At 48.5% G+C, this 278,862-nt stretch overlaps 2 protein-coding genes across 4 annotated transcripts; one reads left to right on the forward strand and one right to left on the reverse strand.

Annotated features, from left to right (window-relative positions):
* Positions 1-3,706: 3,706 nt before the first annotated feature.
* On the forward strand, positions 3,707-63,674 carry Jph2 (junctophilin 2). The gene is made up of 6 exons (XM_038331742.1): positions 3,707-4,085; positions 25,072-25,843; positions 59,076-59,194; positions 61,292-62,013; positions 62,750-62,844; positions 63,585-63,674. The coding sequence occupies exons 1-5, from the start codon at positions 3,707-3,709 to the stop codon at positions 62,828-62,830; spliced, it is 2,073 nt and encodes a 690-aa protein (XP_038187670.1). The 3' UTR covers positions 62,831-62,844; positions 63,585-63,674.
* Positions 63,675-81,097: 17,423 nt separating this feature from the next.
* On the reverse strand, positions 81,098-198,168 carry Tox2 (TOX high mobility group box family member 2). Of its 3 annotated transcripts, XM_038330877.1 has the most exons (9): positions 198,105-198,168; positions 154,816-154,881; positions 125,774-126,019; positions 90,575-90,814; positions 87,315-87,542; positions 85,089-85,169; positions 83,928-84,320; positions 83,114-83,241; positions 81,098-81,659 (listed from the first exon to the last, which is right to left on the reverse strand). In XM_038330877.1, the coding sequence occupies exons 2-9, from the start codon at positions 154,852-154,854 to the stop codon at positions 81,593-81,595; spliced, it is 1,422 nt and encodes a 473-aa protein (XP_038186805.1). In that variant the 5' UTR covers positions 154,855-154,881; positions 198,105-198,168; the 3' UTR covers positions 81,098-81,592. The 3 variants fall into 3 exon arrangements, with proteins under 3 accessions (XP_038186805.1, XP_038186807.1, XP_038186806.1); XM_038330879.1 differs by lacking the exons at positions 154,816-154,881; positions 198,105-198,168 and adding an exon at positions 137,308-137,354; XM_038330878.1 differs by lacking the exons at positions 154,816-154,881; positions 198,105-198,168 and adding an exon at positions 136,749-136,887.
* Positions 198,169-278,862: the final 80,694 nt, after the last annotated feature.

Consider the following 278,862-nt stretch of genomic DNA (forward strand, 5'->3'; position numbering starts at 1 on the left):
AGCACACGTGTGAGTGTACACACATACAGTCAAGTAAGGGCAAGACACAGTACTAGACAACTGTAGTCTGTGACTTAGGAGGCTAAGGCAGGAGGATAGTTTGAGCCCAGGATTTCGAGGGCCAGCCTGGGCAACATTGTGAAACCTTGTCTCAAAAAAGAAAAGTTCCAGGGCTTCCAAGGAACAATGGTCAGGAACTGGCCTGAGCTGGTTGAGGCAGTGGGCTAACCAAAGAGAGGAGTGAGTACAGGCCAACCGAGAAAGCAGTTGTGACAAGTGAGGTCTCAGCTGCACACATGGAAAGAGACAGGAGCACCTCTACAGTCATGGGCGGGCCAGTGTGGGACACAAACATAGCAAGTATTTAAATAGTAAAACAAAGATAAGCCTTGCTTTGCACAGGGGTCTGGGAGGAGCCAGACTGTGGGGTGCTGATCCAGCCACTAAGCAAAAAGGCTCCAGGGAAGAAGGTGGGCCTTCCCAGGCTTTCCGAAGTTCAGAGGTCCCGCCTCTTCTCAGGTTCCCTTGCCAGAGGCTCCCTTGGAGGCAGCCCAATGCAGAGAAGAAGAGGAAGGGTGTGACTGACTTCCTCTGACAACACAGAGCCAGGCAGTGGTGAAAATCTTGGGAAGACAGATTCCCCCCCAAAAAGATGTATTTTATGTGTGAATATTTTGCCTACATGTATGTCTATATACTACATACATGCAGTGCCTAAAAGGTCAGATCCTCTGGAACTGGAGTTATAGGGATGGTTGTGAGCTAGGTGGGGGCTAGGACTTGAAACCATGTCCTTTGTAAGAACAGTGATTGCTTTGAACTTCTGAGCCATCTCTCCAACCCCATACTGCTTTAAAACCAGTTGGGTTTAAAGAACTTTGTTTACCTAAGGAAAGTCTAATATAATACTATAATACACACATAGCCACAAGAGGGCATGATTTTCTCAAAATTCACAGGATAATAATGAAAAAGTGTTTTATTATTATTTTATTTATTGTTGCTGTTGTTGGGGGGGGGGGGCACAGCTTGCCTGAAAGCTCAACCATGGCTGAGTGCCAAATAAGGCCACTGCCAAATTCTGCAATCTGAATTTTGTTTTTACAAAAAGTGTTCCTTTACTAGTGATATGGCCTATCAGTAGCAAAGCCATAGGGTGATACTGAAGGAATGGAGAGAGTGCTTCAAAGTCAAGATATTTAATATTTAGGTGGTAGGTGATTCTTCTGGAAGGGATCCATCACAGGGAGCTACCGGGATGAGCGGGGCTAAATGTATATGGATGGGACCCCTCCTGGGATACACCTAACCTTAGATCATCATTACAGTGATGGATGGACACTTAGAGGCACCCACACTTCTTTCCGTTTGAATGCTCATTCCTCTTTCAGTGACTGCCAAGCTTGAAAGAATTTGGGAAAGAAATTGGAAAAGTGTTCTGAGTGGGGAATTGCCTGGGCAGGCTGAAGGACCACCTGGACAGGGTGCCAGGCTGGGATGACAGTTTGTGGGGACACTAAAGGGACTCTGTGAGGTCAGTTGCCATGCACATAATCATGAGAACCAGCAGTTAGCAGGAACCGAGTCATAAGAGCTGGTTATCAGTGGAGAGGGAGGCAGAGAACATGGTCTGCCCAGAGAACACTGCAGGGAATGTCTGCAGTGACATTCAGTGGCCAAAACCATCATGGGACTTGGAAATACGTCAGATAGACGTGGTTGAAGTCAGGCAACAGTCTGATGCTCTCTTGGGCCTCAGGTGTTTTTTATTTCTAACCTTCCTTCATTCTAGCCATACAACACACACACACACACACACACACACACACGCTCGTGCGTGCGCACACACATACCCAACTTCAGATTCTTTCTTGGTGGTGTTTACCCTTCCCAGACTCATTTCCTGCTCACCTGAACCCAGTCAGGGCTTGCCGTGTCTTTCTTGTCTTGTACATTTACTTCTTACCGGTGGTTGGTGGGAACCTGGGTGATGGAAACCCATCCAAGCCCTTTGCTCCTGCCTCAAAAGCCGTATGAAGCCTAGCCCTTTAGGACGTTGGAGTAAAAGCAAATTTGGGAAGGGGGATATTGCAAAAATAATGATCTCGGGTATTTCTAAGTGAATCTCATTCCACCACAGCCCACATCCTGTGTCAAGCCATCAGAGGGGAGGGCGGTTTCCTCCCTGCTCATGGAAGTGTGTGTGTGTTTTTCAGAGAGATGGAAAAGGGCTGGACTGATACACACACCCCCTCCCGTGTGAGTGTGTGTGTGTGTGTGTGTGTGTGTGTGTGTGTGTGTTAGAGGCTAAAGGTCAATTTTGGGTCTTATTCCTTAGGGTCACCCCCAATTTTTTAAAAGTTTCTCTCATTAGCCTGGAGCTAACCAGTTAAGCTATATTGTCCAGCTAGTGAGCCCCAGGGACCTGCCAGTCTCCACCTCCTCAGTTCTGGGATTACAAGGTTGTGTCTCCTCTCTTCCCCTCTCCTCCCCTTTCCTTCCCTACCCTTCCCTCCCCTCCCCTCCCTTCCCCTTTTTTTCTCTTTTTAAAAAATGGGTTCTGGGTATCTGACTCAGGGCCTCATGCTTGCACGCGGGCACTTTACCAACTGAGCCATCTCCCCAGCCCCCTTCTACCAGGGTTTCTCCCCAGGTACCTGGGCTGGGTGTGGGGTTGGGTGGAGGGTTTCAGACTGTGGCCAGACCCTCTCCTCTCTGAGTTCTATTCTGCCTTAAAAGGCATATGTGCAACCGTTCCCCCATTCCTTTCTCTTTAGGTCACCAGATTCTTTAATGGGGTTGGCAGTGGCCATGAAGCCCCAGGTCCTGTCACGGCATGCTAAAAGTTGTAGGGCCCCATGTCTGTCACCCCTGCTATCTGGCGAACATGAAGTGGTTCAGGATAGGATAGTCTGCTGGTCTCACGCTCTTCTTCCTGCCTGCGAATCCTGGGAACTCCCAGATGGGAGGCAGCTCAGACCCACAAGAAGGCAAGCCACCAAGTGGCGCGGCTGTCCCTTAGTTCTCAGATTTCCTGCTCAGCCCTCGGGCCACTGCCTGGGTCTACAGGCCCAGCGGATTGGAAGCCCCCCTCCCTCCGGCTCTGAAGGAGGCTGGGCCAGCCAGGGGGTTATTTTGGGAGCAGCTTCTGAGATCCAATGGCCTTGTTAGGGCAACACTGACCTTTCTATCCTGGGAAGAAGGCAGGGCTGGAGAAGGGGCGGGGCAGCCGGGAGATCTGAGCCGCACGCCCACTCGGGTGGATGAGAAGGGGGCCAGCGGCTGCTTCAGGGTGGGCAGCGGGAATTCAGCCTTGGCTAGGCTGCTAACGCGGGAATTGTCCCGCGTTGAAAAGACAGGACCCAGTTACTCCTTTCTCTGCTCTTCTTAAGGAGGGCACACCGGATTCCATGGAAGCTGGACCTGGGACGCTTTGTGGGAATTTGAAGTCTCTTCTGTCCACTTCCTTTGCGAGTTACAACCTTGCTGGGATGACTGAGGGGGCCTCCCAACCATGGCACTGACCAGCGCCCCCACTGCTGACTTGGCCTTTGGTCTCTTTCAGCCTCTGTGGGCATCTTGCTTTTTCCCCCCTCCTGGAGCCCGGTGGTGAGTCTCGGGGCTCAGCCTGAGGGTGCCTGGAGAACATCAGGTACCCCAACGGCCCAAGCTGGAGGACCGGGCCGGTGTCAGGAGTGAGGATGAGATGAGCGGGGGCCGCTTTGACTTTGACGATGGTGGAGCGTACTGTGGGGGCTGGGAGGGGGGAAAGGCACATGGGCACGGACTGTGCACTGGCCCCAAGGGCCAGGGTGAATACTCGGGTTCCTGGAATTTTGGCTTTGAAGTGGCAGGTGTCTACACCTGGCCCAGTGGGAATACCTTTGAGGGATACTGGAGCCAGGGCAAACGACATGGGCTTGGCATAGAGACCAAGGGGCGCTGGCTCTACAAGGGGGAGTGGACGCATGGCTTCAAGGGGCGCTATGGAATCCGGCAGAGCTCAAGCAGCGGTGCCAAGTACGAGGGCACTTGGAACAATGGCCTACAGGACGGCTATGGCACCGAGACCTACGCAGATGGAGGTGAGCCCAGTTGAGCCGCTAAAGCTTGAGGGGGTTCCAGAAGGGATGATGGGAGAGGATGGGGTAGTTGGCAAAGAAATAGATGGTCTAGGTGATATTTGCTGTGTGGCTTTGGGTAAGCTACTCTGCCTCTCTGTATTTTTGTTATTGCTTTTGTTTTTTCGAGACAGGGTTTTGCTACATAGCTCTGGCTGCCCCGGAACTCACTTTGTAGATCAGGTTGACCTCGAAGTCACAGAGATCTGCCTGCCTCTGCCTCCTGAGTGCTGGGATTAAAGCCCTGTCCACTACAATTGGCTGTATCTATATTCTTATCAGTGAAGATGGGACAATTAAAGGGGTTATTGAGAAGACTGGCAGAAATGATTAGTCCAAGGCTGTCAAATAAATATACACTCATCAGACACTTGACACTTTCTAGGTATGTAAACGGTTAGATTTTAGCTTGTGTTTTAGTGGATCTGGGGACTGGCCTCAACTTTGCTATGAAAATTATCTTCACAGGGTATGTCATAAGAGTGTATATTCATTCATTTCTCTGTCAACCCATCCATCCATCCATCCATCCATAATTCCATCCATCCATCATTCCATCCACCAACCCACATATCCAACCACCCACCATTAATTCACCCATCCATCCACCCAACTATCTGCCAACTCATCTACCCACCCATCCACTCATCCATCCACCAATGCACACATCTAACCATCTACCATCCATCCACCCATCTATTCATCCACACATCTAACCACCCCCACTATCCATTCACCCATTCATCCATCAGTTCAACCAGCAGCTACTCATCTGTCCATCTACCCACCCATCCATCTGTCCATCCCACTCACCAATTTACCCATCCATCCATCCATCCACCCACCCATCTACCCACCTACCATCCACCCACCCATCCACCCATCCATCCATCCATCCACCCACCCATCTACCCACCCACCATCCACCCACCCACCATCCACCCATCCATCCATCCATCCATCCATCCATCCACTCACTATATTCTTTCATCTAACACATACTTCTAGACGAATGCTCTACATCCCCAGCCTTATTCAATGCATGTTTCAGTGGTACTTCCTTCAGTTGTTACATAGGTGATTAGGTACAAAGAGGACCAGGACACGGGCTCTTCCTTCAAAGATAGGCAGGCAGACAGGCAAGCATTACACACAGACATGTCAAAGAGTGGTGGTAGAAAATAGTGGCGAGGGGAAGGGTTTTCAGGACGCCATTCCTGAGCTAGATTTTGGTGGCAGATCTGTGATCTTGAGAGTAGAAGTTGGGGATTGTGCCAGCAGGGGAGGGGACTTAAAGAGGCTCAGGGGGCATAATGGTTAAAGAAAATACAGAGGAGTTTTCCGAGGCAAAAGAGCACTGGGAAATGGCAGTGCAGATACTTTACTTCACCTGCAGGGTGTGACTTGGACATGTCTCTCACCTGAGCCTTAGTTACGATCGAGCACTCACGACATTGGTATTCAGAATGTGGGCAGTGAACAGACAGCACCAGCTTCTACCCTCAGGCAAAGATGCAAGTTCAGGGCTCGCCAGACCCTCTGTAAGCAACAGAGGCTGTTTTAACACACTCCCCAGGAAAATCTGAAGCATGTTAGGGGTTTCTGTGTTTTACTGGTACCATGTTGTAGTCTGGCTACTTGGAAGACTGAGGCAGGAGGTCATTGTGTAACAGCCTGGCAACATAGTGAGACCCTGACAAGAAAGGAAGGGAGGGAGAGAGAGGGAGAAAGGGGAAAAGCAAGGAAGAGAAGGAATCAGGGATGAGCAAATTATGGAGATCACTCGGCCTGTTCTGTATATATCGTGAAATGAGACTATTTTACATCAATAATCATGTGAAGAATATTTAAAGAAAAGCATTTCATAACACACGAATAGTAGATGAAAGTCTCCATAAGGCACCTTCATCTTTGCCTATTATTGGCTCATAAAACAGTTACCTGTTAACTCTCAGAAAACAATTATTGACTCCTGAAATCTTTTTTGTTGAGACAGAATTTTGCTTTGTAGCTCAGTCTGCCTTTGAACTTGTAATCCTCCTGCCTTAGCCCCCAGAGTGCTGGGATTATCGATATGCATCCCCATGCCCTGTGGCTCCTCTGGTTGGGATACTTCCATGACACTTTCCTGCTGGGTGGTATGACTCAAAGCTGTGGCTCTTTAGAAAACAATTACACTTGGCATGAGAAACCACTTGAGAGTATTGTAGTTACAATTTATTCCTCTTCTTCAAGACAGATATGGGAAAAGGGCCTTCTGAGTATGGAGCAAGGAAGGAGGGCCGAGCAATAGCGGAGCCCTGGGTGAGTTTGCGCAGGCTGAGACACGTTGAGAACACCTTGAGGGGCTGGATAGGTCCATGCCTGGGTGAGGAGCGGCCTTCAACTCTGTCCCTCCAGCTTCATAGAATAGTTCTGTAGAACTGGATAGAACTGGATTAAACTGAGGACAAATTCTGGTGACTTTGAGTCATTCACCAAGCTTCCAACTCAGTGCAGTTCAACTCAGCAGACATTTCTGTTGGGCATGGTACTAGGCATCCGGTGAATGGCAGAGAGCAAGTGTCAGTTTTCCCAGCCATGAAATGGACACAGTCCTTGCGTGCGTGTATCTAGAGTGTCTGTCACCTGTGCACAAAGGTGCACAGCAGGTATGTGCCCAAATATCCCTTCCTATGGCTCTTCTCTCTTTCCAGCGGCTTGGAGATCTGGATGTGGTTCGTAGGGACACATATTGCTGGGGTGAGGTGAGCATAGGATATGTTGGGCTGACCTGCCAACATGTCTAAAAGGAGGAAGCCTATTCATCCCTGCAGTCAACGGCACCAGCCACCTGCCATGTGTCACACCTAGTGCTAGGGACTGGGACAGGGAGCACACAAGATCCTCCAGAAGGCCCTGCTTAGTGGAGACGGGAGCAAACCAGGAAAACACCCCCCCGCACACACACACACACACACACACACACACACACACACACACACACACACACACACACACTTTCTCAAGTTTACCAGTAGAGAAGGAAGAGGGCGGTTACATTAAGTTGCCTCAGCTGCTGGAGGTGGGGGAGGACTAGCGAGGAGAGCTTTTCTTTTCTTTTTTTTTTTTTTTTTGGTTTTTCGATACAGGGTTTCTCTGTAGCTTTTTTAGAGTCTGTCCCGGAACTAGCTCTTGTAGACCAGGCTGGCCTTGAACTCAGAGATCCGCCTGCCTCTGCACGTGCCTCCCGAGTGCTGGGATTAAAGGCGTGCGCCACCACCGCCCGGCTCGAGGAGAGATTTTCAAGCAGAGAGTGGTGATACCAAGGCTGAGGTGGGACCAGACTCAGCATGGCTGAAGAATAGGGAGCCTGAGGCAGGCGTGCAAGTTGGAATTACGGACATAGGCTAGGTGACCCGGGTTTGTGGGTCCTCGGTTTGAACCAAGGTGTGTCCTGGAGTTCTTGAGGCCAGACAGTCCGAAGGCCAGCCGCTCTGCTTTGTCCAGGCTTCTTCTTCCCAGGGAGATGGCCCCACATCCAGGAACCCGGGAAACCTTTTGGGTTCTCTCTCCCAAGCCACACGCAAGGCGTAACCCTCCAAATTTAGATGTGGCTGCTGCTTCGGAAAATGTCTTTAATCAACCTGTCATCAGTCCCCTGAGGGTTTGCTAAGGACTTGCCCCTTGCCCTCTCTTGGGTGGCACCAAGAGGAATGTGGACAAATAAGATCAGGAGCAGGTGGGGGCAAGACAAATGCCAGGTGTGACCCTGCCCCAGTGGATTATTTCTGGGCCTCAGTTTTCTCATCTACGAATGAGCCACTCCTAATCTCTCATATGATTTAAAAATATTATCATTACATTTACTTGGGGGGGGGGGGGAGTTAGGCATATGTGACCACCACAGCATGGGTGGAGGTCAGAGGACAACTTGTGTGAGTTGGTTTTCTCTCTCCGTGGTGAAGGACCTGGAGACTGAATTCACATTGTCCGGTTCAGAGGCCTTTACCCGCTGAGCCAGCGAGGCTGCCCCCTCCTCTGTGTCCCATGGGAAAAATGACAGAATCCGGTACATGTTAGCTGCTGTCATTACTACTAAGATTGTCAATTCATCCAATAAGCATATATTGTATTTTGCAAAGCAAGCACTACACATGACTGGGAAGTGTAGAAAGGACAGAGTGATCGAGCCAGGAATGTGACAGGAGCCGCTTGTCACAGGAGTCAGTGCTAGGCAGGGCCAGGAGAGGGACTAGAGCCGGAGGCTGAGACTTGAGCATTCAGGAGGACTTTCCGAAGTGGTGAGCTAAGCCCTGTCACAGGTTCCTGAGCGAGCTGGACCACTCTTGGTTGAAAGGACAGAGGCCACAAATGCAGGAGGCCCGAAGTCGCCCTCCAGTCTCCACAGAGAGTTGAAGCTTGCATCTTGTCTGGGATATTGAGAAGCTGCCTTGCTGTGCAGTTAGCAGTGACTAAACCAATACAGACATGAGCTCTCCAGACTGGGGGTGGCGGTCTGTTGGTTTGTTGGTAGACAGATTAATTTAGTGGGTCAGGACCTCCACTTTTCGGGTTGAAAGAATGATAGGTATAGAACAGAAATGATTGGAGTCTTTCCCGGAGAATAAGAAGAAGCATCATTTCCTGGAAAAAAGTTTAGTTAAGGCTATATATGTATACATGCATGTGCATAAGTATAATGTACATACACATATATGTATCCCCGCGTGCCTTTAAAACATCAGTGTTTGTTTATGTCGTGTGGTAAGAGTGTTACTGAGGGCCATGGTCACGGTTCTAAAGCAAGTTGCCCAGCACCTTCTTTGAAGGCCCTGCCATTCCCACCTCCACCCAGCCGCCCTCTCTCCCCAGCCTTGCTTTGATGGAAGGTTAAGTTCTTCAGCTCTGGCATGGGAAGGGCTGGGGGTGGGGAGGGCCCCTGGACTGGAGCCTCGTGGTGCCCTCCCCCTGTTATAGCCCTCATTCCTTCCCTGGCCATATAAAGCAAAGCTAAAAATAGCTGCTGATTTAAAGCCCATGCACATACCCCAGTCCTGAAGAAGTAACTCACTGCCTGACTGCCAGGCTGCTCCCACCAGGAGACCCACAGACTCTATGAAGGACCCTTTGGGACCCTGGCTTCTCCCTTTTCTTTTTCCTCCTCTTCCTCCTCCTCCTCCTCCTCCTCCTCTTCCTCCTCTTCCTCCTCCTCTTCTTCTTTCTTCTCGTCCTCCTCCTCCTCCTCCTCCTTCTTCTTCTCCTCCTCCTCCTCTTCCTCCTCTTCCTTCTCTTCCTCCTCCTCCTCCCCCTTCTCTTTCTCCTCCTTCTCCTCCTCTTCCTCCTCCTCTTCTTCTTTCTTCTCATCCTCCTCTTTCTCCTCCTCCTCCTCTTCCTCCTCCTCCTCCCTCTTCTCTTTCTCTTCCCTCTCCTCCTCTTCTTCCTCCTCTTTCTCCTTCTCTCCTTTCTCCATCCCTTCCCTGTCTCTGCTTTGGAGACAGAGTCTCACTCTGAAGTCCTCCTCCTCCCAAGTGCTGATTGCAGATGAAAGCCACCCATTGGGCTGTGAGCCTTGCTTTCTGAAACTCTTGACCCCCCCCCCCCCACCAGGGCCACTGCGTGGCCTCAGAGGTCCATCAACACCTTGCACAGGGAGGGTGTATGCACAGTTAAGTGGACAGCCTGTACTTTCCCTTGGAGAGGTTTTCTCAGATAATCATCAGATTCGGAAAGTAATCTCATGTACAAATAAACTCAGGGATCAAAGTGTGTAGCAGAGCCAGGAACATGTCTGTAATACCAGACTCAGGAGGAAGAGGCAGGAGGATCAGGATTTCAAGGTTATCCTTGGCTATATAGCTAGTTAGAGGCCAGCCTGGGCTACATGAGGCCTTATCTCAAACAAGCAAACAAAGTATACAGTGAAAAGATGTGGCCCAAGGTTCATTGTTTCCTATAAAACCGACAGTAATAATAGTAAGCAATTTTTCAGTGCTTGCCATGTGCCAGATTCTGTCCTGGGCACTAGACATGGCCACGTTACTTTATGGGAAGTATTGTTATTAACTGCATTTTGCAGATGAGAAAACTAGATAGGTCCAAGACCTCTGGTTAATGATAAGTAGAGATGGGGCTTGATCATAGCAAGTAAGAACAAGACATTCTGGCCAGTGATGAAGTGGGTAAAGGTGCTTTCTTCCAGGTCCACTGGCCTGGCTTTGATCCTCTGAACTTACATGGTGGGAGGAGAGAACCGACTCCTGCAAGCTGTCCTCTGTCCTCCGTGTGCGTGCTGTGGTGTGCACATAAAATAAATAAATAAAACACAATTTATTTCAAAGAATGAAGTGTCACTAAAAAGCATTTTTGTTTGTTGTTTGTTTGTTTGTTTGTTTTTTGAGTCAGGGCTTCTCTGTGTAGCTTTGGCTGTCCTGGAACTTGTTCCGTAGACCAGGCTGGCCTCAAACTCACAGAGATCCTCCTGACTCTGCCTTCCAAGTGCTGGGATTAAAGGTGTGCGCTGCCACTGCTTGACATTAAAAAGCATTTTAATAGATGATAGACAACGACACAGAAATAGACAGGACCAGTGACACTGACTCATGGGCCTCAGCAAACTCCGTGTTACCTTCTTTTGTGTTTGGTGACCGCAGTAGCCAATAGAAGCAGCTTAAGGGAGAAGCGCTCTACTCTGGTACACGGTTTCAGAGGGGTTCAGTCCATCATGGCAGGGGAGGTGTGACCGAGTTCACACTGGTGGGAACATGTGGCTGAAAGCCTGCTCGCCACACCACAGACCAGGAAGCAGAGGGGAAGAGCTTCAGCACCCTCTGGCTTTCTCGTTTCTTCTTTTATCCCTAAAGCTCCCAGCCTACGGGAAGGTGCCATCTACATTCAGGGTGGACATCCCCCATTCAGTTAACTCTCTGGAAATGCTCTGAGTGACACATACCCAGAGATGAGCCTCACTCTCGTGGGGGATTCTAAACCTAGTCAAAACATCAGTGAGGCTTAACCATCCTCAGCTCCTTCAACATCTTTTGTCTATTCATGTGTGTACGTGGACAGTGTGTGTGTGTACGTGTTTGTGTGTGCACATGTATGTGCACTTATGGAGGCCATAGATGATGGGGAGTATCTTCCTCTGTCACTGTCAATCTTGCTTTTTTGAGACAGTCTGTATCTGAACTCAGAGCTCCCGCTTCGGCAAGACCAGCTAGGGTTGCAGGCGTGTGCCTCCACGCCTGGCTTTTTGGGGCTGGAGATCCCCATTCAGTATCTTAGCAATTTAAGCACCTTCCTATCCTCTTCAGAATCACCTACAGGTTTCCAAATGCCTGCAGCAGAACTTTGTTAGGTTCCTCATGCCTCTGCAAGGTCAAAATGCTTGTGACGTTCACCGTGACCGTAGGAATGACTGCAGGTTCCCCATGTCACTGTGTACCAAGCTCTATGCTAAGGGCCTCATGTGCATCAGTTAGGGATTTAGGCATCTTGTTAGCCTGTGCCTTTGGAATTGCTGGGATTACAGCGCCACAGTCAGATTCGTGTTTGCACTGCAGTTCTCTACCTGTGCACATCGACAAAAATGGAGAAGGGAAACCCACACTCTATATCATTCCGCTTTCTCTGCGGCATGTTTCTTATTTTACCTTGTTGGGGCATTTGGCGATGCTCTGGCTTATGTAAAGCTCTCAGATGGTTTGTCATGTGCTCTTATTGTTATTATTATTACCACACTCTGAAAAGATAAGGCTGCCACATATATTTGTGACAACTGAATCCTGAGCCCAAGCTGCAGCACTCAGGACCCAGTTTGCTTTTGTTTATTTAACTTCGTTTCTTGCTCGGAGTTAGTGACTTAAACTCATTTAGTCCAATGGATTCTGAACATGCAGGCTCAATGGGTCTGCTGGAGAAGAGGACTGAGCAGGACGTGATGCCACACTTTCTGAGCCCGAAGCACGCGCTCCCACAAGTTAAGCTTCCTTGTTTATCCATTTCTGCCCCAAAAGAATATTTCTTCCATGTTATTTGTCTATATTCCTGACAATGCTAACCTGGTTTTGCTATGGTAGCTTTATAACAAGACTTTTTAAAAACTCTTTCTTTTAGCCGGGCGGTGGTGGCACACGCCTTTAATCCCAGCACTCGGGAGGCAGAGGCAGGCGGATCTCTGAGTTCAAGGCCAGCCTGGTCTACAAGAGCTAGTTCCTGGACAGGCTCTAGAAACTACAAGGAAACCCTGTCTCGAAAAACAAACAAACAAAACAAACAAACAAACAAACAAACAAAAAAACCCTCTCACCATGTAGCCCCAGCAGTCTGGGAAGTCAACATGTAGCCAGAGCTATTAGTGTCCCAAAGGCTGGGGTCACAGGTGTGTGCTGCTGTACATAGCCAATGGCAAGCCTCCAAATTACAGGAAATCTTCCAAGCTTCCTAGCCAATATCCTGCTGTTGCAGGTCATTCATTCATTCATTACAAAATCAGCCTTTGCTTCTTAAAACAAAAGGCAGCTGGGTTTCGATTGGCAATGTGTTAGATTTACCAGTCAGCTGAATCAACAGACATTCTGGTAACATTAAGTTTTCTCATCCATGGATATGGTATATATCCCCATTTTTCATTTTCACCCAGCAGTGCTTTGAACCCTTCAGTGCCCACAGTTTTGGAAAATGTTATGCCTATACATTCATCTTATAAAGGCATCATTGAGTTTTTTTTTTTAATTTACTGAGGTGAGGGACACACACACATGCCACCATGTATGTGTGAGGTACAACTCAGAGTCAGTTCCTTCCTCCACCATGTGGGTCTCAAGGATTGAACGTAGACTGTCAGACTTTATGGAAGTTCCCAAAGCTGCTGAGCTCTCTTGCTGGCCCTGTATTTCTTCTCTTTTTTTTTTTTTTTTGGTGGGGGGGCACTGTAAATGGCACCTTAAATTTTAGTTTTTCCAACCATTCGATGCTAGTTTATGGAAAGATAATTATTTTCTTTTAAAAAATATTTTATTTTGGGCCGGGCGGTGGTGGCGCACGCCTTTAATCCCAGCACTCGGGAGGCAGAGGCAGGCGGATCTCTGTGAGTTCGAGACCAGCCTGGTCTACAAGAGCTAGTTCCAGGATAGGCTCTAAAGCTGCAGAGAAACCCTGTCTCGAAAAACAAACAAACAAAAAAAATATTTTATTTTGTTAATTATGTATAGGTACACACCTATATCACAATGTCATTATGTGGGCATGGGCAAGAGCACAGGTTCCTGAAGACGCCAGAGGCATTGGATCCTTTAAAACTGGAGTTACAGACGGTTGTGAGCTGCCAGACGTGGGTGTTGGTGACTGAACTCTGGTCCTTTGGGAGAACAACCAGTGTTCTTACCTGCTGAGCTAGTTCTCCAGCCCCGAGGTAATTACGTCATGTTGACCTTGAATCCTCTTACCTCGTTCAACAAATCTCTCTTTTTGCTTTTCAGATTTACAAGCAGGGCCTTTAATTTGAAAATCTCTTGATTGCTACTGAAAACAAAGAGCAGCGGCTCTAAGAGACTCTGGTGGAGACTCACAGTACTTAGGCTCTGGGGGTGGGGGCGGGGGTGGGGGTGGGGGCGGGGGTGGGGGCGGGGGTGGGGTTTAGTGAATCTAGATGGCTGTTTGGACTCCAGCTAGTCCACTTGCTAACAGTGTGGAAATCAAGCAACCTCTCTGAGCTCCCGTTTCTCTTTTCCCACCACGAGTGTTAGCATTTCTCTGAACATACGGCTGAGCCAGATGAGATGATAAATGTCGGACCCTTAGTGTAACGCCCGGCTCACAGGAAAATGCTGGAACATAGCCTCTCCTTCTTGTGGTTCCCTCCATATCCCCCAGAATGAATTAATCCGCTTAGCTTCAAACATAGCTCTTCTTGCCTTTGGGACAATGTTTTTGAACACAAGAACCAGCCTTTGCCTTTGGAAGACTTAATAAGCTACGATGGTGACTGGCTCAGGGTGACTGCCCTGTGACCTGCCAGTGTAGACGGGGCCCTAACCAGGTGTGACTCCATTTCAAATGTAGAATCAGCATAATTTAACCTCGTCTCAAGAGTCTCATGTCACAGTTCACAGCCAGGGATCAGTGTGACAGTGGGCTAAGTTGCTGTCTGAGCAGCTTAGTATGAACGGGGTATGATTTGGGTCCTCCGGGCAGGGAAAGCCCCCTCAAAGAGACGAGAAAGCGGACGCAATCTTTCCTCTCGGTGCCTTGCTTCCGTGACTCATGTATCCGACTGGCCCAGCCTCAGCAGATGTGCCCTGTCCAAGGCAGGCCTTGGGGATTCGCTCGGCTTGCTGACTTCCAGGGGTTGCTAATTCTGTGCCCCCAGCAGCTGTTCCTCAGACCAGCTCCGCTCTGCCGCACCCTTGTAAGGAATGTCCAGTCTCATTTTCTGAGGACTCCTGCTGAGTGTGGGGTGAGGGGTCAGGGTGCTTTCTACCATAAGCCAGAGGGCTGTGTTTGTTCCTTCCTACCCCTCCTCTAGCCAGGGTTACAGTGTAGGAAGGCAGTGAGGTCTATCCTCCCTCCTGTCTGTGTAACTTCTACATAAGGGACATTTGCTGAGGGCTGAGAGCCCTTAGCACCTCCTAGGCTCTCCCAGTCAGCAGTGATGAGCGTCTATGGCCTGAGGGAGCCTGAGCCCATGCTAACTGACCACTGCGGGAGATACATGAGTGGAACGAGGGACAGGTCTGAGGTGCATGCAGCCACAGGACGCGCTGTTTGGAAGGTGCTGCGTTCCCTGCTGTTGGTTTTCAGTTAAGGTGGAATCCTTCCCGACCCTTCTCCTTCTTCACCTACCAGCGACGTGTAGCTTCCCCCAGCGGCAGGGCAGATGAACAGTGCAGCCCCTTGATGGGACATTTATATAGAAGGACATGGTGTCCCCGTAATGTTCCTGTCAGGAAAGCAATGACGAGGGGGCATTTTGTGCAGGGTCATGTAGGCCATTGAAAGAATTCGGCTTTTGCCCTTAGAAAAATGCAGACAATGAAAGTGATGGGCTGGTGAGTTCACTGGCTGGGGTTCCACTGTCAGCATCATAAGAATAAGAAAACAGATGCTTATTCCTTATTCTGTTTTCCATATTTATTTTGTGGGTGTGCATGCACCGCGGTGCAGGTGTGGAGGTCAGAGGACAGATAGTTGGGGTCACTTCTCTCCTGCCGTGACAGGAAGCAGCTTCCCCGCCCCCGCCCCCCCCCCCCCAGCTGTCTTGCGGCCTTCCAAAGCTGAAGAGTGACAGGATTTGATTTGGTTTCGTGGGATGTCTTTAGGAGAAGGCCACCTGGGGTCAGGACAGTGTCGGGCCCATTAGTGTGTTTAATGCGGTCGGAATGTAATGGTACAGGTGAACAGGATAGAGGCTTGGATGACAATCGCCGAGGTGGTGAGATATGGCACTGGGGGGGGGGGGGCAGGCAGGGTTTTTGAGGATACAGCGTTTAGGAGGAACGAGGGAGGGAGTGATGATGTTCCAGGGTTTGTGTGAACCACGGAGAAACAGCCATGAGTGGGGTGAGGGTCAGGGGCCGAGGGTCTGGCACATGGGCGAGAGATGCCTGTCGGACATTCTCAGAGGTTGTCTCTGAACCCAGAGCCTCTCCCGTGGGCTCCCTCCCGCCCTGCACACCCAACCTTCTCTAGTCTACAGTCCTCAATGTTGCTGGCAACCCTCACTGTGTCGAGCTGACCAGGCCTGGCCCAGGGGCTTTCACCCAGACCACAGGCCCTGTGCTGTCAGCACCCAGCCGGTGTTGCCCGGTTAATCCTCGGCTTCTTGTGCGAGCTGTGGGGCGTCATCCGGGGCAGCAGTGCTGCTTGTGGGGGTGGCAGAGCTCTGAAGGCTAAGGAGACTTGGCACCTGTGACTGCAACCTGACCCTGCTGCTGGGAGCTGTCACAAAAGCTGCCAGCTCTTCTACTCCGGGCCGTCTGTTGGTGATCCCAGGAAACCAGAGACTTTGGGGCTTTGATGGATGGTGGCGTTTGGAAGCCAAGGAAGGGACTGTGGTGCCGGCCTTGCAGGTGAGGCAGAGAGCAAGGCCTCAGGACTGTTATGGGGGAAAGACCCACACCAACCAGATGCTCAGCTCAGCAAGGGACTATTGAATGAAATGCACGAGCCGTGGACACAATATACAGAGGTCAACATCCACCAAGTACACTCACACGGGAAGGAAACAAAGGTGTGACGCTAAGTGTGCCAAAGCCATCGGCAAGCATTCATTGCGTACCTACCCTGCTCTGTCCGTTCTTAGGGACACGAGCTGTGGCTGAGTGGTGAACTGTGAACCCTTTGCTCCACCTCTCATGGGAAAGCAAATGGCCAGGAAAGACCTGTGTTGCTAACAGCCATCTCTCTTGGGGAGCAGCAGATTCTGTCCATAGTGCTCATTTGTTTGGGTATTTTGCAATGAGTGTATGGGCTCCCTCTGTAACACACAGAAGGTGTGTCTGTGTAGACATGGTAAGATATAGGAGAGAGGCCGCTTGTTGGTTCCCAGGCACCTGGCTAGCTTAGACCCAGAATAGTCACACAGAAACTGTATTAATTAAATCACTGCTTGGCCCATTAGCTCTAGCTTCTTATTGGCTAACTTTTATATTAATTTAACCAATATCTATTAATCTGTATATCGCTACGTGGCTGCGGCTTACCCCGTAAAGTTCCCAATATCTATCTTCAGCAGCTCCATGGCTTCTCCCCGACTCTGCCCTCCTTTCTCCCAGCATTCCATCCAGTTTTCCCCTCCTAGCTCTGTTCCCCTACAACTCTGCTATAGGCCCAAAGCAGTTCCTTTATTTGTTAATGGTAATCACAGCATACAGAGGAAAATCCCACATTAGTAAGCTATCTCCAAGGTGCAAAATTAGTTACTTTTCTCTCACTGTGGCAAAACACCTGATAGAAGCAACTTAAGGGAGGGTTATTTTAGGGGGGGGGGACCCTCACAGTTTGAGAGGGAATAATCCATTATGGTGGAAATGGCATGGCAGCTGGAGTGGCTTGGCTGGTGGCAGTGGGAGTTTGCCAGGTGCAGGTGGCTTGTTCACATCTTGGCAAATCAAGTAGTAGGGGATAGGAAGGAAGCAGGGGTTGCAGAAGCAATGCCTATCTCAAGCAACCGACATCCACTGGCTGAGTCCCCAAACCTAAGACAGCATTGCCAGCTGGGGGCTGGAAGGCTTGGGATAGGGGCATGTGGTCAAGAGGGACACTGAGATAAATTGATAAAGGGAAAGAAAGGAGCTTGTTAGAAAAGGTATTAATGCTACGGTCAGACAGACAGCAACCTGGCAGGGACCTCTGAGCATCAGAGACAGAGAGCTCGGAAGGGAGGAAGTCCAGGCACACACAGTAGAAATGGGAGTCTCTCATCCCTTTGTGAGGATGGGGGAGGTTTCACAACAAGCCTAACACCCAGATTCTCTGATTCCCAGGCAGGAGGCAGGGAAGGGGATGAGGAACGGCTTGTGTGGCCACCAACACCCTCTTTGATGTGAGTCGCTCACTTCTCTGGTGAGAGCCACTGATGTCAGGAAGTCTGCTCCCTAGGTACCAACAGACACTGTCTCAGCAAGGTGCACGTCTGTATCCTCAAGAGGCGAGGGAAGGGTTGCTTCAGGTGCTGTGGCTGAACCACACCTGGATTCTAACACTGAATTGTTACAGGGACCAGGTGTTCAAACCTGTGGATCTGTAGGGCAGGGGCATCTGAGACTTAAACCTCACACATTTCCCAGAATCTAGACTCAGGGTCCCAAACGTCCCCTCCTTGTTTCCTTCTGTTCTGTGTCACCCAGCTTTCCAAAGCCAACAGGACAGAAGAGAGCTAAGCTCGAAATCTGTTTTTCTAGTCTCAGCTGAGCTACTGCCTCACTGTGTGGCTTTGGGCACGTTGCTCATTGTTAGACCCTTTTTGAGATTACCCCTCTGCAAGGAGAACATGACCATACTTACCCTTTTGTTCTGTTTCTCTGTGTAGCCCTGGCTGTCCTGGTACTCATTCTGTAGACCACACCGGCCTTGAACGTGGAGATCTCCTGCCTCTGCCTCCCGAGTGCTGGGATTAAAGGTATGCACCACCATGCCCAGTGCCACACCTATCCTTGAAGGCAGATTGATTCCATACAACGCTAACTTACCAGTGACATACAGATGTGGCAAGGGACACAGTGAGGCCCTGTTAGTATCAGCATCATGGCTGCTGAACAGTGCCAGCAGTGGACATGGGATGGGACAGAGGTGGCCAGGTAGATTGCGTCCTTAGTCAAGATGACAAGCTCTCCAAGTTTTGCTCCAGTCAGGACTTTCAGAGATGTCCACCAGATTGTCTGTAGCTATGCGGGTGGCAATGTTTGTAGAAACCATGCACCCAAGATCGCATAGTAAATATGGGCACTGAGCCAGCTTTTACTGGCTTGGGAGAGCCCCTGGGCATGGTTTTAGGAAATTTTCAAAGTAACTGTTCAACCCTGGGTAGCTTGACCAGCCACGGAGGGAGTATTTACACCTTAGCAACTGACAAATGGCACAAATCAAAGTGTGTTTGCTTTTCCTAAAGAGTTGGCTCACAAGCATATCAAAGTCAGCGCCCTTGTCACTCAGAGTTAGGGTCACCAACCCTCTTGGCTTGCTTGGAACTGTCGTGGTGTTAGCAGGACGTGTCACCTCTGAGGGATCCTTCTGTCTCAGTCATTTTCTCTCTCAGTTACTGTCCTTGTGGCTATGAGAAAAACCTAAGGATGGAAGGTTTGCTTTGGCTCATGGTCTCAGAGGGTTCACCATCATTGTGGACAAGGCACGGTGGAATTCAGAGTGGCAGAGACTCCTAACTTCTCAGTGGGTCATGAAGCAGAGAGTAGGAACTAGGGAGCCGGAGATAAGCCCCAAGCCCTGAACCTAGTGTCATACTTCTGCCAGCTGGGCTTTACCCATATCCTAATGACTCCCCGCTCCCCAACAGCACCACATTGGGGACCAAATGCCCCAAACACAAACCTTCAGGGGGACACTATAGATTCAAATTGTGTATTTTCTGTGGAGTAAGGGCAGTCCATATTTGTTGAGAGGTGGAATCTCTACAGTGACCATTATAAGACTCTCAGGAGCCCTGAGAAGGTCTAACACCATCTTGATAAAAGACTCAGAATTTCGTCTAAGGCCACTTGCCCTTCAATCTGCTTGGCAGTGTCTGCTGTGTGTTTTCTATATGTAGTCATTGTGCTGTGTGCTGGGCATGTATGTGGACATGCAGATGTGGCCTTGCCTGTAAGAACATGGGTTCTAAGTAGATCTGAGTTCAACAGTGGCTGTGTTCAAGACTGAAAAGCAACCTAAAGGGAAAGTAGAAGGACATGGGGGTCTAGTGACTGGAGAAAGGTCCCCAGAAAATGTAGCGTGTGCGGACATCAGAAGGAAGAAGAGGAGCTAACCAGACAAGGGACCCATGCTGTGTCTGGCAGAGGAGACAGCAAGAGCAGAGACCCAGTGGTGAGAGTGGAACACAAGCTTTCCTATGTGAAACCACGGGGAGGTAGAAAACCCGAGCTGGCCTCCATCTCTTCCTGGGTTCTCTCTGTCCTTCCTGGCTCTGGCTCATCTTTACAGTTAATCCTTTCTGGGCCAGCATTTCTGAGCAAAGACTCTGGCCTGCCAAAAAGCTGGCCTTTGCAGGGTAGGGGTAGCTCAGTGCTGGAGCACGTGACTAGCAACACACGACGTGGGTTTCATCCCGGCACAGGGGGCAAAAAGAGCTAGCATTCAAGGGACACTTCCTGCCCACCAGCCCCTACAGGGTACTCCCTGGGTGCCATCTCTGCCAGGGGCCTCCTACATTCCTCCTCTAGCCTTCAGTTAACTGCCTTCCCCACTCTACAGCTAGAGTTCGAGTCTCACCTCTCCCTTGGACCACTGCTGTGTCTGCCATATAGTGTGTGTATGTGTGTGTGTGTGTGTGTGTGTATGTGTGTGTGTGTGTGTGTGTGTATGTGTGTGTGTGTGACCAGTTGAATCCCAGGCCAGAAGGCTGTGGTCCATCCCTGATACTAGAGTCCACACTCTCATGGACAGAGACAATGTCTATTTTGGTCACTGCTGGATCTCTGGCACCTGGAATAATGAGTACACGGCCCTGTACTCAGGTTCAGTCAGTGAAGCAAGTCTCACTGCTTCTACTTCCCAGAGGGACAGAAACGGGCTCTGCAGACTTAAGTAACTACTGTGGGTTTCAGAACCACTCAAGGTCAGGGCTAAGGCTGGAATCCATACTATTCCAAACTAAGTGAGAAGAGCAACTACAGGAGAGGGTGATGAGCGGGCTCGGTCTGCCTGGGAGATATGCACCACAGTTATGGCTGTCACCATATTCCCCAGGTCACCCATCATCCCAGGATTCATACTGCTGAATCTAGAGCTAACACAGAGCTGCTTACAGTGCCTCTTTCTTCCTGCTTTGAGAAAAAAGGCGGTGTGGGTCCTGTTCCTAGGCCAACCTAACAGCGTGGTCAGGAAAACAGTTGTATATCAGCTACTTGCCAATGGCCTCTTTGGACCTGGGAACTATGCAGGGTGCTGGGTCCGTAGTGGGAACGAGCTCGACGCTGCTCCTTTCTGCCTAGAAGCTGGAGCCCTACAGGGAGGAAAGGCTTACAGGGAACCAACCACCACGTTTATTTCCCAGCACTCGGGGAGAGCTTTAAGAAGGTGATGAGGGTGTCTTGGGTGACATTTGAGGAAGGGGGTCCCAGAACTCTCCCTGGATGATTTCACATGTAAGCTCAAGTTTGAAATGTCAAAGATGGATATGGGAGAGGGAGGAGAAGAGCAGGCCAAGAAAGAACAAATGGCTGTAACCTCAGCAATTTGGAGGCTGAGGCAGGAGAATTGCCAGGAGTTTGAAGCTAGTCTGGGTTGTATAGTGAGCTCCAAGACAGCTTAGGCAATAGTGCAAGAGCCTGACTCAAAACACAGAAGAAAGCTGGAGAGTTGGCAGTTAAGTCTACTGGTTGCTTTTCCAGAGGACCAGTGTTTGATTCTTAGTCCCCATGCGGTGGCTCACAGTTCTCTGTAACTCCAGCCCCGGGTGGGGGGGTGGTTGATGCCCTCTTCTGCCCTCTGTGGGCACAGCATGCACATGGCGCACAGCATACATGTAGGCAATAAAACTCGTATGCACAAAATATAAATACCCACCCCCAACATTGCTGGGCATGGTGGCACATGCCTTTAACCTCAGCATTTGGGAGGTGGATCTCTGAGAGTTCAAAGCCGACCTGGTCTGTATAGTAAGACCTTATAGCAAACACTGACAGCAGCAACAAAACCAAAAGGAAAATAAAAAGAAGTACATGCAAGGGTGTGAGGTAGGGAGAAAAGTGGCTAGAGAACAAGAACTGAGGTGGCTGTGCTGGGCTGTGTGGCTCTGGGGACCTCGGTGGGCCCGCTAGAACAATGGGATGCCTGGCAAGGATTGGCCAGGCAGCCCAGGAAACACTCTGGCCCAGGGCACTGCCAGCCACAGAGCTGTTGGGAAGCTTCTGTCTGCAGGTGTGGGCCTCCCGTCCCCAGGGAGGACCGCCCTGTCTTAGATACACAGGGAGATGGCCCTTGTATAGCGTTATCCTCCGTCCCAGGGCCCTGTCACTATCAATCTCCCCTGGGTGTTGGTGGCTCTTACTACATGTCTGTAAGTTTCCTAATATAGCCATACTGTTTCATTCCCAGCTGATGGCCAGGAGTGGCTCTCTGCCGCAGTCTCAGGTTTTCTTGGGCTTAAAGGGACCCTGTCAGCCCGTCTCAGGCCAAATTTTAGTTGCAGGTAGGTTGCCGGATTCAATTTCACAAACCTCTCCAACCTGGAGATTAGCTAGCCTCTCTGCCCCCATTTCCCAGCGTCTCTGCCCGGTTCACACCCATTTCTCTGCTGCCCACTGAGCCCCCTCCTCTTTGGAGAAGCAGAAGGAATGTAGCTAGGTATGGAGCTTCGACTCCTGTGACATAGGAGCTACGTCATCTTCTGTGTCTTTCATCCTTGCCGAGCCTTAGCTTTGCTCCAGGCTATTTTCACAGTTAAAGTGAAAAGAGGATAAAAGTTGTAGAAGAGACACCTTCCATCCAGTTGTGCAAAAATATTTGTATTAAGTGTCTGGTTCTAGTCCTCATTCTTCCAGGCACTGAGGACTCTGCAATAAACAAAATAGATGGGACTCCTTGCCCTTATGGAGCTTCCTGCCAGCAAGGGCAACACACCAAAGAGAAAGAAGCTGGTCTGTTGTCTATATATGTTACGAGGAAGACGGAAGCAAACATGGGGATTGAAACCTCCTGTGGGAAGGCAGGACATCAGTCCGTCACTCCATCAGGCAGGAGTGAGGGCTTGTAGACAGGAGTGAACCATGTGGGTACCCGAGGGAAGAATGCTCTGGTCAGAGGGCAGGGCACACAGAGTCGGTTCTGAGGAGGGACCACTGCTGATATGGACGAGGGACGCCCAAGAAGCCCCTAAGCCTAGAGTGGAGGTGGCGGTGAGAACTGAGACGTGGAGGGGATGAACTTAGGGAGGGTTGAGTGGGTCCCTGGAGTGAGAAGGGCCAGAATGGGGCGCTCTGTTCGCATGTTTGGACAGAACCCCTCTGATGTGCTTGCCAGTTGCTGGCAGAGAATGGTGAACAGTGGCTCTAAGTGCCACCCAGTCCAAGTGAGGACGCCGAGAGGGGCTGGACTCTAGATCCACTCGCAATTTTCTTGGTGGGGTTTTTCCAAAACACTCCTGGGTGTTGTTCTTTGTTTGTCTTCTGAATTTTCCTTGTCTTATTTATTTATTTAAATGAAAGCCATCAACGTTGGGCATGGAGCCTTTAGGAGGAGGGGCGTAGCAGGAGGTTTTTAGGTCCCAGGGGCGTGTCCTGCCTTTCTTTCACATCTTGAAGGTTGCAGCAGGTTTGAAAGGTTCTGGATGGGGGATGTTCTTGTCCCCAGTCTGGTGACCCTTTTGCTTTTAGGTCTTTATTGTGATGTGCTCCTCATGGTGGGAGAGGAAGGAGGAAGGACACAACCCCATGACCTCTGACTAGGCCCCACTCCTTAAAGGCTCCTCCTCTGAATACAGCCATGCTGGAGACCAAACCTTCACCACACAGATATGTGAGGGACTCTTAAGATGCAGCAAAGGCTCTGACTCGCCACTTCAGGGTGGTGACATTGATGTCACAGTATTGCTGTGCGTGGCAGCTCAAGAGGTAGAGGCAGAGGACTGGCTTTCAGTGCTACCGTGGGAAAAACTAAGAAGGTGGTGTGTGTGTGTGTGTGTGTGTGGTGTGTGATGTGTGTGCGTGTGACATCTAGCAGACATCTGTCTCCAGGCTGACATCGGGAACCGGGGCCAGGGATATTATTGGAGGTCACACACAAGGGTGATAAAGCATTAGGTGATGTCATCAGTGTGGAACCAGTATGGTGTGGAGCCATGGAACTCTTACCTCTATGAAATCTTCAGACTGAAAGAGAGTGAGTTCCTGTCTCATCCCGTTTTATATTCCTCTCTAGTGCTGGGATTAAAGGCGTGCATCACCACTGCCCGGCATCTATGGCTAACTGGTGTGGCAGCTGGGATTAAATGTGTGTGCACCACTGTCTGGCCTCTATGGCTGATTAATGTGGCTGTTTTACTCTTTGATCTTCAGGCAAGCTTTATTTATTAAAATACTACACTCAGGTGGCCCTGAACACTCAGAACTCCATGTATAATCATAATGTCACTTCCATGGGACTATTGGCCCTTGGCTTCCTGTCTGCACACTGTCACACCTGTGATCTCATGTAGTCAAAAGACACATGCCTACACACACACACACACACACACACACACACACACACACACTTCTCAACGTTCACTCTGCTCTGTAAACTTGCTGTCTTACCTCTTCATGGCCCTCACTAGTCACACCACCTTGGACAGAAGGACAGCTGTGCATTCTTTTTCTGTATGCCAGTGGGGTCTTGCCTCTTCACACCCCTTCCCCTCTTCCACCCCCGATTACCTGATCCCACTTTACCTTGCAGTTCCAACCCAGGACGGCACCCACAGACTTAAGTTATCTCCACTGTGCTTTTCCCACAAGCCCTCAGACAGGCTGTGTGCACACTGCCTTGCATCAACCCTCCACATCAACCGCAGTGCTACACAGAGCTACCATCCGTCCGTGTAATCCAAAATCTGGGCACGCATCCAAGTAGAATTCCCAGCCTGACCTGCTCGGATAACTGCACTGGAACACACTGATTCACACACCTCCCGCTCGGTTGCATACCTGTGACCTTAGCATGTTCCCACAGGGGGAGTGTTCTTACCATTCTACAAATTCCTTCTGGCAGGTTCGCTCCTGGACTGTCATCCTCCTTTTACGTCATCCAGTACTGTGACCTCAACTAATCAATCACACAGCCTCACATTTTATTCTCTGACTTGCATCACCCAGCAGTGTTGGTGGTCACACTTCCTTCTCTGGCTTCCCACTGGAACGTGCTCTGACATACCTGTATTCTCAGGTACACATGGGAGCAAGCACTCTGTCCCTCTGATGGCTCAGCCTTGTCATGGTGCCCTCCTGCCTTGCCCACATCTGACCCTGCCTGTAGCCTCCTGAGGCAACTTTTCAGGCACATACAGCAACGTGCTTATCCCTCCTATAGCCAAACTGGCCTCTGGATCCCACCCTGCTTTGACCAGGACCCAGGTCACATGCTAGGGTTCCTACCTGTATCTTACTGAGGCCACCTTCCAGGTCGGCACAGCAGTGTGCATTCCTTGTTCCTTCAATGGTTTCTTATCTCTCTGGACCCCGCTCTGTCTTGTCTTTGGGGTCCATGGGGGAGGGGGGTCACCGAGCCTCTTCCACCCACTGACATGGCTCTCTTCTCCCCGCAGGGACCTACCAAGGTCAGTTCACCAACGGCATGCGGCATGGCTACGGCGTGCGCCAAAGTGTGCCCTATGGTATGGCGGTGGTGGTGCGCTCTCCGCTGCGCACATCGCTGTCTTCGTTGCGCAGCGAGCACAGCAATGGCACGGTGGCTCCGGACTCGCCCGCCGCGGACGGGCCAGTGCTGCCCTCGCCCCCGGTACCGCGCGGTGGCTTTGCGCTCAGCCTGCTAGCCACCGCCGAGGGTGCGCGTCCCCCGGGGCTGTTCACACGTGGAGCGCTACTGGGTCGGCTGCGACGCTCAGAGTCGCGCACATCCCTGGGCAGCCAGCGCAGTCGCTTGAGCTTCCTTAAGAGCGAGCTGAGCTCAGGCGCCAGCGACGCCGCGTCCACCGGCAGCCTGGCCGAGGGCGCCGAGGGTCCCGACGATGCGGCCGCGCCCTTTGATGCCGACATCGACGCCACCACCACCGAGACCTACATGGGCGAGTGGAAGAACGACAAGCGCTCAGGCTTTGGCGTGAGCGAGCGCTCCAGTGGCTTGCGCTACGAGGGCGAGTGGCTGGACAACCTGCGCCACGGCTATGGCCGCACCACGCTGCCCGATGGCCACCGCGAGGAGGGCAAGTACCGCCACAACGTGCTGGTCAAGGGCACCAAGCGCCGCGTGCTGCAGCTCAAGAGCAACAAGGTACGCCAGAAGGTGGAGCATGGCGTTGAGGGCGCACAGCGTGCAGCTGCCATCGCTCGCCAGAAGGCTGAGATCGCGGCTTCTAGGTAAGAACCGGGTGGGATCCGCAGCCTAGGGGGCCTGAGCCAAGTCTAGTCCTAAATTTCTCTACTGTGCGAGTCACCCATGCATCTAGCTATCTACAGATCGTGCGGCTGCCACCCACCAATCCCAGCCCTTGGCGTAACTTATTCTCACACAACCCATCTAATAGCATGTCTCTCTGGTCATCCATTCACCCATGCCACATGCAATCACCCACCTACGGCACCATACACCCATCCATCCATCCATCCATCCATCCATCCATCCATCCATCCATTCATCTTCACCAAACCAAGCAATCACCCACCCAGACATCCCTCCAATCCCTTCACAGCCCCTCTAACACTGAGAGCCTCCATCCATCCAACCACTTCCGGTCATGCAATCTTTTTAATATCTACCTGAGCACGCATCCATCTATCTACACAACCACACAGTGATTTCTCCACTCCTTTTCACTCCTCTGGCTGCCTAATCATCTACACAACCACTGATCCAACTACTCACACGTCTGTTTGACCGCTTATCCCCCCCCCCCCCCCATCCACCAATGCATTCTCCTCGCCTCTTAGAACAGGATTTCCCACTAGGCGCCAGAGCTTGCTGGCTGCCCAGAGAGTTCCAGGGATCCTCCTGATGTCATCTCCCCAGTGCTTGGATCATAAACATGAACCATCATGCCTGACTTTTTACATGGGTGCTGAAGCTCAAACTTAGACCCACATGTTTATGTGACAGTCACTTTCTGACTGAGTTCTCCACCTCTCGTTTGCCTCTAACATCACATGATCCAGCCTGTATCTCCTTCAAAGGCTAGAGTGTACAAGCTGCCATTATAAAAGAGAATGGCCTTATCTATTGCTGGACTTGTTTCAACTTGTCCATCTTCAGAATGGTGAGCAATAACTTCTTGTGGCTATAAACTGTGCAGTCTGAGGTATTATGTTATAGCCTCACAGACAGACTGAGGCAGATCAGCCCTATGAGCAGCTGACCATACAATTTTTTGTCCAACCACGAACACTGTTATGAAGTAAAGGGAGACCTTGCGGAAAAAACAAACTTTCATGTTGGGATAATTTTAAGTTTATAGAAAAGTTGTGATGAGGGGGTTGAAGAGGTGGCTCAGTGGCTCAGTTCTTGCTGAGGACCAGAGTTCAGTTCCCAGCACCCATGTCTGGTTCCCAGCACTCAGATCAGGCAGGAACATAACCTCCTGTAATTCCAGCCCCAGGGAATCTCATGTCCTCTCCTCAAGTCAGCAAACATACACACACCCCTCCCACATATAATTACAAATCTTAATAAAATGAAATTGTGAGGTGCAACAAGCTCCCATATCCTACCAACTGATCTCCAGAGCTGGCTTCTCAGAGTATTACAGTGCATTTATCAGACCAGAGGTATAGGGTTAGCTCAGTGAGTGAAGTGCTTGACTGGGCATAAGAATGGGAGTTTCATCTCCAGAACCCACAATAAAACAAAACAAACAAACAAACAAAAACCCCAAACGAACAAGCTAGATATGATGATGTCCTTGTACTCTCACTGTTGGGGAGGTGGAGACAGGTGCACTCATGGGGCTTACTGGTCAGCCAAGCAGTTGATGGCTGAAAAGCAACATCTGATAGCTGCTGACTTCTGCACACGTGCACACATGGGTGTATGCATCTGCATGCATGTGTGTATATCTGCATGAACACAGACATGCACCAGCACATTATCATCCACTAAAACTGTAGAAGTCATTTGAATTTTGCTAGTTTTCCTACAAATGCCCATATTCATTCATTCTTCCTTCCTCCCTTCCCTCTCCCTCCCTTCCTCTTTTTCCTTCCTTCCTTCTTTCCTTTCTTCCCTTCTTTTTTCTTCCTTTCTCCATTCATTCGTTTGTTCCTTCCTTCCTTTTTTTTTTTTTTTAAAAAAAAATATTTTTAACATAGTTTCTTTATTGCTTCTTTGGGAATTTCCCACCATGCACCCCAATCCCAATCATTTCTCAGTCCCTCTAATGATTGTGCCAGGTGGGAGCCAGGGCTATTCAGATCATCTGTGGGCAGAATACAAACAGGTTCAGAAGACCTTGAGATGATGCCCTGCCCCTTGTACCAGCTGTGTGACCTTCCCCACTCTGTGGGATCTTCATGCCTCATAGGGCAGAGAGGAGTTAGGAGGAGAGGACCTACTGATTGGTACGGAGCTGTAAGCAGTGGAAGGCATTACCAGTTTTAAAGACAAAGCAGAGGATGCTGGGTAATGAGCACTTTCCCTAAACTCTCCCTGTGGAGCAGAGATACTCCTGTCTGCTTTCTTACTTCCCCTGCCCTTGTCCTTGCAAGCACCCTTGCATCTGAATGCGTGGCACTGTCACCGAGGAGGTCCCCAGGCCCTGCAGCTAGCCTGTGCTTCTGGGATGAGAAACTGGTACCTAGCCTCTCCTATTTACAGCTATGCTGGCTGTGTACAGGAAGCTCTGGAGAGAGCTGGACGCAGTAGAGAATAGGCAGCTGAGACCCTGAATGGGAGCGGCTCGGGCTCCAATTCAAGCCCAGCAGAATTTCCAATTAAGGGAGTCTTTGGGTTAGGAGCAAACACAGGATTGCAGCATCTTCCTTGAAGGCTTCCCACTCCCTGGGGCTTTGGTGATGCAGAGAGACAGGAAGCAGCCCCAGCAACCAACAGCCTCCTGGGGCTCAGGAGGGCTGGGCTTTTGTCCTCTGTAGCATCTAGTTCTGGACTCTGGACTTGTATATACCCATCAGCTCAGCATCCCTAACCAGGACATCTCTCCCAGGCAAAGGAAGGAAACCCACACATCTCACCCCTTTAGGATGGGCAATGAACAGAAAAAGATTCTAGCCCCTCCTTGCTCAGTGTGCTATACTCTTGTCATGGGCTGTGGGGCCCATGAGATGCATTTAGTCTCAACTGACAAGTGGAAAATCTACACCAGATTTTAGAGACTTAATGCAGAAAGAAGGCAAAGTAAGTTGTTAAAATTTTAAAAAATATAAATTATTAAAGACTAGGAATATGGTTCAGTTGATAAAGTACTTGCTGCGCAAACACGAAGAGCTGAGTTTGATCTCCAGCACACACATATGCACGCGCGCACACACACACACAGACATACATATACACACAGACACATGCACACACAAACACACACATACATATACATATACAGACACACATACATATACATACACATATACACACAGACACACAGATACACAAACACACACACAGACATACACCTACAGACACACACATACAGAAACACATAGACACACAATATACCACCCCCACAGATATACATAAAGCACACACACACACACACACTAACACATATATATATAGACACACATGCACACATAAAACACAGACAGACAGACACATACACATACACATACTTCATATTTACATGAATTTATAATCCCAGCACTGGGGAGGTGGAGAAAGTCTAATCTCTGGGGCTCTTTGGCCAGCCACCCAGCTAATCAGTGAGCCCAAGGTCCCAGTAACAGATCCTGTCTCAAAAGACATGGTGGGCAGCTCCTGAGGGACTAACCTGAGATTGATTCCTGGCATCCACATGCATGTGCACATGTGTAGATGGTGCACACACTTGTGCATACGTAATACTGATTACATGTTGAAATGGTTGTATTTTAGATATCTTGTGTTAAGGGGAAATAGACTTTTGATATGAATTTTACCTGTTTCCTTTTACTTTTTAAAAAGTGGTTCCTAGAAGAAAACGTAATTATGTATGTATGTATGTATATATGTATGTATGTATGTGGCTTCTTTACATCATGTTTTTTGTTTTTTTTAATTTATCATTTTAAATTTTACATACCAACCATAGTTTTACCCTTCCTCCTCTCCTCCCATCCCCCCACCTCCTACTGCCCCCCCCATCCACTCCTCCTCCATCTCCATTCAGATGGGGTAAGGCCGCCCACGGGAATCAACAAAGCATGATATATCAAGTTGAGGCAGGACCAAGCTCCTCTGCCCTGCATCAAGGCTGAGCAAGGCATCCCACCATAGGGAGTGGGCTCCAAAGAGCCAGCTCATGTATTAGGGACAGGTCCTGGTCCCACTGCTAGGGGCCCAACAAAAGAGTCTTAGAACCCTTCTGCCCCTTAGAGGTAATCTAGCCAGTTCTTTGACCACCTGGGGAAACTGAGGCACAGAAAGTATGACATCATGCCCACAACCACCAAGGTATCTAGGCCTTTTGCATTTTGTGGCCAAGAGCTCTTTCTGTACCTCCTTTTAAGGTCATGGATCTGGGCGGTGGAGGGAGGTTAGGAGGTGTCTTAGCTTCTCTGGTTGATACACCCTCCCACATCCCAATTCATGGCTCTCTCTGGGGGGAGCACAGGCAGTGGCTGAGGGAGGACTCTGGCTGCCTGCTGCTGGTTTCTTTCCAGCACCCATTCCCTCCTTTCTCACAAAAGGCTGATCTCTCTCCACCACATAGCTTTTACAAGGGTTACAGTGGAGTCTGTAGTGATATTTAATTTCTAATTTAATAAATAAAGCTTGCCTGAAGATAGACAAAACAGCCACACTAGTCAGCCATACAGGCCAGGCAGTGGTGGCACACACCTTTAATCCCAGCACCAGAGAGGAATATAAGGCAGATGAGACAGGAACTCGCTCTCTTTCAGTCTGAAGATTTCATAGATGTAAGAGCTCTCTAGTGGCTTGGCTGCTTTGCTTTTCTGATCTTCAGGTTGAACCCCAATATTGGTCTCTGGGTTTTTATTAATCATGCTACAGGAGTCTTTTGTTGAGCACTGCCCAGGGATCCATGCACGCCCCTGCACGATGAACTTCCCAACAGCTCAGAATTTTTACCAGAGTGATATTCATCCCTGAACTGGTTCTGTCCCTTGTCCCACTCCCTGCCTCCATCACCTCCTCAAATGGCCCTTTGGGATATCCTATGGGTGCTGGCTTCGAGGGTCGTTAGAGACTGAGTTACTGTGTGCAGTGGTTAGGCGTTTGGGCTGTGGCATCAGTTGGCCCACTTTTGAATCTGGGTTTAGCACAAGTAGACTACCGCACCTGAGTCTCACAGTGGGAGTGGAAGCTTACAGGACCTGGAGTGCTCCTCTTTATTTTCCGCCATGGCATTTGGTTTGTCTCTGTTCTGAGCACGGCTTGTGCTGCCTCAACGGGGATACAGGGATGCAGTGAGCGGCCAAGGTCATCATCCTCTAGGGAGTCACAGTGCACAGGTGAAGTCTGGGATTGGACTTGGGTGGTGCTGGGCCAAAGGAGGGAAGGAGCTGACTCGGGGCAGGATGGGAGTTGGGTAGCGAAGACAAGAGCAGCTGCCAGCAGGGGCGGGGGGGGGGGGGGGGGGGCGTGGGTGATGAGGGAGAGCACCCAGCAGGTGGCTCTGCAGGTGGCCACCTCTGCCTGGGAGTTCTCAGGTGGAAAGACAAATGTCATCCTAGGTAGAGGACATAGAGGTGTACCCCAAGGAATGAGAATGCAGGAAGGGGTGAGTCCTGAGGGGGCTAGAGATCGAAGCCTGCCAGGCAGCTGGATCAGGCCAGGTTAGGATGGGTGCTGAATGCCAGGAAGAGGGAGAGACAGTAGACGCCTGGTGCTGTGTGTGCAGATATCATGGAGGTGATACGTTTTGACTGGCTAGGAATAGGAACCTTGCCTCTTAAAGTCCCCTTACGAGGCCTGACTTCGCCTAGCTCAGTCTGTAGGCTTACTGACAATAATAGCACAGTTCTTAATTTTTATTTATTTATTTTTTTCTGAGACAAGGTCTCGTGGAGCCCAGGCTGGCCTCAAACTTTATGTAGCTGAGGAGGATCTTGAAGTGTTGATCCTCCTGTCTCCTTCTGGAGCTACAGTGTCTGCTACCATACCCAGTTTATTTAGTACATGGCTTTGTGCTTGCTAGGTGAGCATTCCGCCAGTTGAGCTACACCCCAGCTCAGCTCTTGATTTTTTTTTCCTCCAGAAAAACTGGACAATTGTATTTTGACATAAAAATTTTCCTCTTTAGATTTTTTGTTATGAAAAAAACTATATAAAATAATCTAATGTAGTAAATTTCTACAGTCTAGTGTAGAACCATTTTTTAATTAGACTTGCCAGTCATTACCCACATTACCATGCTGCTTCATCTTTTATACATGTATTTTCTTGTTTGTTTTTCTGAAATTGTCTACACTCTAGATATCACAAGATAATTCATCTCGAAGCATTTCAAATGCACTTCTAAAAAGCAGTGGCATTTGGGCTGATGAGTGGCTCAGCAGGTACCTTAATTAGGGTTTCTGTTGCTGTGAAAGACTCCATGACCACAGCAACTCTTACATAGGAAAATATTTCATAGGGGTGGCTCAGTTCAGAGATTCAGTCCGTTGTCATCATGGCAGGCAGGCAGGCATAGTGCTGGAGAAGGAGCTGAGAGTTCTACATCTTGATCTGAAGGCAACAGGAAGAGAACTGATTCAACCCTGAGTGTAGCTTGACTGCATAGGAAACCCCAAAGAACACCCCCACAGTGACACACTTCCTGCAACAAGGCCACACCTCCTAAAAGGTCCATTCCCCTTGGGAGCCACTTTCTCTCAAACTACCAACCACACTAGGCAAGAATTCCACCAACTGAGCTACACTCCAGTCTAGTTCTTGTTTTCCAAGAAAAACTGGAAGTATGTATTTTCCCATAAGATTTTTCCTCTTTAGATTTTTTTATTATGAAAAAAAAATATAAAATAGTCTAGTGTATTGAGCAATCATTTCTTCTTTAACCAAATTTGCCAATCATTAGTGGTGTTGCCATGTTACCTCCTCTTTTATACCTGTCGTTTTGTGTTTTCCTGAAATTGTCTACACTCTGCATGCCATGAGATAATTCACCTCCAAGTACTCGAAAATGCTCCTCTAAAAAGCCATGGCATTTGGGCTGCCGAGATGGCTCACCAGGCCCGACGACCTGAGTTGGATCCCTGAGACCCACGTGGTGGGAGGAGAAGCCCGACTCCTTCGAGCTGTCCACTGAGCTCCACACATGCGCTGTAGCAACATGCCCCCACCCTGCACACATGCCTGGAAAACAAATAAAGAAACATGACGAAAAGTAAATGCAAGAGCATTGCCTGCATAGCTCCAATGCTGTTGGTAGGCTTATGATCAGTCCTGATTCTGTGTGGGTGATTTTTTTTTCCCCAGTTTTAGCCAGCGCGCTTCATATCTGGTTTGCACAGATGAGATGGGTCAGCATGGTTTTGATTAGCATCCCTGGGATGACTGAGGAGGCTGGTCAACTTTCTGGAGCTCCTTCGCTCTTTGTATATTTTCTTTGAAGAGATATCTATTTCTCCATTTTTAGATGAGTTCTCTCCCCACCCCCAACCCTGACTTTTTGAGACCGGATCTTGCTCTACAGCTCTGGGGTTGGCCTTGAACTTTAAACTTCCCACTTCAGCCTTCAGGGTGCGGCCATCACAGACTGTGTCAGCACATCTGTCTGTGCCTTTTCTTTTTAATTAAGCTGTAAAGGTTTTTATAGAGTCTGAACATAAGCCCTCATCAGACACAATTTCATGATTTTCAAATATTTCTCCCATTCTGTGGATTGTTCCCTGCCCCTACCCTGGAACCCCGGGCTTGGCCCCTGCTAGGCCAGTGTTCTGCTGATGTGGGAGAGTCTTCTGTTTGTGTTGATTTCATTGGTTAATAAAGAAACTGCCTTGGTCCATTTGATAGGCCAGCCCTTAGGGGGGGTGGAATAGACAGAACAGAATGCTGGGAAGAAGGGAAATTAGGCTGATGCAATGAAGCTCCGACCCAAGATGGACGTAGGCTAGAATCTTCCCAATAAGCCACCCCTCGTGGTGCAGGGTTAATCAAAATGTGAGAGTTAGCCAGTAAGAGGCTGAAGCTAATGGGCCAAGCAATGTTTAAATGAATACAGTTTGTGTGTTGTTATTTCCGGGGCTAAGCTAGCTATGCGGGAGCCGGGAGGGATGAAAAGCAGGCCTGCCTACAGCCTCGTCACTACATTCCGCCACTGAGCTAGCTACACTCCCAGCCTTTTCTTTATTTGATTTTGTACCGAGACCTCACTAAGTCGCCCAGGGTGGTCTTGAATTTGTGACCTTGCTTATAAAGTCACCGGGTGTCACCAGTGTGTGCCACAAGCTCGACTCTTTCCATTTTGTCTTTATTTTTCTCTAATTTTTAAAATTAGTGTACAGAGTTCTTACTTTAGTGATAGTGCCCTTTGAAGCACTCAAGTTTTTAACTTTTATGATGTCAGCTTTTTTTTTTTCTTTTGCTACCTGAGAAAACATTGTCTAATCAAAAACTCTGTTTTTTTGTCTTTTGTTTTTTTTGAGACAGGGTCTCACTATGTAGCTTTAGCTGTCTTGGAACTCACCATGTAGACCAAACTCACAGGGATCCGCCTGCCTCTGCCTCCTGAGTGCTGGGATTAAAGGCGTGCGCCACCACCGCCGGGCTCAGCTGGATTTCTTATGCTGCTGTTTAACTTGTATGTTAACTGTATGTTCTTTCTCCTGATTTCTACCTTTCTGGTAACTTTTATCTAAAATAGATTCAGGAGCAACTTCTCTGGCATGAACTCTTACTAAGAGGGTCTATACACTTCATATTGTTTCCCATGAAGCCACATAATGAAATCTTAAGTTCTTTGCATGATGGATCAGAGAACTTAGTCCCAAAACTAAGAGGGGGGAGGAATCATCCTGAAGGATGTGGTAAGAGAAGAGAAACTGAAGCAGAAGGGAGAAACAAAACACATCTTCAACCAAACGCCACGCTGCTCACAGCCACGGTGCTCACAGCCACGCTGCTCACAGCCACGGTGCTCACAGCCACGGTGCTCACATCCTCAGTGTTCACACCCACAGTGCTCACATTCACGTGGGAGGAGTCCTCACTTACGCAGGTGCTGGGTACCACGCCTGGCTTACATGCAGGTGCCGTAAATGTCCCTCGGGTTCTTGTATATACATGGCAGGCCCTTTACTGATGAGGCTGCTTTTCCACCCCTCTTTTCCCATCTTAAACATCGTTCTACAGCACACTCAATAACATTTAAGGAAGGGCAGAATAAAAAAAAAAATTAAAAATCCCTCCTACCCTAGCTGCCTCCAAAGGGACCATTGTCAAGAGTTCACTGGGAAAATTTTTCCATTTATCTCTCTGCTCTTGTTTTGTTCTGTTTTTCATAACTGCAGTTGCCTTCATAATGTTCTGAGAGTTTTCCAGGACCTATATGACATCCACCCTCAGTAATTTGCTGGTACCATGATTTATTTCTTCACAGTGCCTGAAAACATTTAATGTCTGCATGGCCACAAACGAGGCTGTGGTGAGCACTGCAAGACCCATCTCCTTGCTCACAGCAGCTGGTTAAGGGAATGGTCCAGCCAGGAAACTTCCCAGAGATGGTCAAACATCCTTAGGGCTCATCGTAACTGTGTATGTCCCACTTACCCATGGGAGATGCTCTAAGGTGTAGCAACAAACATTCACAGTACTGGACCCTTATACACTAACACTTTCCCTATGTAAGAACCTACAATAAAGGTTAATTTCTAAGTTAGGTGCAGCAGGAGATTTTTCAGCAACTCTCAGAGGTGCAACAGAGCAGTTATAATTCGAAACTATAACGGGAGTTAGGTAAAACGTGTGCTCATGAATCTCTCATCTCAGGAATATCCATTTAGTTAGCATCTTTGGACCCGAGCTACTGTGTTGGTATAGGGCTTGTCTGGCATGCATGAAGGCCCTGATTCAGTTCCCAGCACAACGTGGCACAGGCCTGCAATTGCAGCACTTGGGAGGTCTGAGCAGAAAGTTCAAGGTCATCCTCAGCTGCAGAGTGTGTTGGAGGCCAGCCTTGGCTGCAGAAGACTCTGTCTTCAACAACAACACAAAATCCATGGTGGACCCTGGGTATAGTGCTGCCTCACCCAAGTCTCCACAAGGGGTTACCTTCTGATAGCCCCCTCAGTGGGCTCTCCTGGTGCGGTCCATGGCACCATGGAGTAGGTGTCACACGCAGACACACTCCTGGACCATCCCTCTCCAGTGGCCATCACTCCTGTACATCTCACAAGTACTTGTTTTCTTTTTAAAATTGGTTTTATCGAGTTATACATTTTTGTCTGCTCCCCTCCCTTCCTCCTTTCTTCCCCTCTACCTTCCCCCCATGACCCTCACACTCCTAATTGACTCAGGAGATATTGCCTTAGGGTCCTCTTTGTTGTCTAGGTTCTCTGGGGTTGTGAACTGTAGGTTGGCTATTCTTTGCTTTATGTCTAAAAGCCACTTATGAGTGAGTACATATTACATTTGTCTTTCTGGGTCTGGGTTATCTCACGCAATATGTTTTTTCCTAGATCCATCCATTTGCCTGCAAATTTCAAAATGTCATTTTTTTTTATCACTGTGTAGTATTCCATTGTGTAAATGTACCACATTTTCTTTTTACATTCTTCAGTTGAGGGGTATCTAGGTTGTTTCAAGGTTCTGGCTATTACGAATAATGCTGCTATGAACATAGTTGGACACATGTCCTTGTGGAATGATTGAGTATCTTTTGGATATATACCCAAAAGTAGTATTGCTGGGTCTTGAGGAAGGTTGTTTTCTAATTTTCTGAGAAATCTCTATACTGACATCTAAAGGGGCTGTACCAGTTTTCACTCCCACCAGCAATGGAGGAGTGTTCCCTTTACCCCACACTCTCTCCAGTATAAGCTATCATCGGTGTTTTTGATCTTGGCCATTCTGACAGGTGTAAGATAGAATCTCAGAGTTGTTTTGATTTGCATTTCTCTGAGGCCTGAGGATGTTGAGCATTTCGTGTCTTTCAGTCATTTGACATCTCACAGATAGTTTTAGAACAATTGTTGCAGGGGTGGGTTATGTGCCAAAGGAAGACTTTCTGGGGCCAAGCACTGTGTGTTTGCCCTCAGAATCCCCCGCCCCCCTGGCCCGAATCTCCAAGGAGCTCTCACCAGATGGACCCCTCCCCCTGTCCTCAGTGCCAACACCATGCATTTCTCCTTTAGCTTCTTTGTCAGTTATTTGAGGACATGACCGCGTGTCATGCTCTCAGGACCACTTCCAACACCCCCACAGACAGCTGCGTGGCGTCTTCCCTGTGGCTTGTCTCTGACATTCCTGGTACTTCGAAGGTTCCATCAGTCAAGTGTCAGCTGCCCCAGAAATGGGCTGGAATGGCGGATAGGTTCCAGCTCAGAGCCCTTCCATTCCCTGAGTCCTTCCGTTGTGACTCACCAGATGGACAAACTCCCTCTGCCGCCCAGAGAGACTGAAGATGATGGTGGGTGGAATGTCCTGAGTTGTCAGGGTGGGACTCCTGTGGGATACATGAGGCAGCTGTGGCTTTGAGGCTAAGAGAATTAGGAGACCTTCCAAGTTTGGTGAGCAGAGAACCCAGGCAAACATCCAGTTTGAATCTGTCCTCAAAGAAATGAAGCCCAGGGTTCTGGGTTCACAATGGGGAAGCTGAGACCTGGGAAGGGTTAGGGGCCTGAGCAGGGTGTGTGGTGTGCTAGGCTGGGGAGGAGTAAGGGCCTGGGCAGGGTGTGTGGCATGCTAGGTCTAAGCGGATAGGGCCGAGGTGGCGAGCAGAAGGGGGGTGCCTTCGTGAAGCTTCAGTTGGTTCTGGGCACATAAATGGTTCTAACAGACCAAGGACTGGGGGCCTGTGTAGTGGAAAGAGAGACTTTGCCTCCCTACCCCCGGCCCGATGAACTGGGCTTCTAGACAGCCAAAGGGCCTTTCTACCTTATTTTTTAGCCTGATAGAAATGTCAGAGAATGGACAGGCAGGCAGTCTGTACCTTCAGGAGAAAAGGGCCCTTCCCTATTTCCAGGGGAGGCCATGTTTGGCCTGACTCTGGCACCTCAGCTGAGCTCCAGGGACTTAGGGGTCAGCACTGGAAGGAGCCAGATGCCAGAACGCTGGAATTAGGAGTGTAGATGAAGGCGCTGTGGCTGTCACAAGAGGAAAACCCAAGAACTCAAGGTCACGGTCAGGGTCTGGAGGCTTGGCCTGCAGTCCTACGTACTGATTGTAGGGCCCCTCTGTAACCTTCCTTCCCTATGTGTCCCCTATAAGCTGGAGGGCAGGAGAGAAAAGGACCTGGAAGGTGTCCAGTCACGTGACAAATCCAGGATACTACCTATCTCTTTATAAAGTGGGGGAGCCCACAGTCAGGCTCCATGCTGAGAGCCCTCATCTACACCATTTTCACGGAGAGATCTTAGCCACACACCTCTCACAGCTGATGAAAGCAGTGGACACCCACCAGACAGCAGCCCCATCAAGGCCTCGAGTCCACTCACCCTGCAGAGGAGACAGCCTCTCAGCTTTTAGGCATCAGGGTTGCCCTGTGGTTGTGGGCCAGTGTTGACTGCCTGGCCATGCTCAGTCTGGCGGAACTGGTGGCAGCATAAGCTAGGAATACTGAGGAACTAGGTTCCTATCCTGCCCCTCACCTCACCCACGTTGTCTGTAAAATGGGGCAACCCCAGTCCTGCCTCATGGGGTGATAGCAGGATGACAAGAGGTAGGGGTGCTGTGGGAGTCTCTGCGTGGCCATGGAGTCCTTTGGGTGCTCAGGGAGTAGAGGCCAAGGCAGTTTTCATCACCCTCCTGCCTCCCTGACACCCAGGTGGTGGAGTTGATGAAACCAGCTGGCTCCGACTTCAGGCTTCCTTTTGCTCCACGTGTCGTTTTGTCTTTTGCCATGCTGGGTTTCCAAAGCTGGGCTTCCACTTCCCTTCCTTAGTTCAGAGAAGTCATGCCCTGCCATAGGAATTAAGTTAAAAATAAAGCCGGGCCTCAAATCCTCCGAGCAAACACCCAGCTCTCTAAAAATAGCCTCTGCAGCAGGTCTCCGGGGCCAGGCTGGGATGGAGGCTGGCATGGGACAAGACTGGCTCTCCCAGCCAGGTCTCAGCAGCACCGTGGCCTGCCCAGCCCACTCTAGTCCATTCTTTCTGTTACTGCCACTGCCAGCCCCCTCTCCCTGTCCCCTTAAAGGTCCCTCTTGGCTCTTTGCTCCTCTTGCTGTTAGGTGCAGCCAGAGTGAGTCCCTACAAATACCAGCCTGTCCACTCTGGTGAGCCCGACATTTGTGGGGCCCTTAACCTGTATACTATAGAAGGCAGGGCCTGAGACAAGGGTTTGGTTCATGCAGTTTATCTGGGAGATAATTTGAGGAAGGGGACGAGAGGGAGTGGGAGGAGTGAGACAGGGAAGTGGGACCAGCCAGTGCAAGCTCATGTGGCTGAGTTACTGCTGCAGATTGAAGGTGCTAGACGTGGTTGAAACATGGGGACCACCAGGATCTCTTTCCTGACAGGTGGACCCGGACCTCCCATCTCTCATTTACTAAGTCTTCAATGGATTGGAAATTACCTCACTGGCCATTGGTGGTGGCGCACGCCTTTAATCCCAGCATTTGGGAGGCAGAGGTAGGCGGATCTCTGTGAGTTGGAGGCCAACTTGGTCTACAGAGCAAGTTCCAGGACAGGTTCCAAGGCTGTACAGAGAAACCCTGTCTCAACAAACCAAGAGAAGAAGAAGAGGAAGAGGAAGGGAAGGGAAGGGAAGGGAAGGAAGGAAGGAAGGAAGGAAGGAAGGAAGGAAGGAAGGAAGGAAGAAGGAAAGAGAAAAAAGAAAGAAATCTCTCACTTCTGGTTTGGATTTGGACTTGGGTAGGAGGAGGGGACAGGACCACCTACAGCATCTACCACATTCAAGCAAGCTCTGGGTGGACAGTGGACAGCTGAGCTCTGAGGACTGTGACCTCCTTTGGACCTGTCCTCCACTGCTATGGGTCTAACTGGGACTAGGTAGAGGAGACACTGTATAGAGACCAGAGATGTCACTGTAGGAGAAAGCACAGACTCCTAGAATCTCCACAGCCTTCCTTTGTGGCTCCAGGTCACCCCAACAGTGCCATCTCACATTGAATTTCCATCACTTGTGTTCAACCATGGTCCCTCCAAGGGTGACTTCCTCTCCCGAGTTCCTCTCCGGTCTGAACTTGCCGCGTTATGCTCATCAGCACCTGGCTTAGTACCCGACGCATGCACAAGCCTCAGAGAGCAGGCTGTGGATGCAGTTCTCAAGCATCGTGGGTTGGAAAAGTCCCCCAGGGCAGAGACACTCCCTGTGCACCCTCTTAAGGCTTCAAACACATTCAGTGCATGTTTATGGAGAACCCACTGTGTGCCAGGCTTGAGGAAGAAAGCCTGAAGATCCAAGATTCCTTCTTTGTTAGAGAAGTGTAGTGACCAGGGAGGCCCTCGCTGAGAAAGCAGGTAAGCGGAAACATCTGACTGAGTGAATCAGTCAGCGGACAGTCTAGAAAGAGCAGGCTGCATGAAGAGAGAGGGTAGGGCAAGGTGATGTCATAGACGTGCGACCACATGTGTGCCTGGAACTGAGTGGGCTCTTGGAAATGAGGCCGGCAGGGAGACCTGTGTGGCTGGAGGGAAAGGGAAGGAAGAGTAGAAGCTGAGGCCAGAGAGAGTGGGGGTGGGGTGGAAAGAGATGACGGTTTTGTCAGCTGACCACATGTAGTGTGTGTGTGTGTGTGTGTGTGTGTGTGTGTGTGTGTGTGTGTAAGTATGTATGTATAAGCAGATGCATGTTCGTGTGGCTGCACACATGTGTAGGTGTACAGGCATTTATGTGCAGGCAGAAGCCAGTGGTCAGCCCTGGGTACAGCTCCTCAGGTGCCATCCACTTTTCTGGGGCAGGGTCATGCATTGGTCTGAAGCTTCCTGCGTAGGCTAGGCTGGCAGACCCATGAGCCCCAGGACCCACCTGGCTCTGCTTGCCCATTGCTGAAATCACGGGCTTTTGCCACCACACCTGGCTTGTTAACGTAGCTTGTTGAGGGTTGAAGTCAGGGCCTCGTGCTTGCCGGGCAAGCGCTTTACCAATTAAGCCATCTCCTTCGTCCTCACAAGTAGCTATTTTAATTAAATCGATTAAAAGCTCCACTCCCTAGCTGTAGTAGCCACATTTCAAGGGCTTGCTAGCTGCCGCTTTGGACAGCACAGATATTAAACATTCTAACTGCTCCCAATTTTGTTGGGCAGTGCTTTTCTGTGGCCGTGCAGGTCACTGCAGGCCGTCACCGTATGCTGTACAGAACTGGGCACACACTGCAGGGCCCTTTCCTCACCTCCAAAGGTGTGTGTGACTGAAGCGTGCAAGGCCATTAAGTGCAGCCCCAGCCAAAACCAGAATGCCTTTCCCACCACCCTTGCCAAGTGGCCATCCGCTCATAGCCTCTGCCTCGGCAGGCACGGAAGCTCAGCACTTTCGGAGATGGCTGAGACCATCTTTGGGCCCCTTAGTCCTGGGATCCTCTAGGCTAGCCTTTCTGCACTCCGTGAATTCTTCCTACAGATCCTGGTTCTGCTCCCTGAGACTTGGGTCAGCCAGGTGGGTTGTCAAGGCTGCTGCTGGTGCCTTCCCTGGGGCTTGTGGCCACTCTAGTACATCCTCCGTGACCCATTTCATTGTCTTGCCCTCCCGCTGCCTTTAGAGAGTAGCTTTCAGCTTCACTCTTAAAACTGAGACAAGTACCCTTGTCATTGAGAAGAGAAGGAAGAGAAGGAAGAGAAGGACACAGCTTCTGTTCTTGGGAAAAGACAGCACCACCACCCTTGGGATTGCCCCATCCCAAGGGTCTTTTTTTTTATTTTTTTAAGCTGGATGCAAAGACATTTTTAGGCAGATGGAACACTTCTGAGTATGACAGACTTTTGCTGGTAGGGAAGAAAGGGAGCATGGGTGAGCCACTATCCCGACACCCCTGCAGAGACCGAGATGTGCGGCGAACCCCCCTGGCCAGCAGGGAAGAACGACCACCGAGTCGAGGATCCTTCTCAAATCACGCTTTATTGGAGCCTCTTGGTTGTAGGGAGAGCAGAAAGCGAAGGGCCCGGAGCACTAAACGGCAGCTGCTTATATAGGGAGAGCGGACACGGGTTGTGCCTGGATTGGCTACTCGCTCATCTTTCGATGCCCCCGGCCACGGGATTGGCCAAGATTACTGCGCACTACTGCGCATGCGAGAGGTTCTGTCTACAGCCTTGCCATATATGGAGTTGTTTACTCGGTGGTGCAGGGGCTCAGCGCCATCTTGTAATGGAGGCCAGCAAATCGGCTCCCTGCAGAGATGTAACCTGGGGTCTTCTGCCTCCAGCCTCTGCACTCATATGTCTTCTGTGCCTTCACAATGTCCCTGGTTTCAAGTTCCCATCCATTCCCCGCCTTCCTGAGTAGAGACACAGCATTTACGCTCAGGGGTGCAGGCTTTGGGGCTGGCTAACACTCGCTCCCTATGCAAGTTCTTTCCCTAAGCCTTGGTTTCCCCAGCTGTGGAAGGCAGGAGAGATTGACCTGGTGCCTAGAGCCTAGGGTATTGTAAGGGCACACCGAAATAGCTCTGTGAGTGCTTATGAAGTGCTAGCTGCCATGCTTGGCACAGAACAATGGCCATTTTTATTATTACAACCCTTATCTTCCTCCTGCTGGTACTGGCTGCAGAGCCAGAGTCCAGAACAGGGCGAGCTCTTAGTGACCCCAGTAGAACCTGTCTCTGGCTACCTTGAGGGGGGGTGTAGTGGGAGACCACAGATAGGAGGGGCTGCATGGGGCCCTATCTCCAAAGCCACCCACGGGCAAACCACACCCCTCACACTGCTGAAGCTCCCTCCCCATCAGCCCAGGCTTCCTGCACACCTGTCTAGGAAGGGGAATTAGCACAAGGTCATGGCAGCCAGGCATCTAAGCTACGACTTACAACCTCAAGGGGCTTGCTGTGGCCCAACTTGAGTCTGGTTAGGGCTGAGTGGGGGGTACAGGACTCTGATCCCCAGGGTGAGGATGTTGCCATGAAAAAGAATTTCTCAGAGGCTCATTTGGTGCCCTCCACCCTAGCTGAGTTCTCTTTTGAAGAGCTAGCTGGAGCAGGTAGAGGTATGTATCTTATAGAAAGACACACTGAGTGGCCCTCAGGATCTCCCCCTTAAAAAAACCAGAAACAAAAACCATAGAGCCAGGTGGTGGTGGCATATGCGTTTAATCCCAGTACTTGGGAGGCAGAGGCAGGTGGACTTCTGTGAGTTTGAGGTCAGTTTGAAAAGTGAGTTCCAGGACAGTTGGGGCTACAAAAAGAAACCCTGTCTCCAAAAGCCAAAGCCAAGACAAGAACAAAAGACAAAAAACCAAACAAACAAAAAACAAACAAACCAAAAACCAAAACAAAGCAAAAAACAAAACCAAAAAACACCCAGCCCCCCCCCCCCCCCCAAAAAAAATCCCAATAGAACTGTAGTTCAATGGTAGAGCACTTCCCTAGTACGCATGAGGCTGTGCGTGTGTGTGACATTCATTTGGTTCTAAACTTAGTCCTACCTCTTCTGGTCCTCACTGCTTCTTGTCACTGGCCGCTGTTGTTTGTGGATTCCTTTCTGCAAAGATTGAAGGTGGAGTGCAGAGGCAGGTCATGCTCGCCAGCCAGCTCTAAGAAAGTGTGTATTTACAGACCTCCTTTCTTCTTCGTTGTTTTTTATTATGTGTGTGTGTGTGTGTGTGTGTGTGTGTGTGTGTGGTGTGTGTGTGTCCCACATGTATGTAGGTGGCCAGAAGAGGAACTCAAGTCCGTAGATGGCTCCTGAGCCCCTGGGTAGAGTTGCAGACAGATGTTTATAGGTAGTTGTGAGCCTCCTGAGGTGGGGGTTGGGAACCAATTCCCGTCCTCTGGAAGATCTGAGCCGTGTCTTCAGCCCCATAACTCCTTTATCATACAAACGTTGCCCATTATATGTACTGTTTTCAGCGTTTTCTTCTTTGCTCCGCACATATTAGGGACATTTCTGTGTGTGTTGTTTTTTTTTTTTTTTTTTTTTTTTTCTTGTGATAAAGGCTCCCAGGTTATTTCAAACTCCCATGTAATTCATCACTTCTTATTAAATGTGTTGAGTGTAGTTTGCTGAGTCAGGTCATGCGGTGCACACATCACTTCTCCTACGGACCAGCAAACTTCTAGAACTCTCCTCTAAGCACAGGTTCTCTGTAGGGGTGGTCCCAGTTTGTCATTCTGAGTCACATTCGGGAGGGAGGCTTCTGCCATGGGTTGCCAATAGACCGGGCAACTTTGTGACTCTCAGTGGGATTATTTTTCTCGGCGTCTTTGTTTTGCTTGTCACATCCGTGGGGAAGAAACGACAACAAAACCTGTTCTTCCGTTCCCGATTCACTTCCTCGCTTGGCTTTTGCCACATCCCAGCCTTGCACAGCCACTGCTTACCCTGGCTTCCCTGGAACACGACTTCAGCCGAGACAGAATCGAGGGACTGTACCTGTGACTAGACGCGAAGCTAACACAAGGTTCCCAGAGGCTGGCTACCTAGGTACCGTCCCAAAGAATGTCGTATCCCCCTACTATCTGGGTGGGCCATCCCTTACTATCTAGATGTATTTTGAATTTCTTAAATCTAGACTAATTGTGATAAAAAGAACTTTATAGAACTGTAAGTAAAAACTGTAAGTAAAAATCCAGTAGCCAAAAAGAAAAAATAATAATACAGCAAGGTACGATTGCCACAAAGCCATCCTTCGCTGATTTACTCAAAGCTCTGGCTTCAGGGGGTTGGCTGGCACATTTCCCATTCTTTTGAAGTTAGGGGTGTAGCTCAGAGATACAGTGTGGACTCTGGGGGCTTTGGGGAAGAAAACCTGCTGGGGAGCACCCCAGAGTTAATGGGAAGGCTGTATCTCCAATAACAAAACAAAACAGACAGATATGGGTGGAGAGAGAGAGAGAGAGAGAGAGAGAGAGAGAGAGAGAGAGAGAGAGAGAGAGAGAGAGAGGGAGAAAAAGAAGAAGAAGAAGAAGAAGAAGAAGAAGAAGAAGAAGAAGAAGAAGAAGAAGAAGAAGAAGAACAAAATGAGACTTCTTACTGATATGATCAAGATATTTGAAATTGATTTTTTTTCCTTTTGGCTTTTGAGACACAATCTCACTTTGTAGACCAAACTGGCTTGGGACTCAATATATAGTCCAGACTGGCCTTGAATTTGTAATCATCTTGTCTGGCACCTGCAGTGTTGGGATTAGTGAGTTGCCGTGACGGGCTCCACTGACTTCTAAGACAAGCCTGATGGCAGATGCTATAATCCTGGCACCTGAAAGGTGGAAGCCAGAGAACCAGGAGTTCGAGGCCACTTTCCGGTACACAGCGAATTGAAGACCAGCCTGGGCTACACAGAACTCTCTTTTAAAAAATAAGTGATCAGAAAGAAAGAAATGGAGTTTTAACAATTCTACTTAATGAATGACCTTGAACTATTTATTGATCATTCTTGGCTCCACCAGGACTGTCCTGGGGGGCTTGGGAAATGCTCAGTGGGTAAATGTTCTTGCTCCACAAGCAGGAGGGCCTGGTTGAAACCCCCAGCCCTGCACTTGGCTGCATGAGCAACTGTAACCCAACACTGTAAGGAGAAGAGGAAACCATAGGCCCACTGGGGCTCCAAGATTGGCAGCCTAGCTCCAGCCTCAGTGGGGGACTCTATTTAATGGAAATAAGACGGAGAATGACAGAGGAGGACACCGATGTCCTCCCCTGAATTACCCATGCATGAAGTCATGCACTGACTTGGACATGTACAAATACCCTACCACACACACACACACACACACACACACACACACACACACACACACACACACACGAAGAAACACTGGCCAGAAAGATTTCTCCTGCCCCTCTTTCTCTCTAGGGACTAGAGTGAGGAGTGCAGTAGGTATCAGTTTTTGTAAGGGACACGTCCTATAAGAGCTAGATTTATAAGGGCCTGTCCTCAGGGAACTAGACTTTTGGAGGCTTTGGGCAAGAGGAGCTCCAGCACAAGCAGGCACTCACAGTGACTCTGCATTCTTATGGAAGGACAGATATTCAGACACACGGTGTCCACCAGAATCTCATCTGAAGACAGCAGCTGTGCTCTCGTTCTGTTCCTGTGCAGTTCCCCTCATAGCCAAAGCCTGCTTGGAGCACCGGAACAAGAGTCTCTAGAGTGGATGGGAAAGATGCAGGGCCATTCTAGCCTCATTTTTTTTTATCCCCTTGCTTGTGCTCGATAAGGAACAAGCCCAAATGCCAAGCGGATCATCACGAGCTTACTTCTTGCTCATGTGAAGCCCTTCTTCCATTTGACTGTTCAGGGACCAGGATCCATCTACCTTGTATTTCTGCTACCTTCAGCATGTGGCTTCTTAGGTCTCATTCTCTGTTGCTGGTAAAAAGAGAAAACACACTCCAGGATACCCATGGAAGGATTTTATTGGCTAGGCTGGGAAGTGGCTAGATTATATTCTCTCGCATTCTATTGGCCAGAGACAGTCACGTAGCCTGTAAGGGATGCTCGGAGAATGTCTAGATGCATGCCCAGGAAGAAGTGGAAATGTGTTGGTGAACTGCTCACCTTCCTTAGCCATTTGATAAATGTGATGAGCTGCCACGCTTGGCATTTTTATGTGGGTGCTGGGGGCATGTAACTCGGGTCTTTGTACCTCTGAGGCAAGTCATTTACTGAGTGAGCAGAATCTGGTAGATTTCGCCTCACTGGGTTTGGGGCGATCCAGCTTCCTGTTGTGGGGAGCAGAACCACAAATCCAGCCAAATTCGGCGATTGGGTGGAGTAGATTGGCACCTGGCCCCGGACCTATGTCCTTAGCCATTATTCTCCATGGGCCTAGCATGTCCCCTTCCAGCCCAACTCTCCACTCTTGTCCTATTTGTTCCCCTTCTTCCCATGAGTGCTCACTCCCTTCTGACTTGTTCCTATGAATATATCGCTAGCCTTACCCAAGGCCCCACCGCTTGCCCATAGCATCTCAGGCCCTCCACATCCTTCCTCATTATTTAACTAGCCATGTTTGGTCACCAGGCATCGAAGCTGTTGCTTCTTTGTCTTTTCCGATTAGGACACCTCTTGTTCCTTCTTACTACCACTCCAGGCTCAGGCTCATAACCTCTTGAAGGGCTCAGTAAATATTTCTAAATTACTGTCTCAAACTTTGTAATGTTATTGGTTTTAAATGACTTCACTGTACGGGTTATTCTTTCCTGGAAATTTGAGAGTCAAATCTGTTACAACAAGCAAAACCTCAACCTGTGCACAACTATTATGCATTGGGTGTAATGTACACAAATGCAGTTGTAGACCTACTGTGTGCTGGGCACAGCGTCAGGGATGCAGGGGTTACAGCTGTGAGAGAGACAGGGTAATATCTGGCCTTAGTGGGCTTCCTGGTGTGGTATAGTCCCTAGGCCTGGGGCGGTCCTGGCTGGCTCCAGGTGTACACGCTCATAGCTGCTTAGCATTAAAGTCTCTGGACCCCCAGATTACCAAGACTTTGGGATTTCCCCCATTTCACAATGGGGAAACCAAGACACAGACAGTAAGGCAAGTCATTCAGAGTCATAGACTAGGAAAAAGTAGGGGTGTGGGCTGGGGAGATGGTTCTGTCACTATAGCCATGGGCTGGGGAGATGGCTCCGTCACTATAGCCGTGGGCTGGGGAGGTGGCTCCGTCACTATAGCCGTGGGCTGGGGAGGTGGCTCCGTCACTATAGCCGTGGGCTGGGGAGGTGGCTCCGTCACTATAGCCATGGGCTGGGGAGATGGTTCTGTCACTATAGCCGTGGGGCTGGGGAGATGGTTCATTTGGTAGAGTGCTTGTCACTCATGAATGAGAACCTGAGTTCAACCCTTGGAACCCATACTAAAAAAGCAAAACAAGGGGCTGGAAAGGTGGCTCAGGGGTTAAGAGCACTCACTGCTCTTCCAGAGGATCTGAGTTCAACTATCAGAAAACACACTTTTTTACATAACTATCCGTAACTCCAGTACCGGGGAATTGGGTGCCCATTTCTGACTCTGTGAGCACCAGGCACACCAGTGGTGCAGGTGCATATGCATGCAGGTAACACGTGTATAAAAACAGAATAAATCTAACAAAAGCAGACCAACAACACAAGGGTGTGGCAGTTTGGGAAAAGAGGTGACAGGCAGCCCTCCCTCCAAGGGTGGGGGGCTCACTGACTAACCAGCCTAGCATACTCTGGGGAGTTCCAGGACAATGAGAGAGCCTACCTCAAAAAAAGTAGATGGCAACCGAGGAATGACACATAGGATTGTCCTCTAGCCTCTATGAGCACACACAAGGATTCACGTGAATGCTTGTACTCGTAACACGTGCGCGCGCGCGCATGCGCGCGCGCGCACACACACACACACACACACACACACACACACACACACACACACACACACACACGCAAAAGAAAAAGAAAAGTAGTAAAAGATTCAATTAAAAGAAAAGAAGAAAGAGTTAAAAAAAAAAAAAGGCAGGGAGGGGCTTTAACCCAGGCCAGGTGTCACCAGGGTTTTCCTGTTCAGACCCTCCCTCAGCAGAAACCTCTGGGATGGGTCCCCTGATCCCCCGACACTGTACCCATAGTGGCTGTAGGCTTTACCACATCCCAGTGACATTATAGCTGTTGAGCGGTTCTGTGGCTGAGGGGTAGTGATGGTGGGTGTCTCTTCTGGAGCCTGGTGCCTGGCACGGCATGCTCTGGTAGTCACTGGAACAGCCTTTGGGACCAGGAACCTGATTTCTGATTAGGGGTGGGAGGGACCCCTCAGGACGCTTCTTCCTGCAGGGTCTCAGTGGAGGTGCTGGGGATATGGGCTGCCAGGCCCCAGGAGGAAATGGGAGCTGCTTGGAATTCCTCCCAGGGTCCTTATCAGTTTCCATTCGCTCTGGGAAGGGGCTGAGGGGTGTTCTGGTGCCATTGGGGGCTGCGCTGGAGAAAGCTGGAATGTCACAGCTGAGCTCCACCTGGGGAGGGGCCGGAGCCGGAGGCGGGGAGGGGGCGGTGCAGACTGGGGAGGGCTCAGCTGTCACATTCCTCAGGGAGAAAGCTCCTGGGCGCCTTGTCCTTATTTAGGCAGATGTCTGCTGACTTGGGTCTGAGGGATGCCATGGCAGGACGGACACCTCACCCTCACCAGGTGGGTGGGGCAGGCTGAGCACAATCGGAGCTAAGTCAGCAAGCTCTGGGGTAGAGGATCCCAGCAGACCCAGACACCTCGGGGTGTGACAAGTTCAACCCTTGAGGAGGCAAAGCGTCTTGTCAGCAAACAACAGCGGCCACCATTTGTGGGAGGCCTTCTGAGGCAGCCCACAAGCCCCAGGGGGCGCTCATACTCACTGCTGGATGGCTTGCTATGCTGCTGGATGGCTTGCCTGCTGTGCATGCTAAGTAAGCACCCCGAACCCTCCCATCTTATTTTGGTGAGAGCCACATGGAATTCCGGCCCCTTTCCTGCTGGAATGTGTGGGCTGGCTACCCAGCCTACCCACCTGGTAGGGAGCATTGCAAGCCAGAGAGGAGGGATAGTCTTCTATAAATGTATACAAATGATGCCCCTTGGACATCATCACTTTGGGCAGATCTTGTTTGTTAGCATAACCACTAGATCTAGCATACACTCAAAGGGAGGAAATTACACAAGGGTGTGACTTTCACGAGAAATCTGCCAGGTACCCTCAGTTTTCAGAAGAGGAATGCGGAGAGATTAAATGACTTGTACAGGTCACACAACTAGGAAGGGTGGGAGTCAGGGATTCAGATCCTGATCACATGGTCATAAACTCCGTGGTCTTAACCTCGATGGCTCAGTTAAGTCTTTGTGTTCACAGCCCCGTTTGCAAACCAGTGCCAGTATGAACACGCTAGGAGGGCAGATTCCAAAACAAATACATCTATTGGTTCGTGCATGGTGGCTTTTGAACACTGCTGCTTTGAGGGTTTCTCTTCCGGTCATTTATAAAATGTCATGTAAAAATTGGAAGTCTGGGCCAGGCGTGGTGACTCACTCGAGAGACAGGAGGATCTCTGTGTGTTCAAGGTCAGCCCAGTCTACAGAACCAGGGCAACGTAGAGAGACCCTGCCTCAAAAAACAAAACAAAATGAGTGCACTGGTTTTTTGGTTTTTTCATTTGGTGCTTGTGCTGGAAACTGAGGCTTAGCACTTGCTCAGCAAACGTCCTGCTGCTGAACTTTGGCTCATGAGTGAATTGTTTTGGAAGGGAAGTGTAGCATGGTTAATAAAAACCCAGGGACAGGGGGCTGGAGAGATGGCTCAGTGGTTAAGAGCACTGGTTGCTCTTCCAGAGGTCCTGAGTTCAATTCCCAGCAACCACATGGTGGCTCACAACCATCTGTAATGAGACCTGGCACCCCCTTTGGCATGCGGGCACACATGGAAGGAATGCTGTACACATAATAAATAAATAAATCTTAAAAAAAAAAAAACCCAGGGACAGAAATTGGGGTTCAACCCAAAGGTCAGAAAAGCAAAATTGGGGTTCAACCCAAAGGTCAGAAAAGCAAAACAGTCAGCCACTGGCTCTTAATATCTACCTCAGTCCGAAATGGCAATCCTGCCTCTGGGAATCTCAGAATGAGACTGTGTCTGAGAGCTGTCTCCTCCAGTCTTATCTTCCTCTCTAGTGCTGGGATTAAAGGTATGCACCACTACCGCCCCATTTCTATGGCAAACTAGGTGGGCCTACTGAGGTTAAAGGTGTGTGACATCACTGCCTGGTCTGTAAGGCTGACCAGGGTGGCTGTTTTGCTCTCTGAACTTCAGGCAAAAAAAAAAAAAAAAAAAAAAAAAAAAAAAAAAAAAAAAAAAAAAAAAAAAAAAGTGACCCCAAAGACCTCTGTCCTTTGCACAGCAAGCTCTGGTGGGCTTGCAGGCCCACGATCCCCTGCTGTGGCTTCTCTAGTTGCCAAAGTGTGGCCCACAGTCTACCAGGAACTACTAGCCCCACAGAGAGATGAGGGACCCTGCTGGTGACCACCCGTTCTGGGGCCCTTCAGACCAGCTGCAGGGATATGTAGGGCCCACACAAAGCTCCCGAAGGGAGAGGTTGGCTTAAGGCCATTTTCAATTTTTGGCTGTTCTGGATTGTGACTGGAGGTGAACTACTGGAAACCAAACAGCACACGTAAGGACTTGGGGGCTGGGGATCTGGGCTCAGTTCTGGTCAGCCCTGGCTCTCTCAAGCTGCGAGCTTTAGGGGAATGATCTTCTGTGCCAGCACTTCTGCAGTGAACTGGGGTGTCTCAAAGATGCCTGTGACCATAGGAGTCATAGCTTCCTATTGATGCTACAATCAATGACAGCCAACTTGAGACTGAAGATTCTTCCCTTCAGTTCTGGAGCTGGGCTAAAGCCGAGTGTTAGCAGAGCTGGCTACTACTGTGTGCTCAGTAGTAGGAGAGCCCAGTTGTTGCATTCCAGCTTCAAATGGTCATCACCGTGACCATGGCTCATGGCCCTTCCTGCATCCTTAGGACACTTCTCTGGTCCCCACACATCAGTTCCTCCTCCATTGTCAGTTCTTCCTAGTGTGGTTTATTGTACCTGGGATTACATGTAGGACCTACCCAACCTAACACAGTCTCCGTCTCACATCTGCCAGGCCTGTTTGCCAGGTAAGGGGACGCTCACATGTGTCTGTGATTAGGACGTGGATCTTTGGGACTACTTTTTCAGTCCCCCGAGTAAGACAAGTGGCTGGAATACAGTTAATCTCCCAGCAAACCAACTCTTAGTCTAAGGCTGGAAGGATGGCCTCTCTGTCCCCCTCCCATGCGCTGGAGCAGGCTCTGTACAGGAGGTTCCTCTTGTAAGGAGACATCGAACATGATCTGGAGGCATCCTTCGCTCCATCCTGGGGGATCCAGGATGAGTTTCACAGTGGGGAGGTTCCGCCTAGCGCCTGGGAGGGCAGGTATCGCATAAACTTGGAGCCCACACCCCTAATGTCACCTCTGATGCCCACTTTAAATATCCACATTCGAATGTTGCAAACACTTATATGAGATCTGCTCTGTGCTGGTGTCTTAGTTACTCTTCCAGGCACTATGATAAAATATCCCGACCAATGCAACTCGAAGGAGAAGGGGTTTATTTTGGCTCTCAGTTTGAGGGTACGGTCCATCATGGAGAGGGGGAGCGGGGAGTCAAGGAAGCAGGAGTCTGAAGTGGCTAGCCATATTACATCCATAGTCAGGAAACAGAATATGAATGCTCAGCTCGGGTCCTTTTTGTGTGTGTGTGTGTGTGGGCTGGAAGCCAAGCCCAGGGAATGGTGCCACCTCTAGTGAGCAGGTTTTCCTGCCTCCATTAACCTGATCAAGATCATCAACCCGACAGGTGTGCTCAGAGATTTGTCTCCCACGCGGCTCTATATCTCATCAAGTTGATAACTGAAATAATCATAACAGGGCCTGCCCCATTCCAGCTGGTTTCTGTATATTGCTGCACAACTCAGCAACTCCATACTATGACTCTAGGCTGTTTATATCACCATTTACAGCTGGAAAAAAAAAATCAGGGCACAGGAACTTTAAGCCACTCAGTCTTAACACCTTTGCTCTTAATACCTCCAAACACTAAAATACAAGTGGCAATTTTTTCCTTATAAAAACTACTTGCTTCCCAATTTTCTTCTACAGGGAATTAGTGCTAGCCTATGATGTATAGTATTTGTAAAATATATCTTTAAAATATGGAATATAGAACTAAGAAAATAAGCTTATATATGGGTTTACATATTATAAAATAGAAATAATGAATTGCCAGCTATGGCCGCGTAACCGGCCCAGGGGGCTTTCTCCTCCCAGCAGCCCTCCCCCTCATTCCACTCTAAAGACTTTTCACCTTGTCTTATCTCTCCCCCCAGACTCTTCATCTTCCCAGAGCAGGGGCCATGTATGGCTCAGCTTTCACTTTAATAACCAATGGGTAAGTGACTGTCCTCTCTCTTCCTCAGTGGCAGGATCTAGCTTAGAAGCGGTGTAAACCCTTAATCTCTTTGTCATTTTTTTTTTATTAGAAACAATTCTCACATCCCTAACTAGGAAAACGAAAACTGTAAAATACGTAGAAGAAAATACAGGGGGAACTCTTCGTGACCTTGGGTTAGGTAAAAACCTTAGATATGACACCAGAAGTCCAAATAACAAGAGAAAAAGGTAATGGACCTCATTACAATGAGGCTTTTGTGCTTCAAAGAGTCCCGTTAAGAAAGTGAAAAGTTGGCTAGGTGGCTCAGCAAGTAACAGTGCTTTGGGTGCAAGCCCAGGGACCTGGATTCACCCCTTGGGACCTGTGTAAATGTAGAAGCGGAATACCCATTTTAGTTTATTTATTTTTTATTTTTTGAGACAGGGTCTCTCCTGGAAGCTGGAACTCACCAATTTGACCTATCTGTCTCTGCCTTTCCGGTGCTGGGGATCCAAACGCAGGTCCTCAGGCTCACACAGCAGGTGCTCTACCAAGCGAGCCCTCTTGGCAGCCACTTAGCCAACTACCTTAAGGACTTGCTTCCTGCTGTAGTGTTTCGGATGTGTGCCAGGGTCACCTGGTGGGTGGGATGGTTGAGCCCCTAGAACATGACTGCACTCCGTCCCGTGAAGCTCGTGCCTGTCCAGTAGTCCACGGCACAAACCGGGTGCAAAGTGCTCCTCAGATAGCCAAGTGAACGTTGGTGATCTCAGGAGAAGAAACGTTTACTTTGTCATTAGAACAGAGGGCTGCAGACTTTTCTGTAACAGACCAGAAGGGAAATTCTTCAGGCTCTGCTCATCGTACCGTCTCTATGGCAACCACCTAACCCCAGACAGTACACAAACGGGTGAGTGTGGCTGCACTCCACTGAAACTTTATACAGACACAGACATTTGGATCCCGGGCCACTTTCCCGCGTTAGAAAATATTACCCCTTCATTATTTTTTTTCCAACCACTTAATAAAATAACCATTTTTAGCCAGAGTGATACAAAAAACAGGCAGAGGCTATATTTAACCAGAGGCTGAATTTGACCGAGCTCTGCACTAACTTTAAGAGGGGTTCAAGGCTTTCTATTAGCAGTTGTGTTTGAGGGGGCCCAGAATAGTGCCTGGCTCATGACAGACACTCCATAAAGTTGTAGTAAGTGAACGAACCAATGCACAGACGGGAGTCTTGAGCATGGGGGGAGGGGAAGGGCCTTCCAGGCTGGGGAGCAGACCAACCTAAGTCCTGGAGTCAGAGCACATTCATCCTCCTTTGGCTCCAAGAAGCCACTCATATGTGCTGTGGGCAACAGGGAAAAATACTGTCTCTGATCAAGCAGCCTGGAGCCTAGGGAAAAAGAGGTGGTGTCTGGTGTGTGGGGGTAAGTGCTCCCCAAAGTGGCCGTGCTGAGTGATGTCCCTGCACCATTCCAGAACTACCAGCCTTATTTTTAACCCGGCTGCTGAAAGATAATCCAAAAGCTACCAAGAAGAGCTCGCCTCCCTGCCCCTCCCCTTGCCCCAGTTACTGCTCCCCTCCCTCCCCCCAGCAGGCACAGTACCACCACCCTAGGAGACCCTCACTCAGGCCACATCTGGATGTAGGAGGTGGCCGGAGGGAAGGAAGTACGTACCCCTGTGTTTCCTATTACAGCCTGGGCTGGGGAGGGCCACTGGTGCTTAAAGATAGTCATCCAAGGCTCCTACCCCACCCCCACCAGCAGGCTGGGGACAGTTAGGATGGAGCTGGCTTCAGCACTGTGGACGCTTGCTTCTCGACCTGAAGTCAGCAGAAGAGGGACTGGACAGCTTGCAGGGCGTAGGTCACTTCCATTCTGAATCAGTAGGTTTCCAGTGTAGTTTGAGAATTGGCATTCTGACGAACCCCAGGTGGTGATGATGCTGGGGACTGTTCAGTGGCCACGTGACACTGACAAAAAGCTGTGGCCTCTGGGTGACAGCAGTGCTCCAGTCCTTCACTCTAGGGTTGCCTGATGCACCGAGGGAACGCTACCTTGAGCTGGGTGTGGTAATTCCCACTCCAAAAGGTCACCTCTAGAGGAGAGTTCGGAAAGCAGGCTGTGTAGCAGAGCTGGGCCACATTTAGAGCATGGAGGGAAGCTCATGCAAGGCGAGGCCCTCAGATATAGGGATGGACGAATTCTCTGGACACGCGTGCAGGGCAAATATGGAGAAGGCAGATAGATGCAGGCAGGGTGGAGACGTAAGAACAGGGAATGAGGGGGTGGCTGGCTCGGGGACCCAGAGAGTCGGGACCAGTGGGTGCAGGGAGACTGATAAGGGATCAGCCAGCCAGGCTATGGGGTGGACAAAACATTTCTTTCCTGCCATCCAGCAGCCCTCATGCCTGGAACAGCGTGGCCATCCCCACGCCTGTGCTGGCAGCCAGCTCCCCAAGTCGGCAGGAAAGAGGAGTCCTTCAGTTCACATGACCAAAAAAGGGCATCTTCTCAGCAGGAAGGTCAGCCTACTATTTCTCTTCCCCCCACCTGAAGTTTCAGGTTCCCAGGGAAGTGGCTTTTTCTCACACATGGCCACACAAAGGTCAGATTGAGCAGGGGGCTTACCTACCACGCTGCTCTGATGTCAAAATGTCTTCTGGCCCTAACCACCACCAACATCACCTGTCTCAACTGTCATCATGATGTAGGGAACATGTCCCACCTGCTGCTCATTTCAGTTCTCAGAAATTCTACAAGGGGAGGATTATCATCTCCACCCTTCGTTGGTACAAAGAGAAAGCCACATGGCGGAGGCTCTGGAGTCCTACTGGAGTTGAACTGGGGTAAGGTGAGGTGCAGACACCAATTCTGTCTTTATTTAAAATACTCTTTCTAGGTTGTTCATCTGGCATTTTATGTTTGTACTAATTTTACTGTAAAATATTGTATTAAAATATGATTTAGGGAGGCTGGGTGTTTAATCAGTTAAAACGCTTGCTGCAGAATCATGAGACCCGGAGGTCCAGCCTCCAGAATCCACACGAATGCCAAGTGGGAGGGGCGGCACTCCTCTGGTTCCTTAGTCAGAATATGAAGGCAGGACCCAGAACAAACTGCTTAGCAAGACCCCGGGTTTGGTTGGGAGACCCCGTCTCAGTGAGTAAGATGAAGAGTGATTAGGATGATTACCTATATGGACCTCAGGATTCCATATGCATGACACACATGTGAATTCACACACGTGCCTACACACATGCAAAGCATATATACACATGTGCTCAGGGCACACATGCAAATAAGCAAAAAAATAAGATAAAATATGATTTCTATTGTTTACTGAGGTTTTTGGTCATCTGAGTGTCTCACATCACCTGAACCCACAGAGCCAAAGCTGGGGGGCAAAGCTTCTGATCCCCCAAAGTCTTGCCCTTCACCATGAAGCTCCTGGAGCATGTGTGCACACAGGTGCCTGTGTGTATGCACCGTGACCTGGGAAGCTTCTGATCGTGTGTGCACATGGGTACCTGTGTGTATTCACAGTGACTGAGTCTTTCCTGAAGCAAAGAGGGAGACAGTATGGCCTGGTGGAGAAGGCGGGGTCTGGGAATCTGAGCTGTGTGATTGGAGATCTAACATGTGGAAGGCGAGCCTGTGGGTAGAGCTCTAGTTCCGCAGTGCCGTCACTTCCTCCCCGAGTTCCTTGGTAGGTTTCCTCTGTTTCGTCAAGTCTCCAGCCCCATACCCGACTGAATTCCTGCTGCCCCGTGCCCCAGCAGCCAACCCCCACTGACACTCTATAAGTTTTCTTGTACTGTATTCTCGGGTTCTATAAGCCCCCTCTGGGCACACCTCACAGCTGTGACCCGAAACTCCTGCTGTCGTGCGACAGAGCTGAGCTGCCTTACCCAGTCAGGGTGGTCAGCTTTGGCCACAGCCAACACTCCAAAGCTGTCATCAGATGCACAGAATTCGGGGTCAGGGTCAAAAGTGCCAACTTCCACATTCCTTGGCAGCATGCTAATTAACCTGTCTGTGCCTCAGTTCCCTCCTATGTAAAATGAGGAGAGTGGGAGCACTAGCTTCCTAAGGCATTCTCATGACAAGTGAGCTGTGCTTTGCAACTCCTTCGGATAGCGCCCGGCCTGTTTGTGTACAGGGGCTGTTACTGAGGTGGGCATTGTTCTCCAGTTAGTCATGGCAGACCGTGCCAACAGCTGATACAAATGTCTCTCCAATGCCAAGCATACGGCAGGACAAATGTCTAGCCTTTGTTCCTGTGGCATTCCAGTGTGGGACTTCAGGAAGAGTCTTCTTTCTACGTTCTGACAGACAGGCTCAGGTCCTCGGCTCTGTTTCTTCTAGTAAAATAATTTTATTAGTTAAAAAAAAAGTCTCTATGTGTATGGGTGTTTGGCCTGAATGTATGTGCACCACGTGTGTACATGACCTACAGAGGCCAGAAGAGGGCATCAGATCCCCCCGGGACTGAATTTATAGACGGTTGTGAGCTGCCATGAGGGTGTGGGAATTGACCCTGGATCAGTTCCCAGCACCAGTGCTCTTGACTATCTCTCCAGTTCCTCTACTGCATTTCTTGCAGCTCACCAGAGGTTCTGTGGATGGAATTCAGGGGTCCATATCCCAGGAAACACAGCCTGAGGTGGCGATTCCCAAGCTAGTTATGCCGAGAAGATGCTCTCAGGAGAGGGGGCAGTGAAAAGCAGATAGACAGGAAAGGAAGGGGATGCGCAAGGACTGATCTCAGTTTCAGACGTGTTTGAGCTTAGCACAGGGGCCTGGGTGGGGGGGGGACTTGGTGGCCGCAGAGGGAGCGGGCTGGTGTCATCCAGTCTGCAGGAGACTCTCTGGCGTTGGGGAAGTGGCACTTTCACTTTGAGCACAGTAGCGTTGCTGGTTGCAGTTCCCTGGGGTGGCAGGGAGTCATGGGCAGTTGGCAGTCACAGCAGCTAAGGCAGGTACATTTGCTCCACGAAGGGGCTGGGTCGGGTACCCAAAGTGCCCGTGCACATCTAAACTGAAGGTTGGCATTTCCTTCAATTCTGGGAGTAGGCGGCAGGCCATAGGAATGCTAGCTGTACCTATGACTTTGTCTCTAATAGAAATCATCTAGCTCTGCTCATTTATACTTTTAAATTGTGGCGGTTAGTAGACCTGGTATGTACTTTTATTGTCAGTGTCATATGATGAATTTCTTCTTTATCATGCATCTGTATATGGATGTATATGCTCAGTAGTCCAAAGAGGCTGTTGCGTCCCCTGAAGTCAGAGTTACAAGCAGCTGTGAGCCACCTGATGTAGGTTCTAGGAACCATACTTGGGTTGTCAGGATAGATAGACTTTTAGCTACCGAGCCATCACTCTAGCCCCGCAGATTTGTTTTTTTTTTTTAAATATTTTATTAAGTGTATCAATCCAGCTGCAGCTCTTCACAACCGCATATACTTCGCACATTCTAAAACCTCGTTGCTATCATTATTATTATCATATGTTTATGGTGTGTGTATGTTTGCTTGGAGGTCACAGGACAATTCTGTGGTTTCTTCTCTTCCACCTTCCCATGGGTTCACAAGATTGAACTCTAGTCCGGGCTTGCTTGGCAAGCACCTTTACCTACTGAGCTATCTCGCCTGTCTCTCTTTTTTTTTTTTTTCTTTAATTTAAACATGGTTCTGGGCAGATGAGATGGTGCATGGTTTTAATTCCAACACTTGAGAGGCAGAGGCAGGCAAATCTCTGGGAGTTCAAGACCCACCTGGTTTACACAGTGAGTTCGAGGCCACCCAGGGCTACACGGTGAGAGACCCTGTCTCAAAACAAAACATTGTCTGGAGGAGGAGTCTACAGGCTCCATCAGCTGGCCAAAGCTGTGGGGGGCGGGAATCGGGGACATGAAAGAGGTTAAACACCCTGTTCTGGGGGTGATAGCCTCTTCTGTATTCAACCAGTCACAGGGAAAAGGGCTTTATTAATCAGACCTGGAAATAACATACGACAGGTCTTCCCAGAATGCATTGGGAGGGTGCAGTCATCTAACCGTACCTAAGTGTAAGGGAGGCTGGGGGAATACAGTCTGTGTATACCTAGAGACTAGAGGACTGGTCTAGGGAAAGGCTAGTAGTCTGGGCCAGGGGACTGTAATACTCATATCCCAAGTGAGAACCTCTGTCCAGGGCGACTCACTGTCTTAGGATGGGCAGAGAGCGAGATTCTAAATCTCCCACCATATTGTCTCCTTAGGACAAGCCACGCCAAAGCCAAGGCTGAGGCCTCAGAACAGGCTGCCCTGGCTGCCAACCAGGAATCCAACATTGCCCGCACATTGGCCAAGGAGCTGGCCCCAGACTTCTACCAGCCAGGTAGGGCCAGCCAAGGATGGAGTGGGCAGGGGAGTCCTTGGGTGGGCTCCTTTCCTCACTTGCTACATGGTGGAGATGCCTACGCGGAGCTCTGAATGCTTAAGAGTTTGGAACCTGTGGGTGTGGTACAAACAAGAGATGAGAGGATACAGGGGTCAATGGGTGACACGCATCTCTGCCTCTGTGCAAGACTGGGATGGGATAGATGAGGCTCCTGGCTGTGGATGGGACCCACCCCAGCTGTCTCTTGTCCCTTCTCTTGGCAAGAGAGATGGCGGGAGCTGGTGATGCTGAGATGGCCAGGTCTCTGGTGCATGGGGGGAGGGGTCAAAGGGCTCTCTGTACCTTTCAAAAGTTTGTGGGATGTGGTTAGAATTTTCTTTGGGCCACCAACCAGCTCCCAAATAAAGTTTCAGAGATTTATTATTAACTATGAATGCTCAGCCTCAGCTTAGGTTTGACACCCTAACTCTTAACTTAATTTAACCTGTTTCTATTTATCTACGTCTTGGCTCTGGGCTTTTTACCTTTCTTTCATTCTGCATTTCCTACTTTTCTGCTTTCTGCATGTCTTGCTGGTTGACCCCTGGAGCCTTCCTGTCGTCTCCTTTCTTTCTTCTTTCTTCGAGCCTAAATTCATCCTCTCATTTACTCTCCATGCTCAGAAGTCCCTGCCTATACTTCTTCCCTTGCTATTGGCCATTCAGCTTTTTATTAGACCAATAAGGTGCCTTAGGCAGGCAGGTAAACACATCTTTACATAATTAAACAAATGCAACAACCTTTACATCGTTAAACAAATGCTCTCCAACATAAAGAAATGCAACACACCTTTACATAGTTAACCAAATGCAACGCATCTTTACATAGCTAAACAAATATTCTGCAACAGTGGGGCATTGATCAGGCGCTGCTTGTGTGTCAGATAACATGCTGGACTCTGGGGACATGCAGCTAGGACCCAGAATCAGAAAGAGTCACACAGGCAGCTTTGCCTTGGTTAACACAGATTCTTATATTTAAATCCTTGCCTGCTACTCACCAGCTTTGAGACGTTGTGCAAGGCAAATGGTAACCCTCAACCCCTCAGCTGTGACATGGTTACAAGAATAGTGCCCACTTTCTGGGCATGAACTAAGTGCATGTAAAGATTGCAGTGAGCTTGCAGTGGCTGCAGCTCCTGTCTCCTGCATCTCACATGGAGAATGAGTTCTAACCAAGTGGTCAGAGCAGGACTCTGGGCCCTGGCCAGGTCTGTGGGTCCGACTTGACACTGACTGGGCTCATTCTTGAGTTCCTGATTCAGTGGGTCTGGGTGGAGCTCATGAGCGACACACCTGATGAGATCCAGAGCAGGCGATGGAGCATCTGAAATCACCTTTGAGAGCCACTGCACAGGTAGACCTACTGGATGCTCCGGCAGATGGAGCTAGAAGAAAGGGTTGCTGGTTCAAAATACGGAAATGGGATAGAGTGTCATTCAGGAAGCAAGAGGGTGCAACAGGCGGTGGGGGTGAGGCTGAGGGAAGAATCGGGGAGGGGACACAGTCTGCGCTTGGCAGAGCTGCGCTGGCTGCTGAGTGCGGAGATGGGAGGCTTAGTGCATTGGAAACACCATGCTGGCTGCAGCTCGCCATCCAAAGGTCTGTCGGTGATTGCAGGGGGTGCGTCTTCTTTCTAGTCACAGTGTTCCCCCTGCTGGTCATAAGAAGCACTGCAGTAACCTGCGTTGGGTGACCACTGTTCAGCGGCTTTTGCAAAGTAAACTTTTAAAAGAATAGGAAAAGGGGTGATGAGGCCCATTTTTCAAACAAATGGATGGAAAGAGACCAGATAAACGCATCATCTGGACCCTTTGCTGTGTGATGCTGGGCAAATGACTTAACGTCTCTGGGTGTCCTTTTCCTCTGTGCAACAACAGAATTCACAATCTCACCTACCTCACAGGGTTACTAAAATTGACTACAGCCACCAGAGCCTGACCCTCAGTGCAATGAATGGCGGCCTAGTAAATGAATGCGGCTCACAGACGTCTGGTCCAGGACTGCTCAGCAGGCCTTGGGTTCGAAGTCTACCTCTTTCTGTTGTCCCTGGCAGGTCCAGAGTATCAGAAGCGTCGGTTGCTCCAGGAGATCCTGGAGAACTCGCAGAGCCTGCTGGAGCCCCCAGAGCGGGGTGCGGGCGCCGGCCTCCCGGAGCGGCCCCGGGAGAGCCCGCAGCTGCACGAACGCGAGACCCCGCAGCCCCAGGGCGGACCTCCGTCTCCGGCCGGGACGCCCCCACAACCCAAGAGGCCCCGACCCGGGGCGTCCAAGGACGGCCTGCTGAGTCCGGGCGCCTGGAACGGCGAGCCCGGTGGAGAGGGCAGCCGGCCCGTAACGCCATCCGATGGCGCCGGCCGTCGCAGCCCTGCACGTCCAGCCTCGGAGCACATGGCCATTGAGGCGCTGCAGCCGCCGCCCGCGCCGTCGCGGGAACCGGAGGTGGCGATGTACCGCGGCTACCACAGCTATGCCGTGCGCACCGGGCCTCCCGAGCCCCCGCCCTTGGAGGACGAGCCAGAGCCAGAGCCCGAGGTCTCCAGATCCAACTCAGCGCCCCCGTCCCCTGCCTCCGCCACCGCCCCGGAGGAGCAGCCCCCTGCACCGCGAAGTCCGGTGCCCGCCACAACCGCCACTCTGGAGCCCAAGCCCATTGTCCCTAAAGCCGAGCCCAGGGCCAAGGCGCGCAAGACAGAGGCCAGAGGACTGAGCAAGGTCAAGAAGAAGGGTCGTAAAGAGGTGGCGCTGGCGGCAGAGGCCGAGGTGGAGGTAGAGGAGGTGAGGATACTGTGTACAGAGGCCAGCCTCTGAGATCCCTGGGGCTGCCCCCCCCCTCTCTGTCTGTCTCTCTGTCTCTGTCTCTGTCTCTGCCTCTGTCTCTCTCTCTCTCTCTCTCTCTCTCTCTCTCTCTCTCTCTCTCTCTCTCTCTCTCTCTCTCTCTCTCTGTGTGTGTGTGTGTGTGTGTGTGTGTGTGTTTGTGTGCGCGCGGGGAGAGGAATGACTTGGGGGAACTGAAGGCAGGACAGGACAAGAGCCAACTCCAGAGGTAGTGGGACACTAGGCAGAGGAGCAGCAGCCCGTGGGAGACTGAGCAATAGAGGGCATCTGCCGAGTCTATGGCATTCCGCCAGGGTACCAGTCACCTCTCCATTCAGGATGCAGCAGGGAGGGCTTCCTGGGGGTGGAGGAGGATCCCCACAGGGCTTGAGTTCTGGGCCTCTGTTGGAGTCCAGGAACCCAGCACAGCAGCAAAGCCAACCGTTGGGAAGGCGAGTGGAAGGGGTTCCAGACCGCCCTCCATGTGACTTGCCATATGTTCTTTTGAGGGTTAATTAGTTCCAAGAATTCTCCCAGTTGGAGCAGGGTGCAGGGTCCAACTGAGGACAAACCAGGATGTTTTTAGGAAGTACCTTCCAGAAGTCCTGACTTCTCGGCCCAGCCTTGTGACCTGGTTGGGGATGTGGGGGCGTCTAGAGGTCCTGGGGACTCAGACAGCCTTCCTTCATGCCTTCAGGTACCCAACACTGTCCTCATCTGTATGGTGATCCTGCTGAATATTGGCCTGGCTATCCTGTTTGTTCACCTCCTGACTTGACTCTCATCTACCAGGTATGGCCGGAGGGTGGAGCCTGGAATTCAGGGTCGTGGGGCTTGGTACGTGGTACTGGGCATGAGCTTGTGGTTAGGTAACGCCCATCCCTTAGTGTACAGGTGTGATAGGCCTTGCACCCCCCCACACACACACTCAGCTCTACCCCCACCCCTCACTCTCTCTCCACTTTGCCCCATGGCTGCCTTTCGTTTTCTGCCCCTCCACATACCCCTTAGTTGGTTCTGTTTTCTCCTCAGGGTGGAGTTTGGCTTAGGCTAAAGGACAGAAGCCCTCACAGGTGTGAGAACCTTTCTCCTGCTGGGAAAAACCTTACAGCTCAGGTCTGGAGCTTGGCCACACTGCATCTTGCCCTGCTTTAATCCTGTCTTAGTGTGGACTGGAAGTTTCCAGGCAGCCCCAGGAGAGAGGAAGTTCTTGTTTTTGTCACCCTGTAATAGCCAGGGGCAGTGTTAGCCTTGTGGCCATAGCTTTGGGGTCTAATGCTGAGCTCTGGAAATTCTTTGTGTCATTGGACACCTGGGAGCCCTTTCTTCGGGCACTGATGACTTTGGGATCTAAAGAACAGGAGAAGTGACCCTGAAGATAGCAGGGAGGGATAGGCTCAGTGGGCCAGCAGGGAACAGGGATGGGGGCATGTCTCTGATTCCTTTGCAAGGCAGAAGCCTGGTCCCTGCCCAGCTTTTAGCTCAGCCTTGGGAGCCATTTCCCTCTGCTGACTGGTGTTGTCTCCCTTCAGAGCCAGGAGTTCCACTGAGGATGCCCGGATCTGTCTTTCTGCAGTGCCATGCAGGTGTCCCAGGAGTTCTGGACTGTGGACCTGAAGCCTTGCTCCGCCCACTCCATGGATGGCTAAAGAGGGCCACCGTGAGCCCATCCTGGGTGCTGGGATGCCCGAGGAAGAGAATGTCTAGGTACCCTCCAGGGCAAAGGATGCCCTGAGAGAAGAGTCCGGGTGGTCCCTAGCCCCTTGTCCTGCTCCCACATCTATCCTCTGCCCTGCCTTGCCTTGCCCTGCCACCCTTCCCTGGGCTTTTGTGTGCTTTGAGAGATGTCACCTAAGCAAGATATTAATACAAATCTCTTCCTCCTACGCCACCACCAACCTAGTCCTCTGGTTGATGACTTGAGGCCACCCAGGAAGATGACGGTGCAGAAGTCGCTTGGGTAGTGAAGGTGTGAAGGGCCTGTGGTAGAGCAGCCCTCCCCAGTCCATGCTGCTCCAGGGCTTACAGAGTTCTGGAGGGCAGTGTAGGAAATGGAGAAGCCCTGCTGGATATACCAGCATGCATCGTCCCATCAGTCCAGTTGGCATCCCCTAGGGCCAGTAGCAGGGGACACCTGAGCATCTGAGCCTTTGGCTGGGAGTCACCAAAGGGGTCTGCGGGTGGGGTGGGAAGAGGGCAAGGTATGTTGGTGATGGCCCCTGATGTTGAGTGTGAGTCTGAGTCTGGAGTTCATTTGGGGGTCACTGATGGGCCCCGGGTCATTGTGTAGGAGTCGTAGGCCTGAGAGCTACAGCTACCGTGATGTACTGTGAATCGGCTTATCCGCTGTGGGATCAGGGGAGCATGGTGTGGAAGTCTGTGGAAGTGCAGGGCTACATCCCCGGTGCTTATTCTCTGGCAGAGAGAAGCTGGAGACAGGCATTATCCAGGAAGACAGGAGTCAGTCTGGACTCCAGCTGGGGGCAGCCTGTGTGATACGAATTGTGCTTGGCAGGTTTTCTTGCATGCACCTCACTTAAAGACGTTTGCACCACACTGTGTGTTTGGGCCCTTGTACTGACTGGGTGCAGCCTGGCAGCTCAGGACCTGTGGTTCCCTATTTCCAAAAGGATGAGGGGGAAAATAGTTTCCAGGTCCCTCATGTTTAGGGAAGAGGAGGCAGTGGCATCCAAGCTGAGTTGGAGGAAGCTGCTGATACTCTCTGACTTCATTTCTTCTAACTCCTCGGACTTGGGCACGGAAAACAGGCCTCCTCCTAGAGCAGCCTCAAATATGGATATTGGGGTTCAGCTTCCCTTTCTTCTCAGTCCCTGGGCATCTTCTCCTTGAGTGTCATGCTGGCTATTCCCAGCACTGCTGGGCTTGGTGACTTGGTTGGAATTGCTTTTCTACAGAGAGGATCCTGCAACTGTTTCTGTACCAGCCAGTGTGGGCAGGACTTTGCCTCTGGTTGGGTTTTCCTGGACGCTAGGGAATGGGGGTAGGTGGGTGGAGGTTGCTCAGGCGGTGACAGGCCCCAGGCCTTGACTCTGAGGTCATTGCTCTACTCTAGGTCCGGTTCAGCCCTGGGACAAGCTTGTGACTGTCGGAGCCACCAGGGTTGTTTTAGGAGGTATGGGATAAGGGGTTAGGGTTCAGGATGCCAAGTCTGTTCCCAAAATAAATCTGCATCTTCTCACAGATCCAGCTGTGGTGTGGTGTCTGCTTGTGGGTCCAGGATGAGGGGTGGAGGCTGCTGGGTGAAGGACGCAGGGAGAGGTTGGGAGATGTCAGGTCCTACTGCATCACATGCTCTTTCTAAAGATGCTTCCATAAAGCACTGAAGGGTAGCCGAGGGGCCTCCAGTCTGGAGAAGAGGCCCATGACCATGCATCTCTCATAGTCTTTTTTCCAAAAGCTGCTCTGGTTAGCTTCTGGCCGCAGCAAGAGCCTGCCCTTGGAGATGGAGGCTTTCTGGCCTGCAGTCCCGGCTTGGACACTTTATTTCTGGAGCCTCCATTTATAGTGTTCCATCTACAAAGTGGGGATAACCCTGTCTACCTCCTGGGGTTACCATGAGCATCACATTAAGGACTGATAGGGTCCAGAGGGTTCACTCAGTGGGTAAAGTGCTGTGCAGGCCTGAGCACCTGAGTTTGGATCAACAGAATCTGCACAGAAGTGGAAGGCAGCGATGCATGCCTGTAACTCCATCTCCTGGGCTTGCTGTGCAGCCAGCTTAGCTGAAATGGCACACTCCAGGTTGAATGAGAGACTCTGTCTCAAAAAATGTGGTGGAGCGGCAATTGAGGTAGACATCCTGATGCCAACCCCAGGCATCCATGTATACCCACAAGGCAAGTGCACCACATATTCTCTCTCTCTCTCTCTCTCTCTCTCTCTCTCTCTCTCTCTCTCTCTCTCTCTCTCCCCTCTCCCCTCTCCCCTCTCCTCTCCCTCTTTCCCTCTCTCCCTCTCTCCCTTCTTCTCTCCCTCCCTCCCTCTCTCCCTCTCTCTCTCCCTCTCTCTCTCTCTCTCTCTCTCTCTCTCTCTCTCTCTCTCTCTCTCTCTCTCTCTCTCTCTCTCTCTCTCTGTCTCCTGATGGGGAAGCTCTGTTAATCAATCACACCTTGTTAAGGCGTGGCTACCTGGAGCCCAGGGGAAAAAAAAACGAACAGGGACCAGGTGTGCGCTCTCGCTGGGTGATCTCTGCTGGACAGAGGAAGTCGGCTTCCCATTCTTGTGGTGTGAGTTTTCCATTATAACAATTAAAAATATAATAGTTATCCTTATGCTGTCCTGGTTATTTCCCATATGGAGCTAATTTGCAACTCTCTCTCTCTCTCTCTCTCTCTCTCTCTCTCTCTCTCTCACACACACACACACACACACACACACACACCAAAGTTTCTGCACAGTCCAGCTACGGAAAGCACCTGAGAAACAGTTATCTGATTGCTCTCACAGTGTTACATGTGTTAACACCCTCTTGCATTTTGGTGTAGGGACCCCAGGAGCCCCAAAGTGGGAGAGATGACTTGAATATCAGCTAAGCCTTCACAGACTGCCTCACTGGGAGGATCCAGGGCCCTCTCACCCTCCACAGAAGCTGGGGGAAGAGGCTTGCCCGTAGCAGGTTCCTGGAGGGTCAAGGTTCTCTGGCTTGGTTGGGAACAAGCAATGTCACAGCTAGTGGCCAGGGAGACCTCAAGAGGACAGCCTGTCGCCACCCAAGCTGTGCCATATGTCATCAGGAGTTCTGATTGTGTAGCATTGCTGCCAACTGGCAATGTATCCCCGAGACTGCCTTCATTCCTGTCTTTGTTCCGTTTCACTGCTGAGAGTAGCTCCTGCCCTAGGACTTCCTCTCTGGTGAGCTGCGTTGAACCACACCGGTAGATTCTGGAGGTGAAAAGGATGTGAGAACTCTATGCCCCCATGGTTTTCAGGAAGAAGGGTTGCTGTGGGGAACCCCAGGAGGGTCACTGCAAGTGGGAACAGGGACAAAACTTGCTTAACCTGCAAAGGCTTTGATGAAATTCACAGAGGGGAAGGGAATGGGTACTAGGTCAGTGGCCACTAGGTCTGCAGGTGGGCGGGGTTTCTGGGATGCTGGAAGGCTACTGGAATCTTGGAAACTGAGTCAGGAGGTATGGCCAGAAGGGCACTCCCTGGTGACTTGGGTGCAGAACACAGCCTGGCATCTTTTCAGTCTTGGGCTATTCCCTGACATGTGGCCCTGGAGTCATTGAAGGTATTTTATAAAGTGGAGACTAATGGACATTAATAATTGACCATGACTTTGGGGCAGAGGAGGGAGGGACTTGGAGCTATGCAAGCTGCCTTCGGGATCTGTAGCAAGCAATTTCATCACCCCTGAGGGACTGACAGAGAACCTGGCTGCGTTGAGAGACACCAGCCCAATGATGATCTTTGGAGGCGATTACAAGAGCGAGACCAGCTTGGTATGGCTGTCTGGGCTTCCACTGTGACGAGCTCATTCCTTTGTCTGCCTTCACCGTGATGCCATCCACTGCCAGGTCCTCACCAGAGGCTAGCTCAGCAGGGCCCTCCTATCTTGGGACTAAGGACCTCAAATTTTTTTTTTCTGTTTTTGGTTTCTCGAGACAGAGTTTTTCTGTGGCTTTGGAGCCTGTCCTGGAACTTGCTCTTGTAGACCAGGCTGACCTCAAACTCACAGAGATCCGCCTGTCTCTGCCCCCCTCGTGCTGGGATTAAAGGTGTGAGCCACCACTGCCCGGCAGGACATCAAAAATTTTTAAGTTAAACAAAATACTCTTCTTTAAAAAGTTAATCTGCTTCAAGAATTTCATTACAGAAACTACAAGAAACTGGACTAGCTTGAGGCGACTCAAGAAGCTTGAAGAAGCCAGGCATGGCTGCACGCGACTGCAACCCTAGCGTTCGGAAGGCAGACAGGAGGGTCCCAAGTTCCAGGCTAGCCTGGGGTTTGTAAAGAGGTCTGTCTCAAAAACAGGCAAACAAAAAGCAGAACAAAAACCAAACAAAATCCCTGGGGAAAAAATAAGGAAAGAAGGGAAAAGGACAGAAAAGAAGCAAGCTCTTTGCATCTTGAGGCTTGAGTAAAGACGGAGGGGCCAAATCCCCAGGTTGCCTTCAAATCAGACGCAGGTCACAAGTTTGGAGGTTGGTCTGGCTCAGGTGAGGGAATTGGAGAACAGCAGGGGGCACCCAGGTTGCAGAGATGTTCTCCAGCCTGTCAGAGGTGGATGAGAGGGTCCACGGCAGCCGCCCTGGCTGGCACCAGTTACCTATGGTTGGATAATCTGAAGACGTGGTTTAGATGTGGCAACACCATTGCCACATAGTCAGCCCCCGGGGGCTGAATCTAGGGACTTGAGAGGCTTGAGAGAGATTCAAAATGGGGTTAGAAATTTAGTTTCTCTCTCTCTCTCTCTCTCTCTCTCTCTCTCTCTCTCTCTCTCTCTCTCTCTCTCTCTCTCTCTCTCTCTGTACTTGGCATGAATGCCAAAGTGTGCACCCTGAGGCCAGAACACAAACTCTGGGACTCCACTTATTTTTTCTCTCTCTCTACCATATGGAGCCTGGGAACTCAATTAAGCACATCAGGCATTGGGTCAAGCACCCTCACCTATGAATTCATCTCCTTGCTTTTTTTTTTTTGTTTGTTTTTTTGAGACAAGGTTTCAAGGTCTCTCTCTCTCTCTCTCTCTCTCTTTCTCTCTCTCTCTCTATCAAAGCTGGAATCTCAGGTATCTTAGGAGGGTTTTGTAGCCAACAATGACGTGAAGCTTCTGATCCTTTAGCTTCTGCTTCCTCTGTGCGGTGATTACAGGTGTGATCACCACACTCAGTTTTCGCAGTGCTGGGATTGGTCCAGGTTTTTTTTTTTTTTTTTTAATTTTATTTTTTGTGCATGTTAGGCAAGCATTCCACGAATTGAATGACATCCCCCATGTGAGAGGCCAGGTTTTCATGGCTTCTCTTGTGGCCCATTGAATGCTTGCAGGCCCAAGGGAAGAGTCAGTGCTTTGACTGATTCGGTCGCTACATCCTTTTTCATTAAAGACAGTTTTCTATAACTTTGGGAAACTGTAGCAGTCGACACCCAACCTGTACTGGCTGTAGATGAAGGGTAGGAAATTCAGACATGGGAGCCTCGGGATTAGAGGGCTAACCATAATAAACCTCTCACTGCTGGCTCCGGGGTGTTAGCCATCGGAAATGTCGTATGAAGTCAGTGGTGTACCACTGATCCACCTCCAGGCATTAGTGTTCAGGACTGGGAATGGGTCTTTCAGTTGCCTTCCTCAGCAGTTACTAATGACCTTCCCTTCTGTCCCACTCTGCAGTCTGGCTTTCATAAGGACATTTGGGGCATCTCAGAATTTCTCTGCATACAGGCGCTGGGAGGTCTGCAGTGGAGCTGGGAAGATGTTGGGCATCAAACCATGTGGGCATCTTTCCACATCTCTCATCTGCCTCTGGCCAGCACCGACATGGCTCCTGAAGTCACTGCAGCCTCCAGAAACCCACAGACTAGTTGTGTAGTCTCTGGAAAGGAGGGCAGTTGGTGGCTCATTCTGGCTGGTGAGACGGGTTGTTGAAATCAGTTGGCCAGATTGTCTGTCTGCCCGGGAAGACAGTCTGGCAGCTTCTGCTGAAGTTAAACATGCACCTACCCTATGATCCAGGATTCTCACTCCCCCGTATTTACCCAAAATAAATGGAAACATATGTACAAGAAGACGTGAACAAGAATGTTCACAGTGGGTATCACTGCCAAAAGCTAGAAACTCATGTGACTGTCAACAGGCAAAGCAGAAAACAAATGGCTCTGCCCGTCACTAAGGGATCCGCTACAAAACAGTGAGGAGCAATGACAGACGACAGGATCCCACTCCAAAACGACTGTGTTTGGTGAGAGAAGCAGACATGTAAACAGCATGGATGGTGATATGGAATTCTCCAAAAGGCAAAGCCAGGCTGGAGTGACAGAGTTAGCATAGCGGGTGCCTGGAAGGGGTGGTGGTGGTGATAGAGCAGGCGGGGGTTGGCTAGCAAGAGGTGTGAGTGAGTTTCTGGGGGGATGGGAAGGTATGCATCCGGTATGGAGTGGTGATTACACATGCATTGGCCCAAACCTACCGGTTTGTATCCCTAAAATCTAAACATGTTAGAATACATAATTTAGACCTTTTTTTTTTTTTTAAAAATTCTTGAACAAGTTTGAAATGGAAATTAAGAATCTTCAAATTTTTTTGTTCCTATTTCTCTCTCTCTCTCTCTCTCTCTCTCTCTCTCTCTCTCTCTCTCTCTCTGTGTGTGTGTGTGTGTGTGTGTGTGTGTGTGAATGCTCATGTAGAATCTACATTGCAGACCAACGCTAGCATATGTGTGCCTTGTGCTACGCACATGGGTGGAGGTCAGAAGACCACCTAGGACGATGGTCCTTAGCTTCTACTTCATTGAAGTCAGGGCTTGTTAGCTGCTGCAGAGCCAGGCTAGCCCGCTCACAGGCTGCTCAGGTTCTGTTTCTACTGCCTAGCTTGTCATAGAGCGCTGGGATTGCAGATGGTCCTACTGTGTCCATAGAGTGCTGGGGTAGCAGACGGTCCTACTGTGTCCATAGAGTTCTGGGATTATAGACGGTCCTACTGTGTCCATAGAGCGCTGGGGTAGCAGACAGTCCTATTATGTCCACAGTGTGCTGGAATTGCAGATGGCCTACTGTGTCCATACAGTGCTGGGATTGCAGACGGTCCTACCATGTCTAGCCTTTCATGGGTTCTGGGGATCTCAATACAGGTCTGCACATTTGCATGAAAGCACTTTGGGAGCTATATTTAGCTCAGAAAATGCAGACGTTAATAACAAAGGTAAACTGGTCCAGCGCGAGCCGGTTAAGGTCAGTCCCACATCTGCTAGGTCCCTTCATCAGGACTGGGTAGAGTGTCAGCTTGATGGCTCCACTTTGCTCAGTCACGATCAGCCTAGGAATGGGCCCATGGGCTCGCTGTCAGTTTATACGAGAAACGGAAAGATAGCTGCGGGTCCCTGACTTTGAGTGGCCTCTTTGGAGCAGACGTCGAACAGGTGCCACACTGGATGATGCTCACATAGGCGCCACTGCCTTAGCCTAGTTCTGTGACCCTGGGCCGGTCACTGACACCTCTGGGCACCAGTCCTTTCGTCTGTGAAGTTCAGGCAATCCACAAGTGCACAGATTAAAGGGAAGACAATGAGGTGGTTGGTATTCGTGGTGAGCCCGGGCTACCGGGCTCTGTCAGTGCAGGCCTGATAAGTCACACTCTTCTTTCCATATGGCAGCAGGAAAGAAGGGTCTGCTCTAGGAACAAGCAGAGGCCTCCTCCTCAGCCTTTCACACAGATTGAAAGCCTGGCTGCAAAAAAAAGCTGCAAAAAAAAAAAAAAAAAAAAAAAAGCCTGGAGAAAGTTGGGCATGGGAGTACACACTCATGATTTCCTGAGAGGCTGAAGCAGGGAGACTACAAGTCCAAGGCCAGCCTAGGTTACACGAGAAGACCTGTTTAAAAAAACCAGGCTCTTACGGTTCCATTATTCCATGCTGAGCTATTGGCTACTTGTGGATCCTGGGAGGGAAGAAATCCTGTCTTCAAATGTGTCCACACTGGTGAGACACACACACCAGGCTCCATTGAATGGTTCTGAACCTGTAGTCATACAGACAGCTCTGGTGAAACTCAGTGGGCCGTAAAACAAAACAAAAAGGTGTGTATGAGAAAGAGATTCGTGGGGAGGGAGAAGCACTGACAGAGGTGGGAAGGGGGTAATTGAGAGCAGGGGTAAGAGATGCAGAATGCCACACACACACACACACACACACACACGCACTCACACACACATGTGCACATCTACACAGGCACACACGCACGAACTGTCAAAGAAAATATTCAGCTTAAAAAAATCTAGGACCCACAAATGAGAGAAAATGTGATCTTTGTCTTTCTGAAATCGGATTCATTCACTTAGCGTTGTTTCCAGCTGCCTCCATTTTTCCAGCCCATACCATGACTCCACAGGTTGTTTCCGTAAGGTAGCGATTGTGACTCCACAGGTTGTTTCTGTAAGGTAGCGATTGTGACTCCACAGGTTGTTTCTGTAAGGTAGCAATGGTGACCAGTGCTACAGAGGATGTCAATGTGCAAGTGAAAACAGCAGCCTAGATCTTCTGAGGAGAGTGGGAGGAGGGCAGGGCTGGGTCTCTTCTCCAGGGTCCCTGCAGTCTGCAGTCAGGCCTGGCTTCCAGCACTTCATCTCCCAGGAAGGACTGCCAGCTCCCGGCAGGCTTTCTATGTGGGCTCCTCCTCAGTCCCTTGAGAAATGGCTGTCCAGGGAGTCACCACAGGAACAGGGACACAGACATTTGCCAGAAGCAAATGGAGGTAACGGAGATCACCACCTTCCATCCCCAGTGACCCCAAACTCCTCCTTTCTGGGAGGAAAATCTATGGTAAGTTCAGTCTTTCTTGGTCTGACTTCTGGGATGATGTTTTAAAACCTGACCACAGGGGAATGCGGCCACCCCACAGTTATACTCTCGGTGTGTGTGTGGGTACACTTTGCTTAAGAGAGGAATCTGGGTGGCACTTCATACAACCCAAAGGTACATTTTACTCCTGTGAAATCTCTGGAGTCTGCGACGATCTACTTTTTTGTTTGTTTGTTTGTTTGTTTTTTGGTTAGGAACTCCAGGCCAGGGTCACCCTTCCCTACTGCCACCCAGAAAACAAAACAAAACAAAACAAAACATAAACAAGAAAACAAATCCCCAAACCAAAGACTCCCCAAACCAAACCAATCCACCATCCAACCAAACAATACCAGCTGGGTACCCTTCTGTCTCACCTGCTCACCAGATGGAAGGGTATCGGTGTGGGCCAGAGCCTGGGTAGATTTGTCTTGGCAGACTGTCTCATAAGGGTTACTGCGCGCCAAATGGTATTATAATGTTGTCATGGCCACTTCAAGGTGGCTGTAACTGTTGGGAGAGGACTGGGATATGGAGGCTTAGCATGAAGAGCAATCACCTATGTAACTTTGCTTAGGTCAGAACTGGATTCCAATACATTGTTTCACACAAATGTGCAATTTAGCGTCAGGGTTATTTATTTGAGGTGCGGTTCTTAACTTTACCACCAGGAGGCGCAACTGCTTCACACAGGAGCACAGACTCGCTTTGAAAGGCATTAATTTAAAAATAAAACCTGTCATAGTTATTATTTGCTTTATTCTATATGTCCCTCACATCAGTTCTGAGATTTTTAAGCCAGTACTGTGTTGTTCAGATAAGAATCCAATATTTGCTCTTCCAGAGGACACAGGTTCAATCCCCTTCACCTACACGGCAACTCACAACCTTCTGTAACCCCAGTTCCACACCCTCTCCCTAGCCTCCAAGGTCACCATGCACACACATGGTGTCCAGATACATAACAGGCAATATACCCAAACACACACAATAAACTAAGAATTAAAAAGGGGCTAGAGAGCTGGCTCAGAGGTTAAGAGCACTGCTCTCCCAGAAGACCCAGCTTCAATTCCCAGCACCCACAGCTGTCTGTAACTCCAGTTCCAGGGGATCTGACACCCTCGCACAGACATACATGCAGAAAAAAGTCAATGCACATAAAATTAACTAAAAATGTTTTTAAAAATCCAGGATTCAAAATCAGGTCTGTGTATCTGCCTTCAAACCCACCTGTAGCCACATCCTAGGGGATGGTCAGGTAGAAGGGGTGCTTACGGCTGCATGGGGGTGAAAAGCTTGGGAGTTGTCTTTTTGTGAGGGGCTAGCAGATGTTTTGAAGCACACTGGACGTACACACTTTCTTTGGCAGAGCAGTGCCTCTGCTTAGCCACAACTCTTCTCTAAGCTCTCTTACACGCCACCCTGCTTTCCTCTGTTGCCTGCCCAGTCCAGAGGCACCGAGTTTATAATTCCACTTGTGCTCTCATATTTTATTGGTGCAGTGATATCGACATTTTGTGGGCCAGCATCATAATGTGAGGGTGGAGTTTGGAGGCAAGAAGGAAAGCTAACTGTGGCTAATTGTCGTGCTGGAGAGTGGGGAGGTGGCTTTGTGCAGTGTTCACACTGCTATGGAAGAGATCGAGTGTCCCCATATCCACACGCTGGTGCCCAAAGCCTCAGAACGCGGAGCCTTAGAGAGGAGCTTTAAAGAGCGGCTAACTTACACGAGGCTGTTAGTGTGGGCCTGGACTCAGTCCGTCTGAGACTTGGACGCATACAGGAACTCCAGGGATGAAGTGCGAGAACAGAGATGCAGAGGGCCGGAAGGGTGGAGGTGCAGGGGGCCGGGAAGATGGAGGTGCAGGGGGCCGGGAAGATGGAGGTGCAGGAGGCCTGGAGGATAGCAGTGCCCGGGCTGGCTGTGTGACCACACCGTGAGAATGAACGGTACAGAAAGGCAGGGACGACGAAGGAGATGAGGGAAGGGAAGGCATCTCATGCTGGTGAAGGTACTTGGATTCTTCTGTGTAGGGACAGTCTTTAGAACGCTACTGGGAGATGCGCCCCACCACAACAGAGATGCAAAAATAAAGAGGGGTCATAGATGAAGCCAGAAAAGGGGACCCGCCAGTGGAGAAAGCACAGGACTTTGCTAATAACAAAGGGAGCTTTGGCAATACCTGTGACCCACACAAATGGAGACAGCCGTGTTAAGGGAAGGGAGCCGATCTCAGGATGACGAATAGCAGGTGTTTTCTCTCATCTGCGGTTCCTGTGTTTCATACAGCCACATAAAATCATGAATGGTACATGACGAGAAAGCAGAAGTGAAACTCTCTGGGGAGAAGGGAGAGGGGACTATGGGAAGGAGAGGAGAGGGAAGGGAGGGGATGAGGATTTTGCAGACAAAACTTTCATACACACAAAAAATTTCAAAACATCTAAAAAAAAGTAAAACAAAACCAATAAAGTTCTCTGTTTTATGTTATTCAAATACACACACACACACTATAACAAGTCAAAAATTGTGGGCAAGGCAAAGAAAACCAAAAAGAGAAAAGGGTCAGGGTGGAGGGCATAGTGATCTTACAGTTCTTGCCGTGCGTGCATTAGAACTATGATTCCTATACCCAGGCTGCTATGTTCACAAATCTGTGCTCATACAACGAATACATAATTTTAAAAAGGTTTGGCTAGGCTGGAACTTGCTGTGTAGACCAAACTGGCCTCGAACTCACAGAGCTCCTCCTGCCTCTGCCTCCGGAGTGCTGGGACTAAAGGTGTGCACCACCACACCTGGCCTCTGTTTACTTTTTCAAGGGTTCTTTGCTCATCCCCAGATCAACAGAAGGGCTGCTAGCCAGTCCTGTGTGTTTGGTGATTGTCTTTGGCTCTTCTGCCTATCATCACAACTCAACGCCTCAGTGTGTCTCTGGGAATCCTATTTTAATGTGTATTTCTCTGCATTCCTTCCCTGAAGTCACTGGAATCCCACCAATACCAATGTCCACGGAACCAAAGTGAATGTGTGGAAGCCTGTGTGGGTGCGTGTCCCACCGTGTGTAGGATATGCTGGCAGTGCACGAGGTGTCCCTAGGCCACCATCTTTCCCCCATCACCTTCTCACCCTCTTCCTGGTTCCCCCACTGCCTATCACCTCTCTTCATGCTTTTCTTGGAACCATCTCAAATTGCCCCCCCCCCCCGGTAGGCCACATCCACAGCCCTCACTCATGGTAGGCACACCCACTGCCTCCTATTCTGAATGGCTGACCCCAGCACCTAGTGAACTTCAGCTAATTAATTCTGGACATACTGAGAAGCCGAAGTGATGTGGGGCTGGAGAGATGGCCAAGCAGTTCAGAGCACTATCTGGTCTTGCATGTAAGTTCTCTCCAGCATCCAAGAACAGATCATTTATATGCTAGTTAATGAATGAATTAACATGTTACCCAGAATGCATGGCTGTGTGGTGTGTATTGTATGAATGTGATGGACAAAAGTGTGCAAGATGCACTTCTGTGTCTGATGCATTTGTGTACATAGGAGCTGTTTGTGGGTGGTATGTTTATGTATGCAGTGTGTGTGTATATACATGTTTAGGAGTATTTGTTTTGTCTGTGCATGTGGAAAACATGTAGTATGCCATGTGTGCATTTGGTGTGTGTTCTACATCCATGAATTCTGTGTAGTTTGTCCTATGCATCCATGTGTGGGTTTAGTATGCATGTGGGTGTATGTGCTTATGTTGTATCTGAACCATCACACATGAACATCAGCCATACATATGCACTATTATGAATACCATATGCACATATGTCCTGCACTCACCACATTGCCATGGGCTATTTGTACACTGTGAAGATGTGTTGCTGTGATTGGTGTAATAAAAAGCTGAATGGCCAATAGCTCAGCAGGGAGGTATAAGTGGGACTTCCGGGCAGAGAGAGAACTCTGGGAAGAAAAGAGGCTGAGTTGCCAGCCAGATACAGAGGCCGCGGGATGAGCAGTATGGAGAAAGGCAGCAGCACGTGGCAGAACACAGATTAATATAAATGGGTTAATTTAAGTTATAGGAACTAGTTGAGAACAAGCCTAAATTAAGGCCCAGCTTTCATAATTAGTAAGAAGTCTCTGTGTTGTTATTCGTGAGCTTGTGGCCCAAAGGCAACCTGACTGTGCTGCATACAAACATGCTCAGCATGCATACACTAATGTGCGGCACCAATGCATATGGGCACCACACATACGGTGCGCCACACAAATGTACACACGCCAGCCGGGCACATCTCACCTCACGTGGGAAGTACACAGGCGCTCTACCCACCTCCTGCCTTCTCTGCCCGGGCACCACACACAGGCTCCACATCCCACCATCAGCACTGTGCAGCTAGAGCAGGCCCGGGCCCCAGGAGAGAGGTGCAGAGGTGCAGGATGGAAGGCAAGTATCATATCTCCACAGGGGGCACCTGACCTGCTCCAGATGAGAGAGCCTCCTACACCAGTGTGGGCTCTACAATCCTTGATGAGAACCTTTGTCATGGAGAAAGGCAGGCTGGGGATCTGGGAAGGGGAGCCCAGCAGGCTGGAGCCAAGTGTCAATCCTGATGGTACCTTAGATGGAACCTTAACCCTAGCCCCAATGACAGTCCTAAACTAATTAACCCCAGCACTAACTCTGACACCAACCTACAACCCCATTTCTTGCCCAACCCCGACCCCAATGCATCCCACTTCCAACCCTAATCCAACCAAAATCCCAGCTATAACTCCAACCTCAACCTCAACTTGTAGTCTTAGTTCAGTCCCAAATCCTACCCCAGCTCCAATTCTAATCCCAGTCCAAACCCAAACCTAACCAAATCCCATTGCCATGCAAACCCTAATCTCTGGTTCAGGCACACTGCAGATGCCACCTCCCCAAGGAAATCACCAAGATCTCAGATGGACTGAACATCTCTGCCCTTCCCTCATTCTCCTCTTGCCCCCCCCCAGGTATATGGTTGGTATTTTTAATTATCTGCATATGTGACTTAGTATATAAGGTTACAACTTTATAATTAGCTAATATTAATGTTTCTGAAGCCACTAAAGGCAAAAATCTGTGCCCCTCCCTGATTGGTGTCCCTGGGGCCCAGTGGGGGAGAGACAAGGTGGTTCTCTGTTTCATTCTTGATGCACAAGCAGATTGAGTTCGAGCGTTGAGGATGTTGGATTCTTCTGCGTGTTGCCCACACTCTAACATGGATAACCTTCCAGGTCTCTTCCAAAGGAAGAGGTCCCTGGACCATCTCAGGGTCAGCCATGCCTTCCTCTAGGAAAGGACAGCAGGAATAACTGTCTTCTGTTGGGGTCTCCTCCTAGATGTGGGAAAGGGTGGACAGCGGGACTCAGGCAGGAGTCTGACTTTAGGAGAGAAGGGGAGGAGGCCCTGAGTAGCGGAGACAGGCTGCTGCAGCAGTTCAAGGTTTTCTCAATGACAAGCTATGGCCCTTAGGTCCAGACCACAGACTGACCCTGGCCATGGCGGGCACTGCAGCTGTGGGAGTCCCTGGCCCATGCCACAGCTATGAGATGCAGAGCCCAGGGACAGCCCACAATGCTGGACTGGGTGCTCTGTGGGGTGTGGCTGTGGTTACTGTAGAATGAAGGGGACTCCACTTCCCAAGGCTGGGACTTGTGGGTACAGAAACAACTATTTATGAGTATCATGGATGTGGCCCGACTGTGGCCATGGACTCAGCTGGCATCTGGAGTCTGCTTCTGTAGGAACACACAGGACCGCAGACGTAGATTCCGGTTGAGCCAGGCTCTCAGAGCAGAGGGAGGCATTGGCTCCAAGTGGCTCTTGCGACCCTGCTCAAGCTGCCTCCACAGTGAGGCTTCTCCATTGCCGAGGCATTAGCTGTGGGCAGCTCTGTCCCCTTCCCCCTCTTCTGGGACAAGGGTGTCACTATGAGTGGGAATAGTTGACAGTAAAGGAGATCTGGAGGATGTCAACAACACCCACTGTACTTGGTGCTACAAGCTGCATGTCTTTCCCTCACCTCTCTGTCTCCCAGAGTCATTGGAACCTTAGCCCTCAATGTCATAGAATATGGAGGTTGTGGAATACCATTAAGACAAGAGATGAAGCCCTCATTATAGGGATTTGTGCCCTAATAGACCCAAAACAGTTTCCTAGACCTCTGCCGTGTGAGGGCACAAGGCACGTTTCTATGATTGGGAATTTGCCCCTCAGCAGCATCTCAGCCGTACCAGTCTCGAGAGCTGTGAGTAAAGATATCTTTGGTGATGAGCCCACCTGTGTACCCCATTATGGCGGCTCAAATGGAAGAAGACAGTTGGCATCCACTTCAGCACCCGAAAGGCCAGCCCAGCCATGCAAACTATTTGCAAATGTCCCCACCCGCCTGGCACAAGAATGAAATGCGGGCACAGCTTGCTGGATTCCCATAGCCTCAGGCTCTGCTGATTTGGGGCTGTCCTTGTTGGTCTAGTGGTGTCTTATAAAAGCAAGAGATGGATATTCAGCTGTGGAAGCCATTGCTATGGCTCCAGCGAGTTCCACATGTTCAGAAAGGACAGCGCAGCTCCACTGGAGGTTTGTGTTCCGCGTTGCCAGGCTGCGCCAATGCAACTGCGCGGTGATTGACTTTGCTCGGTGTTTTCTTCTGTTTCTCTCCCAGGAGAATTACAATACGCCCTTGAAAGGAAACTGCTCTCGCAAGCCTACACCTACATCTAAGCCTCCTCTGGATGAAGGGTGTGGCTCGCTGGGAGGAAGGGAGGTTCTGAGATGATGTAAATGCGGGACCCCTCTGTGGAGAGCAGGACAGCTGCCCCTGCCTCAAAGAGTTGGGTCAAACACTGGAAAACCAAGCCGAGAGCTGTGTCACAGGGTGTGACAGCAGGCTCCCAACCCCTCCCTGCCAGGCCACTGCCATTCTTCCCCACAGAGTTCAACTTGTGACAATTATTACCTTGAAGTGTTACCACTAACAGCTGCTGAGAGCCTGGGTGAAGGAGTCTCTGGTCTAGGATGCTTCCTGAAGGAAGGTTTGAAGAAAACCCTCCCATCCCTTGGCCTCACACTGTCTCTAGCTGGTGTGTGTTTCTGAGGGGTGACACTGTGCCTAGAACCCCACTCCTTGCCACCAGGAGCCCATGGCTCTGTCCCATTGCTATCTTCCCCTCAGACATGTTCACATCTACAATGCATAGTCAGATCTATTTCACACCGACATCTTTTTAGAAGATGATTTCTCTTTATGTAGTTCTGAGAATAGAAACTAGAATGTCTGGTCTGCTAAGCAAACACACAGACACATCCCAGCCCCGCAGTGAAATCGTATAAAATCCGACTGTGCATATGAAAACACCAGTGTTCTCCAGGATATGCTGACATTTGGGGACACACTTTAGCCACTGGGATTTTAGCAATGCTTTTCAGTGGCCGGAGAGCTAAGTCTCACCTGGAGAGTCTAAGGCTGACCCTCTCTTGTATCTTCACACTGTTGGGTATGATTGCCTTCACCCCAACAACACAGGTCTCCTGAGCATTTACTCTGAGCCACAAAACAGAGAGTTTTGTATCTCCTTCTGCCCATACCACAGCTGAGGTCAGGGGTGGATTTTGCCTGGACACAGGCACTCAAGCTGCTTGCGGAGTGGCAGGCAGGACTCTGCTCTTAGTTTTCCCTCAGAAGAAACTCTGACCTAGTGAAGCCACTACCACGTGCCACTTCAGGAGTCCAGGCCTGGCTCAGATGCAGGACCAATCTTGCAGCCATTGAATGAAAAGAACTCGGTCATGATGTATGATCTTCTTAATGTGTTCTTAACGTCTTCTTAAAAAGTTATCAGTACATTATTTATGTGTAGAGGTCAGAGGACAACTTCCAGGGATCAGTTCCTCCTGTCTACCACGTGGGTCCCGGGGCTCAAACTCAATTGTCACATTGGCAGCAGGTGCCTCTACCAGCTGAGGCATCTTGCCAGTCCTCAATGTGTGCTTGAATTCTATTTGTAAAATTTATTGCAAGTTTTTGTACCTATGTCATCAGGGACATTGGTGTAACATTCCTGTATCTGTTGTTTATTCATCTGGTTTTGGGCATAGGGTGAAAAAGTGCTGGAAGACACAGGGTTGCTTGCCACTTTTCAGGAGTTTTATTACAAAGAGTTCTGAGCAAAGCACGGGGGGCACTAGGACAGACATTGCAAGGGCCGGGAGACAGCTGCGAACAACACGAACCAAAGCCTAAACCAAACCCAAACCCCAAACCACACACACGTTAGGAGAAACCACAACGTTATTCTCAACTTTTCTTCATAAATAGATGGCCCAAATTGTTACTGGCAATTTTAAATAGGTGGATATATGATCAAAAAAAAGAGGAGGAGGAAGAGGAGGAAAAAGAACATGAAAAGGAGGAAGAAGAGGAAGAGAACGAAGAAGAGGAGGAGGAGGAGGAGAAGAGGAAGAGGAGGAAGAAGAAGAAGAAGAAGAAGAAGAAGAAGAAGAAGAAGAAGAAGAAGAAGAAGAAGAAGAAGAAGAAGAAGAAGAAGAAGAAGAAGAAGGCGGCGGCCCTGGATGTGGCTTAAAAGCTCCCATTCTCTCTGAGTGCAGATAAGAATCAGTTTGACAGCTGTTTGTGCACATGTCTCCCTTAAGATAAAACTTAAAAAAAAAAACTGTGCTAAAGGTCTTATAAAATTTTTTTTTTTTTACTTTAAAGGAAACTTTCTTTTTCCCCACAAAATAATCTTACAGATGTCTTCAGCACGGTTCTAAAACAGTGAACTACTTACACGGAACCCACAGCGCGTGGGTTTCAGCATCTTTTGTGTACACTGAGAGCACACCTGTGGCTGGCCCAGCATCTGGGGTGGGTGTCTGTTGCTAAGCAACCTTGAGGGGGGGGCAGCCCGGTGAGCTTGGGCTGGGGCCAGAAGTCCGGACGCAGGGGACTGTGTGCAGGCCAAGGAGTGGGGTCCACAGCTACCCTGGAGCAAGCAGGTCAGCGGGCAGAAGGTTCCTGCAGGTTCTTTGGGCTGGTGGTGGGCGGTGGGCTGCCTCTGCAGAGTCTGGTGGGAGGTCGAGGGAGAGACTCAGCCCTGGGGCATAGGTGTATCACTGCTGGCCGGTCACCCTGCCTGCTGCCATGGCCTCTCTCCTGTGGTCAGCCCTTCCGGCTCGGAGCAGTGCCCTCCGGAGAGCCTCAGGGAGGGAGGGGAGGCGGGATTAGGTGAGGTAGAGCGATTTATCTGTGGGGAGCAGGCTGCAGGAGAGAGTAGGGGCCGTCAGCTCCTGGAGCCCACCCTGGTGCCCCGGTCCTGTGTCCCTCATTCTCATCAGCTGTCCCTAAGGTTGAAGGAGAGGCTGCCCATCAAGCAGAACCAAGCACCCTTCCTGGCATCCTACCAGGGACCATCTAATTATTTTTTTATCATTTGCTCCATGTCCATGTGTGTGTTTGTGTTTTAAGACAGGAACTTATATATCCCAGGCTGGCCTTGAACTTGAGAGGTAGCTGAGAATGATCTAGAACTTTTGATTCTCATGCTTCCATCCCAACCTCCACCCTGAGTTCTGGAGTCCTAGGTATACATCACCACACCAGGTTTAGGAGGTGCTAGGACCAAACCCAGGGCTTTCTGCATTCTAGGCAAACGTTCTACCAACTGAGATATGCCTCAGCACACCCACCATGTCTACATTTAATCATAACATCATCAACTGTGCACTTCAAACAGAATTACAGGAAAGTAGACACCTTCCTCTCCATAGAATACCACACAGGGCAAGTCAGATATGTTGACCCGTGCCTGTGGGAGGATGAGACAGGAGACTCACGAGTTCAAAACTAGCCTGGGCTACATAGAAAGACTTCACATTTAACAAGCAATTCTAGAACAGGCTGTTGAGGATCAAACATTCTCACCCAGGGGAGAAGGGACAGCCTTGGGAAGTTCAGATACAACGTACTTACTCCTCCTTGGCCCTGAATTTTGGGAAAGGAAACTGGGTGAAAGGGAAGGGCTGAGGGAGAGTCTGTGCCTGCGTGGGCTACGAAGGGAACCCTGTCTACTGGAGTCTGCACACCTTCAAGGGCTCTCCCTAGAAGGTCAGAAGTGGAGGCAAGGGCAGGGTTGATAAAGGGCCAGGAGCACTAGCAAAGCGAGAAGCCCATGCTGGAAGGCTGGCGGCCAGGAATGGGGGACACACTGCCCGGTGGTGGAGCTGGTCACTGTCCACTAAATACTCAGACCTCACTCTCCATTTGTGAAAACATGGGACAAAAGAAGAAAAGGCATGAATCAAGGCCAGCCTCAGTTTCCCTGTTGGCCTGGGCATCCAATCAGCTGTCTACCCCCACCCCCCCGAGCTTTACTCTGATCTGTGTTGTTCCCTGTACTCTAAACATCCACCACGTGGGCTGAGGGTGCCTACTTCACATTCCCTCAGTGTCCCCCTGCCCTCCTGCCACCCCTGCCCCCTATCAGGAATGGACAGTAAAGGGGATCTGAGGAGGACTGACCTGCAGGTGCCGAGGCCACGCTCCCCGCTGGGGTAACTCCCATCCCAGTCCGCGCTGCTGGAAGGGTTGGATGGGCCAGGTGAGCGGGAGCCAGAGCCACTGGGGAACTCAGAGATGTGTGGGAAGTCCTACAGGGGAAGGAGGGATGGGCAGTGAGCAGAGGAGAGACCAAGGGGAGCCTCTCCGGCAGTTGGCGTCTGTCATCTTTACGCCTCAGAGACACATCCTGGGTCCACACAGAATGGCCACTCTGCCTGTTTCTCTTTCTCCCTAGTAGAAGATCTTTGGGAAAATTCAGTGCGAGCTGACCGTGTGGCTCAGCGATGGAGTACCTGCCTGGGGTGTGTGGGACTCTGGCTTCCACCCCCAGCATGACAGAGAAGAAAAGGAAAGAAAGTGAAAACAAACATCCAAACCCTGTCTCAGCTGAGTTTTGGGGGGCGGGCGTGGCTTTGCTTTTGTTTTTTTCTAGAACCACTTGTGGAACCATCACTGGAAGCTAGGGCTTTGGAGATCGCAAACAAGCTGGGACAATCTGGCAGAGGTCACAGTGTTCTAAGAAAAGGTTCTGGAGCAAAGCTTAGCTGGCAACTAGTCAACTGCCTGGAGTAGCCAGTATCTCTCTGGGCAAGTAGGTGTTCTAGACCCATTTAAGAGAACGGGAAACTGAGGCTCAGAGAGGTACGAGGTTATGGCTGATGTTGCACAGCTGGTGAGTGGCCCAGCCAGTATGTGAACCCCCACCTCCCAACCCCAGCTGCCTTCCTTCCCTCTTGGTGAGAATCACAGGCGGCTGCTGCTTGGCCCTGCTTACCTGTGGCCCTGGAGGGGAGGGGCTCATCGCCAGCTGCACCTGGAGTGCCATGGAGGCAGGCAGGACAGGAGGCTGAGGGGCGGGGGACATGCTGAGAGGTGGGCTGAGGAGGGCGCCCTGCGCGTGGGGGGGCAGTGGCAGCTGCTGGTGCAATGAGGGGCTGAGAGGAAAGGAGGGTGGTGGTGGGGATGTGCTGAGGCCTGGCAGCAGGGCCTTGGAGCCCAGCGTCCTGGCCAGGCTGGCGGGAGAGGCTCCAGTGCGGAAGGCCTGCAGGTCCGAGGGCGTCAGGAAGGAAGCCAGGCCGGGCATGGCATACATGGGCTGCTTGGGTGGGAGCATTTTGGCTGGTGGATTTGCCTGAGCAGTCTTGGCCTCACCTTGGTCCGGAGGGCTCTAGAGGAAGATAGAAGCCAGGGATAAATCAGAGACAGGGCAGAACCTGGACTGTGGACTAGGTAGGCCTGCAGCCTGCAAGACCTCTGGACGGCTCTGTGTTGTGCTACGGGGCCGGCTGTGAACTAATAAACCATAACTATGCAGGCACCTGCGGGTATGCGGTTTTGGTCAGCCAGTCAGCCCCACCTTTACCCTCATGTGGGCTCCCCGTTAAGTATGGTCCCTCTATCCTCACCCTGGCAGCAAGATCAATGCCAGCAATGCACTATGCTCTGCTTATGCTACTCCCAGCCTCCCACCTTTGCCCATGAAATTCTCTCAACTCTGCAAGCACCCTTTGCTTGGCCCTTTCGAGCCTGACCTAGGTGTCATTTTCTTTGTGACAGCCTCCAGGACAATGCTCTGCCTCCTTTGGGGCCTCAGACCCACTCCTTGCCCCTGTGCTTCTGGTGTGGACAGAGAGGTAGAGAGCCTGGTCAGGAGTTAGAACAGCAAAGCTGGGTTGGAATCTACAACAGTCACTTAAATGGCCAATCCCAGGCTCATTGTGGAGCCCTCTGAGTGCTAGCCCCTCCTGCTGAAGGAAGTCAATGAAATGAGCCTCACATGAAGCCTGCCACACTGGAGGTGATCCCAAGGTGTGACGCACAAGGTCACTCATCCTCTCTGAGGTCTGTGGTACCTGCTGCTCCCGCGAGTCCCAGCCTTTGCTCTATCACTCCAGTGGTACACGCTCATCAGGACCTTGCCTAGGGATTTAGTTACCTTGGAGACGAGGCTAGCTCTGTAGGCTGCCAAGGCTTTCAGGTACTCCTTCTTGGCAGCTTCGGTCTTCCTCTTATATGCCTGAAAGATCCAAGACATTGGGCAACTCTGGAGAAAACGTCACAGAGGAGCCACAGTGCAGAGGCTGGGATGATAAGAGGGGCTTCCAGGGCTAGGCATGAATGAAGGTTGTGGGGTCAGAGGCCAGGCTACCCTCCAGTTCCTCAGCCGTGATATTGGCACAAGTGACGATAGAAAGACAGGTCACCCAGAAGCCTCTCTTTGGCCCAGAACACCACCAACGTCTTAATGCCACACTATCTTTCTATTCTGACGTGAACCAGGCTCTTACTCCTACGGCTGCCACTGCTCCTCTTCGTTAGACCTAGGTTTCCACGTTCTGGTAGGAATGGCCCATGTGTCTCACATTCCCTCTGCCCGTGCCTTGTAAGTAGAACGCTTCCACCATGACTTGGGGCTCAGCCTTGAGACTATTTGGCTAGTGGCATAAGAATAAGCGAATGCAGGAGATTTGGAAAGTGCTGAGACTCTGGAATGGCTCTTGGTTGCTCCGGGAATTAGCCTGGTGTGATGGCTTGAAAAAAAAATGGGCCCCCACAGGCTCATATACTTGAATGTATGGTCACCAGGGAGTGGCCTTGTTGGAGGAAGTATGTCACTAGGGGTGAGCTTTGAAGTTTCAAGAGCCCATGCCAGGCCTAGGATATATCTCTCTGTCTCTGTCTATCTATCTGTCTCTCTCTACTTCTGTCTGTCTGTCTGTCTGTCTGTCTGTCTGTCTGTCTGTCTGTATCTGTCTCTCTCCCTGCTTGCAGATCAAGATGTCACACTCAGTTGCTTTTCCAGCACCATGTCAGCCTGCCACCATGCTCTCTACCGTGATGCTAGTGGACTAGGTCTCTGAAACTGCAAGCAAGCCCCCAACTCAGCCCTTGGTCATGGTGTTTCTTCACAGCAATCAACCAGTGATGAAGACACCTGTCTAGCCTGTGGGACCACGAGACACGCAAGACCCAGCTATCTACCTTCTTGAAGAAGAGTTGCCTCATGTATTGCAGCCGACTGCAGAAGCATAGACACTTCTCACCAGGGGCAGCTGATGAACCACCCTGCTGAGCCCAGCACAACTCACAACATGAGGAAAGGACAAAGGTCTTAGAGTGGAAGCTGCAGCCTCCCTGGGTTTTCCCGCTGCAGTAGCAGCAGACACAGCATCCAAGGCCAACAGCAAAGTCCCCTTCAGAGACCTCTTCCTAGGAGCAAGACCCTGGCCTGCTACATGAGTGAGGCCAGAAATGTGGGAGGATTGGTCTCTCCTAGAGCAGCTCTCAGCCAATGACTAGCAAAGCCAGGGTTCACCCGGCACCTTTGCAGCTCAGGTGGGTTAACAAAGACAAAGGGTTAGCTCCAGAGCTCCTCTTGCCCACGGTAAAAATTCTCTGACAATGTCCTCTGCCTTCCCTGGCTTCTTGTCTCCACTTTTTTCCAGCAGGTTTTAGACCATCTTTTAAACTACCGGCCCTCAACTAGTCTGCAGAATCTCTACATTGACAAATAGGACCACAACTCACATCTGTGGTCCAGCTTGCTACTGCTCTGGGCTTCCCACATGCCCCATGTGCAACATCTTTATTCCCCCGCCGCTGTGCAAGACAGAATCCTATGGAGTCCCCACCACACCCTCTACTTTCAAAAGAGCCAATGGATAGTGACTCCCTGGGGTGCTGAAAAGATGTGATGTGGTGATGGAGGGGGGATCCCCATGGCGCTTAGCCTAGGCATGCTCCAAGCATGGTAGTCAGTAGGTAGGGAAGCCAGGATCAAAGAGGCTAGGCAGTCAATCTGAAGTGAGTAGCTGGTAACGCATTTCCAATGGCAGGAGCCAGTTCAGCTTCCTTCTGCCTGGAGGCCTTCAGAGAGCCCACATGGCCAGTGGAGCACAAAGGACCGAGTTAAGGGGACTGCTGGATGGAGGTGTTCCCTGGTTTATGGATGGGGGAGCAGGGGCCCAGCAGAGGTAGTAGAACACAGCACTGGAGGTCAGCAGGGATGGAAGGAACCCAGCTTCCCAGCTTATAGATGAGCAAACAAAGCAGCAAAGCCCCTTGCAGGAGCCTCTAGCCCCAGAGGCCAAGCCTAGTATCACACTCTTGGTTCCAGGGCCCCAAATCTCAGGGACAGGTTTAGAAGGGGACCAAGGCTCACCTGTTTCTGCTCTTCTCCCAGGCTGTCCCACATGGAGGCCACTATTTTGGACACATCCCCAAAGGTGGCACTGGGATTCTGCCCCTTGATGGCGGCCTGAGTGTCTCTGAAGAAGAGAGCGTAGGCTGACACTGGCTTCTGTGGCTCGTTGGGGTCCTTCTTCTTCTTCTTCTTTGGGTTCTTGGCCTTTTTGCCTGGGTCTGCTGAGGGTCTCTTCTCTCCCGAGATCTGCCAGGTGGGAGCAGTTGGTAAACTGAAGAGATCAAGGGGTTCCTAGCCAAAGTGACTTCAGCTAACCTTGAACTGAGCTAGGCTTTCTCGGCAGCTTACCTCAGACCTATCTAGTTCTGTTCTCTCCCAAGCAGAGAAAGGGCTGCCCAGCCAGGGGCTCATACCCAGGCAGCTTTGGCCTACACTGTCACGCATTGGAGGAGGGTGGCAACAGACACATACACATAGATAAACATACATGAACACATGAACCAGACAACAGATAGACAGTATACATTCATACATACATACATACATACATATATGTAGATGGAAATAGACACACACACATAGATGTAGAAATACAGGGAGTCAGGGCAGACAAACAGAATGACACACAACTATACATAGAGAGACAACTCCCAGGGACAAAGGGACCCAGAGGCATACAGAGACAGAAAGACAGACAGATGCTCATGCACCCTGGGTTGGAGCCTGAGGTGTAGGTTTCTGTTTAGAAGGAACCAGCATGTGTCCATACAGAGGACCTAGAAACTCCCTGGAGTCTGTCAAGCCAAGAATACTGACTTGCTGGTGAGGCTGGGCAGTGCCCTGGGCAGCACTCTGGGTCTTTCTACCCCTCCCTATGGACAGGAGCCATGTGTGTTTCTAACCCTTCAAAAATGTAAACAAAACCCGCTCTGTTTTCATAGCACTTCACCCCCACCACATTAACATCTGTCTTTGTAGACTTCCAAAGTCTCCCAACCAACACTGACCAGGGACAGAGGCCCAAAGCCAGGCATGGCAGTACATGCCTGTAATCCTTGTACTCAGGAGGCTGAGGCAGGAGGATTGAGAGTAAGACCAGTATGGGCAGCATAAAGAGACCCTGCCTCCCAAAATGAGAATAAACCAAGGGTCCACGCTCCTAGACAATGCAGTAGTTGATGTGCACCTGCTAGACCCTTCGCCCCTCCCTGTCATGGCCATAAATAATGTCCAACTAATGCCTCTGATTCTAAAGTGTAGGTCACTTTCCCTGCACTTCAGCTGTGACTCCAGACAATGGTTTTCCCCCTGGGACTCTCTGGTGTCAGGAAGGGGGCGAGGGTAACATGGCTGCCACCCAGTCAGAGGACTCACCTGAACAGGCTCTAGGGTGTGGTCTCAAACACATTTGACTTAGGGGTTCCAGGATGAGAAGGTGTTGGGATGTTTTTCACAGACCCTAGTTGTTCTCTTTGGGGACACTGAGGCTAACCAGGTACGGGGGCCTTTGAACCAAGACCTGGATCCTACAGGGAGGGTTGTGCTTCTTCTGCACGTCAACAAGGTGAAGGCAGCACCATGATCAACGATGGTTAAGTGCTGGGCTGGAGGATAGACTCAGACCTCACGTCTGAGAGGCAGGGGATTTGGCAGGGCCTGTGGCAAAGCTGGCTCTGTTTCAAGAGTCCCTGGGGCTTCATCCATGAGTCTCCAGGCTTCATCCATTAGCCCTTGGTGAGACCTCGGTAAGGTGAGGACTGAAAACAGGTCTGTGTGTGTGTGTGTGTGTGTGTGTGCATGCTTATGTGTGTGAGTGTGTTGTGAGAGTGTATGTGTGTGTGCGTGCATGCACATGCATGTGCAAGAGTGAATGTGTGTGAATGTGTGAGTTTGTGTGCGTGTGTGCATGAGTATGTGTATGAGTGTGTGTGTGTTTATACGCATGTGTGAGTGCATGGGTGTGGAAGATAGCAGTCTATCTCAAGTGTGGTCACTAAGGTATTGTCCATCTTTTTTTTTTTTTTTTGAGACAAGGTCTCTCAGTCTGAAGTGTCCCTTTCAGCTAGGCTGGCTGAGCAGCAAACCCCAGGGATCCTGCTGTCTCTACCTCCCCAGTGCTAGGGCTCAGGTCCTCATCCTCACACAGCGAGCACTTTCCTGTCGCCTGGTTCTGAAGGCAGACAGCTCGAGTGATGGAGGCTGTCGGATATGCCACGGCAGTGGTTAGGGGGCACATTCCAGCCTGTGCTGCAGTCACCTGGGTATGGATTCTGGCTCTACAGCACTGATACGTTAATTAACTACTCTATGCCTCAGTTTCCCCATCTGCCAAATGGAGATAGCAAATATTACCTGCCATCCAGGACTGTAAGGAGGACTAGAGAATTGAGTGTTTACTGTGTGTTTATAAAAGTGTCTGTTCTGTGGGAGTTTTGGGTTTTTGTTTTTGTTTGTTTTTGTGAGACAGGATCTAACATGGCCCAAGCTAGCTTTGCTGTGTGGTTAAGGATAACATTGGACTTAAAGATGATCTTGAATGTCTGATCTCTCGTCTCTACTTCCTGAGTGCTTAGATTGCAGGCATGCATTTCCACATCTAGTTTATGTGGTGTGGGACTGAATCCAGAGCTTGTTTGGTGCATGCTAGGAAAACACTCTGCCAATTGAACTGTAGCTCCAGATCCTAGAAATGTTTGTTAACAAAACACAACGCAACGAAACAACACAAAACAAAAACCATCCCTGAGGCTGGAGTATAGCTTGGCAACAGAGAACTTGCCTAGCTCAGGCAAGGATCTAGGGTAACTCCCCAGGAATGTGTAGAAATAAAGGAAGGCAAAACAGGGGGGAGGAAAAGATGGAGGGAGAAAAGAAGAGGTGAGGGAGAGGGGTGAGGAAGGCAAAAGTCATCCCCACTTGGCCTCTGTTGTAGGCCAGGGTACCCTCAGAATGATGCCGGACCAAATTGAGAAGAACACAGACCCCTGGTCAGTTCAGGGCCTCCTGTCATGGACACTGTGGCTGGACCCTGGGCCTCTTCAGGGCCAGCACTGCCTGGAGGAGAGGATCTCTAGTAGATTCAGCAGTCACAGCCTGATGTCCCAAGGGCTCAGGTGCCAGCCCTCTGACCAGAGGTCCACACGCTGACTCTTGGTTTCCAACTAAGACCTAAACCTCCTTTCTAGTCTTTTCCAGAGGATCATGGTAGAATGACCTGGCAGAGCCCCTTCTCCACTTGGGGAGATAACCTGGTAGCTACACCTTTCCATTTCACGCACCTTGAAATGGGCATCTGACTCCTCCTCCTGTGTGGAACTGGATGGAGAGGGGGTCGCTGACTTGCTCCCTGGAGGTGATGGGGAGCTGTGGGCAATGCCGCTCCGGATGCCCATCTGGGAGATGAGCTGGGACTGGCTCAGGGCACTCATGTGGCTGGCCAGCATTGCTGGGCGACCCAGAAGAGGCCCTGGCCGACCGGAGTCATAGGCAGCTACCTCCGAGTGGACCATCTCCTGGATCTGGGAGAAGACAGGATGATGCGTTAGAAGGCTCCGCCTTGCCAAACGTTGTACTTGCCTCTCAGGCTCAGAGGAGGAACTTGTGGTTGAGAGGAGGCAGTGGCCATTTCCGTACTGGCCTAGGCTTCCCACAGGGATCCCCTTAGGAGGATCTCAAGGCGGAACGCCATTCTCCCCCGACCTCCGCATAGTGCAGAGCATCTGTGAAGCCCCGAGGGTCCCTTGGCACTTTGCCACTCTGTTGGCATCTGCCCTGGGCAGATGGTCAGCATGCCGCCCACACAGGAGCTCAGTCCAGCTGTAAGCGGATCATCTCATGATACACACTCCATCCTGAACACGGCTCTGCCTTGTCTCCTGTGTGACAATGAGCACCAGCAAGCGCAGATGCTGGAAGCCCACTTCTGAATCCCGGCCCAGTCCCTGGCCAAGGGACACTGGCTACGATTGACCTCACTGGGCCTCAGCTTCTTCATATGTAAGATGTATAATCGGACTGCTTCCCAGGATTTAGAATACTGCGTACTCTTGACCCAAATAGACACAATGTAGACGCATGAGTCATTGAGGCTTACGTGAACATTCTTAGAATTATTTTTTATTTCCTCTGCATTTATTATTTATTCTGTCTGATTTCTAACGTTAAGCACCCCCTTATTCTCAGCTTTTCCTTCATTAAGCAAGCAAGTGGCTTTCTATTTTATGTGGGGTTTACAACTTCTCTTTAAAAGCGTGAGATCTTGCTGGGCAGTGGTGGCACAGGCCTTTAATCCCCACACGGTAGGATCAATCCAACTGTCTCCATTTCATCCCTCCCCATAAACGTTCCTCCACAGCTGGCTAGCAAGATTAGCCATGTCTCTGGTGTCACTGAGCTGTGTGTGACAGAGAAGAGACAATGGGGGATAATTCCTGCCATCAAATTCGGATGATTGTGACCACTTGAACATGCACACACACACACACACACACACACACGAAAATGAAGAAAGACAAAACCCGAGAGGAGTGGAGGAGTACAATGGTTGCCTCTGGCTTCCACACACCCACTATGCATGGGCGCCTTCACGCCCACTCTCCCTACAACTCAACTCTTATTTTAATGCTAAAAATGTCCTCGAGTGTTTCTCATAGACGTTACTGTGAACATTTTTAAATGTTTTCATCATTTTATGTGCATGGCTATTTTGCCTGCAACCATGCATGTGCACTACTTGTGTGCCTGGTTCCCTCAGAGGCCAAAAGAAGGTGTCAGATTCCCTGGGACTGGAGAATCCAGTGGAGAGTTGTGAGCTGCCACGTGTGTACTGGGAACTGAACTCGGGTCCTCTGGCCCCAAAGAATACTGTGTAAGACTTTTGTTATTGATCTCTTATATATATGTATTTCATTCTTCAATTTTTTTCTTTGATCCTAGAGTTTGGAAGCAGAATCCAGAGACTTCCAAGTGGATAATTTTGCTTCTTGCTGCTTTGTCTTGAATTTCTAGTCACAGAACAGGTGAATGTTTTCACAGTGTGCCATTTGTACTTCTGAGAATTTGTTAAGGTTTCCTTTGGAAAAACATATATAATTAAGACATTATCTGTTCCAAAGTACTTCCAGGGAAATGGAGGGCTGTGGCCATGATGCAGTAAGGTACCATCTACTGAGGTGGGCTGTGGCCATGATGCAGTAGGGTACCATCTACTGAGGTGGGCTGTGGCCATGATGCAATAGGGTAGCATCAATTGTACTGTTTAGATTCTATTCTTAGATTTGGGTCTCTAATCTTACATTAACTTGTCTAGGTCAGGGATTTTTAAACTTTTTCTACATGTGACCCCTTTATCATCCAAGAAACTTTTATATGACCCTGCAAAAATAAAATAGGCATATAAATCAAACACTTAAATGCTGAGAGATTGTGAAGGGATTTATTTAAACACCAGTATTTAACACATTAAAGATGGAGGCAAATCTACATATTAGTGAGATTAATGTGTTTATTTATTACTTTTATATGAAGAATTAGATCTTGGCTGAACTCTGGAACTGCAAGATGGAGAACACAGTCAACTTTTCAGAATTGATCAATATTTTGATTTTTATAATCACTGAGGCTGAAACTGCTTTGCACAAATACATAGCACAGAATGGCAAAAGTATATTTAGTACCATTTCAGACACAGTTGGCAATTCTGCTCTAACCCTAAGACAAAATCCACCAGACAACTTCTTATGAAACACGTCAGTAACTTGAATAGCAATTAAGAAAAAGAACATTCCATAAAAGTAGAATCCAAAGATGTAATAATTTAATGCTTAAATGCTGAGGAAGCTGATGTGAAAATATTAAATTTTTGTTTTCCACAACAAAACCATGATTAAATTTTTTTAAAAAATTAATACACATATATACACACATACATACATACATACACACACACGTATGCACACATATGTCCACAGAGGTCAGAGGACAACTCCAGTCCTTGGTTTTCAGGCTTGAAGGGAAGGGTCTTTTATCTATTGTTGTCATTTTGAGATTTTATATTTTTGTGTACAGGTGTACTGCCTTCATGCATGTCTGTGAACCATGCGTGTTCAGTGCCTGTGGAGGCCCAGAAGGGCATCAGAAAAAGCAGTTCTTCCATTAAAAATTTAATTCATCAGCTTCCCTGGTCCTTATTGAACCCTAACCACATGTGTCACAGGCTATTTTTGATACAGACGTTTCAAATTAAGCAATCTATGATATGCTTTCTTTATTTGGTCTAGAACGGTCAAGACCTAGATGAAGGGTTCAGACAGGAGCAACTTCACGAGGAGGAAACTTCAGAAGGTGTCTAAAGACATTTTTCATTCTCACAACCGGGGGTCTGCTCCTGACACCTGGTGGGTGGGGAAAAGGACGCTATTAAACTCTCTACAGAATGTAGGATGGCTGCCTTCCACCCTTGCCCCCAAACAAAGACTCTGTGTCCCCAAATGCGTGTATGCTGGGATTGAGCAGCTCTGCCTCCGCTCCCCTCCCCACCCCCAAGGAAAATCTCTGCTGTGCTCTGTTCATTTCTCTCAAGACTGAAGATTTTACTTTCTTCTCTCAGGTTGTTTGGAAGAGCGCGTTAATATCCTTTGCTATCATTGTGGTCAGGGGACTTGAATCCTAGAATTTTGTGTTTTGAATATGCCAAGGCTTCCATTATGCCTTAGGGCAGGACCACGTCTTGCAAAATTTTCATGCGGAACTAAAACAACGTGGGTCTGGGGGTCGAGTGCTTGCCCTGCTTGTGTGAGGCCCCAGGTTCAATTCCTAGCACTGGGGGGAAAGTAATTGATGTTCATTCTGTCACATAAAAAAAAAATTTCTCAATGTCTATTGAAGGACTGTTTTGACATCGGCTGTGAAACTAAGGAGACCGAGCTAGAGCCTAGCGTCCCTCCTGTGTCCCCACCAGTTCTCCAGAGCATTTGGAGTGGAGGGGTTTTCTTCAGGTGTGCTGATGGGAAGCCATCCAGATGCCCCAGAATGCTCTGTCTTCATGAAGGCGGCTCTGATGAAAACGAATGCTTCTGCCTTCCATCCTACTCTGTCAGCTGTTGTCATGGTTTCCTTCCTGTTTTCTTCTCATCCTGCACCATTTCAGATGTGCATCATGAAAACAGCATATGGGTGAGTGCTGGTCTGCAACCCAGTTCGCAATACACTGTGATCCGTATTAGTACGTTAATCACAGAAACCTGAAAAATAGGCTTAGCAAGCGAACTTCTTTAATGTGTAGGTTTTATGATTGAGCCTCTAAACATCCCCCCTCCCTTTCTACCACCAATACGTACACGCCCTTTCTTCTTGGTGTGTGTGTGTATCTGTGTGTTTCTTTTTTATAAAACATTTTTTATATTTATTTATTTATTATGTATACAATATTCTGTCTGTGTGTATGCCTGCAGGCCAGAAGAGGGCACCAGATCCCCATCATAGATGGTTGTGAGCCACCATGTGGTTGCTGGGAAATGAACTCAGGACCTTTGGAAGAGCAGGCAATGCTCTTAACCTCTGAGCCATCTCTCCAGCCCTCTGTGTGTTTCTTTTAGGCATGGTCTTACTATACAGTCCAAGAGATTTTAAATTCTCTATCCTCACTTCTGGAGATATCACAATCCCTGACTTCAAATTCTACTACAGAGCCACAGTACTGAAGACAGTCTGGTATTAGCATAAAAACAGATAGGAGGAGCAATGGAATCAAATCAAAGATCCGGATATCAATCCACACACCTACGAACACCTGATTTTTGACAAAGAAACAAAAAACATAAAATGGAAAAAAGAAAGCATATTCAACAAATGGTGCTGGCATAATTGGATATCAACATGTAGAAGAATGAAAATAGATCTATATCAAGTGCCATGCTAAAACTCAAGTCCAAATGTATCAAAGACCTCAACATAAAACCAAGCACACTAAATCTCATAGAAGAGAAAGTGGGAAATACAGTTGAATGCATTGCATAGGAGACCACTTCCTAAATATAATCTCAGTAGCACAGACACTGAGAGAAACAATAAATGGGACCTCCTGAAACTGAAAAGCTTCTGTAAAGCAAAGGACATGGTCAACAAGACAAAACAGCAGCCTACAGAATGGGAAAAGATCTTCACCAACCCCATATTGGACAGAGGACTGATCTCCAAAATATACAAAGAACTCAAAAATTAGTCATCAAAAGAACAAATAATCCAAAAAATATGGTACAGACCTAAACAGAGAACTCTCAACAAAGGAATCTAAAATGGTGGAAAGACACATAAGGAAATGTTCAACATCCTTAGTCATCAGAGAAATGCAAATAAAAACAATTCTGAGACTCCATCTTACACCTGTAAGAATGGCCGAGATCAAAACCTCTGATGACAACTTATGCTGGAGAGAATTTGGGGTAAAGGGAACACTCCTGCATTGCTGGTGGGAGTGAAAACTGGTACAGCTGCTTTGGATATCAGTATTTCTCAAGAATCAAGACCCAGCAATACCACTTTTGGGTATATATCCAAAGGATGCTCAATCGTACCACAATGACATGTGCTCAACTATCTTCACAGCAGCATTGTTTGTCATAGCCAGAACCTGGAAACAATCTAAATGCCCCTTGACCAAAGAATGGATAAGAAAAATGTGGTACATTTACACAATGGAGTACTACACAGCAGAAAAAAAATGACATTTTTTTTTGCAGGCAAATGGATGGATCTAGAAAACATAATATTGAGTGAGGTAACCCAAACACAGAAAGATAAATATCATATGTACTCACTCATAAGTGGCTTTTAGATATAAAGCAAAGAAAAGCCAGCCTACAATTCACAATCCCAGAGAAACTAGACAACAAAGAGGACCCTAAGAGAGATATACATGGTTCTAATCGACATGGGAAGTAGAAAAAGACAAGATCTCCTGAGTAAATTTGGAGCATGAGGACCATGGGGGAGGGTAGAAGGGGAGGAGAGAGAAAGGGTGGGGAGTGGAGAAAAATATATAACTCAATAAAAATAATTAAAAAAATTTTCTATCCTCCTTCCTCAGCCTCTCATGTGCTGGAATTGTAGGTGTGCAACACTGTGCCTAGATTTTAAGTTTCAAACAAGAAACTGACATGATTTTCTCCAGGGAAAACTGGCTATAGCTTGTTAGGGCATGTTGTATTCTTCCCAGCTACCTGCAACAGAATTCTTCAGCCCCATATTCCTGACTTTGTGATTTAATATCTTGATATATTTGATAAATTTAAAGGCATTTAAATTGTTATTATTATGTTTTGCAAATACCCAAAGTGGGAATCATTCCAAGTCTGATCACTGGTGAGACAGAATGCCATTCATAATCGGTTAGGTCACTTAGGTTTGAACTAGAGGGTGTGGACAGTGGCAGAGCTCAGCTCTTAGGAAGGCTGGGATGTGGCACAACGTCCTGGGATTGACCCCAGTACCTAAAAAACTGGATTTGGAGGTGCTTGTCTACAACCCCAGCCCTTGGGAGGTGGTGGCAGGAGGATCAGAAGTTCAAGGTCACCCTCCACTGTATATGGAGTTGAAGGCCAGCCTGGGCTAGGAACTCTCTCAGAAACAAACCCAACAAAGCTCAATCCTTACCAAAAGAGTTCACGATACTCAGCATAACACAGTGGCATACATCGTGCAACCTGGTGATTCTCTCCCACACACATGAAACATACATGCTGTAGGAAAAATTGTGAGACTTTGCCATGGACAAATGAATGTCCTTTTGATGTTCTGCTGGGCATGGTCCCCTGGACCTATGGGGTTATCTGCTTCAATCTGAAGGTCATCCCTGAATTCGACTAGGCTGTTCTAATTCTACATCTTTGTAAATTGTGGGGGAAAAGCATTATTACAACTGGTTCTCTTTTAAATCATTAAAGGTTGTGGTAAAATAAAAATTTTCTTGTAACAATTTTATTATTGTGTTGACATAGGCTATGTATAGATTCATACATCATAGTGTGCATATGTCAGTCAAAGGACAACAGTGTGAAATCGGTTCTCTCCTTCAACCTTTGTGTGGGTCCTGGATGTCAAACTCAGGTTGCTAGCTTTCTCTGTAGGTACCTAGCATCTGAGTCAACACCCCAGCACCAATGTAAGCATTTTTAGACGTAAATCTGTTGTTACATCAGCATGACACTATTCCTACTATACATCTACAGAATTATCTTGACCTCAACACCTGTTAAATAATAACTTCCCATTCCTGTCTTACCCAAGTCCCTGGAAAACACAAATCTACTTCCTTTGTATGTGGTATGTGGTATGTGTGTAGGGTGTATGTACACATATGTATGGGGAGGCTCGTGCCTCAAGGCTACAGGAGGGTGTTGGGCATCCTGGTCTATTGCTCTCCACACAGTGCCCTGAGATGGCATTTCTTACTGAACTGGAACTAGGCTGATGGACAGCAAGACTCAGCAACTGGCCGGCTCTGCTATTCACAGCTCTAAAGTCACAAGGACGCACCCTGGTCATGGCTAAGGACATGAACGTATGTACTGTGTTTGTGCAGCAAGAACTCTTACCCACTGAATCATTTCCCCAGCTACTATTATTTTACTTTCTTTTTCTAGGTACCTCATATCAGTGGAATCACACCATATAAACCTTCTTTTGTGACTGGCTTATTTCCCCTAGCATAATGACCTCAAGATTTATACACTCGTAGCATGAGTCGGAATTTCTTTGTCTTTTAAAGGTTGGATAATATTCTGTTTTATGAACATCCACATTTTGCTATCTATTTATCTGTTAATGGGCCTTTGAAAAGATTTTTTTTTTAAGATCCAAACTTTAATATCAACACTGAATAAGCGTCAGGGAGATGGCAACTAATTTGTGTCCATAAAAGCATAAATTTATTTTTTTCTGGTAGAGATATTGATCCTGCACTATAGAAAAGACGATTCTAATCATCATATCCAATTGCTCTATCACACCAATCAGTTTTCTAGTTCTTAGTACATTTATTCCAGCATCCCTGATTGCTTAAGTGTTTATCTGTTTTTCGGGTTCCTCTATGAACTGAGTGTTACTATCTTACCGGCTTCATCAGCCACACTTAAACACAGTTTTGATATGTTCACATGTTTGGTTTGTATGAAAGTCATGGTTTTACCCTTAGAAATTTATACAATAAAGATAATACAGAATTTCAAATTCTAGAGAAAGCTGGAACTATCGTGGAGGCTCGCCATCTGAGGAAAGTGACCAGGGCTTATCCACATAATAGAGTTCTTCTCCAAGCCTGCATGAATGGCTAGAGCCACACTCACCAGTGTGGGTGAAAGAAAAAGAGAAGCAAGGAGCAGCTGAACGATTAGGAGCGAGAGAGGGCTCGGAGGACACAGGCCGCCCCATGTCTCTAACTCCTTATGTAAAATGTGCCGCATGGCAATGCTGTGTTCAGAGTAGAGGCGATGAGGGGGAGCTGAACTGGCTCCTCCAGCATCCTTTATTCTGTCAAAAGCAGAGCTGGTGCAGAAGGGTGATCACAGAGGCTTGTCAAAGCAGAATCTCCAACTCAAGGGTGAAGGGCTCTCAGAAGTCTGGGATGCAGAAGTGGCTGGCATCCCCGTGGCTTAATTGGCCATATTACACATCATGAAACATTTCACATAAGATGATGTCAAAGACTGGGCCCCTCGTCTTCAGGCTAGCTCCAGGCTCTACATTCCCCTTGATTGGCACCCCTTTTCCAGAAACACATCAGGCGGAGTACGGAGAGAAGCCTTATTTCTCCCTAGCTCTACCAAAACAGCACATAGCACCTTCATTTCTGCAGCTACTGAACCACAAACATGGGAATTAGCTTCCACCTCCCCCTTCCCAAACACCCCTGGCCTAGCCCTGGACACATGAAGCACTGTTGGCCCTTCTTCACGGTGAGTCCTAAACCTCACACACTTCTCCTTCCGAGAACTGTCACCCTTTTAAGACATGAAAGCCAGGTCCGTCTACCCTTTACTCTCAATTTAAAATGCTCATTGCACCAGGCACAGTGGCTCACACCTCTAGTCTTTGTGCTTGGGAAGCAGAAGCAGGCTGATCTCCGAGTTTAAGCCAGTCTGGTTGTCTAGGCCAGCCAGGGCTTCATAGCGAGACTTTGCCTCAAAACAAAGACGTCAACAAGTTTCCACTGGTTTCCTGAGGTGGATCTAAATTGTCTAATAATCTGATAGTAAATGATGGCTTAGTGTATATACATGTGTATGGGTATACATATCTGTGCATGTGCACGTATGTGCTTCTTGGGGGGTAGGAATAGAGACTAGAGGAAAACTTTAGGGGTCATTGCTCAGATGCTGTCCAAGGCTCTCTCACTGGCTAATGAGGCTAGGGTGGCCAACCCCACCCGTCTTCATCTCCCCAGTGCTGGGAACTCTAAGCATGAGTCCCACATCCAAACTTCTTCTCCTTCTTCTCCTTCTTCGTCTTCTCCTTCCTTCCTTCCTCTTCTTCTTCTTCTTCTTCTTCTTCTTCTTCTTCTTCTTCTTCTTCTTCTTCTTCTTCTTCTTCTTCTTCTTCTTCTCCTTCTCCTTCTCCTTCTCCTTCTCCTCCTCCTCCTCCTCCTTCTCCTCCTCCTTCTTCTTCTAATATGGATCTTGGGGATGGAACCCAGGTCCTCATGCTTGCAAGATGTACCAACTAAACCATTGCCCCAGCCCCAATAACAACTTTTTAAACTTTAAAGGTTCTTTGAGATTAAAAAAAAATCCCCATGACCCATATTTATGGAAGCAATATTCCTAATTTTACTGGTACTCCATTGATCCCTTTGAGCAGAGCATTTTCTGCTTCATCAGATGAGTGACGTCTTCTACTGTTATTGATCCGATGGCTGCTTTCATCTTTCTCTGATCCTTCTGCTCCATACACACTGAATTGTTAGGCTCTTTCATCCTTGGCTGTATGTTGAGCATGGAGTTGGGAAGAAAACCCTGAGCTGCTGGCTTTTATGTCAGTGGTCATTGCTGTGTTGGGGAGTGACGCCACAAGATTTTAAAATCCGAGCATCCCTCTGTTGGTCAGAACACATTCTCTCCTGATTCTGAATTTTCTATCACTAGAAGAATCCCCTGACTCCCATTTCCCAGATCATGGGCCTCAGAAGGCATCCTCTTTAGATCTAGAGATTTCTACAGTCGTTCAGGGGATTCCCTCCTAATTCCTGCAGTAAAGGCTCTGTGGAGCACTTAGAAAAAAAAAAGCCAAACAGCACATCTGGATGCTTTCTGGGGAGATTTCCAGCTCACTATCGAGTTTGCTCTTGCCGAGCTCACAGACGCACGCTCTACAGATGTGCTCCACAAAAGCTGGTCGGCCTTTCAGGGACTTCTGTGTTGATATGGACCCGGTGCTAAACTCCAGGGATGAGAGCCCTGAAGGCTTCACAGCCAGTTGGGGGCACAAGCCTTTACATCCGGACAATATGCAGTTACAAACTAATAAGAAGTGAGTGTGGCCACCATGCATCCCCAACTTTCTAAGGTACTTCATGAACTCTGTCCTAACTCCCCAAAGTAAAAACGATGCCCCCAATTAAAGGCCTGTCACTTGAGGCTGTCTGATGCCAAGGGATATGTAGTGGTCAGACCTGAGCCCTGTCTCATGCTGATGTTGTCAGCTCTCAGGTGCTGGGAACACTGGCACCTGTCTCCTTACCTAGAGAAGTGTTGGCTAACCGGGAACTGCCTACCAACCCCCATGCCTGCCCAGCAGCAGACTCCCTGGGGTCCTGAGGGCTTCTCTCCAGACAGGAACTTTTTTATGTCACCAACCTCTCAGAGCTGGCATTCCTCCCCCAAAGCAGTTCCCACCCCTCCTCTGCTGCCAACTCTCCAAGATCCTGCCCTGGGTCCTTGGTGGCTCTATGTGCAGAGACCTTTATCAGGGTGAGGGCCTGGCTGGCACAGCCTTGCTCAGGAGATGCCTAAGGAACGGTATGAAGTGTTCTGCTCCCACATGCAAACACATGGCCCTCACATGTACCCTCTCCTGCAGACCCAGGCAGAGGAGCAGGAGGGAGGTGGCAGCCTTGCAAACATAATTAGACTTAATAGATTCTCAGGGTTGTAGAATGCCAGGAGCTTTTCACACATGGCCAGCTGCAGTCTCCGTGGAGCGTGCTAGATGCCAAGAGCAGTCCCATTAGGGACAGTGAGAAATTGCACCTCCCCTCAGCGTCTGCCAGTCCTCAGAACTGAATCCCGTCCTCCTCCTCAGAGGAGATCAAGGCACTGAGTTATCCTTAACAGACTGGGGAATTGGAATATTTTTGTTTTTTCCATGTAAGCTACAGACGTTCCCTTTCTGTTATATTCTGTCATGCAACGCACCAAGTCCAATCTCATCAGAGACCAAAATGGGGCTAGAGGCCACTGGCCAGCATTTTATTTTGTAATCTTTTGACAGTCTCAGGGAGCCTGTAGCAACAGATGTTAGCACCTTTGTCTATGGAGCGCAGTAATAGGTACTTTGCTGTGTTTGCTGTCACATTAGTGAGCGTGCACTATGTGTGTGGCCCCGTTGTGCATGTGTGAGCATATGTGCACCATCTATGTGCAGGAACTGTGCCCAGAGCGCTGTGTAGGGAACTTGTGAGTAACTCTTGGGTGCAAACACATTCCTGACTTTCCATGAAGCTACTGAAACTCGGGATGGAGTACTGTAATCTTGTGACTGCCTCAGAATCCCGCATCTAGGAAACGGGGAATTCAGAATTCCACCCAGCTGTGGCCTGGGGTCCTCTGTGCCCACAGAAACCCAAGCAGTTCTGACAGGAGAACAGGGTGACCGTGAGCCTGTCCTTCGGGGACCAAAGAGAGGTAGTATTCTACAGAGCAAATCATACGAGTATCCAACCTAGAATTTTCCCTCTTCCTCTCCCATGAACCTGCTCATAGTGTGAGTTTGAACAGGATACGACCTGAACTAAGATGGGTTTCTGGAAACAGGGGCAAATAGCTAGGAGGGAGACATCCTTGATGATATACACAACAGGATGAAGCCTGGCCCAGGGTTGGCACTTCACAAACAAGACATCATGGTGCTTATTAGCAGGAGCTGGCGAGCTTCTGTGAATGGCCAGATATTAAATATTTTAGGCTTCAGATGGGGTCTGTTGTAACTGTCTAACTCAGCTGCCATAGCAGAAAGGCAGCTACAGGCAACAGGCTAATGAATGGCTGGGGCTATGTGCCAATAAAACTTTATTCACAAGAAGACTCTCGGCCTTTAACCCCTGGCTATATACTGTCAACTTCCTTATTAATGGAATGCCATTTATAAAAATAACAGTGGAACCTCTGCCCACCCTTCACTGGCAGTCCCCATTTTCACCATACTGAATTCTCACTTGGTCTTGGAAGGAGAGTTCGTCTTATCTTAGATTTTACAGATGTGGCCGTCACAGAACGGAAGGACATTGTTCAATGTCACTTAGTGCTGAGGTTCACGTCTCGGTCTGGGGGACCCCCAGGCCTGTGTCTTCAGCTGTAACCAGCAGTCCATCCTCCTGCCCTCGCAGCAGAACAAATACCTGCTGTGTAGTCTTCCTGTGCCAGACCTTGTCTTGGTCACCGCTGGGGTCTGGTTATGACCTCAAGCTGCAATCTCTCTCTCTGACATGACCACTGTGGCTCCTGTATGGAATGCTCTGGCATATGGCCAAAGCTACTTCAGGACCTCGAGACTCTGCTGCTGGGCATGCCGACTTCTCTAGGAACTGCCCCACCCCCTGGCTACATCCTTTCCCAAGGGGTTCAAAGCCAAGTGGGGTTCGAAGGTCCTGTCTCCTCGATGAGTTCATTTCCAGGAGGGCCTTACTGCCCAACAGTCCCTGATAGCCAAGAACTTCTCAGCTTAACCGAATCTATGAGGACCCTTGAGCTGTGTAAAGGGACAGACCCATGGGTAACTAGCATTCTTAGATGTCGCTATAAAGTGGCAGGGAAGCCTTTTAGTCCACCATCCCTCGGAGCCAGTGCTATAGGATGTCACAACTAAACTCACAAGCTGCCTTTCCCATGTGCATTCCACTCTGAAATATCTGTGGGCTTGGAGAGACAAATGTTTGAAAATCACCCCCTTTAAAATGTCCAGGTGCACACGTGCACACACACACACCCTTAGCAGCAGAGGAAAAGAAAGCCAATAGCAAACTTTTCCCAGTGCCTGTCCCTCGCCCGCAAGCTCCGTTGGCAAGTATTTCTAATAAACTTTCATGCTTGGCGGGAGATCCTTTGCAGGCTGACAAATTCCTCCTGAAATGTAGACGTCTTGTTCAGAGTTATTACCCCCGTGCACAGGTGCCCAGCTGCTATTGCAAAACCAGCAAGCATTTAATTGAAACAAACGACTATAATAATAGTACATTATCCCCGCAGGCCAAGCGCCACCATAGTTTTAATTATTGAGTTAAGAGTCTCACTAATTTATCCTTTAAAGCAACAGCCCACGCCCGGTTAGACTGATCATCTTGTTATGAATATGAAGGCCCAGCAGGGAGGATGTGAATCGAAAGCCATTTGTCCCCTTCGGGGCTGTTTTTGTCTTTGAAGAAAGGTTTGCAAACAGGCAGCTGAGCCGCTTGGCAGGCTCCACCAGGATGGGAGGTTTCTGTTGCGGTTGGAATGGGGGCCCGCCAGGTCCTTGAGTTCCTTCCTCTGGGAGGCAGGCTCTCCTTACAGAGTCAGCGCTAGCTCTCTACTTTATCACAACCAAGAGTGCGGTCCTTCCTAAGCCACAGTCCCCCAACCACAGCCTTAAATCCCAGTATCTGATACCTCTCTGGTCTCGTCCCTCGCTACTGTTCCTTGAACACGCAAGTGGGCTCTTGCTTCTGGACCGGTTTAGAATTGGTGTATTTTTGCCCCCTGGGGACATTGGTTGACATTTCTGGTTGTTGTAACTGGAAGACAGAGCTAAAATAACAGGAAGACTTAGAATTCAGAACAGCTCACCCTCCACCACTCCATGTGGGCTGCCCTGTTCATGAACTGATCTTCCCCATGGAGGGCAGTGTTCACCCTGCAAACTCCTTCACTCCTGGGAGACGTGGTTCAAGCCTTACCTTCCCCAGGAGCCCTTTTCCTGATCAAGCAACATAGTGCTGCAACCCGTCCCCAACACACACTGGGGGGCAGGCAGAAAGTCCTAGTCCCTTGGGCTGCTGTTGTCTTTTCTCCAAAGCACCTGCTAACAGTGCGTGGCATGTTTATCAGTTTGTTGTTGCTCCTCCCCTCATATAACCTGCCCAGGGCAGAGACCTTTGCTTTGTTCCCTGACTACTGGCCAGCACCTAGGAGGGTGTGAGAGCCAGTGAGGACCAAGCATGTTTTCTAGAGTTACGTGCCTGAGGACGGGTCCTGGTTTTCCCTGTCTGCTCACGCTTGTCATACCTGGAGTGCTTGTCCCAGCCCTATTGAGGCTGTAAATAGTTATTTTTAGCATTTGGCAGCTCTTTGGCAATGAGCTGTTGGATACATGACAGTCGTCATGTCTGTATATATCATTTTCTCTGTACCAGGCACTGTGTGGGGCCATCAGGGAGTTGCGGTGACAAGTACAGGTGACTCCTGCCTCATGGCGTTAACGCTACACCCCGCTGGGTCTACACCAAGAAGTAGTGGTGAAGTCGAACATCAAAGCCAGGCTAGGGCATCAGCAGGGTCCTGCACGGAGTGGTGGACAGTGGGAGGGAGGAGCAGGGATGGGGAAGGACGAGCTAGAGGGCTAGGCAGGACAGGCCTGGGGGATCTGAACACCACACCTGAGTCCTGAGACCAGCATGGCCGCTGAGAGCCTAGTACGACAACAGTGAAGGTCAGCTGATTCTTCTAGACTCAGCTAGAAGGGGTGGGTCTGAGAGCCAGCAGGGGGAGAAGCAGGGTGGAGACACACAAAGGGTCCGTGAGTGGTGTCACGAAAGACACCAAAAGTGTGTCACATGGAAGGGCAGAAGGGAGAGCTTCTGGAAGAAGGGAGAGGTCAGTCTGTCTGTCAGGCACGTATCAGTGGATTTGACAAATCAGAGGCCACCAGGGTCCCTAATCAGGGCAGCTTTACAGCCATGGGGAAACAGAAGCCAAAGCGACTGGGAGTGAGGGTGTGACCAGAACCAGCATGGTCCATGAGGCTGGCCTGGGGCTTCTGGAAGTTGTCAGGGGCTGCCTGGCTTTCCATTGAGGTGCCAAAGGGAACTGGGGAGGTGGCACTGTGACCTTGACTCTCTGGGTCGTGTTTTCTTCTGCATCCTCAGGCAGCCCTTTTAATGCCTCCAGGCCCAATGCTCCTGTGGCTTAGGCACGGCAGATGGCACAAGGACACTTCACTCAGGCCTATGAAGTCTACTACTCCCTGTAGGTAGCCTGTGTGCGGCAGGACCTGCCTCTGAACCTGGGTGATGCTAAGCCTTATATCAGCTCCTCACTACTGAGAGCAGAGACACTGCCATGGGTTAGCTGGCTTGACCGTGTCTCCTCACCTGTGGTGACAGCGTTGTCCCCAAGGGTCTGGGTCTTCTCATCACACTACAGGGAGCCAGCACAGTTACCTGTCTTGCTTTGATGAATCTCTGTGACTTATCTTTCTGTGTCTTTGAAGAAATGGGAGGGACCTGTTGAAGAGTCGGTGACTAACCACCTCAGAACTTCTGTGATCACAGAAGACGTGTGTGTGTGTGTGTGTGTGTGTGTGTGTGTGTGTGTGTGTGTGTGTGTGTGTGTGTGTGTGTGTGATGTTCAGAAGCATTTCAAGAGGCACAGGAGCTGTGAGAACTGTTGCTCTCTGGGCTTGCAGCAGGAATAAAGCTGGAGGAGTTGAAGGGGCAGATCACTAAGGAACTGAGCTCCGTCTGTGAGCAAAGGGAACCCTGGGAGGTATGTGAGCCAAGAATGGCCCAGGGACCTCCTGGCTCAGCTTCATAAGTGAGAGGTGGCTCTAGGGCCAGCCTTGATGGACAGGGATGAGCTGAGGAAGTGGAACCAGCTGGCCTTGGCCACGAGTGGTGGTAGTAAGGGTTGGCAATCAAAACCAGCCTGTTTATGCTATGACTCTTACGTGTTTCTACACCTGAGAGCTTTCACCTCTGCCTTCAGCCTGGGGCTGGACTTCTGGAAGGGTGCACCTGTGTACATGGCAGGGACCTTTGTTTTCCCATCTGGGCAATGGGCACCTCTTACTCCTTTATCTTGTCTGTCAGTCTATCCCACTAGAACGTGAGTTCCACAGGTCAGGGAGGGTTGCTTGCTGTGTTCACTGCCTGGGGTTTGAGAGTGACTGGGACAGAGCAGGGACTCAGTACAGGTCTGTAGAACGGGAGAATAAATGCCAGAGTACATCCTAATAAAACAGGGCGGAGGAACGCCACAGGTCTTGCTCAGGGTTGTGCTGCGGCAAGCGCTGCACCCAGGATTTGGCACCAGGAAGCAGAGGACGACTCCTCCACTTAGAGCTAAGCTCCCCCTTTCCCATACCCAGGTAAGTTTCTCCTGGAGGCTCCTCCAGCCCCATCCCATCTCATCCCATCTCCAGCTCCTCCCTATGGAGTGGGCAGTGCCAGTGCAGGCCAGCCCCTCCCCCACAGACTCAGTTCACCTTTCTAACCAATACTCAGGTTAAAAAATTTTTTTCAAAATACCAGGCATGGTGTTGCACATCTTTAATCTCAGCACGTGTGAGGCAGAGGCAGGAGGATTCCTGAGTTCGAGGTCAGTCTGGTTTAGAGTAACAGGACAGCTAAGGCTACACAGAGAAACCCCAGCTCAAAAAAAAAAAAAAAACAAAAAACAAAAAACAAAAAACCACAAATCTTTTAAAGTGATTTTTACTAGTTTGTACATGTGGGATTTTTGTCTGTCTGTATGCATGTCATGTATGCCTGTGTGCTGTATGCATCGAGTGCCAGCAGAGGCCAGGTGAGGGTTCAGAATAGGGCATTGAATCTCCAGAGACTGGGATTACAGATGGCTGTGAACCACCGTGTGGGTGCTGGAATCTGAACTCAAGTCCTCTGGAAGAGCAGCCAGTGCTCTTAACAGCTGAGCCAGCCTTCCAGCTTCCTCCTTAATTTTCAAGGCTCTGCTCAGATGCTCTGTTTCCAGGAAGTCTCAACTTTATCGCCTCACCCGGGCTCCATGAGCTCTCTCGTGTACACCGTCATGCTTTGTGGGCAGGTGTCACTGCTGTCACCAAACCTCTATTTGAGTGGTCGCACGCATGCCCGGCTGTGGATGGGGAGCGGTGGCTGCTTTACTTTGGGCTTAGCCTGGCAGACAACAGACACTCGGTAAAGGTGACAGGGTGAGCCTGGAGGCTGGGAGCTGGGAGCTCAGGGGGAGCTTCCCCCAACTCCTAAGCGAGACTGTCTTGAAGGGACAGGGACATCACAGCTGGATTCTGTCCTTGACTTGCTTCTCCTGGCAGTCCCTCGGTGAGCACGTGAGCACATGTGCCTCCTCACCCTTGGCCGTGTGGTTCCCTCTGCAAGAGATGCCCCCATTCTCCTGCACGTACCTAGCCATTAACCCACATCAGCTGGCAGTGTGCTCCGACCTCACATCCCTCAATTAAGGGCAGATGGGACCAGATCTGTCCTTAGGAAGGCTCCACTGGCTACCCCAAGGACATGAATGGGAGCAAAAGATACTGGGCCAGAAACCCAGTTTAAAGACTGGTCCCTGACCGAGATGTCTGAGCTGGAATGGCAGATACCGGAGCAGGGCAGGAATCAAGGAACGGGTTTGTCAGAGCTTGGTGGGTTCAGGTGGGCTCTGCCCTACTTGGTGCTCCCTGGCAGAGGTGAGAGGCTTGTGTGAGAGGGAAGACGAAGGAAGAGCCAGAGCGATCCATCCCTCCTACCTTCACACGGAACAGTTGACATTCTAAATTAGCACATGCACTAATTAAAACCGTCTTTCCAAAGAATTTATTACCGGGTGTCCTGAGCTAATTATAGATTCTCTGTGGCTGATCCCGAGCCGTCTGCTAATGCAGTGTTGAAATCTCTTCGGCCACCCTTGTTTAAATTATTCACCAGCCCCGGCAACAGTTGTGAACTGTAATTTAAACAGTCAGCTCATGAATATTCAATCAACACAACAAACACCGCCGTGTTTTACTGCCTTGCCGCTCAATATTTTGTATCCTCGCCTGTGTTTACGTGTTTTTATGAACTCTCGAGGAAGGAGGAGTGTGCACTGCCTGCTTAAGCTGTGCCTGGAGCGCCGGGTGGGGGAAGCAGGAGGGACAGGAGTACCCGGGAGTACCGAAAGCTACTCTCAGAAGATGGGGCTCGGTGGCGTCACCCCCAAAGGGGCTGGAGGGAGGCGTAGGTTCACAGAGGTTAAGTCTGTCCTGAAGGCACATAGTGGGTCCTTGGTACAGGCAGGACTCCGTGTTCTGGGGGTCATTCCTGATGCCTAGTTGACCACAAATTAATCAGCAAAGAGATATGGGGAGACCTGGCCCTTGGGACAATGCCCAGAAGGCAGATGAAGGCCATTATTGGCTCCAGACTCCATGGTCAGTGGTTATATATTGCTGAGTCATGTGATGCCACTCAAGGCCAAAGGTTCCCCTCGGTACTTCAAAATCTGAGGTCCCACTCGTCCATTACCACATCCCTTCTCCCATCACACACTTCAGGGCCTCCAAAGCCACGAACACCTGGGATGGATGCTTCCCCAAGTGGCTCCTCATTTATCCTCATGGATTTCCCAGGGGTGGGTGAAGGTTCAGATGGTTCTGAAGTTGTCTCTGATACACTGGCCTGGGTTGGAGCCTGCTAGCCCTACAGTTCCTCCTCTTTCCCCTGCTTTTATTCGCTCTGCCACTGAGGGTAGAGGTCATGCCTTGGGGTCCAGGGAGGGCCCCTCATTCTTCTCTTTTTTTTTTTTTTTTGTTTTTTCGAGACAGGGTTTCTCTGTAGCTTTGAAGCCTATCCTGGAGCTAGCTCTTGTAGACCAGGCTGGTCTCGAACTCACAGAGATCCGCCTGCCTCTGCCTCCCGAGTGCTGGGATTAAAGGCGTGCGCCACCACCGCCCGGCTCTCATTCTTCTTAAGACTCAGAAATGGGACAAAACAAAAACATTTCAGTCATCATGTTAATTAAAAGGAATATTAATCCACAAAATCCTGGTGACAGAGTAGGGAACCGTGGCATCCTGGCACCATTGGTAGAGGAATGGCTGTTACACCCTGTTCTTGGGAAATCGGGGTAGTAGAGCAGGCCTGGTGGGGGCACTTCCTCAAGGGTCCCCAAACCCTCAGCTGCCTTTCCTGTAAAACAGGAGACTCTCTGCTGGTTGTGTAAGCTTGAGACAGCGCAGATGACACAGCATGAGGCAGACAGTGTGTGAAGAAATCCCTAGATACTCGGCTTCCCTGCTCGTCCCACTGGCTCCCCTAACTAGTTACTTGGCAATGGTTACAATAGCTACCTTCTAGGCTGTTACCCATTCAGGTTTGTTACAGCTATGGCGTGCCTCCCCTGTACTGGGCACCTTGGCAATGAACAAGAGAGACCTGCTTCTTGCTCTGGGGAACCTGCATTCCCATGAAGAAGACCAAAGTCACAGAAGACCCGCCTATAAGTATATTTTATTTTCGATAGTGCTAAATGCCATGGAAGAAAATAAGGCAGGAAAGATGAATGGATGGGGAGTAACAGATGGGGATGGGAGGCAATTTTAGAAATAGATGGCCAGACAAGGCCTTGTGTAGAAAGGGACATTTGGGATCCCTCTAAGATGTGTGGGAACAACAGGCATGCAGGCAGCGAAGGAGAGAACTGCAGGCTAAGGGAACAGGTGGGCCAAGAGCCTGCAGTCAGTGCATGCGTAGGAAGGAGGCCTTGGGGAAGATGGGAGTGGGCAGGGGAAGTGGAAGAGCAGGGCAGGGCAACTGTCAGGCCTTTGGCCATGGAGATTTTAGACCCTCGGAGAAATATTCAGCAATTAAAAACAAGTTATTGACACATACAGGACATTCGGAACCACAGACCCAGAGGAGAGGATGACGTGCCCAAGGGTAGACAAGAGGAGAGGAGTCTGAGGTCTCAGCCTGGAGACCTCCTGTCCCTAGAACGTACCCCATGACAGGAGAAGCAGACCGGACAGAAGAGTTTGTCCTGGGAGCTAATGAACTGAGTGTTTGAGCAAGGATGAGAAAGTAATTAATTGTGTCAAAGGTTGATGGCACAGGTGGGATGCAGAGCTTAGTAACGTGGAAGCCATTAAAAGCCAGAATAAGGGCAGTTTTAGGAGGAACTTGAATGAAAACCAAAGGAGGTGTGACAGAATTTGAGAAAAACCAAGACAGCTATTGAAAGGAGCCACTGAAGTTCCAAGCCTCACATCCCTTTACACACACACACACACACACACACACACACACACACACAGAGAGAGAGAGAGAGAGAGAGAGAGAGAGAGAGAGAGAGAGAGAGAGAGAGAGAGAGAGAGAGAGAGAGAGAGAAAGAGAGAGAGAGAGAGAGAATGCTGAATTGGTAAGTTGAGCTGGCCACATAGTTCAAAGGTAGAGTACTTGCTTAGTGTGGGTAATACATAAGATAGTTAACATCGCCTATGGCCTCTACCAACTCCAGTTACGACAATCAAAAAAATATCAAACATCTCCAAGTTGGGTCTAGAATTCCAGCTACTCAGGAAGATGAGGCAGGAATTTTGCAAGTTCAAGGCCAGTGTGGGAAACTTGACCAGATCCTGTCTCAGAATAAAAAGTAGCAAGTGGAGTGGAGCGGTGGAGCCACTGCTTAGCTAGGATGAGGCTCTGCATGGGTTGAACTGTCTGCAGGGTCAGGGAGATGGCTCAGTGGGCAAAGGCATTCACCACCAAGCTTGACAGTCCGAGTTCAACGCACAGGTCCCACATGGCGGAAGGAGCACTGACTGCTGCAAGCTGCCCTCTGACCTCCACATACGTGCTATGGAGTGCGCGCACACACACATCTTGAGCTTATACGGAGAAGAGTTAGAAATAGATCAAAGTGCCAAGTTCACAGGCTGGGCACACAGCTCAGTGAGCAAAGTACCTGGTGTGCAAGCATGAAGACCTGAGTTTGAACCCCCAGAACCTATGTAAATAACCTCAGTGCTCCTATGGCGAGATAGGAGGCAGAGAAGGGCTAATTCCCAACAGCCTGAAGGTCAGCTAGCCTGGGGTCTGCAGGGGCAAACAAGAAGGTAAAAGGAAAGAAGGACACCTAAGGTTGTTCTCTGACCTCTGTATGCATATTATGGCACACACATGCTTACACACACACACACACACACACACACACACACACCATACCTACGAAGATTTAAGTCAAGTTCTTGAGGGAACTTCAAACCATGCAATGCTATGATCCTACCATAAGAGGGCACTGTGGTGGTTTGAATCAGAATGGCCCCTATTTGCTCATCTATTTGAATGCTCGGTCATCAGGGAGTGGAGCTGTTTGAGAAGGATTAGGAGGTGTGGCCTTGCTGGAGGAGGAGGTCTGTCACTAGAAGTGAGTTTTGAGATTTCAAAAGCCCACACAAGGCCCAGTTTCTCTCTCTCTCTCTCTCTCTCTCTCTCTCTCTCTCTCTCTCTCTCTCTCTCTCTCTCTCTATCCCCCTTCCCCCTCTTCCTCTTCCTCTTCCTCTCCCTCCCCCTCTGCCTTCCCCCCTCTCCTCTGGGTCTACTACCTATGGAACAGGAGGTAAAGCTCTCAGCTATTTCTCCAGGGCCATGCCCGTCTGCTTCCCACTATGGTGATCATGGACAAACCCTCTGAAACTGTGAGCCCCAGTTAAATGGTTTTTTTTTTTAAAGTAAGAGTTGACATCATCACTGTGTCTCTTCACAGCCACAGAACAGAGACTAACACAGGCACCACCCATAATCCCACACATGGAGGCATGACCATTACGAAGGCTGCAGAAAACTGGTGGCTCACAGAACGGCTCTGACAGAACAGTCTAGAAATTACAGCAAAAGATGCCATTTCTGGGGTTCTCTAGGAGTCTAAAATGTGAAAATGACTGAAAAGATACTTAGCAAATGGCAAGACTGAAAAAGTACTTGTGGGTAGTAGGGTGGTTTTAATAGATTTCCTTTCTTCTTTAATATTTAAAACAATGGAAACATGGCATTTTAATAAAATCCACAAAGCTCTGTCTGGGGAAGAAAGGAGAAAAAGATGTAAGAACACTTCATTGCGCAATTTATAGGGCACAGCCAATGCCATACTTGGAAAAAATATGTACCGCCATAACCTTTATTATTAAACAATAAACAATAAAAGTAAATGAACAAAGGGACATTAGGTTCAAAAATGAAAAATTGAAGATGCTACAAAGGAAGGTAAGATTAATAAACATAAAGACAGAAATGAATAAATTAAGAGGAAGAAAAATAATAGAATTCAAGCATAACTCTGATGGGCAACTCCAATAAACAACTAAATAAATAAAACAAAGAAAAACTAGCAATGGGGAGATCTCTGGTAGAAAAGAAGTTGGAAAACAGCATTTTAGGAATGTGCCTGGGGCCTAACAGTCATGAGACCCGCAAACACCTTCAATCAGTGCTGACAGCTGAGGAGCCCAGCGTCAGACGTATCTGTTTCCTGAAGCTGGTCTAACCCTGCCACCGAAGTACGAGGAGGTCTGTGGAGATGGCTAGTTGGTTAGGGACTTGCAAGCCTGAGGTGCTGCGTTCATTCCCCAGCATTCACAGGAAAAGCCAGGCATGCCTTAATCCCAATGCCGGGGAGGCAGAGACGGGACAATCTAGCTGAGCCAGTAAGATCTGGACTCAGTGAGAGACCCCTACGGTAGAGGGCCAGGGAGATGGCTCAGCAGGTAAGGGCACTTCCCACTAAGAGTGATGACCTAGGTTCCATCCTCAAGACCTACGAGGTAGAAGAGAACAAATTCCTCCAAGCTGTCCTCAGACAAGGATTGCAAAGCTCTGGGCTTCCAGTGAAGGGCTTGGCACTGGCTGCCAACACCACAGGTGGGCCGCAGCACCTCTGCTGGTTAGCCCCACTCTCCGACAAGAAGATTTTCCTGGAAACACGTGTATCGAAGTCTCCCAGGGAGCACATGCGCCCTCCTGGGGCTTTTCTCCTTAGATGAGCTGTGCCTGTCTAGCTGGCTTTTGTAAAGATTCCTCCAGTTCTACATGGCCAAAACCACATCTGAGAGAAAGAACGGACTTTTTATTATCCAGCCGGAGCAGGGGGGAAAATGACTCCCATAAATCTCAAGTTTTATGTGCTCCTGACTTTCTGCGGAACCATCGATGGCTTCTCAGCTATGCCGATGGTACATTAAAACCTCATTTTCCCAAACATGGTACTGAATATGCACTCGGAGGAGAGGGCCATTATACACAGCAATATCGGTGCTGCAGCTGACGAATGTCGCTGCGATTTCCCCAGAATTCTCTCAGTTCACACTCTGCTGCTGAGCTTGGCATCTTGCCTGGGAGACTGTTAAACACCTGGCCCCTGCGCGCTCCAAGGCCAGGGGGTCACGGCTCCGATTAGCAGCTTGGCAGGGGGTGGAGGGGTGGGTTCCAGAGGGCAGCTAAGCGACCATAAAACATCTCAAACTGTTTCCGAGTCATAGCAGGAGGATGGCGCCTGGGACTGACAGGGAGATCGCTACAGGGTCAAGATTTTTCTCTGACTTTTGCAGCTGTCTTCTTGTCTGTCCCCAAGGCTCAGTCCTAAAGTCACCACATCCAGAAAGCCCTCCCTGACACTGTGGCAGAAGAGGGTGGGGAGAAAGGCATGGAGATTCACAAGGATAGCACTGGGTAAAATATCTAGAAATCTCCCCATCAGGGCTATACATAAGGGACAGAGCATGCCCAAGAAAAGAAGGAGGCATACCACTGCAGAAGAAGGTGGGGCTGGGGAGCCGGCTGTGGACAAGACCCATAAAAGGTTGAGAACCTCACAGCTCAATGCCATTCAAGCTCCTAACCTTTCCTAGCTTCTGGCCCTCTCCCACAATCTGTTTCTGTTTTCTGCCACATTCTTTGTGTCCTCGGTCCAAACCTTCTTGTTTATTTTGTTTGTTTTTGAGACAGGGTCTCATTGTATAGCTCTGGCAGTCCTGGAACTTGCTAAGCAGACCAGGCTAGCCTTGAATTCACAGAGAACCATATGCCTCTACCTCCCTAGTGCAAGGGTTAAAGATGTGGGTCACCACACTTGGTTATATGTTATTTTATTATGTATGTATTATGTATGTATGTGTCATGTGTGCGTGGGGTGATGGTTGAGGCAAGAAGAGGAAGTTGGGTGCCCCTCTCCCCCAGATGGAATTACATGCAGTTGTTGAGTCACCTGATGTGGGTGCTGGGAACCAAACTTGGAATATTTGGGAGAGAAGCAGGTATTCTTAACAATGGAGCCATCTCTCCAGTCCAACACCCTGCCCAACTCTTCTTTATTGCAGAAATCAGACCCCCCCCCCCCCCAGAGATCTCAGCGTGTGTCCTCTAAACTCCCATCCATGCCTACAATAATAGACGCTGCTTGTCTCGGAGCACAGGGAACTTCTAGCTTGGAGTACCCCACACGTCATGTGATTTTCAAGAGCCCGAAAGCCTCCTATCAGAGCGAAACCCACAAAGCAGGTCTCACTCAGTCTTGACTCGCTCACTCTCCATCCGCTCACAGAGAGGTTGCATGGAACCGAGGCCAGGGAGTCAATCTACTTACATTCAGACCTTGACGTCGCATCTTGATAGCTGAGTAGCTAAGTCATTTCTCTCTATGCTTTGCCATCTCAACAACACAACACAAAACAAAAACAAACTCCCAAACATCAAAACAAAAATCCCAGCACTTCCTCCCCAGAGTGGAAGCGTAAAGGAAATAAGAAGTACGAAAGGAGAAGGGCGCCGGGCTCTTAGTCAGTGGTAACGAAGTTAGCAGACCATAGAGAAAAAATGGACTCATTCACTTGGGGGAAGTTCACAAGAAGACTCATAGCCAAACAAAGTGTGCTCTGAGTGCCCCAAATGCCAGGATACACAAGACCACATGTTCATGGGCAGTACCCAAGGCCAGCTACGGAGCTTCTGTTCCTGAGGATAGTTGGGTGGCTGGTCCTTGCTAGTTCTTGCCTGGCATGGAGTTTGTGGGACTGAAATGAGGCAGTCACAGGGAGGGCCACGTGGATGCTAGCCAAAGTCAGGGATTGCCGTTCGAGTACCACCCCCATACCGGGAGCACCCAGGCTATTTTCGCACCTTTCATAGCTTGAGTATCACTCTGGCAATGGCGAACCAGCCCATCCAGTTTAAAGGGTGCCAAGAGCAAAGGCTTGGAGTCCCAAGCGTGGCCTCAGGTTCTGGCTCTGTGATTTTCTAGATAAGTGACTTTGGGCAATTAATTCTCCTTTCCCATTTTGCCCAGTGCTAACCAGACATCCAGATGCCTGTGTTGGAGAAGGTAAACACAGGCTTGGCTCAGATTGTCCCTTGTAGCCTAGAAACGGATAGTGGATCCTTCCATGAGGTCAGCCTGCTCCCACCTGTATGAGGGTGCCCGATACATTCACAGTCTGTGCTGTCGTGTGGGCTCTGGTATGTAAAATTACTGGAGTGGAGAAATGATGTTCACACCCGTGTTTGACCACCTAAGTATGATATCTGGGATCCACATGGTAGGTGGTGAGAACCAGCTCCTGTGAATCATGCTCTGACAGCCACCTGCAGGCCATGGCCTGTGTGCATGATCCCCCCTCCAAACACACTAAATAAATCGAATACAAATCTTACAAAAGACTGATCAAAATATTATTTGTCCTGACTTCAGAGCTTTGTGGCACTCCCTTGTACTGTATGATTGATACCTTTGCCTTTCTCAATCACAGAGCCTAGAGAAGCCTTCTGAGCAGAGGGAACTGTGCCTAATGGCTCCCCCAAGGGACATTTGATAATGTGTAGAAACAGAGTGAGTGCATGTGTGTGTGTGGGGGGGGGGTGTGTGCATGTGCATCTGTCTATCTGTCTGTGGGTGTGTGCATGTCTAAACAGATATACACATACTGATATACATACATGCATGAATGCAGATTGGAGGAGACTCTCCCAAGTCGTTCTTCAGATGCCACCCACCTCTGATTTTTGCTACAGGGTCCCCCCAAACTTGAAGCTCAGTAGGCAGACTAGTCTGCCTGGCCAGCGAACCCCAGGAATCTGCCTGTCTCTGTTGCCCCAGCACTGGGATTACACATGCATAGCACCACACCTGACTTTTTAAACTAGGGGTTCATGGGATCACACTCACGTTCTCACACTTGCAAGACAAGTGCTCTATGGTTTGACTGAGCTACCTCCGTGGTTCTGGAGAGATCGCCTGCTTTTGCCTTTGAGGAGGAGGGAGGGGCTGGACCCTGGGCATAGGGAGTGGCAGCCAGGGCAGCTGACAGTCATCATGCTGCACACAACATGTCCAACATGTCAGTGGGCTGGAGGTTGAGAAATCCTACACTTAAGACACGTATGAGGGCCTCATGGCACACACTGCTACCCTCCCCCTTCCTAAGCCTCCCTTTCTACATTGGACAGATGTTGGGGGAGCAATGGACCCAAACTTTACGCAGAAGGTGCTCAGTAAATGACTGTGCCCCAACCTTGTCCCCATTTAGCACATCCCCAGACTTCAGAGCAAACGGTTCCTAGAAGAGACAGCGTCCCTGGATTCCAAAGAAAACTTCGACACCGCAAAGAACACGCTTTATTCTGCTCTGACCTTCCTTCTCAGAAAAAAACTCCATGAATCTTATCTCTCAACAAATGTGATCCATTCGTGGAGAACCCGGCTGCGTGCTGGCTTATCGCTGCCCTGAGCCCTAACGGGGAGTGAATTTTTATGACCGAGTTGTAAACCTTCGCGGAAACCATTTTTAAAGTAAAAAAAGAAATGCTGACAGCTTCTTAACTACTCTAGTTGCTAAATTAAGCATGAGGGATGGGATGGCGGAGGGCGCAAAAGAAAACAAAAGTACTCAGAAAGAGTTAGTGGAGGTAAAGCGATGTTCATTAAAAATAGAAACACACACTCACACACACTCACACACACACACTCACACACCAATCTTTTGTGTTCAACTTCACACTCGTACATCATAATGTGCCAGTAAAAGGGCATTTCCCCTGAGATAATAAAAGAATTGAATTTTTCCTTATCGGTCATCTATTTTTCTAGCCCAAGCTATTACTCCCGCTCTAGGGTTGCTAGGCAACAAGAAATATTAATAGCAGCTTTTATTAGCTTAGCTTTTGCAGCGGAGAACCAGAATGAGAAAATGGGAGACATAAATGTGTTACATAAATCTTTCAACCTCTCAGAGCTGGTGTTAGTCTCTGTTTTCATAATGATTTATTGAAGTGATGGTTCATTTATGAGCAAAAGGAGTCCGGGATAAGAAGACGGAGCAGTCCCCTGCAGGAGTGTTTGAAAATAAATAATTATAGCAGGGGAGTAAAAGCTGTTTAAAGCCATTTTTCCCTGAGTTTTATAAAATATAAAAAGACACATTTCTTTGGCTTACGGCTTCTGAAAAATAGGGGAAAGAGTTGCACTCGGACTCCAGTGCATACCAAGAATATTTGGGGCCCCTGAGTGTCCCCATTTCTGTCCTTCCAGAGTCCATTTTGGAAATTTGTCTTTCTCCCACTCCTGAGACAAAAACATGGCTCCCTCTGTTTTTCTTGTGATGGGTGCCCCCCACCCCGGCCTGGTCATGGAGCTAAGATGAATTGTTTCTTGGGCCCTCGTTCTTTTAACTAGAGGTGGGGCTGTCACTGGTGTTGGTTTTAAATGCCAAGGCTTGAATGACATCATGCCATCCTACCATAATAGATATGCTCCCTCCCACAACCCCTGACTCCTCCCGCCTCATCTCCAGCCATCAGAGCATCCCTCTTGGTTTTTCAACTGCCCATCTTGTTGATTTGCATTGGCGAACAGACTGGAAACTTGCCACGACAAAGCTTATACCCAGCAGGTCAGGCTGACGGAACTTAGAGAAGACAGAGTCTAGTCACACCTTGTCAATGAGCAGAATGCTTTACTAACTATAGTAAGTTACTGAGGTTGGACCTATTGTGTGCCACTTAGATTCCTCCAATCACAGACTTTCTTCCTACAGGGCAAGCACCTGACCTCCATGGTACAGATGAAGAAATTGGGGCACAGGACGATGAACACCTTGCTCTTGGTTCTTAACTGTGGTCAACCTGAGCACAGGGCCTATAACTGTGACTTTTGGAAGGTGCTAAAAATCAAGAAAGCAAAGCAAAACAAACAAACAAAAAACACCCAGGGAAGCAAAACAGTAAGTGTCCTACTTTTATTTCTATTGCTGTGTGATAAAAATATCCCAACAAAAGCGACTTTTGGGGGTGGCACCAGTAAAATGGCTCAGTGGCTATAGGAGCTGGCTGCCAAGCTTTATGACCTGAATTTGATCCCCAGTTCCACATGGTGGAAGGAGAGGGATTTGGTTCCCTCAGGTTGTCCTCTGAAGGACAGACAGACAGACAGACAGACACACACACACACACACACACACCAAACAAGATAGATGGATGATAGATAGATAGATAGATAGATAGATAGATAGATAGACAGACAGACAGACATGTGATAGATAATTTGTCTTAGGTAAGGTTTATTCTACTGTGATAAACACCATAATCAAAGTAACTTGGTGGAGAAAGGGTTTGTCTTGTCCTCCAGCTTATCGTCCCTCATCCAGTAAAGTCGGGGGCAGGGACTCAAGGAAGGAACCTGGAGGCAGGAACTGAAGCAGAGGCCATGAAGGGGAGCTGCTTACTGGCTTGCTCCTTATGGCTCACTAGCCTGCTTTCTTATAATGTCCAAGACAACCTGCTGAGGGATGGCACCACCACAGTGGGCTGGGCCTTCCCATATCAATCACCAAGAAAATGCCCCACTGGCTTCCCCATAGGCCAATCTGGGGTGCCTTTTTCTCAGTTGAGATTCCCTTTTCCTAAATGACCCAATCGTATGCTAAGGTGGCAAAAAAAAAAAACCCCAAAACCAAAACAAAACAAAAAACAAACAAACAAACAAACAAAAAAAAACTCACCAGGGAAATGCTTTAAAAAATGTTTTAGGGAAAAGGGGGTTTATGTGGTTATTCTGGACCACGGAATATCATTTGGGGGAAGGCAAAGCAGGCAGACACTCAAGCAACTCCTCCCACCATGGCCACAGCTAAACCAGGAAGAAGTGAGCTCCCTGCCTGCTAGCACAACAGGGGATGGTGCCGCCCACAGTGGGTTGGGTCTTCTTACATCAATTAACAATCAATACGATCCCCTGTAGCCATGCACAATCCAACCTGATCTAGACATTTTTCCAGTCGAGACTCTCTTCCAGGTTGGGTAAAGTTGACAGTGAAAGCCACAGGTTACAGAAATGGCCAGCATCCTGTCCCTTTCCTTCTGCAGGGCTCTGCCATTTTTCCCTCGGTGAGGTGGGTTTAGCACTCTATTGCTTGGCTCTCTGGGCTAGTCATGTGACTGACTGGCTTTGGCTTAAAACTGATAAGAAGTTTGAAAGTTTGCACCCTAGGGCTCACCCTTTCTCCAGGCTTCTGGTGATGAGAGACTCATAGCTAAGATACCTCAACTGGTTCCAGAGGACACAAGCCAGGGGCTGAAGTAAGACTATCCTAGACACTGGGCTCAGGAAAATGGTTACCTGACCCCAGAAACCACAAGAGGCAGTTCAACTGACTCAGGAATCATGGGAGATAATTAAAATGAATTGGTTTATGCTGTTAAGGATTGTAGCAATTTGCTACAGGACAGAGCTAACTATACAAGCACAAAACAAAAAACATTCACACATTAAGAATGATAAAAACAGTGGGTTGGCCTTATGTGGGGGAGTTGCCACTCCCACATCACTAAGAAGTTTGGTGGACAGTGGCTTGAGTTGGAGGTCTGTTAAAGACCTACAGAGGTAACACACAGGCTGGGCCCACCACTCCCAGGCTCTAGGCCCAACCCAAGGCTGTGTAGATTCTCTCATGGAAACCATCTCTAAGGCAAGCTGGCCAAGGGCACATAGACTGTGGGTCTGCCTCTAACAACCCCGAGCTACTTCACCTGGGTTGGGAGCCCCCAGGTCCGGCCCAGCTCTAGTGTGCTGGGAGAATAACCCTGATCTGTGAGCACTTCAGAACAGGAGCTAAGGCACAAAGGGACTAAAACTGAGCAGTGGGGACTTTGATCTTAGTTTTTGTAGGTTCCCAACTAGTTGTCACAAGCAGTGGTGGCCCCGGGGAGTCTCCCCACCCCAACCATTTGCTTGCTTAGGTTAGTGGAGCTGGCAAAGCAGCTATGCCACTTTTTCAAAGCTGGGATCCTAAACACAGTTCACTGGTAGGAAAACTGAGGTTGAGGGAGGAGTGGCTTGCCTAAAGTCCCAAGAAATCCAACAAGACACAAAGTGGGGGCTGGGAAGAAGTGTTTGCTGCACAAGAATGGAGATCTGAATTTGGATCCACAATACCTATATAAAAAAGCAGGGGATCTCTGTGCCTGTAATCCAGTGCTAGAAGGCAGAGACTGGAGGATCCTGCGTGCTCTGACCAGACCATTAGCCAATCGTTGAGCTCCAGGGGCAGTGAAAGACCTTGTCTCAACATACAAGGTGGAGAAGGGGCTGGAGAGATGGCTCAGCAGTTAAGAGCACTGGCCGCTCTTGCTGAGGACCTGGGATTGATCCTCAGCACCTACAGGGTGACTCACAGCCATCTCCAACTCTAGTTCCAGGGGATCTAACATCCTCTTCTGGTCTCTAAGAGCAATGTGCATGAGGGGTATGCAGACATACATGCAAACGAACATTCATACACACGTAAACAAATAATTTAAATATAAGGTAGAGAGTGATTAAGAAAGACACTAAGCATCCACTTTCAGCCTTCACACAACTAAGCACACAATCAGAGTCCTCAAAGATGGGAGGAGAATGTTTGCGTGACCTCTGTCCTGCTCCTGCGCTGAGGGGTGGGATGAGACAACAGCGCTCCCGTGGACCAAAGGGCTCAGGATCCCATATGCCTGACCACCATTGTGGCCATGGTGAGTCTGCTTCCACCTGCCCAAGTCTTTCCCTCACCCTTGGGGTATCTCTGGTTCCCCAAAGGCAGGGTTTTCCTTTGTGGTAGAGATGAAGCCCCACCCCTTCCTGGCTTTTACCCCTTTCCCTCAGGACTCAGAGACCCTGAACTGTTTCCCAGAGGATTCCAGAAGTGATCTCAGACTCCACGAACAGCTCTATAAATTCCACTCTCCGAGTTTCTGCGAGCATTTTAGAGGCTGATTTATAAATACAATATCTCTCTCAAAATGAAACAATCAACAAAGGATAAAATTATCGAGTTATGAAGATAGAGGTCAGACGGAGGTACAGCACTTTAAATTAAACTGGCAAAATATATCTTTCATACTAAATTGACTCTTTTTGTCTTGGAAATGAATGTTTAATCAGTTAAGACATGGAAGTTGAGGGGGGAAAGCCGTGAGCATATTTAATTTTGTAAACGGGTCTGGTTCCAGTGTCGTTCGTAATCCCCACTGGTGGCATCAGGAGAGGAGCCGCCTCCACATGCCCGTGAGACTTAATACTCAAGCAGGGGACCAGAAGGCATTGGTGGCCTCTGGAGTCAGCACTACAGGGGCCTCGGCATCGATGAAAAATGACTTCTAAAGAGCCAAGTCTCACCTACTCATGTCGAGATGGCATCTCTGGGAACAACACCTGACATCCAGGCATCCTCTGCACTCCCCGAGCCTGGCTGTGCAATCCTTCACCCTCTGGTCGAAGCGGGAGGTGGTTGGAAGGACTTGGTAGGTGTGACTTCCGGATGTTCGGCTTGAGAGTTGGTGGCGTTTTCACTCGCAAAGACAGCATACAGGCCTGCCTCCTGCCCAACTGTCACTTCGCATGTGAGGGACAGGGTAGTTTACAAGAACCATCTGCTATCCTGTGTTGTGCTGCGACTCCGTCTCTGGCCAAGCCATAGTCAGTATTGCTAACGATGGCCTCGGGCAGACAGGGCCGCTGAGGTACTGGGGTCTTGGTACTCTGCAGAAATTGTGTTTTATCATATTCCCACCCCATGAAGGCCAGCGCTCCCAGATACAAAGTTATTGCTTCCCCCGTCCAAGTCAGATGTCTATTCTAGGCACACGGACCCCACCCACCAGCTGAACATCTACAACATTGTCTGAGAAGCAGACTGCATCTGTTGGCTTTCCAGCATTGAAACAACATCCCTGGGTCAGCTCACAGGGTTAACCAAGGATTGTTTTGACCCGGTGGAGGGAACGCATGGTTTTGGGCCTGTTGAGGGTAGCACAGCATGATGGGAACATATAAGTGAAGGGCCGCATCTGGAGCCAGAGAGAAAAGAGACCAGAATACCACAATTCCTTTGTCCCTAAGGGCTTTCCACTAGGTTCCCCTCTTAAAGGCCCACAGCACCCCATAACACCATCATCCCGGGGTCTGAGTTTTTCATATCGGCTTTGGGGGACAAAACCACATCTGAAACTTCATCACAGACTCTTGATCCTCTCTCTGCTTGCATCTGGTGTATGAACAGGAGTCCCAGAGATCACAAAGCCTGAAGCCACGCCTGGCACTCAGAAGGTGTTCAAGAAGATCTGTTGGCAGGGCAGGTGGGAAAATGCCACAACCTACTAAACATATTAAATCACGGCCAAGTGAGAGGGCTCAGAGAATAAAGGCGCTTGCTGCTAAGTCTGACAGCTGGAGTTTGATCCCTGGAACCCACATGGAGGAATCCTCCAACCTTCACAGGCATGCTGTGGCACATGCATGCACACACATGCCACACACTTAGAAAGAAAAGGTACTAAGTCGTAGTCCTTGGAGCCTGCAAATGTCACAAGAGCAAGTGGGCTTTACAGACAAGTTCAAGCTCAGGACCACAGCATTGACCTAATTCTAGATTAGACCTACAGTCCATCATAAGTGTCCATATGAGAAGGGCAGGGAACTATCATTAATAAAAGAGAAGCCAGAGACCAGGGAGAGATAGAACCACAAGCCAGGGAAGCCTCTAGAACAATGATACTCAACCTGTGAGTCATGTCCCCGGTATCATATCATATATTTAAATTATAATTCATAACAGTAGCAAAATTACAGTTACGAAGTAGTAGTGAAGTAATTTTATGGCTGGGGTCCCCACGCCATGAGGAGCTAGCTGTATCCAAGGGCCGCAGCATTGGGAACATTGAGAACCATTGCTCTGGAAGCTAGAAGAGGTAAAGACGGACACCCTGGAATCTCCTGTGCAAGCACAGATTTCCCAGAACCTTGATTTTGACTTGAGGTACTGGTTTTGGACCTTTGGGGGCTGTGAGTAGTTGGATCTCTGGTGTGTTTGAGCCACCGGTTTGTGGGAATTTGCTAGAGCAGCCATGGAAAGCAGAAGCCTCCAGCCCTCTGAGTCACTCAGTGGAGTGGCCCTCCCTGCTTCTCTCAGTGGAGAGGAGCTCGGTGTGAGAAAGCATTTACAAATCCCTCTGCATTCTGCTTGACACCCAGCAGGTGCTACCATAATCCCTCCTTCACCCACAGAGCTGGCGTGGCACACCCACCCACCCATGCAGCCGCATTGCACACCCACACACACTTCTTGCTCACAGTTCTCCCGAATTCAGAAGTCCTGTTTGTTGTCAAGGCTGCTTGCCTTTTTACCATACCACCCCAGCACACCGTTCTTATCCGGCTTTCCCCTTTGGTGGGGGCCTCTGCCCTGGATAACAAGGTCAGGCTTAGCTCTCATTAAGTAAGGAGGGGATATAAAATTGAACGAACCCCCGCAGTTCTAGACTAATGGAGAGCTGAGACCGTGCATTTGAGACGCATACTAAACGTGCTAGTTGTAAGGAAAGCTGCAAAGGACTGGTTCGCACGGTGTTCGTGTAAGCAATCATTTACTTCCAAGGGAGTCAGGGGTGGTCTGTGATCGACTGACAGCAGGCCTTGTAAGGATCGGAGCTGTTGTGGTCAGGAAGCTTGGGAAGGCCGCTGCGAGACTGGTCACAGTATGGTATGCGTGAAGGCCAGGAGGCAACTACAGGTACTGCCTGCCCACTTGGGTTTTTGGACAGGGTCTCCCATGAGCCTGAAACTTTCCTCGTAGACCTGGTTGTCAGCCTGATATAAGCAGAGGCAAGAAGGTCGTGAGAGTTCAAGGCCAGAGTAAACTGCATAGTGAGACCTTGTCAATAATTAATTAATAACTCAATGACAATGTGTGTTCTGCTCTCCAGGGATCCTGATCTTCTGTCTGTCTCAACAAAGCAGTAGCCCAGTTTCCTCTTCCAAGTGGGTGACTGGTTCAGACTCCGCAGTCATGTGGCTTCCATCTGCTCTGCCCCTGCCATTTTCTCAGCTCATTTTCTAACACATCCTCACTACTCTGGGTGCCTTTGCTGGGGATTTCCTACAACACGAGGCAGGGCAGAGCCGGGCCACATGCTATGAGAGCCATGGTACAGGGATGAGGAGCATCATGGTCCCCACAGGTCCCTGCCCTGGGCTGCCACACTTAGTAAAGACTGGGAGCGGGGAGTAGCTGCTGGACTTTGGAGCCCTGGGATTCACATCAGGGACTCTTTCCTTGTCTCTGAATCATAGCATCGGCCATCAGGATCTTGTCACCGTGTTTGAGATGATGTCGGTAGAGCCCCAGCCATTATTTGGCAAAGTAGACAATCAGGAATGGTTGCTCTTGCTCTTAGTCAACAGGTTGAACTGGGCTGGAAAGGTAGCACGGTTAGTAAAGTGCTTGCCTTGTAAACATGAGGACCTAAGCGTGGTGGCATGCGCTTGTGTTGCATGCGCTTGTGTTGCATGCGCTTGTGTTGCATGCGCTTGTGTTGCATGCGCTTGTGTTGCATGCGCTTGTGTTTCCTGCGCTGGGATTACAATAAGCACTACTTGCAAAACTGAAGCCTCTTCCAGTGTGTGTGTGGGGTGCGGGGAGAGGAAAACATTTTCACAAGGATTGTACAGTTACCCACTCTATGTTTGGGAATTGATGGCATGCATATATCTCAACAAATCTGCTAGAAATAAAATTAAGGTTATACTATCAACAACCAATAAAATCAGTCCCAAGTTGCCACAAACAAAGCTGTAGAAGAAACAGTTTCCTTCCACGCCACTCCCACACTCTGCAGATTCTCTGAAATTAGCCAGGAAAACGCAATCCAGGCACAGGATCGGGGCTCCTCAGCTCAGCCCTGCCACTTGCTCCCCTCAAGCCCACCCTTGCTGGAGCCGTGGGGCCTGTGTGGAAGATGGACTCACCGTGGGCAGCTGTCCAGACAGCAGGTGGCTATCCTGGGCCAGCATGTTGGACACCATGATGGCTGGGAGGTCCATAGCTTGGTATGAGTAGGCAGGGAGCAGCCCGTTGGGCGCAAGGCCGTGGCACAGCGAGTGGTAGCCGGCTTCGTGGTCCCCCAGGTGCAGGAGGGATGGCTCAGGGAGGTTGGGAGGCGTTATAGGAGGAATCTCATAGTCTTCATTGCTCTCGCTCTGGCTGCTGTAGGTCTGAAAACATCAGAGGGATGGGGGCGGGGTCAGTGCCTCAAATTCTCAGAACACATCTGATAGCATCAGTATCAACAGCAGTGGAAACAGTGCCCTTGACAAAGAGAGGACCACCACATGAGGCAGAAGGCCTAGCGACCTCCTGACTCAGGTCCTGCTCCACTCCTCAGTGAATCTTCCTCCCGCTGAGAATCTGCAGACAAGACCTGGACTCCTGGAGAGCGGATTTCCCTGAATCTGTTCCTGATTTCCCAGCAGACCTGGCCCATGGTCACCTGAGAACCACCCTCCCTCGGCCACCCACTTTACAGAGCGGGACTTGGTCCAGAGGAGAATGGTCAGGTAGGGTAAGCAGATGAGCTGGGGACTGGAGGCTTCAGGCAGTCACAGTCTCCTGAGCATCCCCAGGCATCTCGTGGTCCTTTTCTTGGTGAATGATATTTGTCCTGTCGTGGTACAGACTAGCAGTTAGCAGCCTTCCTCTAGGTCAGCCCTCCTCTAGGTCTTACTGGGCCATTTTTCCCACTCCAATGAGCAGGCCTCAGGACAAGGCTAGTAGACCGTGAGCACTACATTTGGCTTTCTCCTTGCCATAACTGTCCCAGGTTTTACCGTAGATCATGGTGAGCATGCACGTTGAGCCCTGGCTTTGCGGCACAGGTCCTGGGTGTGCTTCTGTAGGTGGAGGGGACCTCCATTTGTCATTGTGAGTGAATTTTTAAAAATCATACATGGGTTGTAAAACTCTAATTGTGTGTGTGTATGTGTGTGTAAGAGAGAGAGAGAGTGCGTGTGTGTGAGTGTGTGTGTGTGTGTGAGTGTCACACACACCATGGTGCATATGTGGAGGTCAGAAGACAGCTTGTTGGGGTCCCTCCACTGTGTGGGCTCTGGATATCAAACTCAGGTCTGACTTGATGACAAGAGCCTCTAATCCTGAGCCATCTTGGTGGCCTTGAATTTTTCACTTTAATCTCATCAAACGATTTCCCTTCCCCCCCTAGACTACTGAAAGGCTCGGGTGCCCTTCTCATTGCCATCTAGTTAATATCAGAGCAAACTTGCCTTGTTTCTTTTTATTCCACTTCCTCCCTCCATCCTTTCCTTTTTTTTTTTTTTTTTTTTTTTTTTTTTTTTTTTTTTTTTTTAATTGAGAAACAGTTTACTCTGTAGCCCATACTGGCCTTGAACTCTCAGTCCTCAGAGTGCTGGGGGTCATAGGCATGTTGGACACCCTGCACCCCTAGGACAACTCCTGCTTGGCCCTGAGCTGTCACTCATATTTGCAGCGTTAGACTGGGTTGGTAAAGGCCTTCACATCAGGCCCACATGTGAGATTAGCTTCAATCTCCCTGTCTGCGATGCCCATGCCTGGAGAGTCAGTCTTCCCTCTCCACATTCTGGAGATAAGACCCAATAGAAGACAGCCGTGTGAACTAGAAGTCAGAACTGAAGAAACTATCCATGACCCACCAGAAACAGACAAAGAGAAGTCGCACACGGAGGATAGCAGATTTCTCATGGGCTCTGTTTTAATGGGCCAGAGGAGTACCAGAAGAGGCAATGGTTGAGAGCTTCCAGAAGCGATGAAAGACAGCAGAGGTATTTGTGCATAGGCGAAAACCTTCCTTACCATGTATGTGCAGAGAATGGAAGGCCTGAGCCACAGTACTATGTGGGACTGGAGAGGTGGCTCAGTGGCAGAGTGCTCACTCAACACTTGTGATGTCCTGGGCTCTGTCCCAGAGGGAGGAAGGACATGGTTTGTCATTCTGTATTGCTCTGTGAATCCAGCATGCAGACCGAGCAGCTAGATAGCTATCCTCTGAAGTCTAGCACTTGCCTTTTTTCATGGATTGATGGATAAAGCTGTGTGTATAGGGAGGTTTGGGTAGAGCTATGACAGAGCAGGGACACATGCCTTGTTCCTTATGTTCCATAATGAACATCACTTCTTGCTCACTGGCTCCCTCTACAGGGCTATTGTGGAGTTACCACATAGATAGGTAAACTGGTCTGGAAGAGGCGGCCACACCTAACTGCTGACTTCCCTTAGCTTTCTTCTCAGGTTGGAGTTTGCCTTGGTCAGCCCTGAGCTCTCCTCTCTTTCTCCCTTAAACTCCCTTCCAGATGCCCCAACAACCCTCATGTTCAAAGCCCTGTAGGGGTTACGTTCAGCCTCTGTTCTTGGTTGCTCACCCAAGCACCACAGCGGGACATCTCAATACCCACTCATCGTCCCCTTCTTCTACCTTGCACTTGCTCGTATTCTCTGACCTCATCAGATGACGTCACCCTCCATGCACAAACCCGAAGTTCCCCTTCACTCACCTCTCAATTCCAATACAACTACTCCAAAATACGTTTAAACTCTACATAGTCCCCTAACACCTCTCACCCCACCCGGGACAACGATGACAGCCTCCTCCTGGTCTCCCACAGCTCTCTCCTATCCCTACACTCCTTCTTATAACCAGAATCTTCTCTAAAAAGAATCATCCCGTTCCTGCCCCATGCCATGCAGCGGGGTAGTGATACTCAACGGATCGCAGCCAGCAGCCCAGGCATTCTAGCCAGGCTCGGAGGTCTCCAGCAACACCTCCACACCAACCAGGAGCCCGCTGGGTGACACTGGGCACTATTATGATGTTTTTAAGTTGAGGGAGACTGGTTTGGCCTGTTATGGGCCACGATGGTCTAAGCTGGACAAGGAGCCCCACACTTGGGCCTGGGGCAGTCAGCCCCAGGTTCCGAGAAGAAAACACTGGCCCTCCTGGCACCTTGCAGCCACAGGCAGATGGGCACTACTATGGTGAGCAAATGTATGGAGTGATAAGGGACAGAGAGAGAGAGAGAATTTTTATGTCCTGTGGACAGAGGCATAACTGGAAAGGTAAAAGAGATGAGAAGTGGGTGAGGTGGGTGGCTTCATTGCCACCCAGGTCCACAGGGATGTCTGGGCCTGGGCTTCTGCTGGGGGCATGTCTGGGTTCAGGCTCTGATGCAGCTCCGGGCTCTGCTGATATCCGTGGCTTCTGATAGCACCAAAGGCAGAGAGGATAAGACTGTGCAGAGTTGGCCCCGCCCCTCACTGGCCGCAACACTGGGGAGAACTGGTCCTGCCCCTCTTTGACTGAAGCACTCAAGAGAGGATTCTCTGTCTCTCCTGGGCCGCACAGTAGAGCTGAACCTGTTTACAAGGCATGGGTGAGCGGGCCCTGAGAGTGTGGGAATGGGAGAGCTGACCACGCCCCTCACCTGCCAGGTGGTGGCACAGGTGAGGGAAAGATTCCTTCCTAGGACCCACACCTCCCCTGGGTATCACAGTAGAGCCAGCCCTGTCTGTGGAGGTGTGGGTGAGCCAGCACCACAGCCATGACCATGGGAGAGCTGTCCCCATTATTCATCTGTCTTGTGGCAGCATGGCAGGGAGATGGGTGAGCTGTCCCTGCCTCTCATCAGCTGCAGCACCTGGGAGAGTGGCTTCAACTCCACATCTGGGTAACACAATGGAGCTGGCCCTGAAGGGGCAGGTGTGGGAGAACCAACCCTGAGGATGTGAAAGCAGAACTGGCCCCGCCCCTTGCTCATCACTGCAAGGGGTGCATAGCCAGGGTAATGCTGGAGAGCCCATCCTGGTGGGGAAGACAGGGCAAAGCTGGCAGGCTGACCAGCCCTGCAGCTACCCAGTCCCAGGACCAGGGTTATGTGTTGGCCCACCCCAACATCCTCCCCATCTGTGACCTGCTGGAGCATAGGGGAGGAGCCAGAGGATCTCTACGACACAGGGCCCAACAGGATGTCCAGGAAGAGTCTCAGTGAGGGCCCAGCATCGATGGTGCAGCAGAGACCAGGGGCCTTTTCAATAAATGCCTGCATGTAAAATATATGAATAAAGGGTTTACTGTGTGACTCACTGTGTCACACTGCAGCTTCCAGGACAAGATTTTCCTTCCCTCCCTCCCTTCCTCTTTTTTTCTTTTTCTCTTTTTCTTTCTCCTACTTTTTCTCTTAAATTTTATTTTGTTTTATTTTGGGGTGGGGCAGGAGATGGGTGGGATTGGGAGGCAGGATGTAAAAGACAAAGAATGAATGAATGAATGAGACAGAGAATCAACCCACTGAGTCGCTCACGCTGCGCGTGCTCAGACAGCTGCCCTGGCCCTTATCACTATTGCTCACATATCACTGCACAGAATCACGGGTTCAGTTCCAACATTTTCACAGAGGTGTACCACGTACCTAATAAATCCCTCTCCTTTCCCAGTTTAGCCCCCCCTTCCACTTTCAAGCTACATATATATGCGTATGTATATGTATTTAAATCTAAATTTCACATATGAGAGAAAGCAAGTGATATCTGCCTGAGTCTGGACACTGAACACGGGGAGCTCCAGTTCCTATCTTTTCCCTGTAAATGACATGGCTTCCTTCCTCATGTCTGAGTAAAACTCCATCATGCCACATTGTCCTTACCCTCTGTCTAGGCTGGCTCAGTACCTTTCCCATCATTAGCAATGGTCCCTGGATGTGTGGCTACGCTGGCTTAGAGTCCTTCAGGTACACATCCAGGAACCCCACGGCCTTTGGGTTGAAGATCTTAGTCTCAAACATGATGCTGTAAGTCCTCCCATGGTCCGGTCGTTGCCAGCTCAGGACTGCTCTTCCTGGAATTGCAGGGCATTAAGGGACCTTTCCAAGGACACAGAAAAGATGCCAGTTGCTCACTGGCTCAGCGTTCTCACTGGTGTATTCTTTAATGTCTGTGCCACAGGTCCATGTACCACGAGTTAGCTTGTCTTCAGCCTAACCACCAAGATGGGTAGGGAGCCAAGCATCTGGATGGACTCAACCATGGGTATCACATCACTCCAGAATGCAAAGGCCTGAGTCACCTTCTCCTAGTGCCGCGCACCGTGCCTCCCGTCTGCGCTCTATGCGCTAGAATCCAGTTCGCGAGCTTCGGGCAAGGGGCTGGAGGTTGAGGAAACACACACAGAGACAGACAGACACACGGACCTCTAATCGCTGGTACAAAAGCCCCTCTTTAATAGCACCATGGAGGCTTAAATACCCTGCAGTCAATGGCCAACAGGTGTAAATCCCATCCTCCCATCCTCTAGGCAAAGCACAGCTTTTAGTAACTTCAATTAGAAGGCTCTAGACAGGGAAGAGCAGCTGAAGGCCAGGACTCAATTGGTCCCAACATCCTAGAGCCGTTCTCAACTGTCCTGCCCATCCTCTGCAAAGACACCTCCAAGCCCCACACATTGCAAGTCTCTCACGGCACTCAGTACCTCCTATAGCTGTTTGTGGTTCATCTCTACCTTCGGCTTATATATCCCTTCCACAAAGCCCCGGGCTCCATGAAGGCTGGAGGTAAGTCTGTTTTGTTCCCAGTACCTAGTACAGTGATTGGCACCTAGAAAGAACTCAGTTACAATGCACTGAACGAAGTCACAAAAATGGACCACTCGAGGCTCTAGATTCAAGACTCACCCAGGTGTTTCTGTATCTGTCCCTCCCAGAAGACTACTGTCCCTTGACTACCTGTGTCTCATGCTATTAAACACTACCTTCCTGTCCTCCAGCATCCAGAACAGGTGCTGACACAGGGCAGGATGCAATAAATCCCAAATGACCACAAAAGTCCATTCTTTTGAATCCAAGCCAGAACCCCAAGGCTCTGGAACACACCCAATCAGCCAGAAGCCTTTGAGAAAACTAAGCATGTGTTGTATCAAAATATTGAAATAACACAATTATGATAATTCCTCTAAAGAAGAAATTAGCACACTTAAAAATAAGCATGCAAGCACACACTTGCCTCTTTGGAATGTAGTCAGATCCTAGACACCTGAGCACAAGCTTGCCTGTCCTGGGGCTGGTCTACACTGAGTCCCCACTGTGTGCCTGTCTCAGCTTCTGGAATTTTCATACATTCTCCCCTTAAATGTGTCTGTTCTGAAAAGGTGTGTTAACGCCTTTGTATTTCAGACGGGGAAGGCAGAGTGCAGAACCTGAGAAAAGTGTCTTGTAGCCAGAGTCTCTGACTCAGGCCTTGTGAGTGTGACGTCAGCATCCCCCACACTGGGTTAGAAGCTCTTATAGATGCTATTCCAGACCCTGTCAGTCTAACTAGATGGCTGTCAGTCTGTCATTCTAACTAGATGGCTGTCCAATCTGTCAGTCTAACTTGATGACTGTCCAGTCTGTCAATCTAACTAGATGACTGTCCAGTCTGTCAATGTAACTTGATGGCTGTCCAGTCTGTCAGTCTAACTTGTCCTTATCCAAAGACTGTGCTATTTGTGCTTAGAGAAATTAGCAACTGTGAGTCCTGTAACATGTCCCTCCTTCAAGATTACTGGTGTTACCCAGAGCCCTTTGCAATACCACATGAATTTTCAGACTCATTTTTTTTTCATTTCTGCAATAAAAGTGTCCCTGCTCGTTTTAACTGTCACCTTGACACAGCCAACAGTCACTTGGGAAGAGGGGGTCTCAAATGAGGGATTGCCCAGATTAGATTGGCCTGTGACCATGTCTGTAGTGGGGTTGTCTTTGATGATTGATAGGGGAAGAACCAGCCCACTGTGGGCGGTGCCACCCCTAGGCAGGTGTCCTGAGTTGCATGAGAAAGCGAGCTGAGCACGAGCCAAGTGGGAACATGAGCCAGAGGGAGCACGAGCCAGAGGGAGCATGAGCTAGAGGGAGCACGAGCCAGAGGGAGCACGAGCCAGAGGGAGCATGAGCCAGAGGGAGCATGAGCTAGAGGGAGCACGAGCCAGAGGGAGCACGAGCCAGAGGGAGCATGAGCTAGAGGGAGCAAGCCTGTAAGCAGCCTCCTCCACATTTTCTGCTCTTGTTCCTGCTTGAGGCCCACCCGGGTTTCCTCAGTGATACATTGTAACTGGGAAGTGTAAGCCAAATAAACCCTTTCCTCCCCAAGTGGCTTTTGGTCCTGGTGTTCATTACAGTGACAGAAAGCAAACTAGAGCAAAGGGACAGTGGGAATCTGACAGGATCCACAGTGAACAACGTGGGCATCCACGCTATCTTCTAATGGTCACACACAGGGCAGCATGGCCTTCGCTGTGCAGGTCTCTACTCCGGTTCAGCTCTGTTCTACAGCTTTCCATTGTTGAATCTTTCACATCCTTGGCTGAAGTTAGCCCTTCCTATCTTCTTATCCTGGTGCTGTTGCCTGTGGAGAGTCTTCTTAGTTTCTTTTTGAGTTGTCTATTGTTGGTTTATGGAAACATAATTGCTATTCCCATGCTCCTTTTATACCCTGACCCTTTGCCAAGTTCATTTACTAACTATCTTTTATAACTTTAAGGGAAGGAAAGCAGAAAGTCCATACCACTGGGGAGAGAGACAGAGAGAGAGAGAGACAGACAGACAGAGACAGAGAGAGACACAGAGAGAGACATAGACAGAGAGAGACACACAGAGAGACACACACAGAGAGAGAGAGAATAGAATTTGATTAAACTAGAGTCTGAAAAGATCAAAGAGCTAACTACGATGGTGTTCATAAGGAACTGTCTTAGAAATGGCAGCCAGACGATGAAGATCAGCCGCAAGGGATCCTCAGCCTCTCAACTGACTTCCTGAGAGATAAAAAGTCAATATTCTGATTTAAAACAAATGAGTCTAGCCGATAATGTTTATAACAGACACGCTCCAAATAAAATGTCAGGAACAGTTTAAATAAACAGATGTTAGCAGGCAAATGAAGAGTAATGTGGCAAAATTAATAGCAAATTAAGGACAAATTCAGAGCAAAACGTATTAAAGAGACTTCGAGGAATACTTCTGCTGACAAATGATACAATCCATGAAGGAGTGGCTGACACAAATTTTTATGAACATTGATAAATTACAGGAGCATAAAATGTTAAAAGCCACTAAAAGCATAAAACTAACCTGGCACTGGTGACACTCATTTGACATCCTAGGACTCAGAAGGCTGAGGCAGAAGCATTGTGAATTCCAGGCTAGCCTGGGCTATGTAAGAGCCCATTTAAACAAGCAAATCACAACAAAAGAAACCCAGGCTAAAGCCATAAACAGAGTGAGACATTTGGCACATCTCTTGAACAAGTCAACCAGAAGGAAATGAATAAGGGGGAATGGAAAGCTGGCCCAGTGGTTAAGAGCTTTTGTTGATCTTACAGAAGCCTCAGGTAAGGTTTCCAGCAACCACGTGGAGACTCACAACCATCTCTAACTATCGGATCCTGGGGATCCAGCCCCCTCTTCTGACTGAAATTATAAAACTATTACCTTAATAGAATCTGGTACATGAACAATGGGAAATTGATACCATTTATTTAATATCTTTATTAGAAGATAAAAAAGGGCAAAGCAAATGGATTCAGAACTCACTTGAAGAAGGTAAAAACAGAAAAACTAAATTAAGCAACAGTCAATAGATGAAAGAAAAATGAAACAGAAAACACATTATAGATAAGAAATAAAAGATAGAGTTAGTTTTCCGAGAGAAACCAACAGAAAATTAACAAGGGGCTGGAGATATGGCTCAGCGTAAGAGGTGCTTGCTGCACAAGCGTGAGGACCTGAGTTCGGATCCACAGAACCCTGGTAAAATGCTAGACATGGCTCTGTGCATCTGCAGCCCCTGCATTGGGGTCAGTGAGACAGGATTGCTGAACAAACACTGCATCCATTCATCTGCGATGGACACCTGGACTGAACCAACATCTTGGCTGCTGCAAACTGGCTCTCAGTAATACAGATGTGCAGAGGTGTCTGTGGGGTGCTGACTTAGCCTCCTCCAGGTCTACATAGGCATTCTAGCTTCTTTTCTGTTTCTGTGTAAAACACATCAAACAAGCATCTTAGGGGAGAAAAGGTGTTCATTTCAGCTTTCAAGTTACTGCTCATCATTGAGGGAAGACCAGATGAGATCTCAGGCAGGAACTTGAAACAGAAACCATGGCGGGGGGATACTGCTTGCTAGATCACTCAGACTCCGGTTCAGCTTAGCTTTCTTAAACCTCCCAGGACTGCCTGTTCAGGGAATGGGGCCACCTACAGTGGGCTGGACCTTCCTACATCAATTAATCCCACAGACCAATCTGATTTGGGCCATCCTTTCATTGAGACTTCCTTCTCAGGCAGCTCTAGGCTCTTGTCAAGTTGATACAAACAACGGAGCAACATTTAAGGCTGTTGTTCTCTTTCTAAACGTGTCCCAGATTGGATATTAAGTTATGTGACCACCTGCAACCACTTTACCAAGAAAACCCTGCACTCTGTACGTGCATCCCAGCTGAATGCTGTAAATACAATTCACCATTGCCCAGGTCTGTTTTCCCAACAAGGAAAACGTTATCTTACCCAAACTCTATCAGCTACAGTGGCTATCCCAGCCGTTGACCATCTTATTATACTTGCAGAGGTTTAAAAATTCTGCAGGGAATGGAATGTGGTTTTTGTTTTCTGTTTTTTTTTTTTTTTTTTTTGGTCAAGCTTGTCTATGTCCATAGTGCCCAAGTCAAGTTAATCATCTTTGATAATAATAGCCTGTGTCACCCACCCCAGAGCTATTTAATAGAATCTTTCTGACTCATGTCTTGCAAGTATATCAGATATGGAATCGGGGAGATTATGCCTGCTGGCTGATCTACCACCTCCCTGCACTCAAAATGCTTCTTGATAAATAAAAAAAGAAATAAAAAGCAAAGCCTGTTGTATACATTAAGCAAATGGGAGCAGAAAAGCGGTACCATGCAAATCAACTGTGGACTCTGTATGCTGTGGGGGAGGGACAGGACATCCGTTAACCCTTTGTTCACTGGCAGAACCTCAATCAGATCTGGGCAGGGCCATCCAGAGGAGTATGTCCAACATCCTCAGCTACTGGCAGCCTCAGCTGCTTCACGGCTGCCCCTGACGTGCTTGGATTGCCACACACGGATACGGAACATGAGCTTTGTTTGACAACACCATGAGTTCAGTCTCCGAGGCTCAGAGGCTCAGGGGGCTTCCTGGATGATATTTACCATGGGGGGACAACGGCTGTTGGTTGGGTTTGGGGCTTTCTTTGTTAGGAAAATGTACTCCCTGGAGAACTTCGAAGCTCAGGTAATCTGGGGACACTGGCATTGGAATGAGACATAGCAGTCTGAAGAGGAAGCCACCATTCTCCACAGGAGGACTCTCACTTCCATGGCTAGGGACAGAAATGCTTTGTTCATTTGTTTGCTTAAATAACACTTTAAATTTGTGAACAGCTGTTTTGCTTGTATGTATGATGTATTATGTATGTATGTATGTGCACCACATGTGTTCAGTGCCTGTGGAGGTCAGAAGAGGGCACTGGATTCTCTGGAACTTGAATTACAGACAATATCATGAGCTGGGAATTGAACCTGGCTCCTCTGGTAGAGCAGCCCATGACCCTAACTGTGGAGCCATTTCTACAGCTCCTATCTGTTTGAATAACATTTTTATAGCCACATATTCACCTGTCTTTTGGCATTTTTCCTCGGATTTACTACAAGAGGAGATCAGCAAACTTTCTCTGCAAAGGTCCAGCTAATAAATATTTGAAACAACTATTCAGCTTTGTTGTTGTAGCATGAAAATGGTCATAGACGATACTGAAAGTCACGAGCGTGGCTGTGCTCCAATAAAGCTTTGTTTACAGAAGGCAAGCGGAGGGCTAGATCTGGCCCACAGACCACGGTTTACTGACCTGTGTCCTAATCAATCAGGAAAACCAATATATTCACAGCTGAGTTTCTTCCTGCCCTCTTTCCTTGTCAAGGGTGCTCCTCTTCTCCACTTGATGGCTCACACCAGAAGCCTGAGAGTGAGGCTTAGTTCCTCTCTCCCTCCTTCCCTCCTTCCCCTCCTCCCTCCCTCCTCCTCTTCCCACTCCACCTACTCCAGTGAGCTCTAAAATCCTGCTGGCTCTACAGGTCACTGTATTCCAAGCCCCTCCCACTACAATCCATCTGCCAGGTGAACCCTGGTCACCGTTTTCCCAGGACATCTGTAATCACCTCCCCGATGGCCTTCTGCCTTCTACGCTTGTTCCTTCCAGTCCGTTCCCCATCTAGCAGCCCAGACAATAGATTCGCCCACAAACCCAATCGCTGCTCCCATCACCTGACATCCCTTTTGCATTTAGGACACAGGGTGAAACCTTCTGGGCCAGCAAGACCCCAAGTGAACTGGTCCCCAATCTCCATCTCCTACAAAACCGTTCACCGTCACAGACTAGCACGGATGGCAGCTAACACACAACGTACCTTCCCTTTCTGTCACCTCGCACAAGAATCACGGCTGCGTGGCGGGCTCCTTCTCTTCTTGTTGGTAACAGCCCCAGAACCAGCGCCCGTTAGGCCTTTCCCTGATAGTCACTTGTTCCGGCTCTTCCCTTTCCTGGCAACAGCCTGCCTTATCCTCCACATTTCTTACCCTCTGTGATTTTCTCCCCTGATCACTGTATATCTCCCATATGGAACGAAGGATCCAGGAAGGCTGGAGCCATTTCTGTTTGTTTCATGTTGAGCCTTCAGGACCCAGAGCCATGCTGGGCACTTAGGAGAAATAATCTATATTGAATGTACGCGAAGCTGGTCACTGAGACTGCCTGACCCCGCGTGTAACCTCACCTGACCCTCAGACCTTCCTTAACTATCAGCCAAGGCTCTTTCCCCAGTTAAGAGGGTTCTGAGATCAGCCTGCTTCAGTCTGCCCACTGTGGAATAGGTCAGGATCTGCAATGGTCAAACTGACCAGTGACAAAGTTAGACTGAGCTGTGGTGTGTGTGTGCGTGTGTGCGTGCACATGTGTGCATATGTATACATGTGCACAGTCTTGCACATGCTATATGCAGATCAGAGGGCAACCTCAGGGGCCAGTCTTTGGTTGCCCACCTTTTTAAAGCAAAGTCTCCTGTTTGCCTCTATGTGCTCCAGGGGCTGTTGTCAGCTGACTGAGGAAGCAGTGCTGACTGCTCTGCTCAGGGCTACATCTCAGCAGCTGCTCCACTGCCCCACCACACAGAAGGCACTTAGTCAGCAAGCTTTTGTTTTGTTTTGAGACATAGACTCACTGTGTAGCTCTGGCTGGCCTGAACTCACTAAGTAGATCAGGTTAGCCTTGAACTCACAGAAATCTGCCTGCCTCTGCCCCCTGAGTGCCTGATAGGATTAAAGGTGTGAGCCACCCTGCCCAGCACCAGTGTGTCTTTGAATGGGGACGTGTATGAATGAGGACTGGTGGCCTGCAGTCCCAGGCCCAGTTCTGCGTTCCCTTCCGAACAAGTTCTCAGAAGCCAGCCAAGCTCAGAAACAGCTTTGCCCTGAGAGTAGCTGCAGGGGATTCTAATTTAGACCCTGGGTGGTGGGGGTTTCTTGCCCCTGGTCATCTTAGAAATCATTTTTTTCATGAAGTATGGAGTCCCAGCAGTGGTCTCAATGGGCCGTATGACCTTGGCCAAGTCATTGTCCCTTTCTGGGCCTCAAATGCTGCCTGTAAAAAGAGGAACCTGGCCTGGAGGTTTTCAGCACACACTTCATTCCTGCCCCTGGGCCTGGTTTGCAGGTAGCAGACAGACCTTGGCAGAGCTGTGTTTGAGAGCATTTTTAAACTGATGAGCATGCTTTCTGGTCCTTTCTGTGCTAAAATAGCTTCTGGGAAAATGTCTATTATGTCTCTCTGCAGCTCCCGCCCCCCCCACCCCCTTTTCCATCCCTGCCTTTTGGAAACCACAGAAGTAGCTTTATCAAAAAAAAAAAAAAAAAAAAAAATGTGCAGAGCCAGCAGCGGAACAAAGCTGCAGGAGTTCTCAGAGCTCGCGGCCCTTGCATAGGCCCGAGAGAGGCTGAGCAGGGCAGATGCAAACTCTTGGTGACCTTAGGAGTGCTCAGACACTACAAGGTTGGCTACCTTCCAATCAAGGTTCTATCACTGTCCTAGCATTGTGGGTGCTTGGACCGGACAATATAACCTCCCCTGACACCAGTCACCCGCCCCCCCCCCCCCCCCCCCCAGACAATGCATACCTCTGGATGCACTGGCTCCCCTGCTCAGGCCACTAGCCCGTTCCCCTCCCCATGCCTGCCCAGGTGATGCTTGCTCATTAACAGGGCTATCATGACACTTCTCTGCCTTGCCAGACTGGGATGAGCACAGCAGCCTGCTCTGAGCAGAATGGATAAAGGCCTGTTCCTCCAGTAGTTGGGACCCCACGCTCCTGTAAATGACCTCATTATGGGGCTGTAGCTTGAAACTGATCCACTCCCCTGAGATTTACTGAGTACTCATCCTAAGGCTGGGGCTGGGACCTACAGAGTCACCAATGAAAAAGTGACTCGGCCCTCAGGTTTGTCCTAGCACTCTCTCTCTCTCTCTCTCTCTCTCTCTCCTCTCTCTCTCTCTCTCTCTCTCTCTCTCCCATCCTTCCTTCCTTTTTGTTTGTTTGTTTCTGTGTAGCCCTGCCTCCTGAGTGTTGGCATTAAAGGCGTGCATCACCACTGCCTGGCTCATCCCACTTTCTACATCTTCATTAAAAATATAACATTAACATTTTATAGTATGTACCATGTGTGCAGGGACCCTGCTCCGTGTAATTTTTATGTATGAATGCTATCAACCATGCATGGGTACTGTCATCTTAGCCATTGTATAGACCGAATGACCTTGAGATGAGAAACTTGCCCCAAATTCAAGACAGACTATGAAGCCAGGGATGCACCTGACAGTCTCGGTCAGGGGAACTGGCTGTGGGAACGACTATCAAAGCGACTTCGAGATGTCTGTTCCTTCAGCAGCACCCCCTCACTAGCCCACAGTCCCAAATGCCATATTAAACTTCCCGAGAGACCTTGAGGCAGAGGAACCTAGCTAAGCCACTCCGAAATCGTCATCTGCCAGAAAGATTTGTATTGGCTTTAAAAAGAAAAGAATTTGACTTGTGAACTTGCATTCTCTCTTTTGTTTATTTGTTTGTTTGCTTGGTTTTTTTGTTGTTATTGTCTTTTTATTTTTTGATACAGGGTTTCTCTGCAGCTTTGGAGCCTATCATGGAACTCACTCTGTAGACCAGGCTAGCGTTGAGCTCACACAGATCCACCTGCCTCTGCCTCCTGAGTGTTGGAATTAAAGGTGTGTGCTACCACAGCCCAGCCGCTTTTAAATTCTTATTAGTATATATGTATTTTGCATGTATCTCTGGGTGTGCTTTGCATGCAACATGTATTTGTGTTCTTATGTGCATGGAAGTATGCCTGTGTGATGTCACGGAATCATCCTCAATCCATCTTTCACCTCATTCAGTGGGGCAGGATCTCTCAATCTGTAACCGGAGACTGCTTGTTTGTTTCCGGGCTGCCCAGCCCCGAATAATCACACAGACACTATATTAATTACAACACTGTTTGGCCTATAACTAAGGCATATTTCTAGATAGCTCTTACATCTTAAGTTAACCCATTTCTGCTAATTTATATTTTACCACAAGGTTCTTGGTTTGTTACCTCTTGCTTTCTGAGCTGCTACATGGCGTCTTTCTCCTTCTGCTGTTACATGGTGTCTCCTTGACTCTGTCCACTCTCTATACATATCTCTGTTCGAATTTCTTGCCTGACTTTACCCTACTTAGCAATTGACTGAAACAGCTTTATTCATTATCCAATAAAAGCAACACATATACAGAAGGACATCCCACATCATCAATCAAAACTAGAACTCAGTGATATGGCTTGTCTTACCAGGCAGCTTGCTTTGGGGATTCCCAGTCTCTACCTTCTGGGACTGGAATTATAGGTGGGACACAATGCCCACCTAGCATTTATGTGCGTTCTGGGGATCTGAAATCCAGTCTTCTTGCTTGCATGTCAAAAACTGAGCCATCTCCCCAGACCTGTTTGTGAGAGTGTGTGTGGTACTTGGGGTTTGAACCTAGGGCCTTACTCCTGACACTTGGCAAGTGTTCTACCATCCAGCCCTAGCCCCAGCCCTCTTTCCCTTTTTTGTCTTGAGACAAGATCTCACTTAATTGCCCACATTAGCCTAGAGCTTGTATTCTTAATGATCATGTAGTTTTGCCTCTTTAGAAACAGAGGACTTGGGTTTCTTGTGCGCGCTCCTGGTTCCCTGCTGTGTCTTCACAGGCAGCTCCTTCTCTTCCATCTTTAGCTGCTCTATAGTGTGGGTCTCTTCCAGCCCCACCTGGACACCCCTAAGCACAGGCGCTCTACCTGCCAAATAATTTAGGCAGGCAGTGCTGCCCACACCAAGCTTTTGGTCTGTACTGCCCACACAACAGAGGCCTTGCAATGGCAATGCACCCTGACTCCAGAGGTGGGTGAAGTTGGAAACTCTAGGATGCTGCTGGTCCCGCTACACTGTGGACACCATGACCGGGGATATCAATAGCATAGACTTTGCCATAGACAGACAATGGCTCAAAGCCTAGCTCCATCACATCCTGGTTGGAGAGTCCTTAACCTCACAGAGGAAGAGACATTTTCTTGGACTCACAGAATAAATTGCAGCTACTTAGAACTGAGCTGGGTGTGGTGCTGGGTACCTGAAATCCTAGCATGTGGGAGATGGAAGCAGGTGAATCTGTCTTAGTTATACAATGAGCTTGAGGGTTAGCTTGGGCTACATGAGACTTTGTTGAAGGAAAGGAAAGAAGGGAGGGAGGGAGGGAGGGAGGGAGGGAGGGAGGGAGGGAGGGAGGGGAGAAAGGTGAATGCGTAGGTTAGAGACATATATAGAACTCTTGTTCTGTCCCAATCCAGAGTCTTCAAACTATAGCCAAACTCACCCTCTTGTGTGTTGAGTCTAGACACTTGTTTGCACTCATTTTACAAGTCAGTGTGTCTGCAGATGTGTAAATCCCTTCACAAACCCACGTGTGAAAAAAAATTCATCAGCAGCACCTGAACCAGTGGGCCTTGGGGAGCTGCTCTCTCTCTCTCTCTCTCTCTGTCTCTCAGAATTAACTTAGCTCTTCCTAGAGGCCATGTCCCCAGGAACTCACAGATTAGAAGGGAGATAGTCATTGAACAAACGAAGATAAGAATCTCAACCGTGTGTGTGTGTGTGTGTGTGTGTGTGTGTGTGTGTGTGTGTGTGTGTGTAGGAAGTACAAGTGAGTAAGCCCTGCCTCATAACACTATTATCTTTGCTTCCTGGAAGAAACTGAGGTGCTGAGACACTGATTAATTGCCCTGTGGAGGGATTCTTTCAAGTGACTGTGTCTACATGCACGTGTGTGTGCAAGTGCTCATATTTGTGTGTGATTGTCCCTGTATACAGTTGTGTGCATGTGTGCGTGCGTGAGCACACCTGGCTTGGAGAAACTTCCACAGGCATCTTCAAATATTCTATCAGCCCGATCTTCCAGGTCTGTAGCATCAGATCATCACCAAACCCCATCACACACGTGTGTGCAAACTTAGAGACATCTGTGATCTGAACACGCCCTAAAACTCTGTGGATGAAGATAGAAGTACTGGCCCCAGACTGCCCTGCCAAGCACATCTAGGGATGCCCCCGTGTCTGCTTCCCTGGGGCAAGCCATTGCTGTAGCCAGGTCAGCCCTCACAGTTCATCAGTGGCTAAAGGAAATTTCCCTCCCAGGAAGTTACACAAACTGTACAAGGCGATTCCAGCCTGGCTCCTACTGGGAGCATACTGTCCAAGACATAAATGACCAACCCTGGCCTTTCCCTTTCCAGTCATGGCCAGGATCTACATGTAGGGACACCTCAGTCATGGCCAGGTTCTACACGTGGGCACATATCAGTCACGGCCAGACTCCACACACAGGGATACTTGAATAAGACTTCTCTTGGAGGCAATCTTGTTTCTCTCCTCCTGATAAGGACCCTGAAGCACCATGGTGGCATGGCATGGGTGTGGGTGCTACCAAACAGAACCACGCTGAAGTCTTCATTCCTGCTCCACACAGAGCTTTACCTCATTTGTCTTAAATCTACACGTCCTTCTCTCCTGGATGACCATGACTGCAGAGGACGTCACTGACACCTGATGGTAGGAAGGTAGTTTGTGACACCGCTCTGTGGACGTTCCAAATGAATCCCCTCCCCCCAACATACTTCACAAGCAGATGCTGTGCAGAATCACAGGGACGTGTGACCACATGTAGAAGACCAGATTAGATGACCACGGCTGTGGAAATGGCTCTGTGGGTACAAGCTCCTGCCACACGAGCCTGACAACTTGAGTCTGGATCCCTAGTCCCCAGGCAAATGCACACGTGTCTGCCTGTCATCACAGCGAGCACTCTTAGGGAGATGGAAGCAGAAGCTTGAAGGCCTCTGGGTTACACAGAGGCAGAGACCGTCCGTCTCACACAAGGCGAAAGGACAAGGAAGGACAATTGAAAGATGTCCCCTGGTCTCCACACATGCACCCAGACACTCACATATTCCCTCATACACACAAGCATAAACAATCACATTGACACGTCTCTCTCTCACACCATACACACACACACACACACACACACACACACACACACACACACGACAAAGGCAAACACCTTGAACAAGAAGGACCCGCAATAGAACAACACAGCAAGGTATTCTTCACCAGCCATTGCCAGCATCCTCATGGAAGGAACCATGGATGGCAGCATCCAAAAGACAAATGGTTGAAAGTGGGGCTCTCAGGAGAAGCCAAGAAGAATGTTACCCCATGTTTCACTCGCTGATCAAGAAAATGTAATTTGGCGTATGTACTAACATATGATCTAGCAAAATCATGTAAATGTGCTCCATCTAAAAGAGATGCCTGTCTGAATACAAAGTCTTGGTTGGATGTTCCCTTTCAGTGACACACAGGAGACGAACAGAAAGGTGAGCAAACCACCAGCAAAGAGCTCAACAAAACTTCGCAAAGTGTGTGTACATACATGTCCCACCAGCTCGAGGGGAGAAAGACTCCACACAGAGCTTTACCTCATTTGTCTTAAATCTACACGTCCTTCTCTCCTGGATGACCATGACTGCAGAGGACGTCACTGACACCTGATGGTAGGAAGGTAGTTTGTGACACCGCTCTGTGGACGTTCCAAATGAATCCCCTCCCCCCAACATACTTCACAAGCAGATGCTGTGCAGAATCACAGGGACGTGTGACCACATGTAGAAGACCAGATTAGATGACCACGGCTGTGGAAATGGCTCTGTGGGTACAAGCTCCTGCCACACGAGCCTGACAACTTGAGTCTGGATCCCTAGTCCCCAGGCAAATGCACACGTGTCTGCCTGTCATCACAGCGAGCACTCTTAGGGAGATGGAAGCAGAAGCTTGAAGGCCTCTGGGTTACACAGAGGCAGAGACCGTCCGTCTCACACAAGGCGAAAGGACAAGGAAGGACAATTGAAAGATGTCCCCTGGTCTCCACACATGCACCCAGACACTCACATATTCCCTCATACACACAAGCATAAACAATCACATTGACACGTCTCTCTCTCACACCATACACACACACACACACACACACACACACACACACACACACGACAAAGGCAAACACCTTGAACAAGAAGGACCCGCAATAGAACAACACAGCAAGGTATTCTTCACCAGCCATTGCCAGCATCCTCATGGAAGGAACCATGGATGGCAGCATCCAAAAGACAAATGGTTGAAAGTGGGGCTCTCAGGAGAAGCCAAGAAGAATGTTACCCCATGTTTCACTCGCTGATCAAGAAAATGTAATTTGGCGTATGTACTAACATATGATCTAGCAAAATCATGTAAATGTGCTCCATCTAAAAGAGATGCCTGTCTGAATACAAAGTCTTGGTTGGATGTTCCCTTTCAGTGACACACAGGAGACGAACAGAAAGGTGAGCAAACCACCAGCAAAGAGCTCAACAAAACTTCGCAAAGTGTGTGTACATACATGTCCCACCAGCTCGAGGGGAGAAAGACTGAGCCACCCCTGCCTCAGACCTTCAGATTCCCTCTGTTCTTACCTACTCTCGAAGGCAGGAGTTCTCAACCTTTGGGTCACGACCCCCCTGACAAACCGCTATCTTGAAAAATATTTACATTACTTCTCATAACAGTAGCAACATCATAGCTATGAAGTAGCAACAATAATAATAGTATGGCTGGGGTCACCACAATGTGAGGAACTGTATTAATGGCTGCAGCATGAGGAAGGCAGAGAGCCACTGCACTAAGGGGAGCCAGACTTCACCTTTCTATCACCCTGGACAAGTTCATGGGATCTGTGTCAGAGGCATCAGACAGGATGATTTTGTTTTGTGGTCTGGCTCCTTTTGCTCAATGTGTTGGTGAGTCATCCACATTATTGCAGACTGTCGTAATCATTCAATGCCACCATTGCTGAACATTCCCCAGCCAAGATTCATCCCGTCTTCCATCCAGTTTACCCTTGATAGATGTTTAGATCACTGCCAGCTTTGTGTTTTAATTTTTGTTTGTTTGTTTGCGCTGCTTGGGACTGAGCCCAGGGTCTCCTGCATGCTAGTTGTACTCTGTCAGTATTCAGCATTCCTCTGTCCCTTTTTAACGTTTGATTTTAGGAGGACAGAACCTTCAGCTGCATTTCCTTGGAGGGCATTTAAGAGCCACTTCACAGTACAAAGCAACTTCTTCCTTGTCCCTTGCCTCTCCCACTTTCTGAGTGACAGCCACTCACAGAGACACCTTTGTTCTTCTCAGTCCAGCCCCATCTCATCTCTAAATTGCCAAGGCTGACCTTGAACTTTCAATCCTCCTGCCTCAACCACTTAAGGAGCTGGGGTTTCAAGTCTATGCCACTAAGTCTATTCAACTCTGTGCATTTATTTATTTATTTATTTATTTATTTTTTTATTTTTTTATTTTAAAATGCTGCTATGGACATTTTTGATGCATCCTTTGGTGAACTTCTGGATGCACTCATGGTGCTGATCTGCCGGCCACAGGGTTGTATGCTCAGCTGTTGGCCCCGAGAAACGGTTTTCTAAAGGGGTTGTACCGATTGACACAGCACCGGAGAGGAGCACGCCAGGTCCTCCAGACTCTTGTTAATACAGTGCTTTCTGTTCTTTGTCCGTGTGGGGGGCAGTATTTCTCAACCTTAAAATGCCTTTCCCGGCTATGCCTCTATTGCCTCCTCCAGTAACCGCTCAATAGGGGTGGCAGCAAGGATAAACTACTCAGTGATCTCTCATGACACAAATGTAACCATGAGCCACAGCCTACCTTGGTCTCAGCACAGTGGACAGTTGAGAATAACACAGAGTCAAGTCTAAAAGTCCCTGAGCCTCTCCAGGCCTTCCCGGTCTATTTTCTTATAGGGCAAGCCTATCACATGGTGCAAGGTAGACCCACCTCTCAGCCCTCCTGCTTCACCCTTCTCTGTCTAGGTGGCACCCCCATCCTTCCCAGCTTGGTCTAACCTCCTCTGTAGAACCCATACCCCATTTCCTTAGCTCTCTAGGTCCCCAATTCACCAGTCCTATGAGCCACCTCCTCTATATCAATCTAGATGCCCCTGGGTGTTTGTAAGTAGGGCTCGGGCATGAAGCGAAAAGATGCATTTCTACAGTCCCAGGCACTACCCTGGCTTGAGGGTCTCTGGAGCTGAACTTCTCTTTATCCCACACACAAGCTTTAACCCTGTAGTCATTTTGCCCAGTCCTAGGGAAAACATGCAGAGAAAACAGAACAAACCTCCTACCTCCTCCACTGCCTCTCACTTCCAAATCACAAAGCAGCTTTATCTGAAGAGCGGGCTCAGACCAGCACACAAGAGCCAGGTACCCCACATTGCTCTGTGGGTCTCTTAACTTCTCTGAGAGCTGGGCATTCACACTCCCATTTTACAGAGGGGGAAAGAGAGACTAAGAGAGGTCAAGGAATCTGGTCAAAGTCACAGAGGCAGAGCGTGAAACCACAGGTGTGCAAGGGATATATCAGGCTCCACCCTTCCTGAGGAATCTTCAGGGGGAGATGCCAGGCCTCCATGAGGCACAACCTCACTCCTGGGCCGTTCTTCCCATGAGAGACTGGGCTTAGAGTGTATCGAAGGTAGGAGAACCGCTGCCAGGTGCCATTGAGACTTGTGATCCAGAGACCTAGGTAAACCAGGCACTCAAATGGCAGGGGGTACTGGGCGGGGAGAGACTACCTACCTCCAAGGGACTAGAACAGATTGGAGGCATCTTTTACTAGTTTGTGATTTTTCTAGGGACTTTCTTAGCACATTTGAAAGCAAGACAGCTTCACTAGAACCCTTCTAATTTCAATGCCTACCCTAATGTGATTTTCACTGAATAAGCAAGCCATTAGATTCCGTAGGCTCATCTTTCTGAAGCTGCATCTGACTCCTGAGCTGGCCACATCTGGGGCAGATGCAGCCTCAGTTTTTCCTTCCACAGACAAAGGAACCTTACTAACCCTTTCCAGTCACCACCGCTCGCTGTGTGCCAGATGCTGAAATATGCTCTCTGGGTGTCCGTGCATCTTATTCACCCTTCCCCGGGCCCCTCTGAGGGACTTTTAAAGATGTGGATTGTGCTAGCACCATGACAAGCCCGTGGCACCAATAAAATGCCCTTATTGGAGCTTCAGTTGATTGACAGCCACCTCAAAGCGACTGACCTCATCTTCAGGTCCCCTCCGAATTGGTGTGACTTAGTCAGGTAGAGAAGGACACTCACTAGCTTTGTGGACAGACACTGACCCTCCTGAGCATTCCTGGACAAGTGCAGAAGAGGAAAATCTCCAAGTGCCGAGGGATAACATGGAAGGTTCCTCAGATACGCCTACCGGTGCTTACCCCCAGCTGTTGAAGACGAAGGCCCAGAGAGGGCTAATGACCTGCCCCAGTGCACAGAGTGAGAGATGCCACCCGGAGGCCAGACTCAGGCTCACGGCCTTCCAAAAGCTAAGAGTCCAATGCGATTCTAGGTGGTCCCTACACGTGACCATGTTTCTCATGTTTGTGGGGTTAGCTCACACACAGTGATGAACAGCTGGGTCAAACCAGGGACTCAGTAAAAAGCTAGGCCCTACAGGGAGTAGTAATTTCGAGATGGGCTGGGAGAAGGGGAGCGGCTCCATTTTCATGAACACCCTTGAAATTACATTTCCAACCCACCGCCAGCCCCTCCCTAACCTGGCACCCCCGCTCCAATCCCCGTTATTTACACCACGTTTTAAAAGAGCGAATGTTTCCTGGGTTCAATTTCACTCCTAATAGTTGGAAGGAAACAAACGGGAGGCTGTAAACGCTGACTGCTGCACATGAGAAATCTCTTTATGACGAGGACCCACGGTGACTAGAACGCTAGTTCCTCCCCTCAACCTGTCCTCTAATGTCTTCAATCTGAACCCCTCACAGGCAGGGACCTGGAGCTTTAAAATAAATGTATTTTTAGCCATTGGGATGCAAACATAAGACCGGAGAGACGGAAGCACCAGCTCCCTCTCGGAGCCTTCCTTCAATGAATCGCAGAGACTCATGCATTTTTCTGAGCCCATGCTTCCGAAGGATGTGTGCACATCAGCTCCCCGCGACACACACTGCATTTTCTCCCTGTTCATAGGGTGGGGCTTTGTTCCTCCCTGCATTTTTACTCTCCAGCTGGGAAATGACATTAAATTTCATCAGATCCCAAGCAAATCCATAGTCTTGAAGCCCCTTCCTTCCCGGCCCCTCATATTTATTCAGAATTCATGAATCATGTTCCAATAACACAGACATAATTATTTTTAAAGTGTGATGTTTGTGGCTTCGACAGGAAATGGTTGCAAAAGGCCTTTTCTCTCCGATTGTTTGTAATCTCAGACATAATCGCTGTCACTGCCTTCTCCGCACTGCAGCGGGCGAAACACAATTTTCATTTTAAATCTGAATTGCAAGTCTTCACCCCAGTTTTAATTAAAGCAATAAAAGCCATGTCATCTTTGCCCTTTGCAATGTACACAGACTTGGAAGCCAGAGTGACTAAGTGCAGAGCCTCAGATTTCAAACCCTGGCGGGAGGGTCTCCTGCCTTGCCACGCATTTACTGGGAAGTGATTTTGCTTCATGGGACCTCAGCCACCAAGGCTCTTCCTCACGCATTACTGTGCCTAAGTAACAAGGGATGTGTGTGGAGTAAAAGGGTCCTTTGACTCCAGTGTCTAAACCCAGGGAAGTGCACAGCAAATGTTAAATATTATCACCATCAATTTAAAAAAATACTGTGTGCGTGTGAATATTTTGCTTTTATGTGTGTCTTTACACTACATGCATGCTTGTTGCCCTTGTCATAACAAAGCAAGGTCATCAATGCCCTGGAACTGGAGTTACAGATGGGTTGTGAGTCACCCTGTGGGTGCTAGGACTTGAACCAGCGGTCCTCTGCAAGAGTTACAAGTACTTACAACTGTTGAGCCATTTTCCTAGTGGATTTGAGTGTGTTGTGTTTGTGGTGGGGGGGGACAAATCCAACACCCTTTCCTGATTATTAGTGGGGAAACTGAGGCCCAGCCAGACAACAATATAGGAACTGAATAAGGAAAACCTTGAGACCAGAATTTTTTTCCTTTTTCCCATTCTGGGCATCCTACACTGCCCCCTACTGGAAGGAGGCTTCCAATACAAAGCCACAAGGAGCCGTGTATGTACTCCCTACAACAAAGTGTAAAATGTTTTCCTACAAGAACTCTGAGGGAATGTGTCATTAGACCTTGGGATTTGTTGCTGGCATGAAACATCAAATGAGAACTTTAATGTTTCCCTTATGCATTTCCTTTCAGTAAAGTATTGGCTCGGATCTCTTTCCCCTCTCTCCATGACAATTTTGAATTGATTTCTCGTAAGTCTTTATTTCTTAAGGAAGTTCATCCTTCATCTAGATTGTGAGCTGAAAGTACTCTTGCCCAGTTTCCCACCTGTATCTTCACTCTGGCATTCTTGTATTACAAAAGTCATTCTATGTTAGTTTGTGGTCTAGTTTTTCAATCTTTTTCTTCTAAAGTGTCCAGTAGAAGTGTCCCCCTGCCCCAAACCATGAAGTACTTTAAAGGAGGTCTTATTGGTTCACTTATGACTTATCTCAGACATTTAAATCTTCAATTGATTTAAAATTTGCCTTTAAATTTTTTGAGACAGTTTTGTGTAGTCCAGGCTGACATTGAATCTGTTGTGCAACAGAAGGTGACCTTGAACTTGTGATCCTCTCTCCTCCAGGGTTCTGCTGTGCCTGGTTTTAATTTTATCACCCTAGACAGGAAAGGGGCTGTGGATTCAACATCATTTTTCCCTAACCCTCCCTTCCTCCTTGACACACTCTGCCTGTGGCTTTTAAGACTCTGTGGAAGGACACAGAAAGACTCCGTTTTAAAAGGAGGGGATGGGGCCATCATTCAGCAAACTGCTCTCCCCGTTCATCTCACTTTTCGTAAGTTTCATTGACCCCCCCAGGGCTTTGATCCGTGGGCTGAGAATTCACAGCGTATGTGATGGCTCCAGACTCGGATGGCCATCTAACTACTTGGCTGTCTCCATTGAAATGAGCCCCTCACATGTCAGATGGCCAAGACTGCTCCCATCAAGCCTGCCCTTCCCCAAGGCAGAAGACAGCACAGCCATGTAGCCTGTGACCAGCGGATGGAGCTGGAAGCAGTGACAGACCAGCTGCATGCCTTTCTTCTTTCTTTCTCTGCATGTCATCCTCAACATCTACTAGCTTGATTTCCAAGCTCACGCCTCAGACCATCTACTTGCCTGCATCTCCGCTACCTCTCCTACAGTCTAGGATCCTTCACCTGCATAATCCAGACCCTCCCTTGGGTCTCTCTGTGTCCAATCATGCTACTGAGAGATTTGGCAAAACTTCGTCTCATTCACCCCTTCCTCCCTCCCCACTTCTTACTCTCGCTCTCTCTCACACACACGTTCTTAGGAAAAACTCTTGAGAACTCTCGTGTAAATCTTATTTACAGCCATAAAATTGGAAACTGTCCACAGCCAGGAAGGTGTCATGAGACTAACATCTGCGGTACCTGGAAGGGACAGACATTTGCTGGGCAGGAATGTCTAGGGGCTTCCCATAGAGGAAGCAGTGTTTGTATTGACACGGAGGTAACCAGATGCTCATCCCGTGTAACCAGAACATTATTTATGGGAATAAAACAATAGAAATAAGTCATCACTGGTTTCTCTGAACACTGGTGTTTTGCTCTTAGTTTAGATTCGCCCAAAGTAAGCCTGAGATGAGACTTCCTCTGACGAGACTCAGGGTAGGAATGTCGGGAACAAGAAAGGACAGTGGGTTGCAGCATGGCCTAGGATGTAGCCTCTGTGGGGGTTACAGTGGGCATCTGCAAAGCAAGTTATCCTTTGGAAAAATAAGTTTGGCTTTCTGACTGCCCCACTTCCTCCTAGGACCTGGTTCCCATTTGTCAGAGACCAGTTTTCTAGCTAAGTTAGCAGTGGAGGCTGACTGAGAAGCCAAGGACAATGGCACTGGGTTTTGATTCTACTGCATGGACGGGCTTTGTAGGAGCCTTGTCTGTTTGGATGCTCACCTTCCTGGACATGGGGGGAGTGGGGAGGACCTTGGACTTCCCATAGGGTAGGGAATCCTGACTGCTCTTTGGCCTGGAGAGGGAGGGGAGGAGAGTGGGGGAGGGGATGGAAGTGGGAGGAGGTGGAAATTTTTAATAATATATATATATATATATATATATATATATATAAAGAAACTCACAGCAGCTTGACCTGGGTACGTTAGACTGTTGAAGAGATTCTGGCACAGTGCCAACAGCCCCTACGGCCCTGCCTCAGTTACTTCTCCCAGGACTTCAGGAGGCGGGTACCATCCTTCCTGTTAGTAGAAATCTGACATCATTACATAAAGACATCTGGCCTGTACCAGGCATGGAGGAGCAGGGATGTGAGTCCAGCTCTGGGAATTCAAGCCCTTCCCTGGTAGGTTCCCCTTCTTCTGGAGCGTGCAACCTGGACCTACAGATCCCAGCAGCTCTGGGGCTGCTCTCAGCCAGGAGAGAACTGATCTTTATCAGGCTGACTCCTAAGGCTGCTGCTCGGAACATCCTAGAAGCTAGTGTTTGCTCGACATGGCTTCCTGCTCAGATCCAGGACCTTTGAATCCTAAGGTGCCCAGGGAACCTTGCTGCTTGGGTGAACCTGGAAGGTAAACGCACAGACAAGAAATAAAATGTCTTTGGCCTTTGACACCTTCATTCTCTCTATGCTCAGATGGGTCCTACGGCAACTGGAACAGGACAATTCCTGCAAGTGATAAGACAACACCCCGTGATAGGGGCATGTGTGTATGCATGTGTACATGCATGTGTACATGTGTACGTGTTCAAATACAGACTCCAGGGAAAAGAGAGAGTACCTGGCCACCTCTCGCTATTAAAAACCAGAGGTCAGTAGGATCCCACTGAACCTCAGCGTCCTAGAAGAGCCTGGGTTAATCCGTCAGCAAGACCAGCATAAACTTCATATTTTCCGTTTCCCTCACGGCCATTTGAAAAAAGCCTCCAGTATCTTCCAGTTCCTCTGTTCAAGAGCTAGCCTGTACTTTCCACTGCTTGGATCTACACTTGCCCTGTGCCTAGCTTTGACCAGTGGACGGAGCAGGGAGCAATGATAGACCATGTCCATGCCTACGCGCCAAGAGGTCTGGCAGCTTCTGGGCTTGCTACTCTGGGAAACCTGTTCCCCACCTGCGAACGGCCTCAGGCTAGCCATCCGGGGCACAATAGCTCCCAAGGAGCAGAAGCCAACCTCCCCATCAACTAGCAAGAGGCTTTTCCGGATCTTACTGCTGCTGCCCAGCTGTGCCCAGTCAAACTGCCAACCAGCACAAGCCTGGACCGCTACACGTGGAAGTCTTTGTCAAGCGCGCTTGTTTTCTCCACAAAATGGCATACTATGAGAAGTGTGGGCTGCCTCTGCAAAGTGGATGATAATAAAGTTGGCTTGTGTCACTGGCTGAGCTTACTCTTACAGAATTCTAGTTATCATTACTATTGCTGCTATCATTATTAGACGGAGTATTGCTAAACTAGGTGTCTGCACTCAGTAGCTAAGCCTGGTCTCAAGTTCACTATCTTCCTGCCCCAGCCTCCCAAGTGCTGGGACTCCAGGTGTGTATCATTATACCCAGCTCCTAACGTCCTCTTTTAAGGTAGACAGACCCTCTGGTGACAGCAAAAAGATCTAGAAGAATTCTTAAGAAGCCCACCTGTCCTGTTCTCCTGTTAGGGAAGGTGGGATTCAAAGGACAGATTAAAAGGCCACCTTCACACACCACACCACTGTTCCTGGAGTACTTTCTGAGTGACAGCTACAACCTCACGGAGTGCATGGCAGTTTTGCCATGGAGGTCACAGTCTTGAATGGAAACAGACAAAAGCTAAGTCATCACACACATATGGTAGATGACCACAGACAGTAACGAAGGCAGAAATTAAAACCAACTGGTGTCGTGACAGAAAATCCTGGTCCCAGTTTGGAACTGGAGGTCACAAACAGCTCTCTGAGGAGGTGCTGGGTAGTTTTTGAAGTCAGAGCACAGCATGCTACAAAGTTCACTGTGGACTTGGGGACTCAGAGGTCCAGAGTAAGCCCTGATCATCTGGGATGACCGTGTTTCCAAGCTGATTCTGGACAACCAGGTATTGCATTGAGACATACCTAGGACTTGGAATTATTGCCCACCATTCCTGCAGGCTGGCACATGCAATAGCAACATAAAGACAGTTTTGCAGTGGCAACACAGTGCTCATGTGGGGCAGGCCAGAGAAGGGGTGGGGTGCGGCACCCCGGTATCGACATCTCTAAAACTTGGGCTACATTATATACCTCATTAGCAGAGTTTTCCATGGGGCACGGGCTCACATCTTCTTTATAGCCCCCTGGGACCTGTCACAAAATGAGGCACATTATGCTTATGAATTAAGAGGTTTTTGTTTCCTCCAGCCAGAAAATATGAACCAATCATGATGACTGAGGGGCCAGCCAACTTCAGTTGCCAAGACGGAGGTAGAAGCCAAGAGCAGCGCCAGGTTTGTCCTCCAGCTCCCCAAGGTTCCCAGTAGCTGAGAAACCTCTTAGCCCCATCTGGCATCTTTAGCTGTTTCTATCCTACAGGCTCTCCTGCTTTAGGGTGCCACTCTCCACATTGTCACAGACATCAGCAAGGACCCTCTCCCTGGTCACAGTCTGTAGTGAGGATGCTCATAGGTAAGAAATATCAACTTTCGATTCTCTGTGGAAAATCTGATCCCATCTATGGCCCCAGAGGTCTGGATCACCAGAGAGGAGCTTCCAGGAAGCCTCTTCCCTCTGCCCTTTGCGCCACGCCCATCAGCCTCCTCAGTGGTCTCAGACAACCAAGTCTGTGTGATGGGTGGAATCTGTTCTCCTGTGTGTAGACACACACTCCAGAGGCTATGTAGGTGGGAGACGGTAGCAGAGAGCACGGGACACCTCAAATCGCTGTTGTGAAATCTGCCCCTCACACAGGAAATGTGGGCAAGACACTTGGAGTGCTAAGGTCTCAGCCATGCCCACTGTAAGCCACTGGTATTCAGGGGCTTCATTCACAGCCGGCACCGCAGTCCCGCTTTGACTGCCCCTCATAAGGACTCAACTGAGAGAATAGCTTTAGGCCATGTCCTACAACTCTGGCAACTGCAGCCCTCCTACCTCGATGCCAGCCACATCTTGGCTCCACCAGCCCAAGGCTCAGACCCCCTCGGGGAGGAGGGGCACTCACCTGGCTGGTTGGCAGGAGCTCTGGATTTCCGTCACTCATCCCCACGTAGGCACTGTCACCATCAAACTAGAACAAAGACAGAAGTGGCTCTCATTAACATGCTCCTGGAGGGAAACAGGACTTGTGTCCCAAGGAGGTCAGGGGATGGTGCTGAGAGAAAGGGGCTGTGAGGGCTGCAGAAGCGGACACTGGCGCCCAGGATGCCAGCGGCCCCAGCCCAGTGGGGCCAGCGGCCCCTGTTCTGTTCTGTGGCCCTTGGAAGCTCAGGTCAGGACCATCAATCTCACATAGGACAAAGACAGGCAGTGCCTTCTGCTGTTGGTACTTTGCCTTCTGACACAGCAGGCTGTCTTGCCGGTCCCTGAGCTGCCCGCCCCTGCAAGTATACAAATGACTGAGGCAATCAGCTAACACTGGAATCCCATGTGCCGGGGAAGGGCCTTAAAGTCCATTGCCTTGGAGCCAATGACAGCCTGCCCCAGAGATGTCCACCACATCTTTCTACCCTAAGTGACTTTGTCCCCACTTCTGTCTCCTTTGAGGCTCAAGGCCACAGGTGTGAGGACTGTAGTGGACCCTGGCAAGGGGACACAATGTGTTGGAGAATCTGTCACTTGTGGATTTGGGCAGAATTGCCTACCATGGGCAGAAGCAGCACAGGCCCCGTCAGCAGTTACTGATGTGCCACATCTTGGAATGTGACCTATATCAGAACATAATCACTTTTACCAGTTCCCAGAATTCCACAGTAAGAAGGTAGCATAGACAACTAGCAGAGCTTATGGCCCAGGGAACTTTCTCTCTTTTGGATTTCAACATGGCCACATTAGTCATTGAACAAGGGTGTGAGCTTCTCTGGGAAACTAATTTGCATGAGCACAATTGTGCAGCCTCATGACGTAGAACTCTATACTCCCTCATCCATGTGGATGTCTGTTCAAGCCCTTCCCTTAGAACTGTGTATATCAGCCTGCCCGGAGGTCAGACCCACCCATTGGACCCAGAGAGACAGCCTCTCCTGCTACTACCTCCTGTCTAAAGACAGCCTGTGTCCTTCTAGCATGCTCTAACGTTTACTGTGTTCACTTCTCAAACTGGATTCCCCTATCACGCCTGATGTTCCCAGGGATTCAAGACTTCATGCCGTGCATGGAGGAGAAGCTTAACCAGGGAGCTGAGACATTTTCTAAAACAATAGCAACTACACAGGATGCTGCAAGTTAGTGATATATCATAACAAGAGAACAGACTAGAAAATGTCCCCCAGCTCCTGTGTAACAGCCATCAATTATTAAACTCTGGTTAAAAGACAGTTAGCAGGAAGAAAAAGGCCTGTCTGACAAAACCCAATGTGGTGAATGAACCTGGCTCTGAGCAGCATGCTTTCTCTGGAAGATTTCAATGGTCCAAAGAGGACAGCATTCTTTCCTCCCTGAACACCAAGGAAACACAAAGAGCGGGCTAGTCGCTCAGCAGGGAAGAGACCACACAAGTGCCATTTGCTTGCTTCGCCAGGTTTCTTCCCAATCACACTGCAAGCTCCCTCTAAGCTTACTCTGGCTTAGAGGAAGGACTTTGTTGGTGGACTCTTCCTGTAGAGCCCTGGTCTACCTCAATATGGGGGAGTCTTGGGCACCTCACACAGAGTCCTGAAGTATGCTGGGCTGAGCAGCCATGCCCGGCAGAGAACTTGGATTCAGGAAGTGAGGTAAGGGTGATCCCCAAGGGCTTCAGGGGCTTCCTCTTCCTTGGCCTCCAGGAACAAAGGCCTGAGGTTTCTCCCTTGCTCCCCTCCTCACGGAGGACTCTTTTTGGTGAAAGGACGAGAAAACCAAGGAAAAAGTCACAGGCTACCCCTTCCCTCAGACAGAGCAGGGCCTCCTTCCTGCATGTGTATTCAGACCTGAAGGCAAACACATCTTCCCCACTTCCCAGGACAAGCTGAGGGGAACAGAGAGTGTGGACACCCGTGTTCCTCAGACCCAGGCTCGTGTGGACCCACGTCATACCCAGCTCAGCCCCACAGGTCTCATATCCATACATTGACACAACAGATGTGCTCAGAGCACAAACACAGGGTACATTGTCAGACTGTGGGAAGCAGGCACACACTCCCAGAGCACAGTCAGGAAAGGCGGGGCCGGCAGCAGAAACACACCGCACACCTGCAGCTGTTGGGGGAACTCACATCAGTGCGAAGGCGACATGCATTTCTTGTTCCGAGACACATTAAATGGTGGCATGGGGGCGAAATTCTGTGTACATCTCACAGTTTATCGGTCCCTCCACCGAAAGTCATTTTTCACACGACACAACCCTCTGCATGCTTTAAAATGTGCAGAAGAAACACAGGGGGACAACAACCTAAGAATTACTCTGAAACATCAGGACATCCTCTTACCATTGCCTGGAATAGATTAATTTTCCCCATTTCATATTCTAATTATAATTCCTTTCCCCACTGCCATCTTCAGTGCTCATTACAGCTGGAAGATTGTTCTGCAAAAGCCAGGCCTTCATCTTCTCTCCCCAAGAGTTTTGTCATGGAAATGAGTTTTGGAATCTGAAAGAACCCACATTTTTTGCAAATATTGAATGTGTGGGGATAACCCTTTCATGTCAGCCACCAGGGATAGGCTCACAGAGGCTTCTAAAGGGTCTGTCTCTCTCCACACTGTGTGGTCGCCTCAGGGATAGGAGCTCTTAGGCCTCTATTCCAACAGCCACCCCCAACATAAGCTTGTCATGTTCGCCCAAAGGATTGTTTTTATCTTAAAAGATATCTAACAAATAAGCAGCCAAAGTGAAAACGAGGAGCCCTGATCTGATAGAAACAGAGCCTAGCTCTATCTGTCCCACCTTAGGCAAGTTCTTTCTATAGAAGCCATGATTTCCCCATCCTTCCGACCCACAGTCTCTGATTCATGATAGATAAAAATATCTATCGCTCACAGATACGTGTTATGAAATGGAGACACGTGGTAAGTGAGAAGACGAAAGAAGGAAGAAAATAATGGACAGATTGATGCAGGTACAGATGAATGAGGGATACGCAGGTGGATCAGTAGATGCAGGGCTGATAAGTGATGGATGGATTGAGGCAGGGACTGATGGAGGATGGATTAACGGATGGATGAATGGATGGATTGGTGGCTAGATAGAAAAGGGATAAATGAATGAATGATGTATGCATGTTTATATGGATGGGAGGATGAATTGTGTGTGAATGCATAGATAAAGAAACCAAAGAATGATGGGTAGATGATGGATGGATGGGTTAATATATAGATAGATGGATAATAGGCGGACTGGTTGATTGATCAATTAATACAAGGACCAATGAATGAATGATGGACAGGGGAATAGATAGGTGAATGATGGATAGGTGTGTAGGTGAATTATGGGTAGAGAAGTGGTAGGATGGAGGATACATGGATGACGGATGATGTATAGTATAAATTCTCACTGTCTAATAGAAATACAGTACAAGGTATAAATGTGAGCCACATGTGTAATTTACATTTTTCTAGTAGTCACGATATAAGAACAGGAAACTCATTTTCATAATGTATTCTATTTATCCTAGTATATTTATAATGTGATTTCAACATTCAATTAACATTAACCTATTAACTGTTGATTAGATGGCTCATTAGTGAGGTGAAGGAATGAAAGGACACCTGTTCATTCACTGATCCTTGTGTGATGAATGGATGGGTAGATGGGGTTGGGATTTATGGATGGGATGGTTGAGTCAAGAGGGAGTGGTGGACCCCGACTCTGGCTCCGGAGGCCCTAGCTGGCTTGAAGATACCCAAGCACACACCCCGACGAGCACCGCTACGATGAACAAATACACGATGGAGAGATGGGAAAGATAGCATTGCATGGCAGAGAGATAGGAGAGAAAAAGAAGCAGAACGGTTCATGTGCCATGGAGAGAGGTGAAACTGGAGACACGTGGGAAGCAGGCTGAGAGAGGAGCCTGCACAGCCCCCTGCGCAGCCCCCTGAGGCCATGGTAATATCCAGGCCTGGGCTATGGCAAAGGGTCTAGGTCTGCGTTCCTACCGTAGCCAGAGTCTGTGTTGATGTCTGTAATCCATGTTACCACCAAAGGCCATGCAGATGTTTGTGGTCTGGGCTGCCATCTGAGGGTATGTTGATGCTTTGTCCTCATGCTAAGCTGGTCCCACCCCTCACTGGCCTGAGCATCAGCAGTGACACGGGCACAGGAGAGCTGGCCTCACCCCTCTGGGGTGGGAAGGCCCAGCAGAGCCCAGATCCAGGGCCTTGAGTTGGCCCACCCTAACATCTACCCCATCAGTGAGCTGCTAGAGAAAGAAGGGGCTGGTCCTGCAGAACCACAGCCTCAGGATCTCCATGACTCTGGACAACAGCAGGACATCCAAGTGACGAACAAATGTGTGATGGAGACGAGGGAAAGATAAAAGAGCGCGTGGTACATGCACGGCGGAACTGGAGACGCAATGGCTGAGACTCCTATGAGAGAAGGCGGAGTTGATAGAGGAGCAGGTCACTGCCCAGAGGGGCTGCCCAGACTTCTTCAATTTCTTTCTGAGAAAACGACTGGAATGGCAGAGAAGACAGACAAATGGGTGGTGGGGGTGGGAGTCTAGGAAGCATGGAGAGTTGGGTAGGTGCCTGGGAGAAACAGGCTAAAGCGCATGAGTGAATTAGCAGAGGGCTGGTGAGTCTGGTGTGTCCTCCCCACTCTGTACATTCCCTGAACAGGAGGACTGTGTGCTCACGGCTGCAGTACGCCACCACCCCTCGGCAACTCATCTTTAGCTAAGCCACCCCAAATTCCAATCGGCAGTTTCTCCCTGGCCGCTTTCCCATTTGGTCCATGGGGTCACTTCCAAGAAGACACCTCCACCATTGACATCATGGGCACAGACTCTTTCCCCAGCAGTTTCTAATCGTAACAGATGTCACCACACCCAGGCCTAGCTGAGGGTCTCTGGGCAACTCTGAACTTCTACCTACACACGCTTTCCCAGTCTGACCACACACGAGAGCTTTCTGCTCTGCTCCTCCACTGACCTGGCATCGTTAGTCAGGCTCTTCATTTCTCAGACAAGCCCTGCTTGGTCTCTATAAAAGTCTTGAGCCTTGTAACACACTATCCTAGATGCTGTTGTCCTAGACGCTACTGGCCTGGATGCTGTGAGGGCCTCTGCTGTCTGACTCCTTGCTTTTACCTCACTGCAAGCCCACAACACCCTTCACCATGTCTCTGCTCCCTGAAACCCAACTCTCTCTGAGTTCTGTTTCTTTGAAGGGGATCTGTCTATGCGCTCCACCCTAGAGTCTAGCAATAAAACTCCACACTTTTGAGTCCAGCCCAAAAGCCTCCGTCCCAGGAAGATCAGCTTTGGGCTGTGAAAGCTTTGGTGACAGGTAAGGATGTTGGAATCTGGGTGCTGCTGCCTCTGTGTGCCAGCTGGGTGGCCTTGGACTTCATCTCTCTTGCTCTCGTTTCCCTTACCTGTAAAACAGCGATGAGGGGCTGGGGAGGTCTGTGCGAGTGTAAGGACCAGGGGTCAGATCCACAGAGCCAAGGTAAACGCCATACATGCTGAGATGGCAAGGAGGCCCACCTGTAACTCCAGTGTTTGGAAGGTGCAGTCAGGGCACTTCCAGAGAAAGCTGACTAGCGAGACGGGCCAAATCAGTGAGCTCTGGGTTCAAGAGACCCGGACTCAAATAATAAAACGGAGAGCGATGGAGGAAGACTCCATATGCACACATACATATGTGCCTGTGCACCTGCACGAACATATGTGCCCCCATGAATTTGAGCATGTATGCACACGTGCATGCACTTTTTAAAAAGCTATTATTCCTATCTCGTGACAATTATGATATCTATTATCAGACATCCGATAGCAATCGGATACCAATGGCAGCTAATGTCTGCAATACAGTAATGCAGTGTTTTAAAATGTTAATTATGTCTAACAGTTGCTTAATGACTTATCTAACTTTGTAATTATAAGCTCATGCATATCCCTTTATCGGTCCCAATCCTCTCATCTCACTGATGACCTATGTCCTATGTCACTGAAAAGCTGAGGCCATCAAGCAAGTCCCTGACTCCCCTAACCTGCCCGACTTACTTACATCTCACCCGTTCTGGTTTCCTTTCCTTCCACCCGGAGAAGCTCGGCGCTTCCACCCAGCTCATGGTTGGTTCCTTCTCTTTGACCCCACACTCCTACGACTGCCCTCCCCCCACTCTTGGTCCTGGTCTAAGATCTGATTTAAGTGCTTGCCTGCCTTGTACAAACAGCGCACTAGATACCAGGTAGATCCTGGTGATCAGACATGGCCCCAACTTATCCAGTGGATAAGCGATGGCTCGTCACCTCCTGCCTTTCCCTGGCTTTGCAGATGACAGACCAGCTGGTTTCAGCCCAACTCTAAGCCATACCAGATGCCCACAAACCAGTTGATAGTCCATCCTGACCCGCCAGGGACAGCTTTGGATTGACCGGCCTCTGAGAGCCAAACAGCCAGTAACAGTCCTACTTCAGCAGCCTCAGGGACACAATGGGGTCACGGTGCCAGCCCAAACATGTCCTCTTCCTGACTATTTAGTCTAGGCTTCCATGCTTCCCCAAACCATGCAAATACCAGCCTCAGCTTGACTTGTAGCTCCAAAATCAAGGCAGTGAGCATAATGTCTCATTGCGCATGGTGTATTCTTAGACGCCTGTTACAGGACTGGGTTAGCAGAGGAAGAAAAGCAGGAAGGAGGGCTTTTCAATAGAGGTGCTGAGGCAGGGGTCATGCGTGGGAACTGACAAAGCAAAGAGAAGGATTGTTGTGAGCGTGTGCCAGTGACCACGTTTCCAGACCCAGAGCTATGCCTGGGTATCTCATTAGAATCCCCTAGAAATTTCAAGGTTGCCCCACTGTAAAGATGAACAAGGTGAGATTCAGGGTAGTTGCGAGCTTGCCTAGAGCCAGCAAAGACTTTTAAACCTGGCCTTGATCCTGCGTGCCAAAGCAGCAGCTATGTGTGAAGAAACGGCTGATCCCAGGCCCTGCACAGAGACACGGGTCAAAGATGAAGGATGCACAGCTCTCTCTGCTCAACCAGTCGCGAGGCACCAGGCAATGTGCCTGCGGTGATCTGAAGAGAAAATGATCAAAGCGGCTTGCTGCTCCTGCCAGGCCCGATGCAGCCTGTGACAACGCTCGGTGTGCACAGACGAGGTTGAGCTCAAGAGACAGTGACAGAGTGTGGCGGCTGTGATCTGGGCTCTGCTGAGAGCGTGGGGAGCCCGATTTCACACGGTAGTCTCAGGAGACACACACGGGGAGAAAGGCCTTTGCAGATGTAGGAGAATAGGCCTAACTAAGGGAACCCTCAGACTTGAGCAAACCCAGGCCCACCACCACATGGAGAAGTGCAATTACAGCTCATCCAGAGACAGCTGCCAGACTGTCAGGGTTCAAACGCTGGGCAGGCTACATTTTCCACCCACATGTCATGTTTACTTTTAGCCGATGACTCAGTCTTGCCTTCCTCGTCTGAAAAATGGGAATGACCACCACTGAGATTAAACAAGTCAAATCACGAGGAGTGCTTGGAACCTTGTCTTACAGGTCAGAGAAAGCTATCGGCCACCTCTAGCTAAACAGCTTGGTTGAATTCTGTAGAGGAGCCTTCCACACAGTTCTGAGGTCTTAAGTATGTCTGCCTATAGCATACAACCTGACATAAAACATGTAAGAAAGTCCGGCTATGAGGTAATTTTTTTTCCTACATGATAACTTGTTTTGCTTCTTAAATACAATCATTGATTTCTTTCCAATGACGTCTGCCTCCTGATTGATGCCCCTGCTCTGATGTGCACAATTCTGGGTGTCTGTTCTTATGGTACCCACCCTGAAAATCCAACACTCTGACTGAGGCCCAGAGAGGTTAGGGGTTTCACTTATGATCACACAACCTTGATACCAGGCTGAGTTGTATGTCTAGGCTGTGCAGAACCCTAAAAGCTCACTTTCTTCGGTGGTGTAGCCACTGGTAAGTTCCCACATTCCTGTAAGTGACCCTAATTAAACTAATCACCGCACCAGAAGGGGAAAAAAAAGGAAAGGAAGTAGAGAAGAAAGGACGGGGGTTGCAAGTACGAAAAGAGGATATAAAAGAGTAACGGGGAGCGAACACAATCAAATACGTATGTATGCTTATGAGAATGTCATGTTAGAACTCATTAGGTATCACTAATTTATACTAATTTTTAAAAACTCAAAAATAAAAGTCACACTGGCTTCCCACCTCAATTTCACTCAAGCTGTGTGACCAAAGCAGGTGACCTCATCACCCTCTGCTTCGAGTTTTCTTGATTTATGAGGCGAGGCAAAGTCTCGGCCATTGCCTGGGAACAAGGGTCTGGGAATGGCCTCAAGGGCCAGCTCACAGCCCTGGGCCACTGGGGACCCTTCTTCCCACTGCCCACAGAATGGTAGCATTTGTTTTGCCAATAAAACCATCAAGAAATAGTGTGATGGCAACGGTACCATGGCTGCCAGGTGCCAGGCTCCTCTGGAAGGTGGACCGCATCTCCACCTCACAGATGGGGACACCTAGCCCTCCACCTGGCACTGTTCACCAGCCTCCTAGAAATGTGCTTTATCAACACCGAAGCGTTTGAGTACCAAACGCACACCGATCTCAAAGGCATCAGGAGAGAAAGAATGTCCAATACTTCGTCAATATTGTCATATTGATTACAAATAGAAATGATCCTTTAGCTAATCTGGGTCAACCATAAGACACAATAAGTTAATTTTGCCTATCTCTTTTTACTTCCTTTGCATGTGGCTACAAGGATATTCAAAATCATATTATGTGGTTTGTCTTACATTTGATTTGTTTCTGCTTTCCCAGCACTGGCGGACGGAACCCAGGGTTTCCCACATACTACCCAGATGCTTTGCCACTAAGTTACAATCCAGCCCCATTTGCACTTCTTTCTACTGTCATTCAACAAACGTCATCTGAAGACTTACGATGTGCTCTGAGTTCTACGATACAGCAGAAAACAGAGTCAAAGACCGTGCTGCAATTCAGGGCTCTGCCTTGCTGCCACTTTACAGGATGGGGTGAGTTTGCCTGTGGGGTCTGGCCTGGCCAGGTCATCCTGGGGCCAGAGCAGTAGACTGAGCAGAGGCTCCTTTCTCCCACAGTTGGCTGGGTTACAGATCTCTCGGCCTGCAGGTGGGTGCTCCAGATCTAACCCGGAGAAGCCCCCTCCGTCAATACCACTGGTGGGTCTGACCACAGCACCTTCTTCAGCTGCAGCTGCCCAATGGGCATAGCATGGTGGCCTGGTGCTGCCTCTGGTAACTCGCATATCGAGTACATCACTGCAGATTTATGGCAAAAATTATCCTCTCTCTCAGCTCCATTTAAAGCCATTTGGAGCTCGCTCCCGTCCCCGATTATAAATCTAATTGCACATTCCAAACAGACAAGCGCTCATTAAGCTTTAATTATGCACATGTTGTTTTCAACAAACATTTTCATTTGGCCGCTGTGAGGGGGAACGGTGCCAAGGGGGCTGCAGGCTTGGCTGTGGCTGCAGGGGGCCAGGGTTGGGAAGTAGGTCAGGGTGTGGTCAGATGCGGTTGCCCAAGGGGCAGAGCTGGAAACCCATCAGACTGGGCTTAGGACCTGGTGATCTTCCACCTGGCTCCTCCCTGGGAGTCCTAACATATGTGTGCTCAGCTGCTCCCAGCTGGATCTGTATGTCTCCCCGGTCTAGCCTAAGCAATGCCAGGGAGCTAGGCACCCCCAACCTCCACAGTGCAGTTGGTACCCTTGATCTTCATCCCCGCCCCTTCACTCCAGACCCCCGTCACTGCTTTCAGCCAAATCACCTTCCACTTAGGAAGGCTCCAAGTTTTTGTTGTTTCTTGGTTTCTAGACAGGCTCTTGCGATGTAGCCCATGCTGGCCTTGAACTCACAGCAATCCTTCTGCCTCGACATTCCAGGTGCTGGGATTTTAGGCATTCACCGCCCACTAAATGTCCGTTAAGAGGCAACATCCCTGAAGTAGTCCTCAAAGCACTCGACCATCTGCCCTGCCAGCCCAACCACCCAGCCTGGGCTCACAGTACAAACCAACATGTACATGGCTCTCTTCTGCCATAGGGCGGCTCAGGCTCCTGCCAGCACCCAGCTGGCTGCATCCTGGGATTGTATCTCCGCAGCAACTCTCATTTCTTTCCACACAGCTGGTCCCTAGGCAACTTCTCTACTATCCCCTCCAGAAGTCATGCCTAAGCCAGACTGACTGCCCCATCCGCAACTTCCCACATGCTGGGGACATTTATAAGGTAAGATATCCGGTGACTTCCTCCAAGGAAGAAAGGGACTCAGTAGCTCACTGAGTGACTATAGACAAGTCTTCTACTCTCTCGGCATCTTTATATGTGTCTGGAAAGACTAAACAAACCCTGTGGGTCCTTCCGTGGGCCCTTAAGTATGTGTCTGTTCAATAGCCAAGTTCCTCCTGCCCATCTGGAGTGCTGAGGGATGGAGGAGACCTATCCTTGCAGGACCGCCATCAGGCAGAGGTGCCTAAGAGGTACACACTCAGACCCTGGAGGTCAGGGTGACAAGGACCCCAAAGCCCCTCCAAGATATTTATGTCACATAAAAGTGAGTTAAATAAGCATGGATTTTCATCTAGAAGCCAGAGTTCCCTCAGCATGGAGGCGGCTCCCTGGAAACAGACTCTGAGGGTGAGAGCTATAGGTGGAAGCTCTCTGGGGAGCGCGGCAGGGAAGCCAGGAAGGAGGAGCTGCAGTGGGGCATATGCGGCCTGTCCCAGTGGGACTCAGGAGCCAAGATGGTCCTAAGGAGATGTCCCAGATCAGAGAGCCAAATGCTGTGGTCATGAATAGGCCAGCCATCAGCTCTAGGCTTCCTCCTTTGCCTGAAACCATTGGCAGGGTGATGCCGGACTGGAAGGCACCAGGAGCATTTAAGATGAGTGTCTGAGTCCTACAGAACTGGATGGATCCTATGCCCACATTAAATAACTTGCATAACAATGCCATAGAGCCTGCTGCATTGACGTGCCCACACTAACTCATTGGATCCTCTGAAACCCATAAGTTACCATGAGGATCCAGGCTTCCATTCTACAGGGGGGAGATGAAGGTCCAATGAGGTGAAGCAGCTTGCTGAAGACCACACAGCTAAGAAATAGGAGATACATGGTTTGAACTCAGAGACCATGCTCCCATGACCAGGGTAAGCCCTATCTGAGCTCTTGCCCTGTCCTTCCCTGGAGACCGGCTGTGGTTAGCAGCTTAGAGCCCCAGGCTGCCAAGAACTGCCAATATTTGTGCCTGACAATGATCTATCTTTTGTGCGGTTGGGAACCAGTCCCAGAACAGATTCTTGCCAGAGACAATTAACTAAAAGCCGCGAGAGCCCTGTTGTAGGGTGGGACACTGTGGTGATGGGGGACGGGGGGGGGGGGGGAGGGTGAGGGATGTGGGGGTGGGGCTGAGACAATGAGCGGCAGATGATCTGGAAGATATTTTCTGCCCAGTGCTGCAAAACAAGCCCCTCAATCATCCCACAAAGAGCTGGCATTGTTGGATGGGAAATATGTCAATGACAGTGCTCAGTGTTGGATCGCAGGGTGGTTTTAAAAAGAGAGAGAGTCCTTTGAAATTGTAATTCGACCTAGAAAGGCTTTTCTAGGTCACCTGAACCTGCCACTTGTGTGTCTAACCCCAAAGTCAACAAAGACAAAATGCCAGGATCACTTCCCTCTATCCAGCACCAACAGAGGAGAGCATGTTTGTAAACACCGTCAGTAGATATTTAAAGCTCTGTTTTACAATCTGTCTTTGGACTGCCTGCGTGTACCGGCTGCATCTCCAAAAGTCTGTAGACTTAGGTTCAGGTCCAGGCTCTGCACTTGACTGCTGTGTAGCTATGAGCAAGGATTTTGGCTCTCTCAACCTCGGATTCCTCCCCTGTAAAACAGGGATGGAAGCAGGTGTGGCGGCTTACAGCTGCAAATAGCTTTGCAACGCCTGGCGTTGGAGGATCACAAGTTCAAGGTCAGCCAACGCTACTTAGTGAGGCCCAGTCACAAACAAACCAATGGAAACAAAACGGGGCCATGTACTTGGCAGTGAGCAGCATTGTACAATGCCCTAAAGAGGCTAGCTTCCTCCTTTCATGTGGGCAACTTTCCAGGCCAAGGGCCTCCCCTGGGTTCTTGACCACTGAACCCTTATGCTCCAGGTCTCGGCTCTCTCCTGGAGCCCAAGGAAGCAGTGGGGGTGGGGCTGTCTTAACAGGCTTTTTCCCCTCAGAAAGCAGAGATGTAAACTACCCTCTACAGCGCAGCCATACCTAGGAGTTACTCTAAACTTTCTTCTCAACTGTGCTGCCCAGCACAGGAGAAATCATGAGGTGCCCAGGCCGGTCACACTTCAAATTTCCCTGCGTTCCACTAGGACAACCAGGGACAAGGCTGGTGGATGGCAATATCATATCAGGAGTTACCAACATCACACTGTTGCATCCCCTGAGTCTGTGTGCACCTCCAGAATGTTCTAGATACTGCCCTGTTCCTATCAGAGCTCAAAAGCTTTTCCCAAGCCTTGACCTGGAGATCTGACTGTATTTCAGGTGCTGCCTTAGAGCCACACCTGGCTTACAATATCACAAATGCTCAGGTCAAGGCTTGGGAAAAGCCTTTGAGCTCTGATAGGAACAGGGCCTATCTCAAAAGTTAAGGGTAGAAAGCAATTAAGGAAGAGACCACCATTAACATCCACTCCCAGCACGCATGCATGCACACACATATGTGCACGCACACGCACGTGTTCAATTTTTAATGATTTATTTATTTTATGTGTATAAGATAACACCTATATGAACATATGCTCATCACACGCGTGCTGGCGCCTGCAGAGGTCAGAAAATGGCATTGCATCCACGCATGCTCTCATTTTCTGTCACTGCCACCAGCTTTGCCAGCTGCTCTGCAGAGTGTCTCACCCTCTCACCAAAGCGAGCTCCCTGCCCCTCTCTGTGAGCAGTGCAGCAAGCTTTCCTGAAGTTTCTCTTTGGTGCTTGTTGGTCCCATCTCTCCCATTCTGCACTGGAAACAACCTCAGTGACTGGGAGACAGTCATCATCCCCTAGCGCGCTCAGACACACACACCAGCTTTCTCACCCCACCCCAAGCGGTGTACCTATGACTCACTCTCTCTCTATGTGACAGGTGTCTGTCACTTGCATTTGTGTGGCCAGCACCCTTCATAGTGTTTCTTGCTCCTCAGTGCAGGGCAAGAACTTATGCACTGTGTCGACTGAACCATCTCCCCAGATCCAAAATAAGGACCTTACAGCAACAAAATAGAGGAGCAAACTTAGAAAGTTAGCCCAATGAGGTGAGGAAATAGCAGCCCTCTGTGCTAGGATCCATGAGACAGTCTTCTCACAACAATCCCATTTGACCCTGTGACAGCCTTGGGCGGGGGGGGATGGGAACATGACATTCTACAGAGGAGAAAACAAGTGGAATGTCATCTACACGCTGCGGGGTCACACAACGGGACTGTGGCAAAGCCAACACATAACTCCGCCAAAAGTCACGCTCATAACAACTCCTTTATTTAGTCTTTCCTTTTGGAAGCAAAGAGATAAAGACCAATTATTTAATAAACACAAGACATCGGGCTCGTCCTGTTTGGGAACGTTGAAGTAGATAACCACAGCAAGCCACCAACCTCAAGCACGGAAGAAGGGGTAAGAGTTAAATACACAAAGCCACGTTGGAGGGGAACAATCAGAGGAGAGAACACTGTGTTTATCAGATCCGCAGAGGAGCGGCAACTTCCTCAGCCCTTGAAGCAACCACGGAGGAAAAGATTGACATGTTCAAATATACACGCATTAATATCTTCTGTGGAAGGAAACGCAATAAAACTGAAATGAAAAGGACATCAGACTAAGAAAATATCAGCACCGACGACGAGACAGTTAATATATACAATGTAGAAATGGCTCCGTCAACTCCGACAGAAAGCAAGATGCTGCGAGACAAAAAGACATGAGATTCAAGCAGGAAAGTCGCCGAGAGGCAACATTCCAAGAAATAAATGCAAGGGGGTGTGCTTGTTTAAGTGGCAATGGAGAAATGCACATGAACCAAGCCAGCAATTGTGGAACTAGCATATTTTACATCACGCACAAACGTCTTTAGGTGACAAGGGAGAGTACCCAAGACCCTTGCCTATATCTGAAGCCATTCCCTCCTCCCACTGCCTAACTGCTTCAAGGACACCCCAGTATCTATGAGGTACAGAGAAATCTTTGTCCTCCTGAAGCTTAGGATCCAATGATGGGGTCAGAAGCAGGAGTTCAAATCAGAGTGAGTGGCAGGCTTGCTGGAGCCTTGACAGGGTCCACGCTGGAAGCAGAATGAGCCAGGTGAGGGGGGGTGAGGGCATGAGATGAGAAACGGGGTTTGGGGATGAGCCATCCCCAGGCCTGGGAGCTAAAAAGAGAGAAGGGCCCACTCAAGGATTGGGAGTGGTAGTGACAGGAGGGCGGAAGAGACATGGGGACAGAAAAGTGGAAGGAAAGGAGCAACTGGGCTACAAGTAGGGAATGGACATAGTGGGCCAGAACTCGAGCCATGGTTCAAAGAGCAGCTACAAATGGTCCTGGGAGAGACGAGTCTGCCCATGAGTGAGCAGAAGCAGCTGTAGTCCGAGGGTGGGGCCAGGAGAAGATTCTGTGTCTGGTGTGCACACAGAAGAAACCCTGGATACTACACCAGTAAGCAGGGGCTGGAAGGACGGCTCAGTTGCTCCGTAAAGTGCTTGCAAGCATAGGGACCTGCATCTGATCCCCAGGACCCACATAAAAAGCTGGGCACGGCAGCACATGCCTGTAATCCCAGTTCTGGGGTGATGAATACGGGCAGATCTCTGGAGCTCCCTGGCCAGCCTTGCCAAAGTGGTGCCAGTTCTGTGAGAGACCCTGTCTCAAAAGAGAAGATGGGCAGCATTTGAAGAGGACACCTGAAGTCTGGACCACTGATTGACCACACATATGCATGCACACACTCGTACACACACGTGTGCACGCACACACACACACACTACCACCACTACCACCATCACCAGCAGCAGCAGTAGCAAATCAAACAGCAGAACCATGCCTCCGAAGGAGAAACACACACTGATGGCCAGAACAGGAAGTCTGCAGCCAGAATAAAAGCAGCACAGCCCCAGGATTTTGCAGAGCTGGTGCTGAGAGGCTCAGGGGTGAATGAACCAGGGCAAAGTCCCCACTCAGGGAACAGAAAGGGGTGACTCATGTTGGTGGAAACCCCTAATTTCCTTTCCTTGGTCATACACTTCCTTTTTATTTCTTTTTCTGACAATTCAAAAGAAAAGGATATTTTCCTTTTAAATTCACAGCAGTAAGGTTTACATGTGTGGGCTCTTCCTGCCCTGGGGTTTTAACCTCTGCCCTAAACCAGCAGAACCCAACTTAGCCCCAGGGGACAGAAAGGATGTGGGATACTGGGAAACTGAGAACAAAGTGTGAGGTTCCAGGCACTGCGGGGCTGGAGGGAGCAAGACTCAGGGCTCCTTACCAGCCGGAACCCATGCTATTCCAGAATTCAGAATCTTCTTGGTTGGCTTCCAGAAGAGCAAGAGCAAGACAGTGACACACGAAGCCAAATGCATTTGCATTCGCAAATCAGGAGGTGAATATTTACACAAGCAGGGCGGTAGTACATGCGCACAGCCATGCAGCAGCCAGGCTAGGTTTGAGGGCCAAAGGAGCTGGCCGTATATTTACAAAGCGAGGTTTGATCACAGAGGCCTATTGCTTCCTCTGCCCATCAGAGGCTTCCGATAAAGAAGTTTTGAGCTGAACCAAGTGCCATTATCTTTGCATTTGTCCCTTGCCGCTTCCAGCCCCTCCTTGCTAGGGGACCATCTGCCTGAATGTTCACTGTACAGCTGGGGACTGAAATTCAGAAAAACCTGCTCACAATCTCTAAGCGACTGGCCTGGGCTCTGAACGTGATCTGGCTGCCAGCTTGCCCCATACCCTCCCGTGTTCCCCTAAGAGGCTGAAGTGCCAGGCAGAGCAGGGGACACAGAACCCCGTGAGAGCACGGAGGTGGGAATGCTCCGTCAGAGCAGACGGAGCTGCCCAGACAAACCGCTGTAAACTGACTAGTGCAAAACCACACGGAGTGGTGGGGGCTCCAACGTGGAGTGCTTGCCTAGCAGGGACCCGGCCTGGGCTCTATCCCAGGCAAAACCACCAACGGGCCAAAGCCAAACAAATGAGTGACAACACACACAAGTTATCTTCCCATAGCTCTGGAAGCCGGAAGTCCCAAGCTCATCCTTCAGGCTTCAAACCCTGTCAGGGAAGGCAGCTCCAGAGGGTCCAGGGGGAAATGCACTTCTTGCACCCCCAGCTTCTGATGGCCACCTGCATCCCTTGGCCTGTGACTCCCTTCTTCGCCTTCAAAGCATAAGGCTCACTGCTTATCTCCTGGCATCATCTCCTGTCTCATACTCCCCTGCTCTGCATCTCTCTCAGGAGCTACCCAGAATGACTGTGGGCCACCAGGAAAGCCAGGATAATCCCCCCAACTTATGGTCTTTATCTTTATTATATCTGCAAAGCTTGTTTTGTGCCCTGAGGTGACAGGATTCAGAGATCGGGACATGGATGTATCAAGGGTATATACTTTCAGCCAGCACTGGATAAGTTCCCTCAAGCTGTGGGTTAACTGTGCCCCTGCCTGGAGACAGCCAGGCAGGATGTTCCCACCATGGTAGATTTGACCATAGTGCTTTGGTGTTCTTCATTCCTCTCTTTTCAGCATCAGGATCCTGGGTCTAGGTTCCCCTTAAGATGGTGCTGGCTTAGAGCAATGGGCTAGGAGCAGAAACAAATGGTCTCTTCCTAGGGAAGTGCAGAACGGCAAACATGGGAACTCCAGGCTGGCTCTGCAGGAGTCATAGGACTCTAGAGGGAGACAAAACTAACCTTTACCCTGAGTGACTCCATGGGGCAGAGCCTGACACCTACTTCTCTGCTAACTGCCATGGAACATGTGGGAGGCACAAAAATATACCATACTACTCATTAAGATGAAGAAGGAGTGGGAGGAGTAAAAGAGAGTAATGGGGGTGAATATAATATTAAAAAATAAATAATTATCCTTGTGATAAATGACTGAGTTTTGGGGGCTGCTTGTTACTGAGGCATAGCCCAGCCTAATACACTCTGAGTGAACAGCCTCTTACTGACCTTCTACTACAAGGGAAGGACTTCACAGAACTGATACGTAATCCTGCAAATTACTCAATCAAGATCAGAATCACTGAACAGGCAAGGAATCTGAAATGCAGAGGCAGAGGCGATGGGCACACAGCTGAGAAGTGGGAGAGCTGGGTCTAGCCAGGAGTGTGCTCCCAAAGCCAAACACATGAGCCAGGCACAGTGTCACTTCTGCCATCCCAGCACACAGAGAGCTGAGGCAGGAGAATGGAGAGTTTGAAGTTAACCTGGACTCCACAGCAAGATCCTCTCTCAAAAGCCAATGAACAAAGTCAAACTCCTAACAACTTTAAGAATCAACTCTTGCAAGGTATAATATGGGATTCCAGAACCCTGTCTGGACCCAGACATCTGTCACTTCAGGGTCAGCAGGGACTTGTGCTCAAAGCTAATAAAATCCTGATGCCAGAGCTCCCAAAGACAATGAGTCCATTCCTCAGTCCTAAAGCCCTTGAAAACATACCAAACCCAGCCTGGCCTCTTCTGGTGGCCCTGATGGTTTCTCATACCCACGTGTGTCCATGAACTGAAAGAATATTTATTGAGTATCTGGTTGGTGCCAGACCCTGCTATGGGCATCTAGGGAGTAGCAGTAAACAAAGGCTCCCGGGGCTCACTGTCCTGAGCTGAAGAAGCCATCCATACTCAGAAACAAGTGGCTCACACAGCACATTGGAAGGCTGAACACACATGGAAGGGAGGCAGTGAGCAGGTGAGGAGAACATGTAAGCCAGTCAAACTGGACTTTTAGGACAAAGTTCAGAAAGATAGACGGGGGGAAGGGGAAACAGCCAAGATGGCACAGGCTTAGAGCATCAATGCTGCATCCAGGCCGTCACGTGGAGTGTGCAGGTGTCACCGTGGTCAGCAAGGGGACATCAAGGTGGGCAGAGCAGGCCGGGAAAGGGAGCAGAGGCCAGAAAGAGGATGGGAGGCAAAGCACGCCCACAGATGATATTGTGATCACCCTCCCCAGAGAGGAAGCCAACAGCTGTCCACAGGCTTATCTGATGCTGCGGTTGAGGGAGCAGCAAGGGCAGGCGCGAGGGCCGCTTCACTAGCACCTCTGAGCAACCTCATCCTCTCGAGGCAGCTGGCATCCGCTAGGCCTGTGGCTTCCTCTATGGCTTCCGCATCACAGGGTGCCCTGGTGGCTGCTATTTTTGCCCCCGTTTAGAGTCCTGTGGCACATTCTTCTTTGTGGGGGCACTGAGGACTAATGTGCCTGACCTCTCTTCAAGTGTTCTCTGCTTGGAGTGAATGGAAGAGGCCACTTAAATGTTCCAAGTGTCCTAGGGGAATAATTTCGTCCGGCAAGGAAAAGGGATGTGTGATACATGCCATCTTGTTGGTTCTCATGACACTGCACACTCAGAGAGGTTAGGCCACACAGCCACATCAACCACAGACTGAGGATTCTGAAGGGGTCTGTCTATGGGGCCTGACTTATTACTGCAGGGTGTTCTTCCCACATCACATAGGCCTATGAGAGTTCGACCCAAGCGGAAACGCCCAACAGGTAAGAAAATAAAGCTGCATCGTCCATGGGTGAGATCCTTGGGGGGACCACGACATGCACAGAGACAATCAGGGGGGACTTTGGCAAAGCCTTATAATGTCCTGACCAGCTCTGCAGATTAGTGGGAGTTGGGGGTCTAAAGGAAACCTACCATGGACACAGGAGCCTGAAGATTTAAGAAGTAGGAGACAGGGCAGCCTGGCTGGGAATGAGCTTTAGCAACCTTCAGACAAGATCCTAGAGGAAGCAGAAATCCCTGAGTGTGGAAGTGGATGAGCCTCAGGCAGGCAGGAGAGGCTTCGAGATGGACACAGTGGTGTGGAGGAGCGGCCTGCAGCTTCCAAGAGTCCACAGCAGGGATGGACACATTAAAGCAGTTCACTGAGCTGGCCGCAGGGAGGGCAGATTCTAATGGGAAAGTTAAGGACAGGAGGCTCTTGAAGTCACCCAGGTGGCAGATGACAGAGCTTGGAAGGAACAGCCAGCATCATGGATGGATTAGCTACAACCAGGTGGAAAAGGGGTCAGATTGCATCCAGGTCTGTGCCTATGTTTCCAGTGGGCAGTAAGGGTCACTAAGAGGGGTGAGATAAAGGGCATGGTGGGGGTGAATCAAGAGAGGGCTGCTCCCAGCCTTGTCTCCTCCAGGATGAACCTTGCAGGGTGTCGGTGCTCAGTCCATGCTCACATCCTTCATGAGCCATGAGCAGCCTCAGAGCCTCAATAGCTCCTCAGACGTAGGGAAGTGACATGGATTTCCTAGCCAGCAAAATGCCTTTCCCCACTCATAATTGCTGCTGCTCTGGTGATGTCATTGGGATGACCCCCAGAGTCCAAGAGAGGCAGGAATCCACCCACCTGTGACTATTTTTCAGGCCCCTGTTGGGTCACAGAGGCAGCCACAGCTGGATCTGAGCTGCCTCCTCCAATGGCACCCCACCTCAGTACGTGATCTCAGTAATGATAGGTTGGTTCCTGAAGAAGGCAGCTGAGAAGGGCATGGAGGACCCTGTGGGACTCAGACAGGAAGTTAATCTCCATCAGGAAGCCCACTCTAGCCGTGCCCCTCACACCAGTGACCGCCAGCATGGGAGAACAGGAGCCGTTGGTGGAACGAACTGGAAATATTTCTCTGAGGAGCTTGCCAGGGAAGACACAATGGCCGAACTTCACACTCCAGCCACCTTCCTTCTTCATATGAGCCTTCAGTGGGAGCCTGTAGCATGCCAGTCTGCAGTAGACACTGAGCCTCACCCAAAGCTCCCTGGGTTCCCTTCCCTGGAAAGGGGTGGCATCTTTATTCATGAAACACAGCACTAGGTTTGCGTATCTTGTCCCTTGTCCTCTTAACCTGTCATTCTGTAGGATTAGAGGGGAAAAGTGACCTGTCTGAGGTCACACAGCGATCCCACAGAAAGGAGACCAGCTCCAAGCCAGTTTCCATTCCTGGCAGGAAGTCTGTACGGACTGAACATTCTCACCTTCTAAGCCATTCCCTGTATCCAGCCCAGACCCCTAGCACACAGGTGACAGTCAGCAGCTGGTGACTGCCTGTCCCTGGAAGACTTAAACACCAGTTTACCTACAAGTCTTCAGTAAACTGTAAGACGTGTTCAGCTAAGGGTCAGTTCTCGTTCCAGGAACAGCAAGTCCCATAGTGCCTTCCCTTCCCCATAGGGTAAACCATGGGGGTGATCAGAGCAACTTCTCTCTGCCAGCCCCACCCAGAACACAGTGCCTCCCACTCTAGACACACGGGGAGGCTCTCTGGACACACACGCTTGCCCCAGAGCACGTTGCCCCACCAAGTGTCCTGGCCTCCTCCCCAGCTGAGCTGTTCTGGGCCATCCATCCCTTCAACATGGATGGAGGTCCTTCTAGCTGCTAGACCAAGTATGAGCAATGTGTGTATGACTGTGTGCATGCACACATATGTGCACACACCATCACAGAGAAGGTGCCAGCGCCCACTTTGCAAGTGAGGACAGGGAGACTCGGGCAGCTTGAGGAGCCCATGCTATGCCACAGACTACTCAGGGTGAAGTTAGGATTTGAATGTGGTCACTAACCCAGGCCGTATTGCTTGAGTGGCACCCATAGCTATTCCTGCCCTGGTCTGCAGACTGTGAGACCTTCCCTGGACAATTCTTTGTGACTCTATGGGGACCAGGAAGGATGCTCTCAGGAGGCCTGAGGGATGCCGGTTCCTAGTCTCTCTATGCTCTCCTAATGTTCCACACGAGGAGACATGGGCCTGAGCTGTCAGCTTCCATTTCTGGGATGCACACACATGAAACCAGATCCCAAACAATGGCTGTGGGAAATGAGAGTGCCAGAGGATCAGGCCTTCTGCTCTAGGTATAACACTGTTAACAGCAATGAATCGTGGCTCTCCCCCTCCCCCTGCTTCCCCCCCTAACTCAGCCTCCTCCCTGGGGCCGTGACTATGCTCCTTCCCTTGTCACTGCTTCTGTCTCAAAAGGGTGGCCATGGAGAGCCCAGCTGGTGGTTTCCTGTATCCTTACTTGACAAGGGGAAAAGCAGCCTTTAGTAAATGAGGGAAGAATTTTGATTGCTTCTCCAGTCTCCCAAATCTGATTCCTGGTACCATCTATAGCTGCACCACACCCCTTTCTCAGAAGACTCCCTCCCACCCTCCAGCCCAGGGTCTTCTAGGTCCTCACATGTTATGGGCTGTCACCATCTCAGTTCTCACTGCTTCTTATCTAAGTGAGCAAGACCCCGTCCCAATCTACTCCCCCCCCACAAGCACCTCCCTCTGGCGAGGACTGCTATGTGTGAGTTGAATGCAAGATGATGAATACATAAATATATGTATGAATACATGAAGAAATACATGAAAGAATGAAAGCTTCCTGAGTGAGTACCCTGGGCATCAAGACTGGTGGCTAATCCTATTCAGCAAAGCCAACGCACGCAGAATTTCTTATCAGAGAGGAAGAACCATCAACAGGCCCTTGGATCCTGCACAGCATCCTCACTGCAGAACGTGGCAGGCACCAGTTCCTGCCTGGCCCCACCCATCTTGGCCCTACAGAGCCAGCCTGAGCACCTCCACCCCTGAAGCAGCGGACAGCGCTGCTTACCTTCAGCAGAGACGCACCTGCAATGCACCAGTGTCTTGAGAGGAGCCTGAGCCTCATTCCACGGAAACCTAGGCAGCGAGAGAATGCGCCCGCGACAGCCTCTGTGAGATGCTGCTGCATAATCAGCAGAGAAAGAGAAAAAATGCCAGAAATAGCAGCTTTATAAGCCCTCCTGACGACTCTTGGCCCTCTATTGGCTGGAGGCCCGGCACCCCTGCCCCCCCATCCCGTTCCTACAAGGTGAAACGGAAAAACCTGTTATTTAACCTTTTTGATCCAAATCCATCTTCTATCCCAATTTGGGCCCACATGTTTGGAGCGCCACGCCAGGGCTCCGGGAGCAGAAGAGAAGGCAGCCCCGCTCTCTGTCACCCCCCCCCCCCCCCGCTTCAGAGGCATGCTGCTTGGGAGAAGTTGCTGCACAGGAAGGCCCTTGACAAGGCAAATTGGCAGCACCTGTCAAGGTGCGGAATCTGCACACCTTTCATCCAGCAATTAGACTCCTGAGCACCCACGCTGTGGCAATACCTGCAGCCCTCATACAGGCACGCCAGAGAATGTTGCTCGTTATGCGAACCGGAGGCAGGATGAACGTCTGAAGCCCAAACCGACTGAATACACGAGACACGTCTTTCTATGGATTAGGGTGGATGGGGCTCATCTGCGGGTGCCAATTTGGAGGAACTGGTCAGAAGAGAAAGTGAAGGGCATGGTCCTGTTTTTACAAAAGATATGAACTCTCTGTATGTGCATGTATGTGTGTGCATGTGTGTTCATGTGTGCATGAATATTATGTGTGTGGCATGTGTGCATGTATGCATTGGGGTGGAAGCATGTGCACTTGGAGTCATATTGTCAAGGGCACCAGGCTGTTAGCTATGGTTACCTGCAGATCAGGAAGAGGGAACTCCACTGCTACTTCTGTAATTTTTTTCTTTTATTGCACAGGCAAAAACGTTACATATGTAACAAAATACAAACATGGAAATCTCCCTGTTAATCACTCTTGCTGAAGTTAGGCCAAGGGGTCAATGTTACCCATAACAAGGACATGAGGCTTGCATCTGTATAGGTCCCAGGCCCTAAGAACTACCTAATAATCTCAGTAGCTTTCGTGAAAACACAGCTAAATTAGGGCTCCATGAAGATATGGACTCTAGAAGGAGGGAGCTGGGTTCAAATTCTAGCTCTGTTGGCTGGGACAGCTGACTCCCCTCGGCCTCAGTTTCCCAGTCTATAGAATGGGAAGAGTAATGTTTGCTGGATGCCATGAAGTATGTTCTGTGCTGTTACACGGATGGGATGTTTTGGGAGCACACCAGAGCGGTGTGCTGTCAAAGCTAACAGTGTTTCCAGGCCTGAGAAAGAAGAGCTCTGGGGAATCCCACCAGTCAACACTGGTAACAATGATTGGCTCAGGGACAAACAAGGGCCAGTGCCCAGAGTGAGCAAGAGGGAGCTGTGGAATGGGGTGGAAAGGGTGTAGCTCCCATGACTCTGTGCCTTTCTCCTGCTGTAACAGTCTTCCCCAGCCCTTCCCACCCTTCCAAATCCACTCCAAGAGCTTCCATCCTGAGGAAGTTGCTGTGGGACAATGCTTTTGTATACTGTAAAGATTTGTCACTCACTCATATTGGTTTAATAAAATGCTGATTGGCAAGTAGCCAGGCAGGAAGTAGAAGTGGAGCAACCAGACTAAGAGAATTCTGGGATGAGGAAAGGCAAGAGAGTCAGTCACCAGCCAGATGCAGAGGAAGCAAGATGAGACTGCCTTACTGAGAAAAGGCACCAAGCCACGTGGCTAAATAGAGATAAACATTATGGGTTAATTTAAGTTGTAAGAGCTAGTTAATAATAAGCCTGAGCTAACAGACCAAACAGTTTATAATTAATGTAAGTCTCTGTGTGTTTCTTTGGGACTGGGAGGGACAGAAACTCCCATCTACAGGGAGCCCCTCTGATCTCTCCAGCATGGAGCCATATTCCCACAGCATGCCTCTTCAGTCACGCCAGTTATGTTTCTGTGTTTACTGCGTATCTTCCCCCATGAGATTTTCATCTCCAAGATGCTTGGGACTATCTGTCTTAGTCATCTCCAGATCCAGCTCCTAGACAAGGCCTGATACCTAGTAGGCATTCAAGACAGAGAGCACACAACCATGGCTCTAAGGTCAAAGCCAAGCACATGGCCCTCATCGGAAAGAAAAGGAAGTGAGAATATGATATAAAGACCAATAAAAACTTCAGAGGAGCACTGAAGATGTTAAAGCATATTAAGGCTTAAGGGTACCACAAGAAACTGTCAGGGCTGGAGAGGTGGCTCAGTAGTTAAGAGCACTGGCTGCTCTTCCAGAGAACCCAGGTTGGATTCCCAGCACCCCCAGTAGTGGCTCCCAACCATCTGTAACTGTAGTTCCAGGCAATCTTGTGCCCTTTCCTAGCCCCCATGGGCACTGCACACTCAGGGTACAGATAATACCTGCAGTCAAAATCTACAGCCACATAAAATAAAAATAAAAAAGAAGCTATCCATGAATATTTACATAGATTTAAGGTGACAAAGAACTGTCTGGGCTCAAATTCAGGTGGATAAGGGTAGTTATTGTATCACTATTTATAAATACACGGAAATCAGGTACCCCACAGGATGGGTTATTTTGAAGCATGACTTTCCGTACAGTAAAATGCTATGCAGTCAGGGAAAATAAACAGCGTTTGTTGACGTGGAAAGGAGCACGTGTATCGTGTGTATCTTACTGAACACCAGAAAACATGTTCTTCAGCCACGGGGGACTCTGCTAAATCTGATGTGTGACATCGCAGAAAAGGGGCGGAGGTGAAAATCCTCTCATCGTCATTCACCATTCACTCAGCCACTCAAGGCTCCTCTGCTCTCTCTGCCCACCCACCGCACTGTGACGGTCAGGGTTCCCAGGCAGAGGCAGGTAGTGAACAGGATACTGTCTCCACCCTCCGAGGCATCCTTGCTCACATGGGACACCCATAGGTGTAAAATCTTGACTGCTCAGACTAAGGCCCTTGGGCTAATCCACGGAGTGAAGGCTTCAGCTGTCATTCAAGATGGGATACAGGGCTCTGGAGACAGCTTAGTTGGTGACGTGTTTGCTGAGAAAGCATGAATATGTGAATTCAATCCCCAAAAACCACCTATCCTACCTGGGCACAGGCCTACATGCTAATAAGCCCACCCACCTCACTGGAGAGGCAAAGACAAGCAGATAACAGGCTCATTGGCCAGCCAGATTAGTCTAATCAGCGAGTTTCAGGCCAACGAGAGACCCTGTCTCAAAAAAAAAAAAAAAAAAACCAAAGTGGATAACACCTGGGGATAACATTCAAGTTGCCCCCTATGTATACATGCACACACATGCTCGCACACTCGGAGGGATTTGAACAAGGAGCAGAATCAGGGTACACAGGCACTCCTTCACTTACAAAAATACACGGTAAGCTGAAAATATCCTAAATCGAAACCCTACTGCAGATGCCACAGCTTAGCCCGGGTCACCTTAAACAGGTGCAGGACACTTACGGGCACTGTGGCTGAGTGTCTCAGGGAACAGACTGGCCGTTGTCCTCACAGAGGTCATTAGGATGGGTCCCCAGCCTCTGGGCACATTTTGGCTTTCACACCATCTTGCTTTGCTTTGCTTTGGTTTTGGTATTTGTTCGCTTTGAGACGGTCTCACTCTGCAGCCCAGGCTGGCCTCAGACTCACAATTCTCCTTCCTGCCTTCACTTCCCAGGTGTTGGGGTTACAGACAGGGGCCACCAATCCGTGCTGCTTTTGCATAATTGTGCACAAAAGAAACCTCAGGTCTCACTGTTCTGAGTCAGGGACAATCTGGTTAGAGAAAGTGGGTGCATTTGAAGAGGCTACAGCAGGTTAACCTGGGATAATCCCGGGAAGTTCTTACAGTCTTCTCGCAGTCCTGAAATCCTCCCCTGACACCCTGTGGGGAATGGCGTCACTCTACGGGGCCAAGGCCAGGATGACTGGGCTGGGCTCTTCTGCCCTTGCTGGGAGGCAGGATTCTGGGTATGGTCCCACACACGTGCAAAGGTGATGTTGAGCTTCCCAGCCATGATTTACACACCTCGAATGTGCCAGCAACAGGGCTGGACAGGGCTGGGATGGGTAACCCCCTGCCGCAGCAGGTTAAATACTGAGGCTTCCTTGACAAGGTGAACCTCAGAATGTGGGTCAGCCCCACTCCAGGCCCACTGCTCTCTGCTTAGATTGAACACATGGCCAAGGCACCCAGGGCAGGCTGGGGGAGCTGCAGCTGGCACAGAATGAGGGAGGGGCCTTGCACCTGGAGGCCCCCCGGCGTTTTTTGTTTGAGATACTTGGTTTTCAGATTACTGGGCTGCCGGATGGCTATGGTTCAAAACAGAGACACAGCCGAGAGATGACTCAGCTTCCTGTGGAGGGGCTGTGGCCTGCTGGGAAGACATTTCCATTTCTGCCCTCCTCTCTAAAACCCGAGAGACAGCTCATGATGATGTGTGCTCGTGGGGAGAAGGAGGTCATTCCCAGAGTAAGGGGCAGGGACCACCATGCCTGGCTCTGGGGCCAGCTCACCTGAGTTCAAACTTCGAACCCTCCTCCTTTTTCATCTTCCTCTCGGAGAGGCAGCTTCGCTTCTGCCTCTCTCCCCACTTCTCTGCTTCCCCCCTCTCTCTCCCCCTCTCCCTTCCCCCTCTCCCTTCCCCCTTCATAACCCCCTTGAATAAATATTCAACCTCACAAAAAAAAAAAAAGAAAAAGAAAACTTCGAACCCTATACTTCCTTGTTCGGAAACCTCTCTGGGCCTTCGTTCACTAATGTGAAGAGGGGAATAATAGCCCCTTCCTGGGGCTAGTGTGAAAAGGCGTACAGGTCTGTAGGCGTTACCTATGGGAAGAGTCTGGTACAAAATAGGAGGTTCATAAACATCACCGCTAAGAATGAAAGCCCCCATGCAAGGCTCTCCCTGACACCTGCCCCACAGGTGAGAAAACTGAGGCTCAAAGCAGATTTGAATTTCTGTCTTCCCAGTCGCAAGGATCCATCACACAGCCAGGCCACTCAACAGAGATTTCCCATGACCTACCAGGAATCAGTCGTGAGCACACATGGGCCCTGTACTGTCTTCGTCTACAAAATAGGAACATAAGGAGACAATTCACAGAATCTTCAGGAAAGGCACTGGGGAGATGGCTCAGTCACTGAACTGTTTACTTTGCAACCATGAAGATCTGAGTTAGACCAGATTCCCCAGAACACACACACACACACACACGAAAGATAGAGACAGAAACAGAAACAGAGACAAAGAGGAAAGAAATCCCATAGAGGGGTAAGGAACCTCTGGCCACATTCAGCCATGTCTCATGGCCCTTTCCTTTGCTCAGGAATCCAGAGTGCAGCTCTCCGTGGATCACGTCTCACGGAGAGACTCAGGAAAGCCCCTGAAGGTCTAAAGGAAACACCAAGGCTGAGGACGCAGAGGCAAGGGCGATTCGTGCAGGAAACAATAGCAGCCCTGAGCACCAACACTGGAGCTAATTGAAAAGGAAATCAGAGCAGGTGTGCCCACAGTAGCTCAGGCTGCCCAAAGCTGTCCCCACCCCTGCCCCCTTGCCTCTGCTGACGGTGCAGCCTTAATAGTAACAAACTAATTTTAAACCCTGTGATTACTAAGGTTGATTTCCATGGAACCTACTTTTCGCTGCACCAAGAACCTCACAGGAGCAGTAATTGCCAAGTTCCATTTTAGCTCTGTCGCACCCAACTGTCGGTGCTAAGGCAGCTGCTACGTCGCCAGGTAAGCTGGTAATGAAGTCAGCTTCGGGCGTCTCATTTCACAATATTGTGATGTCTCTGTCAGCACCTGTAAGAGCTGAGAAGCTGTGAGCTTCCATTGAACGAATTACATATGGGGGAAGTGACTGAAGCCGCTTCGCGCTTCTGGGGCTCTCTGTAGAGCCCAGGCCTGCAGGGATACCGTGGCTGCTGAGTCCCGTATGACTCTCCCCCACAAAGCCTATACTCAGGTACACCGCACACTGCAGGCATCCTGATCATCACCCTTCGTTGGCCCCCTCATCCTTGTCCTGTATCTGGTCCTCCTCATGCTGGTGGGCATCCTCAAAGGACCCTCTTGATTTACCAAGCCAATCAGGTCCCCTGCAAAGGAAATAATGAAAAGGGGACCCAACACCCACTGTTCCCATTTAAAAGCATCAAGGAATCCCACTGTCCTCAAGGCCAGAGCCCAGATGGAGCCCTAACCACACTCAGCCCCACTGCCTAGCAACTGTCCCAGGGCTCCAGCCCTTTGGAGACCTGGCTTGTACCGCCCAGCTAAACAGATTCTCCAGGCTCATTTCTATTGGCTCCACTGATCCTTTACAAAAACGAAAAGCTCTGCTTATCTGAGCAAAATCCCATTAGCAGAGGGACTGGGGACGTAGTGCAGTCAGTAAAATGTTAAACGTGTGCAAGCATGAAAACATGAGTTCACACCTAGGCACCCACATGAAAGGCTAGACACAAGGTGGTGCACACCTGTAATCTCAGCACTGGTGGCGTGGACACTGGCAGATCCAGAGCACGGGAGGATCAAGTTATGGCTCAAGCTGAGGTCACATCCCTTCACCTGAGAGCTCGCCTCATCAGGGGCCTCTCCCAGAACCCTTGGGGTGGGCGCTGATGCTAGGCATTTCAACCTTTCTCTCTCTCTCTCTCTCTCTCTCTCTCTCTCTCTCTCTCTCTCTCTCACACACACACACACACACACACACACACACACACACCTCAATGCTCTGGTCGGTCCTCCAGCAACTTCTAGACCAGCAGTTCGCAACCGATGTGCAGAGACCCTTTTTGGGGTCACATATCAGATAACCTGCGTATCAGATATTTACATTATGATTCCTAACAGCAGCAAAGATAGAGTTATGAAGTAGCAAAAAAAAAGTAATTGTATGGTTGGGGGTCACAACAACACGAGGAAGTGTATTGAGGAACTGTGTTAAAGGGTTGAAGTGTTAGGAAGGTTGAGAACCACTGCCCTAGACCTGAGCAGTGCTCGATCTCTAGCTACCCACTCCACCTGCTGCACCAGAATCTGCATTTTAATACGCTCCCCGCCCCAGGGCTCACTGTCCTCATCCCGCTGTGGGGAACCGTGATTGACGTAAGTATTAGCCAAGCCTGCTACTGTGATGTACACGGCTCCTGTGTGGATGAAAATCCCGACACTGCCCAGGTGGAAGTATCATGTCCTTCCCACACACCTTCCTCACTCCCCAGAATTCTGCTTCTTTTCAGCCACGGAGGAACGGGCACAGCCAGTCCCGGTGTCTTCTAAACGCGCTATGCATAATCCCGTCCCCCACCCTTAGGGCATGGTCCAACCTTCTAGACAGGCCCATCAAAGCCCCGAGTGGGGACACTGAGCTCCCAGGAAACCCACAGCGCTGCACAACCATGATGTTTGCATTAGTCAATTAAAGCCTTTGCTTCCTTCTTACAGAGTCTCCGCTCCAAGGAAGAAGGTCCTCATCTGGGTTAGAGATGGAATGGGGGGAGTTCCTTTCCCCTCAAAAGTAACCCCTCTTTGGAGACCCTGATCCAACCCACCAGGGGTTGATCCCTGTCCGAGGGGTACCCATGACCTTTACAAAACTAAACGCTATACCAGACTCCTATGTGCCGAGCAGACCCCAGGGCCAGTCTGGAGGTTGCAGTAATCCAGCTGCGTGTTTGGACAAGAGCCACCCCGCAAAGCTCCGTCAACTCTGCCTGTCGCCTGTGGAGGGAAGCACTCACCTTTGCTAATCACCCTAATTCATTTTTTATTACCGATTTTCCCTGCCTCTGTTTGCCCTCTGATTGAGGATATTACCCCAGGCATTTAAAAAAACAACAGATCAGACCACAATGGCAAACACAGCTCTTTGCTGAAATCTGCACTGATGGGCGTATAATTCCACATCACAAAGGCCTGGGGTCTGCATGTTAGGCAGCCTGGGCAAGAGGTGTCTGTGCGATTGAAGGTTTGTCCAAAGATAATGAGCTGTGTGTAGAGGGCACAAGAAAATGGGCACCTCCTCCTGCTGCAGGTGAATGTAGTCAACCCTTTTGGAAATAGCATGCCCGGGGCTGGGGAGATGGCTGAGCAAGTCGGAAGACCCGAGTTTGAGTCCCCAGAACCCATGTGAAATTGGACACAATAGTCTGTGTCTATCATCCCTGTGTTCCTAAAGTGTGAGGTGGGGGACAGATGGGACAATTCCCGGGAAGCTTGTGGGCCAGCAGTAGCAAGCAACAAAAAGATCTGTATCAAAGTGGCAGGTGAGGACCAACAATCTACATGCCCACATGCATGCACATCATACACAGAGAAAAACATGCCAACAGAAATCAGGAGTCATAAATATACCATATACTCTTCTATTTTTTTTTAAAGACACAGTCACACATAGCGCAGGCTGGCATCAAACTCACTGTTTAGCCAAAGATGACCATGAACTTCTGACCCTCCTGCTTCCTTCCACATCCCAAGTGCTGGAACTATAAGGATGTGCCATCCTACCTGGTTCATAGGGTACTGGGGACGGAACCTAAGGCTTTGTGCATGCTAGATGCTCTACTAACTGACACAGTTCCCCAGAGACCTCCATGAAGCAGTGATTCTAGAAGGGTAGGAAGGGAGGAACAGGATCTACAGACACAATGACAAGGTAAATGACACATTGTTTCCAAGAGAAAACAAAACAAAACAAGAATGGGGCATCTCTGACCGACTGGGCTGGGGCAGCTGGGGCAGCACCTTTGACAGCACTGAATACTAAAAGGGCAAAGGGCCAACAGGAGCAGTGTTCTGGAATCCGCAGTGGGCTAGAAATAGTGATTCTGGGTAGAAAATATCACGTCCATGACTCCCACCTTAGTAAAGAGAAGGGGAACCATCTTTTCAGGACAGACTACTCACAAGTTTGCTTGCTCAACAGTAATGTTCCCACACCAGAGAAAAGTCCCCTTATCTCCGAAGGCCAGGCTGACTGTGCCCTAGATCTTCCAGTCCAAGCAACAAGGGGGCGTGTGTCCCTCCTGGGAAAGCCAAGGTCACCTTGGCAGGGATGTGGGTCTGGGTCTGATGGCCCTTGCCTTAGAGGTCAAACATGAATTCAAAGCCAGAGGCCAAGGATTTCCACCTTAAACCCATCCGGCTGGCATTCCCGCTTTCCTCCCTGGCTCAGCTAGCGATGTCCCTGGTGGGATGCCACCAAGAGATTAGTATTGTAGATACTTGCGAGTCCCAGGCTTAGCTTCTCCTGGCACCGAGGTGGGGAGGCCCAGAGAGGGTAAGATTATTCTTGGAAACACAGTCTGGATGCATTATGGGAGCATTTCTAGAAAACATCTGCCTCTTTCCCTCCTTTCTCCTTACACAGCTCATCACCGAGCACTTATTACGTAGCAAACAACACGGCAGGTGCTAGATGTTACTCTGCTCATGAGGCAAATCACTGGTTCTCACAATCCACTCTCCAGAGGGGAAAACAGTCAAGCAGTTCCACAGATAGATGCCCCCGAAGGAATGTACTAGATGGACGGAGTAGAGGGCGACCATGTCAGGAAGCAGAGTGGGACAAGAGGCTAAAGCTGAGCCTGAAGGGTGGAACAGTGCCAGTATCCATACAAGGATGCAGGGTGGGGCATTCCAGGCAAGGTCAGCTGGCACAGCGGCGTGAATACGGCCACCAGGCAGGCAGCAGGGACAAAAGGAAGGCTATAGCAGAGCTGACTGTGTTTCCAGAAGGGAGTCTGGAGCCCGGGGCTCAACGCAAAGTAGCAGGAGGTGAGTTTTGAAAAGCAGGAAGTGTCTAGACCCCCTGCGAGGATGCTGCACAGGGAGATTTAAGCAGAGCTCTAAGAGGACACAGTTTAGGGCTGTGCAGCTCTGAGCCATAACTCACTTCTGCACACAGAATAGATGGACCTGATCCTGTCACGGGAAGATCTCCGCAAAGGCTCCATAGCCCTCCCAGCATGCAACACTCAGTCCCCGGACAGAAACTGTCTCTGAACTGCTTTGAGGCTGAAGGTCCTGGACTGTAATGCAGGAGGTGGTCGCTTTCAGATAAACAGGACAGCAACACCAAACAGGGCACCAGAGAGAAAACTGTCCTGGGGACGCCTGGACCCATAAGTGCTGACTTATTGTTAATACCAAAACAGACAGACCTCTGTGAGTTCAAGATCAGCCTGGTCTACACAGTGAATTCCAGGATAACCACCCTGATCCTCGAAGACAGGACCCAGGGTCTTTTGCCACTGTTTAGGGCTCCACCTGAAAGGACAGAAAAATGACCCTCGGAAGTGTGACAACATTGCTGAGACTTTATTATTTGGTTCTTATCTTGTTTAAAATCAAAGCCCGGCACTTGGGCATGTGCAGTTAGATTTGAAAACGGAACTTGAGTTAATGCTGCCAGGTGCTATAAACATGAGATCAAACCTTACTGAATTTTATAAATAGGCAAACACTGCTGTTTCCGTTTTGGAGATGGGGAAACCGAGGCTTGGAAATAATGGATGGCTTTTCAAATGCTCCCCTCTGTCCTCACCCCGACCCATCCATCACCTCTGTGCCTCTGGGGACCCTGGCAGCTATGGGGACATGTAGCTGCTGTGGAGAACAGGTTTTGAGGGCAAGGTGGCTCCCAAACCACCTGCCACGATGTACTCGTCCCTCTGTACTGCTTGGACTAAAATCCAGAGGGAGGAGACAAAGGAGAAGATATTCTGATCCCACTATCTCTGGGACCCCGCAGGGACAGATGGCTACAAGAATATCTCCTGTGGAGAGGAGCAAGCTGTGGCTCCCATTACAAGTGCTTTCAGGACACTAGTGCCAGATGCCCAGATGCCTCATGTGGGTTAGTCTTGGGAGTTAGGTCTGAGTGTGTGATTGAGGCTTCCTGGGGGCACTGCAGTGAAAAGCTTCTCGTATTCTCTCCTGAAGACGTAAACTCCTGGATAGAGGTGGTACTCGCTGCTCTCCCGAGGGGCACCTGACCTGAGCAGCCCCAAGTAGCAAGAATGAGCTAGAAAACAACCGCTCTGATCTCCCAGAGATCTCAACACCAACGTGAGGGGAGAGTCCAGTACTAAGAAAATGGCATTCAGGAGACTGAGAAATAGGTTCAAGGTCACAGAGCATCTGCCTCAGCCCCAGAAGATGAACCCAGACAGTTCATCGGTCTCGCGGTCACATGTGCTCTGACACCTGGCTTCGCATTCAAAGTTAACTGAGCTGTCAAGTGGGCACAGAGAACAGAGGAAGCGTGGGGCTCCCGAAATCAACCATGGGGCTGTCAGCAAAAGTTTGCAGAATGAACAAGCAAGCCCCGAAGCCCAGGGCCTACCTCCCTCTCTGGAGAGGCCAGGTCCATCCTAAACACAGCACAGCACAACAACAAAATTTATGCATGAGATTGACCTGGGGTTAACTATGGAGTCAGAATCATTTCTAACAGATTTCTGAGTCATTCTGAAAATGAGGCCCAGCTTCGAGATAAGCATGCTTTAATTAGCTCTAATGTGGAAGCGACCTTTCAGCAAACGAGGCCTGATGTTGAGCCCTAAGGCAAGGGGCCCGGCTGGAGCTGCCAGACCCCTAGAAGAGAAAGTTCTACAATGGGAAAAGCAAGAAGCAAGCAGCACACAGGCTCCTGCATGTGCGCACAGGGATACACGCACATAGTGTGGCTGCACGCACACTTGCACACACATACCTACACACACAAATACACACGCACATGCCTCTCAGGAAGGAGCTTCATGTGGAGGCCACCCACAGAGAAAGACAAGGCCGGTTCCTCTGCCACCTGCAGTACTTCAGCTATTTGGATCAGTTTCCCCGCCTACAAGTGGTAATGGGTCAGTAAATGATTTGTTCTACCTTACTTTTCCCCACAAAAAAAAAAAAAAATACCACAAAATTTCAAACAAACTTACTAAACAGGAACTAGGTGCTTTAGGCGCTGCTAAACATACTTTCACCTTCTCCCCTTGCTTCTAAATCCCAACAATGACAAAAATAAAAATCTACCCGCCTTACTCTATCATAGATAAGGTAGAGGTAAATATATATGCCTTCATGACGCATATATGGTCACAATTCAGATACAGATCTGTATATGGGAGAATCCGATCGGTCCATTAGAGCCCAGAGGGCAGCAGGAAGACGACAGCAATCAGAAACACTGAGACACCACTGGAAATAAAAAAGTCAAAGGACAGACCAACAACCTGGAAGCCCTAAGGAATGTGCATTCTAACCCACAGTCCCTAGAAAAATTCTCCTAACCCAACCCTGTAAAGTCCCACCAGAGGCAGCTGGGGCTGGGAACTGGGCAAAAGAGATCCATGCATTAGTTCAAAGCCTTTGATCACTGGCTTGGCTCCAGCCTACAGCTAAAGACCAACCATATCTTCTATTTTTGCTGTGAACTCGGATGAAAATAACATATATGGTGGAAATCACTGCTGACCTAGAACATCGCTTCCTTACACCAGCACAGCCAGTACCTTGGCCCTAATCATACACGGCGGTGGAGCCTTTCTCATGCATTATAATTCTCGCCGTAGCATCCCTGACCCCCCACCGACTAGATGGCAGAAGAACCCCCTCCCCACAAGCTATGACAACCAGAAATATTCTAAAACTGTGCCCTGATAGAGAAGCCCCGACCCGGGAACTTAAACACATCATAGCAGGGGCTGGCAGGATCGCGGGGCTAGGTTTTCAGCCCAGTACTTCAGCCCTGAGTGTTCCCGTCGGTAAATGCCCTATCTGCACAGTTGGCAGTCATTGTATTTACACAGACCCAAACCTACAGGGTGATTTATCACCTCAGCTTGGGAGAAGCAATAAAAACATATGGTCGGTAATTATTAACTTAATGAGTCATGGTAAATGGTAATTTTATATCTTAGAGAGAAGATGTTGTGTAACACAGGGTGATAAATTTTGATCAATTACTTTGATGCTTAAAACTTGCTACGGTGCAATTGGGATTTCTGGTGCCTTCTGGAGTGAGCTGGAAGATCATGGTTTTACGGTGCATGTTGCTGGATTGCTGGCTTTCTCAGCGACACAGTGGACTTTTCTAGAGGGCCTACTATGTGCTTGGTGCTGAGAATTCAGGATTGGACTGAATTATCAATCCTGAATCCTGAATTCTCAGCCACTCAACCAGATGAAAGACCGTGTGGATCTGTGATCTACTGAGTCAAACTGTAAACCAACAAGCACACAAAAAATCGCTAGGGGCAGTGGCAGCGCTTGACCCTTGGGAAGATGTCACATAGCTGAGTCTCAAATGGGAGTGGGGTTGTGTGGAGACGTGACAATCGTGGGAGAGTGTCCCCTTGGGAGATCTATCCACCCCGGTGGGGTGGCGAGGCCTGCCTGCTGTGGAGCAAGGAAGCCCACAGGCTACACTTCAGCCTGCTTGGTTTAGAGCGGGAGGGAGCAGGGGTGGGGGGGGGGTTGTAGAGGGACAGAGGCTCCGCTTTCTCAAATTCAGATCAGTCTCCAAGATAGTTTCTTGATCTTCTGCTGAAGGGAAAGTTCAATGGCCTGTGTGTGGCTCCCCTCCTTTGCCAGGAGCACTCAACTTCTCGAACGCTGGCCCAGTGGCTGGAAGGCAGTTATCCAGGCCGCTGGAGTTAGCAAACCTAAGAGGCAACCGGGAAGCTAGCACTGCTGACAAGAGGGTGGCGCCAATCCCGCTGGTCAGGGAACTGGACCACTCAGTCTTAGCCTAGAGCCTGGGGAGGGAAGCATCTTTCTGCTTTGAACACGGGGATGTCTTGTAGCACTTGGGTACATAGCCTGGACCTGGACGGTAAGGTGGCCTCCCCAGACCTCCTGTAGGTTCTGAGGGGGTTCCCTTCACCTTGGGTTTACCTGGGCTTCATGAAAACATAATCAGACCTGGAGAGCTGGCCGGGGATAGTTTGTGTCTGAGGGAAGATTGGGGACATAGTGGACACCCAGAAGGAGAGGGACACGTGCTTGGGCAGAGGAAGAAGTTGGTCAGAGACGTGAATGACGACAACCACCCAGCTCTGGAGCGATAGCTGTCTCTCCTGGTGAGCAGTTCCTGGTAAAGCAGTGTGTGACCCCAGACCTGATGCTGCAGCCCGGGGATGGGTGGCACTAGTGTCTTTTTCAAGGTGAGACATCTTGGAGTTGAATACCTCTTATCACAGCCCTTGTGTGTCCAAGAAAAAAGGCCTAGAGTGGCTAAGGCGTATGCCCACGGATACACTAATCACCCTGCTCCTTGTTTTCCCTGCCACCTAAAGAAAGGAATGGATGCTGGGAGGAAAGCCAAGTCCCACCCTTCATAGAGACAAGAGCAGACCCTTAATGGCCGAACTCTGGTGCTCTGTTCCAAGGGGATGGAAATAAAAGGGCGTCTTGCTGCCGTGAGGACTGTGATCTCCAACCCTCCAACATGAGCTGCTGATTTGCCATTTGACAGAGAAGAGACTGGACCCCCGAATAACTTCTCTGTGTTCCTGACGCTTGCAGCAGCATGCAATCCCGGGTCTGTTGTGTTCCACAGCCATCCCACACTGGACAGCAATCCTGGGACTCTAAGAAACCAAGGAAGCAAAAGAGATGACCCAAAGGAATGACAGGCAGCCACACTGCGGAGGATTTGGGGAGCCCAGACCCAAGTGTTCCATCACTGCGGGCTGCTCCCCCCACTAGGCACCGTCCTCTGGGCTGGCTCATGGGACCGTTCTGGACCCCTTCACTCAAAATCACTTGGACGCTGCTCCGTTTTAAACTCCAGGCATTCCCACAGTCTTCAGATTCAGGGGCAACCAGAGACTGAATTCCTCTAGCGCAGAGGCAACCTGGCAGCCCTACACTCTGTCATTCCCTCATGCCCCGAGCAAATGTTTATTGAACACTTGTCTACCAGGCCCACTCTGGAAACACAAGAGTCCTCCCTTACCACAAGGACAACATCTCAAAACCTGCTCAAAAGGCCCAGTGGGAGTTGCTCACAGTAGTCAAGAGGCTGGGCTCCAAGACCCTCAGGTCCGAGGAGAGGGGATGTTTTCACGGCAGCAAGCCCTCCGCTGCCAGCTCTGTGGTCCCAGTTTGAAATAGAATCAATCACTTGCTCCCACACCTGCTCCTTCCATTAGTGTCTTTGCCAAGAGGTGAGGCTGTCGAGAGGCAGCGTTCAGGAGGCCCAAGCTGTGTTTTCTGGACTCTTGGTCTCCAAGCGCATATATATATGCTAAATTACCTCTTTTTAATCTTTTACCTCCCAGTTTGTTATTGTTGAGACAGTTCCCTTATGTAGCTGAAGCTAGCCTGAAATCCATGATAACCTCTCTCTTAACAAAGTTAGGCTGCCTCTGGTATTTTGTTATAGTAATGAAAAGCAGACTTACACGCTCTTTAAAAAGCATCACCACTGCCCCCTGGTGGAGGATCCCTCCATGTACCACAATTATAAAAGATACCCAACTGCTCATTTCATTATATCTTCATACCACTCTGTTCTGAAAGGGTGATGGTCACTGATTCAATTCTCCTTTGTACAACAGGGAAGCAGAAACCCAGGGAAAGCTCATGACATGTTCAAAGTCTCTCAGGAGACTGGAGTGAGCCCGGTAGACCTGGGCTGCTGTTTTGGATATATAAAAGCATGATCCTGGGAGGACCCTCTACAAGATGGGACATAAAGAGTTTCCCGCAGAGATGCTGGCCTCCTGGCAGAGACCCTTAATTCCAGCTAGGCCAAGTCTCCTCCCACAGGACCATCCCTGCCCCCTGCAGAAGGAAGCTGTGCCAATCTCGCCCCCACAGATGCTATAAAGTCCTCAGATCCCCCAAGTACAGGATAGGCAGTAAGAGCAACCTCCACTTCATGGATTTTGCCAGACAGAGCCTCCAGTAACCATGCTTTCCTACTCCCCATCCGTACCCGATCCTCGGCCCAGAACCGTGTGGGTGGAAAGCAAAATAAGTCACCCACCACCACTTACTTACTAACCCATTATGAGAAGGCACTGTGCCAAGTGCTGGGCATGGTTCCTGTCTGCCAGGAGCCCACACAAAACTGTACACAAACAACCAAGCCATCACTACGTAGACTGTGACCTGTAACAGACGCGTGTGACCAGCTGCAGCATCACATGGGGCCTCATTAGATGTGCAAATCCCAAGGGTCCATCCCCCAGGACCAAATGAATGTAAACCCCTGGGAGTGTGGTCCAGGAATCTGCTGTTTAAAACTTACCAATCAGAGGCTAGAGTCTGTCTCTGCTGTTGGGCTCTCTAGCTGCTCCTGCAGATAGTCAGAATTCACTCCCCATCACCCACAGGCTCACAACTGCCTGCGACTCTATCTCTAGAAGATCCAACGCCCTCTTCTGGCTTCTGTACACATGTGTGCATGCATGCATACATACATACATACATACATACATACATATATAATACAGTCATAAATAAAAATAAATGAAGCTTTGAAAAAGTAACTCTCATTATAAACATAAATTTTCGAAATTTCAAGAGCCTGCCAGCAGCCTCCCACCTTAAAACCACAGAATGGGGGCTGGGGTGACGGCTCGGTGGGGAAAGAGCTTGCCGTGTAAGCATGAGGACTGGCGTTTGGATCCCCAGAACCCAGTGAAAACCAGGCATGGAGGTACACATTTATAGTCCCATGCTGGTGGGGTGGAGGCAGGTAGACCCTAGAGGACTCTAGCCAGAATGTTGAGTTCAGTGAGAAACTGGTCTTAAAATGTATATAAAGGAAGACGTCTGTTCTGATTTGCTTTCTGTTGCTATGGTAAAACACCATGACCAAACCAACATGAGGAAGGGTTTGTTTAGCTTACAGGTTACAGTCCATCATGGAGGGACGTCAAGGCAAGAATCTGGAGTCAGAAACTGAGGCAGTAACCATGGAGGAATGCTGCTTACCGACTCTCTCCCTGCTGGCTTGCTCAGCTTGTTTCATATACAACCCAGACCCATAAGCTAGGGGATGGCACCACCCACGGTGGGCTGGACCCTCCCAAGTCAATTGGCAATCAAGAAAGTGCCCAGCAGACACAGTCACAGGCCAGTCTTATAGAATCAATTCCTCAACTGAGAGTCCTTCTTCTCAGGTCTAAGTGTGTGTAGCATTGATAAAAACTAACTCTAACCATGACAACACCCAGTGTCAACCTCTGCCTCCACATGTGTGTGCGTGCATCAGGGCACACAAACACACACACACATACACACACTCACACAAATACACACACACTTGCAAAGCCACACACCACCCTAGGCCATGGCTCACTTTAATGCTCTTGCTTACTTCATATCCAGAGACTTATTAATCACATTACTATATATTTTATCCACAGACAGATAGATAAGCTTTGAGAGCAACAATTTGGGCTTTCTTTGTTCATTGCCATAGCACTGGTTACCTAGCAAAGTTCTAGCACAAAGCACTGATCAATAAATATTTGTTGATTAAATAACAGATGATAGAACATGCCACATCCCACTCAGTAGTCACTGGGAGAGACTAAAGGAAGAGAGCAGGTGGCTGGCCACAGAGTGCTCCATGACAGCGGCACCCAGGTTAGCCTTTAAGGGGTATCGAACATGGATAAAGGATGCCCAGAGTAGAGAGGTTAAACCTCTTACTGGAGTAAATGGCAGGTAGTTGATACCACCATCAACAACTCAATAGCTGGTCTGTGCCAAGAACTATCCTAGCCTACACCTCTCACTCCTATATCCTGAATCTCAGAAGTAGGCTCTTCTAAAGAGGTGGGGCTCTTCTAAAGGACCCAGGTGTTGGCGGAGAATGCTTGTTCGTTCCTGGCCTCCCAGACTGGAAATAATCACACAGAAACTATATTAATTGCAACATTGCTTGGCCTATTAGCTTGGGCTTCTAATTAACTTACTCTTACATCTTAAATTAACCCATTTCTATTATTTTATATTTTATCACAAGGCTCGTGGTTTACCAGTAAGGTTCTGGTGGGCAGGCGTCTTTCTCCTTCAGCCGCTACAAGGCGTCTCCCTGACTCTGCCTTCTTTTCTCCTCTACTTGGGCTTGTAATTCCTGTCTTGCTATATTCTACGCTGCCATAGGTCCAAAGCAGCTTCTTTATTAACCAATGGTAATAAAACATATTCATAGCATACAGAGGGGAATTCCACACCACCCAGGTTTGATTTCTACCCCCCACATGGTGGCTCACAACCATCTGTAACACCAGTTCAGGGGGATCTGAGGCCCTCTTCTGGCCTCCAGGGGCATTGTATCCTCATCATTCTGGCTATACAGACAGGCAGGCAAAATAACCATACCCATAAAACAAAAATAAACAAAGCTTAAAGAAAAAAAATTAAAGAGGATACCTAGGCTCAGCAGTATTAAATAACTTGCTCTTTCCACAAAAAGACTTGTAGAAAAGCACACGTGGCAGGCTTTATTTACAATTTCCCCAGACTGGAAACAAACCCAAATGAAGTACCAAGAGTGCTGTATTTACACGAAGCAATGTCACTCAGCAACAAAGCGGAACAAACCACACACACACACACACACACACCAAAAGAATCTGAAAGACAGACCGAGCTAAAAGGAAGCCATACTCAAAACACCTATGTTGCATATGAAATTCTGGGGCTTAACTGGAGTTAATAGTCCTAAATTGATCTGAAACAAACTATGGAGCTAGAAATCAGGAAAGAAACCCTCACTGGGACAGTGAATGGGTGCTGAGTAGGAAGGGCACAACGGGGCTTTCTAGGGTAAGGGAAATATTCTCTACCTAGACTGGATTAGTGGGTACATGGGTGTTTATATCTGCCAAAGCTCATTTACATTTTATTAAACTAAGTCATACTCAGTAACAACAAGGAACTAGAGAGCCTAGAGGTGGCTTGGTAGGTAAAGGCACCTGTTGCTAAACCTAGCAACCTAACTTTGACTTCTGGGACACACACAGTGGAAGGAGAGAGCCTCAAGTTGTCCTCAGACTTCCACGCATGCCCACATGCCTACATAAATACACGTATTTTAAACTTGTTTTTAAAAAGCTGCACATCATTTTCTCTAGTTCACAAAACCACACACGGAGCTATGAAGCCAGGTTCGCCCTGTCCGTGGCTAATCGGCATCAGTCTGCCTTAGGTGAGCTGGGAGCTTCCAACCTGGTAAAGTGCCTTCCAAACCTGAATGGAAGGAATAATTCAAATCTCGGTGGCTGGAAATCATAGGTCCCCAGCCCCCAGACCACGACAGAGACTCACAAGGAGGCCAGACTACTGTCCTGCTGCGAATTGAGAAACAGAAATGTAGATTCAACCTCAACTGTGCCTTTTGCCTGCTCAGTAACCCATAGGTATACTGCTCCATGACTCAGTTTCCCCATCTAAGAAGCAAAGAGGAGATCAATAGTCCCATTCATGAGATCCCGGATCCTCCATGCCCGAGGCCAGGAGCCGCTGTGCTTACCAAGCACCAATACTACATTTTTAAAAGTAACATACTTGCCTTTTATCTGGTAAGCGATTTTTCTAATGCATGCTAATGTTACCGTGATTAATAAATTACGCAAGAATTCCCAAGCTAAAATGAAGCCACAGCGGCTTTTTATCATTGTGTGTTTTCTCAAACAAAAAACACCAAAAGAACAGCTAGTGCTCATGACTTCAATTTAAAGAGGCTAGGAATCTCTGTGTAGAGGATTGCTAAGGGGACAGTCACCAAGGGGATGGTCGCCAAGGGGACCGTCGCCAAGGGCCCTTCCAGGTCAACTGCCCCACGGTTGTCTGACATCGTTTGGGCAAATGCTTGAGAGACAAGCCTCTTGTCTTGGCTGCAGGAACAGAGCCCCCAGTGTGTGGGCTGTGTTCTGGCTCTGTAACCCATTTTACAGACACACCGCCCCCGTGGGCTATTACCACACCTTAGGTCTCAGTTTACCCTCCAGCTCTGATAGTGAGCCGCTATGAGGGAGCTTGAAGCTTGGACATTTTCTTTTCCACAACCTTTCTACATCGGTTTCTGGAGTCTGAGAAAAAAAAATGGAGTTCCTAGTCACAGTGAACCCCATGAACCATCACGGAAGGCCACAGCCCACTGGGGAGTCTGCCAACAGGACTCTGGCTCAAGCTGAGCCAGGTGCTCCATCACCCCACCCAGCACGAACGACTGAACAGCAGATTCCACATCTAAGCGCATGGTCACACCTTCCGTTCAAGCATTCTAGTGGCTTGTCCCACCCCGCTATGCTCAAAACTTCTCCAGCTATGGGCCAGGGTCCTACAGCATAGATAGAAACCCAAATCTCCACCCTCCACTTCTGCGCCCTCCCCAGCGAGTTGCGATCTCAGAGGTTCTTGGTGCTGAGTCAGAGGTTTCTAATGCTTCTGAATAAAATATGCGGGGTGGGGGTGGGGTAGGATGAGGGGGCTCGGCAGAGTCCTGCTTCCCAAAGGCGGCAGTGAGAGACAGTTTGTCCCCACTCTGATGGGGTTTGCAGATACATCACCTCCAAAAGACCTCTTTTAGTTAATCTCTATCTCCTCCTCAGCCTGGGTACCCAGACTTGAAGGCACAAATGCTCAGTCTCTACCTCGGCCTCTAAACCAGAGGGTGAGCCCTGTCTTACCCATTTGGTGTTTTAAACGTAACAAAGCCAAGGGCAGAAGACGACCCACTGCCCCATCCCTTAGCTCCTTGTAAAACTCCACTTGCTGTTTTTAATCTATTTTCCCACCACCACAGTGGAAGCGGCTCCGGAACCCGCCTTCTCTCTAAGGCACCATCCCCCTCTTAGGCTTCCAACTTTGCGGATCAGCGCACAAAAGATAATCTGCTCTCCCCTCGGCGAGATGCGTGCCGCCCACCTCCGCCCCGGGACGCCCCCCGCCTGCGCGGCTCACGCCTCCCAGACCAGGGTAAACTGCAGAGGGCTCCTGGAGGCAACCGCTCCCTTAGGGCCTGAGGACGCACTTGCAGAGGCCCAGCCCCGGAGGCCCTGCGATCGGCCGGACGCTCTGTTCCTGCAGTATCCCGGCAGCACCCCTGCAGCCAGGAGCTGGGCGGACAGCCTATGGGGTTAGGGGATAGACCCCAGAGGGTCGCGGATGCAGCCACCCGACGCGCACTCACCACGCAGCACCGCAGAGCCCGCGCGTCTGCGCCCCGACCGCCCGGAGACCCACGCGCGCTGTTCAATCCGGGCTCCGAGTGACGAAAAGCCGCTCTCGTCTCCAGCCTGACCCGGACCGACGCACAGACCCGGGGACGCACCGACCGTCTGGCTTCCCAACTAAGTTTTAAAGTTCCCTTCCCTGCGAAGGAAGAGGATTCCGACAGCGTGGCTGCCCCTGACCCTGCCCGATGGGCTAGAAGAGGAGCTGGGTTCCAACTCCTCAGGTCCCAGATCCAAGCACAGCCTCCTGACGGCGCCGCGTTACGGGGACCTGCCTGGAGTTGGGGACAGAGATCCTGGAAAAATGGGGGCGGGGCGGCTAAAGGTGCTTCCTCACTGCAGCCCAAGCCGAAGGGACGCTAGCTCCCCGACCCAGGGAAGGAACAGGCCTTGATTGGACGCCACCAACATAGAATCCCAGGCGCCATGGGGGCAGTGACGGCCAATTAGTAAACGGCCCAATTAGTGCGCGGCAGCTACAAGTTAAAACCCCGACGCGCGAGTGTGGACGACCAAGGGGTGGGGGTGGGGAGTGAAGGGTGCTGGAGCCCGTGACTGTCTCTGGGTGTGCCCGGGTATGACTGCGTGGCCGTCAGGGCGATTCGTAGCTGAGGCTTCTTGTTCAGGGGATGGATCAGTGTGACCGGGTGCACTTGTGGGTCATTGTGAGTGTGAGCTGGGACTGTCGGAGCTACTTCTTTGTGTGGCTGTCCCCGGTTGTCACTGGATGTGACAGCGTGAAGGAACGTGGGCAGCAGCGTTGTGTGTGAGGATGGGTGAAGTGACTTGTGTATGTTAATGTAGCCGTGTACGTGGGCGAGAGGCTGAGTGTGGTTGACGATAAATGACTGGCACAGTGACTTATGTGGGACGGTGAAGGCTGTGTGTGGTGTCGCCTGGTTGGGTGACAAGAGAGTCGCTGCGCGTCGGCTTGTGAATGAATACGAAGTGTGGGTGAGTATGTCACCATGTCGTCGTGCGGGTGGCTGTCGGGCTGACTTCTGCCTGTGATCCACAACTCGGGGCGTGTGTGTGACCGCGAGGGTGGCGGTGTGAGCGGCACGTGCCCATCGACGGGGCTGTAGTGTGCGTGTCCCCCGTGTGAGCCCCAAAGTGGCCGCGTCCGCAGCCGCGAGGTGACTCCTGCCCCACGCTCGAGCCCGGGACGCTCGGTCCCTGCCTACCTTGCCGCCTACCTTGCCGCAGTGGTAGTAGTCCAGGTGCGCCAGGCCGGCCGTCTCGGCCCCGGACCGCGCACCGACCGCGGGCGCCGAGGGATACAGGCGGACGTCCATGGCGGGCGCGGCGGCGGCGGCGGCGGCTCCCGCGGGCAGTGCCTGGGCGGGCGGCGGTGGGAGCCCTCTGCGAGCCGGTGTGCAAGCGCGGGGGGCGGGCCGGGGGCGGCGCCCGGAGGGGAGCTACGCCCTCCCGCCACGCCCTCCCCCGCCCCGCCCGCAAGCGCTATTGTTCGGGCCTCGGGCGCCACCGAGGGCAAGGGGGCCCTGGTTCTCGTCTGGGTTGAGCAGTCGCCCGGGTCCCCGCCCAGCCCTCCGCCCCTAGTGTTACTTGCCAGTCCGAGTGAGCCTTTCCTGTCCCGCCTTTTGTCGCCAAGAGCGAGAGGAAAGAGAAAAGCCCCTAGGCCACACCTGTTTAGAAATGGGACATTTCCCACCCTAAATATTGGGGGCAGTGTCAATTGGCACCAGGCATACCGGGCCAGGCCGTAGGAAGTGGTGGCAGCAACACCCATCTGGAGATGGGTGCTGTCTTACCTGTCGAACTGGGTCCCTTTACTCACACAAATCTTAGACTAGTCTCCCTGCCCCCCCAACACACACACACACACACACACACACACACACACCGCTCGAGTTGATCTGAGTTACTCAGTAAGAGGCCGAGGACCAAAGTGCATAAATGATAATTTTATATATAGGAGAAATCGAGGCAGGGACTTGCAGCATCAGTACTGGAGAACATCCAGAATTGAAAGCACTTGGACAGACACTGGAAAGTCCCCGCCCCTTTTAGTGTAAGGACTGAAAGGCTCAAAAGCTTAGTACAGTGGGCCATCATCCAAGACCTCCGGACTACAGAGAAGCAGTGTGGATCTGCCTCCCTTGCCCTCTGTCAATGCATCAAACTTTCTCGGACACTTGCTAGCTGCAAGAACTGTCAGGCTCGGTCTTCTCCTCCTTTACTTCATTAACCACCATCACTACCACCACCACCGCTACCCACTACCCACCAGCACCGCCCCATTCAGTTTCGGGATTCTGGATTCTGGAATACTTTCCAGGTCTGCCTGGGAAGGACCACTGGAGAAAATGGCTCGAGCCTCTTGCCCCCATAGAAGACAGTTAGGAACTAACAGCTCTAAATGGCTACTTGGACTTTGCTGGTCCTAGCCAGGAGCAAGAACCTTTGTAACCACGGAATCCTGGCATGGCAAGATCAGTGTGGGAACTGATCTTTCAGTGGAGGTTAGAGAACAACAGAGGGAAATTACAGCCCAGAAAGGAAAGAGCTTCTAAATAAACTTCAGTCATTGTTTCTAGAAATACCAGGCTCAGTCTTATCAAAAAGGAATTTCCCACAGCGCCCCCCCCCCCCCAAGACCTGGAGACCCAACTAGTCTGACAGTATTGACTGAAACACATGCACACGTGCGCGAGCACACATACACACGCACACACTCACACACTCCACTTCTCCGCATCACTTTATTATAAATCAAATATTTCACATGCACATGGGCTGCTTCCGCGTTCTCTGTCTCATTTACTTTTCTCTTCTTGTGCCATTAGCACACTGGATTACTCCAGCTTTGTAATACATCTTAATTTTAATATTAAGAAGAAACCCACCCACTCTTTAAGTTCTTTAAGGCTTCCTTGGCTATTGACTTTTTTATTTTAATTTTAAAAAATTTAGCTGGGGTTTTTACTGTTCTCACAATAGATCTTTATGTCGATTGGGATGGAGTATTTTCGATGTCAATTACTTTTATCCATGAGCATGGTATATCCACTTATTTCAGGTTTTTTTTTACAAGTTCTCTCAGCAACATTTTGTATGTAAAAGCCTGGCACATCTTTTATTAGATTTACAACAGGCTTTCGTTGCTGCTGTTTTATGTTACTATCAATTATTGATTTTGTTTGTTGCCAATACGATGGTGAAGGCTTTCTAACAACTCCATAAATCCTTGGACACTCCTCCCAAGGAGCAGAGTTTAATAAGCTACTTCCTGAAAAAGTCAGATCTTACGGAATGGTTCTTAGCAAACAGAGAGACTTCTAAGGCTGCTAGTTCATAAAAGCTGATACAGCCCCATCTGCTTGCCTTCTTCTTCAGGTGTTTCAGTACCTGGAGGTGTAAGCCATCATGTAAGAGGTCTGGAACCACAAGAGGAGCCCCCAAAAGGACACAGCTGAGTCTTCCTCTAACCCAAAATGTTCAGTATTTGGGCAAAGAGACAGGATCTTCATGAGTTCAAGACCAGCCTTACCTACATAGTAATTTCCAGGCCCACCAAAACTACATAGGGAGACTCTGTTTCAATAAATAAATAAATAGATAAATAAATAAATAAAATGATCAGTTGTCATGACAGGTAACAAATGATTGTTGTTGTTTTAAGCTGCAAAATTTTGAGGTTGTTTCTCAAGCATATAAGCCTGGAACATACTAGAAATAAAGTTTTACATAATGTCCTTATACCCGGCAGCATTGTAAACTCATTTGTTTATTCTAATCATTTGTTCATGGATTCTTTGGCTTTTAAAAACCATAAAGCTATTTCCTGTCCCATTTGTAAAAATGAAAGCTTGCTCTTACCTTTCAATCCTCGTACGTTTTGTTGCTTTTTTCTTATCTTGTCTCATTGGCCAGCATCAGCAATAGAACATTTGAGAGAAGCCACCAGCAGCCAATTTTGCCTCCTTTCTGAGTACAGAAGGAATAGCAATACTCACCATGAACTGTGTGCTTGCTGGATTTGTATGTTCTCATTTTTCTTTGCTTTGGGTTTGTTTTGAGGGTTTTGATTTTTCAAGACAGTGTTTCTCTGTGTAACAGTCCTAGCTGTCCTGAAACTTGCTTTGTAGACCAAGCTGGCCTCGAACTCACAGAGATCCGCCTGCTTCTGCCTCCTGAGTGCTGGGATTAAAGGCATGGGCTACCACCACCACCGGGCTTGCTTCATGTTTTATGGATGCCTCTACTGCGTGCGTGTGTGTGTGTGTGTGTGTGTGTGTAGAGAGAGAGAGAGAGAGAGAGAGACAGAAACAGAGACAAAGACACACAGAGAGACACACACAGAGAGAGAATCTCGACGGAGCCCTTTGAGTTCAGGAGAGAGAAGTGCTATAGGTGGTCAGCAAGCAATGTGAAACACCCCAGTGCTGATGAGAGAGTCAGTCTCTCCTGTCCTATTTCCTGCTGCCCACTGCCACAGACTTGGCCTCACCAACTCTAGCCAAAGCTGTCAACCAAGTGCACCAGGGTTTGAAGGGTCATGTGAACAAAACTGCCACAGGGTTCTCTGGACTCTGCCAGCAGCAGCCACCATTGTCAGCCCTTCCCTGAGAAGGAGGACACCAAGAGACACATGGAAGTCTGGTGTGAAGGCCACCAGGGAAGACATACAGATCCCAGAGCTTGGCTTTATCTTGTTCTGTTGCCTCACCAGGTAGGACACTCTCCTGAAGGAACACCACAGCCATGTTTGTTGGCTTCAGGATAGCAATGGGTCTTGAGCCTCCTCTCTTCCTGTGGGATGCCTAGAGAGAATGGACAAGTTGACTTGGGCCAGCTTGGCTGTTCCTTGCCTACAACAGCTCCAGACTCAGGGAGTGTGCTGAGGAATCTTCCAGCTTTCAGCTTCTTTGGGCATAAGTAGCTAACAGTCAACATGTGGATGTGCTTGGGTATGTTTTTATTATTATTCAGATATGGTCAAAACAATAGGAGATGATTGCTATTTTAAAAAAGACAAGCTTAATATAGTTTCTCATAGGAGGGGGCGCACTGTGTTGGGGAGTACATGGGGGCTTCCGGGGGGACAGGAGTATCAGCTGGAGCAGAAGAATAGAGAAGAACTTAGACGTTTGTCATCATTTCTACAGACTGGCTGGTTTGAATACTGTCCGTGCATCTGGGATTAGAGATTGCTTCTAGTTGGCTGATACCTAGCCCCTGGGTAGTTTGAGCAGGTAATGACCCAGAGTACAGGTACCCAGTAAAAGAGAAAGTTAGAAGCAAAGACTCTGGATGTCTGTTTTCTTTTGAAAAGTCTGCTCACAGGCAAATCACATTCTGTTGTGGGTAGGGACTGGCTAATCATAGAAAGGGACTGTCCCTTCAGGGTTTGCAAGACCCCAGTTGTCAAAGCATCAGATTACCAAAAAAAAAAAAAAAAAAAAAAAAAAAAAAAGGTGTGGCTAATACCCATGGGATCCCAAGGGGCAATGAGTCCAGCTCCACCCACAGCTCCTTCACCCAGGGAAGGTTATGACTTTCATTCAAAGAGGCCAACATCTTAACAAGCAGTAGTGGCGGAGGAGCTGTGGAAGGCTTTGGATATGCTGTAGAACTGTCCTCCTTTCAGGCATGTGGTAGGATTGCACCTTTCTTCCCTTTAGAATTTGAGTGTGACCACATGACTCACTTTGCCAAAGGGAACGTAAACCAAAGTGACATGCGTCACTTCTGAGTGGGAGCTTTAAGAGACTGGTTACTTAGGTGAACTTGGTGGCACACGCCTTTAATCCTAGCACTCAGGGAACAGAGGCAGGTGGATCTCTGTGACTTTGAAGCCAGCCTGGTTAATACAATGAGTTCTAGGATGGCCAGAACTGCATAGTGAGAGCCTGTCTTTAAAAGGCAGTGTGTGGTGAGGGTTGCGGGGAGGATGTATTTAATCCTCTTCTTTTCCTTGGTCCATGAAAAACAGTAGCAAAACTTAACTAATTTTTTACGATCAAGTTTAACTTGCTTGCTGGGTGGAGACCGTGAGGTACTAACTCAAGGCTTCAACTGTTCTAGGAACTGTTTGCACACAGAATCAACAGTGCCCACTTTGCCAAACTATAACAACAAGCATACCTTATGAGTTTCTCTGGCAGAGGGACAACGGTTCCCCCATTTTGGTGACTGTGATTAATACAGGGGCTGACATAGTAGGGATCCAAGTATGGTGGGGCATAGGTTGATGTGGGCATCAGAAAATGGGGGCTCACTTGTCCTATGGGAGGTCTTCTAAAAGCCAAGAGGTAAGAATGGTTTGAGCCAAAGACTCTAGTGCCAGGAGTTTACTATAGTGATCCCAGGACACACAGGTGGAGGGATGAGGAGGAGAGCCAGGGGAAAGTAGCTGTCAAGAAAAGGTGCATTGCTGTGGAACTGAACTCCATTGGAGGATTCTGGAAGCCAGAGTAGTGCAAACATACCGCAGAATTAGTTATCCCATTCAAGGGGCAAGGAACTGGGGGCTTTACTTAGCAAGCCCTAACAGCTGGGATTAAGCCATACTGAGACAGAATATTTTCCCTGGCATTTTGTCCTGGCATTCAGATGTGAAGACACTGCATCAGAGTCTGTGGGTAAACTAATGCAGGACTCAACAGGCAGAGGTTGGAGGGGGCACGCTGGATTGCTGATGGTAGTGGGCATGGAGAAGGGCTTAGGATCAACAGGGTCTACCACAGGGCTCAGAACTCTGCTTTCCTTCCACGCTTCGCTCTGCCTGTGCACAAAAACAGCAACCCCTCGGGAACTTACTAGAAGTGAGTACCTATTGTCAGAGGGCAGCAGTTGGGCGTTCTAGAGCCCTGGCCACTGTACTCCCTCTATGTGGGCCAATAACACTTCAGTCTGTTCATTATTTCTGACAAATAGCCAAGCCAGCCTGCAGCTCCTGCCAACTATGTCTACTGGGCAAAAGATCAAATGGATACAGCAGAGACTTCGACACAAGGTCACTTGTGTCTTGGCCCGGTATACCCAAGAACACAAGACAGAGACACTGGCGTTCTGGATTCAGATCCTGATCTCTTAGCTTGACTTCAGCCAAGCCTCTGAACCTCCTTGGGCCTCAGCTTTCACTTCTGCACAATCAGGTGTTAGTACCTGACTACGGGTTGGCACGTGGGAGAGAAATCAGCAGCGCTCAATGTAAACGAATCACACTGAAAGAAATAATTAGAAAGGACCACGTATTATCTAGAAGGAAATACAAAGCAGTATTAACAGCTAAGAATTTACTGCCTGCCTGGGCCAAGTGCTCTGAGGAGCACCGTAGGCCCACTCCCTCTGTCAATCTTGTCAGTCACCCCAGGAAGGAGGCGCTACTTCTACTCCTTCTTTAAATGCAGAAGTAAAGCACAGAGTGTCCGACTTACCTGGTACACGGTGTACTAGGAAATACAACTGGTCGCGTGTCTACAAGGCTTCCTCATGGAGCTCTAGGGATACACAGCATCTTACCCATTGCAGCTCAAGAGGGAAAAAAAAGCATTAATGTTTCAGATGGAATTGTATTTCTTTATTAAATGAACTCAAGACTTGAAATATTTGAAACACAAATATCTTTTAATTTTTCAATCTATATTAATATAGAAGAACATTATTGAAGTGTTGGGTGGTTGTCTTGTATCCAGGCAACTTTCCAAGATCTATTTATTCTAGTCCTTTTATTCCCCCTGTCATTTTTCTTATTTTCTGTATGGAATATCATGGTAACCCCAGAAAAAAAGAAGAAAGATGGTATTGGCTCGTCTCTTCTTTTCTAATTATTTCTTTCCTTTGTTTTTGTTTTCACTCCCTCCCTGTTTTATTAAAAACATACATATATATTTGTATGTGTTTGTAATGTAAGGACACATACATGTGTATACATGTATCTATATTTTATATCCGTCTTCCCTTTGTAGCACTTTCCACAGAGAGAACATTTCAGATCTAATCTTAGCAACTTCCAAGCAAACCACACATGGTAATAATAGTCTTTATCTTTTCTTATTGCGTTGTCCAGCACCTCTAGAGTCTGCGCTGACTGGACCTAACGGCAGGTCAGGTCCCCCCGTCCATTTGCTGCTTGGATGGACGCACATCTTACACCCCACTTCTCAGCCACTACTAACTGGTAGTCTGGTGGTGGGGCAATGAAAACATATCCTGTGTCCACAGGCTGGAATTCTACACGACGTTCTTTTCAAATCCACTTCAATGGTGTCCGGTTACCCTTTGGATAAGGAAACTGAACGGGTCACCAAGGCCCCCAACGATGTCTGCAACAAAACTTTCACTCAATTTTCTTCTTCAGAAAAGAGGACACAAGCAAGAAAATGCAATGTTCTGTTTTCGTCTTGGCTGATGTATTATGTGTTGCCTTATTTCTGCTTTTGTGTGCTTGGTGGCCCCTTTAAAACACCCAGAGAAGGAGGACCACTCTACATAAAGAAATTTGAATTTTTGAATGCCCGCTTCCCATCTGAAATGTCACTCACACATTAAGTCTGTGTCCCTGAGTTGCTGTGGCAACCTCAGCCACACTCTTTGCCCAGGGTGACAAAGGGGCCCTTTGTTAGCTGGGAGGCCAGGTCTGGGTGCAGGGACATCCTATTCAGCCCATTCTAACAAAGGAGCCCACGTCCCCCCTGTCTTAGCAGGCCAGCCACTGGCCCAGTGGTGCCTCTGCTGTTGACAGCCTTCCGTGGGGAGATTTCCCCTATGATTGGCCTCTTTGAACCGAAGTTGGTTTTCTTTTTCTTTCTCCCTCCTTTCCCTTTGTGCTACTTACCGTACAACACCCCCACCGCCTCCAGCAGGGGCTCCACTCATGCTTCTGCAAAGTAAAACACCCCCTTGTGAAGCCTTCCTGGAAGAGACACGAGGATTCCAATCTTAATCAAATCTCCTAAAGATACTTATTAAAAACGGACGGTCTAGCAGCCGTGAGTAAGAAAACGGTCTCAGTTTTAACAAACAGACTGACCCTATCATGGAAAGAGGTCTTGGCTGCCGCTGGCTCTGAGTAGCCTCTGGACCCAACAGCAAAGGGGTTTTGCTAAATTAAGGCAGGCTTCCCAAAACAAGATCTGGGAGCTCATTTCCATCTAGCCGTGGACCAATCCCCACTCCCACCCCCACCCAAAGGGTTGAAACCCATGGCGAGCAGGTATCTATAGCCCCATGAACACAAGGCTGGAGACCTGCATCCTGACTTCTGGTCTTCACTTGACTTCAAGGTCACGGGTGAAGAGTAGCCCAGGTCTTAGCTACAGCCTATAGCTCTGTTCAGCACCCAGAATCATGGGCTTCCGTGCCTAAAGTCTACGGAAGGAAGCAGAAAGAGCCCTGTGCCCTTTGCCCTTTGCTCCTTCATCATGCCCACCAGAATTGTTACAAGTTTCTGGCTCTGATCCAGTGATGTAGCGGAAGCTAAGACAGCGGTCTCTGACATAGTCATAGCACTGCAGCTAAGGGCCGGCATAGTGCCTGGCACACGCGAGTGCTCACAACATTATCTATGGACCCTTTGCCTCGTGAATGAAAAGTCTCCGGGAATGAATTCGGTTTATCTTATCGAGCACTGACTGAAACCATTCTCTTCATTTCTTCTACTTCCCTTCAAAGGGTGCACTCAGTCCTCGTTCCCCAGGCACATTTGTTCCTTAGTCGGGAGCTGGCTTGTCTAGTCCCTGACATCAAAACTAGTTCTCCAGAATGCACAGAGACTTCTGTACTCCTCCATGAAGGTGGACAGTACAGCACGGCACAAGGTACGCACAAGTACGCAGAGAGAGCATGTGGGCATCAACCTAGACTTTTGGATTTCTTTCAATGACTTCTTGGAGGAGGGACCTTTATTCTCTAGGTTTGGGGCTAGGCCAAGTTGGCCAGGCTGGGTCAGGAATGCTCAGCAACTCTGTAACTAAGTGTAGATTTGTTAGCATCCTTTTTAAATGGTATAATCTCTGCTTGTTACATTTTCATTTGTCCAGAAACTAGGACCAGGAAAACTATCTCTCTATCTTTCTCCCTCCCTTTTTCTCTCCCTCTCATCCTTTCTCCCTCCCCCCCCACTGGAATTTTTACAAAGTTGCAGTAGATTAAATAGCTGCATTTATAATAAGATTCCACTCAGTCCCCTTTGTGGTTTTTGTTATTGTTTTGCCGAGTACCAAAAATAAAATTCCAAAACGGCAGTAGATTTCAACAGCTTTGAAATAGACTAGGCTGATGCAAAGGCAATTTCATTTTGGATGCCCCATGTTTGGGTCTTATATTAAATTAACAAAGGCATGGCCGTGATCAGGCTCCTATTACTGATGTCTGGCACAGTGCCCGGCCCACATGGGCTCCATAAATCTAAAAGAACCCGCACCCTGGATTCCTGTGACCTCCCTGAAAGGCAGCAGATTAGAACTGGCAGAAAAGCCTGTTATTTGTGGTTTTTTTGTTTGAAATTCAAGCTTGTCTCCCATTGTGGTAAAACCCACAAACACATGTGGCTAGGACAGGATCCCCGGTGCCAAGAGCAAGTGGTGCGGCCCAGAATGAATTGCCAGAAAGTCACTGGTATTAATAAATGAACGAAACAGGTAAGAAGTAATGTCTCAAGATGGGCTTTGTGTGTCACATGATATGTTGAACATGAAGACATGAGGGGCCCTTCCTTTTTCTAGCACATTTTTCTTTCTTCCAATTTATTTATTTTCATTATTTTATTGCTTTGGTATTTCGCCTGCATGTATATGTCTGTGTGAGAGTGTCAGATCTTGGTGTTACAGACAGTTGTGGGCTGCCTGATGTGGATGCTGGGATTTGAACCCAGGTCCTCTGAAAGAGCAGTCAGTGCCTTTTAACCCCTGAGCCATATCTCCAGGCCCAATCTACATGTGTATGCGTGTCAATATATGGAGATTCAAGGATAGCTTGCTGAAGCCAGGTCTCTCCTCTAATCCCTATGCTGGGGGTTGAAATCAGGTCATTAGGCTTGGTGGAAAGTACCTTTACCCAATGAGCTGTCTGGGTGGCCCGAGGCACCCTTCCTTGGAGCAAAGAGAACTCACTGCACACTGGCAACACCCCAGCTCTGCTTAGCTGTCCCTCCCACGCTGTGCTCAAACTTTCTGTGACCCCCATCCCTACTTCCTCTAGCCCCTACACACCTGCCGCTGTTCTCAGCCCCACCCCCTGACGGAAGCCCCCCTTCCTCCTCCCGTTCACTCCTCTTGGTCCTTTCTTCCAGATCAGAAGCCCAGTATGGATGGAAGGGAGAGAGGAGCTCTAATGGTTTCTCCTGCCTGGTATTCCAGCTTGTTCTAGAATGGGACAGCAGGCCTAAGGCAGACCATCTGAATAGATGGGTATTGTGGGGTGTGTGTGTGTGTGTGTGTGTGCGCGCGTGCACACATGCACAGCAGGGAGTGTGTGTTGGGGGTGTGTAGGTGCGTGTGGGAATATGTGCAGGGAGATTCCATGTTTAGTACTTAGGAAGCAAGACTGACCTAGTCAGGGAGGGTTAGAAGCAGGCTGACACCTACATGATGGCTGGCTGGAGAGAGGACAGAATCTAGGTGCTTTTTTATTATTATTATACCACATGTATTTACTTTTTGTGTCAGGGGCTGTCATGGCATTCATGTGGAGGTCAGAGGACACCTTCTGTTTCTTTTACTTAGCCCTTAACTTTTATTCCTACCTCCAAATCCAAAATTAATATTAATCCACTTGTATATATTTGAAATTCTGTTTCCTTCCACAATACTATAGCTCTTTTAACTTCATGGCTTCTTTTCCTATAGAAGTATTCCCTTTTTAATGCAATTCAGTCTGTCAATCTTTTCCTTTTGTTTTTCTGGAGATGGTTAAAATATTCTCCTTTGTTTCTTCTACACCGTATGGATTGCCTCTGTTCCCTTTTCATCTTTGGTCTATTTGAAGTTTATTTAGGTGGGGGGAGATTTTAAAAAAAAAGCTTCCTTTAAAAAAAAAAAAAGAATCCAAATGACTAGTCAATTTAAATTCTGAATACAAATTAGTGAACAACTTGCTGCTTCTTTTCCAAATGTGAGTCCCATGTTCATCACTGCCTTGTCAGTACCAGGACAGTCCCTGTCTAACCCCACCCCCACCCTCTATTTGCATACTCTTCCTAGGGTGTGGTGGCACACACCTTTAATCCCAGCACTCGGGAGGCAGAGGCAGGAGGGGCTCTGTGAGTTCAAGGCCAGCCTGGTCTACAAGAACTAGTTCCTAGCCGGCAGTGTTGGCGCACGCCTTTAATCCCAGCACTCACTCAGGAGGCAGAGGCAGGCAGATCTTTGTGAGTTTGAGGCCAGCCTGGTCTACAAGAGCTAATTCCAGAACAAGCTCAGGCTCCAAAGCCACAGAGAAACCCTGTCTCGAAAAACAAACAAACAAACAAACAAACAAACAAAAGTTGCATACTCTTCCTATACCACACAACCTTCTAAGTAAGTCAGGCAAATGCCACTCAAGGTCATGTCTCAGGCAATTCTGTTCTTTCATCCCCATCCTTCAGATCCACAGTCAATTTGTTCAGTTCCCGCAGACCCACACGGAGTGCACACTGCAGGTGTGCTGTGGTTCAGTGGGAGGGCATCGTTTAGCATGGGCAGAATCCCCAGCGTGGGGGAACTCGAACTCAAGACTAGGTGAACTGTGCACCCTCGCTACCCTAAATCTTCCCATTTAAGGTGTGGCTGTTTGCTAAAGTCTCTCTCTCTCTCTCTCTCTCTGTGTGTGTGTGTGTGTGTGTGTGTGTGTGTGTGTGTGTTCAACCTGACACAAGCTAGTATTATTTGGGAAGAGAAACTCTCAATTGAGAAAATGCCTCCCTAAGACTGACCTGTCCGCCATTTTCTTGATTAGTGATTGATGTGGGAGGTAGGTGGCGCTATCTCTGGGCAGGTGATCCTGAGTTGTATCAGAAAGCAGGCTGAGCAAGCCAAGTGGAGCAAGCTAGGAAGCAGCACTCCTCCACGGTCTCTGCTTCAATTCCTGCCTCTAAGTTCCTGAATTCCTGCCCTGACTTCCTTTAATGATGGGCTCTGGTGTCAAAGTGTAAGCTGGAAGAAGCCTCTCCTCCCCAAGCTGGTTCTGGTCATGCTTTATTACAACGGACACCCTCGCTGGGCCATTTTGTGTGGAGATCCTTATTTCTTCATAAAAACCATTCTGTGATCTTCTTTCTGGAAATGTCATTGAAGAACTCTTGAAAAAAAAAAAGAACTCTTGACACTCAGGACAGAAAGACCTTGTTTCAAAAAAAAAAGTTGAAGCGTTGACTGTGACAGTCTGAGACACAAAAGCAGCAGCAACATTTAGCAGGAATTTGGTAGACTTCAGAGAGTGGCCCCTCCTGCCCTTGGCAGAGTGACCCCAGGAGCTGTTCAGTCCTGGATTCAACACTCACTTTCCCTCTTCTTTCAAATTGTGACCTTGGCTCAGCAAGGGTCTGACACGGGCTTTAGAGAACCATGTAAGTTCTTGTCACAGCATCCAGGGATTGCATCACTCATGGGGCAGGAAGCTCCTGTGCTGGGCTGAGTGACAGAGAGCTCAGGAAAAAGCCCCTGCCCTCCCAGCCAACTCTATGAAGGAAGTAAGGCTTGTTCACTGCCTCTCAAACCTTGGTCCAGCCAGGATCCCCAGGGAGTGACTATGCCCCTCCCCCCCCCATCAGTTATGCTTCATTAGGTCCTAACAGATTGAACGGGAGCTGAAGTGCAAAGTGCAGGCTGCCCCAAATAGCCAGTCACTCCTGGAGTCTGTTCCCGCTTCCCTCTGGCTCCTCAGCCTCATATCCTGAACCTCCCAGCCTCAGGGTCTTGGCAAGAGAGGGTTAAAAGCTGTGAAAAGTGGAGAGTCTTCTCTCAGGAGATTGGAATGTGGAGGGTTGCGCTGCCCGAGTCGGGCTGGTGGTCCAGGGCTGAGCAAGGCCATTGTTAGAGAACAAGTGAGCCCCAGGAACAGGCCCGAGACTCTAATTATGGGACACTCGTGTCTTCTCTGATTGCCAGGTCTTTGTGACCGTTAGCGGAGGAACCTAAGGAGCTCTTCTGCTTGTTTTGGTTCTAACTCTTTCCTCCCCCCACCTCCCGGGGGCTGCTCTGCTGGAGACTGTGAGGGGGAGAAACGGTTAACACCCGAAAGGCAGTCCGGTCTGGTCTTGTGTGGGTCACACTGGAGTTACACAGACGCTTGAAACATGTAAATCTGGGCTCTTCGATTAGATTCGGTGGGGGGTGAGAACAGCAAAGCTGTGTTGAGCTGGTGAGTCACAGAGCCTGCCCTGTGGAAGCCGGCAGCAGCAAGGGACATTTCCCGACTCCTCCCTCCATTCCCAAGGTTCTCGAGGCCCTGCCCCTGTGGCCTGAACCTTGCAGATTAATCAGCACCTCCTCCGACGTCGACTTGACCGCAAAGCCCGTTCACCTGCAGCAGCCCATCCCTAGCCACAGTCTCAGGTCTGATGGGAAATGAGAAAACTGGAAGGGAAATCTGGAGTGGAAAGGGTGAAATCTGAGCTCTGAAAGGACACAAAAAGCGACAGTGAGGGTCGGGGGCCGACATTTCTACCTCTCAGTAAACCTCTATCAATACCTACATCCATCTTAAAAAGAATATCAGTATCCATTGCATGAAGCTGGACTGGGACCTCATTATATAATCTAATTACAAGTTCCTTATCAGATGTATTTTCTCCTACTCTATACCTTCCACTTTATTTTTTAACTGTCGTGTGTGTGTGTATGTGTGTGTGTGTGATAAATGCACATGTGTACCCATGCATGCACATGTGAGGCCAGAGGTCAGTGTTGATATCTTCGCTTGTTGTTTTTATCGAATTTTCTCTCATTGGACCTGGAAGTCACTGCCCGGATCAGCTGGTTGGGTTGGCCAGGGAGACCCCTGGGTCTGCCCATCTTCCACCTCCACTCTCAGGACCATGGAGACAAGCATGTACTGTGTCTTTACATGGTTGGTAGGGATCTGAACTCAGGTCTTGTGCTTGCCTGGAAATCACTGTGTCAGTCGATCTGACTCTCCAGTTCCTATGCTCACCTGAACATGAACATGTCAGTTTTAAATTATTTTTCTTACTTGTTTATTGGGGGGAGTGGATGCCACAGAGCATGTGTGGAGGTCACAGGTCAACTTACAGGTGACTGTTCTTTCCTTTTTCCATATGGGTCCCAGGAAATGAAGTTGGGTCATGCCTGATGTCCTGTTATGGAATATTCCTTAACTCTGTGTGAAGATATGTCACTGTGACTGGCTATATATATATATATATATATGCTAAATGACCAATAGCTAGGCAGGATTTTTGAGGCAGAGAGAACACTGGGAAGAAGAAGGGTGGAGATAAGAAGTCACCAACCGGATGTGGAATGAGTTGGACACACAAAATGGGATAAAGGTAAAAGCCATGTGGTAAAATGAAAATGAATAGAGATGGGTTAATTTAAGTTAAAGGAGCTAGTTAGAAGCAAGCCTAAGCTATCTTCTGAGCTTTCTTAATAATAAGTTTGAGTGTGGTTATCTGGGAGCCAGCTGGTGGGACAGAGAAAGTCCAGCTAGACTGTAAACTGAGAGGAAAGCCTACCAGAGCCTTTTCTCATTTAGTTGCTTTTGGTCAATGTGTTTTCTCACTGCAACAGAAGGGAAAGGGGCAGTTTATAAAAAACAAAGATTTCTCTCTTACAGCTCTGAAGCTGAGCATCTAAGAACATGTTGTAGCATCTGGGGAAGGCTTTGTGCTGTGTCCTCACGATAGTCCAGGTCCCTGCTCCTTTCCTAATTCTATCAGGGCTCCATCATGGTCTCATACAACTCTAATTATTTCCCTTAAATGCCATTAGTGCGTAAACTTAGAGATTAAGTTCCCTACACAAGATGTTTGGAAAATGGTGACAGAACAAGAGAGAGAGAGAGAGAGAGAGAGAGAGAGAGAGAGAGAGAGAGAGAGAGAGAGAGAGAGAGAGAGAGGGAGGGAGGGAGAGGGAGGGAGGGAGAGGGAGAGGGAGAGAGGGAGAGAGGGGGAGAGGGGGAGAGAGAGAGAGGGAGAGAGGGAGAGAGGGGGAGAGAGAGAGAGAGAGAGAGAGAGAGAGAGAGAGAGAGAGAGAGAGAGAGAGAGGGAGAGAGGGAGAGAGGGAGAGAGAGAGAGAGATTAGTAGGTTAGTAGCTTGGTTCATGGTATAAGTAGTAGAAGAGGTTAGAAGTAGCCAAATTGGTAGAGAATTTTGAAGAGAGACTGGCAGAATGTGGGATTATGGAGGTTAGAAGTTGTTAAAAGAGAGAGAATAGTCAGAAGAACACCTAGATGTTTGGACTTGAGCAGCAAAGTGGCTGACCAAGCCAGTTACAGGGGTAGGGAAGACTGCAGAAGGAATCTGTTCTGGGAACAAGAGGGTACCAGCCAGCACAGAATATTCTGTGTTGGATATCTTTGAGCTTGAGGTTCCTGTTAAATATAAGTGGATGGTGCTGAGTTACCAAGTGAATATATAAACTGAAGATCTTGGGAAACATCAATACTGGAGGCAGAACACAGAGGGGTATTGATGTACTTGGTCTTTAAAACTTCAAAACCGGGTTGCAGAGATGGCTGTATAGACAGAGTGCTTGCCCACGAAAACATGAGGATTGGGGTCCATGTGCTTAGAACCAATGTAAAACCTGGGCATCCGGGGCAGCTCCCTGCAATCCTAGCACTCAGAAGGCAGAAGCCAAAGATCCCCAGGGCAAGCTGACCAGCTAAATTGACTAAAATTGGCTTGCTCTGGGTCCACAGAGAGACCCTGCCTCAATAAACCAAGTGGGGAGTGATCAAGATAAATGGCCGAGTCATCCTCGGATCCATATGCATACATGCATGCATGTGCACCCTCACACATGCCAAAACACGCATGTACACATACACACCATGCACGCAAGCAAAAATAATAGATAGATGACAGACAGACAGACAGACAGACAGACAGACAAAATGTGAGCATTTATAGACCGTGGCTGTCAGACTTAAGTGTGGTACCTGGAGTGGAGATGACAACAGAGTAAAGAGACAACAATGGACAATAAAAGTTAACCATTATGGAATTTACTCCAAACATTACATATTTTCAAAATTTTCTGAAACAATATCCTTGAAATCTTTCATATTACGAAAATGCACTCTTAGTTTCTTTATTTCAAACAAAAGTCTCCTTTGATGCATACACATCAGCCCAAAGTGGCCTCGATCGATGCTGGTTTGCGGTGATTAGAGATGTCAGCTGACAGAGCCAGTGAATGAGGAAGGCGAAGACATTTGACACAGATTTAGTAATTATTGCTGAAGGTATCACTTCCCAATTGCAAGTGTCAGGAGCCTTTGTAAACAAGCCTGTTAAAGCTCTCTTTAAAATCAATACAGGAAATGGTTGTCTGAGGAAGCCAAGCACACTCGCCATCAGGACAAATTAAACAACCAAAAACATGGCCTGACATAATGGCTTATTGAGATTAAAATGTCTGAGAGTCACAATATAGATTCAAACACGAACGCATCTCAAGTTCCTCCAATGGAAATGATGACAAGTAAGGATTCGGGGAGAACGGAGGGAATCGAGAGTCAGCGCCAAGGAGGATAATTCACACTAAAGAGCCCCAGCTACCTTCTTCGTTGCAGTCCGGTATCTCTGGGAGCCATGAAGATTTGACTAAACATTCAAGAACGGAGTGAAGATCTGTTTAAGAAATAGTTGTGTCCTCCCTTCCATTCCAAGTCTTCACTTCCTGGTAGAAGGACACACAGGACACAGTGGGCAGCAGGCACAGTTGACAGGACCTGAGAATGCTGGGTAAATTTTATGGGTCTTGAGATGTTCATATTTCTCTCCCATCCAGTTTGTATAACGCTCATTGGCAGTAAGATCTTTCTTCAGGCAGAAGGTTATAAAAGCCTTCAGAGATTCTCTCATGTCTAGGAAAGATCTTGAGCTTTAGACACAGGACGGGGTGCACGAGGAAAAGGCCAATCCTCGCACCTATGTGGTGGGGTGCACGAAGAAAAGACAGTCCTTGCACCTCCAACAATCCAGGTGCCTGCCCTCCCACTTGTGGGCAGGGCTTCTGAGAACCTTCTCTGATACATGCAGCTGACTAAAGATGACCTGGGATTTGAGGAAAACCTCTCCAATGCAGTCTAGAACAAAGCAAAAGTGTGTATGGCAGGTAGGATAGTGCCCCTTCCCAGATGTCTGTGCCCTAACCCTGAGAGCCTCTGACACGTGGCACTTTCATGGGCTTGTGCCTACAAACACAAGTCAACTCATTCATGAGTTGACTTTGAGAAGGATTGTGCAATATGGCCCAGGGATCCTGATCTACCCATCTTTTCCTCTGCTCTGCTCTGGAGAAGAGAAGCAGAGACGCACTGTTGGCCTTGGAGATGAGATGAGCAATGTGGGCAGTCTCTAAAATTTAGAAAAAACGAGACATGAAATCTCTAAAATTTCCAGAAGAAATTGTCCTTCTAACTCAGTGATTATGGTTTGTCAGCAACTGTACTCGTTGAACATCTAATCTATACAACCGTGGAACGATACATTTGTGCTGTGTTAATGTTTTACATGGCACTTAGGGCTGACCCAGGCACGTTCAGAGACAGATATGCTTGGACAAGGCGCTTTCTTTTCTTTCTCTCTCTCTCTTTTTTTTAACGTATTAGTTTCCTCAGAGGAATGAAGTATTGCGAACACGGAATAAGAACAGGATTCTATTTTAAGAAAAGCAATATTCTGAGATCTGAAAAGAAAGTACTCTTCAAGTTAAAAATATGATAGGAGGAATTTTTTAAAAGTTGGCAGCTGGCTTGGAAAATATAGAAGAGGAAATCTCCCAGAAAGTAGATTAAAAAGACAAGGATCTAGAATCCAGGCGAGAGAAGATAAGTAGAAAAGCCATCCATTAGAAGCCACCCAAATAAAAAGAGTTCCAGAGAGAATAGTCTACCAGCCATAAAACAATGTTAAAACCTGTACCAAAGGACAAGGATCAACAAAGCAGAAGGCCACGGGTATCCATGGTAAACACAGGCCCAGGCTGTGGACATTGAGGACATTTGAGGACACTGGGAGCAATGATCTATTTAAAAATATTTGATTCTTTTAGACTACCTTATCAATATAATAATAAAGGAATGTAACAAAGATTCAACCACAAATGAATTATGACCCTCCCTCTATATTCCTATTATTGCTTCATATATATTTAGTGTGTGCTTTTAAATGCATATATGTTTTCATGCTGATGACATTTTCTGGCTGTCCCTTTTGTTCCTATACTAATGTGTTTACTGAGTTCCACACTAAAGGCTACCTTGCTGTATGTTGAAATTGGCCGGCTTAGATCTCTTGATACTTGCCTGGATTCTAGTCTTTGATTTTTAGAGCATTCTCTGCCTGTTTGTGTCTCACATTAAAATCATACATTGTCTCCTTCTTCTAGGAACTTAACTTGAAGCTCGGCATGGTGGGTGGCACATACCTATACTGCCAACGTCCAGCAGGCTGAGGCAGGAAGACCATGGATTTGAAGATGGCCAAGACCACAAAGCAATTTACTGGATAGTTAGTGAGGGGCTATCTCAAACTAAACACAAGGCAAAGAAAAATAAACGATTGTGTCTTTCACTAGTGACTTTAATTCATTTGTATGTGTTGTAATTGGTGTTATATTAGATGATGTCTCACATTTTATAGTTATAAGGGTTTGATCTTCAGAGCCTATGAAAAAATAAGGGAGAACTGACTTGGTAAAGTTGTCTTTTGACCTCTTCACATACACTGTGGCAAGTGGGCTCACATAACAGCAACTATAATAAAATAGTTTTAAACCTCTCCATGCTCATTTATTTACCTTGATTTCTTGGACTTGACAATATCCATGTAGGTCTCTTCTATTTCCCATGTTACTTGTAGAGACATCTTAATACTGTGAGTATTGTCTGCTGGCAATCTATTTCCTATGCAAGAACCATGTAGAATTTGTCTTTACTGCCTTCAATGGTGGTGGAAGTCTGCCTTGATTTGTAGGTGTCGTTCCTTCCCAAGCCAGGGACTCCAGCCTTTAATTGTTGGAAGATGAATCTTCACTGTTTCTTACATCTCATTCTGATTTGGAGACAGTCTCCGTGTGTGGTCCAAATAAGTCTCAGACTAGCAATCCTCCTGTCTCAGTCTCTTGGGATTACAATGGAACACTATTCCGTCCATCTTGATCTTTTTTTTTAAATGACTCTTCGACTTCTGTCTTTCATATTTCAAAGCATTAATAAATTTTTCTTCCTTCTCATCATCTCCTATGGCCTCCTGGGAGAATTCCTTAACCTGATCTTCCATTTCATTAATTGTCCTTCAGCTGTTTCCATCCTGCTAGCAACCCATCTCTTACAGACCTAACTATTACTCTTCCCATACCTAATGTTTCCACTTGGCCTTTCAGTGATTTCCCATTTTTCTTCATATGTTTTAAACTGCTTTTATTTCAATCATTATTTTTATGTCTGTCTTAAATTCTAGATCCACTTCTTAACAATGAGGCATCAGGTGAGGTCTTCTCTCTATTGTCTTTCTGCATTAGTGACATTCTGTTCTGGTATCTGGGCATTCTGACCTGGGAGTTCATGGTTCCACGAGCATCAGCTGTTCTGGTGAAGGGAAGCCCAGGGTCCAGGCTTTGCAAATCTCTTCAATAGATGTCAGTTAGGTAGAGGAAAGGGCATGGGGGTAGAGGAGCTGGCACTGTGTCCCATGCTGCTCTTTCAGAAATACCTTGGTGCGACTCCTACTGCATGACAGAGTTTGGACAGCCCACTGACGGTGGAGAGCTGGGTTGCTGTACCCAAGTTCCATGGTCAAGTGGGAGTCAGAGAATGCACCACACCAAGGCATTCTAGAAGAAGTGGTAAGGGCAGGACTTTCAAAGGCTTCCCACCAACCCAGTGGGTTTCCCCCTGATTCTGCTGCAATTGTGTGTAAAACTGCCATCACTGAAATCAATCAGAATGCCTGGGAGGCCCGGGGGTGGGTGCTGATCTACTCAGTTACAGATTTGGGGAGAAAAGAAAGAGATGAATTCACCAAGCGCAATTTGAAATAGGGCAATGAGCTCTCTCTGGATTCATCAAAAATTACATTTGTCACCACACACACACAACCTGTTGTGTACATTATAAATTATAATGGTAATTGTGGTGTGTGTTTGTGTGTGTGTGTGATTTTTTTTTTTTTTTTTGCTGAAACATTTGAAAGTAAATTGCAGCCAGGTGTGACAGCACACACCTCTAACTCCATCATTTGGAACAGTGGAGGCCAGCCTGAGCTACACAATGAGTTTCCATCTAACCAGGACTACACTGTGAAACTGTCTCAATATAGAGTAAACATACAGAAGAGTAAATTGCAAGCCTCTAGTATTTCAGCACGAATGTTCCAGAATGGAGGACCTCCTCCCTCGTGCCACTGTCATCGCTGTAAATATTTTCTAGAACTTCCAACTGTGACATTTAGTGGGCAGCAGGGTTGAAAACCATCTCTCTCACCTTCCCACCACTGCCTTGAGTTTCCCTAGCCTTTATCCTCGAGTTTCCATGAGTGTTTACACACAGGGGCACACAGACAGACGCGTAGGCAGATAGGCGGACGCACACTCCAGTCCACACTGTTCTCAGACTCTTCAGAGGATCCCTGAAGTCCCCAGTTCCCCCTAGAGTGGAGTCTGAGGACTAGAGCCATCACCGCAGACTGCAGGGCCTCCTCAGCAGCAGCTCACAGTGCCTGAGCACCACACGCTTCTTTTAAACAGTTGATCTGTTTAGTCGAGTCCAGCTCCTGATGAAGTGGTAGAGAAATTTGTTGGGGCAAAACATAACAGTACAAAAATACTCAAGATAACCCTAGCAGGAAACAAACCCTGATGTTGAATTTGCCTTTAAGCGTTCTTAAAGGTATACAAACTATTTCTGCTATGGAGAACACCAACTAACAAACATGGCTCAATCTGTTTCAGTCTGGGTTGAAAAATAACCCCTGAATTAGCATTTAAGGCATGTAAGTGTGCCTTTAAGCTTTCTTTGTAAAACCTTTCTTAAGATAGTGCATCTTTCCCAACACCTTTACTATAATAGATAGTATAAAATTGTACTTATTTTTCTAGGGTGATACATGAGGGATAATGTCTGAATGTTGTTTTAATTTGCATTCATTGGATCTTGCCAAGGTCAAGTATCTTTTTTACATGATAATCTAGTCATTTATAATATTTATTATGCTTGCCCATGTTTAAAAATAAATAATTTATTTTTATTTTGTGTTCATTGGTGTTTTGCCTGCATGAATGTCTGCATGAGGCTGTCAGAAACACTGGAACTGGAGTTACAAACACTGCAGGCTGCCTTGTGGGTGCTGGGATTTGAACCCAGGTCCTCTGGAAGAGCAACCAGTGCTCTCAACCACTGAGCCATATTCTCTCCAGACCCAATGTTTGCCCATTTTTAAAAAGAAAATTGTATTTAAAAAAGTTAAAGTCTCCAGCTGGGCGGTGGTGGCGCACGCCTTTAATCCCAGCACTCGGGAGGCAGAGGCAGGCGGATCTCTGTGAGTTCGAGGCCAGCCTGGTCTACAAGAGCTAGGTCCAGGACAGGCTCTAAAAAAGCTGCAGAGAAACCCTGTCTCGAAAAACCAAAAAAAAAAAAAAAAAAGTTAAAGTTAAAGTCTCAAGCCGGGTGGTGGTGGCGCATGCCTTTAATCCCAGCACTTGGGAGGCAGAGGCAGGCAGATATCTGAGTTTGAGGCCAGCCTGGTCTACAAGAGCTAGTTCCAGGACAGGCTCCAAAGCCACAGAGAAACCCTGTCTCGAAAAACCAAAATAAATAATAAATAAATAATAAAAAGTTAAAGTCTCTTGCCCAACATTTCTATCAGTTCTGTAGGTTTCTAGATCTTTCTTTCAGTCATCTGAATACGCACACTTTCTGAGTTCTAGTAAATTCTAGGGTGAAGGTTACAAAGCTACAAGCCCCAGGGCAGAGTATGAAGTGTGGGAATTGCCAAGGGAGTCTCTTCACACGCTCAAGTTTCATTCCTGTTGCTGTAAAACAGCCTGGGGGTGGTGAGGGCGACTTAAAGGAGAAAGAACTGTTTCAGCTGTAGTGCCACACTACAGTCCAGTACCGCGTGGCCGTCACCGAGGCAAGAGTTTGAGGTGTCTAGTCACGTCACACCTACAGTCAAGAGCAGAAAGAATGCACGCATGGTCACTTTCTTGAATTCTCACTCAGCTCAGTCTCTCTGCGCTCATAAGGTTCACCACACCCCTGCATAGGGAGTGGTGCCACCCACTGAGGGCTGGCTCTTGCCACATCAATTAATTTAGGTAAGGCAATCTGCACAGACACACCCACAGGCCAGCCCAGTGTGGACAGTCCCTCAGGCTCTCTTCTCAGGAGATTCTAGGTTGAGTCAAGTTGGCAATTAAAGCTGAATGCTGCACCATGCTAGACCGAGGCAAACAAAATCCCATCCAAAGATGGAAAAACACAAAAGGAGACGTAAATGAAAAGCTGGAAAAAGATGAGATCCTAGAACAGTACCACCCAGTGAAGGTGGAGATGTGTACATCCCATGGCTCCGGGGCTTCGCTGTCACTTACTGTCCTGGAGCAGTTGGCCTTGTGCTCCATTCTGTGGAAATTCGAGGCTATTCAGCACGAGACTAGCACGAGCCAGCGTTTTCATCACTGTGACTAACCTATCAGAACGAATAACTTCAGGAAAGGATGCCTTGCGTTGTTCGTGGGTTCACAGGGTCCGGCCTGTGTTCGCTTTGTCCACTGCACTTGGGCAAAACATCAGGGTGCTGGGAACATGGAGCAGGGGACGCTTCCTCATGTCACAGGGAGTGTGAAGCAGAGAGGGAGGAAGGAATCGGGGATTTCTTTTTTTTTTTTTTTTTTTTTGTTTTTTGTTTTGTTTTTTTTTTTTGTTTTGTTTTTTTTTTTTTTCGAGACAGGGTTTCCCTGTAGTTTCTAGAGCCTGTCCTGGAGCTAGCTCTTGTAGACCAGGCTGGCCTCGAACTCAGAGATCCGCCTGCCTCTGCCTCCCGAGTGCTGGGATTAAAGGCGTGCGCCACCACCGCCCGGCCGGAATCGGGGATTTCTGTAAACTTTGCACTCTTTTCAAAAAATATTTACGATTTTTAACTACATGCATGTGTGTGTGCATGTGCACATGCACGCTCCTGCTTGAGTGTGTGCATGTACGTGCAGGCACGTGAAGAGTCAGGTCTCCCTGGAGCTGGAGTTAGAGGCAGTTGTAAGGCACCAGTGTGGGTGCTGGAAAGTGAACTAGGGTCCCCTGAAAGAGTGTAAGCGCTCTTAACTGCTGAGTCATCTCTCCAATCCCTGGTATAACCTTTAAAGGCACACTCCGGAGCAGTGACCTGTCAAGGCGTCACTTCCAAAAGTATCCAGACTCCAGAGATAGCACCACCAGGGTGTGGGGCAGTTTACGTTCAGGTCTTAATGAGGAAAAATGAGGGGACAGTAGAAATACTCCTCAGTAAGTGAGCAGATAAGAAAAGTTTAAAACATCCTCACCTTCGGACAGTATACATCCGAAGGTAAATGAACTGGATCTACTTGTAAGAAGGTGACTAAATCTTAAACATGCACATCGAGTAAAGCTATTTTGCAAAGAGATACACGCTCTATGCATTATTTTATGCAAATACCAAGAGCCTGCCCAGCATCAGTGCACTCTATTCCCAGTCAGACGGAATGCAGTAAGGCTTCGAATATGGGGGAGACACGCTTTCTCTCCAACATGGGGAGGTTACCTCTGGGGACTGCGGTGAGTACCCAATCAACTGCACGCATTATATTTCATCCCTTCAAAGGACTCTTATTCTGTTTCCTTGTAAGAGAATAAGGAGGAAGTGGGGGGAGGGATGACAAACAAGGACCGACCAAAGCAAACATGGCAAAATTGTAACATTTGCTAACTCTTGTCAGGGTATTTTCTAATATCAGGGTATTATCTAATATCACTCTCTGTTTTCTGGGTGGCTATAACGTTTCTGAATTTAAAGACAAATCATTCAGGGAGAAGCACCAGGAAATGCTTCTTTGCATTGACTGTGGTGGTTATGAATGAATGTGGTGGTCCTTGTATGAATGTGGTGGTCATGTATGTATGTGGTGGTCATGTATGAATGTGGTGGTCATGTATGTATGTGGTGGTCATGTATGAATGTGGTGGTCATGTATGTACATATGTGGTGGTCATGTATGTACATATGTGGTGGTCATGTATTACTGTGGTGGTCATGTATTACTGTGGTGGTCATGTATGAATGTGGAGGTCCTTGTATGAATGTGGTGGTCATGTATGTATGTATGGATGTGGTGGTCATGTATGACTGTGGTGGTCATGTATTACTGTGGTGGTCATGTATGTATGGATGTGGTGGTCATGTATGACTGTGGTAGTCCTTGTATGAATGTGGTGGTCATGTATGACTGTGGTGGCCATGTATTACTGTGGTGGTCATGTATGTATGGATGTGGTGGTCATGTATGACTGTGGTAGTCCTTGTATGAATGTGGTGGTCATGTATGACTGTGGTGGTCATGTATGAATGTGGACTTGGTTAAGATTCATTGAACTGACACAAATCATAGTCTAGTTGACTGTGTGTGTGTTCATGTGTGACAGTGGGTTGCAGGTATGTGTTCACGCATGTATATGTATGTGGAGGCTAGAGGTCAATCTTGAGTATCCATCTGGAGGTGTCCACCTATATTTTGAAATTGAATCTCATTCATTAGGCTAGATTGACTAGTCAGTGAGCCCCAGGGATCTCGCCCATCTCTGTTCCCCTAATCCTGGGATTGCAGGCATGTACCCCCACACCCAGCTTTTTCTACAAAGGCTAAGTAATGAACCCTGGTCCTCACACTTGCCCACCAGATGCTTTGCTGACTGAGCTGTCTCCTCAGGTCCTCAGGTTAATCTCAAAGAGAGCAATCAAGTGAGAGGCTGCCTGGTCAACCCTCAGCCTCTCCTGTGGCATATGGCTCCAGATGAAAGTCAAGGAGGGGACAGAGACCATAAACTCTGGGTCAGACTTGAGAATTTGTTCCCACACAGGGAGGCTGCAGGTTTCCCGGGTCCTCAGAGCCAGAGGGACCACCTTTGCTGTGGGAGAAAGAACACAGGGGTGTGCTGCGTCTCCTTTAGAGTGCTGGGGGTTGGGAAAGGGCCGACTGCTTCTGTGATGAGTTCGTTGTGTTCTTTGGCACCTCCATGTTCCCTCCATTTAATTTTTCAGAAGCACCAACAAATCAGAGAAGAAGCTTGCCCTGAAATTGTTATTTGGACGAAGGTGACATTTGTAGGCCAGCGAGGGAAGCTGGGGAAGCTGATAGGTTTGCAGCCCTCAGCTCGCATCTTGCAGCCTAGATTTCCAAACAATGTGCACGCATGGAGGAAGAGCAGCTACCAGGGTGGAAAAATACAGCTGGGTGGACAGTACTGGATAAGGTAAGGAGGGGAGGGGGGAGGGGAGGGAGGAAAGCTCGCTGGCTAACATGGGTCATTTGTTCTGTAAGAAATAGGCTATAGCCGGGCGGTGGTGGCGCACGCCTTTAATCCCAGCACTCGGGAGGCAGAGGCAGGCGGATCTCTGTGAGTTCGAGGCCAGCCTGGTCTACAAGAGCTAGGTCCAGGACAGGCTCTAAAAAAGCTGCAGAGAAACCCTGTCTCGAAAAACCAAAAAAAAAAAAAAAAAAAAAAGAAATAGGCTATGGGGGCTGGAGAGATGGCTCAGAGGTTAAGAGCATTGCCTGCTCTTCCAAAGGTCCTGAGTTCAACTCCCAGCAACCACATGGTGACTCACAACCATCTGTAATAGGGTCTGGTGCCCTCTTCTGGCCTGCAGGCATACACACAGACAGAATATTGTATACATAATAAATAATAAATAAATAAATAAAATAGGCTATGAAGCTGGGCAGTGGTGGCACACGCCTTTAATCCCAGCACTTGAGAGGCAGAGGAAGGCGGATCTCTGTGAGTTCAAGGACAGCCTGGGCTACAAGACCTAGTTCCAGGACAGCCAGGACTGTTACACAGAAAAACCCTGTCTTGAAGAATAAAAAAAAAAAAAAAAAAAAAAAAAAGAAAACAGAAAGAAAGAAATAAGAAAGAAAGGAAAGAAAAAAGTAAGGAAGGAAGGAAGGAAGAAAGAAAGAAAGAAAGAAAGAAAGAAAGAAAGAAAGAAAGAGAAAAGAAACAGGCTATGGTCTCCCTCCATCCTCTAAAGAGTGTTACCCATTTTAGAGATGAAGAAACCAGCTCAAAACGGGATACACCCTTCTACCAAGAACACAAAGCTGAGAAACAGAATTGGAGTTAATCCAATATGGTTGATGTGGAATTCCTGATCCTAACACATCCTTAAATCCCAAAGAAGCAGCCCAGGCAATACTTGCTTCATTTTAGTGTTCTGGCCCTTCTTTTTCTTCCTTCCCGGGGAAACTAAGTCCAGGAGAGATTCAGGGATGTCAGACATGAAGATTTTTACACTGCTAGATTGGGGGGTTTGCTTTAATATGATTGCTGCAAAGCCCTGGTTCTTCCCTTTTGGAGTAAGAAGTCCATAGTTCATTTTTGCTTTAACATAAGCTCACAGTTGAGGGAGCTGGACTTTTAAAGATATAAGAAGCCTTTAGATATTGAAATTTTTAATGAGTGTGGGACCTTAAAAGTTGTACTATATTTTATAGTATTTTATAGTATGATATTAACATAATATCTTGGGGACAAACAAGAAAGGAAAGGCTAAGATTTAATGGTGATGTGTTTGGATGTCAAGTTGACAAGGGATGCATTTTCCTGCTTAGTTTTTGCTGTCAACTTGACACAGCTGAGAGTCACTTGGGCAGAAGAAATATCAAGTGAAGAATTGCTGGGGTCAGAGTGATCTGTGGGGCTCATCCTGACTGCTAATGGATGGAAGAGAGTCCAGCTCACTGTGAGGAGGACCATCTCTAGGCAGGTTTGTCTGGAATGTATAAGAAAGTTGAAAGACCCGGGCTGTGGTGGCACACGCCTTTAATCCCAGCACTTGGGAGGCAAAGGATCTCTGTGGGTTGGAGGCCAGCCTGGTCTCCAGATGAGTTCCAGGACAGACAGAGCTACATAGAGAAACCCTGTCTTAAAAAAGCAAGGAGAGAGAAAGAGAGGGAGAGGGAGAGGGAGAGGGAGAGAAAGAGAGAGAGAGAGAGAGAGAGAGAGAGAGAAGCCGTACTGTGCTCCTTTGTGATTTCTGCTTTTTTTTCCTTCCTCAGTCCTCCGCTCTGACTTCCCTCGGTAATGGAATGTCACCTAGAAGTGTAATGTGAAATAAACCCTTTTCTCCATGAGCTGCTTTTGGTCATGACTTGTATCACAGCAACCAAAAGCAAATTAGGACACTCTCTGAAAATGAGTCTCATTGTGCTTTAGACTTTTCTCAGAGTCTTGTATGGGCCCTCGGTGCAAGAAAAGCAAGGACACTGGACATGAGAACTATGGCAGGGGTGTCACAGAAGGCAAATATTCTGCCTAAAGGGCCATCCTCACGTGGGGATCATCAGCAAAGGGACTGATGGCCATCCCACCACCCAGTGCCCTTACACCACCACTGGGTCATGTTGCTATTCATGAGTATCACTAAATTGCACAAAAATACCTAATACCTTACATTAAACGAGACATGTTATTTATGCATGTGATTCCTATTTTCTATCAAACCTAAAGGATGCTAAAAGGCAGATATCTCTGTTTCTAACAATGTGCACTGGGAATCTCCGAGAAGCTGTACGGGAAGGGAGAGCTCAGAAAACTACTGACAATAAAACGATTTCTACAAACGTAACCTTTCCCCAGAGTTCCACCGTGGAAGGCCCAGCCTGGCATTCCGGCTGCCTTCGCACAGATCCCAACATAGGGATAAAGCATACGTTTACTAAGCAAAGTTCTGTGGACAAACTGAGAAAGGAAATAACTCGCCCAGGGCCACCTAACGATAGAGCAAAACCCACGCTTGAGCTACCATCTGGGATCCGTTCCCAGATCTTGATTTCCTGAACACGAAAGCTGGGAGGCAAAGGAAAGTATATAACTCTATTCTTTTCATTCCTTGCCAAGGGAGGTGAACCCAGAGAAGCTGGTCAACTTGCTATTGGTCACATAGCTGAGCTAGAATCATTGCATTATTTCCTCTGCGTATCTGACGCACAGTGGGAAAGGAAAGGGATTAAAAACAGGCTGAGAACACAAACCGGGAGGAGGTGGCAGGGGAGGGAACTCTGCTTGTTCGTAATTACATTTCTAATAGCACCTGCTCTGAATGCTGTTGAGGGTTTTTTTTTTTTTCTTGCAGTTCTTTAACAGTGGGATGAGAAAAAAATAATCATAAAATTTAAAGACTCTGGATAGTTGTTACAATTAAGTTCAATTAGCTATGCCCTTAGGTAGAGTAGATATGGCAAGAAGTGTCTTGTAGAATCCAATTTCCTTGACAAATACACTCTCCGGCATACAAGGAGGTTGTTATTTCATTGTGGAAAGGGAGTGTGGAGAAGTGGGAAGGATACAGAACTCAGCATCAACGTATCCGGTCCGCAGCATCTCACCCTCTGCAGAAGAGTAACAACCGCGAACAAATGGGCACAATAACACCCGCTTCAGTGAGCTGTCAGAGAATCAAATGAGACGATGCCCAGGAAGGCGCGATTCACAAATGTACCCCAAATATTCATTACAACCACTTCTGAAGTATGAAATCAAATGAGCAAATTATTCTGAGAGGTTCTTCTTTTTTTAAATTACCTGAAATGGAGTTACAAAAATGGATCTGCAGTTAGAGGCACAGAGCTCTTCCAGAGGACCCAGGTTCAAGTCCCAGGACTCACAGAGCAGCTCCAAACCATCTGTAACTCCAGTTCTAGGGGAGCTGACTCCCTCTTTTGACCTTTATGGGGGTAGGCACACATGTGGTACACACACATACATGCAGACAAAACATTCCTACACATAAAATCAAAATAAGTCTACTAAAAGTTGAAATCATAAACTCCAGAAAGGTTTCATTTTATCAAGTGGGTTTTGGGAGGCATTGCTGGAAGTTGGACTCAGGGCCTTGGACATGCTAAGCAGATACTAACATAGTAATAAATACTCTAATCAATTCAAAGACAAATGATAGCATACGACCAAGATTCAACGCCTTTTTTGCACAAAGTGTGTCTTCATACAATAAGAAAATGGCTCAACTACTTTAAAAAAGAGTGACTGAAATAAGGGACTAGGCCACTGGAACAGAACTAACAGGAAGACACTCAAGTTTGCCACCAACTATTAAAGATTTCAGTGGAGTGTGGTATCTCACGTTTATAATCTCAGCACTTAGGATGCTGAGGCAGGAGGACTGCCACAAGTTCAATGACTACCTGGGCCACAGAGTGAGACTGTATCTCCAAAACAATAAACAAAAAAATTCATCTCACATTATTTCTCCTCATCTGAGGTTTTTTTTTGCTGCAGCTTTAGTTCCCAGCAATCTACTGTCACCCAAAAATGCTAAACGGAATATTCAGAAAGTAAACTATTCATACTTGCAGGCCCGTGGGCCTAATAAAAAGGTTACGTAATTAATAATTTGAGCTTCTGGATCAGTATAAGAGACACTGGTATGAACTAGAGTTCTGTAGTAGAAATGTGTGGATCAACACAGAGGTAATGTATGGACGACTATGCATAAGCACATGTCTGTGCTCACACAAAAGCCTAGATGCCCTAATCCCTCAGCTCCGACAAGCAGACTGGGTGCCCAGACCTCAGTTTTAAATATTATGAAAATAAACTAAGTTTCCTCAAAGGAATGGCTGATTCTAAATCCAAGGCAGAAAACACAAGATGAGATAATGACCCTGGAAAATATCTGACGAATGACAAAGTCCTGTCAGGACTCAGGGGCCACTGTGTTCTAGAAGGGTCAAATCTGGGACATGTGTACATAAAGCAGAAAATGAGGAGAATGGATTAGAAAACAGGTATACATGAACCCCCGCTGACAAAAATATATACGTACGCACAAGCATACTCTCTCTCTCTCTCTCTCTCTCTCTCTCTCTCTCTCTCTCTCTCTCTCTCTCTCTCCCAGGAAAAGCTTTTCTGTGAGTAGACCAGTAAACAACAGATAGAAGGAATGACAGAAACAAGGAGTCTAGCATTTGGCAACAATTTCAAAAATGGCCCATCGGCCGGAGGAGGCTTAACCAGGACAGAATGTCAGCATCATCAATGGGAGCACCTGCCTGTCACAGATGTGTCAACAACCAAAGGGAAACAGAGAGTCTAAGGTGGGGAAGCCAGGCAGACACCTGTGCATCACCTCCAGGCGATGCTGGCCACCATCCCGTGCCTCCTGAGATAAAGCCTGAAGGAGCTCACAGGACCCGTGGTCCTTGCGTCCAGGAAGCACAGCCTGAATCTGGGTGAAAGGAAACATCAGAGAAACCTGGGCTGAGGGCCATGCTTGAGAATGGGAGACTCACACCGTCAGGCCAGTGGAACACTGCCAAGACAGGCAGAAAGGAGAAAATGTCTGGGTGTGGGAAAGTGCAAGTCACACCATGTGCGTCGCTGAGGACAGTTCTGTACTTGAAGGGAGAAGACACGCAGTTGGGACGGCTGGGCAGCGTCTGACCTCTGTGTGGTGCTCATGTGGATGCTGATCTGCTTTGGTGGGTGGTGCGGTTCTGTAGAGAACGGGCTTGGTTTGAGGAAATGCGCACAGCAGTGTGTAGAGTTGGTGGGGGGGGGGGAGGGTCTTATGCCTGCAGTTTGCCCTCGAAAGATTCAGAAAAAGAATAATGGATGGGGCGGAGGGATGAATATGTGAAGGCTAGCAACTGGAAATATGGAGTATATGGAAGTTCTTTCTGTTGTTCTGGAAACTCTTCTGTAAGACTGAAATTATTTTATGGTACATTATCTTTTAAAATATCACCCAATAGGCTGGAGAGATGGCTCAGTTGATAAAACGCTTAATCTGCAAGCTTGAGACCCTGAGTTCAAATCCCCATTTTAAAAAAATCCCTGTGTGACTGCACCCAGTAGCGCACAGAGCAGAGACAGAAGATCCCGAGTGCACTCGCCCGCCAGCCTACCCGAAAGGGCAAGCTTCCAGTTCAGTGAGAAAGCTGCTTCAAGGTATAAAGGCAGAGAGGGGTAGAGGGAAACAGCTGACGTCCTGTTCCGACCTCTGCATTTACATGGAGGGTGCACCTGGATGTTCACATGTGTATACATGGGAGGGTGCACTTGCATGTTCACATGTGTATACATGGAAGTGTGCACCTGCATGTTCACATATGTATACATGGAAGTGTGCACCTGCATGTTCACATATGTATACATGGAAGTGTGCAGCTGCACATTCACATGTATATGTATGGAGGGTGCACCTGCATGTTCACATGTGCATACATGGAGGGTGCACCTGGACGTTCACATGTGTACACATGGAGAGTGCCCCTGGATGTTCACATGTGTATACATGGAGGGTTTACCTAGAGATTCACATGTGTACACATGGGAGGATGCACCTGCATGTTCACATGTATACACATGGGAGGATGCACCTGCACGTTCACATGTATACACATGAGAGGATGAACTTGCGTGTTCACATGTATACACATGGGAGGATATACCCACACATTCACATGCATATATGTGGCAGAGTATAAGTACATATCTACAGACATACACATGGAAAGGTATACTCGCCCCCCCCAAAAAACATACAACACATACAAATAAATAAAATGATAAAATATCCCAAAAGGATACATGTTGTCAGAAATGTTGGTAGAAAGAATTGTAGAAAAGAAGCTCCTTTGACAGATTTCAAATGGGTTTGATTTTTTTTGTTGACTTAAGTGTGTTTAAATCTGCCAAACAAATGAATAAAATAATCAATGTTAGTGAAAGAACTAAGAAGATCTTTTTTGCTGGGAAGTTAAATTTGATATAAAGGACAATGTGACAATTGCCATTCAAAATACATCTTATTCTGGGTTTTAAAAATGTGTAAGACAAAGAAAATTTAAGCTGAATGCCCTAAAACAAAAATGAGATTGAAACATTGCAAACAACCAAATGCCCACTGGAAAATCTCGTCACAATCCTGTGGTTCTGTTCTCAGCCACCTAGAAACAATGGTGTATTGTTCAGAGGGTTACACGGGTGCCTATGATATATTTTTGAAAAACAAATCCACATATGCATTTATTTGGTCAGCAATATTTGATCGCATATTAATTATTGTAAGATACTAGGTGCATGAAGATTAATGTAGGCCAGCACTGCGCCTCCTGAAACACAAATGTTAGTTGCAGAAGATGCAAACAGACACACAATATTTTTGCCATCTTACGTGCAAGGTGCAAGCTGTAGAATGATTTTTGAGACAGGGTCTCCTATGTCTCAAGCTGTCCTTGAACTCACTGTATAGTGACAATGACCTTGAACGCTGGATCCTCCTGGGATCCACATGCACCACCACACCTGGTTTATGTAGTGCTGGGGACTGAACCCAGGACCTCATGCCTGCTAGGCATGTGGGTGGTCATGTAAGCCAGCACATGCTTGGGAACAGCAGAGTTAGCAGTTTGTGTTCTCTTTCCTTACGGACAGTAAGGAAATTTTGCCGTTTTTACATTAAGCATATTGCTTATAGATCCTAGAGGATAAAGTCATACAAATTCCTAGGACTTGCGGTGAAATAAATAATGACATGATGTCACCCGAACACAGGAAACAAGGAAAAGATAGGTCTTTAATACTGAGCTGTAGTTTCATCCTGGGAGAAATTGACCAAAATTATTATTAATTGCTGTTATGGGCCTCAGCGCTTCGCCTGCAATTTTAAAAAGCAAACAGACATCTCGTTCTCAAGATGATCCCTGATTGTTTATATTTAGTCTCCCTGAGAAAGGACGTTTTGTGACTCACCAGTGTGGTGAGGAAGAGACGACAGTCCTCACAGTTTCCATTTTCTACGGCCAAGGCCTGGGTTAAGGATCAGCTACCAATGCTCCCCCACCCCGTTCCAATCATAGAGGATACACAGGTCACCAGCACCTCTCTGTTCTCCAAAACCCCAGGGCCCACCCAGGTCCTGGCTCACCCCTAACTTCATCCATGGAGCTTCCAGGAGAGGCTGGTGAACTTGAAGGAAGAGAAGGAATACCACCGTCCCTTCATTAATGTCTAACTGCAAATCATACCCATTCCTGTGGATGTCAACAGTGGTCCCACTAGCAATGGCTTTGATTTCATCCCCATAAGAAGCTAGATATTTCACGGTCCAGAACAGTCCAGAACAGTCCAGAACAGATGTTACTGCTGGTACTCAGATTGTGCACACTCATCCCTGCCTCAGAATTCTGAGATGAATCAGATCTGTTCCTAGCCTGTTGACTAGTATGTTAATAGGCAAGAAGATCAATTACTCAGTCTCTTTTTAATATCTGTGTGCTTGTGTGTATGTGCGTGTGTGTAGGTGTGTGTGTATGTGCGTGTCTGCAGGTGTGTGTGTGTGTATGTGTGTAGCTGTGTGTGTATGTGCGTGTGTGTAGGGGTGTGTGTGTGTGCATGTGTGTAGGTTTTGTGTGTATGTGCATGTGTGTAGGTTTTGTGTGTGTGTGCATGTGTGTGTGTGCATGTCTGCAGGTGTGTGTGTGTATGTGCGTGTGTGTAGGGGTGTGTGTGTGTGCATGTGTGTAGGTTTTGTGTGTATGTGCATGTGTGTAGGTTTTGTGTGTGTGTGCATGTGTGTAGGTTTTGTGTGTGTGTGTATGTGCGTGTCTGCAGGTGTGTGTGTATGTGTGTGTGTAGCTGTGTGTTTATGTGCATGTGTGTAGGTGTGTGTGTATGTGCGTGTCTGCAGGTGTGTGTGTGTATGTGCGTGTGTGTAGGGGTGTGTGTGCATGTGTGTAGGTTTTGTGTGTGTGTGTGTGTGTGTGTGTGTGTGCGCACGCGCGTGCGCACAAACCTAAAGTAATGACCTTTCTCATCTTCCTCAATTTCTCTTCGCTATCTTTTGGGACGGAGTCTCTCACTAAACCTGGAGCTCACTGGCTTGCTAGGCTGATCGCCAGCGTGCCCTGGGATCCTCCTGTCTCTGCCTTCCCAGCATTGGATTACAGGTGCTACAGGTACAAGCCACTCAGCTTAGATTTTTTTTTTAACTTGTATTTGTTTCTTTTATGTGTATGGCTGTTTGTCAACAGGTAAGCCTGTACCAAGCAAACTGGAAGGAGAGAAGTGACTCCCAAAAGTTATCCTGTGACCTCCACACACTTGCTGCCTACGTTTCCGCACTCACACACACACACACACACACACACACACACACCTCACCAACACCATAGATTACAATAAAGAAAAGAAAAATAATTTAACAGATTTTTCTTAGAGAAGACAGGAATCTTTGACCTTGAAGACTGCAAGAGATCAAAGGCCCCAGGAGGTCTAAAAGATCCTCACCCCAGCGTTTTACTGTCTGACACCTTCTACATGAAAATCTGATTGCTGCCTTCTCCTGAGAACCAGGCAATGCTGCTACTGCTCCTGGGACTCAGCTCTGGTGTTGGTTTGGATCTGAGACGTTCCCTGAATGGCTCCTGTTTGGAATGCTTGTTCCCAGCTGGAAGCACTAGCTGGGAAGGCTGGGGAGGCTGGGGAGGCTGGGGAGGCTTTCTAAGACAGGGCCTTGGTTAGTGGAAGGAGAACACTAGGGGTCACTCTTGGAGGGTGCTACTCAGCCCCTGCGTAGGTCTGTCTGTCTGTCTGTCTGTCTGTCTCTCACTCTCAGTGTATGTGTGTACGTATGTGCACCTTTCTATATCTTACTTTTGGTCTCTCTTCTCTTTTCTTTCTTTTCCCTCTTTCCACACCCCTCCTCTCCCTTTTTTTCTTCTTTCTCCTTTCTCCCTCCCTGGGCTCCTGCACACACTCCTGCTGCCATGAAGTGAGATTCGCCACCACATACTTTCTCTGTCATGGTGAATGGAACCCTCTGAAAACATGAGCCAAAATAGACATTCGTTCCCTTAAGTTATCTGTAGGGCTTGTGTTCACAATGACACCATACATACTACTGCACCTTGCTGTGGGACGGTGCTCTTGTATGCTGCAAAGATTTGTCACTTGTATTAGTTTAATAAAACACTGATTGGCCAGTAGCCATACAGGAAGTATAGGTAAGACTATAAGAGAATTCTGGAAGAGGAAAGGCAGAGAGTCAGTTGCAAGCCAGATGCAGAGGAAGCAAGATGAGAATGCCTCACTGAAAAAGGTACCAAGCCACATGGTTAAACATATATAAGAGTTATGGATTAATTTAAGTTGCAAGAGCTAGTTAGTAATAAGCCTGAACAACAAGCCAAACCGTTTATAATTAATATAAGCCTCTGTGTGTTTATTTGGGACTGAATGACTATGAGACTGGGCAGGACAGAAACTACCATCTACAACACCTGGCACGAGTTGATCCTTAGCTGGGGCATCCTCTCTCTAGGGTCCAGGCCTTGCCTCTCATAATGTGTCATCTCTAGGAATAGGTCATGTCTATCTTTTGCTCCCTGTATCCCTTGTGGGCATTTGCTTTGGCAACCTCTGACCAATGTACATTTCACAGATGCTATCACTGGCCTGGTGGGTTGGGAGCCAGGGAGTCAGTTAGCAGCATCCCAGAGTCATGAAGCTCACTGGCCAGGTTGCTTTCCTGTGAGTCCATAGCCTGCCTGCATTGCAACCCTCGGGAGACCTAAGAGATAATGGACCTCTAGATCTCTGTCCACCTCTGGGGAGTTTCAGGTGATCCTGGCACAACCCTGAGTTTTAGTTCCCCTATCTATAAAACAGATATGATATTATAGGCCTGGGTCAAGGTGAACAACTTATGGGGACACTGGTTGGTCTTACCCAAATGTTCCCTCCTGTCTAGAGATGCCGTGAGGCCAGGGGAACAGAAAGGGAACAAAGTCGGGAATGTTGCCTCCTTGTCACTCAGGTGTTCTGTTTTTGTGTATGTCTTCACCCTAGAATTTTTGGGTGCAGAACAGAACACCTCAGCTCCTCCTAAGTACCCCTAACCCTCCTGCCTACTCCTGGACCACAGCTGTGTGTCTGTCTATGAGGAGGGAAAGGGGTTTGCCGCCATCAGACAGGTGACCGGGCAGCAACATGTATGACATTCTAAATAACCTTGCCCTCTAACCCCTCAATCTGACTCCTTACCTGTGCAGATAAAAGCTGGGGGGTGGGGGTAGTGACAACCATCTTTACAAAAGGGCTGCAGTCTGCAAGGCACAAATGTTAGATAGAAGCCCTCTGATGGGCTCCTTGTCCTTGCTGAGACTCAGTGTCCTTATCTGTAAAATGGGACAGCATAGCCTCCACCATGCTGAGAAGATTGAATAAAGTCATATCCAAAGTACCAACAACTATACAGGCAACATCTGGTCTCCTATCCAAGGGCCTGAAAGCAGAGCAAGAGATGGGGCTCCAGGAAGTTGGGGGACACTCAGGTTTTGTGCCTATACCCCAGACTCTCAGAGTTGTACTGTTGGGTCTTCCCCTCCATTTCTCAAAGGGTCCCATCCTCCAGCTCCTCCCTATTCTGGAACCCACCCGGGGAAGCAGGCTTTCAGGCACAGGTGAGCACGAGTTAATGGGCCTCTGACCCATTTTCCTAGCAGACACATTACCTCATCATTAGCCTTGAAGAGAAGATGGTGGCAGCTGATTAGCAGGAAGCTGTCCCAGCTGAGGCGGGTGGGATCTGAGTCATCTGCCCACTGCCAGCAAACTCCGATCTCAGCAACTGACGCCAGAATCAGGAAGAATGAATTCACCGACCCCATTGCCATGTCCGCCTCTCCTGTAATCCCTAGAGACGGAATGTTACCCCCACCTCAGCCTGTCCTGGCTTCTGAGTGGTTTCAGCCAATGATGTGGGATGGAAGGGAAAGGACAGGTGGCCAGCACTCCCTACTATGAGCCTGGTGATGCTCATGGACACTCTGAGAGCAGGTTAAAAGCCATGCAGCCATCCCTGCCTGAGGGACTGAGCAGGATCTTAGATAGGAGACTAGTTGGGGCCACTCTGCAGATAGCAAGGACCTACATATCTCACATACCTCAGTGAAGGGGGAGAGGTCAGCCATTGCCAACAGGATGCAATCCCCAGATCACTGGGTTCCTTGTTGAATCCAGGTTCAGACAACACATTCCCCAGTTGTGCTGTCAAATATGATGACCGCTCACGTTTAAACACTTGAACTGTGGGTAGCATCCAGATAAAATACACAGGCGATTTCTGAGACACTACCAAAATACAAAGAGCCGAAAAGATCTCATTAATAAATTTCTACTTGGATTGCGTGCTGAAACGAGGCTATTTTAAATGTGTTGCAATAAATAGAACGTGGTGCTAAAATTCATTCCACATTTCCTTGTGTGTTTTTAATAGAGCTACTGAAATTGTGAAGTTCTGCATGTGGTTAGCATCTGGTTTCAATAAATAGTGAGCTCTGTCCTAGAGATTGTCCGAGCCTGAGTTTCTGTGTGTCATCACAGATGACTAGCTGGAGGTTCTCTCCTTTCTGCCCAGATAGGAATCGCTGGGGGCCCTGAGTTCCAGACAGGAACAAGCTGAGCTTCCAGACCCAGGCGCTTCCAGCTCTAAGCCTTGAGAACTAGAGACTGGTGGCTCCAGGGTTCACAGCGGGGGCACTCTGCCCAGGGTGCTCAGGTAGGGATTTATTCTTCTGGGCTGAGAGCGCCAACACCAGGCAACTCCACTTAGGGCTTCAGAGAGTTAGAGTTGGGAGTGTTGACGTCAGGAGCCACAGTGTTTTAGACCCTCCTAGCCACTAAGGCTTGCAATCGTCATTCTGCCATTGTCCTGGCTTCTCTTTGTCTGGGATTCTTCAGCTGTCTCCTAGTGTAGACCTAAGGGCTGCCAGGCTGGTTTGAGAGAGGATGCCCACACGGATGTTTGCAAAGGATTAGAAGGTGTGGCCTTGTAGGAGGACCTGTGTCACTGAGCTTTGAGGTTTCAAAGAGTCACACCATTCCTGGTTAGCTCTCTCCGCTTCAGGCTTGTAGATCAAGACGTGTGAGCTCTCAGCTCCAGCTTCAGCACCATGCCTGTCTGCCTGCCTGCCCGCCTGCTGCCATCTTTCCTGTGATGGTCTTGGTCTCCAACCCTCTGAAACTGCAAGCCCGAAATTCAATGCTTTCTTCTATGTGTTGCTTAGATCGTGGTGTTTTATCACAGCAATGGAAAAGTAACTAAGATAATTAGGTGTCTTTTGGAATATTGCTCTGGTGGCTCTCGGGGACATTTAACCACCTGCTCTCCACTGCTGCCACTCGGCAGCTGTTCTTTATGTGACTAGCCAAGCCCGTCCTCCCTAGACACAGGCCACAGTAGGTAGAGGCTGTCTCTGTTAATACTCTGTGATAAAATACTCTGATGAAGGAGACTTAAGGGAGTCAGGGGCTTGTTCTGGCTCAGGGTTTGAGGTCACAGTAATCATGGCGAGGAAGGCATACAGGGAGCTTTAGACACCTGACCTTATTGTGTCCACAGTCAGGAAGCAGAAAGAAGACTCAGCTTGTTTGCTCCACTTTATATAGCCCAGGGCCCTCTGTCCAGGGAGTGGTCCTACCCACAATTAAGATTCCTACAGCAATTAATGTAATGAAGATAATCCCTCACAGACCTTCCAAGTATGTAACCTTAATCCAAATAACCTTTATAGGTATACCCAGAGGCCATGCTAAATAACCCCTCACAGGTGTACCCAGAGGCCATTCTAGAGAATCCCTCACAGGTGCACCCAGAGGCCATTCTAGAGAATCCCTCACAGGTGCACCAGTTCATCTCCCATGATTCTAGATTCTTCAAGTTGATAATACTAACCAAATAAAAACTACTCCAGAGAAGCCTGTGTTGGACCTAATGTGACAACATGGGGTTCTACACAGGAAAGAAATTTCCAGACTATCCCCCAAACAGTCTGCCTCTATAGCCAGAAGAGGAGTGTGGTGTGCACAGGCATAGGTTCTAATCCCACCAATCACAGCCCACATGTGCACAGCTGGTTCCGCCCATCCCAAGTCTTACGTGTGTATTTATCACAGTCCTTGGCATTGTGGTTTAAAGGTGGACAATCCCTCAGTCCCCAGCTGTGGCTGTTTCAGAAGACTGTGGAATCTTTAGAAAGTGAAGCCTTCGGCAGTGAAGAGCAGCCACTGCTCTTGCAAGTTTGGTTCCCAGCACCCGTGCTGGACTGCTCACAGCTGCCTGTGACTCCAGCTCCAGGGAATCCGATGCCCACTTCCGGCCTCTGCCAGGTGCCTGCACTCACGTGAGGATACACACACACCCATCTCCCACACACATTTACACATAATTAAAAGTAAAATAAATCTTTTAAAAAATTTTAAAGCAGAGCCTTGCTAGAGGAAGTACGTCACTCATAGGCAGGCTTTGAAGTCTTACGTCCTGGCTCCATTTCCTGTTCTCTCCCTCCTTCTGGACTGCTGACGTGACACCATGGGCCAGCCTCACGCTCCCTCCACCATGCCCTCCGATGTGCCCCTCTGGAGCTGTGAGCCAAACAAATCCTTTCTCCTTGAAGCTGCTCTTGTCGGGTATTTCACCACATCAGAAAAGGAGAAACTAAGGCACCCGGAAATGAACCCATCACAAGTCTTTGATGAAGTCAATTGGAAGTGCTCCCCATCTCATCTTCAGTGAGAGAAGCTGCAGGGAGAGTGTTATCTAGATCTCCAGGCTAGACTCCTAGAGTAGAGTTTTTCAAAGCCAGTGGGAGTGGCCTACAACAGTCGCCACTGGAGTGAAGGCTCCTGAAGCGCTATGACTTCACCATCAGCTGAGGTTGCGGTCCAGCGGGGTCCCACTGGGTACTAAGGAGGCAGTGAGGAGGACTTCTCAGAGTGTCCATTAAGCATTCAAACATCACAGCCTACTCTGTCATCAAACGGGGAATGGCTAGATTGGTGACAACTTCTTGCTCAAGGCAGCCAGGTACAAGTGAAAGACAGGACAGCCTTCAGTCCAACAGTCAAATTGGCTAGGTCCCCAACAGCTTATGTGTAAAAAAAGTAAACATTAACTAAAGAGTGCTTACAAAAAAGGAGGTGATGTGGGATTCCCCTCTGTATGCTGTAAATACCATTGGTTAATAAAGAAACTGTCTTGGGCCTGTGCAGGGAATTAGAGATAGGCAGGGAAAACTAAACTGAACGCTGAGAGAAAGAAGGGCAGAGTAGGGAGAAGCTATGGAGCCGCTGTCAGAAACAGACGTACTGAAACTTTGCTGGTAGGCCACAGCCTTGTGGTGATGCACAGATTAATAGAGATGGGTTAATTCTAGATGTAAGAGTTAGCTAGTAATACGCTTAAGTAATTGGCCAAGTAGTGATTTAATTAATACAGTTTCTGTGTGATTATTTCGGGAGTCTGGGCATCTGGGAAACGAACAAGCAGCCTATTACAACAAGGGGGGAGGAGCCTGTGGTTAATATTTACATGTTTTGTGGGGTGTGTGTGTGTGTGTGTGTGTGTGTGTGTGTGTGTAGAGGCTTTTTGATGGGTGCTGAGACTGAACTCAGGTCCTTATGATTGCACAGTATGCACTTCACTAACTGAGCCATTCCCCTAACCTGACACGAACATTTCTACAACAGTGTTTGATTCCCAGCCAAATCTCTTTTCACCTGTCTCAGTGGGTATGTGACTTTGGGTACTGTGATTCTTTTTGAGTACTTATATGTTGGGGTATGAAATTGACGGGAATGTATGCATGTATGTTGCATGCACATGGATGTACATGTTAGGGCACGTTGCAGACAGGACAAAGTGGGAAGAGGAAATGCCCCTACACTCAGGTCGGCCTGGTCCCCGTATACCTCCTTATTTCATCTCTTGCTCAACCACCAGAACCTGTGGTCTATGGGTTCTGGTCTTACTTAATAGATAAGGAAAATGAGATGCAGAAATATGTGCATGGATGAAGACTGCCTTCTGCTCTGCAACGCCCTCAGCAGCAGAGGTGCAGCTGCAGTTAAACTTAGAGGAATAAGCCACGTGCTGACTGCTCTTCCAAGCATGCTCACACAGGCTGGAGGACCAGTGAGGAAACCGAAGCTCAGAGCAATGACGCAATCCCATCCTTTGCCATCCTTGAACCAGGGAGCCACAGTATGCCTAGTGGCTAAGCAAACTAAGAGAGAGGCATCATCCTGGCCTCTTCCCTTCCCCTCACTGAAACGGTTAATGGTGTCAACTTGACAGAATCTTGACCCACCTCGGAAATCAGCCTCTGGGCACACCTTGGGGGATTATCTTGATCTTGGTCATTGAGGTAGGAAGATCTGCCCACTATGGGTGTCGCCATTCCCTGGCTGGAATCCTGGGCTGGAATCCTGTGTAAGTGGAGAGAGGAAGCCAAGCAGCTGTAGGCACGGGCTACTCTTGGCTGCTCGGCTTCTTGTGGGTGTGACGTGACCGGCTCCCTCAAGCTTCTGCCACTGTGATTCACTGCCACGACGGAGTGTGGTCTGGAACCATGAGCTGGACCAGACTTTCACTCTTCAGTTGTTCAGGTCAGATTGCCAGCAACTGGAAAGCCACCAAAACTCTCCCCATCAGCCAGCTCTCAACTCCCCACTCCACTCCTGCGGGGCCACCTCTTAGCTTCTTCACCATTTTCTCTCCTCTCCTACCTCTCCACCTTTACCTCCGCACCATCAGCTGCTAAAGCTACAAGAGGATCCTTCCAAACTGCTAATCAGATGTCTGCCCCACCTGCTTAAAACCTTTTATTACCAATTCCTGCTCGTGGCATGAAAACAAAACAAAGGGCCTACCTGCCGAAGCTCCAGTCTGTCTCTCTAGTCTTCCTTCTCTGCTCAGGCCACACTGGCTTTGCTCAGCTCCCCAAATCCACCACGGTCCTTCCTACCAAGAGGCTTTTGCACATACTGTTCCTTCAGCCTAGAATGCTTGTCCCTTCCACTGTTGACTTCCTTCAGAGTTTAAAACAAAGCCATTTCCTCAGTCCCCGTAACTAACCAAGACAATAGTGATGGTGGTGGTGTTGATAAAATGGTGTGTGTGTGTGTGTGTGTGTGTGTGTGTGTGTGTCAGCCAGAGACCAACTTCAGGGTTTGGTCCTCCGCAAGGATTGTCTACCTTTTTATTTTCAAAGGCAAAGTCTCTCATTGTCTCTCATTGTCTCAAAGTTGAATGAGTTGTCTCATTCAATTAGGCTAGGCTTGCTGGCTAGCAAGACCCAGAGATGCTCCTGTCTCTGCCTCCCTGACACTGCCATTACACCCAGCTTTTTACACGCATGCCAGGAATCTGAACTTAGACCCTCATGGTTTGCACACTAAGAATCTCCCCAGACCCAAACAACTTTCTGTTGTAACATTTTAAGTGTGACAAGACTTCAGTTCACCCTCACGGCAGAAGGAAGCATGGAAAGGGTAAGCGGTTTGCTCAGGTCCGCACATCCGTTTGTATGCGAAGCCCTCACTCCGGGCTAGCTGTCCTCCGCATACGGCGGGAGCGGAGTGTTTCTCCAGGACATTGTCGCTGTCACCAGGGCTGACGCTGGCTCACTAGAACCCAGCCCAGACCTTGTCGCTGTTGTGATTCTGCTGTCGTTTGTAAGACATTGATGGTGACAGTTCAGCGTGCTCACATTTGTTCTTGTTCCCTGTTTCATTTACATCTGCAGCGCAGCGCTGGCTGAGGACAGGAACGCTGGGGCTTGGACATGGGCGCACGTGCTAATGAGCCCATCTGAAAGGATGACTCGCCGTGCCTGCCTTTTGTTGAAGCCATCTGATCAGAGTCCTTAAAAAGCATTCCAGAGTCCTCAATCCCTCAAGCCTGACTTCAGGAGAAGCGATAGCAACCGGCATGACACAGCCTGCCATTTTATACGCCGGAAGGGCGAAGGGTGGTATTTCATGGGCCAGAGGGGCAAAGGGCCTCTTGCCTCACAGTGCATTCCTTAAACATATCCTTCCATTCTAACACCAGCCAGTTGGCTCCCGTCTAAGGCTGACGTGGAGCAAGCCCTCAAAATTAATCAATAAACCGAAGACTTTATTTTAGGCACAAAAGTCCCTGACGTCAAGCACCAGACGCAGACTGAGTGGCAATTCGTATTTCCCTATGCATTTCCCTCTCCAAATCGGAGGGGACACGTCACTCACTGGTGTTTGTCAACAAAGTCTGTGATGTGTTAGATGATTAATTCAAAATAAATCAATTACACAGCTCCTTTTTAAGGCACAGAATTAAAATTATCTCTGTGATATGCAAACTTTGAAATGTAACCTTTAAGAGTCTGCCGATCTGATGACGTATACCAGCTCGGTGCCAAGTCCTGGAAACTTAGGAGATGGGACTCAGCTGGAGGAAGGAGGTAGTGGGGGATGGACTTCTGGAGTGAACTAGCTCTAGCTATTTCCTGTCTCCCTATCTACTTCCTGTCACCATGTGAGCTGATCTATCAAACCCTCACTCCCATGCTAGACAGAATATAGTGCAAATTCTAATTGATCTTAGTAATAAAAACCCAGAGTCAGATATTAGGGGGTGAAAGCTGAAAGATCAGAGAAGCAGAGCAGCCAGTCAGTAGTTCTTACCTCTATGAAATCCTCAGTTCAAAGGGGCGATCCTGTCCCTACGAATCCTCAAACTGAATGCCATTTCTACGAAACCTCGGACTGAATTCTGAGCTCCTGTCTCCTCCCACCTTCTATTCTTCTCTCTGCCCAGCCATATCACTTCCTGTCTCCACCTCCCTAGTGCTGAGATTAAAGGTGTGAGCCACCACTGCCTGGTTCTATTTCTCTTTTAGACTGATTCAATTTCAAGTAGCCCAGGGTGGCCTTGAACTCACAGAGATCCCTCTGCCTCTGTCTCCCGAGGCAGGGATTAGAAGTGTGTGTTACCACTGCCTGGCCTTTTATGGTTAACTGGTGAAACCAGCTCTGCCCTCTGATCTTCAGGCAAGTTTTATTTGTTAGATCACAAGCAAAACATCACTACAATGGAGCCCTCTAAAACTGTGAGCTGAAAGAAATGTTTTCTTCCTTCCTAGTTTTATCCGGCATTTTGTCCCAGACATACTAAAGTACCTAACAGATTGATGATGAATACACACTCACCTCAGACCTTGGAGCTGCCTCACCTCCAACCCTGTCTTTCTCTGCTGCCAACAGAACTCATTTCTTTTCCTCAGGCTACAATCTCCTCCTTTCTCTAGCTGACTGGCCTCCCTTTGCCTTGGTACCCAACTCTCTCTCCACACTCAATCATGAGCAAAGGTCTTCAGTACCATGTGCACAGCAAGCCCTTCTCGTAGTCAAACAGCCTAAATGTTACCCCGCAGAGAGGCCTTCCCTGTCCACCCTTGCCTAAAGACCTCCCTCCCCACAAAAAACCTGGATTACATCACAGAAGTGGCAGGAGGCCACTCACTGATGAACTTGTTTCTGATTATCTACGTCACTGCCAAGGTGACAGTACCTTCGACTCCACAATGCACCTAGTTGGGTACTCAGTGAATATTTGTTGAATTACTGAATGACGGGGTAGTTGAGAGGGTTGTCCTGGAGGCCTTGAGGGATGTGAAGAGGACTTACTGATAAATGGCATTAAATAGGTTCACTGTCAGGGGTGGTGGCACACAGAACACAATGTGATCCTCAGCATGCTGAGGCAGGAGGATCGCAGGTTCTAGAGTAGCCAGACTCTATATAAAAATAAAACAAAATCATAGGAAATGTCTCAGTGGGCAAAGGAAGTTGCCACCAAGTCTGATGGCCTAAGTGTGAACCCTGGGACCCACATGGTAGAAGGGGAACTGTGCAAGTTGTCCTCTGACCTCTACGTGTGCAGGGTGATACACACACACACACACATACACACACACAGGGAGAGAGAGTAAAAAATCCACATCTTGAAGAAACTTCTCTGGAGTTTGGCCTCAGCCATGCCTCAGATGCTGGGTCAGCAGACCCCCAGTCCCCTCCTGGCACACCCCAGCTAAACTGACTCCAACATATCAGCCAAGCTGATTAAGGACCGACCACAGCACAAGCAAAACGTGTTTGTAAAGCAACCCAGAGCTCTAAGTGGTGGCAGGCACCATAACCCCAGCCCTGTGAAGCAAAGCAGGATAATCGTGGGTTTCAGGGCAGCCTAGATTCTACAGTGAGACCCTCTCATCAAATAAAGATTAAGTAAGCCCACATCCTGACCTCGGTGTGTGGGGATGTGAGGGATTCTATGTCATGGACCTGCCACAGTTGCTACAGTTCTGAAGGGACAGCTGGGGGTCTGAGCTACCAATGTGTCCCACATGTCCAGGGAGACGATCCCATCCCTCACAAGGTCAGGTGGCAGACCTATGACAATGGATGGAAAAGCGTGCACATGGGTGGTATGTGGCTGTGCCAGCAACCGTGGGGACCCAAGCTTGTTAGATCTCCTGCTGTGCCCCCTTCCCACTGCCTCAGCAGCCCTGGAACGGGGCAGACTCCGAAATGCAGACCGTCTCAGGATCCAGACCCAATAACCAAGTTTCTGCAGGTGTCTGGTTTACCTCTTGGGGACATCAAGAGTCTTAATTAATTATGATCTGAAAGGATTTGATGTTCCAGGAATAAAAAGGCATAAAAGAGCCCTTACTATTTTCAGGAACGTTAATTATTTAATAGACACTATTCATACAAAATTAGGGCTGTTAAATATAGGTTAGGATTGGGAGCGCTGTGGGTATTTTAACCCTAAATCCTATTCTCTGGCACATGTCCTCGGGGCTAGGCTGTTGGCCCAGCAGAAAACAAGACAGCGTTCTAGACTGAGCTCCGTTGAGCCCTGGACAGGTTGCTCTTTGCCTGACCTCAGTTTTACCATCTGCTAGTGTGTTGGCTGGTTTTCAATGTGCCTAAAAGCTGACAAGACAATTCAGAAATGTCCCATCCTGGGTTCTATTTCTCAGGTCCTCCCTTAGGTGGTCTGGTATGGGAGCCAGCATCTACAGGTTAATAAAGTTTGTAAGCCTGTCTTGGAGGTCTTTGGACCTCAGTCCAAAGAAAGCTGGCTATGGCCCTGTGACGTCCACTGAGGACCCTTCAGAGTACATTTGTACATAAAAAGTCCCTTTTCATTGGCTGATTATGTGCTGAAAGGGCACATTAAACTACACTCAAGTGAACTTCCCTCATCCCTTATGGTTCCTCTTCATCGATGTTTATACAGCTAATTCTGGTGTAAAACAAAGTACTGCTCTCATGTATGGCTCCTTTTCATTCATAGCCCTAACCTCAGACACTGGGGACCGTGCTCCACCCAGAATCTACATGTCAGCCATCTTCCCACCATGTATCTCCATCCTTCTGTCTGTCTGTCTGTCTGTGATGGTTTATTTTGTTTTTCACCTTGGCTGGATCTGGAGTCAACTGAAGGTCAATCTGTGGGACAAACCTATGAGGAGTTCCTTGACCAGGGTGGAAAGTGGGAAGGGTCAGGCCTAGTGGCTCAGGCCTTTAATTCTAGCATTCAGGAGGTAGAGGCAGGCAGACCTCTGTGAGGTTGAGGCCAGCAAGTTCTAGTATGGTACACAGTGAGACCCTGTCTCAAAACAAAACAAACAAAGAAACAAAAGTGGGTGTAGTGATGAGCTGCGGGCAGGCCTGCTTTTCGTCCCGCCCTGCTCCCGGCTGCCTGCTAGCTTATGCCCCGAAATAACAACACACAAACTGTATTCTTTTAAACACTGCCTGACCCATTAGTTCTAGCCTCTTACTCACATCTTGACTAACCCATATCTAATAATCTGTAACACCACGAGTGGTGTCTTACCGGGAAATATTCAGCATGTCTGACTTGGCGGCTGGCTTCATCACATCTGTCTCCCTGAGGAGAGGCACGGTGGTCTGGCTCAGAGAGGCAAGGCATGGGGATTTATCTCACTTAGGTGAGGCGTGGCATCTGACTGAGCCATCTACCTCACTTCCTTCTTCCTGTTCTGTCTACTCCACCCACCTAAGGGCTGGCCAAGGCAGTTTGTTTATTAGCCAATGAGAATCCTCCATCAAGTGGGAAAGCCTACACTAACTGTGGGCAGCCCGGGGAAATGTTTGGAAAAGAAGGACGTTTTCTTGCTTGCCTTCACTGTTGTTGGCAAACTCATCTGCCCTGTCATCACCACCACTGCAGGACCCAGTCACTGATTTCAGAGCCCAGTTTCTTTGGGTTTCCATCACAGACTGAAGACCAGGGTTCTCTGGGAATCCTCCATTCCTTTGGAAGATTCACACAGCTTAGAACCCAGCCTGTGCACTGAGCAGTTTATCTGGTTTTTTGGCCTCTTGAATGTGAGGCAGCCATTGTTGGACTGCCCAGACTATAGCATGTGGGCCAGCCTCATAAACCCTCTTTAACATATATTCATTCTATTGGTCCTATTTCTCCTGATAATCCACCATTCAGTTATCTATCCACCAAATCCATCTACTCTTTCACCCACCCACTCACACACCCATCCATTCATCTAACATTATATCTATATTCATCAATCCACGTTTCCTTCCTTCTGCCTCTGCATCCATCTATCCAATCTCTCATCCACCCATTCATTCGCTAATCTAATCTCACATTCACCCACTCATCCAAGACACACCCTGTGCTATGAGCCAGAGCTACAGACATAAAGCATAGACACAGACATAGAGCTTACCCTCTACCCTCATGTGGCTACAGTCTTTCGAGGAATACAGATGTCGAAAAAGGAACTAATTCCAAGTCATGGAGACTAATGCTCTGAAGGGCTTCACTGGCTCTCTGAATCTGAAGCTGGTGGGTGGGATAGAGTGGACCAAACCCTGGGTTAGCGATCAAGGGAGTCTTCCCTGAGGTGTGATGGTCATGGTGAAACCCCACAGTGGATGAGGGCACATCAAAACCTTCCAATCAGAAGGAAGTGTGAGTGCAAGCCTGGAGCAAGCTTTTTCATCGGCTGCCAGCTCACAAATATCATTGTGGAGAATTATTAATTATGAAAGCTTGGCCATTCTCTTAGGCTTATCCTACCAGCTCTTACAACTTAAATTAACCATATTTTTATTAACCTATGTTTTACCACGTGGCTTTTACCTCTCTCGTACTATGTATCTGACTCATTCCACATCTCAGTGGTGCCTCCTCCCATACCTAGATTTATCTGAGTTTCCTCTCTCTGCCTGGAAATACTGCCTATCTCTCCTGCCTAGCTATTGGCCATTTTTTTTTTCAAGATAGGGTTTCTCGGTAGCTTTAGATCCTGTCCTGGAACTAAATCTTGTAGACCAGGCTGGCCTCGAACTCACAGCTCTTTATTTACTAATCACAGATAGTACTCTATCTTCATGCAGTGTACAAATATCACACAACACACGCCCCCTAGGTGCGCATTTTCTGCAAGCCTGTGCCTGCTCCCCAGTGGAGTGGCCTGGTCTTTTAGGTTCCATCCTTTTGGTTACAAGGAAACTTTCCACCCCCAGTAACTGCTCCCCACGCCTGAGGTTTTTTTGCAAGTCAAGACTATTTATCATTATGATCCCTTTAATATCCACAGAGTAGCCTCCCCTGTGGTCTAAGCTGATCTAGGCTAGTCCACAAGACACCTTGAACAGCAGAAAACAATGTGCCCTATGTAAGGCTCCTCTTTGATGAATTACCCAACTTCATTTAGCTATGACCCACAGGCTATCAGCATCAGTTTCTGTGGCTCTGTCCCAGTGACCCCACGGGGTCCTCTACTGTGAATTTTAGTGTATATGCATTTTACCACAATTAAATGGATCACAGCTCTGCCCGGGGGTTCTGGATTGCTTGACTTAATGGTTTCTGCAGTCAGAAAAATAGAGTTAACCACAGTCCAAGAGCTGTTTGTATTTTGTATTCATAATCATGGGTGAGAAGATGGTTTTGTTAGACATTTAGTGATTGATCTTAAACTTCTGACTATCAGTCAATCCTGGCGTGTATTTGGAGTCCTGCTCAGAAGGACTTGTGACAAAGATTCATGGGTGACTGCTTAGCAGAGGAATCAGCATGTAAGAATATTTCAGGCGTTTAATTGGCTCTTAAAAGAACTGCTCCAGCAAGTTAATTAAATATCAAGTTAGGGAATGTGTTAATTGATATTTAATAAGGGTGTCAATTGATGTCTAACTAGTCAGTGTGTCTCTTGAAATGTGTCAATTAGATGCCTAAAGATGCTTTCAAGGGGGTGAGGGATTGAATATGTGGAGGCTGTCATCTGTCCATTTCCTTTAACTTTCCAATAACATCCATTTCTCCAGCGTTTCTCTGGATTCCAGAGCCCCCTGTTTTACATCTGTGAGCCCCCCTGTTTTACATCTGTGAGTCCCCCCGCCTACCTTCTGCTGCTGTGACATATAGACCCACAGAGGTAGGCAGACTCTCTGCCTAAAAACAGAGATAACTGGTAATCCTTACCCATCAAGGGCTTTGCCTATCCCTCACACTACAGCCCTTACCCAAAGAGACTCTGGTTCTACCTAGATTCTACAGGAAACCCACCAAGCAAGGGCCTTTCCTCCCATGTGATTGGCAGGAACAGGAGGGAGTTTAGTAAATAAAGCCCTGTGAGAATTGAAACCAAGGGATGGCTTGGCTGACTAAGCCCCAGGTGTCACCCAGGGTCACTGCTGCCCTGTTACCTGAGTTGAAACAGCTACTGTCTAAATTCAAAGCAATGGACATATCTAAAAACCACCACTGTCCTATCCCATGGGAGCAGGGGGATGTGAGGGAGTTGGCAAGCAGGAGAGCAGAGGGGTTTCACTTGGCTTTTAAGGACACTCTAACAAGAGTAGCGATGGCTGGGGGCGGAGAAGAGGAAAGGAGGCTGCAAAGGGCAGAAGGCAGTTCCAGGCATGCACCGGTTGTGTGCGGGTTAAGGCAATGGGTGGGAAGAGGTGAGCATTCGGGAAGATTCTAAGACCTCTCAGGAGAGAACTGGCAGGTATAGGTGAGGAATCAACCGATGTAGGGGTAAGGAAGAGGAAGTGTGAAGGAGAGTCCCCATGGCTGCCTTGACCACTGCGAGGGCAGATGGAGCCCCGAGGTAGGGGAGAGGAGAGCAGGGGAAGCAGGGGAGAAGGACTGGTGAGTCACTTTTTAGTCATTATAACCACACACCAGGTAATCGCGACTCTTAGTTTGGGGAGCTCCGGGCCATGGTCAGTTGGTCCCTTTGCTCTGGTCTGCAGTAAAGCAAAACACCATTATCAGTGCAGCGATGCAAAACCATCCACCCCACAGCCTATATGAGACACAGAGAAGGGGCCAGAGTCCCATGATCCCCTTCGAGGTCATGCCTCCCTTGACTTAAAGACCTCCAATCAGGCCAGGCATATAAAGGTCCTTTCACGCAAACTAGCACTGCACTGGATCAATGTTTTAACGCAGGAGGCTGTGGAGTAAGGAGGAAGAGCTGTGCTTAATTATAAATGGGCTGTAGATACTCTGGGTCATCTAGGAGTGACGGCATGGTCCCTAGTGACACAGCTGGGAGCAGAGGTATGAGCTGGCAAGTTCCCTGAGTTTCTACAGAACAGGTGGGAACTGAGGCAAGGTTGAGTGGATAGTGTGACCTGGGATCAAACTTTGAGCCACTCCAACCATCACAGCCAAGGAGAGGAGGAGGCACAATCAGAGAGACATCATAAAGAAGCAGCCAAGAGACGGAGGAGAATCCCATAGGGTCCCTGAGCCCAGGACAGGAAGCCTCACAGTGGAGGGCCACAGTCTCACAGTCTCAGGTCCACCAGAAACCCCTGAGAGAGTTCCAGATGAACATCCAGACTAAGAAGGTAGCTACAGGCTGAATGTAGGTGGCCAGCCACCACCACACCAGCTTCCTTGTTTCTGTCACCGGATCTACAAGAGCTGGAGTGTCAGTTTTCTGTGGCCACGCTCCACAGCCCGCAGCATGGCTTCTGAACTTGACAGAAGCGAATCCAGCATCCAGCGAAGTTCACCCAGGGAAAGTGACAAGGGAAACAGGCCTGAGACAAGGAAAGTAACAAGAGAAACAGGCTCCAGCTGGGGAAAGCAACAAGGGGGAAAGCCTGAGGTGATTTTGCAGAGCAAGAGGAGAGGAGAGAAGAAAGGAAAGGAGGAGGAGGACAGAGAGAGAAGGGAGGGAAGGGGAGAGAGGCCTTCAGCAGGCATAGTCTGGATTCCACTCCAGCACAGGGGTCCACTCCCTTGGGAGGGAGAAGTGCAGAGGGGACCACAAGGAGTTTGAGGCAGTATCTGGCCAAGAGGGCCTCGGAAGCTCTCTGAGCCCCTGCTTTCCTGATGATTATGGGGCCATAGCATCTGAGGGAGTCTCCCTGAGTGACCATTTCTAGCATAGCCTCTGGAGTGGGAGTCAGTGTGGGGTGCTAACTGTCCTCACGCATAATTAAGCAGCCTGGTCGTGTCACCAGGGAGGGTCTGATAAGGCTCCTGTGGGTGCTCATGGGAAAAAGACAGAGGCAAGACATCAACACAGCAAGCAATCCAGGACCAAACAAGTCAGGGTTCAAGTTCTGAGACTCGCTAGCTGGATGTCCCTGACCGTGCTCCTCAGCATCTCTGAAGACACCAGAAAGTAGAGAGCAAATTCTTCTGTGCCTCCTTCTGTGGAGGCAGAATTCAGAGGGGAACAGAGGGGCTTCTGCTTGCCAGACATCACACTGCAGCACTGAGTCCATGCTGAGGATGGGCAGCACAAGTCTGGCTCCTCTCAATTCCAACTAGAAGGAAAAAACCATCAACTCCAGAGCCATTCTCCGAGATGCTTATTCAGTTACCAATAACAACCGTTGCTATGGAAACAGGCCGTCCAGCCAGCCAGCCTGGAATTATTCTCAGGCCAGAGCCAGATTAGTCATCTCCAAACCGAAAAGGCTGCCCGAGCCCCAGCGTGCCCCCAATCACCCAGCTGAAGTTGAGGGGAAGGGAAGGGCCCCATCTCATCTTTCTATCCCCTTCCTCTCATGAGGTCCCACTATTTGAAAGTTGATTGAAACATGAGACAAAGCCTAGTGGATTGCACAGTTTCAAATTCTTCACCAAATCAGAGGATAGCAGCCTGTGTCTGATGGGTTGAAATCATAGGATGGGAGAATACAGCATAATGATCTGGCTGCAGCAGCCTGTGGATCCTACGCTGCTTTGGGTGGGGTGCTGGCTCCACGGAAAAAGCCGGACCCAAGGAGGCACTTCAGAGGGAGTCAGCCAGCTGGAAAGCTGGAGGGATCTCCACAAGGGACAGTAATGCTCACACTTGAGCAAGACCTCATTTTCTCCAAGGTCTTGAAGCATATTCTTAGAGAGAAGGGGGCCATGTTAGAAAAAAAAAAAAACATCTGAAGACTGGGATGTGGATCAGTAGTAGAGTAGTTACCTAGCATTAGCCCCGTAGGAGAACACTTGCTTAGTGTGAGCTCGGTAGTAGAGTACTAGGCCAGGCGTGTGTCAGGGCTGTCCCTGAATAGAGGCCTAGTAAAGAGGACATTTCATGAAGCTGTGGAGTTGAATTCTGAATTGCCTTGGAGACCCCAAGATGTTAGAGATGCCAGAGTCGTGGGATACCTGCTGAGGAGAGCTGCTAACAGGGAGTGGAACCAGCCCAGAGAAAGAAGTTGCAGTCAACAAAGCTGAACAGAGTTGGAGAGCAGAGAGCGTTTTGACATCCAACACAGAGATACAGAAGGTGAAGTTCACCCAGCTCATTTTTGGTCTTGCTTTGGTCCAGTATTTTCTTGCTATGGTCTCTTCCCTGCATTTTGGAATGGTAATGAATATGTGATCTGCTTTTTGATTTTGATTTTCTTCAGGGGATTACAGTTAAAGAGATTGTGTGAATCTCAGAAGAGACTTTGAATTTTAGGCTTTAAAACATTGTTGAGACTGTGATAGACTACGGGGACTTTTGAAGTTGAATTAAATGCATTTTGCATTATGATATTGTTACAAGCTTATGGGGGCCAGGGAGTGGAATGTGGTCGTTTGAATGTAATTGGCCCCGTAGTCTCATAGGGAGAAGCACTATCAGGAGGTGTAGCATTGTTGGAGTAGGTATGGCCTTGTTGGAGGAAGTATGTCACTGTGGGGGCAGGCTTTGAGATTTCTTGTGCTCAGGATACCAACCAGTGTCTCAACTAACTTCTTTTTGCCTACAGATGCGGTAGACAGAGACTGTACTTTCATTTCCCTGCCACCCAGACCCGAATAAACGCACAGAAACTTATTAATTACAACACTGTTTGGCCGATGGTCCAGGCATATTTCTAGCTCTTACATCCTAAATTAATAGAAATCCATTTCTATTAGTCTATGTATTGCTGTGTGGCCATGGCTTTACCTCATTTCCTACATGTCTTTTTTCCTCAGAGGCTGACTAGCATCTGACCTGACTCCACCTTCTTTTTCTCTATATCTCTTCTCGGATTTCCCACCTGGCTTTACTCTGTTAAGCCATTGGCTGAAACAGTTTTATTCACTAGCCAATAAAAGCAACACATATACAGAAGAACATCCTCCATCAAGATGGAGCACTTTCAGCTCCAGCACCACTTCTGCCTGCACACTGCCATGCTCCCCACCATGATGATAATGGACTGAACCGCTGAAACTGTAAGTGAGCCACCCCAATTAAGAGACTTGCCATGGTCATGGAGTCTCTTCACAGCAATAAAAACCCTACCTAAGACAGAAGTTGGTATCAGGGACTTGGGTATTGTTGTACTAATAGGCATTTGTTTGGAGTAATGTGGACTTTGGTACTGTGGATTAGAAAAGTAGTTGATCATTTTAAGGGCTGCTTAATGGGCCATACTAGTAGGAGCATGGAAGACAGTGGAACTGACTGTGATTTGCTGAACTGTGAGGTGCTCACTCATGAGGTTTCAGAGGAGAAGAATATTAATATGTGATCTAAAGATTGTTCTTGTGATATTTTGGTGAAGAATATGACTGCCTTTTGCCCTTGTTGGAAAAGTCTGCCTGAGGCTAAAATGGAGAATTTTGGATTAAGTCCATTGGCAGAGGAAATCTCAAAACAACCTAGTATAGACTCTGTTGCATGGTTACTAGTATTCATACTTATAAAGATTCATAATGAAAAGGAGCAAACAGAGCAGGGTAAATTACAAAATATAAATTTTGAGGAAAAAAAAGAGCACTGGGAAGTAAAATGAAACAAAATCCTGTGTTCAAGGAGATAAATGGATTAAGAAATGGAATAAAGGGAGTGGTGACCTTGGGGTAAGATCCCACCTAGCTAAGTTTACAACTTGTAAAAAGGAACTAAAGAAAATTTTACAACCAAGTATGGTGGTAAACCTTTTAATCCCAACACTTGGGAGGAAGAAAGAGGAGGTGATAAGGTGGGCAAAGACAGGAGCTCAGCCCTTTTCAGCTGAGAAGTTGGTTAGATAAGGTTAGATAAGAGGTTGCCAAGCTTGCCCCTTTGTGTCTCTGATCTTTCAGCATTTACCCTGATATCTGATTCTGGGTTTTTATTATTAAGACCAATTAGAATTTGCACTGCATTTGGTAGTAGAGTATTTGTATAGTATGAGCTCGGTAGCAGAGTACTTGCCTAGTATGAGCTCGGTAGTAGAGTACCTGCCTAAGATGAGCTCAGTAGTAGACTACTTGCTGAGGATGAGCTCGGTAGAGTACTTGTGTAGAATGAGCTCAGTAGTAGAATACTTGTCTAGTGGAAAACCTAGAATGGCAGGTCAAAAGGAAGCTGTTCTGGGGAGATGGCTCAGGTGATAAAATGTTTCTCACATAAGCATGAAGACCGGAGTTTGGTTTCCCCAGCACTGCATGTAAAAAATCAGCATTGACAAGGAGGATCCCTAGAGATCACTGACTGGCCATTCTAGTCAAATTAGTGAGTTCCAGGGTCAGTGAGAGACCCTACAACAGAAACTAAAGTGGAGGGCCACTGAAGGAGAAACCTGATGTTGACCTATGATCTTCACAGGCACGTGTATGCGCGCACTCATACACACACACACACACACACACACACACACGAGGGGGGGTCATCTGCCCACTGCAACCTGGGTCCTTCCCATCACAGAAGTCTCCCCCAGTGACATCCAGCGTGAACAGAGCCTCCAACCAATAGAGGCTCCTGCTGCGGATTGGCTGTTGCTGGAGTAATGTGTTCTCGGTCACTGAAAACACACAAGAATGGTCAGGTGCCTGATTGAAGCATTTCTGAGGGTTTCTCAACAGGAAGTCAGAACTAAAAGGGCTGGGAACTGGCTCTTTGATGGCCACCATCATGATCCTACAGCGGCTGGAGATGTCACGATCTGATCTCAGATCAAAACCTACAGATCTCCAGCCACCTGGCCCTTTCCGCTGTCAATCTCCATGGTCAGGGCTGGGCCCAGATTGGGGAGTTCTCAGCTCTTGAACAAAGAAAGGATCCAAAGTTGGATGTGATGCTGCATGCCTACAATCTCAGCATTCGGGAGATGAGGCATTCAAGGCCAACCTCGGATACATAGCAAATTTGAAGCTGGCCTGGGTTGCATGAGATCTTATCACAAAAAAATTTAAACAAAAAGTTACATTATATTTATATATCAACTTGTATAAATTATTTGATTTTCCATATTAAAATTTTTAAATTAAAAGTAGTAATAAGTGACCATTTTCCCTCTTATCCTTGCTTGGGTGCTCAGATTTGATGGGCTTCGGCATCCTTGTGGCTCAATGGGGCAGATTCTTCCAGAGGAGTCTAGTGGAGCTGCACAGAACAGAGACACATGGGGTGCTGCCCCACCCGGAGGAGCTCCTGAAGAGACCACAGCTTCTCTGTGCTGAGGAAGACGGGTCCGCGCTCCGTATTAATCAGCTCCCATTAATTTTTCAAAGTAGACAACAGCCCACTTACTCCGCCTCCACAGTGCCTCATCCATAATTGATCCCAAGCTGCTCTTCCCCAAATAGGCTGGGCAGAGGCTAGCTGCACAGCTCAGAACATGTTCTGCTATTGGGTTCTACTTGCAGCTTGGACTCCATATATGAAGAATATATGGGGACCATCAGCTCTTTCCCTTCATAAAAAGCATGAAAGGAGAGAGGACACGCTTCCTAAATCCTGTGCACACACACCAGCTTGAGGGGAACTAGGGATAGCAAGTTAAGGCCATCTTTCTGGCCCAGTGAGTAAGAGTACTTTCCACCAGGCCTGTCGACCTGAGTTCAGTCTACAAAAGCCACATGGTGAAAGGAGACTATCCACACCTGAGGACTGTCCTCTGACCTCCACACACTTGCTGGGGCGTGCATGTGCCAACACACGCGCGCACACACACACACACACACACACACATATACACATACATACACACATATACACATATATATACACACATACTCATACACACACTAGTATACACATATACACATACACAAATAAATAAATGTAAGAATTATTTTTTAAAAAGAGCATGCCTGTGTCTCGGCCCATCCTGCTGCAGGATCAAAAGCCCATAAACTCAGGCTGGGGATATGGCTCAGTGAGTGCCCGCTGAGATTCACAAAGCCTTGAGTTCATGTCCAGGACCAGGCAAACCAGGTGTGGTGATGCACACCTGTAACTCCAGCACTCGGGAGATGGAGGCAAGAGAGCCAGAAGTTTAAAGACATCGTTGGCTACATGGTAATTTTGAGATCACCGTGTCGAAAACAAACCAAAAAAAAAAAAAAAACACTCAGAGACCATAAACCAGGTGTCTTATCACAGCAGAGATGTTTGGGGGACTGCGGAGTGTCTGTTCACACGCTTGCACCTCCACACTCTGTCTTTGCGAGGGCTTTCTCCATTATTTTGTGGTTGTTTCCCCCCACTCCCACCCCAGCAGGCTCATATAACAAGCCCTTTGCCTCTCCTGATGATCCCTAGTCTCGCACTGCAAGGGGTCAACAAACCCAGGTTTGTGCAATTTCAGGCTAATTCATGGCAGCATTCGCCTGAGAAAGATCAACAAAGGCATAAAAATAGTAGCTGCCCCAAAGAGGAAGTGCTAAGTCAGACACAGCGGTTCATGCCTGTGATGTCAAGAGAGAGGAAGTTAAGGCAGGGGAGTTGCTATGAGTTTGAGGTTAGCCTGGAGTACAGGGTGAGACCATGCCTCGAAAACTGGGAAAGAAAGAAAAGAATGAGAGAGTTGGAGTGAGGTGGGAGATGTGAGGAGGGGAGGGGTGGGAGGAGACGGGGAGGGGAAGAAGGGAAGGGACAGGAAAGAGAAATGCTTAGAAACGTGTCTACATAGGAATGGCACATAAAAAATCTTCAAAAAACATTTCCTTCATGAAATCAAGAAACAACACTGGTAAGATTTATCAGAATCAAATGCTTCAGAACTCTAGAAAAAAACTTCAGAAATTAAGTTTTTGGCAATTTAGGTTATGTTTTGCCTCTATGTGTGTATGTATATGCATGTGTGTGTGTGTGTTCATATTTGTGTCTGTGCAGGTATGTGTGCACATGTGTAAGCCTGTGTGTGCACATGTTCATGTGTATATTCTTGTGTACAGTGCACGTCTGTGCAGTTACATATTCACATGTAGATGTGAATGTGGAGTCCAGAGGTCAATAGTGAGCATCTTCCTCAATTGTTTCCTGGTCTGGTTTCTCACTGAACCTGAAGTTTGCTGATTCAGCAAGGCTGGCTGGCCATGGAGCTCCAGGGATCACCTGTCTCTGTTCCCCTCCCTGACACTGAGAACTGGCATTGCAGGTGCATGCCATCATGTCTGGTTTTTTATGTGGATGCTGGGGAATTTGAACTCAGGCCTGCCTGCTTGCAACTGAGCCACATCCCCAATCCTTATATTTATCTTTTTAAAACACTGACCCTGGGAGAGCTGTAGCAGGCTGGTGCTTTCAGGAGGCTCTACTCTTGGAGAACTATTATGACTTAACCTATCTGCCTATCCCTGAAAGTGACCAGACTAAAAGATTCCTTCATTTGTTTATTTATGATTATGCTTATGTGTTGTGTGGTGTGTGTCTGTATACAACTGCAGAGAGTCCCAAAGCAGGGCATTGGATCCCCTGGAGCTGGAGTTTACAGATGGTTATGAACCACCCAACATCAGTGCTGGGATGTGTGGTGGTAGGAAGTCCTTCTGTATATTGTGTTGCTTTTATTGGTTAATAAAGAAGATTCTTTTAGCCACAACTTAACAGGAATATAAGCCAGGCTGGAAGAGCTATATACAGAGAGAGTAGGCAGAGTCAGGGAGAAGCCATATAGCCACTGCCAGAGACAAATGTGCAGAACTTTGCCAGTAAGCCACAGCCATGAGGTAGTGCAACAGCTTAATAGAAAGAGGTTAATTTAAGACATAAGAGTTAGCCAGAAATACATTTAAGCATTGGCCAAACAGTATTGCAAATATATAGTTTCTGTATGATTATTTTGAGTCAGAGAGGCTGGGAATGTATGAACAGCCTCCACCAACATTGTGGTGTGTGTATGTATGTATGTATGTATGTATTACTGTGAGGGAGGGAGGGAGGGAGGAGGGAGGGCGGGAGGGAGGGAGTATGTGAGAAAGAGAGAGAGTTGCCACAATGAACATTTGGAGGTCTAAGGACACTGAGTAGGGGTCAGTTCTCTCCTTTCATCATATGGGTCCTGGGTACCAAACTCAGGTCACTGGGTCTTGGTAGCAAAAGCTTTTTGCCTTCAGAGCCATCTCACTGGCCTGAAAATCATCTTTTCTAACAGAAGAAGCTAGGGTCATTTGATATTCACCAACAACAGAATGTGAAACTACGTCCCTACCTTCTACGTGTACAAAACTAATTTGAAATGGATGTGAACTGTGGATTAAATAACCCTTAGAAGAGAGTTAGGGATAAGTCTGGGGGACTTTGAACTAGGCAATGGTTTCTTAAAAAACAACATCAAGCATTAGGAGCAGGTACTGATGCTCCAGACGACCTAAGTTCCACACCGGGAGCTCACAGCCACCTGTAACTCCAGCTATGGAGGAACTGAAGCCTTCCTCCTGCCTCTGTGGACACATACAGTGTGTACATCCACACAAGAGCACACAGAAATAAATTTTTAAAAAATAAATCTTTATATGGGTCAGTGGTGACACACGTCTTTAATCCCAGCACTTGGGAGACAAAGGCAGGCGAATCTCAGTGAGTTTGAGGCCAACCTGGTCTACAGAACGACTTTCAGGACAGTCAAGGCTATACAGAGAAACCCCTGTCTCAAAAACAAACAAACAAATAAATAAATCTTAAAAAGAAAATGCATGCGGCCGGGGGGCGGTGGTGGCGCACGCCTTTAATCCCAGCACTCGGGAGGCAGAGGCAGGCGGATCTCTGAGTTCGAGGCCAGCCTGGTCTACAAGAGCTAGCTCCAGGATAGACTCTAGAAACTACAAGGAAACCCTGTCTCGAAAAACCAAAAAAAAAAAAAAAAGAAAATGCATCAAATACACAAGCAATAGTTTTCTTAAAAAATTAGCTTCATATATTGCTTGTTTGAGCATTTTCTTATTAATCTTTTTCTTGTAGCATTTGTTTCTGTTGTTGGTTCTGGGGACACATTGTGTGTTCTTGGTTGGTTTGTTTTGTTTTTGTTGTTTGAGAGAGATAGAGAGATAGGAGAGAGAGAGAGAGAGAGACGAGATGAGAGAGAGAGAGAGAGCGAGAATTGGATTGGTGAGGAGGTGGGGAGGACCTGGGAGGATTTAGGAGGAGAAGGGACAATGAGATCAGAATATATTGTATGAAAAGTTTCCATTAAAATAAATTAATAAGGGCTGGAGAGATGGCTTCAGTGGTTAAGAGCATTGCCGCTCTTCCAAGTTACTGAGTTCAATCCCAGCAACCACATGGTGGCTCACACCATCTGTAATGAGGTCTGGTGCCCTTTTCTGCCCCTTCAGGCATACACGCAGAAAGAATTATTGTATACATAACAAATAAATAAATAAATATTTTAAAAAAATAAATTAAATAATGAAAATTAGACTTCAGAAAGATTTAAAGCCTGTATTTTAAGGAATGTCATCTAAAAGAAACCGAACAATACAATCCTGCAGAATAGGAGAACATATCTATAAGTCATATATCTGATAGGGATAGATATGCAGAATGCTTTGAATGCTTAATAACTAAAAAATAATAATAATAGGAGTCCAGTTTTAAAACGAGCATAGGATTTGAATGAGCATTTTCTCCAATAGTCAGGAAGCACATTTTAAAAGATTCTAAGCACCAACTAGTCACTAGGGAAACATAAACCAATACTTCAACTTGAGAATGGCTTCACCCACTGAGGTGACTAAAAACAAGGTGGAGAATAACAATGGCAAGGGGAAACAACATGTACCGGTGGTCAGAATGTAGAATTATTAGCTGCTTTGGAAGAAACTTTGGTGGTTGCTAAAAAGCTAAGCATAGAACTCCTGCGTGAACTAAGAAGTCTCATCCAGTATACACAGCCAAGAGGACTGAAAACAAAACACGAGAATGCCCAAAGCAACAAACCTCAGGAGCGCCAAGGAGCAGGAGTTTGGTAATGAGCGAAGTGTGTTGCAGCCGCATGGTAGAATATTACCAGCCGCAGAAAAGAATGGGTTTGTGTGATGTCTTGGTTGAACTCTGAAATCATCTTGGTACATGAAAGTATCCAGGCAGAGCACCAAGGATAGAGTTTGGTGGTGGAGCTCTTGCATAGCATGTGCAAGGCTTCCATGCTAGGTTCCAACCCTAGCCCTACCAAAAAAAGGATAGATAGATAGATAGATAGATAGATAGATAGATAGATAGATAGATAGATAGATAGATGATAGATAGATAGACAGACAGACAGACAGACAGACATAGGTGGATACATGGAAGGAATAAAGGATAAAGGAAGGAGTGAGAATGGGATGGAAGGAGGCAGAGGAGCAAATCAGAGAGTCAGAGACAAATCCACATATTTGATAACACCACTCACCTGAAAGGTTCAGAAAAGCCATACCCATAAGGACAGAGGCAAGCCTAATGGGGAGGGGAAGAGGGAGAGGCATGGAAGGTTGAGTGGGAGTGATGCTTGGGACTATGGTTGGGAAAATCTCCATAGAGGGGACAACAGAAATAGAGTCCTAAAGAACCATGGGTGTGCCACCAACAAACCCTTCCTGGCAGAGTAAAGAGTCAGAACAGAGACTAGAGTTGGGAAGAGTCTGGGCTGTAGAGGATGAGGCAGTTGGGCGGGCAGATCCACAGTGAGGGTTTAGAGGTTTCTCCTAAGAGAGAAGCAAGATTTGTGAGGTCTTAATAGTGGATGGCTAGTTGGGGCTTGGCCACTTGCCAAAGCATGGCGAAGGGGCTGGGGGTGGTCACAATAAAATGGAAGAGCTCATGGAACCAATGAGGAGGGACAGACTGGACACAGGAGCTAGACCAAGCCAAGTGGGCACATTTGAGAGCTATCCAGGGGCCTGAGCTGAGATTCGCTGATGCACAAAATGTTCAGCTGCTAACAAGAGCTTTTTCCTCTGCTCCTCTTAAAGGCTTTTATTCTCCCCTCATCCATTTGCAGAGAAGAGAGGCGAATTGCAGGTATTTTTAGAAAGTCTTTAGGAGCAGAGCTGAAGAGAGGAGGTGAGAGGTGACATGAAAGTTTCCCCCACCTCTTGGGCTCTCCAAACCAAAGCACAGAATGTCTACAGAGAAAACGGCACACGGGTGTATCAGACAGCTCCATCCATAATAGCTCTGGCAGGGCTGTGCCTACCCAAATGTCCATGGGCAGTGGGGCATGTCTCAAAAGCTCTCTGCTGCTCAAAAGGTGAAACAACAGAAAAGTCAGGTGAACAAGAGGGCATGCGTGTGATTCCTTCCGCAGGCAGCGCACCCACAATCAAGACCATTCACAGCAGCCGAAATGTGCACAGCAGCTATCTGCGGCAGGGGGAGGGACATGTGGGGAATCTAGAAAGATTCTAGACCTTTTCTGGATGACGCTGGAAATCTCCGGTATCTAGAATGGAGTGATGGTGTGCAGGTGGTGAATGAAGTTTTTACAATGTCATCCAACTGAGCTCGGTGGTGGGAGGGAAAGCAGGAAGGTGGCAAGGTTGGGGGCAGTCTGGGCTACCTAGCCAAGAACATCTGGAAAAACAAACCGAGGCTAAGGAGTGTTCCAACCGGTAAAGAACTTGCCTCGCAAGCATAAAGACTCAAGTTTGGTATCCAGAATGCAAGCAAAAGGTTTGAATATGGTCTCATGCAATCCAGCACTGGGGAGAGACAGAGAGATGGACCCCTAGGGCTCACTAGCTGGGACAAACCTGGCTGACTTATCTCAAAAAAGCAAAGATGAGCCAGACATGATGGTACACACCTTAATCCCAGCACTCGGAGGCAGAAGCTCAGTCCGCTTTCTTATATAAGCTTGACCCCACCTGCCCAGCGGTAGTGCCACCCATACTGTGCTGAGACCCTCATATATTAATTGGCAGTCAAGAAAAATGCCTCATGAGCCTGGCGGTTGTGGCACCACACCCTTTAATTCAGCACTCAGGGGGCAGAGGCAGGTGGTTCTCTGTGCGACTGAGGCCAGCCTGGTCTACAAGAGCTAGTTCCAGGAAAGGCTCAAAAGCTACAGAGAAACCCTGTCTCAAAAAAGAGAAGAAGAAGGAGACGGAGGAAAGGAGAAGGATGAGGGGAGGAGGAGGAGAGGGAGAGGGGACGAGGGGAGGAGGAGGAGAGATGGGAGAGGAAGACAGGAGGAGGAGGACGGAGAAGGAGAGGGAGGAGGAGAAAGAGGAGGGGGAGAGGAGAGGGAGGAGGAGGAGGAAAGGAAGGAAGGAAGGAAGGAAGGAAGGAAGGAAGGAAGGAAGAAAAGGAAAGGAGAAAGAAAATGCCTCACTGACATGTCCATAGCCCAGACTGATGAAGGCAACTCCTCATTTGAGATCACTTTCTTCCCCAGGAGACTCATTTCAAGTTGTAACAAAAACAAACCAGCTATACATGTGCACCAACATACATGTACATCTGCACACACACATAACACATACAAAAAATAAGTGTTACTGATCACCAGTGGGGAGCCAGTGCACGTCATGTGCTCCTGATGTCCCCTCCCGACAGCCCCAGGCTAATCTCAGACAAAACACCAGTGAGCCCCCAGTGGAGGCCTAACAGCTGTCAAGATCATGACAGATAAGAGAGGACTGAGAACTGTCAGAGTGGACGTGCCTCAGAAGTCCGTGACAGTCAAACGCACCCTGGAACCCTGGGACAGAAGGAGCCACTCATGGAGAGGCAGTGAAACCCAAATACACTCGGGAACTTTGCTCCGAACCATGCCCCACACTGGCTCTTACTTTTGACAACTGTGTTATGGTAACGCTCTCTTGAATGTTACTGCAAATTCAAATCTTTCCACAGTTCTCACTGGTCCCCCAGTCTCCGGCACCCTAGGTGTCAGACCTTAGCCCAGAGGGGCAACAGCTCTGGTTAAGAAGTAGCAGGGCCATTGCTTCATGGTCTCAGCAATTGAACAGGCGGACTATGGAAGCACCGCCTGGGTTCATGCCAGTTCTGCCACCCCTCCTGCTGGATGTTCTAGCTAACTGTTTGAGCCCAGTTTTCTGCATCTGGGAAATGGGAATTCTTACTTCCTCCTTGGTCCACAGCGACCAATTTACTATGTGCTACTGGAAAAGCAAAGGACACTCTTGTCTTCTGTCTCCACTCTCGAATTCTTCACCACTGTGCGCCACAGACCTACGGACCCTAGCCCTTATAATCCTTGGCCTTTTGCTGCATCAGTAAATGCTTCCCCAGTAACTTTCTGCTTGAAAATACACCATGCTGAAGGGGCCAGCAGAGTCCCACTCTTCCCTCTCCCTCTAACACTTTCCCCAAGACCAAGTCATTCCTTTCTTTTCCCTTACCCTTCTATGACTACCCTCTGAGCCTTTAGCTCACCCCCAAATTCTACTATCTCTAGAGAGTCTTTTCTATCTCCTTGAGCCATGCAAGGATTCCTAAAATCTCTTTTTGCTAAGTTGTCTCCATGATACCTGCAAGCACTCAATACCTGCTGAAGGATGGCTTGGTGGATGGTGGGATGAATGGATGGATGATGGATGGATGGATTTTGGATGGATGGATGTTGGCTGTTTGGATGGATGGATGGATGGATGGATAGATGGATGGATGGGATTGGTGGGATGATGGGTAGTTTGTTGGACGAATGGATGGGTGGATGATGGATAGTTTGTTGGATAGATGGACAGATGGGTGGGTGGGTGGGTGGGTGGCTGATCGATGGCTGGTTGGCTAAGTGGTTTGGATGGATGGATGGCTTGGCTGGATGATGGTTAGGTGGGGGATTGATAGATGAATGGACATGTATATGGGTGGGTGAATGGATGGATGGGGGTGGATCAATAATGATGGATGGATGGATAGACTGGATTGGATGGATGGATGGAATGGATGGATGGATGGATGGAATAATACATAATTCAGGCTAACAGAAGTTAGGAAAGGGTTCCACAGAGGATGTGAAATGTCAGTGGGTCTTAGAGGATGTCTGGAAGTTAGCCAGGGAAAGAGCAGGGGGGTAGAGAGGGAAACTAAGGAGCAGCCAAGCTGATGTTTCCTAAGACTCAAAGGGGAAGTGACCCAAAAGAGCATCCAGGTTGACTAGACATCATGAAGTGTGTTCTGGTTCATTCAGCACAGGATCCCAAATTACAAAGAGCAGCCAGGGCCAGGGGAACACTTCTGGGGTGACAGGAAGAAGTCCTGGTGGGAGGCAGGATTTCAGCTTCACGCTTTTTCATGGCAACAGTGAGTAAGGAAGGCAGAAGACAGCATCCAGGTCAGGGTGAGGGGTCAGCCAGAAAGGAGGAAGAGTCCAGGAACTCAGAAGGGAAATGGTGCCAAGGTTGAGTGCAAAAGGGGCAGAACCCAGGAGACTCAAGTTTGTGTGGCCTGAGTAAATAGCTGTACAGCTCACACCTGCCCCCCCCCCACACACACACACGCAGCCTTCCTTCTCCAGCCAGAACCTGCAGAGCAACACACCCAGCATCATCGCAGAGAGTTCTCCGATCTTATAAAAAATAAAACTGCCTGCACCCATGATAGCAGGGCGAAGCCCAGCCAAACTCCAATTCTACTGTATTGGGTTCCCACAGACTAAGGCAAACAGTGGCTTCTAGAAGGAGCTTCAAGCTCCAGCGGTTTTCCTTTTCTCAGAAGCAATTGCTACTTTCATAAATTGCGGGGTGGGGGTGGGAGTAAGGGGAAGATAGTGAAGACAGACAGGGTAGGCAAGTCCTGATATGGAGAGGTGAAAGAAAAAAAAACCCGACGGTGCTATCTTCAAATATCACAGTGTTGTGACTTCTAATGGGCACCCGCCGCAGCTTGTTTCATTACATCTGCCAAAAGGGAGGGAAAAAATTGAATTACTACGCTAATGTCTTCTCTTTTGGTGAAATCTTGTGATTCAGGTACGTAGATATAAAATACATCATTAGTCGCTTTTAAAACTTGTCGTTCAATGATGAAAACACTTCTTGGGGCATCAAGGGGAGATGGAGCCCAGCCCGGCAGTGGTGGCGGAGCCTTGCAAAAACCTTAATGTGACAATACAGTGTACGTTTTCCCTCTGAAGAATGGACAGTTAATTCTAGACCAGGAAGGCTGGTCAAAAATGCTTAGTTCTGCTCCACTTGAGTTAAGTAACCGGCCCTGGGGGCAAGCTGGCCCTCCACTCCGCTGCTAATGGGGCTGGGCTCCAGGTAAAACACTCCATTTGCAAAATGTTTTCCTTGCTCCAGATCTAATTTATTGAATATCAAATATTTATGCCAATGCAATTAAAGTGACAACATTGCTTCTCCCTCACCCTCGCCCCAGCCCCCAAGCTTCGGCAAGTTCAGGCTGGCTGATGGAATGCTTCAGCCAATCCTGTTATACTATGGCGGGGGGAGGGGACAGGTCGAGGATTGGGGGGCAGGTATTTGGGTTATCTCAAAACCCTCATTTGGCACCTGCAACAATGACCTGAGCTCTTCCATCTTCCTCTGGAAGCAGGTGATTGAGCTGAGGACGGCTGAGGAAGGAGGACTAATCTGGGGTTTGCCCCTCAACCAACACCCTCTGCACCCACGCTGCTTCCATGCACTGCTGCTGAGTGAGCAGAGCAGTCATTGCATCTGGCCCAGTCTGACAATGGAGACAATGTGGGGGTGCACGTGGGAATGTGGCAACACGGACACACAGATAAGCTGGCTGACTTAAGTAGGGTTCTCTTGCTGTCTAAAACACCATGACCAAAAGCACTCAGGAAGAAAAGAGGATTTTGTTTGGTTAGTTTTTGGTTTTTGTTTTTAGCTTAAGCTTCCAGGTAACACTCCATCACAGAGGAAGACAGGGCAGGACTCAAGGCAGGAACCTGAAGGCAGGAACTGAAGCAGAAGCCACGGAGGCATGCTGCTTACTGGCTTGCTCCTCATGACTTACTCAGCCTGATTTCCTATAGCACCTAAAACTACTAACCAAGGATGGTAGCACCAAAAGGGAGCTGGGTTCTCCCACATCAATCACTAATTAAGGAAATGCCTGGCAGGCTTGCCCACAGCAGGATCTTAGGGTAGCATTTTCTCAATTGAGGAGCCTTCCTCTCCAATGACTCTAACTTGTGTCAAGTTGACAGAAACTAGTCAGCACGCTGAGGAAGCTCCACGGGAGCACGTATGGACTGTAGTTTGGGAGTCCCCACAGCCTGAAGACTAGCCAAGCTTCCTTCCACACAAGTGAACCTACCTGCTGAAGGTGCTAGGTCCAGAGCCAGGGAGCCAGCTCAGCAGGTAATTATACTTATCACCAAATCTGATGGCTTGAGTTTGACTCCCAGAGCACATGGTGGAAGGAGAGAACCAACCCCCACAGGTTATCCTCTCCTCTCCACACATACACTGTGGCACAGCCACACACATAATTCATTGATTTAAAAACAGTCTTTACAAGAAAGGAAGTTCTGGCTCCAACAAGGTGTATGACATTTTTTTCCAAAACTCTAGGGCACTCAGCAAGAGGGGCCTCAGCCTGCCTAGACTGGGAAGCCTCAGAGCAGGACAGATTCCAGATTATCACCCCAAGGTCTCATACATCATAGATGCATGATTTGACATCTGCCCCAAACAGCTGACTAGTGACAATAGACCCCCTTTCCCGGGATGCCTGACAACATGAAAAAAAAGGGAGGCCTTTTCTTTCTTCCTTCCTTTCATTCTTTTGTTTGTTTTTTGTTGTTGTTTTTTGTTTTCAAGACAGGGTTTGTCTGTGTAGCCCTGGCTGTTCAGGAACTTGCTCTGGAGACCAGGCTGGCCTCGAACTCACAGAGATCCACCTGCCTCTGCCTCCTGAGTGCTGGGATTAAAGCCCACCTCCTTCCCTGAAGTAAGGGGGCTCAGAAAGTTCAAGCTAAGCTTTGACACAGCACCATCTACAGGGGATGACCAAGGTGGCACTGTGTCCTCCGACTGGTGACCTCCCTAACTAAGCTTACCTTTCCCTTCCTAGAGTCAGACAAAGGCTTCTCCTTGAGTCTGAATTATGATTCTAAGGAGACACAGGCCTTCTGAGATGACCACATCAGAACTGTTGGGGGACTTCAGAAGTGTCACTAAGCACAGTGCAGACTAGGCTGGCATGGATCATCTTTTGACTTCGGCAATTCACACCCTGCAGCTTTCATCTCATGCTGCTACCATTCTGTGACCTTGAGGTGACCATATTGGGCAGACTAAAAGAGTCAGAAATTTCTATCTAAATCCCAGCTTTGGCAAAGCCTGGAGGGATTCAGTACTTATTAGAGAGTTCTCTGACTTCCCCGGGCCTCAGTTTCCCCATCTGCAAGCATGAATTGCTCAAAAGTAAAGGTTCTCTCGAGCATCTGTGGGCTGAAGTTTCTATCAGAAGGGACAGCAGTAGAAATGATGAGTTGAGAATGGAAAGAAAAGTCTGGAAGATGACAGACAATCATTTGTAGGGTAGTTAAAAAACTAAATGTTGCCTGGCAGTGGTGGTACACTTTTTTAATCCCAGCACTTGGGAGGCAGAGGCAGGCAGATCTCTATGAGTTAGAGGCCAGCCTGGTCTACAGAGCAAGTTCCAGGACAGCCAGGGCTACACAGAAACCCTGTTTCAAAGAAAAAAATAATAAATAAATAAATAAATAAATAAATAAATAAATACTAATTGTCATCTCTTTTGTGTGTCTGTCGGTGCATATCAGAGATCAATGTTGAGTGTCTTCCTCTCTCCATCTTATTTTTTAAAGATATTCTTCAATGGGATGACTCACTGATTGTTTAGACTAGCTGATCAGCAAGTCTCCATCATCCTCCTGTCTCGGTCTTCTAGAGCTGTGATTACAGGTGTGCACTATCACCTATGATGAGGATCCGAACTCAGGTTCTCACCCTTGTACAGCTAGCCTCTTCCCAGTCCTCCCCCTTATGTTTTGATTCAGAGACTCTTCCCTAACCCGGAACTCACTGACTCAACAGGCCAGTGAGCCCGTGATCTTCCAGGCTCCACCCTCCCAGTGCTGGGGCAACTACACACCAGCACACCCGCTCTTCACACGGGCTGTCACGCTTGCACATCGTCGAGCACCAGCTGAGCCATCTCCCCAGACCCCTATTAATTTATTTTTATTAGCAGAGCAACTCAAATTAGATCCTAACAAGATTTGGTTTCCTCCTCATAATCTTGACTTGGGAGAGAAAAAAGGCAGCTAACTCATGGTATTTAAATATTAAATACGTACATTATATTGAAAGCTTGATTCCATTCCAGGAAAATAATTCGCAGTATCCAAAGCCAAGAAAAAGGAGACTTAGCCATCCATGTAAACAGTATCTGGTTAAGCAAGGAAAAGCACACGCTGCCTGCTTTGGCTCCCATCTTCTGCAGACACCCGGATGGATGCCTACTCCAATCTGCCTTCCCAACAGAACTTTGGTACTACTTCAGGAAGCAACACACCCATTTGAAATGCTATATTTCCCAGCTGCTCTGCCAAGAGGGCAGGCCACAAACCAAGTCTGGCAAGTGATGGGTGCGGAGAAGCTGCTAGTGGCTGCTGTCAGGGAAGTGTCTCTAAACACAGTGCAGACTTGGCTGGCACAGGTCATCTTTTGTCTTTGACTTTCACCCCTTATGACCTTCATCTCATTTTTCAACCATCCTGTGACCTTGAGGTGACCACAAGGGACAGGCCAAAAGAATCAGAGACATCCATCTAAATCCCAGCTTTGGCAAACCCTGGGAACTTGGCCAGGTCATTTAAGCTCTCTGAGCCTCATTGTCGGCCCTTCTATGTTATGTTGTTAAAATTAGTTGAGGGTTTGGGGAGATGATGTCCTTGGTAAAACACTTTCTGCATGGGCATGTGGACCTCACTTCAATTCCTAGGACTTGTGTAAAAATGTTGAGTGTGATAAGACCCCAGTGGTCCCAGCTCTGAGATGACAGAGACAAGGAGGTTTTCTGGGATATGTCAGACAGATAGTCTAGCTCAACAGGTAAGCTCCAGGTTCAGTAAAAGACTTTGTCTCAAAAAGTGGAGAGTCGCTGGATGGTGCCTTCAATCCCAGAGCTCTGGAGACAGAGACAGGTGGGTCTCTGTGAGTTCAAGGCCAGTCAGATCTACAAATTGAGTTCTAGGACAAAGAGAGCTGTTAACAGAGAAACTCTGTCTCAAAAAAAAAGTGTAGAATGACTGAAAAAAGACACTCAACATTGACCTCTGTGCCTTCACGTATGCACACATGAGCATGCACACGTATACACACTAGTGTGAGTGCACACACATATACAGACACGGACAATTAATTGAAAGGTTGTATCACCTAAAGGATAGTGTTTTATAGTTACATAGCTCCCAAAACAAATTTAGGACAGTAATCAAGAAGCTGATGTGGGAAGATTATGCGTTGAAGCTAGCCTGGCCTACGCAGTGAGACCTGACTCAAAAAAAAAAACCTAAACTGATAAGTGATAAATTTGCATCAGTTGTGGTGAGACGTGCCGCTGGGATTGCTGAAGGGTGCCAGGTGGTGGAGGCTCACACCTTTAATCCCAGCACTTGGGAGGCGGAAGTAAGTGAATCTCTGTGAGTTCAAGGCCAACCTGGTCTACAGAGAGTTCCTGGACAGTCAAGGGCTACACAGAGAGGACTCTATTTTGAAAAAAAAAAAAAAAAAAAAAAACAAAAGAATAATAAATAAATAAAATTTTAATTAGTTTACTCTCCTTTCTGGTTTTATAAGTATGCTGATTAAATGATAAATGTCCCCCATAATCTTGGGCATTTGAGCATTTAGTCTCTAATTGGTGGTTGCTGTTTGAGTTTAGAATGTCTGACCTTGTTGGGGAAGGTAGGCTTGAGAGTTTAAGAACCTGTGCCATTTCCAGTTTGTTCCCTCTGCCTTGTGCTTGCCATTCAAGGTGTGAGCCCCCAGCGTTTGCTCCTACAGCCACGCCTGCCTGTTGCCATGGCTCCTTGTGGTGATGGTGATGGACTATCTTGCTGAAACCATCATTAGCCCCAAATAACCCCTTCCTTCTGGAAGCTTCCTTAGTCACTGTGCTTTATCACAGCAATGCAGAACTAAGACAGTAAGTACCACATTTTCCTTCTACAAACTCTCAAAAACAGACTTGTGTGTTTCTACTGAGAAGGCTTCAGTGGGGGCGCATCTGTCCTGTTCTGTGATCACACAAGGTGGGATCTTTCGGTTTGCAGTCTCACCATATGCAAATCACAAGTTAGCTTTCGTTCTACAACCCTGACATCAAGTTTCTTCTAAGTACACTGGAAACTTCAGGTGTATGACCATTATTGTTAAACAAAGCAAGCAAACAAACAAACACAACAAAACCTCTTTTCAAAGCGTGAGGGAAGACAGAGACGGCTCGAGGGCTAACAGTTCTTGTTGTATAAGGATGAAAGCCCAAGTTCAAATCCCAGCACTTATGTAGAAAGTCAAGCAAGGCAGTGTGCCCCTGTAATCGCAGCACAGGAGATAGGGAGATTTCTAGGGTTTGCGGATCAGCCAACCTCACCAGAAAAAAAGAACCAACCTCAGGTTTGGGCGAGATACCCTATCTTGGGAGATGTGGCAGATGGTGATAGAGCAGGGTACTCAATATCCTACACCGAACACACACAGGTAGACACATGTATATACATGTACACATACATGCATTTCTCCTCCCACACATAGGTAACACAAGTGTGGTTCTGTTTTATTAAACATTTGCTGGGTCCGCATTTTTCCTAAATAATTTCCTTGATGTTTCCCGTTTGGTTTTCCACGCGCCCTCATTCTTCAGCTCTTGTAATCTGGACGTTGTAATCTCTTCCTGTGTTTCACTCATTTTTCTTATTGCTCTGTTTTCTGCCTTTTCTACATTTCACTGTTTCTAAGCATGTGGTGTATGTGTGTGGAAGCCCAAGGGTGATATCCGGGATCCTCCTCAATCCTTCTTCACCTCTGAAGCAGGGGCTCTCAGCCAAACCCAGAGCTTGTCAACATGGTTACTGTCGACAGTCAGCTTACTCCAAGGATGCCCTGGTCCAGCCTTCCGAAGTTGGACTCAACCCAAGCGGTCTACCACGCCCACCTGGCATTTATGTGGGCTCTCAGGATTCAGACTCCAGACCTCCCACTTGTGTAGTAATTGCTTTAAACTGCGGAGCCATCTCCACGGCCCTATTGAACTTATTTTTAAATCGAAGACACATTGAAATAGAAGGAAGTAAAGATGGGGTTTCCCCCAATGACTCAAAGCAATGAAAGAGTTACATGGTATAACCCACTGGCTGTGGGAGCCTTGAAGGAATCCTAATTCAGACACAATAACTGCAACCACACCTCTGTCTTCTTTTTCTACTTTCTGCTGTGCACATATCATTGTGCTCCGTTCGTCACAGGACCTTTTCTGTAGAACACACCATACCCTGAGCATATCATCCCCCCCACGACATTGGCCCTTTTGTCCCCTAAATGATTTCACTTCTACTTCAATGTCACAGACACACACATGACTTTTATGTAGCTATGTAAAGCCTAGGAATCATATTTAAGAGAAAGCATACAGTATCTGTCCTTTCCGGAGACTGACTTGATTTGATTAGAATGGTTATTGTAAGTTTTTTTATTAACATTTTGGATAATAAAAAAATAAAACAATAACAACTATTTTTAAATAATTATTTTTTAAATAAAAGATCAAGTAGTGAGGCGTGGCAGTACAACACATCTAATCCCAGCATTTTGGAAATGTAGGCCAGAGGATCTCTAGTTCAAGGCCGGCCTCGGCGACATAACAAGATCCTATCTCAAAAACACCAGCTATGATAATAGTAATAAGTATGCTTCAGTATTTACATTAGCCAAGAAATGTAACCAGCCTAGATGCCCATCAGCAGATAATGGATGGGGAAAAAAAAAAAAGCATGGTGCATACATATGTGACAGAATTTTATTTAGCCGTAGACAAATGAAACTGTGGCATTTCCTGGGAAACGGATGGGTCTGGAAATTGCCGTCCTCAGTCAAGTACCCCAGGCTCGGAAAGGCAAAATGTCACATGCTTCCTCCTGTATGTGGAGTCTAGCCTTTAATTTTATGGATGTGTGTATTGGGGGGGGGGCATAAGTCGTGAGAATAGAAAGGAGACCATGCGGCGGGGGAGGACAGATCTTAAAGTGGGAGAGGAGGGAAATAGAAACCATGTGACTTGAAAGCATAAGAGAGGCTAGAGGAGGAAGGAACAGGGCAACCCAGACAGTGTGGGGTGGGGAGGGGCAAGAGGGTCAACAAAGCAAAATATGTATGAAAATGCATTGTGGAACCCATCACCTTGTGTGCTAATTTTAAAAACTAACAGTAAAAAGGAAATCGCAGTATGTAAAAGCTGGAAATATCCAGAGTAAAGAAGCTGAAAACTAACTAACTTTGCTGGAAGCAAAGAGGAAGATCCTGGGAGCAGAGGCTGAATGGGAGCTATGAGCACACAGAGTGTGCTGGGAGCCAAGGGGCAGTGAGTGGGGGTTGGGAGACATCTCAGCCAATAAGTACACAGATATCTGAGTTCCATCCCCAGCATGCTCTTAAGAAGCTGGGTGTGGTGGCATGTACCTATCATCCCAGAACCAGGGCTGGGTGAAGGAAGGAGGGTCCCTGGGGCTCCCTGGTGGCATGTACCTGTCATCCCAGAGCCAGGGCTGGGTGAAGGGAGGAGGGTCCCTGCTGCTCCTTGGCCAATTTAACCTGCTCTCAGGTCTCAGAAGAATCGCCCTGCTTCAAAACAAAGGTAGGAGGCTCCAGAGGCATGAACCTGAGTTTGACCTCTGGCCTCCACAGCAATTGGCACATGAACACACACACACACACATGAATACACTCACATGCACAAATGCAGCAGAAGGATTCCTCAGCAGAGCTTCCAGAAGGAATGGCAACCTGCTGACATTTTTATTTCTCTCTTAAGTCAATAAAAGTAACATTAGGGCCTGCTGAAATGACTTGATGGAGAAAGTGTCAGAACCCTGACTTTGGATCCCCAGAACCCACGGAAAACTGGAGACAACAGCACAAATCTGTAACCCCAGCACAGGGACGGAAGACAGACACAGGGGGGCACACAGAACCCAGCTAGCTTGCAGTACACAGCGGCAAACAAAAAGTAAAAAGGCAAGGACCAATACCCAAGGTTGACCTCTGACTTCAACATGTGCAATGATGAGCCATGCCCATGCTCATACATGTGAACATGCACATACACTCATACACACACACAAACACAGAAGCACACAGAAAGATTTTAAAAAAATAACTTTACAGCACTCGGGAGGCAGAGGCAGGTGGATCTCTGAGTTCGAGGCCAGCCTGGTCTACAAGAGCTAGCTCCAGGACAGGCTCTAGAAACTACAGGGAAACCCTGTCTCAAAAAAACCAAAAAATAAATAAATAAATAACTTTAAGTTCCACATTGGGGGAGCATACAACAAACATCACTGATACTAATCATTGATTAGCAACCGTAAATAGTCAGAAAAAGGTAGAATTAAGTAAATTCCAGAGTTCATAAAATAACCTGCATCTTTCATTAATGGAAGGAAAAATGTATCACTGCCAAAAGGGAAACTATAGTCAAGCACCCTGAGAGGACTCAGCATAGCTGTGTGATTATAATTTCAAAACCTCAATGGGATGGATTGTTTTCTAGAAAGACACCACACACCAAAACTTGTCTTTTTTTATTAAGAATTTTTTATAATACAATCTTTTCTCATTTTACATAGCTATCCCTGTTCCAACACCCTTCCCTCCTCCCGCTTCCTCCACTTTCCCCCCATCCCACCTCCCCATCCACGCCTCTGTCTTAAGGACAAATGGTCTACCTCAATAGACAAGTCCCAGGGGAAAATGTAAAGGAGATTGCCAAAAGATGTCTTCAGTGATGGCTCCTGCCTCCTGTGATTTCTTAGATGCCTTCCCCACATCAAAACATTTCCATGTGGCAAAACCTTTCAGGGCATTAAAAGAGGTGAAAGATCTTATCCGCTCGTCTCACAAAGCGACTATTGACATGACACGCCAGATAAGTCTCCAGGCCTCGTGGAATGGAAGAAGCCAACCACAGAGAACAAACGGATGCCATTTACATGATGCTCATGAGCGACAAAACGAATCTATGTTGACAGAAATCAGAGACGTGGTTTCTCTTCCCAAGAATACATGCATGGTATGTGTACGTGAGTGCACAAGTGTTCAAATGTCTGCTGGTCTTGATAGCTAGCTTGATTGCCCCAGGATCGCCCTTCTACGTGTCCCAAACGCAGGGAGGACACCATCGCACCCACCCAGCTTTACGTGGTTTCCGAGGATCCAAATGCGGTCCTCATAGTCACATAAGCACTTTGTCCACTGAGCCATCTCCTCCCCCCACGGAGAAATGGTTGAATGCAGGAGTCGCAAGGGAGCTTCCTGGGGCTGTAAAACTGCACCGTGCCTTGGTTTTAATGGTAGATACCATGGTGTGCATATTTGTCAAAATCCATCAAGTCGTATGCTTAAGGTTTGTGCATTTCACTAAACGCAAATTATCTCAATAATGTCCTCATATGAAAGGAAAAAAACCTTGTCACTTTGAGTTAAACAAAGATGACTCATAAAAGTCAATCATCATTAATGTCTCACATGCACAAAATTCACTAAACAAAACACAGACGAATGTAACTTTGCAGTTAATTAGCAGAATGCATTTGAAACTGCAAGGCTGCTACTGTAGCAAAGTTTACTTTTGCAAGGAGGCAGCACCTACCTGTAATCGCAGGCCCTGGCAGGGGAGGCAGAAGAGCCACTGAAAGTTCAAGGTCAGTCTCTTCTACCCAGTGACCACCAGGCCAAGTAGGGCTACATATCAACATGCTCATCTCCAAAACAAATAATATAAAGTTGTTACTATAATAATTAGAAAAAGAAAACCATATGATGAAGTTAATCTATAAAAATAATTTGAATAGCCAGGCAGTGGTGGCACATGCCCTTAATTCTAGCACTCAGGAGGCAGAGGCAAGTAGATCTCTGTGAGTGCAAGGCCAGCCTGGTTTACAGAGTGAGTTCTAGGACAGCCAGAGCTATTACACAGAGAAACCCTGTCTCTAAAAACCAATAAAATAAATAAATAAAACAATTAATTAATTAAACATAAAGAGATAATACCTTAAAATAAAAATAACATTTATCGCCCAGCGGTGGTGGCGCACACCTTTAATCCCAACACTTGGGAGGCAGAGGCTGGCAGATCTTTGTGAGTTCAAGGCCAGTCTGGTCTACAAGAGCTAGTTCCTGGACAGGATCCAAAGCTACAGAGAAACCCTGTCTCGAAAAAAAAAAAAATTTATCTTAACCCAAAAGGTTAAACCATCCATGCCTAATAGAAATGCAGGAGGCCAAATCATCTATGTCAAGGACAAAACAAGGATATTCACTGTCCCTATTGCTGTATGCCATTGTTCTGAGATTTCTAAGCAAAGTGAAGATCAGAAATAAATTGGAATTGCAACTCTGAGGGAACAACAAAAGGGTTGTTTTAAGTCCGTGATAATATTGTTTTTCTAGAAGACTCATAAATGGCTATTGAAAACTTATATTGATGACTCAAAAATTGATCTATAGCTGGAGATATGGCTCAGAGGTTGACTACTGGTTGATCTTCCAGAGGACCTGGGTTCAATTCCCCACCCACAAGGTTGCTCACACTATCTGTTAATTACAGTCTCAGAAGGCCAGTACTCTATTCTGGTCTCCATATGTACCAGGCACACATATGATGTACAGACATATATGCAGGCAACACACCCATACACATAAAACAAATAAATAATAATAAATAAATAAAATTTGAAAGCAAGAATCATTTGCCAGGCATAGTGCATGCCTTTAGTTTCAGCACTCAGAAGGCAGAGGCAGGTGGTCTGAGTCTGAGGTCAGACTGGTCTACAAAGCAAGTTCCAAGACAGCTAGGATTGTTACACAGAAAAACCTTGTCTCCAAGGGAAAAAAGGAAAGAAACTGAGCCATAGAATCAAGCAAAAATGTTCACTGAAGCTCTGTCACAATGAACAAGGAAACCCTCCAAATGTCCGATAGAGGCAGTAAGTAGAAGTGTGCATACATTACAGGGCACCCTACAGCAGTTAAAATGGAGAAGAAGAAAGTCAATGAAAAGGGAAATGCAAGATGGCATACGTGGCATTTTTGTTGTTGTTGTTGTTGATTTGGTTTTCATTTGTTTTGCAGTACTGGGATTGAGTCTAGGGTATCACACATCCTAGGCAAGTTTCCTACCACTGGGCTACAGTCCCAGCCCACGCAGGATGATACTTTAAATGTCATGTTTAAAAGCACAGGACTTGGGCCAGTGAGGTGACTCAGAGAGTAAAGTCACTTGTCGCCAAGTCTGACAACCCAACTTCAATCCCCAGGAGAAAACTGACTCCTGCAGGTTGTCCTCTGACCTCCACATGCACAGCTTGGCCCAAGTGCCCTCCACACTAAATAAACAAATAAAGAAATGTAATAAAAAGCATATGACTCAGAAACATCAGATTCAGAAATGAGCAATGGGCCTGAACAGAGACATTTCTACAGAAAAGATAAGTGGCTGCCCCATGCACACATGGAAAAGATGCGCGGAGTGATGCAGTAAGTTTATAATGGGGCTGGTGCTGGGAGATGTGAGCACTGAAGAGGTAGAAAAACCAGAGCCCATGAGCACTGTGGGCAGGATGCAAACTGTAAAAACAGTACCACGGCTCCTCGGTATGAAACACAGAATCACCGTAGGACCTAGCGATGCTCCTCACCACCCATGCCAAGAAGTGAAGGCTTGTTGCTAAGAGATGCTGAGGACAGGGGAGATGGGAGGAAGGGGAGATGTGTGTTTGTATGTGGTGTGTGCACAGAGGCCAGAGGATAGCGTCAGGTTTCCTGTTCTACACTCTCTGCCTTGTTCCTTTGAGGCAAGGTCTCTCACTGATCCCGGAGCTCCTGTTTTCAGCTACGCTGGAAGCCAGCAAACTCCAGCCACCCTCTGGTCTCTGCATTACTTGGTGTTAGGGCTGCAGGTACGTGTGGGACCATGTTTGACCTTTGCAGGTGTGTTGGGCTCATAACTCTGGTCCTCATGCTTATGTAGCAAGTGCCTTTAACTGCTGGGCCATCTCTCCAGCTCTTCAAGAAGGTGTTCCTATATCCATATTCATAATAGCACTGTTCTTCATTGCCAAAAAGTAAAATAGCATAAATGCCCATCGGTGAAGGAAGGGTAAACCAGATATGGGTGTATATGTAAATGAGTTTGTATGTGTGTAAATGATGTGTCTGCTCGTGTGTGGCAATATGGGTACATACATGCTCTGCCTGGTGTGTGGAGGTCAGAGGACAGCCCTAGGTGTTGGTCCTCACCTTCAATATTGTTTGGAATAGAATCTCTGGATACTCCAGGCTAGCTGGCCACTAAGGCTCCAAGGACTCTCATGTCCCCACCTCCCACCTCACTATAAGAGCACTGGGGTCACAGTCACTCACTCCAATACCTAGCTTTACATGGGTTCAGGGAATTCAAACTTGGGGTCTCACACTTGTGTGGCAAGCACTTTTATCCACCGGATCATTTCCTTGGCCTCTGTCATATTTTTTAAGACAACTGTGCCCCAGGGATAAGGTACATTCCCCATCTGCCATCCAGGTTCCCTGTGCCCTGAATAATTGCCCAAAAATCTCTTTAGGGCCCCTTCCAGTCAGTCTTCCACTGCAGAGACCACTTCTTAGACTCCTGTAACAAGTGAGTTTTACAAGTCTGTATAAGTGGAATGATGGATCTCCTCTTCCTACAATTATTGACAGCGGGTTTTCATCACATCCAGTCCTGCAGCTGTTCAGTCCCAAAGAAACACAAAGGGGTCCATATTAGTTATAAACTGGTTGACCTATTAGCTCAGGCCTCTTATTAACTCTTACTTCTTACATTAACCCATAAATCTTGTCTGTGTTAGCCACGTGGCTTGTTATCTTTTATCAGTGAGGCATTCTCATCTTGTGTCCTCTGTGTCTGGGTGACGACTGCAGACTGACCCTTTCCTCTTCCCAGAATTCTCCTGTCCTAGTTACCCCGCCTATACTTCCTGCCTGGTTACTGGCCAATCAACATTTTATTAAATCAATACAAGTGACAAATCTTTACAAGGTTCAAGACCATTGTCCCACAGCATACAATCCCTGGTCTAGTCTGCTTTAGGACATCACAGCTCTCCACAAAGTCAGCTCAGACTATCACACCTCTGTGAACTCGGGCTCTGTGCAAGCTAATGACACCACTTACTGGGAGGCTTGAAGCTAATGCTTGCAGGACAGTGAGCCAATCCCTGACACAGACAGACAGATTTCCCCGTTCTACACCAATAAACACTCCATGGGGAGAGAACCACTCACCGTGGAGATTCCTTATTTCAGTACTGCCTGTATTTGGGACTGACAATTCTCTCATGCAACTATTGACCTGGTCACTGTAAGATGTTTAGTGACATCACAGGCCTCAGCTCTCCAGATACCAGTTGCTGGTCTCCAGATGTGACAGATAAAGTTATCTCCTTGCCAAGCATCCCCCAGGACAGAATTGCTCCCAGCTGGAAAGAACTGTGATGATAGATAGATAGATAGATAGATAGATAGATAGATAGATAGATAATAGATAAGATAGACAGATGATAGATAGATAGATAGA

Source organism: Arvicola amphibius, chromosome 5 (genome assembly GCF_903992535.2).
Source record: "Arvicola amphibius chromosome 5, mArvAmp1.2, whole genome shotgun sequence".
In the NCBI taxonomy this organism is placed as follows: domain Eukaryota; kingdom Metazoa; phylum Chordata; class Mammalia; order Rodentia; family Cricetidae; genus Arvicola; species Arvicola amphibius.

Excerpts from the sequence above, each read along its gene's own strand:
- Jph2 (XM_038331742.1), top strand. The coding sequence starts at position 3,707 with ATGAGCGGGGGCCGCTTTGACTTTGACGATGGTGGAGCGTACTGTGGG. Across the intron at positions 59,195-61,291 it reads CCCAGACTTCTACCAGCCAG|GTCCAGAGTATCAGAAGCGT; the intron begins GTAGGGCCAGCC and ends TGTCCCTGGCAG. Across the intron at positions 62,014-62,749 it reads CCGAGGTGGAGGTAGAGGAG|GTACCCAACACTGTCCTCAT; the intron begins GTGAGGATACTG and ends TCATGCCTTCAG.
- Tox2 (XM_038330877.1), bottom strand. The coding sequence starts at position 154,854 with ATGAGTGACGGAAATCCAGAGCTCCTGCCAACCAGCCAG. Across the intron at positions 87,543-90,574 it reads AGTCAGATGCCCATTTCAAG|ATCTCGGGAGAGAAGAGACC; the intron begins GTGCGTGAAATG and ends CCCACCTGGCAG. Across the intron at positions 81,660-83,113 it reads CGTGGCCTCGGCACCTGCAG|ACTCTGCAGAGGCAGCCCAC; the intron begins GTCAGTCCTCCT and ends ACCTCCCACCAG.